Source organism: Rattus norvegicus, chromosome 2 (genome assembly GCF_021556685.1).
Source record: "Rattus norvegicus strain SHRSP/BbbUtx chromosome 2, alternate assembly SHRSP_T2T, whole genome shotgun sequence".
Taxonomy (NCBI): domain Eukaryota; kingdom Metazoa; phylum Chordata; class Mammalia; order Rodentia; family Muridae; genus Rattus; species Rattus norvegicus.
Genome location: NC_141535.1, coordinates 213,555,910 through 213,844,267, shown reverse-complemented (window position 1 = coordinate 213,844,267; position 288,358 = coordinate 213,555,910). Strand labels below are relative to the sequence as shown.

At 42.7% G+C, this 288,358-nt stretch overlaps 5 protein-coding genes, 1 long non-coding RNA gene, 1 other non-coding gene and 2 pseudogenes across 12 annotated transcripts in view; 6 read left to right on the top strand and 3 right to left on the bottom strand.

Annotated features, from left to right (window-relative positions):
* Prss12 (serine protease 12) overlaps positions 1 to 29,912 on the bottom strand; it is a 59,917-nt gene extending 30,005 nt beyond the window's left edge. Inside the window, 3 exon segments of the mRNA NM_053504.1 lie at positions 1 to 41; positions 11,934 to 12,084; positions 29,253 to 29,912. The exon segment at positions 1 to 41 is cut by the window's left edge and continues 138 nt beyond it. Of these exon segments, the coding sequence (NP_445956.1) occupies positions 1 to 41; positions 11,934 to 12,084; positions 29,253 to 29,730 (670 nt within the window). The 5' untranslated portion in view covers positions 29,731 to 29,912.
* An 11,046-nt stretch (positions 29,913 to 40,958) lies between these two features.
* On the top strand, positions 40,959 to 46,624 carry LOC148006760 (serine protease inhibitor A3N pseudogene; annotated as a pseudogene).
* Positions 46,625 to 85,831: 39,207 nt separating this feature from the next.
* Positions 85,832 to 86,196, bottom strand: Elob-ps2 (elongin B, pseudogene 2; annotated as a pseudogene).
* A 20,165-nt stretch (positions 86,197 to 106,361) lies between these two features.
* Rnu6atac (RNA, U6atac small nuclear) lies at positions 106,362 to 106,491 on the top strand. Its single transcript, XR_015679547.1, has one exon. It is a non-coding gene; the product is annotated as a U6atac minor spliceosomal RNA (small nuclear RNA).
* Positions 106,492 to 110,465: 3,974 nt separating this feature from the next.
* On the top strand, positions 110,466 to 126,710 carry Mettl14 (methyltransferase 14, N6-adenosine-methyltransferase non-catalytic subunit). Of its 3 annotated transcripts, NM_001399249.1 has the most exon segments (11): positions 110,466 to 110,682; positions 112,858 to 112,946; positions 113,718 to 113,805; positions 115,211 to 115,291; positions 115,648 to 115,735; positions 119,659 to 119,749; positions 120,982 to 121,123; positions 121,795 to 121,887; positions 122,255 to 122,371; positions 123,497 to 123,707; positions 125,280 to 126,710. In NM_001399249.1, coding segments are annotated over 11 exon segments (1,371 nt in total). In that variant the 5' UTR covers positions 110,466 to 110,616; the 3' UTR covers positions 125,585 to 126,710.
* Positions 126,711 to 130,805: 4,095 nt separating this feature from the next.
* On the bottom strand, positions 130,806 to 237,583 carry Sec24d (SEC24 homolog D, COPII component). 2 transcript variants are annotated; one of them, NM_001309453.1, is given in 23 exon segments: positions 130,806 to 131,623; positions 138,280 to 138,369; positions 141,102 to 141,293; positions 142,131 to 142,310; positions 145,760 to 145,878; positions 146,519 to 146,657; positions 147,845 to 147,990; positions 148,110 to 148,206; positions 150,942 to 151,112; positions 151,739 to 151,855; positions 164,620 to 164,713; positions 165,307 to 165,498; positions 171,044 to 171,168; positions 177,411 to 177,526; positions 179,959 to 180,097; positions 203,504 to 203,631; positions 206,503 to 206,614; positions 211,785 to 211,918; positions 212,191 to 212,466; positions 215,630 to 215,778; positions 227,767 to 227,896; positions 235,265 to 235,424; positions 237,517 to 237,580. In NM_001309453.1, coding segments are annotated over 22 exon segments (3,105 nt in total). In that variant the 5' UTR covers positions 235,383 to 235,424; positions 237,517 to 237,580; the 3' UTR covers positions 130,806 to 131,482.
* LOC147996530 (uncharacterized) lies at positions 185,397 to 186,460 on the top strand. Its single transcript, XR_015676892.1, has 2 exons — positions 185,397 to 185,474; positions 186,277 to 186,460. It is a non-coding gene; the product is annotated as an uncharacterized LOC147996530 (long non-coding RNA).
* A 55-nt stretch (positions 237,584 to 237,638) lies between the features above and the next one.
* On the top strand, positions 237,639 to 248,907 carry LOC147996529 (uncharacterized). The gene is made up of 2 exons (XM_087642576.1): positions 237,639 to 237,992; positions 241,588 to 248,907. Exons 1-2 carry the CDS (start codon positions 237,979 to 237,981, stop codon positions 245,708 to 245,710), a joined length of 4,137 nt encoding a protein of 1,378 aa, XP_087498702.1. The 5' UTR covers positions 237,639 to 237,978; the 3' UTR covers positions 245,711 to 248,907.
* A 30,678-nt stretch (positions 248,908 to 279,585) lies between these two features.
* Synpo2 (synaptopodin 2) overlaps positions 279,586 to 288,358 on the top strand; it is a 150,503-nt gene continuing 141,730 nt past the window's right edge. For 2 of the 3 annotated variants that reach the window (XM_087631228.1, XM_087631234.1), the window contains exon 1: positions 279,586 to 279,831. In XM_087631228.1, the coding sequence (XP_087487354.1) occupies positions 279,727 to 279,831 (105 nt within the window). In that variant the 5' untranslated portion in view covers positions 279,586 to 279,726. 3 annotated transcript variants of the gene reach the window in all.

The following is a 288,358-nucleotide window of genomic DNA, read 5'->3' as shown; positions in this document are numbered from 1 at the left end:
CTTCCCCAAAATGTGCCTGATGCCATGCTTTGGCAATGCCACTGAATAAGCATAAAAACAGATGAATTCTGGATTCAATAATGCAAGGTTCTCCCCTCTGGCAAACACAGTGATTATGCCCACTCCCTAATCTACACCAGAGGTTACTCTTGAGAATCTTTCCTCTCTTTGGTCCACCACCACATGAGTTTTGGGGTTGTTTGTTTGTTTGGTTGGTTGGTTTTCAATTTTTTTATTGGATATTGTTATTTACATTTCAAAAGATTCCCTTCCATAAGCCCCTGCCCCTTCTTCTATGAGGGTGTTCCTGCACCCATCCATCTACCCCTTCCTGCCTCCCCACCCTGATATTAATTGACTCTGGGGGGTCCAGCCTTGACAGGACCAAGAGCTTCTCCTCCCGTTGGTGCCCCACAGGGCCATACTGTGCTACATATGCAGCTGGAGCCATGGGTCTGTCCATGTGTACTCTTTGGATGGTGGTTTAGTCCCTGGGAGTTCTGGTTGGTTGGTATTGTTGTTCTTATGGGGTTTAAAAGTCCTTCAGCTCCTTCAATCCTTTAAAATGCTTGGCATTTCTCAACCTTTATCCTCCCTCTTGCAGTAGTAACATAATCTCAGTGTTTTAAACAGTACAGTACTGACTTCCCAAAAGAAACACCACATTTCCAAGTCTGTTTATAACATAACATAAACACCATTTTAACAATGCTTAAGTATGTTAAGTCACTCTTGTTGCTGTACACCTCTCTATACCATCTGGCTGCAGACGTTTTTCGTTATCTCAAAATAAAACTTTGCCATTAAGTTTTTAATGGTACTATTTAGACAGAGACTACTGTGGATCATTTGAAGGCAATAATCTATCTCCTTCGTACTGCACATAGAGCAAAGTTAATGGCTGGGGCTGGAGAAGCTACACTGGCTCAAGTTGTGTCCCCTCCATGCACACACATTTAGGAGACAAGGTCTCAAGCCATAGCCCAGACTACTCTAAAACCGTCTATGTAGTCCAGGATAGCCTTAAGCTCACAGTAACCATTCTGTCTCAGGCTCTGGAGTGCTGGATTGGAAGCATGAGCACTGTGTCCATCAAGATGCTCTAGTAAGGGCCCAGAAGTGGAAGCGGGAAAGAACTAGAGGTCCCGATGATGGTGGACCCATTAAGCTATACTTGGCTGGCTGCCTCTGCTCTCTTCTCTAAGAGTCAATTAAGTGCAGGATTAAATTTGTTTAAGCTCCTGTTATTCAGTCAAGTCTATTTCTGACAGAAACAGTGTCACACAAGTTTACTCATAACAAATTTCTCCTACCATTTCAAATGTGGCCTTGATTCAGAGAAGATGGCCATCACCTGCTGAAATGACTGATGTTAGAGATGGCGTTTCAGCCCCTGCAGCCTTTACCCTTGGACTTTAACCTTTGTATCCTCAGCTCTTCATTGATATCCTGCCTATTCCCTTACTCACTATGTTATAACCACTTTGAGTATTACAACAAAAACATACTAAAAAAATGTTCATTAAGTGATATAATAGACATTGCAATGATGGTAAAATCTTATGCAGGCAACTTCATGGTTACAGATCGTATTCATTTTTATTAGGAATTATAGAGGTTGTAGGGGTCTCAAAAGTAGTTCTGTTGAAAACAACACTTAAAAGTAAGCTCCTTTTAAAATAAGATCAATATAAACACATACGGCATAATTGCCCCATTATGGCCTGACTAAGTCTAGAAACATTTCAGAGGGTACCGAAGGGATGGATTGAGGAATGCCTACTGGGGAGGGGCTTTACCTCCTTCTCTGAACTTAACAACTTGTCCCAACAAATAAAAACCAGAATCCATTGAACAGATGTAAAGGAAAATCCAACAATGATAGCCTAATGTGAATGGTATTGGCAAAATGAGTTAACTTATGAATGACTTTGCTTTGAGTTCTCTGCCTGAGATTTATGACTCCTTGTTTAGAAGGATTCAGAATGGGACAGAAGCCCTAGCTAATGACTCCAGATCAGATAACAACAAATGAAAACCCAGAGACCCAATCCTGAATGGCACCTATTGCCCTGCTACCATTCCACTAAGAGGGATTTTTACAAGTTCTGAATGGTCAATGGGAAGGGGAAGATTGAAACAATAATGTAATGGGTACTATGTAACATCAACTGAAATCCAACTGTTCTTATACAAAAGTAAAGCTGTGTTGAGGCCAAACCATGTTTGTGCCTAAGACAGTGCTGGCACAGTGACATAGCTGAGTGACCACAAAGTCTAAAGTATTTGCATCCACTTTAGGATGGTTTGCATGAGAGATGTGCTTCACAGGCTCACGTTCTAGAACGTTTGGTGGTGCTGTGTGGGGAGACACAGAACCTTTAGTAAATGGAGCCTCACTAGAGGGAGTACATTACCACTTTGGGGGCTTTAAGGTTTTATAGTTTATCTCCACTTCCTGTTCTTTCTCTCAGCTCCCTGTGTAGGATGCACATGTATTTGGCCAGCTTCTGGCTGTCAGGAAGCCTGCACCACCCTGTTTTCCTGAATACTGACATGACTTCCCCACCCTAATAGATTTTCTCACTCTGGAACTGCAGTCTAACTCTCTCCCAACTGAGCTATTTCGGCGGCCGTTCACTCCTGGAACTATAAGCAAAAATAACCCTCTTTCTCTGCTAGTTGATTTTCATGGTGATAATTTATCACAGCAACAACAAAAAATAAACCAAATCATGCCCCTTTACAAGAGAGGGATTGATAAAAGCAAGCACAGAATGTGATGCAGGGAGAAACAATGCTACTCAAGAGAATGAGCTCTGACTAGGTAACTGTGCAGGTCCTGGGGAAATCAGACTGAGGGAAAGGCAAATTAACCTCCTCCATAGAGCTTTGCACCAAGAAAAGATGTCAAGGAAAAATTTCAGTCTGTTCAATTCACTGACTATAATAAGGCTATACGAAACCAAACCTTCAGGGGATGATGTAAAATTTGATCCCAAACTCCTAACAGAAACAAAATTAAATTAAATCCAGCTGGTTTAAAGATGGAGGGGGGGGGATGGAGAGGAGTGGGGGAGTGAAAGAAGTGTGTGTGTGTGTGTGTGTGTGTGTGTGTGTGTGTGAGAGAGAGAGAGAGAGAGAGAGAGAGAGAGAGGAAGAAGGAGGAGGGGAGAAGGAGGAGAGGAGGAGGAGGGGAGGAAGAGGAGAGGAGGAGGAGGAGGAGAGGAGGAGGAGAGGAGGAGGAGAGGAGGAGGAGGAGGAGGAGAGGAGGAGGAGGAGAGGAGGAGAGGAGGAGGGGAGGAGGAGGAGAGGAGGAGGAGGAGGAGAGGAGGAGGAGGAGAGGAGGAGGAGGAGGAGAGGAGGAGAGGAGGAGGGGAGGAGGAGGAGAGGAGGAGGAGGAGGAGGAGGAGAGGAGGAGGAGGAGGAGAGGAGGAGGAGGAAAAAGATACTAAGCTAAAATAATAGGAGTTTATAACCTTGGATATAAGAGATGTCTTCCTCAACAAGACAGGAAATCCAGAAGGCAGAAAAATGAAGTTTAAAAAGGTTAAATCTGAGTACATACAAATTGGAAACTACCACATAATCATTCACAGGCAAAGTGAATTCTTTAGAACAAATATTTGCAATACATAACAGCAACCAAACCAATTCTCAGTAATTGCTAAGGATAGGAATCTTATTAGATTTTATTGAATAAGAAAACAACCAATTTAAAAAATAATCGGGTAACGGGATGGATTAAAGTGGAGAAAGAATTACCTGTGGCCACTGGTTCAAGATGTTCAAGATTGTGATTGGTCAAATTCAAGCAAACACGTTCTTTTTTTTTTTTTTTTTTTTTTTTTTTTTTTTTTTTTCCGGAGCTGGGGACTGAACCCAGGGCCTTGCACTTGCTAGGCAAGCGCTTTACCACTGAGCTAAATCCCCAACCCCCAAGCAAACACGTTCTTGTAAAGCATTCTCACCTGCACATTTTTTTTTTCACAGATTTAAGGGATTAATACTGTTTGAATGCAAAACTTTGGCAAAGGCTTTCTGCCCCCAAGGAAAAGATCACAAAGACTGGTGTCACCAATTGACTGGTAATGAGCTCATATTCTGGGGTGGAATAACTGAACTGTGTTGCATTCCAAACGCTAAGTTATTGCACAGCACAGTTTCTCAGATAAAAGCACGAGCCTTGATGCTTGCCGTGGGCCTGCCTCACATACTTGACGAAGAATCCAGTACCAGGGAGTGGCAATTCCAAATCATGACCCTAAAGAAGCTACTTATGCCAAAGTATGTCTAAAGCACCAAGGTGTATTTTGTTTTCTGTCTTAAATTTATTTTCATATCTTCCACTGAAACAATATCATATTATAAATGTCTCAAAAATATCTAATTAAAATAATGGATCATGGGAGTTGGGAATTTAGCTCGGTGGTAGAGTGCTTGCCTAGCAAGCGCAAGACCCTGGGTTTGATCCTCAGCTCCAGAAAAAAAAAATAATAATAATGGATCATAAAAACAATAATAAACATGAGAGGGGAAGCACTAACCAGAAAAGTATCATGCAACATTAACTTAATTTTCTAGCCTAATGTTTGCATTTATTAAAACCAGGATGACATATGTGCATGTTTATGCATGTATACATACACACACATACACATACACTTTTCCTTCAGTCAGGATTCTCTAGTGACCTGCTGCTGGTTTTCATGAGAAAAAACAAAGCAATGTATGACTTCTCCTAAAGAGATCAGACAGTACTAGGGAAAGAGGCAAAACCCATGAGCTGGGACTTCAGAAAGCTCTACGTGAATTCAGTGAGCCTCTGTGCTCTGTCCTTCCCTTATGGAAATAATTTTCACAGCAGCTTGCCAGTTTTGTGCCGAAACTCCAAGAGTTCACTCCTTTCGTGCCCTGACCACAGAGAAAGCTTATGGGAAACGCTGTCCTGATACAATGCACTGGCTTGTTTCATGTGGAGTCATTTGTCCCAGGTGACAGCAATTCCCAATGAACACTGGCTACTTTCATTCAGAATTCTAACCAATGTGTTCCCTTCATTAACCAAAGTGCATGGACTCACTATAAATAGACAAGACCAAATAAACACCACCACCTGACCCAAACTTGGTCATTATTTGAAGCAGACAAGGTAGGTAGGCCAGAGAAGTATATACTCAGATAAGCATGCACTCTTTAGGTTATGAAAGACTGGCTCTTCGGGGAGGGGAGGGAAAAAAAAAAAGACTGGCTCTTCAACTGCACATACCAGTTTGTGATACTTGTGACCTATAGCTATAGGAACTCACTTTTAATGATCAGTGTCCTGGGTCTATCTGGAAGGCAGTCCCCTCCATCACCAGTGACTCCCCATCTGCAATGATTCCTTCTTTCTTGCCTGGCACTGGTCTATGAGCACTGTGCATATTAACTTATTTAATCTTTCCCTACAACTGCATGATGTTATAACACCAAGTTTACAGATAAGAGAACTGAAGCTGACAGTTAAATAGCTTTCCCAGAATCCTACTGGACTGGCTGGTTTTGTGTGTCAACTTGACACAGCAGGAGTTATCACAGAGAAAGGAGCCTCAGTTGAGGAAATGCTTTCATGAGATCCAGCTGTAAGACATTTTCTCAACCAGTGATCTAGGTGGGAGGAACCAGCCCATTGTGGGTGGTGACATACCTGGGCTGGTAGTCTTGGGTTCTATAAGAGAGCAAGCTGAGCAAGCCAGGGGAAGCAAGCCAGTAAGAAACATCTCTCCATGGCCTCTGCATCAGCTCCTGCTTCCTGCCCTGTGAGTTCCAGTCCTGATTTCCTTTGGTGATGAACAGCAATGTGGAAGTGTAAGCTGAATAAACCCTTTCCTCCCCAACTTGCTTCTTGGTCATGATGTTTGTGCAGGAATAGAAACCCTGACTAAGACATCTACTATGTCGAAACGTCAGCTACCAACAGGCTCTGAACATCGAGTGTGTTAGAGCCTCTTAGGATCTTTTGAATTGATGACAGATGCTATATCTAACACAGTCCAGCCAAAACACCATCACCATCATTTGCTTTCTTTCCTTTTTTCTCTGTTTATTTCAGATCTGTATTTCAGTTCTGCCTTTTAACAGAGTATCGCACGGGTGAGAAGAAAATCCTCTATTGTTGGAGCCCCAAGTCTCAAGACTGTTTCCCTCTAACAAGATAGAAATGCCCAACGAAGGGGACAGAGAACCTATAGAGACCATATCTAGAGCTTAGGCAAGGACCCCAGTTGGAGGATGGGGCCACCCACTCACCTCCAAAGTTTTAACCCAGAATGACTCCTGTCTAATGGAAATATGGAGACAAAGTGTGGAGCAGAGATTGAAGAAAAGGTCATCCAGAGACTGCCCCACCTGGGGACCCATCCCATTTGCAGCCACCAAACCCAGACACTATTGAAGATGCCAAGAAGTGCTTGCTGACAGGAGCCTGATATAGCTGTCTCCTGAGAGGCTCTGCCAGAGCCTGACGAATACAGAGACAGATGCTCACAGTCAACCACAGGCCTGAGCACGGGACCCCAATGGGGGAGTTAGAGAAAGGACTGAAGTAGCTGAAGGGGTTTGCAAGCCCATAGGAAGAACAACAATATCCAGACCCCCCAGAGCTTCCAGAGACTAAACCATCAACCAAAGAGCACACATGGAGGGACCCAGGGCTCCAACAACATTTGTAGCAGAGGATGATCTTGTCTGGCATCAATGGGAGGAGAGGCCCTTGGTCCTGGGAAGACTGGATGCCCCAGTGTAGGGGAATGCCAAGGTGGGGAGGCAAGAGTGAGTAGAGGGAGGAGCACCCTCATAGAAGCAGGGGGAGGGCAGATGGGATAGGGGTTTTCCAGAGGGGAAACTGGGAAGGGGATAACATTTGAAATGTAAATAAATAAAATATCCAATTAAAAAAATTTTTTTTAAAAAATGTGTGGTTAAAAAAAAAAGGAAAGTGGTTCCTAGTGGGCTTCACTTTCTCATCTGTTAGCAAACTTCCTTCTCTGGGCAATGAATTCCATATGTCTAGAAATTCTTCATTGTAATTTTGTAAGATTTGTTTAATGGACAGGGAAATAAAAAAAGAAAAAAATTAAACAGTAACTTATACAAAATAATTTTTATTCTAACTATTTAATATGATTCTATTTGGTCATTTTATAGCTCCCTTGAAGGGGGAAAAACCACTAATGGAAAGAAACATTTAAAATAATTAAATTTCTATGTAAATCATGGAACTTCAGCACAGTGAAATGTGATGTCATGCTAAGCTGTGCTTTTAAAGGTTCCTAAAGCCATGAGGAAATGCTTTTAATACAAGTTCACAGAAGGGAAGTCGAAAATGTCTCCACCTGAATTTCACTGAGTACATACGCGTCCCCAGGTTATCTAATTGGACAGCATCTGCCTGTCTCCCTTTTTTCTCTTCATGGTTCCCACACTCTGAGTTAATCAACTTTAAGCATCTTAAGAACGGTAATTCCTTTTGCATTTAGAAAGCTTTCCAGCTATCAAAATACACAGATGCTATTGAAATATGCGGGTCAGAATGACGGGATCTCACAAGGAAATTATAACTAGCACTCCAGCAACGCACCGGGCAGTTTCCCTTTGCTGCTTCAGCAAAGCAAGCCAAAGTGAGAGGAAATTTGCCTAAGAACAAAGCATGAATAAAGCATGAAATAACTTAGGCTGCCCACTATCAGTCTCGGACCATTAAAAACAATTTCACCCGAAGGTGCTTTGCCTTTCAATGAGCAAGCATGGAGGAAGGGGATTTGCACCACTTGGCCTACTGTTCTCTCAGAGCTCGTATTTAAGTGATACTTTGCAAACCCCCTTCCTGCTATGAATCTGTGTTGCTTGTTGCTTAGGGCTTTCGGGAGGACTTTGCTGACTTGCCGCATAAGCAGTAGGAGGTCTTAGGTCATTAGGGGAAGACTGTGGACAGTGGGTTCTTCCCGGTTATTTCTCCTCACCTCCCAGCCCTGAGGTAAGGAGCTTGTTTTAACGTCATCTTTTGTCTCATCACAGGCCCCAGAGCAAAAAGAGGCCAACCAACCAAAGAGTGAAGGCTCGGAAACCACTCCCAGATGTGTGGGAGACAGAGGCAGGAGGATTACAAATTAAAGACGGTCCTGAACTACAAAGTGAGTCCAAGGACTGCCTGGGTAAGTTAGTTTCTTTCTCAAAAAGTTTTAAACGGAGAGAGACAGAGATGAGGATTTGAGCTTAGTGACAGAGCACTTGACTGTCAGGAGTCAGTCTTCAGTCAAGAAAGGAAGTGGTGAGTTAATCCTGAAGAGAGTAAGGCACTACTTAATCTACATTAGCATAGACTTCCTGGTGAGTGTGCTTCTGAATCCTCTCCAGCTTCTAGACTATTTGTCAACAAGGACTTTTTAGGAACTATGTTTACAATGAAAATACATTTTGTCTTCCACCAAAGTAATCACTTGATAACCCCAGTTGTCCTTAACACTCCGTGCATCATTTAAATCTAATATGCATTTTTTTCTAAGTAACAAAATGTTTGTGGCCTTCCTATCTGCCTTGTGGTATAGAGTAATCCTTATTGTAAATATTGAAATCACAAGGGGAGTCCAAGAGATGCCCAAAACAGCATAAGCTGTTTCTATTAACTTTGGTTGCCTCCCAGAACTTGAAGGTAAAACCATGTTACTGAAGACACCACACACATTTGATAGAGGAGGTTGGGGAACTGAGCTGGAACTAACACAGAAGCCCCCTCACCAGGACCAGCTCTTATAGCATCTGAAGGAGCTGTGCAAGCTAACAATGGAGGAAAGCAATCAATATCCTGTCCAAACAAGAGCAATGAGCAGCATGGCAAAATATCCCTAATGATGCAAATCAATAGGTACTTATTTCTTGGGGGTAATGGAGACTCCTGTAATAGGACTTAAGACCTACTGATTAGGAGGGAATACATGTCTGGTTATGTACATCTAGCCAATTACCCATGACGTGTAAGTTCGTGACCCCTAGAGGAAAACCTTTTACTGCCACCTTTCTAAATCAGAAATATTAATTAATAATTTCTAACTGCATTCTAAATCCTTACCCACAGGTAAGTGTAACTCTGACCACTCCTCAATGAAACTTCTCTTTACAGCCGATAAAGATAATCACAGAAATTCACAGCTGGAAGAATGCATAAAACAACTAACTGAGGGGCACCCGACCTCACCTGATACATCTACAGCATGGCTCCCACACCCAAGGCTCAGGGAACATCACAGAAGATGGGCCAGAAAGATTTTAAGAGTCAGAGGACCAGGACGTCTGCTATGAGACCATGTTTTCTAGATGGGGAAGCAATACCCAAGAAATTTCAAAAATGTGGATCTCTGAAGAAGACCAACAGGGTGATAACATCAGTGGTCACGCCAATGTGGATGGGAGAAATCTTATAAGGCTCTGTTCCTAGAGGAAGAGCTACAGACAATTAGTAGCTGCTGAGAAAAGAAGATCCGGTCTTCACCAGAGACAAGCCCACTTGATCTCAAGTAGTCAGTCCTAAACACATATACACATGAGCAGCACTAAATGGACTCACCAGGCTAGAGTTTGTATATACATGTGATGTGTGTGTATATGTTCATGCATAACAATAATAATTTAAACAGAGGTCAGGAACTTGAGAGGGACTTTGGGGGCACAGGAGTTGGAGTGTCGAAAGGAGGTGTGGAAATGATGTAAATAGTGTACCCATGAATTAAAGTCTCAAAAACAAAATTTGTAATTAATCAAAAGTCAATATAACACCAGGCAGTGGTGGTGTATGCATTTAATACCAGCCATTGAGAGGCAGAGGCAGGTGGATCTCTGAGTTCGAGGCCAGCCTGGTCTATAGGGCAGCCAAGGCTACACGAAGAAACCCTGTCTCTGGGAAAACAACATGCCATTGGCATAGTCTTTAAAATGCTGTTTTGGGTAAGGGTATAGATTTCTTCATAGTCAAGATAAAAATCATTTGGCACGTTGTGAACGTAAGTAACGGACAGCTCAGCAAATACAGATTATACAAATTAGAGTGTCTTGAAGATTCAGAATCCAGAGACATCTCTTACGAAACTCCAGACGGTCTGGGTAGAGAAACTGCATAGGAAAAATCTCACCATCAAATTCTCATCTTACTTTTCATGTTCAACATCTTTTAAATCTAACACTCCCTAGTTAGATTGACCCGGGCAGCTTATATATCTTGTATAGTTACTAACCACTTGTACATAACTAACCACTGTAAATTAGAAAACATGTTATGGGGGAGAAAACTGTTAAGAAGAGCTATTTTGTAATAACTTCAAGGTAGGAGGACCACAGGCTTCCAGAAACCAGCAGGTGTTCATGCTGCTATGCTGATGTTTGTCCAGCAGCAACAATTGGAAACTTTAATACTGGCCTTGAAATTGAGACCTAGACAAACAAAAAACGAAATCCTAAAATTTCACTATTTGCTACGGTTTTATTAAAAAGAACTGACTAGCCCTATATCTGACCCACCTAAAGAAGATGATTATAGCAGCCAGCTATACTGCTAGTGATTAAGGTCAAAGTCACTGTTCTAGGATTTCTTATGCTCGCTCATTCCCCACACAGGAACAGGGAAAGTAAAGACGTCACTTCCATGTTCAATTTTAGTCTTGCCATTATGGGATAAAACAAACAAACAAAACAGAGTCAGTCTATGACCGAGACTCCTGGTGAAGAGTTGGTTGGTAACCCGTCATCTGTGACGATGACCAAGCAGAATGCTAGCTCTGAGCTAATTGAGCCATTGTGACTCGTTTCCAATTTCAGGACCTGGAAGAATGGAAGAAGCAAATAAATGACACTAATTCAGAAGATGGGACATTCTCTAGTGTGTCCATTTGAGAAGTCTGAGCAATGAGAACAGCAGAGACTGACATAGATTCTAGAAGATTTCAGGGACATAATGTCTAGCTACACTAAATTATCTTGGACTAAATCCTCCTATGGGCCAACCATCAGTACAGGGAGTGATGACAAACACTTGAATATGATGAGGAATTAGGCTAATTATGATGATGATAATTTGGCTATGTTGGACAAGGTTCTTATTTTTTAATAGATGCATACTCAAGCTTTCAGAGATAAAATTTTAAAATACTTTGATGTAAACACAGAGTTTTGGAAGGGGGGTGGCAGTCAAAAAACAATTCCAAAACAATCTAGAGTAATCAGCCCAAGATTACTAATCCTATCTCAATATCAAAGAATCTGACTGACTACACAAAATGGCATATTCCCTAAGACATTCTCTTCCTAGGGGTCTCTTGCAAAGTGCTAAGTAGAATATATAATCCAGGTAAACTTTTAGCCTTGTTAACCAATGTTAGAAAAGCATAATATTCCTGAATAATTGCAGTACCAAAAGGACTGTGGATGTTGTTTTTCACCCTGATGTTCTCATTAGCCGCTTCATTCCATTCCCTAAATGGGGATTACTTCCTTGGTACATGAATAAACATCCTTTGTTCTCAGAACATAACTAACAAAATAAAAGGAAGTGATCTTCTAAAGTTTAGATAATCTTTGGAAAAGCTAAATTTGAAGTAAGCTAACAATTAGTCATTCAGTGGCTTAGGGGAAAAGACAAATGCGTAGACAATAGCAGTCACCTCTTGTGAGCATCATAAAGGCTACTAATGAAATCAGTAGAATCCTTAGTTCAGACACAGGCAAGCTAGACCTGTAGAATATGTATGTACTCTTAGGAGAGTTTACAGACTAGTACCAAGATCAAAGATAGCCTTTTCTCTATTGGTTTGAGGAAATGTACAATTTAAACATATCTTTGGTGTGTCGAAGTAACCACCCAAAATTAAGAAAATAAAATAAATCAAAAGTAGTTCAAAACAAACCTGAGACCCAGCTGCCTGCAGATGACTTCTGCATCTGCGTCGTCCCATTGGTCATCACAGATGGTTCCCCATTGGCCAGCGTGGTACAGCTCCACTCGACCTTCGTGCCCACTCTTCCCACCAACAAGGCGAATGACAGGCAGCGCGGGGCCTGTGTGATACAAAGTTAAAGGCAACTTCAAGCCACGGCTTTGTACAGAATCCAAGAAGTAGACATGAACAAGTTCCAATCATTTAAGACATAGTTAATTTTCATCAGATTATGATGAAGTCATTAATTTTGTATTTAAATTAATTAACATTGAACATAAATTGAACAACTTCAATGTGTAATTATTCGCCATAGTTCTCATGTCTATGACATATTTGTTTTCAACATGAAATTTCTTTTACATCGGTAGAAATCAATGCAAAGTTACTTCATTGTAGTAATTAGTGACCATTATAGATTAAACCTCCAATTCACTTTGGTGCAGCTCAGTTCATTTTCTCGTCCTATGTTAACAACCCCCACAAGTGGCCACATTCCTGCTGCCTCTATCACCATTCCTGGCCTATACACTTGGCCATGACTGCATGCCTCCCACCTTTGTCCTTCTCCCTCAAATCCCACCTCGGTTTCCACCTCAGATTCCTTACTCTTGCTGTTCCTCATGTTTGAAAGGCATATGTCCCTTACACTTGCAGATATCCCCCTGATTTTCATATGACCTGTCTCTCTCCATTAGGTTGTCAATTATCAACATTCCTTCCCATAGGAGGACCTGCCTGTCTGAGCTAAATCAGTATCCTACACAGTTCAGGGTGCAAGCTGTAATCTTAGTTCTCTAGAGGTAGAAGTAGGAGGATTTTCCCAAGCTGAAGGCAAACGTGCTCTAGATAGCGAGTTCTAGACCAACCAGTGCTGCACAGAGAGACTCTGTCTCAAAGTAACAAAAATAAACAAAACAACAAATGCCAGTCTGAGGCTTGCCCTGCTTCACTGACTAACTTTGCCTCTTGGAGGATTATGTTTGTGTAGAATTTCCATCTATTCTTTGTGTGTCAGTTGTCACTTTCCTCTCAATGAAGATGAGGACAGAGACACTACCTCCCTCATCTGTGTATTTATGAACCTGATAGTCGGAAGGCCTGCAACAGGTATTATTTGGCTGACTGAGTTAGCAAATGATATGTAAAACCTAGAAAAGGTATTTCAAACAAGAGAGACTACTTCACCAGACCCATGTTTTCAGTTGTGTGTATAAACAGATATAGCTAACAGGATGCAAAATGGTGCCATGGGTTTCCCAGGTTGCCCTGGGAAAAAGGTTTTGAAACCTTTGAATTAGATGCCAGAAAGTACAGGAAGCTGATGGTTTGACCCTGGCTGAGGAGAGTGAAGGAAGAGATAACTGCACCCTTGGTACCTGGAGGCAAACTCCATCAACTGAGGATAACCTAAGGTCAACAGATGCATCCTTGAGGCATTTAACTACTGTGAGGTTCACTGCTGTAGGTCTGAAAACTGTGAAGCTCCAGCATACTGCTTAACACCCACAGACACAGCTCTCTGACAGAGCAGTTAATCCTTAGTAGGTTTTGAGCATGCAAAGCCAGGTCTGCCTGTAGACCCTGGAATTCTGACAGCATAGAAAGGAAAGAATTTTATGACAGGTCAACAGAGAAGAGCTCGGCTAAATGGGTATGAAAATATCACAAGCAAATTTATTTCCTTGTATACTACACTTACAGGGGGAAAAAAGTAAAAATAGAAGTGATAGGGCTGAGAAGGACAAAAGATGGGATTTATAGGGATTATAAAAGGAAAGGAAAGGAAAGGCAACATCAAGATTTAATGGGCATCTCATGCTCCGGAGAAAGGGCCACAGATGTCAGACCACACCTACACCATCCCCTACCACCAGCTCTTCTACACAGTCCACGGCAATCCCTCTGAGTTGGCCCTTAGGGTGTCTTGTGATGAGTGCTTTTGTTTGTTTGGTTTGGTTTGGTTGGTTTGGTTTTTAATTGCCATGGACTGGCAGCTAGCATTTCAGGTCCTAGAAATCTGACCATGATGTATGTTATCACCAAAGAAAATGTAAAGAGCAGTATGTTGTGTATTCCTTAGCTTTGGGTTACCTATTAAACCTTCAGGTTACATATTAAAATATATTGCTCACATTCAAAGATGTACATTTGCAGACTTATACCGTATCACCTTATATCTAGTATGTAAGTGGGAACGAGTCTTTACTCAAGTCAACAACCAACATGAGGGAATATGTTATCTAAAACCCAAAGAAAACTGCTAATATTACGATTACACCCCAATCCAATGGCCTAAATGTGAAATGTTTGTTACAGGCTTATGTATTTGAACACTTGGTCTTCTACAGTTCCTGCAGCTATTAAGGAAGGTCACAGAGCCTCTCTGGAAGAAGTGGGTCATTGGAGGCGGGACTTAGAGCCTTGTAGCTCCACCCTACTTCTTGTTTGCCATGTTCTTCTTCTTCCCGAGTGCGAGTGACCAGCTAGCTTCTTGCTCTGACAGATATGCCTTCCCTGTCTACTGCCATATCTTGCATACCATGATACACTATGTCTTTCTGAAACCGTGAGTCAAAATAAGCCCTTTCTCCCTTAAGTCTCACTTGTCAGGGTATTTATCGCAATAATGAGAGAGCAACTAAGATAGTTATACATTGGGAAAGCATTCTGTCCCAATTGCAATATTTTATATTCGGTATCAAGATGATCTTGTACCCTCCATGACTTGCTACTGCCAAAATAAGGGCTTCATGTGCAGCATGATATACAGTTAATATTTTTGTGAGTTATATAAAAAGAAAATATAAAATTAGATATTATTGGAAAACCAAACAATTCAATTATGCATTTTTTCAACAGCATTTAATTATATTGTTGAATATCATTCAGACTTATTTCTATATTTAAACACTTAAGGAAATGACTTAACTAAGACACATTTATCATCTAGAGTCATATTTAAAACAGTAGAACTGGAAAAAGATTTTTTCGTTTTTTTAGGATGGGAAAAGCTACACATGATAGCAGCTGCCACCTTCTGGGGCCACGCCTCACCCACCAGATGTCTATTTTACAAAACACTATGTTTTTAAATCTCCCTGACAACAAACTTTATTCCAATAAATGGGAATATGGCCCAGTCCAGATCATGAGGTTTGGTTTCTTATTTTGTTTTCTCCGAAAATCCAAAGGCAGATGTTAGCTTTATCAAATGTAGGACAAAAATCTATCAAAGCATTTGGGTTTTGATAAATGGAAAAAACTAATAAAGATGGGTTTGGAAGGGGAAAAAGGAAAGGACTAGAACACACATACATACATCACACATTTGAATATGTACAAATCAAGGAAATCAAACCTTTTAAAAATTTCATTTTAAATTTTTATTTTGTGTGCATAATGTTTTGCCTACATGTGCGTGTATGTGTATGTATATATGTGAATATATGTGTGTGTGTACATATACATACATATATATGCATCCTGTGTATGCCTAGTGACCTGGAGATCAGAAGAAAACACCATGTTTCCCTGTAATTAGAGTTGCAAATGGCTGTCACTACTAGTGAGTGCTAGGAACTGAAAACCAGTCCTTTGTAATAGCAACAAGTGCTCTTAGCAGCATTGTCATCTCCTCAGCCCTCAGAAGCCTTTACCACCAGGCTCAATATCTGCTTGTACTAGGTTTTGTTATCTAAGACATGACCAAAAAAAAATGGGCAATTTGCAGATATAAAATAGAAGTCCAGATGTTTTTGTGCAAGTATTCTGTCACCTGGCCAAGTGAGGCTTTAGTTGCAGTCTGGCCTTCAGTAAATATCACTCTGAGCTGCAAATATCTCTAAGCTCTGCCGACCAGTGAGAAAAAAGAGGAGCTTAAAGAGAAGCTTAGATATTTGAAGATTTCTTCCAACTCCATTATTCTACGTTAGAATTTTAAAATCTATGCCACCAAGACCTTGAAACTCATTCATAAAAGAATATCATCAAGATGGGATCTAGTTTAGCTCATTAATATGTATATTAAAGGTGAAGATGGACTGTAATTTAAAAATGCCCAACACTTAACTGGTTAACATGGTAATATCTGTAACTGTATTCATGCTACAGACTCCATCAATGAAACGATAGACAATATTACGAATTGTCTTCACAACCAGAAAGCTAGGTTGCTCTGCTTTTATTAAGAAGATCTGTGTCAAACAAATCAGTAGCCTTCTTCTACTCAAAGGATAAACAGGCTGAGAAAGAAATTAGGGAAACTACACCCTTCACAATAGTCACAAATAATATAGAATACTTTGGTGTAACTCTAACCAAGCAAGTGAAAAGATCTGTATGACAAGAACTTGAAGAAAGAAAGCAAAGATCTCAGAAGATGGAACAACTTCCCATGTTCATGGATTAACAGGATTAATATAGTAAAGATGGCCATCTTGCCAAAAGCGATCTACAGATTCAATGCAATCCCCATCAAAATTCCAACTCAATTCTTCAAAGAGTTAGACAGAACAATTTGCAATTTCATTTGGAATAACCAAAAACCCAGGATAGCAAAAAACATTCTCAACAATAAAAGAACTTCTGGGGGAATCACCATCCCTGACTTCAAGCTGTATTACAGAGCAATAGTGATAAAAACTGCATGGTATTGGTACAGAGATAGACAGGTAGATCAGTGGACTAGAATTGAAGATCCAGAAATGAACCCACACACCTATGGTTACTTGATCTTTGACAAAGGAGCTAAAACCATCCAGTGGAAAAAAGACATTTCCAGTAAATGGTGCTGTTTCAACTGGAAGTCAGTATGTAGAAGAAAGCAAATCCATCCATTCTTATCTCCCTGTACAAAACTAATGTACAAGTGGATCAAGAACCTCCGCATAAAACTAGATACACTGAAATTAATAGAAGAGAAAGTGAGAAAGAGCCCCCATCACATGGGCACCGAGGGAAATTTTCTGAACAGAACACCAATGGCTTATGCTCTAAGATCTAGAATCAACAAATGGGACCTCGTAAAATTGCAAAGCTTCTTTAATGCAAAGGACACTGTCAATAGGACAAAAGGGCAATCAACAGATTGAGAAAAGATCTTTACCAGTCCTACATCTGATAGAGGCTAATATCCAATATATACAAAGAACTCAAGAAGTTAGACTCCAGAGAATCAAGTAACTATTTAAAAAATGGGGTACAGAGCTAAACAAAGAATCCTCAACTGAGGAATATGAATGGCCAAGAAGTACCTAAAGAAATGTTCAACATCCTTAGTCATCAGGGAAATGCAAATCAAAGCATCCCAGAGATTCCACCTCACACCAGTCAGAATGGCTAAGATTAAAAACTCAGGTGACAGCGAGGATGTGGAGAAAAAGGAGCACTCCTCCATTGTTGATGGGATTGCAAGCTGGTACAACCACTGTGGAAATCAGTCTGGCAGTTCCTCAGAAAATTGGAAAAAGTGTGGATGCTTCAGTACTTCTTAGAAGGGGGAACAAAATACTCACAGGAGAATATGGAGACAAAGTGTGGAGCAGAGACTGAAGGAAAGGCCATTCATAGACTGCCACTCATGGGGATCCATCCCACATGCAAACCCAAACCCAACCCCAAACCCAGTAACTATTGGAGATGCTGAGGTGCATGCTGACAGGAGCCTGACAAATACAGAGGCAGATGCTCAAAGCCAAAGATAGGACTGAGAATGGGGTCCTCAATGGAAAAGTTAGAAAAAGGACTGAGAGGGGTTGAGGATTTAGCTCAGTGGTAGAGCGCTTGCCTAGCAAGCGCAAGGCCCTGGGTTCGGTCCCCAGATCCGAAAAAAAAAAAAGAAAAAAGAAAAAAAAAAAGAAAAAGGACTGAGGTAACTGAGGTAACTGCTGCCCCATAGGAAGAACATTATCAACCAACCAGACACCCAGAGCTCCCAAGGACTAAACCACCAACCAAAGAGTACACATGGACAGACCCAAGGCTCCAGCCGCATAAATAGCAGAAGGTGGCCTTGTGTGGCATCAGTGGGAAGAGAGACCCTTGGTCCTGGGAAGGCTAGATGCCCCAGTGTAGGGGAATGCTATGGCTGGAAGGTGGGAGGGAGGGAGTGGGTATGTGGGGGAGCACCCTCTTAGAAGCAGAGGGAGGGAGGATGGGATTGGGGGTTTCTGAAGGAGAAAGCAGGAAAGGGAATAACATTTGAAATGTAAATAAAGAAAATATCACTAAAAGAGAAAAAAAAGAAAATCTTGTGCTTAAAGGGGCTGGACACTAAAGGATGATATCGACAGTAATATTGCCTTCTCTGGTTTGTGTTTGCTGGGTGTTGGTTTATATTCTTTCTTTGATCAAAACAGGGTGTGGCCACTGGTAGATTGTTCATGTTTCAGTGGCTGGTGCCACATCCATATGCACTTGGGAGTGCTAACAGACTTTAGTGTGGTACACACACACACACAAACACACACACAGTGGTGGGGGAGGACAGACAGACAGAGACAGACAGATCAAAAGTTGTGGACATAAAGTTTGGTGGAGGACATATTGGGGAGAGAGGAGTCTAGGAGAAGTTAAAGGAAGAGAGTGAGGGGGCTGGAGAGATGGCTCAGCCGTTAAAGGCTAGGCTCACAACCAAATATATAGGAAGAGAGTGAGGGGGTAGATATGATTAAAGTACGATATATGATACTCTCAGGGAAACACACACACGCACCCACACGCACACGCACATGCACATGCATGTGAACATCAAGGACACCCGTTAAGAGTCCTTGCTACTCTTGCAGAACACCCGATTGTGGTTATCGTAACCTGTATGGTAACAAACATTCTTAACTTCAATTTCGGAAGATCCAACACTCTCTTCTGGCCTCCACATACACTAGACACCCTATGCCAGGCACGTATATACATACATGCGGGCAAGACTCATATAGAAACAAAATAAAAATAAATAAATCTTTAAAAAAAAAAGCAGAGAGTAAAAAGGAAAGATAGTCAAAGTTGACCTCTGTCTTCCAGATGTGTAGACACAAGCAAATGCACACATGCACACATATACGTCACAGGGAGAGCAAGAGAGAAGGGAAATGAGGGGAGAAAGAGAGATTATATACATGGCCTTTATTCCGTAAGTTAAGAAATTAAAAAGAAAGGGTTGGGGATTTAGCTCAGTGGTAGAGTGCTTGCCTAGCAAGCGCAAGGCCTGGGTTTGGTCCCCAGCTCCGAAAAAAAGAAAAGAAAAAAAGAAAAGAAATTAAAAAGAAAAATAAATCCTATTTAAAAATTCTTAGATAATTTGCATACCCACCAAATATGTACACTAAATAAATAATTAAGGAATATATCTGAGGGGTTTGAATGGTTCAAGGTTATTTTAAATCACAAAATTTTCCACAGGAAGAAATAATCTTATGCCTACCACGAACACCAGCAGTTTGGTTTTTTTAATTTAAAGTTTCTAATTATTTGTTCCAATCAAATAATCCATTTATTCATCTCAAATGTTATTTGAAATTTTGTTTCAATTGAGACATTGTCTGTATTAATTACCACCACCACCACCAGATACCCAGGCCAACAGAGGTAAAAGAATGTTCCAATAACGAGAACAAACTGCAACTATACTTAATCATGCAGACAGACCCCAGTGAGACGTCATGCCTACCCAGGAGACATAGTGCTCCGCAGGGAAAGTGCACCAGTCCGTTACCCAGGACCAAACGCTCAGCTCTGAAAACCTACGTGGAAGGAGCATACGGACTGAACATGTTTTATTTATTTATTTAGGAATATTTGTGTTTATGTGCATATGTATGTAACAACAATTATTGAAGAAAGAAGTCAATAGGTTGAAAGAGAGCAAGGTGTGGTGTAGGAGAGGGTTTGGAGGGAGGGAAGAGAAGGGAGACATGATTTAATTACATTATACTTTGAAAAGAAAAGAGGAATAACAACTTATCGCCTCAATAACAGGAACATTTATGGATGAGGCACAGTAAACCCCAAGTGACATTCAAAGGCAGTGGGAACGGTTTCCAAGCCAAGATTCTACAGCACCATACCTTCTAAGGCATGAAACGCATGGTGAGAGACTGGAGTCACTTTGCTCTATCTGTGATGTGACAAGAGATGAGGAGTGCTTGTCCAATTTTCTTTTAGCAAATCCACACAGACTGGTAATTCTGAGAAGCCAATTTGCATGTCACCCACAGAGGAGCTCTCTGTCAGGTAGCACTTTAATTCTTCCTGTGTTTATTATCCTAGGATGCTTAAAGTGGTTGCGATCTTAAAAAACTATACTAATTTCCTTAGTTTGTGGACGGGAGAAACTGTATCCAACACCATTGAGAAGTTTCTGTGTCGTGACGAATCGAATCATCCCCTGAACTACCACCCAGCGCTGTCTCCTGGCCTCCAAACCTAGGCAAAGACCCTACAAGAATCGCCCTTTGAGATGGTATTCCCACATGAGCTTTAGCATGCCAGCCAGCGATCAGCATTCTGGTCAGGCAGATGCGTAGACAGCCTCAGACTTTCTGTTCACTGAGAAGGGCGAACAGTGGCTTGGTCAGGATCCTCCAGCAGGTGTGAGTTTGTCCTAATGGCCATATGGATTTTCAGTGGGGCTGTGGATACGGTGTATACATGTGTGCACACACATTTGTACAAATTATAGGTACACAATTATAAATGAGAAAGGGCGATAAGCTTAGCTCAATATAAGAACGATTAAAAAACAGCCTAGTTGGGGTTGGGGATTTAGCTCAGTGGTAGAGCGCTTGCCTAGGAAGCGCAAGGCCCTGGGTTCGGTCCCCAGCTCCGAAAAAAAAGAACCAAAAAAACAAAAAAAAAAAAAAAAAAAAAAAAAACAGCCTAGTCATAAAGACCAAAGCCAGGTTGGCTAAGGGCTCCTGCCGTACTACCAACAGTATCATTTTCCACATAAACTACATAGATACTTTTTAATTGCCATAACTCTGTGTTATCATAAAACGGTCTGTCCCTTCCTCTCACACAGTCCTCCACCTTGCTACTTCTGAAATGTTTCTCAGAGTGGCAGCTAACTTCTCTGAGCCATATTCTAATAGACCTGAGCCTGCACTGCCTTCAGATCACATAAGGGAAAATTAGCTTCCTATTATTTTCTACACACTTGCGTTTTGAAATCTCACTACTCTGATCGTTAAGTTTTTCTATTTCAAGCAGAGATCTGAGGGCAACTATGTCACCTATTATAAATGTATACAGCAGACCAGTCATGGATGTGTGTAGAACTGTATCCACATGGATGGATTAAAAAAAAAAAAAGTCCCATTACACAATAATGCTAAGCATTCTTCTTTCTTAATTTTTGGCAAACATATTTAATTTACTGTCATTTTAGATTATATACTTCTTTTGTGTAGATATATGCTCAGCTTTATAAAGAAAAGAGAACACAAAAGGGTTCGTGTTACAGAAATTGGCCCCCACGGAGAGCATTGTTGGAAGTAGAGTTCCACATGTTCTTTCTCAAACGCAGGACCTAGTAGCCAATACTATGTGTACACATGCAAGCAAAAGCACGTTCGGGCATAGCATAGCATGCCAACAAGAGAGCACAGAACGTTCAATATAGGGGGACGAGCAAGGACCGAGTGCAGGTAACAAGCATTAGGCAATATCATATAAAACTAACTGTTTTTATAGCTTGTACCCTGCTTCTGACTTGTTTTAGTGATGTGTAAGTGCATAAAAACATATTCAATAGCAAGTGCCACTGTTTCGGATTGCCTATTCTAACTACATGAAGCTCCCTGAATTGTTACAGAATTCTTACTTGCAAGGGGTTTTTTTTAGTAATAAAGTTTGTAAAATTTAAAATAAAAATATCAAATCTAAAAAAAAAGTCCCCAACAGATGGTGTGGAAGAAGAGGTATCTTTACCCCATCTTGTCACTCTCCATTCATTCAAGAGAAGAGAATGACTGGCGTTATTAAAATCCCCCTGATGAGATTCAATTTTTTCACCCTTAAAGCTATTTTTGAACTGTGTCTCCCCAAAAAGATGTTGAAATGCTAGTCTTATTCGTAAACAGGGTCTTTATATGGTCAAGTAAGACAAGGCCATGACAGTGTGCCCTAGAGTGACTGTGCTACTTCATGAAGGGGAAATGCAGACAGACAGACACCTGCATAGGGCCACTGCCTTGTGAGTCCTGGAGTCCTACAAGCAGGAGCTTGGAGAAGCTCACAGTCAACCTACAACGATCCCTTCCCTTCTTGGCCCAGCTAACGCCTTGATCTGAGCCCTTCTGCTTCTGGCCATTCGACTTGAAGTACATACGGATGTGTTAGCAGAGTGTGACAGCCAGCCTCTCTGATGTCACCCTTGTTTGGATGACTAGACTCCCTTCCTGGGAGGCAGGTCAATGAGAAGAGTTGGTTTTTCACCCAGAACTCGCATGTTTTCTCACACTGAGCTAGACCAACTCATATTTTTACTGTTACTAAAGGTATCTCCACGAATAATAGATGAAAAATTACTATGAATTATAGATGGGACGTAATGGAAACAGTGAGTTTAGCTGGATGTCAGGGAACTGCCCTGGCATTAGACGACGGTCTGGGATGATACGATGTAATTTACTGTTCCACAGTGTAACTGCAGACTCAAGTTACAACTGGGGATGCTAAGAGCCAAGAGCAGCGTAAAAGAAAATATCCAAGTTAAGTTAGCGTCCTTTACTGCATTCACAGAAGTCAACGACCATTCCCTCCCCCATTCAGTTGTTTTCAGACAATGTCATAATTTCATCATTTGTAATGAAGACAAAACCTCTATGTAATTTATTTCCCAGTGTTACATGTGATATAGGACATAGAGGTATATTTAATGCAGTGGCGTACACATATTAACGTCTCCAAGGTGTGGTGGAGCCTCTCTTATTCTTTTGAGTGGTTGCTATGCTGAAATGTTTATGCTTTAAGAATGTTCTCGTCAAGGATATGGGCAGTCGTTGGCATTGCTGGCAGACATCCGTCTTATTCCACTAGGATAATACAGACAGCTAAAATCCATTGCTTTGCCTGTGAAGCTCAGTAATAGATAGAAAAGGGTTGGTGTGGTTAACATGACATTTTTTTGCCCTTAACCAAACTGTTTCAAAAGTGTATTATGACTACTGCATATTATAAATATTATACTTCCTAGTAGTTCCAAAAGCTCTAGGGGGAGGTTTTTATTTTTTGCTGATTATTCGCTCTGAAAACAAGTGTGCATCGTGGTAACCAAGTAAGCCAATTGGCTTAGCTTCCCTTTTATTTCATTTAGGAAAGAGCAGGATTTGTCAAGCAGAGCTGACTGATCCATTTGGTTCTGCTCCTTTATTTCTTCCGAGCTTCCTTGACTTATAGAAACGAATCATACCTCGGTAGGAGGAGATTTGGCTTTGTTTTAAGATTCTTTTCGCACGCAACAGTATATATCGAATGGGTGTCGGGGAAGTTAAAGTTAAATAAAATCTCTAAGAAGACAGTCAGAGTGAGCTGCATGGATAAAGTTCGTCTAGGAAATGGATCGAATGTGGTATTGCTAATAAACATTCTTAAACACCTGCTACACAGAATGAAGATGTAGGATTAAAAGGCAGACAAGAGGGGGCAGCTTCTACCACCTTTTTTTTTTTTTAAAGACAGCATCTCATTCTGTAGCCCTAGCTGGCCTGGAACTCAGTATGGAGCCTAGGTTGTCTTTGAACTCACAGGTACTGCTCCTGCTTCAGACTCCAGAGTGCAGAGATTACAGGTGTGAACCACTCTACCTGATTAATTAACTTTCTAATTGACTTTCACTTCAAGCAGCATGTGGCCTTCCAAAAGGAATGCCCACAAACAGCAACAGTTAGCCCACGTGACCAGCATGGCTATTTAACTGGGAGACTTGGGGCCACTTTGAGTTATGTAGGAGCAGATTAGCAAGAGCTGGTAAAAGGCTAGATCTGGGACTCACTCTGTTGTGGCTTAGGATCTTTAAAGGCTGCCCCAAGGCCAAGTGCTAAGGTTTGGCCACCAGCCTATGAGTGTTGGGAGGTAACACAGCTCTTTATCAGAGGAAGGTAGGTAATTGTGGGTAGGTACTTGAAGGGGAATTGGGACCCCAGTCCCTTACTCTTGTTTCCTGACTGAGAAGTCATGAGCAGCTATGCTTGTCAGCATCTTACCATGATGCTCTGCCCCTAAAGAGCCCTCAGGTGGAGGGAGCCCTCAGTGGAGCCAAATGGACCATGGACCGAAACTTGTGAAAACAGAAGCCCAGGTAAACCGTTTCCTCTTCTCACAGCGATTAACTTACTGTGCCAAGAGATTGATGACCAGATTCCTTTATCATTTATTCTACCTGTGCTTCTCATCAGCCATCTTCCACCTGAGGCTAATTCACGGCTTGCTACAAAGGGGGAATTCTCAGGACAGAGCCAAGCAAGTTTCCCCTTTCTGCTTTGACAACTTGAAACTGTGAAAATCATTGCCACTCAGAGTCAGGAAGCGTGGTCTCATTGCAAAGGATCGGTGAAAGGAAGCAGTCAGCTGCCTGTGGAAATCTGAGAGGCTTCCCACTCAGTTAGGATGGATATTCTGGTGAGCTGCGCTGTTTACCACCACACACTGGCAGAATAAATGCCAATGGTGCTGCTCTATAAGACCACGCAGGAAACCAAGGTTGGCGCACCTCATACCTGCTCTGAGGCTGCGGCCTAACGAGTTTGAAAGCCACCTAAAGAGCATCTGCTCACTTCAGCTGGCCCTGAGAAGGGCACCTTGTAATTCCTGACGTGGATGTGGGGGTTAGGACCCTGAGGCTAGAGCCCAAGCATTTTGACAGGACTCTAGGTGAATGGTGAAGATTTAGAATTTTTTCACATTTATTTATTTGAAAGTGGGGCTGTGATGGTTTGAATAAGAATGTCTTCCACATGCTGGTGTGTTTAAATGCTTGGTCACCAGAGAGTGGCGCTACTTGAAGGGATTAAAAGGATCAAAGGAGGTGGTCTTGCTGGTGGAGCTGTGTCACTGGGGATGGGCTTTGAGGTTTCAGAAGCTCATGCCAAGCCCAGAATTGATGAGAGAGAGAGAGAGAAAGAGAGAGAGAAGTGATATGATATGATATGATGATATGAATTCCAGCAACATGGTTGCTCTAGCAAGGAATCACATACAAAGACCTTCTAGGTCTATGTGATCTGGCTGAAATGCAAACGCATCGTTAGTACACAGGTTTATCCCCAAACAATGAAGGTAAAGTTAGTTTGTAGAAGGAAGCCCCTTGTTTGGAAGTGATGAGTCAGAGAAAGATTTCACAGAATCAGTCAGCAATGGGATACGCCCAGTTCTCAGGAGAACAGGAAAGAGGCTACCTAAGAGCAGTGCAGGGAGAGAGATGAGTTGAGTAAGTTTGTGCAGTGTGGTCGAGTTCGTGAATTCTGTTCGGCTTTCAAGGTTCCCACAGTGTGGCTCAGCAGAGGCAGTCGAAGTGCGAGAATAAGAAGGAGCCAGGAGGTTAGAACAAATTTCCAAAGTTAGTATTAGGCCAAGCAGAGCAGTTCTGTCAGACGTGGAGAAAAGCCAGATCGAATCAGTCAGCTTGGAGAGGGATTTGAGACAGGACAGCTAAATTGAACCAGCCAGAGTTCAGAAAGAGCTAGAAAGGATGAGTTTAATCAGAAGAAAGTCTCCAAGATAGCAATTATATCTGGCAGATAAAAGATACCTTTACATATATGCATACATCTGCCTGCTGATCAGGATGTAGGATTCTCCATCCACCATGTCTGTCTGCATGCCTCCATGTTCCCCACCATGATGATATGAACTGAAACTGTAGGCGAGCCCTCTCTTAGAAGAATGGCTTTGGTCCAGGAGTTCCTTCACAGCGATAGAACAGTGACTAAGACCAAGGCCTACGCCATGGCTCACACACAGAGGTCAGAAGAGAACTTGAAGAAGCGAGTGCTCCCCTTACATCATGTGAGTTCCAGGGATCAAACTCAGGTCATCAGACTTGATGGCAGACAGTTTTACCTGCCGGACCCTCATGCCAGTACTTTTTGGGTAGAGTTAAATGCTCCCTATGAGAAATAACTCCCTGGATTGACTCAGGTATCCCACTAAAAAAAAGATCTTTTATTACTACTACCTAAGTTCCTTGGAGCCAGAGCCTAAGAACCACATTTCCTGCTCTGATCCATGAGCTAATGGACTGTCCACGCCTCGCTCACCCGAAAACTCCACCCCATTCTTTCAGCATCATGGAGGAGGAGGACCCTACTTTCTCACTTCTCTGTATGGGACCCGAAACTCTACTCTGCCCCCAGTTTAAGTTTGAAAAGAGGGATCACGTTTCTTATATATTATTCTTTTCTTTTGCTCCAGTTTTCTGTAAAGAAAAAAAAAAAAGGAATACCTTTAAAGCATAAGAGACTGGAAATAATGTGCATTGTGCTCGTACTAAGCATAATTCTTCTTCCTCCTTTCTGCCCTTTCGACCAGCCCACAAGCTAATAAGGGAGTGTTGCAACAGAGCGCAGATATTTCTACAGTGCATACAAATAAAGAAATAGAGGGAAATGAACTGTGAAGTGAAAAGGTACACATCTGTGTACACATCCTATCCTATTTTCTTCTGCTTTCCTGGCAATATGCCTTTAAGATCTCCAATAGAAACGTGTAGGGGCCCCTTTATAAGGACGTCTATGAAAAAATAAATAAAGCAAACGTAAAATTCTTAGTCCAGCATCCAGCATAGAGTGGGTGTTGAGTGAGTCCTCCCTGTAATAACTATACAAGGTCATTCTGAAGACATGCCCAGGGCTTAAAATTTTCTTTTAATTAATTTGCTTAAAAACTGATTTTCTTTCCGGGGCTGGAGAGGTGCCTCAGCAGCTAAGAGTGCTGACTGTGTAATCATGATAACAGCAGTCTGGATCCCAGCACCCACATAACAAGTGGGGCACCCTGCCCATGTCTGCAAGAGCAGCTCCAAGCAGGGCAGAGATAAGAGGAAGACTGAGGGAGAGACCCCACCTCAAAGGAATAGGTAGAGAGTAAGGTCACCCAGTTCCTGTCTCTGGGCTTTAAATGAAGAACACATAAATTATACACCTGTGTTTGAGCACGTGCATGTGTACGTGCACACACAGACACACACACAAGCTTAGAGACATCAACATATGCAAATAAACAAAGAAGTCGCTTCTAGAAATAACCTGCTTTTCTTTATGGGAAGAAACCCAAAGCCTTAACAGTCAAGCCTAACGAACAGGAGCAATGCTTTGTTTTGTTTTGTTTTGTTTTAAAGAACGATGTGATATTCTTTCATTAACATACAGTGCTCTAGCCTAAACCCCTAACTGGAGTACGTGTGTGGGGAATAAGAAAACTGTAAGATTCAGGGTGTGTGCACCATCTCATGAAGCATAGCTGGCCAGGCCTGCACAAGTGAGTGACAGAGCTCAAGGCTCTGCCTATCAAGGCTTGGTCCTCGAAGAGCCATTCAGGTATTACAAAGGTAATCTCTTCCCTTTGTCTGTTGTTCATCTTGTGTGCCTCCTTCTGTTCCTCAGGTATTCGGTTACCTAAACACAACCACATTTGAGATTTTTGGCTGCTGAAAAACTAGCTATGAACCTAAAGGCATTGAAAAGTATTAATTTCTCTCCGAAGAGGGGTTGGTTGGAATTCAAAGACAAACGAGTCTCTTCACAGGAATATAAAACTGAAGGTTACTTGTGCTTTTGGGAAGAGAACTAGATCACCTTGTTATAACTTTGAGTTGCTTTTTATTATGCTTTGAAGGGAAAGCAGACTGTTGCTTCTTCCACTTTAATTCCCTGATAATTCTTTATCATATCTATAAAACTAAGAATAATAATAAAAGCTGCCAATGACTGCTAGACACAAGATTTTTTTTTATTAAAAATGATCTTAGAGTAAATGAGGTAACCGTGGGGCTCTTTGCTTGACATCATCTCCGTGTTTTTACAGCCACATTGGCATTCTGTCCGTGAAACACGAGTACAGCGATGATGTCATTCTCCAGGATGGAGAATAATTGATCTTAACCTTCGCATCACTTTCCTTTAACTTGAAGCACTAACTCAATTGCACGCAGAGACAAATAAAATGTCTGTGAGAAATGAATGTCATTCTAAAAGGTTACTGACAAAGGATACACTTCGGGAAATTTGTAAAACTCCTGTCATACAGGGTCATCAAAAACAGCTGAGGTTTTGGTCTATTAGGAGACAGTCAAATATTTTGTTTTCCTTTTCCCAGTTGTTGCATGAAAAAAGCTAAAACCTTAATATAAAATGCAAACCCCAGCAATTCAGGGTAAAATATTATGAATGGCAAATTATTATTTGCATTCAAGTTATAAATGTGTCGCTTTTGCTGACACACACTTAAGATGCCCTGGTAACAACTTCTGCTGAAGTTGACTCTTAATTCCAATTTTCCATAAATGACCGCACAGCTTAAATAATGGTTTTGCTGAGTTCACTTACTGAATTCACTTGACTGCCTTAGCTGCCTTCCTAGTTACTGAGGCCGTCCTTGTTCTGCCCCCTCCTTCCCTTTGTTATTCACTCCCCGGTGGTATTTACCATACGGTGCCCCAGAACATAACTGTCTTTGTGCTTTGGTCTGAGAGTTTTGTCATGCTTTAAAGTCAACAATGGCAACGAGGCAAACATTCCACAGCGCTCTCCCAAATCCGTGTCTATAGAGGTAAGAAAGTTTGTGCTGGCATTCATCTTACATTTAATAATTCCCTTTGCCAAACTAGTGGCCAGCAAATGTACGTTTCTCTTTACCTCTCCTCTTTTATATACAGAGTGCCTCATTAAGGCTAGCTGATACACAGACAACAGACACCCACCATTTCTCTCTCTCTCTCTCTCTCTCTCTCTCTCTCTCTCTCTCTCTCTCTTTCTCTCTCTCTCTCTCTCTCTCACACACACACACACACACAGGTTGGCCGGACAGACCTTCTCATGGCATCAGAGTTGAGTACCCTATGCAGCTACTGTCCCGGTGACAATCGTCACACGATGCATGCTTTCCTGACCGACACTTACTGTACAAACGAATGCACGTTACTAGTTATGCGGTTTCCCAGACCACCACCACACCACAATGCAAACCCTCACTCAAGCCCTTGTCTCCAGGTACACACAGGTACAGTTGGTCCTGGAGCCAGGCTGCCTCTGTGCCAGTCCCCAGCTGTCACCTCTGCCCGATGCCACTCACCTTGACCACAATCGCAGTAGCCCCAGTCCACTTTGCCTTGGGCATTTCGATAGAAGCACCAAGGTCTGCCCGCGCCATCCGGACTCCGGCAGAAGTTGTGCGGCTGCCCTCTTAGCTCAGCCCAACTGGCCGGGGGCGACCGCTCCAGGAAGGGCGGCACCTCGTCCCAGTGTAGACACGGGACGCCGAGGTTGGTGGCATTGCCCCAGGGCTCTCCAGCCCCGCACCGGCGTGAAATCGTCGGGGGCGTGTGCCGGGTGCTGAGGAGCTGAGGGCGCTGGGCAGCGGGGGCCCGCGGCGGGAGCGGGAAGCGCGGGGTCCTGGGTGGCCGCCGCGAGCTGGGAAGGTAATGCGCGTGTTGGGAACGCGGTGGAGACGGATGCGGGCGGTGCAGGGGCGAGTGCAAGACCGGATCAGCGCGGGCCACTTCGGACAGTACCCCTAAAATCACAGCCAGCACGCAGCGGGCGAGCGCCATGGCTGCGGCGCCGAGTGTGGTCCATGCTGGGCTCCGGGTCCCCGCGGAGGGGGCGGGGCGGGGCGGGCAGAGTCCTAGAGCCCCCTCCCACGCTCGCGCCGCCGCCCTGCTGTCCGGGCCCCTAGGGCGGCTGGAGAATCACACCGGGACCCGAAGGGTCAGCCCCTCGAAGCAAAGGCTGGAGCGCCAGAGGCGTTGAGATTCAGGAGCTCTGTCGCCCGGAGCTCGACCTCCACCCCACCCTCGGCTGTCAGCCTGAGGCGCGGGCTCTCAGTGCCAACGCGGGGGAAGGTCTAGGCTGCCCGTGCCAAAAGGCACACACCACAGCCCTGTCTGGCGGCTCCCACCTGGCACCCGTCCCTCCCATTCTCCCGTTCTCGGTCGTTCTGTCTGTGTTTTGCAATCTCTGGAGAAATGTGGATGGAATTAGATGCACCTCTCTGCCTTGGCAATTCACAGGACAGAAGTTATGAAAACCCACCACGAGGAGTGTTAAAAACACTTTGCTGAGCTGAGTCCTTTAAGGACTCGCTGGGCTTGAGATTCCAAGCTTCACACCGTGTCCCGATGAACATTAGAGGAAATTAAATGCCCGAGCAGATCTAGCAAAAGGAGCTTGAGCCTTTCCCCTTCCTGCCTCCCACTTTCCACCAGATGCCCTGGACGCCAGTTGTTAGGTTTTAATAGGGATTCATCCTGATCTCCATCCACCACAGATGTGTCCCTGTGGCACCTGCCTCCTGCCCTCAGGGCCAGGACTTGAATTAAGCCTCTTGGTTTGCTGCCCCAGGCAAGAGCTGAACTCCCATCAAATTAGCTTCAATATAAGTAGACTCTGCCTGTGAGAGATGTTATTAGTTTCTCTGATGGTTCAGTACACCTCTCCCAACAGCCCCCTGTGCCACCCCAAAGCCTTTAAGAATTACCAGGGGCTGAATGTTTAGGCTGATTGCTCTTGACCAGGCCACTAAGTGAAAGAAGAACTAGAAATCAGGGGCTGAAGATGACAACCTTGCTTTCTGGGGTGATGATGGGACTCCGTTCCCTAAAGGTATGCGATCTGAAGAAAACTTGAACAAAATTTAAATGACCATTGTTAAAACCTCGGTTTCAATCAGAAACTGGGTGGCCTCTTTACACCTGACTTTAATCCAGCTTCATTTAATGTTTTATGAATCATTTCATTGTGTAAAATAACTATCAGAAACCCAAGAACGGATTTATTTGTCAAATCTTTTTAAAAAGATTTACTTATCTATCTATTTAATTATTTAATGTCTGTGCATACACTGTCACTCTCTTCAGACACACCAAAAGTGGGGCAACAGACCCCATTACAGATGGTTGTGAGCCACCATGTGGTTGCTGGGAATTGAACTCAGGATCTCTGGAAGAGCAGTCAGTACTCCTACCCTCTGAGCCATCTCTCCAGCCCTGTTTGTCAAATCTTTATTCAAAGTTTTTAATCCAAGATAGTTTAATTAATTGTTCTGATTTCTTCACTGGTATTTTTCTGGCCCCAAAAGCATAGTTAAAACTGTACTTATGAAAAAGAGCAAAATAATAGGTATCTGGAGTTGGCACTTATTGTGGTAGGAGCTAATAGAGCCTGTCAATCACATTGACATAGTAGAAAACAGTTCCAATCTAGGTCAGGCCTTCGCTTTTCCAGCTGTCTCTTCCAGCTTGGGCAACAAGTGATGGCGCAGGGAGCTGTTGTCTCGGCCTTCAGACTGGATTTCTTGGACCCCAGTCTTCTCTTCTCCCTCCATTTTACAATCATGGATGCCATACTTCCTAGAAAAAAAAACAAACAAACCAGTCTATACAACCAACCACCACACATCTCATATGCATCTTACAGATAGGGAAATAATGAGAAAGAAGTAAGTTAACCAGTGAGGAGACTGCTCAATGAACAGAGTGCTTAAACCACTCCCACAAGCCTGAGGATGTGTGCTTGCATCCCCATGTGATAGGGTAGTGCCTGTCTGATGTCCATAGGCCGATGGATGGTGGAGCTCCCTGGAAGCTCCTGGACCAGCTGCTAGGTAAACAGGGAAAAAGAAGAGGCCATGTCTCAAACAAAGTGGAAGGACCCCAGTCCTCTCCATTTTATAACTATGAATACCACACTTCCTAAAAATCTAGGCTGTCCTCTAGTCTCCATACATAGGCTATGGTATATATGTGTACACACCACACCACACACACACAAACACACACACACATACACCACCATACCACAAACACACATGCACACACATGCACACTACACACCACACCCCACATACATACACACACGCACACACCATATAGACACACATGCACACACATATGCAGGCATACACATGCCTACAGACATCACATGCACACACAAATTACATACCACACGCATGCACACATGCACACATATTCAAGTACACACATGAATACACAGCATACACCACATACACACACATGCAGAGACACACATGCAGGCTCACAAATGAATACACACCATACACCATATACACACGTATATGCACACATCTCGCATGTAGAGATAATGAGTTAAGACTGTTGGAACTGGGCTTCCGAGAACAAAGCCCTGAGCCTCAGGCCTGCCTTCCAGCTTCCTGTCCCAAAGAGAAACTAAAGTTTTTCTGTGGCCTCCTTACATTTATAAAGTGGATGCACACAGAGTGGAGTTACCCCTAGAAAAAAACCCACATCTGGATTTCATAGCTTTGGCTTTTAAACCTACCTTTCTGAGATTGTTTAATTGAAGCATGCGCCAGGGCCCTCAACTTGGGTTCTGCCTTCTGTGTTCCAGGCAGAGTCTGATTTAACAAAGTTCTTTGGGCATCATTCTCTCCCAGCTGATGCTCTCCCTCCCTCTTTTGTCATTCGTTCTTGTCGTCACACACACACACACACACACACACACACACACACACACACACCAACTGGAATTTCCAGATCCCAAACTAATTCCTGAAATGCATCTCAGTCTTGTATCTCTGCCAGGCCAGACCCTACCTGCATCTGTTGTCGATTCCTGTCACCCTCGGTCTCAGGTATTAAAGCTGGAGAGGAGAGTGGGCACCAACCCTGTCAGAACCTCATAACATACTCTTTCTCTGCCTCCCTTTCTTCTCAGCAGCAACAAAGGAAACACACATGTCCTCTCACGCAGGTACCCTGCACCACAACACTTGAGAGCCCACAGCAAGCTCCCAGAATCTTCCTTTGTCACTCAATCCCATCAAATAAACATATTGATTTATGGCCAAAGGGTTCAATTGATTGGTTTCAACAGCTCCTGTGATTGAGAAGCAGAATGGTAATGGGAACCCCAGGGAACTGAATGGAAGAGTCTCTGCTAGAGCAGAGAGGGTGGGCAGTGTCAAGGGCCACAGAGCACACCCACATCCACACCTCTTCAGGTTCCGTGCTCACCTTATCTGTAAGCATTTTGCTTTGTGGTGGTTTATGAATCCTTTTACTTCGTGTTTTACTAAGCAGGCTTTGTATGGTTTGATTTGGAAACATCGCCAAGTATATTATTTTTACAGAGTTACAAAAGTGAATGTATAAAGTAACTTCTGAGTAAGGGCCATTTAAGGTTTAAATAGAGCCTGTATTTTAAAAAGCTAACAGCTTTCAAACAGATGGTGTAGATGTCGTATTTACTTTTACAGTCCCAAGTGCACAAGAACATATTAGAAAACCAGTGGGTATTACTTATCCATATTAAAAAATGAAAAAAAGAAAAAAAAATCAATTTAGGGTCTGCCTTGGGGCTCAGGGAGATTTGAAACTGAAAGGCATTGTCAGGCTTGCAAGAGAGTGACAATTCAATTACATGACAATGTAATGTTTAATTTAAAAATTAAATAATGATAATAATATAAATATAATTATAATAATAATTAAAAAATGATCCAGAATATAATCCATGAATCACGAAATGGTTGATAGTATGATTCTGGCAGGGGGCCCTGTAGTCAAAAAGTGTCTAATAATGGAGAATGGAGGCCTATGCTTCTTTCTTAAATTAGTTGCTGTCTTCTTTGCTCGCCCTAAACCACAATGATATGGAAGATCAAAGACTGCCACAGCAGTACTGTTGGACTCCTGACTATACAGAATGCTCAAGAGGAAGAGGAAGGCTCCGCTCGATTCATTGGGTTCACGATACACCTCAGTCATACGCTCTGTTTTCCTGTTAAGGTTGAATTTTCTAATGCAGAACAAATTGATTTTTAATTTACATTTTAAAATTCATTGGCATTTGGTATAATTCCTACACAGACAAACATTGATTCTACACTCTAAATTACAGCTGCCCAAATTGTATGTACAAATAGGTAAGGAAAATAGTTACTTTCGCCTGGGACTCAATCTGGCCTAAACCATTAATACTGGGAATCCAAAGGCTCCTTATCTGTAGAAAGGGGACAGCTGGGGCACTTACAAGATAACTATGCAAAGGGGATTTGGGGTGATTCATCTCCTTTCAACAGTTTTGTTGATGTAGTCCGATGTTCAGGGTTTCACATAAATGTTTTGCCTGAGGAGTTTGCCTAAGGACAATAAGTCCCTTCAAATCTCCCCGCCCTCCAGTTTCAAGTAAGAAGACCGTTTATGAACAGGTAAAGTGATGGCAGGAAAAGGCAGCACCTAACCACTAGCTGGTGGTCTGGGATTTACAGGAACTCAGCATTGAAAGGGGTGCAGGGTACCAGTTTCCGGTCACATGAGGACTCCTTTCCAGAACTTCCTGCCAGAAGAGACCGCCACCTATTTCTTGAAACCTGAGCATGGAGGAAATACCTTCTTGGAAGTGATCTCTCTCTCTCTCTCTCTCTCTCTCTCTCTCTCTCTCTCTCTCTCTCTCTCTCTCTCTCTCTCCCTCCCTCCCCCCACCCCCGGAAGTGTGCAGTGTCTAAAAAAGTATTCACGTCTACAGAGCCCGAAGTCAAGCGGAAGCCCGTTTATCTTGCTGTGATTCTGCCCGCACTCTCATGTAGATCAAGAGTAGGCTGTGCTGAGGAAGGTGACAGCTGTGCGGCCCAGTGTTCAGTCCACATGGACCTATGTAAGTAAACCCACGGCTTAAGTCCCCGTTGTTTATTGGCGCTTTAGCCTTCAGAGGATGCTGACGACTCCTCTGCCCCCGTTCTCCCGAACGCAAGGGCTGACTTCAGGAAGATGCAAGGACATTAGCCATTTCACACACTGCGGTCCCATGAGAGGAGTTACTATATGAGGAATAGTCAGTCAGTGTGATTTCCTACGTGTGCTTTTTCTGCTCATCTTTGAAATCTTCAGAACCGTAAAGCTGACATTAGGAGCCGGTAGAAGTGGAAGGAAGGAAGAGAAGTTCTGAGTTGTCTGGTCTGCTTGTTTTCCTGAAGTAGGAAACTACTTTGGAGATTCCCCAGGGTGGTTGTAAAAGTCTGCATCTGTCTGGGGAGCTGGGGAGACAGAAATGGAATTTGAAGGTTGGATTCGGAGACGTCGGCTTCCTGATAAAGCATCAGTCCCCCTCTCGGAATATAGCTGGCTGGGTGATGTGGCAATAACAGATCCACTCTACATTTCCGTAAGGATGGATTCTGACATTAGAACTAGACGCTGAGCAATGGCTACCATTCCACATTGAATTCAAACACCAGGGAACTTCTGCTTCCCTCGAGCAAATACATCTCATTCCTTTTACCATTTCTTAACTTTATACTACATGCTAGACTCCTTCTTCTGCCCAAACCCAAGCATGCCAGTGTCCTCACTAATCCATAGCTCAAGGACCTAAATCATTTGGGCAGTGCAGATGTTATTGGAAGAAGTGCTGACCCATAGTCAGGCTTCGTTGACTTTTTGCACTCACATACCATCTAGGTGATGCAAAATTACCTAAAACCTTGTCAACCTGATGAAATCCTTATGTCTTTTAAAGCTCTACTCAAGCTGAGACAGATCCCATCACCAGATTCTGATCTTGAAATACATGCGGGGAGGGCACACCATGCCTCTTCAGTTCACAGACATGGCGTCACTGTCTCAGAGCAGACAATGCTGTAGGAAGAAGCAGTCATTCCTGAGTGACTGGCTCTCGGGTCCAATGAGCTCTTCCAGGAAGTGTGAATAGTCTTCTCTTCCTGCTTTACAGTGTAGTGATGTCATATCTACAGAAAAGATCAGAAATCAGCAGCCAGCACGATGATGGGTGTGTGAACCAAGTGCATTTCATCTTCTTACTGGAAATGCTGTGCATTATTTAATCAGCCAGATGTAGTGGTGCACACCTGGAATTCCAGCACTCAAGAGACATTAAGTAGGAAGACCAGGAGTTCAAGACCAGTGTTGGCAGTACAGCGAGCTTGAGGTCAGCCTGGGCTGGCTGGAATTCTGTTTCCAAAACACAAAGAACAGTATTAGTAACAGTAATAACAAAAAATCAACAGCTTATCCATAAAATTACAAATAACTAGCTTCTCTTAGATATCAAACGTTTTTGGCTGCAAGAAAGTAAGTTAGGACACAAAAATGCATTTAAGGTATTTGAAAGATTTACGTGACCTCATACAAGATGAAGTTTTTAAGTTTACTCAAATTAGTTGCTTTATGTCTGCATATGCTAGTGGGGTCTGGCTCCTTTGTTTTTTTCCTGCCACTCGGCCTCTTAATGTTGGCTTCACCTTCAAATGACACAATGGGAATCATGTCTACATGGAGCCTCTGTCAGAAAAGGAGAAAACTCTTGCTTCTTGACCTTTCTTTTAGGGGAAAAACAATTTCTTCTGGAAGCTTCCTGGGGATTTTTTTTTAAAGAGATTTCTGGGAAGCTTACATAGAAACTCACAGGAGGTCAAAGTGCAGACAGTAATTGCCTGTGCCATGCTCAGCCATAAATAGTACATTTCTACCACACAACCTCTCCTAAGGCTCAGGGCTATCACCGAAGAGGGAGTGGAAAGAATACCACAAAGGTCAGGGAGGACCTCGGCGAAACAGTGTCTTGTACACATGTGGTTACATGCACAAGATCAAGCCAGTCAGCATTCCAGCAGACAGGTGATGGCTCTTAGGGGAGGGAAAGTCAGCCGTTCTTTGAGGGTGTGGTTCCTGTTAGCCTGACGGAGCTCCAGTGGATGGCCCCATACTGATGTGTATATGGGCACACATTGAACTCAGTGAGTTATTTAAAACAAAACAGAAAACAAAACAAAACAAACAAAAGAACACACACAGGACATGAAGTTTGGGGGGGTGTTGGAAGATGGGGGAATGGATTTTAGAGAAGTGGGAAGATAGGGGGAGTGGGGAGTAAGATCAGCATACACTGTACACACGTATGAAATTCCCATAGAATAAAATACTATCTTACTAAAAAGGAAAGGTACTATGGTTAGAGGTTAGGATGTGAGCTCAGAGAGTAAAGCATTTGTCACATAAGCATGAAGACCTGTGTTCAAATCCAGCTTTTCTATGGCAAGATGAGGGGCAAAAACAGGAGAATCCCCGCCCCCACCCCCAGAAGCTCACAGGTCTAGAACACACACACACACACACACACACACACACACACACACACACACACAGCTTCAGGGCTGATCATTTTGGGTTTGACAACCAATAAATGGGGTATTCTCTGGGAGAGGCTAATTCTCTTTCCTCTGTGTATACCCATGGAAAACACACACACACACACACACACACACACACACACACACACACACACACATATATATATATATATATATATATATATATATATATATTGGGGTGGGGAGGGTCTGGATGGGAGCATTGAGGAAAAGCAATGGGGAAAGTGGTACAATTCTGTTTCAACTAAAAACATATTTTCAATAGAAATGAAAATGCAGAAGATTTTTACTTGAACAATTTATATCACTTTTGTGTTAGCAGAAATCTACAACTGCAAGTACAAATAAACTATAAAATTATAAGTCTTTGAAAAAACTATTGAAATCCGCAAAAAGCTAAACAGGGCTTTTTTTTTTTGTTTAAGGAAATGATGACCTTATTTTCCATTTTGATTTTGCTATAGAACTGTCTTTGGAAGCTGTGGGGTTTTCGGGGAGTTTTTTTTTTTTTTTTGTTTCTTTCATTTGTAATGTTCTAATACTTTTATTTCCAAAATAAATCTGATAAAGTTCACTAACAGAGCGTGAAGACACCTATAACAATGTCACCATATAGTAGCCTCCATTCGGCTCCAGATGGCACAATATGTCCCCTTAAAGGACCGATTAGATGCACAGTTAATTGAAAGCAAGCGTCTTAAGAATTAGGTATTTACAAAGAACTCAAGAAGTTAGACCGCAGGGAAACAAATAACCCTATTAAAAAATGGGGTTCAGAGCTGAACAAAGAATTCACAGCTGAGGAATGCCGAATGGCTGAGAAACACCTAAAGAAATGTTCAACATCTTTAGTCATAAGGGAAATGCAAATCAAAACAACCCTGAGATTTCACCTCACACCAGTGAGAATGGCTAAGATCAAAAACTCAGGTGACAGCAGATGCTGGCGAGGATGTGGAGAAAGAGGAACACTCCTCCATTGTTGGTGGGATTGCAGACTGGTAAAACCATTCTGGAAATCAGTCTGGAGGTTCCTCAGAAAATTGGACATTGAACTGCCTGAGGATCCAGCCATACCTCTCTTGGGCATATACCCAAAAGATGCCTCAACATATAAAAGAGACACGTGCTCCACTATGTTCATCGCAGCCTTATTTATAATAGCCAGGAACTGGAAAGAACCCAGATGCCCTTCAACAGAGGAATGGATACAGAAAATGTGGTACATCTACACAATGGAATATTACTCAGCTATCAAAAACAACGAGTTTATGAAATTCGTAGGCAAATGGTTGGAACTGGAAAATATCATCCTGAGTGAGCTAACCCACTCACAGAAAGACATACATGGTATGCACTCATTGATAAGTGGCTATTAGCCCAAATGCTTGAATTACCCTAGATCCCTAGAACAAAGGAAACTCAAGACGGATGATCAAAATGTGAATGCTTCACTCCTTCTTTAAATGAGGAAAAAGAATACCCTTGGCAGGGAAGGGAGAGGCAAAGATTAAAACAGAGACTGAAGGAACACCCATTCAGAGCCTGCCCCACAGGTGGCCCATACATATACAGCCACCCAATTAGACAAGATGGATGAAGCAAAGAAGTGCAGACCGACAGGAGCCGGATGTAGATCGCTCCTGAGAGACACAGCCAGAATACAGCAAATACAGAGGCGAATGCCAGCAGCAAACCACTGAACTGAGAATAGGTCCCCTGTTGAAGGAATCAGAGAAAGAACTGGAAGAGCTTGAAGGTGCTCGAGACCCCAAAAGTACAACAATGTCAAGCAACCAGAGCTTCCAGGGACTAAGCCACTACCTAAAGACTATACATGGACTGACCCTGGACTCTGTCCCCATAGGTAGCAATGAATATCCTAGTAAGAGCACCAGTGGAAGGGGAAGCCCTGGGTCCTGCTAAGACTGAACCCCCAGTGAACTAGACTATGCGGGGAGGGTGGCAATGGGGAGAGGTTTGGGAGGGGAACACCCACAAGGAAGGGGAGGGGGGAGGGTGATGTCTGTCCGGAAACCGGGAAAGGGAATAACACTTGAAATGTATATAAGAAATACTCAAGATAATAAAAAAAATAAAAAATAAAAAAAAGAAATATATCTAATAAAATAATAAAGAAATAAATAAATAAATAAATAAATAAATAAATAAATAAATAAGAAAATGCTGGTAAAAAAAAAAAAAAAAAAAAGAAGAAGCATCAAAGCCCACAGCTAGTGAAGACTCCTGCTGGCAATTACTACATAGGACTTCTCCCATGATCCTTTTCTGTAATAAGCTGGGCCTTGACATGAAGAAGCAGGGACTAGGTAAAAGACGTTAGAGAGGGGAAAGTGTCAGCCAGTGTTCTGTGTTTAGTGTCTGGCTGCTTAATGCAACTGTGCTTCTGGAAAATAACGAGCCATTAGCATGTAAAGTCAAATTCCCAAGACACATTCCTAAGCCAGAGAGTCTGATGAGAGACTTGGGTGCAAGATGGTTGGAGACTCAGCTGGAGATGCTGTAGGTAATGGTACTGGGGGAAATCCAGAGATCCCACACCAACAGCATCCTGCTTAATCGAGACTAGGGAGCAAGGTGACAACCCTGAAATTGGTGCCTGACAGAAGTGATGATGTCATCAGCATGGAGTACATCTGGGGCTGTATTAAAGTTAGTCAGGAGCAGAGGAAGAGCACGCCTGGGACAATAGACAGAAAATCAAGGTGACAATGGAGAGAAATATAGGACAGGAGGTCAGTTGAAGAGGAGGACAGGAGGACAGAGAACAGAAAGGCAGGAAAGCCCCAGAGCTGATGTGGGCTGACGATAGTGGAAGCAAAGTTACAGCCAGTAGGGTGAGACTACAAGACATGACTCTCAACTCTGCCCAGGACACAAGCTCAAATGCTGCTTGCTGTGAGGTGGGATATATGTTTAGGCTGTGAGATGCCAAGTGTAAGAAATTCTTTCGTCACCAAGTCCCAGTGTGTGCATTGGGAGAGGGGGCATAAACTAGAAGTCTGGGATAGGCCTGAGCTGAACCTGGGATTGGTGGTGGTGGCCATAGCCCATATGTAGGATGATGACCCATGTTTTAGCTCACAATCTATGAAATTATGAACTGATCATGATATGCGAGAACTCAGTCTCTGCTGTTCTGTTTCCCCTAACAACTATCCTAACAGCCGTTGTCTTCTAAACATGATTCCCATGAGGAAGACAGGACCCTCGCATCTCCCCAGGCTCCAGTTTCACCAAGTTCACTCTTGTCTGTCTTACACACTCCACCCAGATCCCTGCCTCTGTCAGGAGCCCAAGTAACCACACTGTGGACTTGGGATTCCCCTGTCCAAACAATGCCCGGAGACAATGCTCATTACTAGCAGCTTGACCAAATACATGAGTTTTCCAATTCAACATATGCCACACTAAGGGACACTCTGAGTGAATGAAGATGAATGAATTGCTGTCACACCTCAGAAGCTGAGCATGGATGGGAAGGAGTGTATCTGCTGCGGTTACAATCCGATAGTTTGCTCCATTTTAGGCAAATAGAAGGTGCCTTTTGACTCCCGGGACAAATTCAAGTCTGAGTTCTACTCTGACAAAAGGAGGCCTGTGAAAGTGCCCATGATGAAGCTTGAGGACGTGACCACACCCTACGTCCGGGATGAGGAGCTGAACTGCACTGTTGTGGAGCTGAAGTACACAGGAAATGCCAGCGCCCTGTTTATCCTCCCTGACCAGGGCAAGATGCAGCAGGTGGAAGCCAGCTTGCAACCAAAGAACCCGAGGAGATGTAAGGACTCTCTCAGGCCCAGGTGCATGTCCTCAGGACCCAGAACTGTCATTGATCCCTGTACTGCAGTAATCCTGTGGGCCAGTGTCCCTGTACCTCAGAGCCTCCCTTATACCCAGTGTAATTGGTAAAGAGTCAGCAGGTGACATGTGAAGTTGAGTTGAACTTCCCTCTGCTGACTATATATTTTGCATCCTGAGTAGCTGTCAATGTTGTTCACAAGATAAGATCAGCTAGAACAAGGGACTGAGGTGTCCTCCCTCTAGCAGGTTGTAAATTACTCGAAATCTAGAATGAGTTTGAAGGCAGAGGGAATTGTGATTGGCAGGAGAGAAGCTCTGTATCCTATGAAGCCATCTTATCCTCTCAATACGAATCATTCACCATATACAGAATAAGACTTGAAGACCTGCTAGACCATAAGAAAATGTCTGAGACTAAAGCACAAAATTTCAAGAAAATTTCAAGAAATTTTTTGTAATTGAGAAAGAAGGGACATGGAAATTAAGCTAATCATTATGTAGTAAGAGCTGAGGAGTGTTGAGGTGGAGAGGAGGAGTGTCAGGGGATTAGGAACTCTGGAGGTTGATGCAGTGTGCTGTGTTAAATAGAATGCTCATTAGGTGATTAGGGTCGGCATGACAGGCAAGGAGTGCATTTGTGGTTGTAGGAGGAAATGATTCTCAATCAAGGAACAGCTAGGACCAAGTCAGGTTGCCTGTCTACTGTTCACACTCTCAGTGACTAATGGATAGTTAATGCCCTATGAAGAGCAAGGTCATGTGGTCTAGGCATGGGTGGAAAGAGAACTTCACTCCAGGGACAGGGTTGTCTGTGGACAGAAGCCCCGGTGATACGGAGGATCGAGGGGGCCACAGTTTCCAGTGACTCTCCATTTCTCTTTCATTCTCAACATGATAGATGAGCTCTACCTGCCCAAGTTCTCCATCTCTGCCGACTACAGCGTGGAGGAGTGTAGGGCGCCCTCCAGTGGTGAACAACGGTACTGTGCATGCGCAGGTTTTGCACCTGGTGTCAGTTGGCCAGTAATATGCTAATGAGGGGCGGTACCATGCTAGTGAGGTGATTTATTCTCTTCCAATCCCTGGAGGACAAGTAGTGGGGTGATAGTGGGGTGACCCATGCCCCGCCAATCCCTGAAGGATTATTAGCATACTGTTGTGTATATAAGGTGAGCGCTCTTGCTGCTTGAGGTCCCCCTGTCCCTGTTCAAGAGTGCTGTACAGTAAAGGCTTGTTCCCAGAAAAAAAAAAAAAAAAAAAAAAGAATTAGGTATTTAACTAACTTTATTTATATTTTTGTAGAAGTTTAGACTTCTGCATTAGATAAGGCTTATCAGATTTACATATTGATGTTTTATTTAGATTTATTTAAATCTCTAAATAATGTATCTGGGTGTCTATTTCTGGATCGTCACTATGTAGCGCACGTTTTTCGGTAGCCATTTCTCCCTGACTCCATTTAGCATCTCCACCACCCAGTTCCCTTCATGAAAATCAGTGGATTAATTACCCCTTCGGAGATAACTGGCTGATGATAAATGCATAGACCTTGGTAGGTTTTCTCCTACCAATATACTAGATTTTCCCAGGAAATATTGATTAAAAAAAGAAAACAAAACAAAGAAAAGTAACTTGAAAATACAGTGCTTTGCTACAAGCACACATTTTCCACGACATTCTTTCTCCCAAATCCTCAGGGGGTGAGTTGGATTGAGCAGCTCTGGAAGCATAGGACCAGAAGGGCTATAACCCACGTGGTCTGTGAAAGTTTGTAGTTTCGTGCAGAAAAGAAAAAAGGAAAAGCTAATGATGTGGACTGTCATGGGGGTAAGCAAAGCGAAGTAGGGCTCTGTGGAGAATTAAGACAGAAAAGCAAGACACTGAGGAAAAGAGAGAAACTAAGGAAAAGTAAGAAAAACTTTCAGAGAATTGGGAGAATTCTCCCAGTGAGGCAGCATCCATTAGACTTCCTTGGTGTAGGGTTTTATACGGCTGCAACTGGACAAAGACTGAGGTAATATCTGCTGAGATAAGCTAGTTCTCTGACGTATCCTGGGCTGAGTCAATGGGGGACATGCATGCTGAAGACATCATGTCCTCCTACCCACTCTGGTTCAACTAGGGTGATGATCTCATACTATTTGTGTGTGGTGCCCAAGTTAGAGTGGGTGAAGTCTTCCTCTTCATCCCTGATGCTGGTTTCCTTAGTCTTGACCTTGACTATCCACTAGACATTACTAGTTGCTGCCTACTGCTGCCGTCTAGCTTACCGGTATTCTGGTTACAGCTGACTGTGCTAAGCTTTTCTTGCTCTGACAGCCACCAAGTAGTGACAATGCTACTAGTTCACTAGAAGCCATCCTTACATCCAACCTGGTCTATTATAATTAGCTGTATTGGTGGAAAGGATACATGAAAGCATACAACAGCCTTTCTTGCACTCGGGGCTCCAGGATGGGGAGACAGCTGCCCTGCTGTCACTGTCCCGGAACTCTGTCTTCCTACTCTCTGTCTAGTTTGGTTATATGATTCCATCCACAAGGCCTTTTGTTTGTCTTCTCTGGTATTTCAGACCTTCCTGTGTGTTCTGGTTTAGTTTCTGTGCTAAACACCCATGGCCAAAAGCAACTTGGAAAGAAAGGGTTTACTTTACCCATCACTGAGGAAAGTCAGTGATCGAACCCTTGGCAGTCATCCCACCATCCCAGCATCTCCAACTTCTTAGGCCTTCTGTGGCAATTGAGGTTTCACCTACACCAATGACCTCTTTGTCCTCTCTGCCAGGACTCTTTCCCTGCCACATGCTAATCCCGGGGTTGCCACTGACCTTTCTGTGTTAACCCTTCATCTTTCTTTTAATCCCAGCCTCTGTTCTCACTGCGAATTCACTGAGCAAGTTGCAGTTTTCAAGATTCTCCATTTCTTTCCTGTCTATAAAGAACTATGTCTTGCCTCACCAGTAGAATTCATTGACCTATCCCATTGCATTAGACTGACGACAGGAGTTTGGGTGAATTGTCTCTATAGCCAGACAAGTTTGGAAAGGTGGGTTTGAAGAAATGCACCTCCTAAGGCCTCTGGTGACTGCTGGTCACAGAGGTTTCATTCTTGGACCTTGGGAGCATGCACAGCTCTGGCTGTGGAAGAGCTGGAAGATGGGACTATCACACCTGCTTGGGGACCATCCATCACTTGCCACAATCCACAGTACCTGGCCCTGGTGTAGAGACTAGTTTATCATGAGGGGACTTCAGTGGCCTACTCTGGCAGTTACCAACACAAGTTATGCACTCAAAGAGCTCAAGGTCAGGTCGGTCTTAGCAGGACTCTGTTAGTTCACCCCTCTTGAGTCATATAGTCTTTGACTAAGCCTCTTAAAGTGGCTATGGGGAAAACATGGATGAATATTTGATGCCAGGAACTTACCTGCTCTTTTGGTTAATGTTTCATTCATTACTTAAGAGAAAAAGAGGTGGACTGTTTCGAGAACTCACCCAGCATGCAGAAGACCCTCAATTAATCTACAGTTACACTATCCCCCCTCCACCAAAACAAAACAAAACAAACAGAAATGAAAAAAAAACCTACAGAAAGAAAAGTAGCAAGACTGTGTTAAAAAAAAGTGTGGCTTGGCGTAGTGGTGCATACCATTTGGGAGACAACATGTTGTGGATTTCTGTGATTCTGAGGCCAGCCTGTTCTATCTAGATAGTAAGTTCCAGGCCAGCCAGAACCGCATAATAGAAAGACCCTGCCTTGAAAATAAATAAATAAATAAAAATAAGGTGAGGAGAAGCTAATTCATTTAACTGCTCTTAGTAAAAGCAAAGAACAAACAAACCAAGAAAGAAAGAAAGAAAAAAACAAAAAACCCCAGCCAGACCAAACAAAAGACTGTCACCACTAACAGAAACATTTGGTGTTCTTATATGATGCAACAAAGTTCAAACACCCCACTCCACTCCCCGTGGGTGTGTATGTGTGTTTGTGTGTGTGTGTGTGTGTGTGTGTGTGTGTGTGTGTGTGTGTGTGTGTGTGTGTGTGTTTAGGGGCCCTTGTACATGTGTGTTCAGTGTCTTTAGAGGCCAGAAGAGGGCACCATATCTTCTTGAGCTTGACTTACTGGCAACTGGGACTTGCCCCAAGTGCGCGCTGGGAACTCCACTCTTCTTTTAAAAGCAGTTCACATTCTAAACCACTGAGCCAGCTCTCTGTGTCCCGCTGGCAGGTGTCTAACCTGACTTTTACCTGGGGTGTGAGGGGGTCGGGTGGGTTCTAAGAATTATGATATTACAGGGATTAGTAACTTTACTTGCCATGAACTTTATTCTCATTTTGTTCTTGCTGTTTCTAAACAAGGGAATATTATGTTGTCTGAAGGCCAACGGGAGTGCAGCAGTCATTCACTAGTTTAGGCTTGCTAGAGTCTACAAAGTTGCAGCCACAGACACAATGTGACTTCACAGAGATGCTACACTTGATTGCTTTTTAAACTACTGTCTGCTGCTTTGTAAGTGCTCAATACAGAAAGAAAGAAAGAAAGAAAGAAAGAAAGAAAGAAAGAAAGAAAGAAAGAAAGAAGGAAGGAAGGAAGGAAGGAAGGAAGGAAGGAAGCAAGCAGTGGGACAGAGGTTTTTCTGTCTGTTTCTCGTCCTTGTGTTAACTCATTGTTCGCTCAGTATAATTAGAGAGCTGAAAGTTTATTCCCTCCCACAGAATGTGTTGAGCAGCAGTTTCACAAAGGCAAGCTGTGATAGACCCTTGAGCACACACTACCATTAAGGGTTAAAACAAATAAAAAAATAAAAAACAAAAAACAAAAAAATCCGATAGTCTCTACTTGGGGCTCTGAAATACCATAAACAACCCATACATAATTAAAATCTCAGCTACTTTGGGAAGGAAGCAAAATTTCCTTTTCTTTCAAATCAGAAAGTATAGGAACTTAAGCCAAGTTGAATGTTACTATGCCTTTGAGACAAATTAAATTCTACTAGGAAGAACAGAATTGTGCGTTGTTACTTCTGTATTTTCCCTCAGGCATTTGAACTTTCTCTTGCTGGACTAAAACTATAAACTACGTCTCTGGATTTTTTTTTTCCTGGCTGCACAGCTTTACCAAGTTTCCCTGAGAGATAAAATGAATGAATTGCATCTGAATCTTAGGAATTAAGGTCTCCTTTCCTTCTCTAAAGGTCTTCCAGAAGATTCTGCCCATGGTGATAATTGAAATAATTGCCCCGGTTTTAAACATGCAGGACAACTCTCCAGATGTGTGCACTACGCTGCTCTGATTCAATTACTTACCAGCTCTGGCCCCAAAGATCACTGTAGAATTTAAATGAGAACCAACTGACTGTGAAATCAGTCAGTTCTCAGAAACCAGCCCGTTGGCGTGCAAAGAGTTAAATCGTGAGCCCCAGAGCTTGGCACTGAAGTGTGAAGAAGATACTGCCACCCTGTACCAGGAGTGAGTTTTTGGGGGGAAGCCTTGTAACACCCCGATCTCCACCAGCCTGCTGAGGGCAGTGAGGAACCCCAACCAGGCCACGGAAGTTTTGCCTTTCAACAGACACCAAGCCAACCTCTACTCTACTCTGTGTAATAGATGTTAAAAAACTGGAACTGCATTTCTTGCTTTTCCATTTTCTCCACCTTGGATGCCTCTTCTTCTATCTTGGCAGCCACTCTGGAGGAGAGCTTGGTCACACTTTTGCTGGGATGGGTGTTTTCTGGTATCTTTCTAAGATATCTAGCAAGGTATCTTAGGAGGACAGAGTCCAACTCCAGGTTCCAACTCGAGGTTTCTTTCTTCACCATATTCTGTTATCTGTCAGGTGCTTTATGTTTTCAAGTAGTATCAGTGATTCGATAAGTTTGAGAGAGACTGAAACAGCCATGGGGCCTCCTCTCTATCTCCCAGCACCTTAACATTGGCTTAAGATAACAACCCTTTTGGTCTGACACCCAAGAGAATGGGAGAGAAGGTTAAATTCTAGACCAGGCAGGAAGTGAAGCTATAACGAGTTGAGTCAGGTGCCCGTGGAGTATCCTGCCTGAGCAGCTCCCAGACTTCCCTGTGTGTGGTCAGCAGTTTTCTCAAATAGTCTAGCAGGACTTGCTAAAGAATTTACTTGACCAAGCCCTTTGGGAGGAACACACTAACCAAACTTATCCACCTGCTGCGTGCGATTTACTGTGGTGCTTTGTAACCACCTTTGTCTTCTGTGCTTCCTGTTTTGAATACTGGCCCCACCCAAGCAATGTTCTCTCTGCCTTTTCCCACACCCGCACAAGATATCCTTTTTTTTTCTAAAGATTTATTTATTTTATATTACACCGTTGCTGTCCTCAGGCACACCAGAAGAGGGCATCAGATCCCCCTATAGATGGTTGTGAGCCACCATGTGGTTGCTGGGAATTGAACTCAGAACCTCTGGAAGATCAGTCAGTGCTCTTAACCGCTGAGCCATCTCTGCAGCCCAAGATATCTTTTCTAAACAATTCACGCAGCCTAAAGGGGTTCTCCCCTCCTGGTTTCTATTTTCCTCTTGTGCACACACGCTCCATCATTATTAAAATTCCTCCTTGGAAGGCTGATACTTGTATGATGGGTGTGCCATCTTTGAAACTTTCTCTTTAACGATGGAATAAAAGGTTGAGGGTAGCATGAAGAAATCAAAGGATCTGTGTCTTATCTTTCTTTGTGGGTTGAAGACACAGCACAGCCCCCTGCAGCATGCAGACACTGGAGGCTTCCCCCCAAGTGCCACTGACACACTGAACCTCCATGCCTATCTATTCGATAAAGTATTGTGAGAAGAATTGCTCTCGGTTTATGTGTCACTGTATCATTATTGTCACTGTCAATACTGATTGTACTACAGCAAAATGATGAAATAATTTATATTCCTTATTTGACTTTATTCTGCTCATAATTTCCTGAAGTCATTAAAATAGGTTAACGTAAAGTAACACTTAAAGCTTAATAAAGATATTTTGTCTTTATTAAGGTAGTCAATCGACATTTGGTCTGCATAGTAGACAGTCTGGAATTTCTATGAAATGAGTCATTATAGCCTTCCCCAATCACCCCTAACATTTACACATCGGCTCAGGAAAAACAAAACAAAACAAAACACTGACATTTAAGCTGTAAACCATGTATAGTGTGACTATAAGATTTTTTTGTCATGTTTTTTAGAAAATATAAAAAATGCAGCTGCATGATAAAAATGTTTTAATGAACTCTTTGGTAATCTCCTACTACGTTGCTGTTGTTTATTTGTTTGTTTTTAACCACGATGATGACATTCCTGTCACATGGTCTGGTGACATCACAGCTAGAATCCTTGTTTTCTGTCAGAGGAGCTCTAAAGAATGGCACTGTATCTCTCTGAGTTATCTCTAGTCTGCTTGTTAGATCTGCTGTGTTGGCGGAGTTTGGTTAATGTGACAATGAGGCACAAGGAGAATTTTTAAGGATTTCAATGAACTGAAATTTTCTAGAAAAAGGCACAAACCACACATAGCAAAAAGAAAACCAAACCAAAAAAAAAAAAAAAAAAAAAAAAAAAACCATGTTCTAATACCACAGTGGGGAAAAGGCAACAGGAAGTGCACACAAATGTGCAATCGTTCAAGCCAAAGTTAAGAAGACTAGCAAATACAATGATAAGACATCACTTCCTTTTTTGTCTTTTTGGTGAGGAGGGAAGACCATAAATACATAAATAAAAATTAACTGAGAACTTCTCAAGTGGTCTTTTGACCCATGGCTTAAAAGTGTGTTCTCCGTTTTATGACATTTGGGTAATAACAGTGCCCCTCAATGACTCAACCCTCAGCTCTACAAACAGAATAGCACGTTTCACTGTATAAAACTGACCTGCAGCCTCTACAAGGTAAGTGTCTAACAGCAGGATACGGGGATTAATGGCATTGAGTGGCATGCCGTTCATTGAGAGGCGGGACTATTCCTCCCACTTCCCCAGTGTATAGCAACTCCATGATGCCTGTGGGTGCATGAGTAGGCAGCCTGTGGTGGTCACACCATTGCTGCTCTCTTCACACAGGCCCATAGCAATGCAACTTCAGTGCAACTACTGGAGTGGAGACAAAGAAAAAGCAAATGCAAGAGCGGCGGCGCTCTGAGTCTCAGACTCTGGGCTTGGTCTGATGTCTTTGATGAGTGATGAAATATAGTTGAGTCTATGGTCCTCTTTAAATAGAGAGACAGAAACATCTGTAGAGGAAAGCATGGAAAATATGATCATCTTCTGGACTGTTCTTATAAAATATAGCTGATGTCTTTCTCAGACAGCCACATTGGTCATGACCTGTACATTCTTTTCAAGATACATCATTGTGTCTAATGACAGGATGTGTTTTTCAATGCAAAAATAGATAACACTTGCTGTGCCAAATTAAGGGTCCCCTTAGATATCTCTTCTGCTGGCAGTGTATTGATAAACAACACTACAGCCTGTGACTGGAATGTGCATTGTCCACCACCAGGATTTGTGGGAAATCAGTTCTGAAGCTGATGTCATAGCAGTGCAAGTAGCCTGCTATTCCTGAGTTCTACTGCATGACTCCTGACATTCCTGCTGTGTGTGTTTATATCTTTCCAAAGAAGTGAGAAATATAATCGGATATAATCTCTCTTTGTGCTGACATGCTCAAAATGTAGAAATAGTCCTCATATTTACAAAACTACTAGAAGGAAAGAGGGGCTGGGAGAAACCACTTGCATTGAGACAGGGTCTTACTACATAGCCGTGGCTGGCCTGGAACCCTTTCTAAGGACAAGCCTGGCTTCAAACTCACAGAAGTTGGCCTGAGTCGGTCTCCCAAAGTGCTGGCATTTAAGATGTGCACCAGCCCACCCAGCAAACAAACCAAAGGAAATTATTAGATAATGAACGTAGAAAGAACGAAAATCAGGAATCACCACTTTTTAACGGGTAATACAACAAGGCCTAGTGAAGGATTATCAAAGGATTCTCAGATCTTGGGGTGGTTAAAACACTGTCAAGAAGGAGATTGTTCCCTGTCAGGGTCAACCAAAGTATTGGGGAAAGCATGCGCCAGTGCATGTTCTCTCTCTCTCTCTCTCTCTCTCTCTCTCTCTCTCTCTCTCTCTCTCTCTCTCTCTCTCTCTCTCTCTCCCATCTTAGTCCCTGGAAGGCTCAAGAAGTAAGAAGATCTCAGCAATGGGCACATCTGGTGCTCAGACTTAAGACTGAAGCTTTGTTTTGTTTTTATTTGCCTGGTTTTTGTTTTGTTTTGTTTTTTGTTTGTTTTTGTTTTCAAGACAGGCTTTCATTATGTAGACCAGGCTAGCCTCAAATTAGCAGAGCTCCTGTTTCCATCTCCAAAGTGCTGGGACTAAAAGTATATACTCCCTACCACATCTGGCCAGATTTAGTTTTCTAGAAATCATTCCCCACCAAGAGAAACCAGAATTCCTAGAAAAAAATGACCAACTCCATCAAAGGACAAATAATAATGTGGCAGGCATTATGACGGTAGAGTTCATAGGGGCACCAGTTGACATGCTCAAAATGTAGAAACAGTCCTCATATTTACAAAACTACTAGAAGGAAAGAGGGACATTCTCCCCTTTGTTGCAAAAGGCCACCATCTATCAAGTGTTGGGAACTAGCAACAATTAGAGTAATGATTGATATAGATAATAATTAAGACTGCAAAAACTAGGGGGTTAAAGTTGATGAGGAATGGGATTTTCACTGTTTCAGATCATTTCAAACCACTTATTGGTTAATGATAACTTGTTTGTGATTTATTTTAAAGGAAACAAGCTAAAGCATACCACTGTAACCACATTTTCAAGTCAATAGCCTCAGATGGCACACAAAGCAATGGGGCCACACAAAGCAGCTCGGCTGGAGAAGTGCTTTCCTGGCACACATGCAGCCCTGGGCTCTGTCCTGAGCCCCGCAGAAACCCGGGTGTGAGCCTGTGCACCACCATGGATCACTGGCTAAACAGCGGGCTTCAGGCCAGCCTGGCATACCTAAGACCCTGTTTGAAAAAGAAAGTAGAAAAGGAAAAACTGACATCAGGTAGGGCTTGGTGCAACGCTCCGCGGAGACCACAGTGGTACTTACATTATATTGCTGGTTTATGTTGAGTTGTTTAGAAAACTACAGAGCATGAGAGAGCATTAGACAAAACCAAACTGAGAACTTTTTACAAAATAATTTCTAATTCGTCACTGCTAGTGATGAGTAAAATTAATTTATATTATCTCATTTAATCAAATGGGAGGAGAGAGAGAACAAAATTAATTTGTATTATCTCATTTAATCAAATGGGAGGAGAGAGAGAAAACAAAATTAATTTATATTATCTCATTTAATCAAATAGTAGGAGAGAGAGAAAACAAAAAGCTTCGTATCTAAGGGACCTACGCGACATGGAAAATAAATATATCACGTGGTTCTGGATGGATCACCATGGTGCATCCACATGTCTCGCCAAGGACATTTCCGGGATAATTACTTTTTGACTGGAATCAGCAAGTTAGACAGTGATGCAGGTCTACCTCATACTCGTTCCTTTAGTTTGGTGGTTGTGATGTGGCTTCGTGAGACACCTATCTGTGCACAGAGAAGACGACCCTGAAATATTAAAGAGTCAGTGCTACATCATGACCTGCAGCTTTCTCTAAAATGATCCTGAAATGATAGAAATCAAAGAATGCGGGTTGTTGGGCTGACAGAGATCTGCGCTATTTCAAAATGCAAAGTTAAAAAAATAACCCATGAGAACTAAAGAGGTAAAATTGGGTTTGGAATATCAAAATACACACCTATGTAATTATGAGTTAAGGAAGTAACCACAGGGGCAAGAGAGATGGCTCAGTGGTTAAAAGCACTCGCTGCTGTTCCAGAGGCCTTTAGGGTAGCTCACAACCCCTAACACCAATCCCAGGGGACCTGACACCCTTTTCTGGCCACTGAGGGCACTGCACATATGTGGTGCACAGACATAAACGAAGGCAAAACAACCACACACACAAATTAAAAAAAAAATTAAAAGAAGTTACCACATTTTTAAAAAGATTCTGAAGCCATAGAAATAAAAGGATGTGGGTTGTTGGGTGTACAGGGATTTGTGTGCATCACACAACACAACCTGACAAATAAATTGTCAACCAGTTATTTTGAACGGAGGAGTATAGCAATGGCAGGTGGGGTTGGGATGGGATGATTTTATTACACAGGTGAAGGCAGGTGCAGGATAGAATGAGGCCTGTCATTGGACGAGAAGGAAGGATGGGCAGGAGAGAAGTTTGAGGGAGGAGGAGGAGGAGGAGACTGGAGTGGGAAGGCGGAGGAAGCTGAGGAGAGAACATGGAGGCTGACATTAAGATTCCACTCTGTAAGGGGCTGGGGATTTAGCTCAGTGGTAGAGCGCTTACCTAGGAAGCGCAAGGCCCTGGGTTCGGTCCCCAGCTCAAAAAAAAAAAAAAAAAAAAAAAAAAAAAAAAAAAGATTCCACTCTGTGTATTTACAGGTTGTTATGAATGTTCTTAAGGGATGGATGTGTACAGGGCTTTGTATGTCTAGGTGGGCAATTATATCTTATCAATTGGATCAGAGGTTATTGTGTTGTGTGTTCTTTCATGTAGCGATTTAAGTTTAAGAGAGTGTGTGGTGGCTAGAGAGACACTGGGCCGCCACAGAATTCGGATGTGTGTGTCTGGCAAGATGTCTACCAGATAACTTGGGGCACTGAGGTACTAGTGTGGGATAAAAGACAGCCCTTTTTATAATTTTACAGCAACAGGGAGGTGGGGGTGGGGAACTGGTAACCACCAGCAAGTCCCAGATGCCAAGAAAGCAAGAGGCTCCCAGGACCCAACGAGGATGAGATACCCGACAAAGGGGAGGGAGAACCTGTAGAAACCATATCTAGAGGTTAGGCAAGGCCCCTGGTTGGGGGATGGGGCTACCCACTCATCTGCAAGTTTTTAACCCAGAAGGGCTCCTGTCTAAAGGAAATACAAAGTGTGGAGCAGAGACTGAAGCAAAGGCCATCCAGAGACTGCCCTATCTGGGGGTCCATCCCATACACAGACACCAAACCCCAATACTATTGCTGATGCCAAGAATACTTGCTGACAGGAGCCTGTTATAGTGGTCTCCTGAGAGGCTCTGCTAGGAAGAACAACAATATAAACCAACCAGACTCCCCAGAGTTCCCAGGGACTAAACCACCAACCAAAGAGTACACATGGAGGGACCCTTGGCTCCAGCTGCATATGTAGCAGAGGATGGCCTTGTTGGGCATTATTGGGAGAAGTGGCCCTTGGTTCTGTGAAGGCTCAGTGTAGGGCAATGTCAGAGCAGAGGAGTAGAAGGGAGGGGGTGGGAGGGGGAGCACCTCATAGAAACAAGGGGAGGGGGATGAGATAGGGGGTTCCAGAGGGGAAGTGGGAAAGGGGATAACATTTGAAATGTAAATACATAAAATATCCAATACAAAATTTTGAAGTTAAACATGACATGAGAAGAATACCCAGCAGTGGTGGCGCACACCTTTAATCCCAGCACTATGGAGGCAGAGAGAGGCAGGTGGATTTCTGAGTTCTAGGCCAGCCTGGTCTGTAGAGTGAATTCCAGTACAGCCATGGCTACACAGAGAAACCCTGTCTCAGAAAACAAACAAACAATACATGAGAACAAAGAGACCTAGAGCAACCTAGAAAGTTGATATTTAAAATTTCACAAAATAAAAATTTCCAAATATTTCCCACATGTCCAAATTTGCAGGTTATGCTGTGATTACATTAGAAGAATCACAAAAATTTAAATATTTATGTTCCTAAAATTTTTCCCCAGAGGGAGCGAGGAAAACAATTATCTACCCCTCCTCCCAGGTTCCAACTTCGAACCATGGCAAGAGTTTATTAAAGAGTCCGATGAATTTATTGGGCTTCCTTACAGAGCCTAGGGGTTACTTACATGGAGTGCGGGTCCTCCCCAACCAGCCATGCCTGGGAACGTTACCAAACAGGAATGACAGCTATCCCCAAGTTGCATAGATGGATCCCAACTCTAGTTTCCTGAGCCTCTATCCCACTGTCTTCCCAGGCCACATGCAGAGGTGCCAGGTGGGGGGGAACATCTGGAGACTCAGGTAAGGGTCTCATGCCTTGCTGCTCCTCCATATGGGGGTACATTCAGCAACACCCAGTTGGGATGACCTTTTCAAATGTGAGGGGTTGGGGGAAATGACAGCTGGGTGCCCCAAGATGGCAGTTGCTTGGCTCAGAAGACTCATAGCAACTCAGAGAGTAAGAATGGATGCCTTCTGCAACAGCGCAGACAGATTCGGGGGACATTATATTAAGCAAAACAAAACAAATACAGCATGATCTTATTTGTGGAATCCGAAAGAGTTAAACTTAGAGAAGCAGACAATATTCAAAATGGCATCAAATGTTGACAGATGGTAAATGATACAAAATCATGTGAAATGGTAACACTCAGAGAACCGTAGGCATGTGAAATGTATCCTTTGACAGCCGATGCTTGGTGAACTGTGAATTTTCCTGAGTGTTCTACAAAGGCGTGAAAGTTAAGAAATACTTTTTAAGCACTGTGCGCTAGGAAAAACAAGCTTCACTTCCCAAGGAGATTTTAGTTCTGCAAAAGATACACGACCAAATTGCTGTAACACATGCTAACAGATGCATACATTCAGACATAAAAGTGTGCAGAAGGAGAAGAGAATTTTACTAGTAAAATATATCTTTGTATTATGCAAAATATGCAAAATAAGAAAAACTTGGAGAATTATTATATGTCACGATCTGAGATGATTATTGTTAGTAACACTTCATTGAAGTTGACTTTCACTGTTTATATCATGCGAGCATGCTAACATCTCTCTCTCTCTCTCTCTCTCTCTGTGTGTGTGTGTGTGTGTGTGTGTGTCCAGTCACCTCTCTAGTGCTGGCTTTGCCCCCTTCACTCACATCCTGGTGGAGTATTTTCCTTGGCTGGAAAGGCTAATATGAAACCTCCATTTTAACAGTGCACTGTATCCATTTGCTTCCCTCCAACGTTGACATTTTCTAACACTTTCAGCTATTCTGTATTCTAAATTATTGGAGGAAAATATTTCTGTGAAAGGTAAGTTTGTTGTTATTGTTTTTAGATTTTTGAGACAGGGTGTCCTTATAAAGCCCAGGTTGGCCTTCTGCTTGCAAAGTCTGCCTTGGTGCCTTGAGTGCTAAATGAGCCCCATCATATCTGGCTTGTAACTTTTTATACATACTCACTCAGGTATGTTTCTTCCCTCCATTTTACAACATGTGATGCTAAAGCCCATGCCATTTTCTACTTCTTTTAAAATAATTGCTTATAAAAAGACAATTTTATCATATTACCTACTAGTGAAAATGCATGCTAAAATAACAAAATAGTAACTTAAGGTTCTGTGTTAAATTAACCATTTATCACCAATGTGAAGCTGTAACTCTTCACTTGAGCTGGGTCTAGTGGTGCATGCCTGTCATGGAAGCCTATATTTGAGGAGGCTGGGGCGTGAAGATTGCAAACTGAAGGCTTGCTTCAAGGTATGTTCATGACCAGCCTAGACAACTTAGTGAGACCGATTTGAAAATAGAAAGTGAATGTGGATATGGACCTAGCTCAGTGGTGTAGTGTTTGATTACTGTGAGAGCAAGTTTTCAGTGCCCAGTCGACACTAACTAGAGTCATTTGGAAAAAGGGAAGAACCTCAACCCCCACCCTCGGCCTGTGGGTACTGCCCCCACCACACTGGCCTGTGGGTAAACCTGTGGTGAATTTTCTTGAGTGGCAATTGACAGAGCTTGTCGGAGCTCATTGTGAGCAGTGAGGATTCTGGGCTGTTGTCCTGTGTGCTTTAAGAAAACAAGACTGAGTAAGACAAGGAGAGCAAGCCAGTAATCAGCATTCCTCCATGGTCTCTACTTCAGTTCCTGCCTTGAACTCCTGCCCTGACGTTTCCAGATGCTGGTTCTACGAACTATAAGATGCAAGGACCCCTTCCTCTCCAAGTTGCTTGTGGCTGTGCTGTTTTGTTACAGCAACAGAAACCCTAAGACATTTGTCTGGAATGAGTAGGGCCCTTAGTTCATCCACCAGAGCAGAAGAGAAGTTTATTTAATTCTTCAAACTCTGAAAGAAAATTTCGATATGAAATGGATCAAAGGAAGTATTGTATTAAATTTTTTTCTAGTTTAATTATTTTCTATATAGCTTCCCCCACACACACAAATTCCCCACTGTAGGTTTCATTATATATTGGAAATGTTTCTGTGTGTTCATGGAAGTAAATGGAAAAGATAAATTACCCAATAGACTACCAGTTACAGATGAAAGTTACCTTAGCCTCTTGAGGAAAAAAAAATCAAGGTTTAGAAAGGTTTAAAGGGGAGTGTGCCTTACAAACCTTTATAGGATAAATAATCAATGGGATTTTTTTTGTAGGATAATACAGCAACATCCGACACATTCTTTTTTTTTTTTTTTTTTTTTTTTTTTGGTTCTTTTTTTCGGAGCTGGGGACCGAACCCAGGGCCTTGCGCTTCCTAGGTAAGCGCTCTACCACTGAGCTAAATCCCCAGCCCCGATTCGACACATTCTTAAAGGTGCGTGACTATCGTTACTGTTTTAAAGCAACGTGCAGACAAGTTTTCCTTGTCCTCGAAGGGTGGGAAATGGCCTGGATGATGAGAATGGTAAAATCCTCAGCAGCTAATTTACACTCGTGCCCTTCAAACTCCCCTGCCATTCAAGACTCTCATAGGTGTGGTGAGAGAGCATAAACGTGTTATCGACTGTTACATGCTGTCCCCAAAGTACCCCTGACAGATGTGTTAATGATTTGTGCGACAGTGGAACAGTCAGCAGTAGAGCGAGAGAGAGAGAGCAGAAGTGAAAGCTTGTATAATCCTCAAACAGCCAACCAACCACTGAATAATTAAGGCACAGCAGATGAAAAATATGTCTAGCAAACCCCCGCTGCTCACCCTTCCATTGTATAACGAAGAACAGGCTTCACGGAGTAAGTCTCTCCACACATGTTCCACAGTGGATGTTCTAGCCATTCTATGGAGACAGACCCTGAATGAATTCATGAATTGAGTACAGAGACGAGGGTAGGCAATTAGAAGGATGCTAAATAATTTTCTAGTACTTAGTGTTTAAAGCCTCCTCAGAGAGTCCTTTTATGTAACCCATATTCCCAGTAAGACGTGGTAACAAATAAAATAGATTAACTACAACCACAGAAAGCCTTCAACAACCATGCAAAGTTTCATAAAATGCCAATGTGAGAGAAATAAAGTTTGTTTTTACCTTACCCAACTGAAATTCACCACTTTCTTAATGTGCAGGGTTGCCTGTTGGGGGTTTTATAGCTAAGGCTTGCCAATTTTCAATCTCTCTGAAATGGATGCTTTTTCCCCTTTATAATCCGGGAACATTTTTCCTAAGAGACTTTCTAAAATCTTTATGTAAAATATACAAAATGTACGTGCATGTGTGTTGGTGTCCCCCGTGTGTTTTGCATTACTTCCATTAAATGATCAGAGACATGAGAAGATACATTTCCCTGCCTTCTAAGAGCTATTGATTGGAATGTATGAAGTTGTTTGGAGTTAAGATCTCAAGAAGTTACGTGAAGTAGTTAGTACCGGGTGGGGTGTGTGTAATTGCGTGTACACATTCTCACCTTGTGTTGTTTACTGAGATAGTGTGGGGGCCATGGAGCTGTGGGACAGGGAGCCTGAGCCAGGGCAAGAGTGGGGTTGAGGGCCAGGAAGTAAAGCCTGAATGACAACACTTGGGCTGACTGCATAGCCTTGGCTGACCTAGAACTTGCTCTGTAGACCAGGTTGGCCTCCAACTCAGACCTACTTTGTCTCTCAAGTGCTGAGATTAACCACTTGCACCACCGAACCACACGAAGCCCACCTTTATTCCTCTGTATGAATGCAGCTATACACAATGTGTGCTTACGGAGGTCAGAGGGCAGCCTTGGGAGGTTGGTCATGATCTGTCTGTCTTGAGATAGAGTCTCTGTTGGTTTCCTGCTGTATACACCATGCTAACTGCCCGCCAAGCTTCTAGGCATTCCCCTGTCTCCAATCCCCACCTCTCCACAGGAGCATGCGGGTTACAGACTTTGAGCTACTGTGTCCAAATTTTCTCTACAGGGTCTAAGGATCCAAATTCAAGTAGCTCCTCCCATTAGCAGGGAAAGCGCTTCTCAGGGAGCCACATCCTCGTCCCAGGCTCTCTTCGACGCTGCTCTTTATATCTGGATTCATATATTTTAGGCTTAAACGCTGTCACTATTACTTTGCTTCTCAGAGTCTAAACGTTTTTACCCTTCAACATATTAGATATTTTATTTTGTGATTTTTGTTTTGTCTTAAAATGGCACTCCTTAAAGCCAGAGAGATGACTGCTCTTCCTGACGATACAGGTTTAGTTTCTAACACCCACATCGCGGCTCATAACTGTCTGTAACTCCAGGCCCAGGAGAACTATTCCACGGTACTATTTCTCACCTGTGTGGACACCGGGCACACACATCCATGCAGACAAAACACTGCACAGATGAAATAATTAAAATTAAAAAATAGAAATCCTTGATTACAATATTAAGCACTTTGGGAATGTAATCAACTATTCCCAAGCCATAGGAGGTGCACCTGGATTCCCGGCAACATTAAACGTATGTTATGAGGTTGCTCTATGGACTCTAGACACTAAGATGACCTCTAGTTAAACAGAGCCGTTTTAAATTGATCAAATTAATTATTCATGTTTTTAATGTATCTGTTCCTATCTCATTGGCTCCCTTTGTAATTGTCAGTTGTTACTGTATTGCCTCTCTCTCTTGCAGACTCAACATAAATCCGACAGTGTTAATAACATGCATCATCTTCTCACACCCTCTGTTCCACCTATGACTTACAGAAATTCCAACATAATGTGGATGTCCAGGAGACTGACTGTTCCAAATCGGTAACTATGATATTATATCAATTCTCAAAGACTCATGGAAGAACTCAGCATGTAAAAAATAGAGGAAGCTATACTGTAATTATTACAGAATTTTTTCAAAAACTGTAATGCTAAGTTCTAAATGCCGAAATCATAAATTTGTTTGTAATCAGTATTTATCGTTTTCTGGCCATCTATATTATATTTACTCTATTTGCACAAGCTCAAATTTCTTTTGGGGGAAGTGCTACCTCCCAATGCGTGTAACCTGAGTCAGATTGTGAATTAAATATTACATCGTTCTCTGCAAGTAAGGGCATCAGAGGCTGTCAGTTGCCCACAGTAGGAGCAGAACTAGAGGAAGGAGAGTAAGGGGCTTGGCATCAAAGACCAAAATAGTAAGTGAAAACCAGAGAGGGAGTGGCCCCTTAAATTATTAGGTAACACTGCCTTATCCTCACCTCCATTCTGATCCCAGTGTCCACTCTCTCTCTCTCTCTTTTTTTTTTCCAACTCTAGAAACAGAATGTCCCTGGGTTGTAGTCTGGATACCGCGCTTACTAACTTTGGTCCAGATCTATGTACATGTGGCTGTCAGCGAATGGGAAATGAGCAGAGACTGTGAGTGTAGCTTCCTGATTGCAATCTTTCTTAAAAGAGGTTGTCTGTCTCCTCAGTTCCCGGCCTACTTTTTGTGTGAGAAACTGAAGATGGCAAGGATAAGATCCGGGTGTGCTGTCACAGGGAAACAGCCAACTGAGGTCCGTGGAGGACTCTGTAGAGCAGACCGCTTCCATGACTTAACTGCAGCCTGTACGAGAGAGGATGGACTTTGTTATACTTAATTTGCGTTCACTAGGTTTTGGACTATTGCTGGCCCTCGTACACAAGGATAATTATATCTCCTCCTTCCCAAAACTTTGAATTATAAGTAGACCGAAAGCAAGGAGGGAGACCAGTTGGAGTTAATTTTAGTGACTGTCAAGATTCTAAGAAGCCCTGGAGCCTGGATCACCTTCTCTAGAATGCCAGTTTAGTTCCCACCAATCTCAAAACTAATTTTGCAAATGTTCCATTGATTCTGTGACATACCTGTGATCTTTTCAACAAACCCTGTTTGTTTAATTTTGTCAAAATTCATTTTGCAATTTGGAGTACTATGTGTGGAGCAATACAAATTTCATATTTAAGAATATTTCCTAAAGAGGAACAATCAATCCTCCATTGTTGGTGGGATTGCAAGCTGGTACAACCATTCTGGAAATCAGTCTGGAGGTTCCTCAGAAAATTGGACATTGCACTACCTGAGGACCCAGCTATACCACTCCTGGGCATACACCCAAAAGATGTTCCAACATACAACAACGACACATGTTCCACTATGTTCATAGCATCCTTATTTATAATAGCCAGAAGCTGGAAAGAACCCAGATGCCCTTCAACAGAGGAATGGATACAGAAAATGTAGTACATCTACACAATGGAGTAAATAGTAGTAAATAGTAGTTTTTAGCTATCAAAAACAATGACCACATGAAATTCTTAGGCAAATGAATGAATCTAGAAAAATCATCCTGAATGTGGTAACCCAGTCACAAAAGAACACACATGCTATGCACTCACTGATAAGTGGATATTAGCCCAAAAGTTCAGATTACTCGAGATAAAATCCATAGACCACATGAAGCTCAAGAAGTTGGAAAAACAAAGAGTGGATGCTTCAGTCCTTCTTAAAAGGGAAAACAAACATACTCACAGGAGGAAATACAGAGACAAAGTGTGGAGCAGAGTCTGAGGGAAAGGTCATCCAGAGACTGTCCTACCTGGGGATCTATCCCATGTACAGTCACCAAACCCAGACAATATTGTGGAGCCAAAAAGTGCAGGCTGACAGGAGCCTGCTATAGCTGTCTCCTGAGAGGCTCTGCCATAGCCTGACAAATACAGAGGCAGATGCTCTTAGCCAACCACTGGACTGAGAACAGGACCCCCAGTGGAGGAGTTACAAAAAGGATTGAAGGAGCTGAAGGAGTTTTCAACCTCACACGAAGAACAACAATATCAACCAACCAGACCCCACCAGAGCTCCCAGGGACTAAACCACCAACCAAAGAGTACATATGGAGGGACCCATGACTCCAGCTGCATATGTAGCAGAGGATGGCCTTATCGGGCATCATTGAGAGGCAAGGCCCTTGGCCCTGTGAAGGCTCAATTCCGCTGTGTAGGAGAAAGTCAGGGTAGGGAAATGGGAGGGAGTGGGTGGCTGGTTGCGGGAACACTCTCATAAAGACAGGGGGATGGGGTGTGGGGAGTGAGGGGTAGGATACAGGGACTCCAGAGGGGAAATCTGGAAACACATTTGAAATGTAAATAAAGAAAATATCCAATAAAAAAAAGAAGAAAAGAATATTTCCTAATGTTAAATATTCTAGCATTGATGTTATTGACTCAATGTTTTCAGTAGGTTTTTTGCCTTTTGAAATACCTTTCTATGCAATTTCAGAGACAAACTATACCCAAAAGTTCTTCCTACTTTTCCAGAGATGACAAAAGTAATTATTTTTATCACATGGTGGTCATTTCAGAAGAAGAAAGGTGAGGCACTTTTATTCATATGGTCTAATGTGGTGGCGAGCAGCTATTGCAACTCTTTCCATGGAATAATTATGCCTAGGTCTTTCAGTAAAACAATGTTGCAACTTAAACCTGAGGACAGTAACTTTATCTCCAATGCAGAGCTGCGCATGCATGTGTATATGCGGTATGACTGTGTTGCCTGAGGTAGAATCAGGCCTAAGGAGGGAAGGCTGGGATGACAAAGGACACAGTAGACAGAATGGAGTAGCAATGTTCATCTTCCAGTGACTCACAAAGCCGAGCCTTTGACTGTAGCCATGATGGGTGCCACGAATTCTTTGCCTATTGTTTCCAAACCTAATTTATAGTTTCTTTCATAAATTAAAAGGAAGTTGTTCCACATATTGTGTATTTAAGCTCACTGTTCTGCTTTGGAGGTCCAGCTGCTAACAATGAACTCGGCTGTGGATCTTAATAAACACATGTTTGAAATCTGTTTTGCTCTCTCATTTAACTTTGTCTGGGAACTTCTGTTTAGCATTGTGACAAGTGGGTTACCGTGACCCAGGGGTGTTAAGTATAAAACCGAGACAGTGGTTAATGCTGACTTGTCCTTTCTTTTTTCTAAAAGAGTATAAGCTGAGGTGTGGTAGCACATGCTTGGGATGCAACCTTGGATCACAGAGGCAGGAGGATCAGGAGCTCTGTTTCATGGCTACTTGGAAAATCTCCTGGGCTATCAGAGACCTTTTTCCCAGCAACAAAAATAATAGTATAAAGCAAACCAACAAGAGTAAAAAGAAGTTCATTCTCCACTCACTGAGACTTGCTTCCTTTGGCATGATCTGAATTACTATTGTCCAAGAGTAACTTTATAATGTGGAACATTTAATTTGCTTATTAAGAATATGCCGAGTGTAGCCCGTGTCAAATGAAAAACATACTGGTGAATTTCCATGATTGTCAAGTCGACCACATTCTAAAAATCATTAGCAACTCGACTTAGCTTAATGAGCTTAGTTTCTTCATATTTACGCTAAAACTTCTTAATTTGTTTACAAAGAAACTAAGACTGCTTTTCCTGTAAGCATTGAGATTTATATTAATTTACTGCACGGGTTGGGGATTTAGCTCAGCGGTAGAGCTAGCAAGCACAAGGACCTGGGTTCGGTCCCCAGCTCTGAAAAAAAGAAAAGAAAAAAAAATTTACTGCACAAACTTAGTCAAGGATTTTAACACTTTACCCTTTTTTTAGGGACTGATAAAAAAATATGACTTCTGAAAACCACAAGAGATTTTATTTTGTTTACTTCATATGGGCATGTGTACACATGCGCCTGTCCCATGGTGTTGTCGTGAGGATAAGAGGACAATACTAGTGAACTCTCCTGCCCCCTTCTAAGACCCTGCAGTCAAACTCAAGCCCACTTGCGAATCGCAACTGATCTATTTCCACTGCCTCAAGGATGTTTTTAAGATTTTAATAAGAGGTTTATTTATGGAGTTTTAGATAAATATACATTAAATTCTATGAGACCTAAAAAAGGATCTGTACTGTGTACCACTTAATATTTACTCATTCAAGTAAGGCACATCTATTAAGCACCTGCTGTATAACAGGCCATAAGTAAAGCCATGGATAAAAAGAAATGTCCTAGGCAAAGGGGATGGGGAGAGGGGAAGTGGATGGGGGGTTTGTGGAGGGGTAGCAGGGAAGGCGAATATCATTTGGAATTTAAACAAATAAAACAATTAATTAAAATAAAATAAGTGTCCTGTTTTCGTAGTGTTTAGAATCTGCCATACAGTAAATGCAAAAGTTTGGATATATGATCTGCCCGCACACATATGCACCCTACATATGTGACTTTTCTGTCCCTGTGATAAAATAGCGAGGCAGCTTACGGAAGGCAGAGTCAGTTTGGGGTTATGGTTCCGGAGAGGTAAGAGTCCATTATGGCTTGGGAGGCATGGCAGCAGGCAGAAGGCAGAACAGGAAACTGAAAACTCACATCACCATCAACTGGAAGCACAAGGCAAGCACAGGGCAAGAACTAGAAGAGAATTGAGTCTGTGACACTCTCAAATCCTGCTCCCTGCCAATGCTCCCCCCACCCCCCCCCCGCCCAGTGATGTGCTTTCCCCGCAAAGCCACACCTCCTAAACCTTCCCAAGCAGCACTACCAGCTGGGGACCAAGTGTTTAAATACCTGAGCCTCTGGGCTTTTCATTCAAACCACTGTATATCCATACATAACTTACAAATCAGATGATATTAAAAGTTATGAAGAAAAATAAAGCAAGGCATAAAAACATCCAGCAGATTGTGTAGGGTCTTTATTCTTATGGATTATTTAGTTTTGGTGGTGGACATAATTAAAAAAAATGTGGAGAGAGAGACCCAACCGCGGAGAGAGAGACCCAACTGCCTGGTCAGGTGGGCACTCCTGAGGCTGCAGAGCGGAAGAGACCACCAACACTGCTCACCCCTGCCCACATCCCTGGCCCAAGAGGAAACTGTATAAGGCCTCTGGGCTCCCGTGGGGGAGGGCCCAGGAGCGGCAGGACCCCTGCCTGAGACACCGCTGGAACCTGAAGGAAACAGACCGGATAAACAGTTCTCTGCACCCAAATCCCGTGGGAGGGAGAGCTGAACCTTCAGAGAGGCAGACAAGCCTGGGAAACCAGAAGAGACTGCTCTCTGCACACACATCTCGGACGCCAGAGGAAAAAGCCAAAGACCATCTGGAACCCTGGTGCACTGAAGCTCCCGGAAACGGCAGCACAAGTCTTCCTGGTTGCTGCCGCTGCAGAGAGCCCCTGGGCAGCACCCCACGAGCGAACTTGAGCCTCAGGACCACAGGTAAGACCAAATTTTCTGCTGCAAGAAAGCTGCCTGGTGAACTCAAGACACAGGCCCACAGGAACAGCTGAAGACCTGTAGAGAGGAAAAACTACACGCCCGAAAGCAGAACACTCTGTCCCCATAACTGACTGAAAGAGAGGAAAACAGGTCTACAGCACTCCTGACACACAAGCTTATAGGACAGTCTAGCCACTGTCAGAAATAGCAGAACAAAGTAACACTAGAGATAATCTGATGGCGAGAGGCAAGCGCAGGAACCCAAGCAACAGAAACCAAGACTACATGGCACCATCGGAGCCCAATTCTCCCATCAAAACAAACATGGAATATCCAAACACACCAGAAAAGCAAGATCTAGTTTCAAAATCATTTTTTGATCATGATGCTGGAGGACTTCAAGAAAGACGTGAAGAACTCCCTTAGAGAACAAGTAGAAGCCTACAGAGAGGAATCGCAAAAATGCCTGAAAGAATCGCAAAAATCCCTGAAAGAATTCCAGGAAAACATAAATAAACAAGTAGAAGCCCATAGAGAGGAGACACAAAAATCCCTGAAAGAATTTCAGGAAAACATAAATAAACAAGTAGAAGCCCATAGAGAGGAGACACAAAAATCCCTGAAAGAATTCCAGGAAAACACAATCAAACAGTTGAAGGAATTAAAAATGGAAATAGAAGCAATCAAGAAAGAACACATGGAAACAACCCCGGATATAGAAAACCAAAAGAAGAGACAAGGAGCTGTAGATATAAGCTTCACCAACAGAATACAAGAGATGGAAGAGAGAATCTCAGGAGCAGAAGATTCCATAGAAATCATTGACTCAACTGTCAAAGATAATGTAAAGCGGAAAAAGCTACTGGTCCAAAACATACAGGAAATCCAGGACTCAATGAGAAGATCAAACCTAAGGATAATAGGTATAGAAGAGAGTGAAGACTCCCAGCTCAAAGGACCAGTAAATATCTTCAACAAAATCATAGAAGAAAACTTCCCTAACCTAAAAAAAGAGATACCCATAGACATACAAGAAGCCTACAGAACTCCAAATAGATTGGACCAGAAAAGAAACACCTCCCGTCACATAATTGTCAAAACACCAAACGCACAAAATAAAGAAAGAATATTAAAAGCAGTAAGGGAAAAAGGTCAAGTAACATATAAAGGGAGACCTATCAGAATCACACCAGACTTCTCGCCAGAAACTATGAAGGCCAGAAGATCCTGGACTGATGTCATACAGACCCTAAGAGAACACAACTGCCAGCCCAGGTTACTGTATCCAGCAAAACTCTCAATTAACATTGATGGAGAAACCAAGATATTCCATGACAAAACCAAATTTACACAATATCTTTCTACAAATCCAGCACTACAAAGGATAATAAATGGTAAAGCCCAACATAAGGAGGCAAGCTATACCCTAGAAGAAGCAAGAAACTAATCGTCTTGGCAACAAAACAAAGAGAATGAAAGCACACAAACATAACCTCACATCCAAATATGAATATAACGGGAAGCAATAATCACTATTCCTTAATATCTCTCAATATCAATGGCCTCAACTCCCCAATAAAAAGACATAGATTAACAAACTGGATACGCAACGAGGACCCTGCATTCTGCTGCCTACAGGAAACACACCTCAGAGACAAAGACAGACACTACCTCAGAGTGAAAGGCTGGAAAACAACTTTCCAAGCAAATGGTCAGAAGAAGCAAGCTGGAGTAGCCATTCTAATATCAAATAAAATCAATTTCCAACTAAAAGTCATCAAAAAAGATAAGGAAGGACACTTCATATTCATCAAAGGAAAAATCCACCAAGATGAACTCTCAATCCTAAATATCTATGCCCCAAATACAAGGGCACCTACATATGTAAAAGAAACCTTACTAAAACTCAAAACACACATTGCACCTCACACAATAATAGTGGGAGATTTCAACACCCCACTCTCATCAATGGACAGGTCATGGAAACAGAAATTAAACAGAGATGTAGACAGACTAAGAGAAGTCATGAGCCAAATGGACTTAACGGATATTTATAGAACATTCTATCCTAAAGCAAAAGGATATACCTTCTTCTCAGCTCCTCATGGTACTTTCTCCAAAATTGACCATATAATTGGTCAAAAAACGGGCCTCAACAGGTACAGAAAGATAGAAATAATCCCATGCGTGCTATCGGACCACCACGGCCTAAAACTGGTCTTCAATAACAATAAGGGAAGAATGCCCACATATACGTGGAAATTGAACAATGCTCTACTCAATGGTAACCTGGTCAAGGAAAAAATAAAGAAAGAAATTAAAAACTTTTTAGAATTTAATGAAAATGAAGATACAACATACCCAAACTTATGGGACACAATGAAAGCTGTGCTAAGAGGAAAACTCATAGCGCTGAGTGCCTGCAGAAAGAAACAGGAAAGAGCATATGTCAGCAGCTTGACAGCACACCTAAAAGCTCTAGAACAAAAAGAAGCAAATACACCCAGGAGGAGTAGAAGGCAGGAAATAATCAAACTCAGAGCTGAAATCAACCAAGTAGAAACAAAAAGGACCATAGAAAGAATCAACAGAACCAAAAGTTGGTTCTTTGAGAAAATCAACAAGATAGATAAACCCTTAGCCAGACTAACAAGAGGACACAGAGAGTGCGTCCAAATTAACAAAATCAGAAATGAAAAGGGAGACATAACTACAGATTCAGAGGAAATTCAAAAAATCATCAGATCTTACTATAAAAACCTATATTCAACAAAACTTGAAAATCTTCAGGAAATGGACAATTTCCTAGACAGATACCAGGTATCGAAGTTAAATAAGGAACAGATAAACCAGTTAAACAACCCCATAACTCCTAAGGAAATAGAAGCAGTCATTAAAGGTCTCCCAACCAAAAAGAGCCCAGGTCCAGACGGGTTTAGTGCAGAATTCTATCAAACCTTCATAGAAGACCTCATACCAATATTATCCAAACTATTCCACAAAATTGAAACAGATGGAGCACTACCGAATTCCTTCTACGAAGCCACAATTACTCTTATACCTAAACCACACAAAGACACAACAAAGAAAGAGAACTTCAGACCAATTTCCCGTATGAATATCGACGCAAAAATACTCAATAAAATTCTGGCAAACCGAATTCAAGAGCACATCAAAACAATCATCCACCATGATCAAGTAGGCTTCATCCCAGGCATGCAGGGATGGTTTAATATACGGAAAACCATCAACGTGATCCATTATATAAACAAACTGAAAGAACAGAACCACATGATCATTTCATTAGATGCTGAGGAAGCATTTGACAAAATTCAACACCCCTTCATGATAAAAGTCCTGGAAAGAATAGGAATTCAAGGCCCATACCTAAACATAGTAAAAGCCATATACAGCAAACCAGTTGCTAACATTAAACTAAATGGAGAGAAACTTGAAGCAATCCCACTAAAATCAGGGACTAGACAAGGCTGCCCACTCTCTCCCTACTTATTCAATATAGTTCTTGAAGTTCTAGCCAGAGCAATCAGACAACAAAAGGAGATCAAGGGGATACAGATCGGAAAAGAAGAGGTCAAAATATCACTATTTGCAGATGACATGATAGTATATTTAAGTGATCCCAAAAGTTCCACCAGAGAACTACTAAAGCTGATAAACAACTTCAGCAAAGTGGCTGGGTATAAAATTAACTCAAATAAATCAGTTGCCTTCCTCTATACAAAAGAGAAACAAGCCGAGAAAGAAATTAGGGAAACGACACCCTTCATAATAGACCCAAATAATATAAAGTACCTCGGTGTGACTTTAACCAAGCAAGTAAAAGATCTGTACAATAAGAACTTCAAGACACTGAGGAAAGAAATTGAAGAAGACCTCAGAAGATGGAAAGATCTCCCATGCTCATGGATTGGCAGGATTAATATAGTAAAAATGGCCATTTTACCAAAAGCAATCTACAGATTCAATGCAATCCCCATCAAAATACCAATCCAATTCTTCAAAGAGTTAGACAGAACAATTTGCAAATTCATCTGGAATAACAAAAAACCCAGGATAGCTAAAGCTATCCTCAACAATAAAAGGACTTCAGGGGGAATCACTATCCCTGAACTCAAGCAGTATTACAGAGCAATAGTGATAAAAACTGCATGGTATTGGTACAGAGACAGACAGATAGACCAATGGAATAGAATTGAAGACCCAGAAATGAACCCACACACCTATGGTCACTTGATTTTTGACAAAGGAGCCAAAACCATCCAATGGAAAAAAGATAGCATTTTCAGCAAATGGTGCTGGTTCAACTGGAGGGCAACATGTAGAAGAATGCAGATCGATCCATCCTTATCACCCTGTACAAAGCTTAAGTCCAAGTGGATCAAGGACCTCCACATCAAACCAGACACACTCAAACTAATAGAAGAAAAACTAGGGAAGCATCTGGAACACATGGGCACTGGAAAAAATTTCCTGAACAAAACACCAATGGCTTATGCTCTAAGATCAAGAATCGACAAATGGGATCTCATAAAACTGCAAAGCTTCTGTAAGGCAAAGGACACTGTGGTTAGGACAAAACGGCAACCAACAGATTGGGAAAAGATCTTTACCAATCCTACAACAGATAGAGGCCTTATATCCAAAATATACAAAGAACTCAAGAAGTTAGACCGCAGGGAAACAAATAACCCTATTAAAAATGGGGTTCAGAGCTAAACAAAGAATTCACAGCTGAGGAATGCCGAATGGCTGAGAAACACCTAAAGAAATGTTCAACATCTTTAGTCATAAGGGAAATGCAAATCAAAACAACCCTGAGATTTCACCTCACACCAGTGTGATTGGCTAAGATCAAAAACTCAGGTGACAGCAGATGCTGGCGAGGATGTGGAGAAAGAGGAACACTCCTCCATTGTTGGTGGGATTGCAGACTGGTAAAACCATTCTGGAAATCAGTCTGGAGGTTCCTCAGAAAATTGGACTTGAACTGCCTGAGGATCCAGCTATACCTCTCTTGGGCATATACCCAAAAGATGCCTCAACATATAAAAGAGACACGTGCTCCACTATGTTCATCGCAGCCTTATTTATAATAGCCAGAAAATGGAAAGAACCCAGATGCCCTTCAACAGAGGAATGGATACAGAAAATGTGGTACATCTACACAATGGAATATTACTCAGCTATCAAAAACAACGAGTTTATGAAATTCGTAGGCAAATGTTTGGAACTGGAAAATATCATCCTGAGTGAGCTAACCCAATCACAGAAAGACATACATGGTATGCACTCATTGATAAGTGGCTATTAGCCCAAATGCTTGAATTACCCTAGATCCCTAGAACAAACGAAACTCAAGACGGATGATCAAAATGTGAATGCTTCACTCCTTCTTTAAATGAGGAAAAAGAATACCCTTGGCAGGGAAGGGAGAGGCAAAGATTAAAACAGAGACTGAAGGAACACCCATTCAGAGCCTGCCCCACATGTGGCCCATACATATACAGCCACCCAATTAGACAAGATGGATGAAGCAAAGAAGTGCAGACCGACAGGAGCCGGATGTAGATCGCTCCTGAGAGACACAGCCAGAATACAGCAAATACAGAGGCGAATGCCAGCAGCAAACCACTGAACTGAGAATAGGTCCCCCGTTGAAGGAATCAGAGAAAGAACTGGAAGAGCTTGAAGGGGCTCGAGACCCCAAAAGTACAACAATGCCAAGCAACCAGAGCTTCCAGGGACTAAGCCACTACCTAAAGACTATACATGGACTGACCCTGGACTCTGACCTCATAGGTAGCAATGAATATCCTAGTAAGAGCACCAGTGGAAGGGGAAGCCCTGGGTCCTGCTAAGACTGAACCCCCAGTGAACTAGACTATGGGGGGAGGGCGGCAATGGGGGGAGGGTTGGGAGGGGAACACCCATAAGGAAGGGGAGGGGGGAGGGGGATGTTTGCCCGGATACCGGGAAAGGGAATAACACTTGAAATGTATATAAGAAATACTCAAGTTAATAAAAAAAAAATGTGTGATCATTCTGATGATTTGTTTTTGTTCGCTTGATGCAGACTAGAGTCATGTGCGACGAGGGCACCGTAATTGAAGATGTGCCTCCATCAGACTGGCCCTCGAGGCATTTTCTTATATATTTGGTTGTGAGCCATCTCTCCAGCCCGAGGCATTTTCTTGATTACTAATTTATGTAGGAAGGCCCTGTCCACTGTGGGTGGCACTACCTTTGGAAAAGTCGCCCTGGGTTGTGTAAGAAAGCAAGCAGACGGAGAAGAGTGTTGCCATCTGAGCAAGGCCTTACTTTTTCCGTGAAGTCACTTTATATAAATTGGAGTTTGGGCTTGTAAAGGACTATTGGAAAATGTGTTAGTGAAGTCTTTCTGCTTTGTCATTTAAAACACACACACACACACACACACACACACACAGAGAGAGAGAGAGAGAGAGAGAGAGAGAGAGGGAGAGAGAGAGAGAGCTGAGAAAGCCATGGGGCCAAGCCAGTAAACTCTGTGCTCTGTGATCTCTGGTCTGCTTCCAAGAGTTCTTGCCCTGACTTTCCTCACAGATGAGCTGTGATGTGAAAATATAAGCGGAATAAACTCTTTCCTCACCTGGCTGGTTTCGTCATTGTTTTTATCACAGCAATAGAGGGAGAATTAGAAAAAAAATCATATTAATAGTTCTAATAGCCAGATCCAGCAAAACACCTACCAAATTTAATGTTGCATACATACACTTCAAAAACTATATGATTTATATTTGAGCTAATGAAGAAATTATATATATATATTTATAAGAATTTGCCAATATATGAATTATTAAATGTGGGTAAGTAAATATGATTTAATTTTTGATAATGGAATTAATTTGCTAACAAACGAATCATATTCTTAAAATTTTATTTGTAAATATGTTTAGGTCTCTGAACACATTGTTTTCTGCAAAAACGATATTATATTTAAGGTTATCCAAGTTTAGTACTGACTGAAATGAAGTTTATCAGAATTAAAGTATGAACCATACTTTATGCTAATTATAGTATTGAACAATTTATGCAAAACGATTTATACAAAATAATCTTTTATTCTTGAGGGCCGATGGTGGTCGGTTGAGAATGGCCCCCACAGGCTCTCCAGTTGATGGAATCATTTAGGAAGTATTAGGAAGTGGTCTTGTTGGAGGAGGTGTGCCACTGGGCTTTGAGGTTTTAAATGACTTGGGCTATGCCATGTGTGTTCTCTCTGCCTCCCTCTTGTGGTTTAAGGTGTAAGCTCACAACTCTTCCTGCCACTGTGATTTCACCCCACCACCGTCATAGACTCTAGCCCTCTGAACCCTAAGTCCCATTAAACACTTTTCTTTTTAAATAAGCTGCCTTGTCATGTGCCCTATTACAGCAATAGAAAAACTACTTAGCACAGGGATGATACAAAAGAACGTGGGCTTATTTAGAACAAAACAAAGAGAAAGAGCAAATGGCCACATTGCCTCAAGGACTTGAGGACATTGGGGGTTTTCGGGAGGTGCTAGGTTTGACTGTTGGTATCAACATAAAGTTGTGCTGTCTCTTTGTTTACACCATGTTTATTAAGTAGGACGAGTTGTTTCTCTCTACCTGAAAACTGATAATAAAGAAAGACGAGAAAGTAATGGTGAGGCTCCTCCCAGCTAGTACAGAATCAGAGAAGGAAAGGGTCTATCTTAAAGCAGGAGAATTACACTGTAGGATTCATTGGAGCAACCGTTGGGAAAACTCAATACCAGGAAAAGGCAAAGAAATTAGATTTAGAACATTTCAAGAAACGACTATATAGACCATTTCTAAAGTTTTTTTTTCAACTTAAAAAATGTAAAAGAATAGTTTATAAATTGGAAGAAAAATGTGTACAAAGAAAAGAGAGAAAAAGAGGTGGTGCCAAGGCTATAAAGTCTATATGACTTTTTCTGTTTACTTTTAAAATTAAAATGTATTGTCTATAAATGCTAAGAATAACATACTTTAATCTTTTTTATAATCTTTAGATTTCGAGCATGAGAATTGTTGATCTCCTGATGCCTGTGGTAATTTACAGAGTGTGGGTTACATAAGAAAAATGAAAGCTGGAGCTATGGTTAAGTGGTGCTGTTTGGCTTACATGTCTGACAGCCAAAAGATGGATGGATGCATACATGGTTCTAGAATAAATATGTCATGAATTTTTTAAAGTATATACATGAGAAAATGATAATCCTAATGAAAAAGCAACTGAAAAATGTGTTTATCTTATTCTTCCTTGAACGAAAACAAAACAAAACCCAGCCTTATAGCAAGAGCATTATGGACAGACATGTGTGCTGACCCTGATTTTAGAATTTCTCAACAGGATCCTATATTAAGTCCCTGCTATTGAGCTGCCTTGGGTGGACCCCTTTTTCTGATTGGCTACCACCTCATATCGATGCTGTTCTTGGAGCAAATCCTTCTGTACTACAAGGCACTTGTATAAACATTCTCCATAGTGAACCCCGGGCTTTCTTCTGCCTTTCCCTTCCTATGTTTGCACACAATCTATACATTCTTTTTGTCCTGCACCAGCTTCCTTCAGCCAGTGGTCCTGAGCCAGCCAGGAGGCAGGCCTGGAGAAGAAACAGAAGCAGGGTTTTGTCCTGTCTTTCAAGGAAAACTACAGAGGAAGAATCCAATTGAATATTTTCAAGAAATTTAAAAGTAAAAGCACTTGATTCCAGGATGGAATGGATTTTTAACTGAGTCCCATCGTATTATGAGAATCATAATCACCACATATTCCTTTCTATTTTGAGGGTGTCTTTAAATAAAGTTTAAGAAGCATCGTAAACTTATTTTTCTGTAAGCTGGTGGGCAGCTTTTTTAAAAAAATGTGAAACTCAACAGATTGTTTTTGTTCAAAATACTGAGAAAGAAGCAGTCTCCATGGAACTCTCTTATCTTTTCTAGTTGCAAAGGGTCAATATGACAATAAATTAATATATTCCACAAAAGATGAAAGTTTTAAAGCCTCGTTGTTCCACAAGTGCATAGAAAACTTTTGGCGGATCAGGACAAGAGTGGGATTCAAAGTCCTCCTTGCATCTAGTAAATGCTGTCCTAAAGCCAAATTTTCCCTTTTATGCCCCTAGTGGTGCATGAATGTTAAAGCGGTATTAAGACAGATAGGATAGCTTTTGGAACCAAAAGAAGAAGAAAAGAATTGCCTAGGGACATTGCGTCATTGAACAAGAAGAGAACGACAAAGGGCTTTGTCTGGGTGGGCACTGTCCGTAGGTCCCTCCTCCACCTCGCAATATAGGAGGGTGTTAGTGGTTATGAACCTATAGCCTGATTTCTCACTGCAAGTGCTGACTATGGGCTATTCAATCATTACTCTTTACAATTTCCCTCAGGGTTTCCTAGAGTTTAATCTGGTAAAGTTCAATCCATTTGCATCAATAGCAAAATACTCTTTTAATTATATAATAACATAATTTTAGGCTTTCAGGAGTCATATTTTAACTGAACTATCTATCCGTTTTACCGTGACTCTGCTATTTTAAAACTCATCTGTGAGAGCCACATTAGAGCCTAACCCTATGAAAGGGGGCTTGGAGTGGGTCAGGGACTTATCTAAGGCCCCTTGATAGGGGTCTGACCTGACTCAAAATTTACCCAACAACCTTTGCATCTTAACACCTAGTCTTTGCTGCCTCACTTTGGATGCTTGAGATGGTCCAGCTTGTGAAAGAAATGCATTTTTCTTTGCATCTATATGTGCATATGATGTACATGAAGGTTAATCTGATGTGTATATATGTATGATAATGCAAACAGACATTTGTGGTGTCAGTTCTCACCTTCAATTTATTTGAGACAAGCTCTCTTGTTAGTCACTCTATACACCAGGTGAGGTAGCCTATGAGCATCAGAGGATCCTCCCATCCCCCGTCTTCCACTTTTGTAAGAATGCTGGAATTACACATTCCCAATATGGTATATGACAATTTGAAATCAACTTCTCATGCTGTTATGCAAATGCTTTCTTCACTGAACCATCTCCCTAGCCTCCCCCACCCCCAAGGAACGAATTTAACCATTTAGTTGCTAATTTGTCTTCACAAAGTGTGATTCCGGGGGACCTTGCCTTTTGCTCTATGGGGACACAAACCCAAGCCCAGTTCAAAGCTTGACTGCAAACTGGGCCCCTGTTTTAAAGCTTCCCTTTGCTCTTTGCTGGCCATGTGTCTTTAGATGAGTTCATTCAACTCAGCATTCTCCATCTGTACAAGGGTTATTAGTAACTACCTCAAGGCTGTTGAGAGAACCAAGTGTTAATGTGTGCCAAGTCTGGTAAATAGTAAGCTATTAGTGTGTTGCCAACTTACTCCCCTCCCCCTGAAGACCTGTGTGAATTTGTGCATCATGGTAGCATTTTTATTATGTAAAGTGAATAAAACGTAGAGACTGGATTTAGTTCCCAGACTCGCACTTTATCACGCTCAATTCCAGCATGCTTCTGACTCTCACATTCTTAATTCTCCACCAGAGAGATTTCTCGCCTTTTATGCTCCTTGGGTAATCATTGCCCAGCTCACTAAAACTGCAGCCTGTGCTCACAGCATCCCGCCATACTTGTAGAGATTACAGATGGTCTGCAGTGAGTAAAAACCTCTAATTGTTTTCAGGAGTTTTGGTGGATTTCTGTCCTCTAAAGAGCTTACAGCAGTCTGCAGGGTCACTCTGGGGCTTAATCAGAATTCAGGGGTTTTCTGCCAAGCAGCAGTAACCTCTGAATGCCCTACTGTAAACAAGGGCACTGTTTCATTCACCGTGTGGCTGCATTTATTTTCACCTGCTCACTAACATCTCCTGTGCACTAGTGGGATGCTAAATGTTGGTCTAAGACAAGGCGGGCGCAGTCCCAGCCTCCCCAGGAGCTGTCACTGTACTCCCCTAAGCATGCCTCTGTCTCTGTGTCAAGTATATCAGTTAGCTGTAGTCCCAAGACAGTAAATGTTTGTAGCACAGACTGCACTAGAACAGAATCTTGATCTACAGCTTCCAAAATGAACCTGTAGGGCCATTAGAATTCCAGTCAGAGAATGGCATACTAACAAAATGTTCCTCTGTCCTCAATTACAGGGCCCGCTGTCCTTCAACCATACTGAGGACTTCTGTGCATTCACAGAAGCCTTCTCCTGGCCTCATAAATTCAGTCATCTCGCTGACTGCATCTTGCCCACTACGGTTCTCCTCTGTGTTAGCTCCCTGAGGAATCTGTTCTCCCGTCCTTACTGCAGATGTTTGTTATATTCATGACCAAGTTGTGGAAGGCAACCTGGCTTTGAGTAGAAGCGCTGATATGTCAAGCTTCCAGGTGCTTGTGAGCCGTGTGATGAAAAAGATTTTTATATTTATTTACTATGATTTCTTCCCAGATTTCATCCATGGGTATCAGGCTGTTGTGAGTGCAAACATTCCACTCACTGAACAATTCTTTCCAGGCCTGGGAAGGACCCTGAGAAATGCTCATATTTGTCTGAATTCTGTTGTTAGGACACTTTGCTCTGCATACTTACAAAAACAGCACTAAATAAAATGTGTACATGATTAAGTACACCATCTTTCTAACTTTTGAAAGATGCATTTATTTAGCAACATGATAGGGCTACAGCATTTAGCAACCCACAACACAGGTGAAGAAGTATGCTTTAACACCTTTGGTGGAAGGTTTTTACACTTTCCTCAGAGCCCAAGCTACAACAACCTGTTAATAATCCATCTCAAATACAGTCCTACGGGTTTTTTGACTCAACACAGAAGTGCTGTCTACAATGTGTCTTCTTTGTAGCAGCCCCATCCCGCTAGCACTGTGCTTGGCTGACATCAGAAATCTGTTGCAACCTGCAGCTTCCAGGTCATTTCCCTACTCTCCCACCCTGCTTTGCTGTTTCCTGGCTGTAACTAGAACCTTCTTCCACTGCCACAGACACTGCTGAAGCTGGTCCACCTTGTCTTTGTGACTTAGCAATAACTTAGCCTCCACCACAGTAAGAACCATAGCTTCTGCCCTTCATAAGTTTGATTGTTGCAACCTTCCAAAGCATAATAGCTTCCTACCACCTCCAAAATGACTTCCATCACTACCAAATCCACTGTAGCCATTCCCACCGCTGTCATCTCTGCCCCTGTGGCTGCCATCAACACTACCTTGACCACTGAAGTTTCCTCCATCACCACATCGCCATCAAAACCATACCCACCACCATTTCCAGAACCACTTTTACCTGTTTGGCTTCATGAAGGACTAGGCATCTTTTGCTTCCGTGGTTTTTTTTCTGATTTCACAATTGTGACCACTCATAACATGATATTTTTGGATTACGATCTTATCCATGAGGTCATGGACATCAAAGGGGAAATGTGTAAGGCCCCTCTTAGGATTTCAATCAGTTCAACTCTCTCACACTGTTCAATATCACCTTGAGAGCAGGTGACAGTCGCAAATGTCTTCTTCAATATCAACAGAAACCTTTTTTCCCAGGGAAGAAGACATCTTTACACAGTTCTCCTTGTTTAGCAGATTTTTTTTTATTTTTAAATTTACATTTTAAATGTTATCCCATTTCCTGGTTTCCCCTCCAGAAACCTGCTATCCCACCCCACCCCACCCCTGCTTCTATGAATGTGCTCCCTCACCCACCCACCCAATCCATCCTACCTCCCCGCCCTGACATTCTCCTACACTGGGACATAGAACCTTAACAGGACGAAGGCCCTCTCCTTCCATTGATGCCCGACAAGGCCATCCTCTGCTAAATATGTGGAAGGAGACATAGATCCATTCCTGTGTTCTCTTGGGATGGTGGTTTTATCTCTGGGAGCTCTGAGGGTCTGCTTGGTTGATATTGTTGTTCTTCTTATGGGGTTTCAAACCCCTTCAGCTACTTCAGTCCTTTCTCTAACTCCTTCAATGGGGACCCTGTTCTCAGTTCAGTGATTTGCTGCGAGCATCTGACTCTGTATTTGTAAGGCTCTGGCAGAGCCTTTCAAGAGACAGCTGTATCAGGCTCCTGTCAGCAAGCACTTCTTGGCATCAGCAATATTATCTGGGTTTGTTGACAGAATATGAGATGGATCCCCTGCTGGGGCTGTCTCTGGATGGCCTTTCCTTCAGGCTCTGCTCCACATTTTGTCTCTGTATTTCCTCCTGTGAGTATGTTTGTTCTCCCTTCTAAGAAGGTCTGAAGCGTCCACATTTTGGTCTTCCTTCTTCTTGAGCTTCAGGTGGTTTGTGAGTTTTATCTTGGGTATTCCGAGCTTTTGAGTTAATATCCACTTATCAATGAGTGCATACCATGTGTGTCTTTTGTGATTTGAGTTACCTCACTCAGGATGATATTTTCTAGTTCCATCCATTTCCCTATGAGTTTCATAAAGTCATTGTTTTTAATAGCTGAGTAGTATTCCATTGTGCAAATGTACCACATTTTCTGAATCCATTCCTCTGAGGGAAATCTGGGTTCTTTCTTTCTTTCTCTTTCTTTCCAGCTTCTGGCTATTATAAATAAGGCTTCTATGAACATAGTGGAGCATGTGTCCTTGTTATATGTTGGAACATCTTTTGGGTATATGCCCAGGAGTGATATACCTGGGTCCTCAGGTAGTACCATGTCTAATTTTCTGAGGAACCTTCAGACTGATTTCCAGAGTGGCTGTACCAGCTTGCAATCCCACCAACAATGGAGGAGTGTTCATCTTTCTCCACATTCTCTACAGAATCTGTTGTTACCTGAGGTTTTGATCTTAGCCATTCTGACTGGTGTGAGGTGGAATCTCAGGGTTGTTTTGATTTGCATTTCTCTGATGACTAAGGATGTTGAGCATTTCTTTAGGTGCTTCTCAGCCATTCCATATTCCTCAGCTGAGAATTCTTTGTTTAGCTCTGTACCCCATTTTTTAAAAGGGTTATTTAATTCTCTGGAGTCTAACTTCTTGAGTTCTTTGTATATATTGGATATTAGCTCTCTATCAGATGTAGGATTGGTAAAGATCTTTTCCCAATCTGTTGGTTGCTATTTTGTCCTAATGACAGTGTCCTTTGCCTTACAGAAGCTTGGAAATTTTATAAGGTCCCATTTGTCAATTCTTGATCTTAGAGCATAAGTCTTTGGTGTTCTGTTCAGAAAAATTTCCCCTGTGTTCATGTGTTCAAAGCTCTGGCGCACCTTCTATTAATTTCAGTGTATCTGGTTTTATGTGGAAGTCCAAGATCCACGTGGACTTGATCTTTGTACAAGGTGATAAGAATGGATTGATTTTCATTCTTCTTCATGCTGACCTCCAGTTGAACCAGCACCATTTGTTGAAAATGCTGTCTTTTTTCCACTGGATGGTTTTAGCTCCTTTGTCAAAGATCAAGTGACCATAGGTGTGTGGTCCACTCTCTCCCTACCTATTCAACATAGGAGTTTCTGTGTCTTCAATTCTATTCCACTGATCTACCTATCTGTCTCTGTACCAATACCATACAGTTTTTATCACTATTGCTCTGTAATACAGCTTGAGTTTGGGATGGTGATTTTCCCCAGAAGTTTTTTTATTGTTGAGGATAGTTTTCCATATTCTGGGTTTTTTGTTATTCCAAATGAATTTGAAAATTGCTCTTTCTATCTCTATAAAGAATTGAGTAGGAATTTTGATGGGGATTTTGTTGAATCTGTTGATTGCTTTTGGCAAGATGGCCATTTTTACTATATTAATCCTGCCTCTCCATGAGCATAGGAGATCTTTCCATCTTCTGAGATCTTCTTCAATTTCTTCAGAGCCTTGAAGTTCTTGTCATACAGATCTTTCACTTGCTTGGTTAGAGTCACACTAAGGTATTTTATATTATTTGTGACTATTGTGAAGGGTGTTGTTTCCCTAATTTCTTTCTCAGCATGTTTATCCTTAGAGTAGATGAAGGCTACTGATTTGTTTGAGTTAATTTTATATCCAGCTACTTTGCTGAAGTTGTTTATGTCAGGTTTAGGAGTTCTCTGGTGGAATTTTTGGGTCACTTAAGTATACTGTTATATCATCTGCAAAGAGTGATATTTTGACTTCTTCTTTTCCAATTTGTATCCCTTTGACCTCTTTTTGTTATCTAATTGCTCTGGCTAGAACTCCAAGTAATATATTGAATAGGTAGGGAGAGTGTGGACTACATTTTCTAATTCCTGATTTTAGCAGGATCACTATGTTTTCCCCAATTTAGTTTGATGTTGCTTTTACTATGTTTAGGTATGGGCTTGAATTCCTGATCTTTCCAAGACTTTTATCATGAAGGGTTGTTCAATTTTGGCAAATGCTTTCTCAGCATGTAATGAAATGATCATGCGTTTTTTTCTTTGAGTTTGCTTATATAGTGGATTACATTGATGGATTTCCATATATTGAACCATCCCTGCATCCCTGTGATGAAGCCAACTTGATCATTGTCTTTGTTAGTGTTTTACTGCTGTGAACAGACACCATGATCAATGCAAGTTTTATAAAGGACAACATTTAATTGAGGCTGGCTTACAGGTTCAGAGAGGTTCAGTCCATGATCATCAAGGTGGGAGAATGGCAGCATCCAGGCAGGCACAGTGCAGGAAGAGCTGAGAGTTCTGCATTTTCACCCGAAGGAAGCCAGCAACAGGCTGAATATTCCAGGCGGCCAAGAGGAGGGACTCCAAGCCCACCTCCACAGTGATACACTTCCTCCAACAAGGCCACACTTTCTAATAGTGCCACTCCCTGGGCCAAGCATATGTAAACCATCACAATCATGATGGATGATCATTTTGATGTGTTCTTGGATTCAGTTTGCAAGAATCTTACTGAGTATTTTGGCATTGATATTCATAAGCGAAATTGGTTAGAAGTTCTCTTTTTTTTTGTTGGGTCTTTGTGTGGTATAAGTGTGATTGTGACTTCATAGAACAAGTTGGGTAGTGCTCCTTCTGTTTCTATTTTGTGGAATAGTTTGGACAGTATTGGTATTGGGTCTTCTATGAAGGTCTGATAGAATTCAGTATTAAACCCACCTGGTCCAGGACTTTTTTTTGGTTGGGAGACTTTTAATAACTGCTTCTATTTCCTTAGGAGTTATGGGACTGTTTAGATGGTTTAACTAATCCTGATTTAACTTTGGTACCTGGTATCTGTCTAGAAAATTGACTATTTCCTCCAGATTTTCCAGTTTTGTTGAATATAGGCTTTTGTAGTAGGATCTGATGATTTTTTTTTCAGTTTCCTCAGATTCTGTTGTTATGCCTCCCTTTTCATTTCTGATTTTGTTAATTTGGATACATTCTCTATGCCCTCTGGTTAGTCTGGCTAAGGGTTTATCTATGTTGTTGATTTTGTCAAAGAACCAGCTCCTGGGTTTGTTGATTCTTTGTATAGTCCTTTTTGTTTCTACTTGGTTGATTTCAGCTCTGAGTTTGATTATTTCCTGCCTTCTACTTCTGGGTGTGTTTGCTTCTTTTTGTTCTAGAGCTTTCAGGTATGCTGTCAAGCTGCTAGGGTATGCTTTCTCGAGTTTCTTTTTGGAGGCTCTCAGATCTGTGTTTTCCTCTTAGCACTGCTTTCACGGTGTCCCATAAGCTGTAGTATGTTGTGCCTTCATTTTCATTAAATTCTAAAAAGTCTTTAATTTCTTTCTTTACATCTTCTTTGACCAGGTTATCATTGAGTAGAGTATTGTTCAGCTTCCGTATGTATATGGGATTTCTGTTGTTTTTGTTATTATTGGAGGCCAGTCTTGTTCTGTGGTGGTCTGATAGGATTATTTCTATCTTCCTACATCTGTTGAGGCCTGTTTTGTGACCAATTATATGGTCAATTTTGGAGAAAGTACCATGAAGTGCTGAAAAGAAGGTATATCCTTCTGTTTTAGGATGAATGTTACGGATACCTGTTAAATCCATTTGGTTCATAACTTCTGTTAGTTTCTCTGTGTCTGTGTTTAATTTCTGTTCCCATGATCTGTCCATTGATGAGAGTGGGGTGTTGAAGTCTCCCACTATTATTGTGTGAGGTACAATGTGTTTCTTTTGTAAATGTGGGTGCCCTCGCATTTGGAGCATAGATATTTAGGATTGAGAGTTCATCTTGGTTATTTTTTTTTATAAGAATGAATTATCCTGCCTTATCTTTTTTGATAACTTTTAGTTGAAAATCTATTTCATTTGATATTAGAATGGCTACTCCTTGTTTCTTGGGACCATTTGCTTGGAAACTTATTTTCCCAGCCATTTACTCTGAGGTAGTGTCTGTCTTTGTCTCTGAGGTGCATTTCCTATATGCAGCAAAATTCTGGGTCCTCTTTACATATCCAGTCCATTAGTCTATGTCTTTTTATGGGGGAATTGAGTCCACTGATAGAGATATTAAGGAATAGTGATTGTTGTTTCCTGTTATCTTCATATTTGGAGGCGAGATTATGTTTGTGTACTTATCTCCTCTGTTTTGTTGCAAAACAATTAGTTTCTTGCTTTTTCTAGGGTGTAGCTTGCCTCCTTGTGTTGGGCTTTACCATTTACTATCTTTTGTTGCACTGGATTTATAGAAAGATATTGTGCAAATTTGGTTTTGTCAAGGAATATCTTGGTTTCTCCATCTATGTTAATTGAGAGTTTTCCTGGATACAGTAACCTGGGCTGGCAGTTGTGTTCTCTTAGGTTAGGGTCTGTATGACATCTTCCCAGGATCTTCTGGCTTTCATAGTCTCTTGTGAGAAGTCTGGTGAAATTCTGATAGGTCTGCCTTTATGTGTTACTTGACCTTTTCCCTTACTGCTTTTAATATTCTTTCTTTGTTTTGTGCATTTGGTGTTTTGACTATTATGTGACCTGAGGAATTTATTTTCTGGTCAAATCTCTTTGGAGCTCTGTAGGCTTCTTGTATGTTTATGGGCATCTCTTTCTTTAGGTTAGGGAAGTTTTCTTCTATAGTTTTGTTGACAATATTTACTGGCCCTGTAAGTTGGGAGTCTTCACTCTCTTCTATACCTATTATCCTTAGGTTTGATCTTCTCATTGTGTCCTGGATTTCCTGGATGTTTTGGATTTTCTTGGACTGTTGTGCCAATGTTTTCTATGGTATCTTCTGCTCCTTCTATCTCTCATATTCTGTTTGTGATGCTTGCGTCTATAACCTCTGATCTCTTTCCTAGTTTTTCTATCTCCAGGATTGTCTCCCTTTGTGATTTCTTTATTGTTTCTATTTCCAGTTTTGGATCCTGGATGGTTTTGTTCAGTTCCTTCAACTGTTTTGTTGTGTTTTTCTGTAATTCTTTAAGGGATTTTTGTGTTTCCTATTTAAGAGTTTCTACCTGTTTCCTTCTGTTGTCTTGTATTTCTTTTGGGGGTTATTTATGTCCTTCTTAAGTCATCTAACATCATCATGAGATGTGATTTTAAGTCAAACCTTGCTTTTCAGGTATGTTGGGGTATCCTGGACTTGTTGTGGTAGGAGAACTGGGTTCTGAAGATGCCAAGTAGCCTTGGTTTCTGTTGGTTATGCTCTTGCACTTGCCTCTTGCCATCTGGTTATCTCTGGTGTTAGATGGTCTTGCTGTCTTTGACAGTGGCTTGACTCTCCTGCACTATCAGGTGTGTTAGCACTCCTGGGAGACCAGCTCTCTCCCAGTGGGATCTGGGCACAGAGGGCTGTGGCACCAGGTCACCTCTGGGCACAGACGGAATCGGGAAGCTCTGCAGATCTTCTATTTGGCTTGTGTGAATTAGTATTCTTCGCTGCACCACCTCATCCACAGTGGCAAACGGGACAAACTCAAGTGCCTAGAGCGCCTGCTGTTTGGGCATCTCATGGTCTCACAGTCTACAAATATTCCTTGATGTTCACAGTCATTCCGCATCGTGTCAAAGCTCACACTCTGAGGACGAGCTTCTGTGGTCAGATTTTTGAAAACAGAATGGAGTATAGTGGATGTGGGATTTGTCTTTGGTCCCTATATTTTCTAGTGGTTTGTCAGATCGTTACGGATCATAGCAAAATTTTCCATTTATAAAAGATAGTATTAAAGAGAGTACTATATCATACTCGCTCACAATGCACTGTGACCACACCAGTCCCCAAACCACCTTCTATCATTCTGGATAGGAAAGTAAGTATGCACTTGCGCTCTAAGCACAAGATGTCCACAGACTGTTTCTTTAGGCTACAACCAGGGCTGGCATGGAACTCAACTGGACACACTACAAACTGAAGCACTTGGAGGTTTTAAAGGGTCACCCTGAAATGATGACTTCTTCTGCACTTGCAGCATTACTTTTTAGCAAACTAATTCCCAAAGTACTAGAAGAGACAGGGCCTTTGAGCCCCGACAATGCTTTCTGCTCTCAGAGAAGAAATCTGTGAGTCTTTAGCTATAAGACAATTGAAAAGCTATGGAGTAATCAGTTACACCGCACAGCAAATGACAGGACAGGCAGATGCCGCAGTGTGTTCTGTTTCTTTATCTTCATTCCACAAATGTAATGTCTAATTTTCATCAGGAAATTATAAAAACCACTACTAAAGAATTAAAGCAATTTAAGTTATTTACTCAATTACTTAGACAAAACATTTGAAAATATGTTTAATTTTTCCCTATGTACCCAGGAGATTGATACATTTATAAATTTTTACTGGTTTTATCATAGGAAAAACCGGGAGAAAAATAAAGTCACAAAGTATTTCTAACTCACAATAATTGCTTACATTTGAACACTTCCACTTTATTTGGAATTGTATACTTTATATACTATCAGTGTATATAATAAAGTCTTTTAAAATGGATGTATCTCATGGCAGTCATTTTAGAAAAACTGACTGTCTAAGTCAATATCTTGTTACTGTGAAGAGACACCATGACGACAGCAACTCTCAGAAAGAAAAATGCTTCACTGGGACTTGCTTACAGTGTCAGGTTTAGTCCGTCATTGTCATGGTGGGAAGCATGGTGGCACGAGGACAAGGCCTGGTGCTGAAGAGGTAGCTGTGAATTCTATTCCAGATCATCAGGCAGTGGGAAGAGAGGGACACTGGGTCCGCCTTGAGCCTTTGGCCCCTCAAAGCCCACCCCCAGTGACACACTTCTTCCAACAAGACCACACCTCCTACTTAATTCCTACTTGCCTGTCATCTTTCTATGCCTGCCCAATGACTTCTTTGTGTGTGGGGGGGGGGGCTTTCTTTTTTTTTCTTTCTTTTTTCTTTATTAACTTGAGTATTTCTTATTTACATTTCGATTGTTATTCCCTTTCCCGGTTTCCGGGCCAACATCCCCCTAACCTCTCCCCCTCCCCTTCTACATGGGTGTTCCCCTCCCCATCCTCCCTCCCATTACCACCCTCCCCACAACAATCACGTTCACTGGGGGTTCAGTCTTAGCAGGACCCAGGGCTTCCCCTTCCACTGGTGCTCTTACTAGGCTGTTCATTGCTACCTATGAGGTTGGAGCCCAGGGTCAGTCCATGTATAGTCTCTGGGTAGTGGCTTAGTCCCTGGAAGCTCTGGTTGGTTGGCATTGTTGTTCATATGGGGTCTCGAGCCCCTACAAGCTCTTCCAGTCCTTTCTCTGATTCCTTCAATGGGGGTCCCGTTCTTAGTTCAGTGGCTTGCTGCTGGCATTTGCCTATGTATTTGCTGTATTCTGGCTGTGTCTCTCAGGAGAGATCTACATCCAGTTCCTGTCAGCCTGTACTTCTTTGCTTCATCCATCTTGTCTAATTGGGTGGCTGTATATGTATGGGCCACATGTGGGGCAGGCTCTGAATGGGTGTTCCTTCTGTCTCTGTTTTAATCTTTGCCTCCCTATTCCCTGCCAAGGGTATTCTTGTTCCCCTTTTAAAGAAGGAGTGAAGCATTTGCATTTTAGTCACCCTTCTTGAGTTTCATGTGTTCTGTGCATCTATGCCCAATGACTTCTAATCAGGACAGACATTAATTTTATAATTCCTGACATTAAATCGTACCTACCAACAATGGTAGTAATAAATAACAGTAACCATGAAGTAACATGACTCTTGTCAACCATGAACTTTACCATCTTTTTGTTTGTTTGTTTGCTTTTGACATCTAAATCTTTTTTTAGTGGGGGAATGGGTCTCTAGGGGGTAGGCCTGTGACCCTCACTACACGGCTTGGTCATTGGCACTGCCTCCAGAATCCTGTGGCTTCGTCACATCTGGAAACTCGGGAGTGCTGGAGAAGGGCTCAACGTGCAGAAGCTTCGAAGGCATCATCTGCTCAGAAGGCCAGGCCCACTGTGGCTGGGGCCTTCCTGTCTGATTAGTGAAGCCACGCTCGCCCAGAGTTTGTCCATCTTCGAGGAGCTGGTCGTCCTTGTACAGCCGCCGCTCCTCTGGCGGCCTCTTGAGGATGCTCTCCATGATGCGCTTCAGTTCGAACAGGGTGCTCGACTCCTTGGCGTCCGTAAAGATGGTGGTCTTGTGGTGCCAGATCATGAGAAACACGTCCATCCCGGCGGCTGCTTCTCAAACTTTACCGTCTTTTATTCCTTCAAACATGTTTTCAAAGAGGAAGGCTCATTGTGTCCCAGAAAAAAATTTCACCTCTAGGAGTTAGAAAGGAGGTTCTTTCCTTTGAAAGATGCCCAAGCCTTAAGATCTTTCCAGTTGGAAAGGCACAAATAGTGGTCACGAGTGCTGTGAATAGCTCCTCCCTCCATCTAAGTCTACATAGGCAAGGCAGCTGCCCCTCTTTTACCCAACTTCATCATGTTTTCTCCAGGTCCTCATAAATATTGCAGTATTTTATGTTTCTAGGGAATAAAAATGTTGGAAAGAAACATATAAATATGGTCAGAACGTGTGTGTGCGGACTTCCTTAAGCAGGGAAAGAACTAGATATATTGCATAAATCAATCACAAAATTCATAAAGAGGAGACATTTAAAATGCATGTATTTTAGCCACACTACCAGTAACACTTTTGATTAGCTCAAAACATCTTGGTATAGGCAGTGTATAATTTATGAGGACATTATTTAAAGTAATTGTTTAATATTCGCTGAAGAACATGTTCATGCTTCTAAAATGTAAAAGGAAAGAAAGATTCAGAAAACATAGTTATGAAAAACACTTCATTTTTAATTCAAGAGAGACATCCTTGAAAGCCCCCATACAAGGCTCAACCACCAAATAGCAGTGGCCTTTTAAGTCCCACAGTCTGTTTACTTGGCCTTCATTTAATTTGTACACTTAGCGCCGCTATGGCTTATTAAGAATAATATAGGCAGAAATGGCATAATACTTCCTTGTTAAAGAGCCTATGGTTTCTACCACTAACAGCAATACAGCAAAATAGCCGTATAGTGTGCATATAAAGGAGCACTCGAAACCAATAGCTTGCTAAATAGTGCTTTCGCGATCAATGATAAGGTTTCTTTTTTAAAACTAAAGGCTTGTTCTGCAGGTGCGTGCAATGAAATAACAAGGAAACAAAATTAACTGGTGCTTTTAAAACTCCTACCAGGCAAATGGCATGAGTCTCGACAATGGCATCTTTGTATTTTCTAGGTTTACAGAACAGTCCTGAGTGTTAAAAAAAAAAAAACAGATATTAATGGTTTCTCATTTACTTTACCCTGGGCTTCATCAGCCAACTTAATTCCACATAGGTTGGTGGGAAAATATATTTCTTTTTTTTTTTCCTTGCTGTGACCAAACTTTATTTTAATCTTAAAGAGGAAGCCTCGGCGCGCCAACATGGCGCGCTTATATACACCCTAGTGTGGCGCATACACACCTGATTGGTTGTTTACCCATGATCTCATAAGGCACGTCCCGGAGTGGGCAAAGACCTGGCACGAAGGCACTCTTGCACATGCGCACAGTTAACTTCCTGAAAGGGAGTTGGCTGGCGCGGCGAAGGCTGGCGCCATCTTGTAATGGCAGAGGCTATCCTGGCCTTCCACGTGGGGCACAGTGGAAGCCAGCGCCATCTAGCGGTGGCGAATGTTATTGCGGCCCTCTACATCTCACCCTTAATTTATATTATTTTATAGCAGTCATGATCACCCTATCGCATGCAATGAGGAAACCTCAGCGATGTGGAAGGGCTGATCAAAGGATCAATGAGTCTCTCTCATCCCAGTGCAATGGATCCACAGATCCATGGGGTGTAAGAGCAGAGAACCCAGATACAGAGAGAGAGCCTCTCTCCTCCGAGTGCAATGGATCCATAGATCCATGGGGTGCAGGAGCAGAGAACTCAGATACCGACTAATTCCTGAGCAAGATAACCAAATTCCAGGGGAGGCCCCTTGTACAATGGCCACAAGTGCTTGAGTGATAACTGCCTTGTCACGTTTCTGTTGAGATCTGAGTTTGCAAACCAACCATAGTATGAACACTGATCCACAGCATAGGGCTGCACCAAACAGAGCCACTCCCGATAAGTAGCAGGCACCTCATCTGGTTCACCTCAGCTGTTACCACCAAGGGCCGTAGTCAAGCCACTCCTATAATAGAATTTAGAATTCCCAATTGTTAGTAACTACTCCAGAAAGTTTACCCACTGTGCTTGTCTAACAATAGATTGGGGGAGGATAACTCCAGACACTGCAGACACAGTGTCTGCAGCAGTAATGGCTGCTACAATAGCAGCGAAAGTGTCAAGGTCATTTCCAGGACAGTTCAGGATCAGTCATTTTTCTCTGGAACAACCAGCAGACAATGGAACCATTTCTGAGATCTGTACAACCAGGGCAGAGTTCCCCAGTCCACAGCAGCTTTACGCAGGTGGCATTCCTGTGAAGCTACAGTCTGTAAAATGACCAGTTAAGGCAGCAAGAGTCACCAGGGAAATGAAGGGGGCAGCAACGGCTGGAGTCCAGTCTTCTCCAGCAAGCAGCAGTGTACAGAGGGTCAGAGAGCAGGCCATAGTGGGACGGGACACACGCAGCGGTAACACTGACTGCAGCAACGGCAAAATCTCTGTGATGACAAAGGATGAAGGGGAATCTTTCATCTTCCTCTCAGGGCAGAGGGATGACTCCAGGAACCCGAACCATGAGAGCTGAATCTTCATGTAACCAGGATCAGCAAGTCTCAGCAACCACTCAGGCAGCTGGCACATTCTTGTAGCATCCTTGTCCACGAAGGATCCATAACTTTCGGTTTCTTCACAGTTTTTGCAGGGGTCCCTCCCTCAGTAGCTGAGGTGGCCACTGTCCCCAGGGCGTCCTTTCCCCGTACTATCACCTCTGACAGTGTTAAGACCGCAGAGGGGCCTGGTGCTTGAGATCGATCAGTATCATTTTTTCGTTGCAACCTTTCACTACGCTCCGTTTTTGACATGCTTTCCTATCATGTCTCTCGGAGTTTACCTCAATTCCTGCCGCTTCTGGATTCTCTCCACGGACGGAGGACTCCCTCCCGGCGCCTGGCAATGGTGTGGCGTTTTTTATCCCGGGTTCTCGGCACCAAATGTCCCACGCGCGACCTCGCCAGCAAGAAAACACGGGGGGACATACGAATCCCTACAGCAGCCAAAACCTTTTATTAAATCTTAAAGAGAGCCGGGAAAATATATTTCAAGTAAAGATCTGTATCCATTAGCTCTTCTGTGCTCCCTCTCTAGAAGGTTGTTTAAATTTCCTGAGTCTGCTTTAAAAGTTTTGCTGGGAACACTACTTAAGCATTCCTCCTGAATATTAGGATATACATGCATTCTCCATGAGCCCAGGGCCCTCAGGGACACAGACTTGAGACTCTCCTCTAAGATCTAAGACTCTCCTGTATTATATGTCATTACTGTACTCCCAGTCCTCTCAGTCTCCTTGGCCTGGTTCTTCTCATCTGAGATGGCCATTTTAATATAGCCACTGCATCTCCCTAGGCTTTGAGATAGATTGTTTTCTCTATGGCCTGTGTGCTTTGAATATATATTACTTGAAAAATGCTATGAGATTTATTCATTTTACTTTATGTGTTTGTAGATGCTGTTCACCATATAGGTCCTGGGGGCACCATGTAGGGTGCCAAGGTGGGTCAGAACCGGGCACTGCATCCTCTGGCGCTGTAGTCATGCATGGTGGTGAAGCAGCTTTGTAAGGAAGGCACAGGGGTGGGACCAAATTCCGGCTGGATCTTCGGAAAGCTGACCTTTCACCTTTAATCAGAACAGGAAGCAGAGAGAAAAGAATGCTGTCTCTCCGCTTGCGTTCTCCTTTTCTGTTTGTGTTTCATGCAGGATCCCAACTGTGTGAGGTGGCCCCAGCATGCACGGCATGATTTCTTCCCTCTGTCAGTCATCTCAGGTACAGACACACCCCCAAAGTGCTAACCCTCTCATGTTTCATAACCTGCTCAAGCTGACAGTGACGATTAACCATTGAACCCAAAGCTAACATAGCACACTAACCAATGTAGCCACACCACATTAGTGTTGATGCTGTGTAAACAAATCTAATGTGCTGTCAATCACCCAAAAGCAAAGCAAGTGGAGTTAATAAATAACTAGCTTACTGGCTCATATACCTACCATGCCATTCCTTTATCCTTATTTTAAAAAAAAAACTACTGAGATAGTGTGTTGTCACATGTTAACCATATCTCTTGATTGTATAGTGATTGACCTATACATAAAATTAATTTCACTAAATTTTATTAATTAATACAATCACCAGTGCATGAGGTCCATTTTCTCTTCCTGCCAACCCACACTTGGTGTTAGCTAATTTTCTTTGTTGATTTCATTTAAAAAATCTCTAATGAACGATGAAGTAGTACATCTCTCCATGTACGTGCTGGCTGTCCTGGATGGTTTGTGTCAACTTGACACAAGCTAGAGTCATCTGAAAGGAAGGAACCTCATCTGAGGAAATGCCTCTATGAGATCCAGCTGTAAGGCGTTTCTCAATTAGCGACCAATGTGGGAGGGCCCAGCCAATGGTAGGGGGTGCCATCCCTGGCTGGTGGTCCTGGATTCTACAAGAAAACAGGCTGAGCAAGTCAGGCAATGCAAGCCAGTAAGCAGCACCCCTGCCTGGTCTCTGTATCAGCGCCAGCCTCCGGGTTCCTGCCCTGCTGGTGTTCCTGTCCTGACTTCCTTCAATAACAAGCACATGGAGGTGTAAGTCAAGTAAACCCCGTTCTCCACAATTTTCTTTTTGGTCATGGTGGTTCATTGCAGCAATCAAAACCCTCAACTAAGATACTGGCTATCTTTATTTTTTGTTCAATTATTTCATATTAAAAATAGATTTAGTAGTTCCTCGCTTACGCATTTTAATATCAACTTACTTTTACAATTTACCTACCACTGAAGGGAAGCTTTGGAATTCTTATTTAGCATTTTTAATAAACCATTGAGATCATCAAAAGGAAGATGCGGAATGGCGGTCATTTAACAGTGCCGTGGGCCACCTGCTGTTAAAAGGAGAATGGGGCGCAGAAGCTCAGCAGCTAAAAGTGCTGGCTGCTTTTAGAGAGAACCCCTGCATGTTTAACCTCTCACGCTGCAAACTGATTGATATGATCCACAGAAACGTGAACAGCTCTTCACTGTCCTCTGTTGTTTGAAAATCGGTGAGTTACTCCTTCCTCTTTGAATAAGAATCGCAAGGGCAGATTCTGGTTAAAAAGAAAAAAAAAAATCAATGTCTGACACCAATCCTAGCACTTGGCAAGATAGAGGCAGAGGGTCAGAAGTTTAATGTTCTCTTTGGCTACATGGTGAGTCTATACCAACATACATGGGTATCTATCTTGAAAGAAGAGAAAATCGAACAACAACAACCAAACATAACCATAAAAACCCAACTAAAAAGAAAAGACTTAAAAACTTAACAATAACAACAAAAACAGCAAACTTGACCTAAGCACATACAGGTAGTCATTTCGATAATCCCCAAACGTTAAAGTCTATGTACAAACAAAAACTTTAATTTTATGTAATAAGATCCACTTTTCATCCTAGTGACTCCTAAGTGTTCATCGTAATAGATGACTCTGTTGACGTTTCCCATTCTTTCGTGTCATGCTATCACGACACTAATGCACTACACCTCTGGAACTGTAAGCCAGCTCCAATTAAGCATTTTCCTTTCTATGAGTTGCAGTGGTCACAGTGTCTCTTCACAGCAATAGAAACTCTTTTCGGTATTGATTATTTCATTCATTTACATTTCAAATGTTATCCCCCTTCCCAGTTTCCCTTCCATAAACCCCCCTCTCCCCCCTCTCCCCCTGCTTCTCCAAGGGTGGTCTCTTGCCCACCCACCCACTCCACCTCAGCACCCTAGCATTCCCCTACACTTGGTCATTGAGCCTCCACAGGACCAAGGGGCTCCCCTCCTGCTGATGCCTCCAGTCTCTTGAGGGTTAAGTGCATCTTCTCTGATTGTACCCAGACTTGGGAGTCCTCTGCTGTCTATGTGTTGGGGGCCTCATCTCAGCTGGTTTATGCTGCCTGGTTGGTGTTCCAGTGTCTGGAGATCTTCAGGGTCCGGGTTAATTGAGACTGCTGGTCCTTCTACAGGGTTGCAAAAAAATACTCAATAAAGTTCTTGTAAATCAAATCCAAGAACACATCAAAACCACCATTTACTACCATCAAGTAGGCTTCATCCCAGGGATGTAAGGTTGGGTCAATATACAAAAATCCATTAATGTAATCCACCATATAAACAAACTCAAAGAAAAGTATCACATGATCATCTCCTTAGATGCAGCAAAAGCATTTGACAAAATACATCACCCTGTCCTGTTAAAAGTACTATAGAGATCAGAAATTCAAGGCCCATACCTAAACATAATAAAAGCAATTTACAGCAAACCAACAGCCAATATCAAACTAAATGGAAATTTACTTGAAACAATGCCACTAAAATCAGGGACAAGACAAGGATGCCCATTCTCCCCATATCTATTCAATATAGTACTCTAAGTGCTAGCTAGAACAATAATACAACAAAAAGAGATCTAGGGGATACAAATTGGCAAAGAAGAATTAAAGCTATCACTATTTGCAGATGGTATGATAGTCTACATAAGTAACCCCAAAAATTCTACCAGAGAACTTCCCCAGCTGATAAACAATTTCAGCAAAGTAGCCAGATAAAAAATTAACTTAAACAAATCAGTAGCCTCTACTCACAACATAAACAGGCTGAGAAAGAAATTAGAGAGACAACTCCTTTCACAATAGCCACAGATAATATAAAATATTTTGGTGGTAACTTCAACCAAACAATATCTCTTAAGAATCAGTTAGCAACCCCCTTTTTAGTTGTATTGTCTGTCAGCCTTCACAGGATCTTAAGTTAAAAAAAAATCCCAATAAGACCATAGGTCTTTGTTTCAAGTAAGGGATGTGTCTATAATGTTGTGTTTATATAACACCCTCAATTCTTTGTACATTACACACAAACTCTATATATGTATAAATTTATGATATACTTCATTAATTTTCTTAATATTTTAGCCTGTTGAGATATCATAGAGTCACATGTTAAAAGACTTAAATGACTTGAGACAATTTTTCTGGGTCTTTCTATCTCTATGAAGAATTGAGTAGGAATTTTGATGGGGATTGCATTGAATCTGTAGATCGCTTTTGGCAAAATGGCCACCTTTACTATATTAATCCTGCCAATCCATGAGCATGGAAGATCTTTCCATCTTCTGAGATCTTCCTCAATTTCTTTCTTCAGAGACTTGAAGTTCTTGTCATACAGATCTTTCACTTGCTTGGTTAAAGTCACACCAAGATATTTTGTATTATTTGGGACTATAGTGAAGGGTGTCGTTTCCCTAATTTCTTTCTCAGCCTGTTTATCCATTGAGTAGAGGAAGGCTACTGATTTGTTTGAGTTAATTTTATACCCAACACTTTGCTGAAGTTGTTTATCAGGTCAAGTAGTTCTCTGGTGGAACTTTTGGGGTCACTTAAGTACACTATCATATCATCTGCAAATAGTGATATTTTGATTTTTTTCCCTTCCAGTTTGTATCCCTTTGAGGTGGGAGATACAAAGTGAGGAAAGTGAAGGGGGCTGCTTTCAGTGCAGTGTGCAGGGAAGCATCTTGGGATAGTCAGCGTGATGCAGTAAGAGATGTTAGCTCTGCAGACATTTGAGGAGAGATCAGCACATGCAAGGACCTGCAGAGAGGGACCTCGGTGTAGTTGGGACATGAAGAGAAATGAGTGTGAGTTTAGTTTAGTATACCAGGGCGAGAAGGAGGAAGGCCAGAACATCCTGCTACCACAGATAGGCCAAAATGTGGCAAGATCTCACAGATTGTGGAAGAAATTGAATTTTATTTAAAGCATGATGGGAAACCTTTGGAAGTAGTTAGGTTAAGAGGTCACATGACATGAGAAGGCAGACCAATTACATGAGCAATCATGGTGGTTTGAACCTTGGAAATGCTGTAAAAATAGAATTGAGGGATGTGCTTTGGAGGTGGTGTTGACACAACAAGGGAATGAGTTGGACGTGGAGATGAGGGAAGAGAGGCCATGCTGATGTCCACATGTAAAATGTTAACTGTTACTTCATGCCAAGGGCCTGATCCCAAAAGTAAAACTTGCCTGTCCTCCAAGTTAAAACTTTCCCTCTGAGAAATATTCTGAACCTGACTTAACCCCTACTCCCACCCCCAAAATAATAGTAAGCTATGGAGAAGGCATGGAAATCATGCACTTACTGAATTACACAGAATTTACACGGAAACTCAGAACGAAGTGTTGCAAACCTGAGTTGTTGTGACGGCTGCACAAAAGAATGTATTCACTAATTGCAGACCTGTGTATTCTAAGGGAGAGATATTTAAGTTGTATTTCAAAGAATCCCGAAAATAAAGGTAGAAAATATAGCAAACTACTAACAATGATTCCTTCTGGAAGATGTAACTATGGAGAGCAGAAATCTTCTCTGTGTTTCTGAATTCTTTAAACTCTTCTGGAATATCTGGTGTATACTAACTGCAATAGCTGTAATTTTCTATCATTTCTTTACCCTACACACGTGTAAGGCATAAAAGATAAGATTTCTAACTAGGGTCTGTGAAGGGAGGGACCTTTGCCCTCGTTGTTGTTGTTGTTGTTTGTTTGTTTGTTTGTTTCCTAGAATACAAATAGAATGACCAGAACTCTGTAAGCAACTGAGGGATGGGGAGTGGCAAAAGACAATTCCAAAAACAGAACCAGCACACAATAAAGGAGACAGAATTTTCTCAACACACAACCAGTAAGTGCCTATTCCTAGGTTTCTTTTATATGGGAGACTAAACTTTAATGTGTTTAAATCAAAGGAAATTGGGCCTCTTACTTGCAAATAAACTTAATCCTAATTTTTTTTTTAAAAAGAAGCTTTAAAATCAGCAGTGACATTTCTAAACAATTTAGTTGGAACAGGACATGGCATTTAAGGAGGACGAGGAGATGGATGAGTGGTTAAGAGAGCTTCTATGCAGAAGATGTGGGTTCAGTTTCCAGCACCCACAGGGTGGTTCCCAACCATCCCTGATACCTCTTCTTACCTCCGTGGGTACCAGGTAAGCACATGGCGCATATGCATATAGGCAAAACACTCTTACATGTGAAATAAAATAAATAATGTACGCTTTTTAAAAGGTGATTTGCCAGACAGAGATACACAGATGGTAAATCACTTTATACAGTTATGCTCAACGCCGCTGAGCATTAAGGGAATGTAAATTAGAACCAAATGAATAATCGCTTTAAATATATCAAGAGGCATAGAATGAAATAAAAACAGGATACCAGATGCCAGCAAGGGCCTGGAAGAATAGATTAGGCATCAGTACAATGGTTGTTGGTATTCTGTCTAAGTTCCACCCCCTTCAGCTACCTGGTAGCAGCCAGGTATGCTCCGCCCCACAGTTGCCTGGCAACAGCCAGCTGTGCCTGACTATTTATGGGGCTGCTGGCTCCTCCTCCCTCTCTTACCCGCTCTTACCCTCTCTTACCCTTCTTGCTCTTTGTTCTTCTCGGTTCTTGCCCCCATCCCCCCCTCCACGTGCCCATGGCCGGCCGCCTTTCCTCTTTTCTACTCTTTTCTCATTAAACCTCTCCACGTGGAACCATGGTGTTTGGGTTTGTTCTGTCCAGGCATGGGCCAAGATTCAAAAACCGAGCATTGGTGGCGAAACCCGGGATGGAACCAGACATTCAAACAATGATGGTGAAGACATACACGATATGGATGCTCTCTGGGAAACAATGTGTCAGTTTGCTTAGAGACCGGACACCCAACTACACAATTACATAGGACACATTTAGCCTAAAGTAAAAGCAGGTTCTCATAAAAATCTTGGCCATGAATATTTAGAATGGGTTCATTCAGAATTTAAAAACGGGAAACAAACTATGTTCTTTGCTGGTTAAATGGTTTAACAAACCGTAGAACCCCCGTGCTGGATAGCTTTCCGTCCACTCAACATAACATCATTTTGAAAGAGGGAACCACAACTGAGAAAACACTCCCATTGGCTCTGCCTATGGGCAAGCCTGCTGTACATTTTTTTTTTGATGGATGATTGAGGTGGGAGAGTGTCGCCTACTGGAGTCAGTGCCATCCCTGGGACGGTGGTCCTCAGATAAGCAATAAAACTGATCAAGCCAATAAGCAGTGTCCCTCCATGGTCTCCGCCTTGAGTTCCTGCCCTGGCTTCTCTTGATGGTGGGCGGCAAAGTGTGAGGCGAAATAAGCCCCCAGTTTTGGGCCATGATCTTTACCACAGCAAGAGAAAACGAAGTAAGCTAGAAGTAGGTCCCAGGACCATGAGGTATTTGATTGTGACAGACAATGACCACGTTAATCTGAGGAAGATTATGGAAGGAATCAGGGCTAGAAAAATGACAGTTTTCTGAACTTAATATGCTATTGTGGGAACTTGAGAGATAAAGTTGAGAGTAGTGTAAACAGTGGTGGCCTGGTAACTGAGCGGAAGCAGAGATAACAAGTGTCCAGGGATAAGCTACAAGCTTCAAAGGCACATCCGCAGAGACCTAATTCCAGCTAGCCTCCCCCTGCAAAGTTTCCATCTCCCAAAATAACATCAAAAATTAGGACCAAGCCTTCAACCTTGAGAATGTGGGAACCTTTTGTAATTAAACCAAAACAAACTGCTTACATTAAATCGTCTTACTTCACAAACTCCAGGCCCAGGGGGTGGGCCTCAGGCCTGATTAGATGGAGGAGGGGCATCTGCAAGGGGAGGGACCTTCAGGGCCCACCTCCCCCACATCTCTTGTTACACCCATAACCAGTTCGGAGATAAGGAAGGAAAAGAAGCCTGCATTCTGTAGTGGGAGCAGAATGAAACTTCATCTTTGGAATCTTGAATAAAGCTATGAATTAAATAACCAAGTATCTGTTTTCCCATTATATGAATGACCCAAGATGCAGAGTACTCCATTGGTTAGAGACCAACCATGCAGAAATTAGGACCAAATTTGGATGACCAGAGCCCATGCTAAAAAGCAAAACGAAACAAAACAAAAAAAGGAAGAAGAGGAGGAAGAGGAGGAGGGGAAAAGAAAGAAGCCAACACAGGGTGTGGCACTGTGTCTCTAGGGCACCAGGGTTTATAGGAGTAGAAAAGACAGGCAACTCATTGATAAGTGGCTATTAGCCCAAATGCTTGAATTACCCTAGATGCACAGAACACATGAAACTCACGAAGGATGACCAAAATGTGAATGCTTCACTCCTTCTTTAAAAGGGGAACAAGAATACCCTTGGCAGGGAATAGAGAGGCAAAGTTTAAAACAGAGACAGAAGGAACACCCACTCAGAGCCTGCCCCACATGTGGCCCATACATATACAGCCACCCAATTAGACAAGATGGATGAAGCAAAGAAGTGCAGGCCGACAGGAACCGGATGTAGATCTCTCCTGAGAGACACAGCCAGAATATGGCAAATACATAGGCGAAAGCCAGCAGCAAACCACTGAACTAAGAACGGGACCCCCGCTGAAGGAATCAGAGAAAGGACTGAAAGAGCTTGAAGGGGCTTGAGACCCCATATGAACAACAATGCCAAGCAACCAGAGCTTCCAGGGACTAAGCCACTACCCAAAGACTACACATGGACTGACCCTGGGCTCCAACCTCATAGGTAGCAATAAATATCCTGGTAAGAGCACCAGTGGAAGGGGAAGCCCTTGGTCCTGCCAAGACTGAACCCCCAGTGAACGTGATTGTTGAGGGGAGGGCGGTAATGGGGAGATGAAGGGGGAGGAGTTAGAGGGATGTTGGCCCGGAAACAGGGAAGGGGAATAGCAATCGAAATGTAAATAAGAAATACTCAAGTTAATAAAGATGGAAAAAAAATTGAAAAAAAAAAGAAAAAAATAAAGATTAAAAAAAATAAAAAAAAAAGAAAAGACAGGCAAGAGCTTGCTAACCAGTCAGTCTAGCAAAATGGTGAGCACTGGATTTAGTGAAAGACCAGACTCAAAAGATAAGGTGGAGACACGGTACACCTACAACACACATTCACGTGCACATTTGGACCTATAACCAAGGTGCAAACCTGAAGGAAGGCTGCTCACGTTTTTGCCTAGGAACAGGACAGCAGCATCTCCATACAACAAAAAGCAGGAAAGCATTAATTTGATTGAATAAGTCAAGAACACTAAGTCTTCTATGTACAATGTTAAAAATGCAAAGTTATTTCCTCCATATTTAAACATATTTTTCTCATTTACACATCAGCAACATGTATGGGCACACACACACTCATGTGATATTTTATCCTAGTGTGACTCCCAGTAATCCTAGTGTGATTTTCCAGTAATTTTCAGTCTAGACTTTGTATAGGCAGAGTAGAATTTCTTCATTATTCAATTCCCAGTTTCCTGAATAAAGTACTACAAATATGAGCTGGCTTTTGGCTCATTATATGACCGTTTTGACTGGAGAGGAACAGCAAAACAATTACAGCTGGAAGTTTATGTTGGAAGCCAGTTCCGATCAAGAATGAGGGGAAAAAAGACACCCCCTCACAAGCCCCTGTGGCAAACAGCAATGCTCTTGTCTTCAATTCTCACTAGAAGCAGCATGCATATTTATTGTACTTTTTCCCCATGAATGGTGGTGGAAGAATCAGTGAGGTTAACTCCAATCAGAAGGGATTCTGAGTAGTTGACGGCTGGCTAACAAGCAGGAACTGCTCTAAATGCCCAGAGAACAGTGGGAGTCTGCAGTGCATGGTGACCCATGATTCTCTTGGACACATTTTTCCATAATCAGAAACAGATTTAGGGTGTTAGCCAAAGTTGACATCACTATCTTTCAAGATTGCCTTTCGAGTTCATGTGAAACTCAACCCTTTAGGCGAAGGCAGTATTTGTGCTGATTATAATAAGAAGGCACACACTGTTTAGAATTCCACATTCCATCCATCTTTATGGCGTTTTGTGTGTCACTTTCCCCATTGCAGTGTCCAAAGATCTGACAAAAACTTAAAGGTTTATTTTGGGTTCATGGTCTCGGGGCGTGAATTTATCATGGTAGGAAGATACGGCGCCTGGTAGAGCTTGGTTCATGGTGGCTGAGTTGTGTAGCTGACTTCTTCAGGGCATCAACCAGGAAGCAGAGAGATTGGGCCAAGAACAGTGCTGGGTTGTAACACATGAAACCCATCCTTCCAGACATCTACTTCTTTAGGCTAGGTCCAACCAAAGATTCAACTCTCTCCACCAAACAATGCCATCAGTGGGCGGTCAAATGTTCAAACACATGAGCCAATGTGGGCCATTTCCCTCACTATAACACTTTTCCCCAGAGCTTGTGGGCTCGTATATATCTCAAATGCAAAGCCTATGCAGTCCAACTTCAAAAGCCCCCATCCCAGGCAAACACCATTCAAAAGTTCAAAGCTTTTTCTGAGATATGAAGCAACATCTTAACTGGGAACCCCTGTTAAACAAAACAAAACTGGCTTATATACATCCAAAATACTGTGGCTCAGAGTAACTATTCCCATCCCAAAAGCAATTAATGAAAACATTAAAGATTGAACCAAAGTGTAACCTAAACCTCACAGGACAAAACCTGTGTCCTTATCTATCACCTGAGGTGCATAGTGACATCAAGGAGGCTCCAACAGCCTGGATAGTCCTGCCTGTCTTAGTTTGGTTTCTATCCCTACGATAAAGTTGACACCAAAAGTAACTTGGATGGGAAGGGTTACTTTGGCTCATATAACCTAATCCCAGTCCAGCACGAAGGAAATCAGAGCAGGAACTCAAAGCAAGAATTAAAGCAGAGACCATATGAAGCGGGACTGGACTACATCTCAGGCTGACAACAGTCCTTGACATTGTTTTTTTTTTTTTGTTTTGTTTTGTTTTTGTTTTTTGTTTTTCAGAGCTGGGGACCGAACCCAGGGCCTTGCGCTCGCTAGGCAAGCGCTCTACCGCTGAGCTAAATCCCCAACCTCTTGACCTTGACATCGTTATCAGTGCTCTGAGTCCCACGGGATAACCAAAGAAAGAGGGTCACTCAGGGATGAATTGAGGCCCTGCTACAGGGAGACCAAGCCTCAGTGGACTGAATGTCAAAGAGCGTCACAAAAGCATATGTATTGATTATTACACAAAAGTTGTTTGGGGGGTAAAACAAGTTCCTCATACCAAAGCCCCTAATCTAATCTCTACATTTCCCTTTTTTTTTTTGTTTTTGTTTTTGTTTTTTTGTTTTTGTTTTAGCTGAGGACCAAACCCAGAGCCTTGTGCTTGCTAGGCAAGAGCTCTACCACTGAGCTAAATCCCCACCCTCAATCTCTACGTTTCCTGAAGGAAAACATCACAGCCCTGCAACATCGGTCCTTCCTGTGTACTGTTCTCAGTACTCAATGATGCAACACATTCCAGGTGTGCCGGGACCATGACCAAAGTCATGCAAAGGCTGTACGGCTCCTAACGAAAAACAACTCTGGAGATAAGAGAAAATGATCACTGTTTCCTACAATGGTTTCTTCAAGGTCACTGTACTTCTAGAAAACAACTATTTCCTTCTCATGTTTACCCCTGCGAAGAATGATTCTACTAGATTTCCTGCTACAGTGATCATATAGTGCTGGTTTGTAGGGACGCAGGACATAGGAGCTACATGGTCATGAGTGCTACTCAGAAGTTCCAGAAAACCATACAGTTAGACGGTGTATGGCAGGCTCAGATGTCCTGGAGGGAGTTCCTAAGAAGCCACTATGTGAATCTGTGTAAATTAAGCTTAATTTATATATATAAATAGAGACCTCAAGAATATTGGAGATGCCTGGAACAGAAGGGACTTCTGACAGGACTTTGTGTTATCTGGAAAACAGATAGCAGAAAAGCTATAGGGGCATGTCCTGCTGAGATTTGATTTTTTTTTTTTTAATGCCAGTTTGCTGTGAGGCTGGGTCATCTGAGAAGAGGACATGCCAATTGAGAAAATACCTCTACTAGATTAGCATATAGGCGAGCCTGTGGGACATTTTGTTCATTAGTGATTGATGTGGGAGAACAGACAGAGCCTTCAGTACAAATCTCAGTAGAGTCCTTGTTCCCCCGTGAGACCTGTGGGTACAGCTTTTCTCTTAATTTATAACGATTTGTATTTCTTTTTCTCCAGCTGCCTTTGTATTGTTGTTCTGCTCTTCTACACATCCACCACAGTTACACGTTAGCTGTTCTTTTTTTTTTTTTAAAGATTTATTTTTTATTTATATGAATACACTGTAGCTGTCTTCAGACACACCAGAAGAGGAATGGTTGTGAGCCACCATGTGGTTGCTGGGAATTGAACTCAGGACCTCTGGAAGAGCAGGTCGGTGCTCTTAACCACTGAGCCATCTCTCCAGCCCACGTTAGCTGTTCTTACAGTAGTCTAGGGCTTCTGTGTTTGTTGTTGTTGTTTTGGTGTTTTTAGATGTCCTGAAACTCCCTAGGTAGACCTGGCTGCCCTCGAACTCAGGGATATACCTGCCTTTATCTTCCAAGTGCTGGGATCAAAGGTGTGCACCACCATACTTGGTTCCACGGAGCAGTTTCAAGGCCTATGAATTACATAATCAAGTCCACCACAGCAATGACCACAGGTTTTCAGAATGAATATACCTTATTAGTTACTTTTCTCATTGTTATAACTGAATACTTGACAAGAAACAACTTAAAGGAAGATTTATTTTAGTTCATCGTTTGAGAAAATAGAGTCTGTCATAGTGGGGACATGATGAAGGACTAGTTTAGTTTTTTTGTGTGTGGGGAGGGCAGGAACATTCAGTAGCTGCTTGTTACATGGTTTCTTAGGTTTTTACTGCTGTTAACAGATACCATGACCAAGGCAATTCTTATTAGGAAAATATTTAATTGGGGCTGGCATACAGGTTCAGAGATTCAGTTCATTATCATCAAGGCAGGAGCATGGCAGCGTCCAGGCAGGCATGGTGCAGGAGGAGCTGAGAGTTCTACATCTTCATCTGAAGGCCACTAGGAAAAGACTGGCTTCTATACTGCACAGAGCTTCAAAGCCAGCACCAAAAGTGACACCCTTCCTCCAACAAGGTCATACCTACTTCAACGAGGCCACACCTCAAAATACTGCCATTCCCTGGGCCAAGCATATTCAAACCACCACACATGGCAACAACCAAGAAATAGACTGCTCGGGTTGGAAGCAAGACTCCAATAGACCCACTTCCCAGCAACACACTTCCTGCAGCTAACACCGACTTCCCAAAAATTCCATTGCCTCCCCAAAGAAATGCCATTAGCTAGGGACCGAGTATTCAAAGCATTTGGGGGACATTTCACATTCAAACCACAATAGTTTATGTATACATACATACATATACACATATATACATACCAAATGCATGCTTAGTACCCATGTAGTTCAGTAGAGGACGTTGAATCCCCCAGAACTGGAATTATAGATGGTTGTAAGCCTCTATGTGGTGCTGGGAACCAAACCTAGGTCCTCTCCAAGAGCGGCCAGTACTTTTAACCACGACTATCCCTCCAGGCCCAATACATAATAAAAACAAAACAACAAGAAACCCCACAGTATCCACGTGATACACATCTCTCCATGACTCTTTTCTCTAGATCAACGTTCAGGAGTACTTTGTAAATTAAAGAACAAAGCTTTTATTTTCTTCTTAGGCCCAAGAATTATACAGGCATTTAAAACCCGGAAGAGATCATTAAAAGTAAGCAGGGCTTGAAATTGTGAAATCTCTTGCAATGGAGGTTTCATTATTGTTCACCACAGACTTCGTGTTGTTTTTCTAACTGCCTTTGCCATTTCAAACTTTGGTTTAGAAAAGAGACAATACTCAACTTTTAAGTAAGAACTGAACTACGAAAGCAAAAGGCAGTGTTAAATATTCAGGCTTTTAATTTGAATGTGCAATAACAGAGAACCAAGAGTAGTTCACTTATAAATAAGTTCAATTCTCGCAGACGTTGGACAGATTCCTGACTCCTGTGTGCAAGTTACATATGCAGCTGTCTGACTATCCTTACTATGTTATTAATTAGTACCTTGTAATGCACAGCGACACTAAATCATTGTCCGTTTTGAGATGCTTTAAACGATTGCTACAGACTAGGTCACTTATAATACATAAAAACTTACTGGCTTATGATCCTTGAAGCTAGAAAATCCTAGAACAAAGCATGTGCCTCTGGGGAAGGCCTTCCATCCATGGGAGAAAACAGGACAGAGGAAGAGAAGGAAGAAAAAGAAAAGATATTGCCTCCAAACCCACACTTCCACGATGCGCCACTTTGCTCCACTGATAAAGCGCTGTTCCTGGGGCTACCCCACCATCCTCTGTTCCACTGATAAAGCGCTGTTCCTGGGGCTACCCCACCATCCTCTGCTCCACTGATAAAGCGCTGTTCCTGGGGCTACCCCACCATCCTCTGCTCCACTGATAAAGCGCTGTTCCTGAGGCTACCCCACCATCCTCTGCTCCACTGATAAAGCGCTGTTCCTGGGGCTACCCCACCATCCTCTGCTCCACTGATAAAGCGCTGTTCCTGGGGCTACCCCACCATCCTCTGCTCCACTGATAAAGCGCTGTTCCTGGGGCTACCCCACCATCCTCTGCTCCACTGATAAAGCGCTGTTCCTGTGGGTACCCCACCATCCTCTGCTCCACTGATAAAGCGCTGTTCCTGTGGCTACCCCACCATCCTCTGCTCCATTGATAAAGCGCTGTTCCTGTGGGTACCCCACCATCCTCTGCTCCACTGATAAAGCGCTGTTCCTGTGGCTACCCCACCATCCTCTGCTCCATTGATAAAGCGCTGTTCTTGTGGGTAGCCGCCATTCTTTCTCGGTTCCCATCCCAATGATGTCACCTGGGATTAAATTTTCAATACCTGCTTTTTCAGAGAAGAGCTCAAGGACAGCACACAGAGACCTGTTTGAAGGCCACATCGATTTCTTTTAAATGAAATGTTTAGTTTTGCTAAATCTCCCATCCTAATGACCTTTGGAGCGGTTGTAGCAGTGGTGCCCTTAGGGTACTTTTCTCGTTTGCTTTAGTCCTTGGAGAATTTTCTATAATGCATTTTGTTCACATTCATCCTTCCCTGGAACTTCTCACAAACCCACCTCCCTTCCATAGCCGCATAACCACCACCACCCCCAGCTCCCATTTTAAAGAAATGCCATCAAGAACAGTTTGTGATACCCATGTGTTCTTGGATGTGTGACCTTCATTATATGGTCATAGTAGAGGCCACATCTTAGAGAAAACTAACTCTCTCTCTCTCTCTCTCTCTCTCTCTCTCTCTCTCTCCCCCTCCCCCAGCAGTCATCAAAATGACAATGGCTTCTCAACTGGGGGTGGGGCTTTGTGCTGCCCTCCCTTTTCTATGCAGGAGATTTGTCTGGCCTGAGCCTACAAAGGTCTTGTGCATGCTGTCTCAACTGCCGTGAGTTCATATCTGCAACTGCCCGGTTGTGTTCTGGAAACAGTTTTCTTATAATCATCTACCATCTCTGGATCTTATAACTTTTCTGCACCCTCTTCTACCAGAATCCCTAAGCCCTGGGAGGAAGGAGTGTGACAGAGAAGTTCATTTGGGGGTGAACAATTGATACTGTCTTATTCTCTGCACACCGACCACTTGTGGGTCTATGTGTTAGTTGCTATCCGCTGCAAAAAGAAGCCTCTCTCGTGAGGGTTGAAAGGCACACTAATTTGTGAGCATAATGATTAGCCATTAGGAGTCAGTTTATACTGTGCCCATTTAGCAGAGTAATCGTAGAAGGTTCTCCTCTAGGACCTACAGCCAGTCTAGCCACAGGTTCTTGGCTCTGATAATAGTACGAGGTATAGGTTTTAACTTGTAGTGTGGATTTTAAATTAAATTGGCAAGTGGCTGTTTACTTCTGTGACATTTGTGTCACTGTTGCACCTGTGGGCATGTCTTGCCAGTCTGGTCATCAGTATAGCTCACAGGGTTCACAGATGGGTAAGATTAGTGGATCTCTTTCTCTTCTAGTGGTGTATCTAGCACCTTCTGGCACTAGAAAAGCTAGCACCTGGGTTCAAATCCCAGCATGCACAGAAAACACTGTGCATAGCCCTGTGTGCCTGTTATCCCAGCACTGGGAAATGGGCAGCGACAGAAGGACCATTGAGAATGGCTGCCCAACACATTGTTCTGAGTTCCCTGAGATCTTGTCTCAAAGAATAAGAGAGAAAGCTGTATAGAAAAATATCCTACACTGTCCTTTGGTCTCTTCATGCATGTACAAACCCACAAATGCACATATAACACACTTATACCCACACATACACGGAATATACAGTAAACATTTTCTTAAAACTATTAAAAAGCTACACAAAGTGAATTACGAGAAATTCAGGATTAGCCCACACTATGGACTTTGTGTTTCCCTCTGAAGTGCTTATTTTGATCTCATAATATAATTTGCATCACGGATATTAATACTGAGAAAACCAAAAGCCCTCTTTCTTGCTTTATTCCCTTTCGGTGAACCAATTTAGAAAAACATTTCACAATCTCATGGTTTGTCATTTATTTGCATAGCGTGCTATTTTACTCTACTAATGGGTTGCATTTTATAATCTTTACCCTCTCGAATTTATTTTAGCTTATGCTAGACAACTCCGTACTTTGTTTCCTCTAGTGGTCAAGAAGAGTATCTCCAAATACAAACCAAATTATCCTAAAATTACAAAAGGGTACATAGAACCAGCTGATCCTAATGTGAGGTATTTAAGAAGTGGGTGTTGGTGCTGGTGGGCTGGTTGACAGCAGTGGTGAGGGTACATGTCTGTTTAGTAGGGCTGGTGCATATCACTGAAGCCATGCCTGTGAATATTCTCCTGTAAACTTCAGTTCATGGTAGAGAGATGGTACATATGGAGATATGGAGATATGGAGACGGGGGAGGATATCCACAGACATGTGTATATTGGTTAACTCAGGATTCACACTACCCTATGGTAGTGACTCACACCCTGCCTTTCTCCTGACACCACGTGTTCTTTATAGTGATTCACTAAACCATGTCACTGGGACAGCTTATTTTAGTCAACTTTGAAATGATGGGATTATATTTTCCCACAAATGCTAGGAAGACTCGGACAGAGCAGCTATGACAGAGCAGCAGTTAGGATGTGAAACAGGAGCTGTATGAAAGGAGAGAAGTTTAGCACTCACTCCCCTTGACAAGGGTGGAAGAGGCCTGTGCGCCTGACAACAGACATATAGTTAAGGCACCGCCACCGACTGCGTGACATCTAACCACTGTGGTTTTTAGATGGAGGTCGGGGACCCTGTGGAAGAGTTAGGGGAAGGACAGAAGGCCCTCAAGGAGATGGTGACCCCACAGGATGACCAATAGTGTCAACTAACCAGGGCCCCTAGGGTTGGGGGGGATATGGGAGGTCTGCCCTCTCAGAGGTGAAGGGAAGGGGTGGGGGAGGAACTCTGGCGGGGGGGGGGAACCAGGATAGGGCAGCATTTGAAATGTAAATAAACAAACAATTTTTTAAAGAAGATAAATATCAGGTTGTAATAGAAAAACATGAAGAGCTCTCTCTCTCTCTCATTTAGGTTGCATTTGTATTAATATTGTTTGATTCTATGTGGCAGTAACAGGCTGGGAAACTTACACAACAGCAATTTATTTCTCACAGTTCTGAAAACTAGGAAACCAAACATTGTGATGCAGTCTGCATTTTTTGTTGGTTATTTAATATGATAACTTGACCACTGCATCTTCCAGAGAGCAGGGACATCACATCTGTCTTAGTTAGGTCTGTTTTCTATTGCTGTGAAAAAAACCCATGACCAAAAAGCAAGTTGAAGAGAAAAGGGTTTATTTGATTTGCACTTCTATATTGCTGTTTGTCACTGACAGAAGTCAGGGCAGGAACTCAAACAGAGAAAGAACCTGGAGGCAGGAACTGATGCAGAGGCCACGGAAGGGTGCTGCTTACTTGCTTGCTTCCCATGGCTTGCTCAGCCTGCTTTCTTATAGGGATGGCACCACCCACAATGGGCTGGGCCCTCCACATCAATGACTAATTAAGAAAATGTCTTAAAGCTCAGATCTTTTTTTTTCTTTCTTTTTGCTCTTGATAATCACTAAAATAACTTTTGGACCCTCTGTATACCAGGACATTGTGGCAAAGTGTCCCTATCTTGACTAATTTAAACCAAAGAAAGCTCAGATCTTATGGAGGCACTTTCTCAGTTAAGATTCCTTCCTTGATTGACCCCTTGTCAACTTGACACACAAACACACCATTATTAAGCCACGCCATTTCTTTCTTATCCATCCCCAAGATCTCACATTAAAAACATAAATAAGCATACATTTAAAAATAAACATTAATACAGTCTTTCACAAATTCAAACACATTACATTTTCAGTTTCTTTAAAATATGTAAAATCTCTTTAGCCTCAGGCAGACGTTTTGGACAAGGGCAGAAGCAGCCACATTCTTCACCAAAACATCACAAGAATAGTTCCTAGGCCACATTCATCTATTCTCCTCTGAAACACCTTAAATCAGGCCCCCACAGCTCAAATCATCCCCAGCACCACTGTCTTCCATTTCTCTACTACTTTGGCCCATTAAATTCTACTTAAAGCATTCAGCTGCTTTTTAAATCTGAAGTCCACATTTCTGCAAACAAAACCATGGTCAGGTCTGTCACAGCAATACCCCAGTCCCCAGCACCAACTTCTGTTTTAGTTACAGTTTCTATTGCTATGAAGAAGACACCAGGACCACAGCAACTCTTATAAAAGAAAACATTTAATTGGGGCTGGCTTAGAGTTTCAGGGGTTTAGTCCATTACTCTCATGGTGGAAATCACGGTGGCAGGCAGACATGGCACTGAAGAAGGGGCAGAGACTTCTACATCCATTCTGTAGGCAGCAGGAAGCAACTGAGACACATCCTCCAACAATGCCATACCTACTCCAATAAGGCCACATCTCCTAAGCCTATGGGAGTCCTTGTCTTTAAAACCACCACAAGGTCCTTATATGGCAGAAGGCAGGAATCTGGTGTGTGTGTGTGTGTGTGTGTGTGTGTGTGTGTGTGTGTTAACATTTCCCATAAAAACCCTTTATAAAAAGTAATGAATCCATCCAAGAGCACGGAGTCCTCATGATGCGATCACTTCCTACGTGTCCCATCGCATTCCTTTCAAGGCAGAGATTCATGGAAGCCAAGGTGCTGAGAATAAGTGACTTGAGTGTTCGGAGCACCCCCTCAAGCCTCAAGGATCATGGAGAAAGGGGGAGCAGAAAGAATGACAGACCTGAAGACAGGACATGTTTTCTGGGCATGGCACAGCCAATGAAGTCATGACCTCAGAGTTTGCAGTGACTACAGTGAGCCTACACAATACTGAGCCTATCAACATAGAATTAACAATCACGGACTGGGAAAGGGCTCATGGGGCCTCTCCTAATGAACTACAGCTATATCAATAGATTCTGAGCCAGGGACAGTCACTGTTTCTAGTTATGTACCTACTAGACGCTCACCAGGCCCCAGTGGTCGTATATACAATTCTGGTTAGACTCAGTGATTCTCAAAACAGAACAAATCTAGATAGACTAATCACCAACCAGCAAACCAAGATAAGTAAATAACCCCATAGACACGAATATGGGGAAGGGATGTATGGGGTGAATAGAGGTGTGGAAAAGACTAGAAGGTGGATGGTTGCAATCATCCGAATGAACTTAATGCATATATAAAATTGTTGAAGAAGAAATTTTAAAAATTATTTTAAAAAGTAACACCTGATTTGGGGAATTAATTTTCATCACACATTTTTGGAAGAAACTGAAACAATGTAACACATGTAACAAATGATGGGAAATGTTCTAAGATACACAATAGGCAGTTGGATATACAGGTTTGCAGATAGCAATCCTAAGGGGCTTGGAGGAAGCAGTGCAAACTATGTGCATCATCACTCTTTTAAAGCAAGTACCTACAAATGAAATTGTTTCCTCAAAGAGTCGGGATGACACCTGGACTTCATCTTCGTCTCCCTCTTCTCTCGCTTACACACACTGGTATGTTGAGAGGATGAAGTGATATACAAATAAACATGTACAGGATCTACAGATGTGTTGATGCAGTCTAGTAATTACAACTTCAGTGGTGAGAGAGCTTAAAAGTTATATCCCTTTCTTTGTAAAAACTGCAACAATTCTCTGATGGATCCCATTGACTTCATAAATACTGTATGGATCCATGGTTGTCAGTCCCGCTTCCATGCAGGAGATACATAGTTACTTTAAATGGATAGCATGCGTTGGAATGGCTACTACCCAGCTTAGAGCTTACGGGACAGAAGGAGGAGCTGCCATGTTCATTTTGAGTTTTTGTTTTTTTTGACCTTTGATCTTTCGTAGACTCCAGAGCCCACCATACTTGCTATAAGAAATGCTCAGTGAGCATCTAGTCTCAGCAGTCATGATTAGCAAATAATACAGCGGAGTTTTAAAGAGATACATGTTAACACTATACAGTCAAAATATTTTACAGTATATTTTTTGAAAATTAACATTTTTTTGTCATGTAATTCTGCTATTATGCAAGAAACTCTTGTTTGGTTGTTGTTTTCGAGACAGGGTTTCTCGGTGTAGGCCTGGATGTCCTGGAATTTGCTCTGTAAATCAGGCTGGCCTTGAACTCGGAGATCTGCCTGCTTCTACCGCTCTGTTTGCATTTATTTTAATTAATTAATATAAATGAATGACAGGGTTTCCCTACGTAACTATTGCTGTTTGTTTGCATTTATTTTAATTAATTTATTTATATAAATGGATGACGGGGTTTCATTACAAGACCAGGTTGGCTCCAAACTCCTGGATCCTCCTGCCTCAGCCTCCCAAGGCCCTCTTACTGTTGTCCTTTTACAAAAGCTCGCTAACTTGCCAAGGGTACTGAGCTAGTGAGCGTGGAGATCCAATCCTTCACAAGCTGGTCAGTACTGCAGTAAAAGAAACCCACAAGCATACCTCAAATGTTAAAAAGCCAGGGCTTACAGGCGGGTAACTGGTTAACGCGAGAAAGAAAACTTCTTTTATGAGCAGAACAAAAAACGAACCCAAACCTCTGGGAAAGAGTTAAGAACTAAGACAGCTAGAAAGCGGCTCCCCACCCGCAACCACCTCTGCATCCTTCATTGGGTGTCGTCATATGACGTCATATCGCCGGCGTCCCAGAGGCGGGATTTCCTGTCTGGGCTTAGCCTGTCTCGGGCGCGCCGGAAATCCCTCCTGAGGGACGTGAAAGTCTCCGGGTCAGAATCTCGGTGGGACGCTGTTTCCTGGTTTGGGAGGAGGGTTTGCGTTTTGGCGGGCGCGGTGTCTGTCGGGTGGTGAGAAGCAGGACCTGGGGCATGGACAGCCGCCTGCAGGAGATCCGGGAACGGCAGAAGTTACGGCGGCAGCTCCTAGCTCAGCAGGTGTGAGGCCGGGTGGGAGGGGACGTCAGTGCGCGTGCGCGGCTGCCTTTTTTTTTTTTTCACCCCCTCGTTTCTTTTTTTTTTTTTTTTTCTTTTTTTCGGAGCTGGGGACCGAACCCAGGGCCTTGCGCTTGCTAGGCCAGCGCTCTACCACTGAGCTAAATCTCCAACCCCTTCCCCCTCGTTTCTTAATTCCCGCCTGTCCTTTTTGTGAATTCTCATCGGTGTCAAGGTCTTTGTCCCGGGACTTTTATTCCCTAGTCTCCCCACCTCCTCACACGTGCTAGTCAAAGTCATTATGTAGAAGACCCACCGCTACCAGTCTTGGACTTTCTGGACCCACATTTGCGAGCACAGACTTGTGGTGGGGATAAATTTGCTAATTGTCGATGAGTGTTAGTAGTTGTAACAAGGACAAGTGGCAGTTTTAGCTCCTACATTTCACCTTCACTGGTTAAGCAATGTTTCGCGTCTTGCTTTTCGTCCAAATCAGCTTCAAATCCTTTTTTTTTTTTAAAGATTTTTTTTTTTTATTTTAAAGTGTGTGGTTTTGTCTCCGTGTGTATATGTGCCAGAGGTGTCGGATCTCCCTGGTGCTGGAGCGACAGGTAGTTGTGAGCCTCCCGATGTGGGTGCTGAGACATGAACTTCGGAAGAGCAGTGCATGCTCTTAGGCGCTGAGCCATCTCTCTAGCCCCAGCCTCACGTTACTGAGATTGGTTTTGGAGAAAGTTTGATTATTTTCTTGAGATCCTGTGGAAAGACTCACTGGAAGCAACTGAGTAAAGATTCTGCCCTTAAAACACAATCTCCCATCAACCAAACATTTGAATCCTTACTTATTCCTACTTGGAATAGGCTTCCAAGATTGTTAGGTTCTCCTTGGCCAGTCCTCACCAGAGAATTCACTAAGATCTGTCTCTCCAAACATTACTTTTCCAAACCTTTCACTTTCCTTGAAGTGAGATGAGTATGTGAGTGCTTGCCGTTTAGTGGACCACACGTGCAGGGAGTACATACTACAAGTTGTTTCACTTAAAATCTGAAGCTGTTGTCATTACCCCATGCAAACCAATATAAGTGATGGAGGGAAATGCTCAACGCTTTAGCGAGTAAATTTTAAATTTCCAATGAGTCTTTCCGCAGGCTCTCAAGAAGATAAAACAAACTTCCCTTAAAACCAATCTCACAATGTGAAGCTGGCTAGAGAGGTAGCTCAGCGATTAAGGTAGCTTGCTGTCACTTTCCATTGCTAAATCTTGGGTTCCTCAGAGAACTTTCTGAAGGATTGACTGAGATGAGATGAGAATTACAAATAGTCATGGGGAGAAAATTAGAAAATTCTAACTATAGGAAGTACATGTTCTGTCCTCAGACCAGAAAGACGTGGAGAAGATTTTTACGGAGGAGTTGAAACTGGTGTATTGGAAGAGAGCTTTTATTGGAGAAATGAAGGCAGCCCTAGGAAGCAGTAGAGAAGATTTTGTTGTTTAAAGTCAAAGCTGCTCATTTGTAGCCCTGATATTTTTGAATACCTTCTTGCCCTGGAGCTAAAGGGAACACTAAGTACTGATTTTCTTATGCCGTTTTTGTGCTTGATACTAAAGAGTTCCTCGTGCTGCCCTGTGTCCTTAGTCTGACCTGGAAGGTTTTCTGTGAATTAGTTTTATTCAGCTCAGCCTTTGTTTACATTTGTTGCATTCTGCAGAGTTTCTTCAGTGGCCATTTAAAGTTGACATTACCGTTTTTAAGCTATTAGTAAATTTTATTAAAGACTTAGCTTTTTTTTTTCTTTTTTTTCTTTTTTTCGGAGCTTAGCTTTAATGAAACTGATTGCATTTCTGTGAGAGCATGGGATAGAATATGATATATAAAGCAATTCATATGAAGTCATTTGCTTTTGGGTTATTGATAGTACTGCCAACTTGTGTTTTATTCAGAATTGGCCAAAGAGAATCATCTTAATTTCAAATATAACCAAATGCATAAAATATTTTCCAGCTGATAAAATCATTCTTAATTAAAACGATGTTCTTACCGTTCACTTACACGCCTGTTGATAGTGTGGTATGGGCGGTGTTGCTTTTATAAAATACTTGATTTATTAAAATTAGCAGCACATTTTGGGCGTGTGAACAATGCGTTGTGACCTAACTTTGGGTTCTTGCTTCCTAGTTGGGAGCTGAGAGTGCAGATAGCATTGGTGCTGTGTTAAACAGCAAAGATGAACAGAGGGAGATCGCTGAAACAAGAGAAACTTGCAGGTATGTTGACCTTTTAGTGACGTGTGTACAGTGAGAAAGGATCATTCGTGTAAGTTTCTGTTGTGACGTATTTATGAGGGTTATTTTGGGGGAATGAGACAGTCCCGCTCTGTAGCCCATGTTGTCCTCACACTTGCAGCACCTCTGCCTGAACCTCTTGAGAACTAGAATCTCCCATAAGGGTTGATTTTTTTAATAAATAACTAATTGCAGGTTTGAATGTGTTCTTAAGAAAACTGTGAAAATGAAGATTTTTTGGAAATAGTTTTTAATGTCAGGTTGAAATTATTAAGTCTTTGTGAAAATACTGGGTTCGTATTTATAAAATAGGTGGAAGTGAAATGTTATACTAAGAATTAGCTTACATACCATAAAAACTGTTAAATTATAAATTACAATTTTATGAAAATGTACTTCAAACGTGGTATTCAACTGATAATTCAGAAAACATTTCATAATTTTTTATTCTGAATTTTCGGTTCTATCAGTTTAGCTTTCAGAGCATAGTATAAAATTATGTAAACTAATATATGAAACACTATTTAAAAGTTTCTCCTCATAATAAGTCTTTATACTAGCTTATTTTTTTCACTTGGTTGCTTTCTTATAAATAAAGCTACAAGTATTGCCTTTGGCTTTTGGATGTTTTATAGGTAAGTAGACATTTAATCAGGAAACATTTGGCTTCGCTTCTGTAACTTGTTAATAATACAAGCAGATGCATGTGCACCTTCTGTGCGCTCCTTAAGACAGCTGCGGTTGAATTCCCAGGGCTTCCTATGATACTTCTGCTCCAAATTCAAAACGGAAGTGTCTGGATGAAGGAGAGACGGATGAAGATAAAGTAGAAGAATATAAGGCAAGTAGAAAATGAGGTAGTTTTATACATGTTTGAGAAAAAAGTTAATCCTAATAGATTTGTCTCATTTAGAGAGCTGAACTGTAAGATCCTAAAATCCTTATGAGTAACATTTATCTGCTCAGTTAAAGACTTATATCAGGGGGTTGGGGATTTAGCTCAGTGGTAGAGCGCTTGCCTAGCAAGCGCTAAGGCCCTGGGTTCGGTCCCCAGCTCCGAAAAAAAGAAGAAGAAGAAGAAAAAAAAAAGACATATCAGTTTGCTCATTTTATGTATGTGTATGCCATGATTGTACCATATGCATGCCTGGCCAGGCCAGTTGTTATATCCTGAGGTTCACAACTATATAAAGCCTTTGGTGAGCTTTCTTTCCCAGTAGCCTACTTTTCAGCCTTATACAAGCTAACCAGCAGGGAGGATGCTTTCTGGTTGGTTCTAGCTTGATTTCTCAAGTCTTATGACTCAAATATGTCTATCTTTGGCAATAAGGTCTACTATCAGGTTCTGGTGGGTGATCAGAAACAATGGCAATAGCCTATTCTGCAGGGTTATCTTGATACCCTGACCAACAATTCAAGGGAAGGTTTCTCACACTGACATTGGGATTTTTATTTGGCAATCTATGACTTCTGGAAGAGGCATTTCCTTTGTGTAGAGTAACTCAAGTTAAGCTCCTTTCTATATATGTATTTAAATATCTTATAAAATAGTACATTTCCACGTGACTTTTTCAAACACCCTTAATACTAGTTAAACCCCTGCTTCCCAGCCTGTAAAACCCCTCCCAACTTCCTATCCACTTAGCAAAACCTGAATTTGGTTTCCAACATCCATCCATAGGTACCAGCACTCACATGTTCATACCATGAACTCTTGCAGGGGACCTGGATTCAGTTCCTAACACCCACATGGTACCTGACAGCCGTCTGTTACTCCAGTTCCAGGAGATCTGAGGCCCTCTTCTGACCTCCTGAGGGCAAAACACTCAAAACCATAAAATAAATAAATCAACAAAATTTTTTTTTAAAAAAGTAAATCTAAATGTAATGCTAATATAAACATATCTGAGGGGAATAAAACACTCTTAAGATGCAATAATTTACTATATAAACATAAATGTATATATAAAATATATGTAAAGAAAAATATGAATATGTATATATATGCATGTGTGTGTCTGTGTGTGTCTGTGTGTATGTGTGTGGTGTGTGTTATGGTTTTTTTTGGGGGGGGGCACAGGATTTTTCTGTATAGCCCTGGCTGTCCTGAAACTCACTCTGTAGACCAGGCTAACCTTGAACTCAGACATCTGCCTGCCTCTGCCTCCCGAGTGCTAGGATTAAAGAAGTTCCACCACATCTAAATGTATATATTTTAAATACTTTCTTCATCTTCCCTTTTCAAGGATGAACTAGAAATGCAACAGGAAGAAGAAAATTTGCCATATGAAGAAGAGATTTACAAAGATTCCAGTACCTTCCTTAAGGTAAAACAAAGACTTTTCAAGTCTTAGAACTTTCACATTTGAGCTCTATGCTGTAAAGGACCTCATTTTCTTGAGGAGTTTTTCAGTTTTTGAGAGATCTCTGTATGAAAACAAAGATCCTAAGTTACTCGTGAAATATTCTGATTATTTAGATATTTAGCCTATAATAGTGGTGTATTTATATCAGAATCTGTTGATAAGTAATGTTTTAGTTTTTCAGTGTAGTTTTTAGTGTTTTCAAATATTAGTGCTTTTTCAATGTCATACTTTGTACAGCTTCATAATAAAGACACACGAAGTTAGTGTATCTGCCATGAGAGTGCATATTGTTTATTTAATTTTAACCATTTCTTTAGGGAACGCAGAGCTTAAATCCCCATAATGATTACTGCCAGCATTTTGTAGACACTGGACATAGACCTCAGAATTTCATCAGGGATGTAGGTATGTCAGCTTTACTTGGACTCTCCTGTATACAGTATCGCTATATGCATGTGATCTATGCAAGTTATACATTATCCTAATAAAACCTTTTTCAGGGTTGACGTTCACCTTTGGGTCTCAGTGCTTCTAGTCTACCTTCCTTGCCTTTAAGCAATGCTGTGTCTCTCTATTTTTTTTTTTAAACATAGTTTATATGCCTTGTAATTAACCCATCGAAAGAATATAATTCAGAGTTCTTTTAATGCAATCATTAGCAGTCAGTTTTAGAGCATTTGCTTCTCAAAGGAAGCTCTGTACCATTAGCAGTGAAGCCACATTTCTTACTTTAACCTGCCCTCTGGACTTAACCACTAATCTCTTTCCTTTCTTGGTAAGTCTGGCCATTCCAGACATTTCATATAATTGAGCTCATACAACATGGGGCTTTTTGTGAGTGCCTTCTTTGACTTAACACAGTGTTTTCAAGGGTTATTAATACTGTAGCATGTATCAATATATCTTATTTTTCTCAAATAATAGTCTGTGTGATGAGTGAATCACTTAGGTTTGCGTAGGCATGTACTCAGTTTTCTTCAGGGGATAGAGTTGGTGGGCCATGCAATTCTTTAAATAGGATTTTTTAAAGGTGTGCTGATTCTGTGTTCTGACTTTTGGAGGTTCCACCCCCAAAGGTGTTAATCCTGCCATGGCATTTCACTTTCCTATGAGTATAGTATGAAAATAAGTCTCCTTACCTTGTGTGCTACTGTCAGTTTTCACTGTAGCCATTCCAGTGAGTGCTCAGTATGGCATTGTAGATTGATTTTTTGTGATTGTATTGTTGTTGTGATTTTTAAAAATGTGTATGAGTGTTTTGTCTGCATTTGTGTGTATCACTTGCATGTCTTTGAAAGGCCAGAAGAGGACTTAAGTCCCCTGAACTGGAGTCATATTTGCTTGTGTTTATGAGCCACCATGTGGGTGCTGGAAACCACATGTATCCTCTACAAGAGTTGCCAGTGTTCTTAACCACTGAGCCATCTCTCTAGCCCCGTGATGTTTTAAAATACAGTTTTATTTGAGAACTTCAGTTATGAGCACTGTATATACACTCCCCAAGCTTCTCCTGTAACCCCCCTCCATTCGTGTTCTCTAGTTGTTATATGTACATGTATGTGTACTCAGTTTTGCTTTTAAGTGCTCGTGACCAGAGCTATGCACATACTGTGTGGTAGCTCGCTCCTAGAGGAAACTAATTCTTCCTGTCTCAGGTGGTGGCACTGAGTGGAATTTCCCACGTCCAAGTCCACTGGTATTGTCATTATGCTGGTCCTGTTCAGGCAGCCATGTTGTTGAGAGTTCACAGGTGCACTTCCCCTATTGTGTCTAACAGTAGATGAGCAACAGCTGACCCTCCGGCCCATCCATGATTTCTCCTGAGCCTTAGATGCAATGGTTGTATTGTAGATACATAGTTGGAGTTGGACACCCCACAGCCCCCTCTTCTCTGCCATTTGACCAGTTGTAGATCTCTGTAACAGTCTCAATTTGTTTAAAAAAAGTTTCTTAGATATGGGAGTGAGAGCCACTCTTACCTGTGAGTATAAGATAGTTTAGAATACAGCTAGAAATTATATTAGTTTAGAAAAATGACAATAGGTTCTCTCAGGTCTGAGGCCACTGGTCACAGTAGTTGACTAGATTTACAGTACTAGGCAAGGACGAATTCCCTCCTATCCAGAGGGCCTTAAGTATGACTAGATGACTGTTCGTGACCCCCAAAATGTAAGTGCCATTACTGTAGCACTGGGGTGTCTTGCCAGGCCCATCTCTGCTGTGGAGCATGGCCTTTAGATCTGGGTAGCACTGCTATTTGCTCCTCTCCCTCGAAGCTTGTAGCATCTCTGAATACTGTGAGAGCTGTTCCTCAGGGAGGAGGCTTCCAGGCCAGTTCCAGCCTCATCCTCCCAAGTCCAGAGTGTGGTGTCAGGAGTCATAACTTAATGTTTAGAAAGGTTGGTACACACGATCTGTTTGTGGTTGGTTGTTTTCTGATTTGGTTTGGTTTGGTTTTAGTTTTTTAAGATAGTTTAATGTGTAGCTGAATTTGGCCTCAACTTTCTATCTCCCAAAGTGAACGTCCTTTTGCCTTAGCCTCTGAATACCAATGATTACGAGTCTCTGCCATCAATCCCACAGTCTGTTGTGGTTTTGATCTGTATTTTCTTGACAAGTAATGGTGTTGGTGTCTTATAGACATTTTGGCCCACTTAAATATCTTTTAAGTGATAACCACATAGTTTGCTTATATTATACCTTTTTGTCTTTTTCCTATTGAATTTTAAAAGTTCTTTGTATTTTCTGTACACACATACAATTTATAAATATTTTCTCTCTGCTAATTATCATAGTAGCACAGGAACTTAAATGTGATATGATTAAATTTTGCAGCTGCACGCATCATCACTCATGAAGAATTGACTTAAATGTGATTTTTAATGTATTGCTTTTCTTAGTATTAGGGTGTGAACTCAGGGCCTTGTAAATGCTAAGTAAGTGTCAAGCCCTATTTTATTTTATGATTTGAGACTGGGTCTATGTATGTTGCCTGAACTGACTGTGAACTTGCTATGTGACCCAGGCAAGCCTCTAACTTATGATCCTTTTGTTTCAACCTGTTCAGTGACTGAGATTACACAAATTTGCCACCATGCCAGGCTCTAATTTTAATGTTTTTATAAGTAGAATTTTAGAGATAGCATTAAAAAGTTAGAATAAATTGCATACTTATATTTGAATATAAACTCATTTCTTAAGATGCCTGCTTTCCTAAGATAAAGATGTATGTAAAAGTATTATAAATTGATAAGAGTTTGTATTGATATATTTTGTCAAATGGAGATTTGAATTAACTAAGAACTAAAATGCCTTATGTTGCAGCAGCAAAAAAACAAAAACGAAAAAAGCCCACTGAGTACTTTTTAATGATAGCATGATAAAAGGTACCTGATTTCTCCAAGACCTTAAGGCCAAGAAACAAGGAAGGGGGCTGACCATAAATTCCCATGTATACCACAGATCTGTTCATCAGATCATCAGGGAAGACAGGTTTCAGATTGCTGCAGGTTCTACCTTCTGTTTTGTAGATGATAAGGGCTGACTGTTGTATTCAAACCTGGCAGCAATGCAGTCTTCAGACATTTTTTATTTTATGTGATCTAAATCACCGATTGAGGAAGTTTTATGATTTTTTTTTCTACTTTTACTCTTCCTGTTAAAGACTTGGAGCTTTTCAACGTATGTTTATTACTTTTAATTAGGCGTCTGTGCCTGTATGTGGGTGTGCTCATATGTATGTGTGTGCGTGGGTATGCTCACATGACTGCCTGTGTGTGGGTATGCTCACATGACTGCCTGTGTGTGGGTATGCTCACATGACTGCCTGTGTGTGGGTGTGCTCACATGTGTGCGTGTGTGTGTGGGTATGCTCACGTGTGTGTGTGTGTGTGTGTGTGTGTGTGTGTGTGTGTGTGTGGGTATGCTCACATGACTGCCTGTGTGCATGGGTATGCTCACATGACTGCCTGTGTGTGGGTGTGCTCACATGACTGCCTGTGTGCCCTCAGAGGCCGGAAGAGGATGTCAGATCCTCTGGACCTGGAGTTACAGGCAGTCATGAGCCATCGATGTGAATGCTGAGACCCAAACTAGGGGCCCTTGGAAGAGCAGCTGATCCATCTCTCTGCCCACATGCTTTTAGTTTTTCAGTTAAGGTGTTTTATATAATTTATTTTCTTATCAGTATTTCTTATGTATGGAAAGCAAGTAAAAATGAACTGCTGATTCTAATTTAAAGGATGGAAAGGAGGAGTCATAACTTTTGTATCGTCAGTGTTAACGTCAGTTGAACTGAAATGGAGAGTTGACTGTTCTTTCCTTCTTAGGCCTAGCCGACAGATTTGAAGAATACCCTAAACTTAGGGAGCTCATCAGACTGAAGGATGAGCTGATAGCTAAGTCAAATACTCCTCCCATGTAAGTAGTTCAATGCTCTCTCCTGCCAACTCTGGCTCGCATTAGTCTGTTTACTCCATAACCTTATTCTTATTTTCAGTGAAATACATTGTTTTGGAACTGGTTCAAGTCTGTAGTGGCTGCTTATTGACCTTAGGTAGTTTAGGAGCCTGTGAATTCTGACACAGTCTTCATCTGGAAGGTAGAGATGCCCTCTCCTGGGGCTGGGCTACTTGGAACTGCCTTGCAAATGCCTGACTCATGGTGCTTTGCTACATGTCTTTTTTTTTTTTTTTCCGCTTCAGAGTTGGGGAATCACTGCACTACATAGGCAGGCCGTCTCCACTCAGTAGAGCTTGTTGGGAGCAAGTCTGGTGCTCTCCCTGTGACCTGGATGACAGGAAAATTCAGAGATGACGATGACTTCATTATAACCTGTGACTTTTCAGTCTAAGCATTAAAAGTCCATAAGCCTTAAAAACAAAAGAAAAATGTGTCTTGGATTGGGCTGTATGAGTAAACATCTTTCCTGTCCAGTGATGCGTACCAGATGATCTGAGTTCAAAACCCACAACCGAAGTAGAGGTGGAAGGAGAGAAGCCACTGACTGCACAGAGTTGCTCTCTGACCACCGTATGCATATGACCTGTACACCACCCTCCCTCCAGTGATATGAAATTAATGTTTTCTTCAAAAGTGTCCTTGGACTTAAAATACTTCCATACTGTGTGAAAATAACGTCATCAAAGGCTAGTAGTAATTTTCATTAGGAAGTGTGAAAACACTGTTAATATAAATATTTTTATTAATGAATAAACTAATAAAATGAAATCATGTCCATATTTAGAAATTCTGTATTTCTAAAGGAGGAATTTGAAACTTAGATGTCATTTTTCCAACCTAATTAATGGTATTCTTGTCATAATAATTATATATAATATTAAAATCAAAATAGGTTAGAGATCACATGGTGTAGATTTTCAATGTAAATATAAGTGAAGAGTTTATTCTGGCTATACAGGAAGAGAAATATGCTTTTGTCTTTCATTGTAAATATCTTCATGCCCTAAGGAAGACATTATGATGATATAAAGCCTTCATTAAAACAAAAGACCTACTAGTAAAAGCTAATTAGTAATTAGCTCCTGGTTATCTTATAATGTTTGGCAATAGTTATCAAATAATATTGGGTAAGGAATTTCCTTCATTACCACCAGAAATATTTCAAAATCCTCCCCGTCCCCTTTTCTTAGGTACTTACAGGCAGACATAGAAGCCTTTGACATCAGAGAATTGACACCCAAGTTTGATGTGATTCTTCTGGAGCCTCCTCTGGAAGAATACTACAGAGAGACCGGCATCGCTGCAAACGAGAAGTGCTGGACGTGGGACGATGTACGGTGACACGCTACACATTGTAATGGGGCGTTCCCATAGGGGACACGCGTATTTGTCCAGAAAGTGGGGTCATGAGTACACATATGGCTCCTTAGGAGCTTAGTCTTCTGTGACAGTCACTAAGGCTTCGAAGGTTTTAATGAGGTTCGTGAGATCCTCTGGTTGGCATGAGGGCTGGACTAGACAGAGGGCAGTAAGTAGGAACCGAGGGAAGGCCGGAGACTTAGGAATACTCACATGTAAGAGAAGAGTCCTGCAGATACCTGGACAGAAGTGGTCCTCCTGCCTCAGTCACCCCAAACTGTCTGTGGACATAAGCGCATAGGACATTTCATTTTGTCAGTAACTTTGGGCTCTTTTAACTTCTGGTTAACTAACTCTGCTTCTTTTATTAGTTCTGTAATAAATTCTATAGTTCTGTAAGTGTACTTTTCTGTGAACTCTTTCTATGTATATGTCTTATTGCACATGTATGTGTGTGGATTGTATGTAGAATAACAAAAACAGCATATCAAAGTAGGTTCAGACATAGAATTTACTTTCTATGCTATTTCCTAGATTATCTGAAGAATACATTTGTAGAGATCCTAATAAGTCTCAGTAGTTATTCTTTGGATTTATGGTAAGTGGGATACATTTGATATTGTATTGGTTTTTATTTCTTCTAGATCATGAAGTTAGAAATCGATGAGATCGCAGCACCTCGGTCATTTATATTTCTCTGGTGCGGCTCTGGGGAAGGATTGGACCTTGGGAGAGTAGTAAGTTGGTGTTTATGTTTCGTTCTGAATTCTTTCTCAGGTGGATTCTTAAGTTAATTAGGAAAAGAACATAAAATATTTTAGAGACTACAGGATTTATGTGCTTTTTTGCCTTGGGTTTTGACTAATTTAAAAATAATGATATAGAAGCATAAGGTACTTTATTTTGAAATATATAACATTGTATATTATATTTGGTCACAGCAACAAGAAATGTAACATGCAGATATCTAAACGGTATTTAACATCTGTATCATGCTTATATTTCTTCTGTGTCTGCTTAGAAATTTGGTATCCCTCTGTTAAACTTCTTAATTCTGGTTATTCTAAGTAGTTTTTAAAGTTTTGATTTTGAAATTATTTCTAGTGTTTGCGAAAGTGGGGTTACAGAAGATGTGAAGATATTTGTTGGATTAAAACCAATAAGAACAATCCTGGAAAGACAAAGACCCTAGATCCAAAGGCCGTTTTCCAGAGGACAAAGGTGTTGTCTTTTTTGTCTTGTTTTCTTTATTGTCATTCTCTTAAACTTTATTATATTACTATATACTGTGAAGTTAATTTTAGCAGCATTAATTTTTATGCTCGTAAAGTGGTGTGAGCGTCACAGAAGTACACACAAGAGTCCTTATAAGTGTCTCCTTCCTGTCCTGGACCTGCACACTGTGCGAGACAGTGGGTTTCCGTGTACTGTAACCTATGCATTTCCAGTTAGGGCATGCTCTGATACGCCCAGCTCGCAGAAGTTTTCCTTTGTATAAGCTCAGGAAGAAGACATGGCGGTGGGACTCAATAGCTGACATTGGAGTCAAGCTTGTCTGATCTGACCTTGGCTTTTATACTAGAACCGCTAGGATTCCCACTGCATGTGACTGCCCCGCTCGCTTGAGCTGAAAGCGTTTTGCATATTACACTTTGGAGGCCACCAGAGGGAGCCTGTGTCTTACCAGGTTCTCTTGGACTAGGTCACTACCTGACAGCATTTAGGAAATCTCCAGGTTGGTGATGCTGTGGGATTGCTGAGAGAGAGGGGTGCCTTTCTCCTTACCCTATTGCCTAGCACTTGTGTCCTTCCTGTTACCACACGTGTCCTTCCTGTCTGCCCAGTCTTGAGTTTCGCCTCCTTTTATAAGCATGCTATAGTAAGTAAGCAGTTTTCTTAACTGTATGAGCCACCCGGGGGACCATTGGAACCCCAAAGTTCTAGCTTCTTGGCGGTAAGTGTGTGTCCTGAAGGTGGAGTGCTGTCTTAGGGTAACATGCCTTTCTCTAGCCATCAGGGTCTGCACGGATGGGGTAGGTTGTGTCCTACCTGAACCGATGTGGAGCAGCCGCAGTGGGAGGGGAGGAGAAATGATGTGCTGTGGGAAGCCCAGCACACTCGTGTCAGAAGCGAAGTAGGATTTTGAAAGTATTTGAGACTGTGTTTTCCTGTTTACTTGGCCGTTGTCTGAGAGCCAGAGATCTAGAATTTTCTGTCATGGTTTTACCATTAAACTCTATCCCGACGATCCATAGAGTGAAAGTTGTTTTAGAACTGTTAGAAACGTTAAATGCTGTGAGACCGTGATTGTTGGTAATGAGAGTCTGTTGGTGTGGTTTGTCATAGGAGCACTGCCTTATGGGGATCAAAGGAACCGTGAAGCGAAGCACAGATGGGGACTTCATTCATGCTAATGTTGACATTGACTTAATTATCACAGAGGAACCTGAGATTGGCAACATAGAAAAGCCCGTGGAGATTTTTCACATAATAGAGCACTTTTGTCTCGGTAGAAGACGCCTTCATCTCTTCGGGAGGGACAGCACTATCAGGCCAGGTAAGGCCTCAGTTTTGAAAAAAGACAGTGTCATCATTCTTTAGATGTGGATTCTAAGGTACAGGACGTAGTAGTGTGTAAAGTAAGTCTTATATATTTGATTCCTCTTCTCTATACCTCACATGTGAGCAGTTTTATCTTATCAAACCGAGAAGGCAGAGAATGCCCATACACTCTCTGCCTCCCCCCATCCTCGGTAGTTCTCATAACTACAAAAGTCCATAATTTATATTAGGATTGATATTGCTGGTGTCTATGGATTTAAATGAGTTGGTTATGGTGTATGCCTACCATTGTAATGTTACAGTGAGAACGTTTTCTGCCTTCTGCTCCACTTAGTTTTTAACACCATAATTATCCGAATATTTGGGAGCATTGTGAGGTTTGTGTGTGTGTAGTAAGGTCGGGGCACTTGCCGTACGTATCGCCTCACTTCTTTGTACTGGGAAATTATGCTGTTCTGAAGTGTTCAGTTGTTCCCTTAGCTAAGCTATGCATTGCTATGTCCTGGATTCCTCACTGTACGGTCTGTGGGCTTTTTCCCCTCACTCTTCCCTGGCCTTCATAACCTCCGCTCTAGTCTCTGCATCTTCCAGATGCACGGTTTGTTTCCACCTGTAAATGAGAATATGTGGTATGTGTTCTTTGCCTGATTTACTTCAGTTAGCATAATGCCCTCCAGTCCCATTCTAGCAATGGGATACATGGCATTCAGTTTACCCATTCCTCCATCAGTGGACACACACCTAGGTCACTGCTGTGTGAGCCGTACCACAGGCTGGTTTTAGTTCCTTTAGGTGTGTACCCGGAGTAGGGGCTCCGGCTGCTGTGGCGCCTCTCCTAGTTCTTTGAGAAACCTTCATAACGTGTTCCATAATAACTACTGTAATCCACCTCCCTCTCAGTAGCGTGTGGGAGTTCCACTTCCTGCAGCCTCCCCAGCCATACCGGTCCTTTCCCCTTTGATCACAGCTGTTCTGACTGAGGGGAGTTCTGACCGCAGCGAGATGATACCTCACTGTGCTTTTGTTTGCTTAGTTATCAGTAGTGGTGTACATTTTTTTCACAGACTTGGCTATGTGTGTATCTCCTTGTGAGAAAACTCATTGCCTGTGGAAAGACGGCATGAGAAGGGGCAGCATGGCTGTTTGGATCCTAGACCTGAGAAATGAGGACATTTTGTATAAAAGAAAAGCACATTTTCCTTCGTCAAGACTTAATGAGAAAACCAGTAGCCTCATTTTCATAAGTAGGAAAGATATATGTATATATTTTCTCAAATTTTTACCCAGCCCAAACATTTGTGTATTGAAATATCTTTTATAAGTGGTATTCTAACAACATAATAGATAAGGAACGGTTTGGATGACATGTAACATAAGAATGAGAAACAAGGTGTGTGTATACAAAACTTTTACAATATGGGTGACCGTTGGTGTGGTACACTGTATACTAGAGGTGTGGCTGTGTGTGTAACAGCCATCTTTGAGAATGTGTTAAGGACTTAGCTCCTAAAGGACCAACAAAAGAGCAAGGAGATGGAAATGTTTTCTGTTTCCCCCCTTGTTTCAGGCTGGCTCACAGTTGGACCAACGCTTACAAATAGTAACTACAATGCAGAAACCTACGCGTCCTACTTCAGTGCCCCCAATTCATACTTGACTGGATGTACCGAGGAAATTGAGAGGCTTAGACCGAAGTCACCTCCTCCCAAATCCAAGTCTGACCGTGGTGGTGGAGCTCCCAGAGGTGGAGGGAGAGGGGGAACATCTGCTGGCCGTGGTCGTGAACGAAATCGATCCAATTTCCGAGGAGAAAGAGGTGGCTTTAGGGGGGGTCGTGGAGGGACACACAGAGGTGGCTTTACACCTCGGTAGCTGTTACAAACGCTTAACAGTGTCCCCTCTGATCTTTTTTGTGAAGACTTGCTTCAGAACTCACTCCCAGCTTGCACTTTGCTTTAGTTTCTCATGCTGCCAGAAAGACCTTAGCCACCCACCCCCACCCCTAGGTCCTTGCAGTTGTCACAGACTGTGGTTCTGCTCAGGGTAAGTCACATGTGTGCAACACTCAGTCATGGGCTTGACTGATTTCACTCAAGGCTTTGGCTTCTTGGAAATAGGAGCGCAGTGGAGCACCTCTCAGAGGAGGATGGCAGGAATGGTGCTCTTTCCTTGTCGTGGCTGCCGCAGCCGCAGTAGGAGACTGGGAACCTGGGCAGAGCAGAACTGAGAGAGGCGGTCACCCTTTTTGGGGCCTTTAATGTTTTCTTGTTAAAACACTAAAAAGATGTAGTCCCCCCCCCCCTTTTAAATTCTAAAAAATAACATGAAGTATCATTTGAGTACTGAAGACTCAGAGATGAAATGAAGTCACTTTCTTCCAGATCTGAATCTGACGGGGCTGGAGCCCTCAGGGAAGGTAATGGAAGAGGCAGAGCTTCCTAGATTTAAAACAAAAGCAAAACAAAAACCAAAGTTATCATAATGTAAATAACAGCTGCAGATGACATATAATCATGCTTCTTAAGAAGCAAGAGGAGGCAGGCACGTGTCAGGTCGGAGGGCTGTGTGTGATCTTGAACTTGGACTGACCTTCTAAGACAATTCATATTTCTTAGCAAAGGTAAAAACAGATTTGCTGGGGGGAGGGATGGTTCAAACAATCTAGAAAATAAACGCTTGATGATGAGGAAATGACATACATCTTTAAAGTTGTTATTGAACAAAATTTAGGTAAAAGCAATTATAGAAACCCTAAGGATACAGCTTGAGAGATGGGGTTGCAGTTGCCTTTGATTAGAGCTGTGTGGTGCAGATGTCTCTGCAGGGCTGATGTTCGGATCTCTTGGCTGTGGAAAGCTTCATACTGTTGTTTTTCTACACCTTAAGTCATGTTTGAATGGATTTGGCTATGCCAGATGAGATAATATCATTATTGTTCATGGTAACTCCTTTTTTTATTTTGCTATACTTTTCTAATAAAAAGTTTAAACCTTTGAAATGAGTTTGTTTTCCTTAAATGCAGTTACTATTGTTACCAAATGAAAAGGGACCAACCTAAAGTGACATCTGAGTTCCACTTGTCAGATATGGTCTCATGGACAGCCACGGAAATACAGTTGGAAGGCCTTACACTTTAAATGCTTGATGAGTTTGGCTCTCACAGGTGGTTAGAATATTTGCTGTGGTGGTGTTTTTAATTTCAGTAATTATAAATTATCCAAAGGCAGGGCTGTGTGTCAGATTTGACCTGTAAGGAGGGGATAGGAACTCCCATTTGTTCAGTCTGACTAAGGAATATCCCTTCCCCGCACATCAGATTCTTGTGTTCCCATTCTGAGCATAAAAGACAGCAACAATCTGGTGCGAAGCAAGATTTGCGGCTTCATAACATTCATAAGAAACTAACATTTCTTCAGCAGAAGACTCATTTCCTGGATGATCATATTGCTGCTGCTCCCAAACCCTCCATCACGTACTCAGATAGGAACATTGCTGGTTATACTGCACAGAGAAACAAGTAACTCCTTTAGTCTAAGTGGTTTGGACAACGTTTTCCAGTACACATTTTCTCTAGATCTAGACAGAATGTTCACATGATTAATACATGCATGTCTTACAGATCTTTATTACTGAAGATGCTTACAAACAGGGACAGTTAGATGAGGTGGATCTCTCCCAGACACTTGAAGAGGATTCAGAATCCTGAAAGTTTAACAGTGTAAAGTACACACATAACCAAGTATATACGGCTGGATTGAAGTAGGCCAAGAGTCTGCTCCATATTAGAATAATTGTTTTAGGCACAGTTTATCTAAATTTTAAGCACAGGAATATTTGATTCAACGTACTTTCTCCTATTTATATTCTTTGTTTTTTCTTTGATGATTTTCTTCCATTCCTAAGAAATCGGAGCAGCACAGAGTACCTTAATAAATGCCTTTGCCTTGAATCTATAAATAAAAGGATGATTGAGAGCTCATGACCTGGTTAAGGAGGTTATCCTTTGCCATCAGTAGCTAATGGTCACACAGAAAAAAGTGGTAAGTTTGATGTTAAGTTGAAATCACCCCAATTTTTAGAAGTTGACAAATGATAGTTTGCATCCTTTGCTTGTATTTTCTTCTCATGAAGTTTCTCCAGTTAGGTGAGGATGCCATTCATTCTTGTTTCAAATTCTGGCTTCTAAATACTGAGTGGCCAAATTTACTCAGGAGGGGAAAACATGTCATTTGGGAAAAGAAACCATTACCTTTGAAAGTTTAAGGATCCATGATTTGCTGAAAAATGATACCCGGGACTCAGTTAGTATGTAAGTGCTTTATTCTGCAGAAGTCCAGCATGCTGGGGTCTCCCATTACCAACATAGACAACCAAATGAGCCCTCGGGCCTGATGTAAAGCACATTAGGGCATTCCTAGGTCTACGTAGGTGACCTCTCTAGGGACATTCCATTACCGCTGTGTGGAAGCTGGAAACTGAAGTCTGAAACTTGCTGAAGAAGTAGCTAAGAAAGTCTGGAAACTGTTACATTGTCCTTACCTCAGGCCAGGTGGGTGTCTGAGGGCAGGACAGCTTCTGACTAGCTGCCTGAAGCCTGGGTGTTTTTTTTTTTTTTTTTTTTCCTAGTAACTGACTTGCCTGGACTTGCCTAGTTCTTAGGCTTAGTCTCCTAAACTGCCAATTTGAAGCTTGTCATGGAGTCAGCTTAGCCTTCTTAAAAGTATGTTGTGAATTGGTTCACTTTGGGGGGTAAACACACCAATAAGACAAGATGTAGATTATGAAGTTGCCCACCATTGATGTGATATAACTGTTAGCCACCCACTTCTCTGTGGGAGAGTGTAGAGGTGCAGGCCTGCTTCTCTCATGAGACACCTGTCAGAGACTCCTGCACATGAACAAGCATTGACAGGTAAGAGCACAGAAGAGGGACGGAATCATTATCAAGTTCTTTATGTATTTTTATCTCTTTTGAAAGCAGAGAACGAAAGGTTGTAAGATGTTTCAATATATCCAGTTGTTTATATTGTTAAATATTAAGCCAATTGCTTAAATGGCTTGGGACACTGACTGTCATTTAATAAGTTTATGCATTTCAAGACAGTTTCTGGATTATCTTTAGTAGCCCAAGGTCTGAAGATGTAGCTCAGTAGACAAGTATTAACTTGTCTGTCATTCATGAAGCCTTGGATTTGATCCCTAATACTATACAACTGTAGTCATAATTCTGTTGCAAAAATCAGAACAATGTAGAGAGTAATTTAAGTGTGTCAGCCAGCTCACTCCCTGAATCTTAAGTTTCAGTTCCATCCTGATACAAGGGTCAGGACAGCACCTGAAGGGTAAGGGACTGTTCCCAGTTTAGCTGCTTCATTGAGCTCTTTCCAGATTGAAAGCTTGGTGCTCCATTCGATAACCGCCTATATCTATTCCCCCTGAGTGCATTATCTAGGTGTCTAAGCTCTCAGTAGGAAGTCTTAGCCTCTTGCTTTATGAACTCAATAGTATGCTTTCTCAACTTAAGGGCTCAATAAATAGTTCCTTAGTCCCGTTTTGATTAATAATTGAAGTAACTCTTGGGATATTTTTATACATTTAACTAGACTTCTATTTTATGTGTATAAATGTTTTACCTGCACAAGCACATAAATATCTAGTGCCCGTGGAGAATCTTCTGAAACTGGAGTTAAGGATGGTTGTAAGCCATCATGTGGGTGCTGGGAACTGAGCCCTCTCCAAGAGCAGCCAGAGCTCTTAACCTCTAAGCCATCTCTCCAACCCCTCAGAATATTCTTAATAACCTTTTTAAGATCTCTTATATACCCCACTGGTGATTTTTCTATCTTGAGAGAACATCATCTGTGACAAGGGACCAAGTAGTTTTCACTTAATTATCATCTTCCAGAGGCCTTAGCAGAGCCAACTTGGTTTGCTCTTTTTCTAAATTACTAAAAAAATAAATAAATAAATAAATAACAAATAAAAAAAATAGTGGTTTAACTAATTCTCTATTTAGTTAATGCTAGCCTAAATGGGAAAGGTAGTCTGCATTAGGAATACAGGGACAGTAGAATGTCAGAGAGAGGATGATAGGGGATGGTAAAGGAGCAGGGAACTGACCTACAGAAACCACTCTAACTCACCCCAGTGTCACAGCTGTGGTAGAAGCACATGTTGGCTCCAGGTCCTGTGCCTAGTCACCCTGCTGGGCTGCAGCATGGTTCCTCCATCCCTTTGCTTCTCCTGCCGAGGCCACATTTGCTTTCATCCCACTTCTCTGAATGGCAAACTCCCTTACATTTCCTCACCTGCCTCTGTTACGTTTCTTTTTTGGATACCAACATCCCACTAGTTGGCCAGCTCAGGTGCATTTCACTAGGTCAGCATGGGAATCTGCTAGTCTCAGTTTCCTGGCATCCACCAAGCTACACATGCTGTGCTCACAGATGAAGTACTGAGGTGCAAGGCATCTTCAAATGTAAAGGAAGCTAACAAGAGGAAGTCTGCTGCTAGGAACAAGCGTAGAAATGGCCATAAGCCTGAAGTTCTGGGGAGCTGTTATATACGCCACCGTACTGCAGCAATTATCATGTCTGTGATCAAGTTGAGGAAGACACGTGGAAGAGTTGGCATTTCAAAGCCATTCTCTCATATATATATATATATATATATATATATATATATATATATATATATATATACACACACACACACACACACACACACACACATACACATTAATAATGGTTCCATGTAATCAGTTTCTATTTTTCTTACAAGGACATATTCAACAATTTTTAAGAGAACCAATTATTTATTACTATGTGCACTGAAGCAAACAACACAAGAAGCCAAGAGCAGAGTCCCCCAGGCACAAGCACTCAGCTGAAGGTGTGTACTCAAGAGCTTGTAAATACCTTTCTCAAGGGGTGTTTCTGATGGTCTGATACCACTAAACCCTTTACAAAGATAACGTTTTTTGGTTTTTTTTATCCAGATTCGTTCTCAGCCATATGGTGGGAGTTTTTGCCATGTACTCTTAATGCTATCCTTATTTCTGTTTAAGTTTTCCAAAGACACAAAATACAGTAAGTAAGCCAGAGTACATGAAGTAATTTATTGATATTGGTTAAGATCCATTATATACAGGTAGAAACCATCAAAATTGTACAAAGAACCATTAAGAATATAGATACCATTTTATAGACAAAACAACTGGAAAATATTTTAAACAGACAATATATAATTATGAAAAAAGGAGAACACAAATTGTTCTACCAGACAGATTTCAGGCTTTTTTAAAAGTCTGCTGTTGCAGAACTTAAGTTGAAAAAAAAATCTGTTTAATGTAGTCACGGGGTTTTAAAAACATTAGGTGTAAGATAAAAATGAAGGCTTTTCCTCTCACAGTAAAAGAGAAAGGAGCCAAGATAATTTTACCATGAATCTATACAGTTTGAAAAATAATTTATATATCAAGCACAAAGAAAATTGAGGCTGCAAATGGTTCTGTAAACTATGTATTTATGAAATGCAAATTGTGTCAGCTTTAGAAATTAGAAGTTGGACAGCAAATAGTGTTCCCTTTACAGTACACTACCCCTCCACGGGCTACCACTGAGCACCAAAGCTGACGGTCTGGGTGCTGTCCAGGCAAGCTATCCTGAAAGTAATCGAGAAATTAAAACTAGCCTACTATCATCAGAAAATTAGGCACCAAGTCGGAGACTGTCTCCTCAGGGATGCAGCCTCAGTGGGAGAACGGAGTACTCAGTTAAGCAGCTGACAGATCTCCTTGTGCACACAGCAGAGGAAATCCACATAAGATGATCCTCCGTAGAGCCCTTTGTCTTCCACCAGGAACTGTCGGAAAACCATCTCCCGCTGCTCTCGCTGCTTCACTATGATGAGCTAGGAAAACCGACAGCAGCTGGTTAGAAACACACCATGGATCAGGTCCAGCAATCTCTTTTGCTTCAGTCCCACCAAACACGGTAGGAGTGTGAGGCCTGGATGATGTGTGCATGCCTGTTTCTGTGGGCTTTTAAAAGGGGTGTGTGTGTGTGTGTGTGTGTGTGTGTGTGTGTGTGTGTGTGTGTGTGTGTGTGTGTGTCTCTGAAGCCAGAGTGGTGCTAGGAACAGAATTCAGTCCTCTGAAAGAGCAGTGGGTGTGTGTGTGTGTGTGTGTGTGTGTGTGTGTGTCTGAAGCCAGAGTGGTGCTAGGAACAGAATTCAGTCCTCTGAAAGAGCAGTGTGTGCCATCTCTCCAGCTCAGTGCCTGTCATTTAATAGAGGAGAGAGACACTAAAATGTAAACCTCAAAGACAATTTTAAGTGGAAAATTAATGTGAGATTTATCATAAGAATGCTATGGGGAAAAAAGCTTCACGCCTACGTCTAAGGACAGGGTAGGTCAGAGAATATTCCAGGCTGGTACAGTGTGCTGTACGGCAGAGAGAGAGACAGCTAGCATGTAACTTATTACAGACATTTAAAAGGGTGGTAAGGGATTAGACACAATTACCATAATAATGAGTTTGGGCCCTTCGCAAGACATGGGAACCAACACGGAGTGGCCTCAAGTCTAGGTGGATGGTGACCAGGATATGAATAGGGATAGACACAAAACAGAGTGAATATGAGGAAGAGACTAAAACAGAACCACCGCTGCTCATGGCAACAGAGTGCACTGCCCTCTGTGCAGCCACAGCCCCGCACACTGCTGTGTGCTTAAAGCTCTCACTGGCATGTGCTGTAAATGCAGGGAACAGTGAATCTGTAAACTGTAACATGAAAATGTAGAAACTCTCCATATACTTTATACTGAGTCCCTGTGGAAATGCTAACACCTATATAAGGAAGAGGAGCCAGGCCCCTGCCACTTCCTTCATTGGTGAGACCAGAAGGAGTGCCCACACAAGAGCCTACAGTCAGCTCCCACATTGTCTGTATAGTAGGAGAGATGTGCGGCATGACCAGGAGGCCATGGGTCACAAAGCTTCAACTTCAGGTTGATAACAAATATATATATATGTATGTATGTATGTATATATATTTAAAAAGAGAAACTGGAAAATGACTAAGTCAAGAACTTGTGCAAAAGAATTTCCAGAGAAGACTGGGGCTATATTTCAGAAATAACACTGCCATGTGTGAGATGCTGGATTCTGGGAGGAGATATCTAAATTTGATGCACTTTTGAAGCCACGGGCCGTGAAATCTTGGGTTAGTTACTTATCCTCTGCATGCCTAGAGTTCCTCACTCTGAAGAGAGTGTGATTTATCTCCTAGCACTGTTGTAATGATTAAATGGATTAAACTGTGTACAATGCCTTAGATGCCCACAAAGTAATTCCTGTCACAAATGTTAGCAATTATTTTCATTATTTGTCTAATGCCAATAAAAACCTACATGTGCCAAACATGCATGGCTTACAGAAATCTAATAAATATGTGTACATTTTGTAGATACTGTGTAACATTGACATTACCCAGATGTTGTTCCCGTGGTCCACAGATAACCTGCACCCTGTTCACCCAGACAAGAGGAAAATTGTATACCCTGAGAAGCATTCTAGACCTGTGTCCAGTGATCCTTGCCTTCTGCAGGCCTGATGTTAGCCAATGAACAGGATCCCTGTTTCCTTGGAAATCCCATGTTTTTTTCAGGATGTACAATGGCCAGAGCGGCCTTTCTTACATGACAAGTTCTTACATGTTCAACTGAAACAAGACAGCTTCAGGTTGCAATCTTAAAGCACCTTTGGAGAGATTTCCTTTCAGGGATGTTTTAGTTTGCTACTCTGTTGCTGTGATAAAATGCTGCCCAAAACCCACTTGGGAAGAAAAGGGTTTATTATAGTCTATAGGTTAGAGTGCATTATGGAAGGAAGCCAAGGCAGGAGCCTAGGGGCAGGAACTAAAGCAGAGACCATGGGGGAAAGTGGCTTACTGGCTTGCTCAGCTACCTTTCTTATATAACTCAGGCTACCTGCCCAGAGATGGCACTGCCTAACAGTGGACTGGACTTCCTAAATCAATTAGCAATCACAAGAATGCCCTATACACATGCCCATAAGCCAGTCCCACAGAGGCAATTCCTTAGGTGAGGTCTACTCTCCCCATGAGTACAATAACAACTGGAGTGACTAGGCTGAGGGATTATTTTGTCTGTCTACAGGGATAGAATGTGCCCATGCATGGCTTAGAGAAATGAAGTTCTTCTCTCCCAGTCGACTATGGCTGCCAAATTGTCTTTTGGTAGTTTCTATGGAAGTAGGGATGGGGGTGGGGATGGTGAGTCATTGCATTATTGTATTATTATGAAAACATCTCTTATATTCTAAGAGAATAGAACTTTTGCTGAACCTCCCAGCCAGGTAGTAATGCACCTTGAGATCACTTAAGACTGCTATTCTGGTGTGCAATCAACCTGTTGTTCAAATTGCTGTTAAGAGAACAGTGTTAATGGCCAACTTTGCCTGGGGTGTCCCATGTAACCAACTTTTACAAATTAAGGTGATACCGAGCTGTACTTTTCATGTCCCTCATCTACAAGTAATACATGTGTGTTTTATTTTATAAAGTAATTTTCTGAGGATCTCAAACAGGCTTTCACGATAGCCATCGTGAATGTTGAACGCAACATATGAATATGGAGTCAAGACTTAAATGCTCGTAAAACTCTATTGAAGATGCCCTCATTCCTTCCCCATGTGACACTTTCTGTGCTGTCAATAGAGAAAGAGGAAAGGTCTTTATTAGACAGGTACATACACAGAGTCAGGGACAGACAGAGTCCCAAGATCGCCTTCGGGCAGGCGGAGTCAGACTCACGGCAGGCAGACTGGAGAGAATGGAAGACTTGGAAGAATTGATATCTTGGCTCATTAAGTGACACTAAGTGCTTAATTTTTTTCCTTACTGCATTCCAATCAACCACATTTTGGTGTCCTAAGTGAGGCATGTTTACTAAATTAAATCTATTCAGCAAAAGAGACAGAAGTTAGCGCAGGCTTTCTCTGGAAGCCTGGTAGATAAAGTGATGTCTGGCTTGATCTAGTTGCTCCAGAATGAAAGAAAAGGGAATCCCAGAGAAGCAGCTGCCTTAAGAAAGAAGAGTTATTGGTTGTGACGAGGTGCAAGTGGGGAAGAAGTGGGGGCAGGTATTAGGAAGGGGCATAACTAAACACAGGGACACAGAGCCAGGAGGGCGGAGAATTAAAGGGAAGCATTTTCTGGGAACACATTATGATAGAAATAGTCACAGCTGGGACTCTAGAACTGGAACTGCTGGGTCCCTGCTGTGGCCCTGGCCTTGTGTCTGCCATGAGGCAGCTGTGGGATGCTGACTAAATTAGCTGGCTCCTTCGAGCCCATTTTCACCAATCTGCAAAATGGGGAGGGGCATGGAAATGAAAGGATCAAGTGGAACGGGTACACTGCCATTCCTTTCGGCTGTGACCTCTGTAGGTTTCTCCGTCTGTTTATGGAGATATCGCGCTGGCAAAGTGTACTGGCTACTTTTAAGAGAGCAAGCTGAGCAAGCCAGGGGAGCAAGCCAGTAAGAAACATCTCTCCACGGCCTCTGCATCAGCTCCTGTTTCTTGACCTGTTTGTTTTTGAGTCCCAGTCCTAACTTCCTTTGGTGATGAACAGCAATGTGGAAGTGTAAGCTAAATAAACCCCTTTCTCCCCAACTTGCTTCTTGGTCGTGATGCTTGTGCAGGAACAGAAACCCTGACTAACACAAATTGGTACCAGCACAGTGGGGTATTCCTGTGACCTGACCATGTTTGGGGAGGGCTGTGGAAGGACTTTGGAACTTGAGCTAGAAGAGCTATTGGGATGTTAAAAGCTTCTGTAGAAGCTTGGAAGATAATGTTGAGAACAGTGCAGAAGATGGAGGCCTGGCTTATAAAGTTTCAGAGGGAAGGTTAAAGACTCTTGTCAGGGCCATGTTGTTTTGTTTGTGAAGAGTCTGTGGTTTTGGTTAGCTGGGGCTGAAGAACTGGCTGTGATTAACAAGATACCAGAACTACCAAAGCAGACCTTTGAGTTACTGGGACAGTTGATGCTGGTCAACTGGAGCTAAGAAATTAGCGGTGATTGAGACCAGCATCATTAATATGAAATCTTCTGGCAAGTGTTTTGAGAGCACAGAGAGGCTGTGGTCCAGAGATGCCAAGGTTGTACCTCATGCTGTGGCTGGATTTGGCAATGTGTAAGAGTCACCCAGGTGGTACTGGCTTTGAAGGCATGAAGGGGTCATGAAGAGCAGCTGAGGCTGGGCACTGTGAGAGGCCATGGAAGGCCATTGGTGAAGGTGCAATTGATGGCCCCGGACTGGAGGGGTCATGCAAAGGAGTTGAGGCCTGGCACCATGAAGAGAGCCTGTAAGGGGCTATTGGTGAAGCCTAGTTGCAGTGGAAGACGGCAGCGTTTTGGAGATGCCAGTACCATGAGATGACCAACAAGAGCAGCAGCAGCAGCGGAGAACAGGCATCTGGAGCCTAGAAGACAAGGTGGGTGCTACAAAGGGCAGAGCTGGAGAAGTGACCCAAGCCCTTGGAGGAGCCGAAAAGATCGTGAGTGGATCCCAGACATTGGACAGTTAGTTTGATTTCTCTTTTGATTATGACTGTGCCCTGATAATTTTTCCCTCTTGAAGTAGGAAGTATTTTAGTGGAGTCCACAGTTAAGAGACTTTGAATTTAAAAAGACTGAATTTTAAAAGATATTGAATATTTTAAATGGATTGAACCTTTAATATGTAAAGACAGTGTGACTCGAAGTTATTTAGATCTTGGGGATGAATAATAAAGTAAAGGTTGAGGCTTAATAGTGATGCGTTTGTGTATCAAGTTGACACAAGGTGGAGTTATCACAGAAAAGGAGCCTCAGTTGTGGAAATGCCTTCATGAGACCCAGCTGTAAGGCGTTTTCTCAACTAGTGGTCGAGGCGGGAGGATGCAGCCCATTGTGGGTGGTGCTGTCCCTGGGCTGGTGGTCCTGGATTCTATAAGAGCACACTGAGCAAGCCAGGGAAAGCAAGCCAGCAAGGAACATCCCTCCATGTCCTCTGCATCAGCTCCTGCTTCCTGCCCTGTGTGAGTTCCAGTCCTGACTTCCTTTGGTGATGAACAGCAATGTGAAAGTGTAAGCTGAATAAACCCTTTCCTCCCCAACCTGCTTCTTGGTCATGATGTTTGTGCAGGAATAGGAACCCTGACTAAGACAGAAAGTCAGAGAAATCTAAAAGTAACAGTCAAAGCATTTCCCCGTAGTAAATCTGATAACTCCTCCAGCTGCCTCTGTTCCAGTCACACATCAGAAGTAAAGTTTACCCCTAGCTATTTATTTTACAACCAATGTTGAAATGACCTTAACTCAAGGGTTATTAGAGTAAGAGAGGAAAAGCAGAGGAGAGAAAAGCCTCGTTTTCCTTGGCAGGAGTGGCCATAGGCACAGGATAACCTTCATGGCCGACTCAACTCTTCCTAGCCCATGGACATGAGTAGGGGTGCAGCCACCACCGCTGCGATGAAGGAGGTCACCATCACTGTGAATTATCGATGCAAGGCTGTCAATCTGTGCTTCTTGAGAGTTTAAGGTTCATTCCACTCATCTGCCAATGCTGGAGAGGACTGTGTGGAGGACTTGAGCTGCTCTTCAACCCCAGACTCTGCCTTTGCACTGAGCCCATACTGGATACAAACAGTTCTCTAATGTCAACTGTAGCTGTCTTCAGACACATCAGAAGAGGGCATCAGATCTCATTACAGATGGTTGTGAGCCACCATGTGGTTGCTGGGATTTGAACTCAGGACCTCTAGAAGAGCAGTCAATGCTCTTAACCACTGAACCATCTCTCCAGCCCCACCCAGATGCCTAGAGACTGTGAAACTGTTATATTTCTATTACCTTGGCCCTACCTAGAGCTGATATCTGTCTGCAGGAGTTACTTCTATGGTGAAGATTGATTGAGATTAGCATCTGGTTTGCATTTCAAGAGAAAACTGGCCTCACGGTAGCCTGGGTCATTTGCAGGCATGCAGCTAAAGTATCCTATACACAGACTGTACCCATCTGAAAGCTCCAAATCCAGGAGACCCAGCACATAGCTTCTGAAGGAGATGGGTACAAGGAGCTTGGACTTTGCAACCAAGTCTCACTTTGGATTCAGAACATTATTCAAACAAAATAAAACAATGGCTTAGGGTAACCATAATTACAAACTCAGATAGAAAATGAAACACTGTGGAAATGTTCTGAAAGGTATTTCTATGATTACATATCATAAGGCACCCGAAGGAAAGTTCTTCTTGGGTGATGATGGCAGCGGTTGTTCTGCACTACAAGGAAGGAAGGTCATCAGATCACTAAGTTGGGATCTAGTAAGAAAACGCCTGGTCATAGCTGTTGGTTTTTACGCTTGGGCTTAAGAAGGATTAGACATATTCAGATGGACGTTTTCTATCAAAGATCATGAGACATAACTATGAACATGCATTTAAAAGGTTTCTGGAGAAATAACGCTTGAAGGAAGAGGGGGAATTTCATTTTACCTTCATTGAGTATGGCTTCTTCTGCTGGATATTATTCATAATCATCCTGAGTTGTTGAGAGTGCGGACTTCCCACCTCAGGCAGCGATGTCTAAATGGAAGAGCACCACGATTTCAGTACAACGTCAGACACTTAGAAGAGAAGCAGCAACACGAGAGAGAGCACCAGAATGTCAGATGTACCCCTCATGAGCCGCATAGACTATTTCTTGGCTCAGTTAATCTACGTGAAAACTGAGAATGTGGACAGCTAAACTATCAACAACTCATTTTATTAGCATACATTTCCAGTGAACCAGTTATCTTTCAGAAATACAGGTCATGGCTGCAGTGTGTTCTAGGAAGAGGGTATCTTTAGACCCTCTCTCAGGAAGGTGATTAGGCTCTTTCGGGGCCATATTGGGAGAGGAAAGAATGTGTCTTTCCCTTCTTTACCAAATCCTACAGCATTCCAACATTGAAGTGAGCATGAGGGCTCCTTCTTCGAGGAGATTCTGCCTTTGTCATCTGATGACATCTGTTTAGCTTGTAAAACAGCACAGCTGCATTTGGAGGTCTTCAGGTAAGGCAGGGGTAGGACGCTAATGCTGCCTTCTCAGTGAGACAATACCAAGATGCCGTCAACACTGCCTGTGAGTTGGCCACCAGGAATCGAGGAAGCACGCCGTCCAGTAAAGCGTCACAGAAAAATTACAGCCTATATAGTTCATAATTCTGAGGAGGGCCGAATGTTTATCACTAATGCTCACACTCACCCCTTGTGTATCTCTTACGGCATCACGGTTAACATTTTATTCAAGAAATACTCTTAAGCATCTGACCCAAGTCTCACCCGTATCCCAGGGTGCCGAGTGAGTGTAAACGTACAGTAAGCCTATTAGGTCCGCTGTGTTTCACTTTCTGAGACTAGTGAGGCGGTGTGTTAGTATAAGCCCAGCCCTAGGATGCTTGCCCGTGGCCGAGAGACCCACAGCCTCGTGTGCAATGAGGCTTGCAAGGAAGTCTGTGCCAATGTTCGTAAGCTCTGCTGTTAGTGAGGAGTGGAAAACAGATTTGTGTATTCACTTCTTCATCAACACACAACTTCTTTTGTCATGACTAACAGAAGAGAAGGCTTAGGGTTTAGAGTGGGTTTGAGGGCACAATCTGTTCTCTCTGGTTTTTATTTCGTGCCTCATTAATCTTAGTATGTAGCAAAATACCCGTGAAAGGATTCTGAATGTTCTCAAACAGGCAGCTCATCAGCAAGGATGAAGAAACCAGGGTTGAAAACTAAATGCAGGCTCTACCTCTGACCTCACCACCCACGAGAACCTGCCTCCGGCCTTACCAGTCCATCGGGAACAGACGGCTGCAGCAGCTACCTCACTGACGTGTCCGGAAAGTAAAGCAGAATGGTGGGCTAAGGTGCGTGAAGAGAACAACCACTGGTGAACATAGGGTGTGCGTGTGTGCGAGTGTGTGTATGAAAGTGTGAGTGTGTATGAAAGTGTGTGTGTGTGAGAGAGATAGCGTGTGTGTGTGTGCATGAGAGAGATAGTGTGTGTGTGCGAGTGTGTGTGTGTGTATGAGAGATAGAGAGCGTGTGTGTGTGTGCGAGTGTGTGTGTGTGTATGAGAGAGATAGAGAGCGTGTGTGTGTGTGCGTGCGAGTGTGTGTGTGTATGAGAGAGATAGCGTGTGTGTGTATGAGAGAGATAGAGAGCGTGTGTGTGTGTGTGCGAGTGTGTGTGTATGAGAGAGATAGAGCGTGTGTGTGTATGAAAGTGAGTGTGTATGAAAGTGTGTGTGTGAGAGAGAGATAGAGAGCGTGTGTGTGTGTGCGAGTGTGTGTATGAAAGTGTGAGTGTGTATGAAAGTGTGTGTGTGAGAGAGAGATAGAGCTTGTGTGTGTGTATGAGAGAGATAGAGAGCGTGTGTGTGTGCGTGTGTGCGAGTGTGTATGAAAGTGTGTGTGTGAGAGAGAGATAGAGCATGTGTGTGTGTGCGCGAGTGTGTGTGTATGAGAGAGATAGCGTGTGTGTGCGAGTGTGTGTGTATGAGAGAGATAGAGAGCGTGTGTGTGTGTGTGCGAGTGTGTGTGTATGAGAGAGATAGAGAGCGTGTGTGTGTGCGAGTGTGTGTGTGTATGGGAGAGATAGAGAACGTGTGTGTGTGTGTGTGAGTGTGTGTGTATGGGAGAGATAGAGAGCGTGTGTGTGTGTGTGCGAGTGTGTGTGTGTATGGGAGAGATAGAGAGCGTGTGTGTGTGTGCGAGTGTGTGTGTGTATGGGAGAGATAGAGAGCGTGTGTGTGTGTGCGAGTGTGTGTGTGTATGAGAGAGATAGCGTGTGTGTGTGTGCGAGTGTGTGTGTATGAGAGAGATAGAGAGCGTGTGTGTGTGTGTGAGTGTGTGTGTATGAGAGAGATAGAGAGCGTGTGTGTGTGTGTGTGTGCGAGGTGTGTGTGTATGAGAGAGATAGAGAGCGTGTGTGTGTGTGTGCGCGAGTGTGTGTATGAGAGAGATATAGAGTGTGTGTGTGTGTGTGTGTGTGTGTGTGTGTGTGTGTGTGTGTGTCCAGTCCTCTGCAAGGATAGCAGACATTCTTCACTACCAAGCCATCTCTCCAACCCGCTGTATTATTAATTTCCAGCGAAGCCATGTTTGGGTTAACACCTCAGTGAATAAATTATTTTACACTTTCTAATCTTTATTCATCGAGATAGAATTCTCATATTGAGCTATACAAACACACACTGTTTTTCTTCTTTGTATCATAAAATTGCTCATAAAATTTAAGAATTTATATCTGTGGTTTATCACGAAAAAGTGAAAAGCACTTGCCATATCTGTGTTGATATGTGCAAACGATGGCACATTGAATATTCCCTGAATCAGCTCCGCTGGGCTCCCCACTCCAAACCACAAGAACATGTTCAGACCATCAGCCAGCAGGAATATTCCTTCTTCGGAGAGTCGGGACTCGGAGCAGCGGACAGCCGGCGGCAGTGCTGCGCTCTTCACATCCAACGTGTGCTGTTCGGGCAAAGTCAAGAGGCTTAAGAACTCGTTCTCTCTTCCTCTCTCCTCTCATTTCCTTTCTCTTCCCCCCTTCCCTCCTTTAGGTACATAGTTAATTAAAACCTACAAGAATTTCTGCCTTGTGCAGCTAATGGTCTTTTTGAGGAAGAAAGACTTGGTACATAAAATAACACAGGAATACCAATAGGTACGTTAAGAGCTGTGTGGGAAGTGAATGGTAACTAGGGTAAGTGTTGGTGTGTGGGTGGGGCTAGGAAGGCTGCTGGCAAAGGTAATTTTGAGTCAAGCCACCTGAGGATGTGAGAAAAGGTGAGGAGCTGAGGCTGGGGAAATAGGAAGAACATTCCAGACACACAGAAACAGGTATGCACAGGTCCTGACCTGAACAGAGTGATGACTAGCAAAGAGACCTGCATGGCTGTCACGATATAGGAGGACAGAACTCAGAAAGGGGTAGAAAAGGTTAAGCCTGAGCCAGTGATGCCCTGGACCGGCCTGAGGAGAGCAGGGCTGAGATTCCCCAAGCATATGTAGAAGTGATTTTCTAAGATGTGGAATTCGATTGAAGTTTTCTGGCACCAACTTGTTCATAGACTTCTAAAGGGGCCTGCTTGATGATTATTACCAACTTGAGGCTAGCGCGGAGAGAAAAGCAATCTGAAGAAGCCAGTGAAACAGGACTCCTTACATCCTTCCCAGCCATGCGGAGCACATGACCGTGCTCGAGAGCTTCTGCTATAGGCCCAGGCTACACGTTTCTGACGCTGAATTTCTTAGGAACAGCGCCCAGCACGTGCTTCCCTCCCAAACATCTCCGGGGACCACGCTTACTATTGGCAGGAACAGTGGATAGAAGAAGAGCTGGGAGTCAGCCACGCCCATGGTCATCACCAGCTGCCGTTGGTACGCCCGCTCGTCAGGGGAGATCTCGGGTCTACTGAGCAGCACACAGTTTTTCAACAGACTGTTCATGTACACGGGCAGAACTTTCATGGAATCTGGCAGTATAAGCTGAAAGAGAAGACATTTGCTTCATGATCCTCTCTTCTTTTTAGTTTTCTCTTTGTACGTGTGTGTGTGTGTGTGTGTGAGTTTGTGTATGTGTGTGTATGTGAGTGTATGTGTATGTGTGTGAGTGTGTGAGTGTGAGTGTGTGTGTGAGTGTGTGTATGTGTGTGTGTGTATGTGTGTGTGTGTATGTGTGCGCGCGCACATATCCCCTCAGGACTCTGACAGGATCTTACACCCCATACCCCTTCATATCAGAAGTCTCTTCTCATGGTCTGCTGAGTAAGGAGTGAAAAGGACAAAGTGTTTAGCTGATTCAGGCAAGCCCATTCCAGAATGCTTCACCTCAACATCTGATCTCATTTCAAGGCACCCCAGTCAGTAAACAGAAGATGCAGGAACTGAACATGGTCAAGTTTCAGAGCCAGCAGCCCCAGTGCTATTTCTAAGCAATTTATAACATGGTATGAAGAATAAATCCTCCTGGCTTCACCAGTAGAAGTGCACACATACCCTCTCAATGTTTTGGAACTTTCCTCACTGCCTCAAGTTAACCAGGAATATTAAGGTTGTTTATATACTCACTGTTTTAAATTCCACAGAGGAGTGAGCTTGGCATTTATGAGGACAGCTCTAAAGAGGCTGATTAGAGGAGGCTGGGTTATGGGGGCCAAGGGAAAAAATGAGAAATAGGGGGGAAAAGCTAATAGAAGGAAAGTCGTTAAAGAGTGGAAAAAAGCAAGAAGAAAGTCTTACTAATATATTTGGGGTTAGAAGGAAAATATGTCACAGATTACTATAAAATCTCCCCTCAGCTTCCCTGGCTCCTCCATAATGAAATTACCCTGGAGAGAAAGGTACTGGTTAGGGGTGAGCAAAAATTCACGGAACCCTGGTTTGGAGTTTGGAAAATGTCTTGCATTTTCTAAGGACAAAGTGGTCACAAACAAAAACATTGGCAATCCTGTAGTTAAAGTCTTTCTTTTTGGGGCTGGAGAGATGGCTCAGAGGTTAAGAGCACTGACTGCTCTTCCAGAGGTCCTGAGTTCAATTCCCAGCAATCACATGGTGGCTCACAACCACCTATAATCAGGTCTGGCGCCTTCTTCTGGCCTGTAGTTGTATACATGCAGGCAGAAAGCTGTATGATGTATACATAATAAATAAATAAATTTAAAAAAAGAAAAAAAAAGTCTTTCTTTTTTTTAAGGGAACTTCGTAGGCATTTTAAATAAAACATTTACTTAATTTCAGGTGTGCAAATGTTTTGCTCCAGTTCATGTCTGTGCAGTTCATGAATCCTAGTATTCTCAGAGGTCAGGAGAGGGCGCTGGATCCCCTGGGCCTGGAGTCACAGATGGTTGCTGCTGGAGGCCAAACTTGTTCCTCTACAAGAGTACCAAGTGTTCTTAACCTCTAAGCCATGTCTTCAGGCCGTTTGCCTTTTGAGAGGGAGTTTACTCCCAAATAATACAAGTGGCTTCTTAGATTTTATGAAGGTAACTAACCTACTCACTCATATAAACCAGAACATCTACTGGAACATTCTTTTGACTCTTCTCATGGCTGAGCATGAGTCAGAGTGGTGCCTCCTTAAATTTCATATCCAAGTGGCTTCTCGTGCCTTGGGCAGTCCACTTGTGTCTGTTACACAACCAAAGTATGTGTGTTGATGATCTGGTGTGGTGTTGGGGTCTGGATATGGAAGGTGTTCTAAAGATGCATTGAAGGCTTGGTCCTCCTCAGTGTACCAGTATCTGGAGGTGGGTGTGGAGGTGACTGGATGTTAGTGCCCTAGCTTTGTTGGTGGTGGAAGGGTGCAATGAAAGACCCAAATGGAAAAGGGAAAAAAAAATCTCATTTTCCAAGAGCAGGAATCCTCTCTACTGACTGACCCTGAGTAAAACAAGTGTCACAATGGTTTGCTCTATGTTCAAGCCATAAACACCAATGCTCTGGTGTGGATACAAGTCTTCTAGCTTTCAAACCAGAATGAGATGGTAAGTTTTACTTTCCCCCTTAAATAAGCAAGATTGTTTTTTTTTCCAGTTGAGGTCTTTAAAGGCAAACCATTTTAATATTATCAAGTAACTTAGAGAGAAGACACTAGCTGTACCTGCTCTATGTTAACTGCTCCTGCTGAAAGGGGAGATACTCCAGAGGGAGAAGAGTTATCATCCAGAAATCCAAGACCAGTAGTACAGATGGGTGCAAAGTGTGCCTGACTGCACTCCATCCAGACGGAGTCCATAAGCACCTGACAGGATCACGTAACTCCAACAAGCACACTTGCTAACTATGTCTGCCTGCCTGCTTGCCTGCCTTTTCTTCCTTCTTCCCTTCCTTCCTCTTTTTTTTTTTTTTGAGACAGTCTCACAGAGCTGAGGTAGGCCCCAATAACCTGGACCCCTGATCCTGTTCCTACCCCAGGAGTATGCCACTGTGCCTGAGTTATGCAATAGTATTGAAACGTGAGTTTACCAACGTGAGACGATCCTGATTGATCAAGAGAAATGACCAGCCATATAGATTCAGCACTTGGTTACCTAACTGTCAACACAGAAGTTAAAAGAATGGGTGACGAATCACTTCGGGTAGCCCGGGGGGCAACATTTGCCTTGCTTGCTTTCTTCAGCTGGGAAAGTCAGATGTAGAATGTGTCTGCATTCTCTTCCTGCTAACACCATCCTCGAAGGTGGAGTAACCACACTAACAAAGACTAGATTAGAAAAAAGTGTCCGCTAGTTGCTCTCAGAGTTCTTTTTTAAGCAAAATTAGTTAGATAGTCAGGATACAACCATGCACATCTAACTTTACTGTCACGGGAGAATGGGATTAGAGGACATAGGCTAAGCAAATGGCTGGAGGCTTACCTACACGTTCAAATCACTTAGACGATGGCCAGAGACAAGTGTTTCAAAGTGATTCTGTTAATAATGTGTAAGCTGAGGCAGGAGAATTGCCACACATTCAAGGAGTGCCTCGTCTACACAGAGAGTGGCAGGACAGCCAGGTTTACTATGTAACTTTTAAATGAAAATCATTCCATCATTTATGCTATTATATTTGCTTTTGAAAGAGCCACTCTTACTACTGCCATCAGTTCATGGCAACCTCATTTATATGCCTAAAATATACTTAAGCACGCACATTTTACAACAAAATATCTAGGTCTGTATACAAAAGGGAATCCTAGCATATTATGGCATTCCTCTGTTTATAAACAGTGCATTTGTGGCTGTCACATTTTTGGTTCAGACACTCTGTAAAACCCAAGTTTCTTTTTTGATGTAGGCTTCTGATGTACATAAGTCCACGGTCGCCATCCCCTGCCCCCACCCAGCTGCATCCTCAGTCCCCTTGACTGCATGCTGTACTTGAGAGCATCTTGGAACAGCAGCTGCATGCACTTGCTCTACTGAGCTGGCTGCTCAGGACAGCAGGGACCTCACCTGGCTTGCTGCAGAAGGGCTCGCACAGTGCTTCCGGTAACACGCCAACATATGGGCAGTCTGATTAACTAGAATTTCCCGGATGGTCTTCAAAGGCTGGTTCAAAACGGCTTTAAAAGCTAGAAGCACAAAACCGCACAGAAAAGACATGAACGCTTTAGAAACTGATCTCTGAAGAAAAACAAAGAACAAGTCGCTGTTGTCTTCAGACTACCAAACAAGGAGAACGCTGTCTGCTGCTCCTCTTTTGAGGATAGTATGATATAGGCCGAGAGGGACAATGGTCTAATTATAGCAAAGGGTGGCATGGACCCATATTTATCTTGAGACTACTAGAAATAGAACTGCATACACAGAAAAGACAGGCCAGTTTGTTGTCTCCCTCACTCCTGACTTCTGCGGGCTGGAATGCTCTCTTCCTTACCTTAAGTACAGAATTGCAGAAGGGCAGACAAGAAGATCACCTATCCTGCTTCTTAGTCATCAGGACCCAGATAATCAACACTAGTGTAACGCAGCAATGCTAGAGGGCACACTTGCACACTTATATTTCACCTCAGACTCCTTACTAGCAAGAAAACTTAGGCCCAATCTGTGTGCCTGGCCCCAGAGTCTAGTCTCCCTCATTATGGCCAGAGGAGCTGGCCATTCTCCAACCTCCGACTTCACTGGTTCTTGGAGTATTTTCCAGCTTCTGACTAGTTACCCAGTGAGTGAGTCTCGACTGATCACTGAGCTCTGAGATTAGCAAGACACTACCTGACTTGGCAAAGAAGTTGATCAGGGCATCTGTTTCACAGCTCTTGTACAGATCTGCTAGCTGGGTGCTGCAGTTTAAGGCGACATTGTGAATCCGGAGTCTTCGCTGACCACCGATGGTCGTGTAGAGCAGGGCACACTGCAGAAACAACATGGAGGCATGGCTGTTACTGACCGGGTCCAGCCAAGCTAATTTAATCCCATTGGCATGTATAAAATCGTATGTACAGATGAATGCTTTCTTAAAATTTCCAGGGTTTTCCCATTATTTTTAAAGACTGACTAATCCCTGGGGGAAGAATAACTAATTCATTCACTGTAACCTGTCCATGGTTTAAGCTATTGAGCTAGTCCCGTGTAAATATCTGTTCACATTTCACACTGACTTGCATTTTACAGATTTTACTACCAAGGATTTAGGTCCAGAGGCAAAGTTGGCATGCATTCACAGCTCTGCCCAACCTCACTTCCCAGGAAAAGGCATAGCTGGTTTTGATGGTGCACTCTGGAACACAGCCGCTACCCAGGCACCTGTGATTCCAAACCAAGCATTAAAACCCTTCCTCATCCCATGTCGACCTCTCTACGCCTTAAGTATAAGCTGATGCTTGAGAACTATGATCTTTAAATATATTTTTATTTTATTTCTTTGATATATACTCAAAGCCAGTCCTATTCCACTTGCTTATGATATAATGCTTAGCAGAATCCCAGAGGCTAAATTGTGACCCCTGTGTGCTGAAGTTCTAACCCCCGCAGCCATGCACCTTAGAATAAAACTTCCTTCGGAGGTAGGACCTTTCTTTTTCTATTTTGAGATTAATATAATCCCAACATTTCTCCCTTCCCTTTCCTCTCTCCATATCCCCCCAAACACCCCCCACTCCCTCATTGAAATCCATGGCATCTCATTTCGCTAATCGTTATGGCATGTGTGTGTATGCACACATGCATTCCTCACTAGAACACTGTATAACGTATAATGTTACTTGTGTGTGTTTTCTGGGCTGGCCATCTGGCACTGAGGACCAACTGGTGTGCTCCTCCTCAGGGAAGAGCATGGACGTAGCACCTTTAAAAGGGCGAGTTAGCTAAAATGAACTAACGAGCGGAGGGCCACACGACTACAGGAACCCTGGACACAGGCACTTCACGGAAACCAGTTTGCTGATGCGTGTCTTCACACCAACGGCCAGGCCAATGACTGCCGTGCACACACACACCCACCGACGGGTAAACCACACTAGAGAGCTCTAAGGACTCATGCTTTGGAGAAAGAGTGGAGCTTTGCTATGAAGGGAGGAGCACATTTGGTGGCTTGGTCACCTGGATCAGAGCCCCGACATCTTCACTGAGCTTGTCATCGTGCTTGAACTCCACGGTCACCGCCTTATCACAGTCGATGGCTGCCATTTCCACATCTGTGGTGTTGTTCATGAATATCCCACCGAAGAAATCGGTGGCCCTGAAACCTAAGGCACAGGGAGAAAGGAAAATTCACATCTGGAAATCTTGATATTCTTTGTTGTGCTGTTACTTCAACAGACAGTGCCACGCCGAAGAGACGTGAAATGGTGTGCGCGAGGATTACCTGTGCTGGTCCGAACCCTCATGATAGCATCGAAGCCTATTTTCTTCTCAATATCATTCCGGAGGTCGTTCAAAAACCTTTGACTATCCACGTGTACCTACAAGGTAAAGTATGATCAGTGGCCACCAGGGGGCAGTAAAAGACTTCAAATAATATTACTTTAATTTTATATCACGTTTTATATTTTGATTTTGCACACTTACATGGACATCTTATGTATACACATGATCTTATGAAAGTACATAATCTTTGGCAGTGACTCTTAAGTTTTAGTAAAATACCTTACCTATTTTTTCATCCTCAAAACCTTTGGATGAGAAGAACAGTTACTTACTTTGCAAATAAAGCAATAACATAAGGGAGTCACTTAAGGGTCTTGTGTTAGACATAGGAAACAATGCATGGATTAACATTTTCACTGAAGCTGGAGAAAGACACCGTAAGGGTGGTGGTGTAGGCGTGGAGATTGTTAGTGGACGTCTTTTATTTGACTATACTCAGTTCAGTCAGAGTTCATACAGAGTCTGGAGAATAAACACTTCCCTGGGACTTCTTGACTCCTCTTTTTTTTCTTAAGGATTTACTTATTTATTACGTATAAGTACACTGTAGCTGTCTTCAGACACACCAGAAGAGGGCATCTGATCTTATTACAGAGGTTGTGAGCCACCATGTGTTGCTGGGAATTGAACTTGTGATCTCTGGAAGAACAGTCAGTGCTCTTAACCACTGAGCCATCTTGACTCCTCTTTAAAGCATATATCTCTGAAAGCTGCTCACAGCCCACACCTAAGCAATGTAATGGAGCACTGGAGCGTGTGCTACTGAGTGGAGACTCACCGAGAACACAACTTCGATGACAAGCAGCAGCCAATGCTGTATCTCTGACCTTGTCAGGTGAACCTTTATTAGATTCTCACCATTTCTGCTTGACAGGCACAGAGAGGTGCACACACTCACGCAGGCACACACAGACTCTCGTTCCCAACCCCCAAAACAGAGAAAATGAAAGGAAACAGAGGCACCACAGATAGTACTCATAAAAGATACTTCAGGTACACACCAGATGCCTGACTGTGTTCTTGGCTGTCATTTACACACGGCAATATTATCTAATGGAAGACACTATTAAAATTTTTACTTTTAAAGTTAAGAAGTAAATGCTAAGATATGATTCAGTCTACAACGATGCACATAAAAGCTGAGGGGATCAAGCCCAAACTAGCACTGACACTGATTACGAAATGCAAGGCCATTCCTTATTGCAAGGGCCTCTCCCATTGGATTACGACAGCACTTCTTTTTTAATAGCAGATGAAATCAATAATAAGCTTCAGTATATTGATGCGCAAGTGAAGGGCTTTTGACAAAAACTACACAGAACCAGCACACTGTGAAACCCATGAGGGAGTGAGATCAACGGCGGTGACGTCAGCGCCTCCTGCCAACACTGCCCTGGATCGCTGTGTAACTAAGTCACTTCAGTGACGACGGCTTCCATGTGGGACCCCAGAGCTACCCCAGCCAGGACTTTCTTAAGAAGATGGAGGGTTCTGATCTACTGTATGCTCCTCACTGGAGAAAGAACTGAGACGATTACACTATGCCTCGGAAACCCAGAATTCTGACCAGATGATTGTCTGACTTTTATCACTACTAAGATCTCATATTCAAGTGTATCTGCAGACATATGTTTATCCAGAAGTCTTCAAAGGGTTCTTAAAGCTTCTTTAAAAGAATGTATTTCATTCTCAATCTTTGGTCTTACGTCAATCTTAGTTAACTTCCAAAACAAATATGCAACTGGCTGCTGCTTTATCACTCGTAAGCAAAAACGGGGTGAGCATTTGTCATCTGCTAGGAAAACACCCCTCTGTGATCAGCTGCCCTGTGGACGGGCTCCTCCTCAGGAGGAGACAGTGTCCATTCTCTGTGTCTAAATACAGTGACACTCCAAGACACAACTGTCCCCAGGAGAAGCCATGGCTGCGCCTATCCTAAACTGTCCTGTGTGCCTCAGTCAACTCGGAGGAGGCGCAGTGTTAGTCCAGTGGAAGAGGAGAGGGTGTAATGAGCTGAACCTGCCTCAGATTTCATCAAATTAAAACAAACATGCAGTTACGTTTTCAAATATCATCTTAGGTGTCTCTGCTAAGTATACTTTCCCTGCAGCAAAGCGCACGACTCGGGTAGGATGAGCTCAGTGTGTGTGGCTAAAACCGGTGGGAAGGCAATCAAACACACATGGTTTTCCATTGCTTGAATTTACTTTTGCTAACTGTCCACAATGGGACACAACTTTCTTAACCCACAATCTAAGCATCAAACGTAAACTGGGCTGGGGAGATGCCTGAGCCCTGGAAAACACTTGCTGTGTGAGCCTTAGGACTTGAGTTTGGTCCTGAGCCAGGTAAACACATAAGACAGACATACACAACAATTAACTCTTCCCAAAACTCCCAGGGTAAGGCAGGAGGCCCAGACAGGAGAAACCACCAGAAAGCTAGCCAGCCTAGGGCAGTGCATAGTGCCTGAGTAGTGGGAATAAGGAAGATTCTACTCCAACTTGATGTAGGAGAGAACTGACTCCTGAAAATCCTACCCTGCCCACCAGAGGCGACACAGCATACCTATATACACTAGAACCCCACATCTCTCTCTCTCTCTCTCTCTCTCTCTCTCTCTCTCTCTCACACACACACACACACACACACACACACACACACACACACACACACAACAGGGGTGGGTGAGAGACAGCACAGAAAGACAGAGACAGACTCAAAACTCAAACAGGAAGGAGTTAAGAAGAACAGACAGCTTGCCGCTTACCTGAAAAACATTGTATTTGTAAAGGGATCCTCCCGTGAGCAGAGGAACCAGACCCAAGGAAGCCACATCTACAAACTGACTGGGAAAGAGGAACAGAGTCACCGAGCAGCTGTTGGCTACACAGTCCTTGGCCAGAGATTCGTAGACAGCTGTTTGGGGCTGGAAAAGTATCTAAAGAAAAGGATAAAAGAAAATAAGAGGAAAAAATTATTAAAATTTAAGTTTCTATTAAAATTTTTAATTAAAAATTCTAAATAGGAAAAATGTGGGATTTCCCCCCCTCCAGTTAGGTAGACTGGGCTAATGAAATAAAACAGTTGGTTGCCTTCAGGTTGATACTCCAATACCCTTACTGGAGCTGTCCCTGCCATCCTCAGTCTACCGTCCGGAATGCAGCTCCGTGGATTGGATGGCGCTGTGTGACTGAGGTGTGTGTATTCAGTCAGAAGCATCTTCCATTGGAGACTGCTCATGGCTGCCATAGTGTCTCGGGTTTGAGCAAAGGCTTCTTTTCGGCATTGGACGCCTTTGCTTTGTGACTAGCGTCTCATCCTCTGGTGAGTGAGGTCACCAGGCATTTGTGTTCCCCCTGCACTTTTCTTCATGCAACCCCCACCTCCATTTCTCCAACAGCCTCACAGATCACTCATGGAAGACGTGATCATGTATAGACATGTCAGATATCAGCAACATGAAATCCTTCAGTGGTCTACAGTTGAAAATACTCATGAAGACGGGGACCCCTTGTAACATTGCTTCAGCGACACCTCAGAGACCAACGGGTCCCAAGTACCTACCTTCTCCTTGTCTGTGTTAACCAGCTTTTTGTCGTCTCTGTTCTTGAGCTTTCCCGGTGCTTCGGCAGTAGGCAGGGACGAATGGAAGATGAAGAGCTTCCCAGGGCACTCTGCTGCCTGCAGAACCACACAAAACGCTGTGGATTAAGATCTCGTTCTAAGGGAGTCATACACAGATGGAAATCACACCTCGCTCCACTCAGAAGGGTAACAAAGGAAGCAAAGGAACAAAATGCTGTTGAGGAAGAGGACAAAGGGGCCTCTTGTATGTTGCTAGAAGGAATGCACGCCAGCCAGGTCAGTGTGGAGACGAAAGTGGAGCCTCCTCCGGGAACGGAAGAAGAACCACCATGCAGGATGAGTCTTCCGAGAAACACTGCTTGTAGACCACCTTTACAAACTGGACTTCTCCCCAACACGTAACCAAGCTAATAATGTGCTTGGAGGTCAGTGATCGCCATGTAGTCAACCTGCGTACAGACTGTGTACTCAGCCTGTTCAGAATTAAGTGACCTTTGATGAAAACGGTGTAACCAATCAGAGGATGGACTCCCTGACATAACATGTGCTCCGTTTCTCCGTGGTGACCCATGCATGCCACTGACTTGGGCAATATATGTGTGGGTGAGATGTGGCGGCCTCACCTACGGCCATTCACGGAAAGCAGAGAGGCACTGAAATCAACAAAAGGGGTTAAAGAGAACAACACACGAACATAGACCAATACCATGGGACTCTGTCTCTGTGTGCTGTTCTGGTCAGTGGGGCCAGAAAAGCAATTTCCTCTCTTGTGAGACTCCTATAGAAGACTGATCAAGACCTAAGCTCCTCTGTTCCGTGCTACCATGGCTGCTGTGTGTGCTGGTCAGCACAGAGAATGGCGTTTGTTCAAACGCCTGATGAGGCCAGGATTCTTCAAATGCAATCTGGCTCACTCTTGGGTTAGAACACCAAGGGTTAGTTTCTTTTCTTAAATGTGACACTGTCTCGCCTGATAACAAAGATATGTACTTGTGGGTATATAGACAAAGTCCCCTAAGGCCGCACAGCACAGTGATACCTGAAAATAACCCTTCTTACTACAGTATTCTTCCTTCATAGTCGTCAAGTAATGGGATGGCTCTAGGTGTCATCAATAGCGACAAAGGACATGAGTGCATATTGTGTTCACCAATAGCGACAAAGGACATGAGTGCATATTGTGTTCACCAATAGTGACAAAGGACATGAGTGCATATTATATTCAATCTTACTCAGCCACAAAGCAGATGGAGATCACTGCTGGCCAAGGGATGCAAGTGGAGATTACCATAATGAGTTAAATATGGCGGACTCAGAAAGACGACACATTTCCTCTCACGTTTGCCTCCTGTGTTTTATATACACTCATGTGCATATGACATCTAGCAGAATAGATATCGGGGAAGGGAAAGAAACTAAGGAGGGAGAGGAAAGAGGGGATACCGGGAAATCCGGCCCATCCGGAACTATCTGCAGTGAGGAGTATACACCAGGAAAGCATCTGCAAACTGCCTGTTGCTTTTTAGGTTTAAAACGTTCCGCAGCACTAACTTCGTCATGAAAGCAACAGCCGGTATTTGTATCTGAACTGTCACCATCATCGGTCTCCTCAAATGTAAATGACCCTCCCCTTCTGTTTCTGCTTTCCAGGCAGTATCTAGTCTTTTACTGTAAAAAGGAACTGGAAAATCTCCTCAGATGGAGACTTCCTGTGTTAATCAGATCAAACTAAAAATATTTCTCACAGTCACACACAGCTCTCAAAAATATAAAGTCAAGTATTTCTTGTCTGAGCCATCTGACTCCCCTAAAGAATTCACTAAGTTCCTTGTACCCATGTAGATGGTGTCCAGTCACAGAAACCTTGTCATTTGAACTGTAGATGTTAGGACCACAGGTCCAGTTCCTACAGGCTAGGGTTAGAATCTTAGCCACTGTGTTAGCTTTTCTATGCTTCATTCATACCATACGTGATGCAGTAGACACAGTAACAGAAAACAAGAGTTGGAAGACTTTAATGGCTCAGTTAATTATAATAAACACACTTGATTGTCCTACTCAGGGTCCTGCTCAGGGCCATTAAAAAAATTCAGCGCTGTAAAATTATACAGTGCTTGGGGCTATGAAGATGGCTCTAAAGATAAAGTGCTTACCATTCAAATGTAAGGACCCGATTCCCAACACCCACATAACAAAATAAAGCTGGTAGGTACAGTGGATACCTATAATCCCAGTACTCAACAGAAGACTAGCCAGAAATGGCGAGGTTCCAGTTCAGGACAGACTCTACCTCAAAGGAAAAAAGAGCAACATGGGATCATACCTGAGGTCAACTTCAGGCCTCTATGCACACACACACATACACTCACACTCACACCACACATATATACACATACCACACATATCACACATATACTCACACACATACATACATACACACACACACAGCACACATACATTCACACACACTTTCCCCACACATATACTCACACACACACCACACATGCACACACACTCACCACGCACACACTACACTCACCACACATACACATACCACACACTCACAAAGCATACACACACACACCACACTCACCACACATACATATACCACACACACATGTAGCACACATACACACATACACACTCACCACACACACACACACTCACACTCACCACACAATACACATATGTACACACATACACACACACTCACCACACACACACACACCACACTCACCACACAAACACATACCACACACACAAAGCAGACATATACACTCAGCACACACACATACACTCACCACACAGTACACATATGCACACACATACATGAATGCACACATGCACACACATGCCCATACACACAATCACATTTGTATACTACACTACAATACATACACAGGGAAAAAAACTTAGAATACAACACACATACACAAAGATGTATACAGTAGCTATATCTATTTGTTCTTACTCAGTCGCTTCATTGTGCAGCTATACTCTCACTGACTGCAGACTTACAAAGCATTTTATATCTGGCAAATGGTTTACACCCCTACAAAATTTGATGTCTTTGCCAAAATTTGACCGTGCTTGCAAGAGGGAATCATTCAAAATGAGATAACTGGCGTATATCCTTCTGATTTCAGTAGAAAACGCTTACAAAGGGCAGGCCTTGAGAACTCTGTGCAAATTCACCTTCTACATAATAAATAGTCCTTCTAAGAGACTAGCATTAGTATGATTAACCAACCAGCTGCCTCCTTTGCTGTCTCCCCACTCTAGAGCCAGGACCTTCTAGGATTCATGACACTGTCTCCCACCCTCATGCAAGCTGCAAGATTCTGTAAATGAAAGACTTCCTGAAGAAAAGATAGTTTTATATCCCCACATTGGGCCTCTGCCTTTCCCTCATTAAGTGTTCCATATTGTCTGTGAATATAGTCTCCTGATGGATCTTAAAATTGAATTTTGCTCCGGAAGTCCCACACCCGCGGATCCCGGCCCGCAGCAGCTCTCTGCTCCCAGACCCGGTGAGAGAGAGACCCAACCGCCTGGTCAGGTGGGCACTCCTGAGGCTGCAGAGCGGAAGAGACCACCAACACTGCTCACCCCTGCCCACATCCCTGGCCCAAGAGGAAACTGTATAAGGCCTCTGGGCTCCCGTGGGGGAGGGCCCAGGAGCGGCAGGACACCTGCCTGAGACACCGCAGGAACCTGAAAGAAACAGACCGGATAAACAGTTCTCTGCACCCAAATCCCGTGGGAGGGAGAGCTAAACCTTCAGAGAGGCAGACAAGCCTGGGAAAACAGAAGAGACTGCTCCCTGCACACACATCTCGGACGCCAGAGGAAAAAGCCAAAGACCATCTGGAACCCTGGTGCACTGAAGCTCCCGGAAGGGGCGGCACAGGTCTTCCTGGTTGCTGCCGCTGCAGAGAGCCCGTGGGCAGCACCCCACAAGCGAACTTGAGCCTCGGGACCACAGGTAAGACCAAATTTTCTGCTGCAAGAAAGCTGCCTGGTGAACTCAAGACACAGGCCCACAGGAACAGCTGAAGACCTGTAGAGAGGAAAAACTACACGCCCGAAAGCAGAACACTCTGTCCCCATAACTGACTGAAAGAGAGGAAAACAGGTCTACAGCACTCCTGACACACAGGCTTATAGGACAGTCTAGCCACTGTCAGAAATAGCAGAACAAAGTAACACTAGAGATAATCTGATGGCGAGAGGCAAGCGCAGGAACCCAAGCAACAGAAACCAAGACTACATGCCATCATCGGAGCCCAATTCTCCCACCAAAACAAACATGGAATATCCAAACACACCAGAAAAGCAAGATCTAGTTTCAAAATCATACTTGATCATGATGCTGGAGGACTTCAAGAAAGACATGAACACACTTAGGGAAACACAGGAAAACATTAATAAACAAGTAGAAGCCTACAGAGAGGAATCGCAAAAATCCCTGAAAGAATTCCAGGAAAACACAATCAAACAGTTGAAGGAATAAAAATGGAAATAGAAGCAATCAAGAAAGAACACATGGAAACAACCCTGGATATAGAAAACCAAAAGAAGAGACAAGGAGTTGTAGATACAAGCTTCACCAACAGAATACAAGAGATGGAAGAGAGAATCTCAGGAGCAGAAGATTCCATAGAAATCATTGACTCAACTGTCAAAGATAATGTAAAGCAGAAAAAGCTACTGGTCCAAAACATACAGGAAATCCAGGACTCAATGAGAAGATCAAACCTAAGGATAATAGATATAGAAGAGAGTGAAGACTCCCAGCTCAAAGGACCAGTAAATATCTTCAACAAAATCATAGAAGAAAACTTCCCTAACCTAAAAAAAGAGATACCCATAGACATACAAGAAGCCTACAGAACTCCAAATAGATTGGACCAGAAAAGAAACACCTCCCGTCACATAATTGTCAAAACACCAAACGCACAAAATAAAGAAAGAATATTAAAAGCAGTAAGGGAAAAAGGTCAAGTAACATATAAAGGGAGACCTATCAGAATCACACCAGACTTCTCGCCAGAAACTATGAAGGCCAGAAGATCCTGGACTGATGTCATACAGACCCTAAGAGAACACAAATGCCAGCCCAGGTTACTGTATCCAGCAAAACTCTCAATTAACATTGATGGAGAAACTAAGATATTCCATGATAAAACCAAATTTACACAATATCTTTCTACAAATCCAGCACTACAAAGGATAATAAATGGTAAAGCCCAACATAAGGAGGCAAGCTATACCCTAGAAGAAGCAAGAAACTAATCGTCTTGGCAACAAAACAAAGAGAATGAAAGCACACAAACATAACCTCACATCCAAATATGAATATAAAGGGAAACAATAATCACTATTCCTTAATATCTCTCAATATCAATGGCCTCAACTCCCCAATAAAAAGACATAGATTAACAAACTGGATACGCAACGAGGACCCTGCATTCTGCTGCCTACAGGAAACACACCTCACAGACAAAGACAGACACTACCTCAGAGTGAAAGGCTGGAAAACAACTTTCCAAGCAAATGGTCAGAAGAAGCAAGCTGGAGTAGCCATTCTAATATCAAATAAAATCAATTTCCAACTAAAAGTCATCAAAAAAGATAAGGAAGGACACTTCATATTCATCAAAGGAAAAATCCACCAAGATGAACTCTCAATCCTAAATATCTATGCCCCAAATACAAGGGCACCTACATACGTAAAAGAAACCTTACTAAAGCTCAAAACACACATTGCACCTCACACAATAATAGTGGGAGATTTCAACACCCCACTCTCATCAATGGACATATCATGGAAACAGAAATTAAACAGTGATGTCGACAGACTAAGAGAAGTCATGAGACAAATGGACTTAATGGATATTTATAGAACATTCTATCCTAAAGCAAAAGGATATACCTTCTTCTCAGCTCCTCATGGTACTTTCTCCAAAATTGACCATATAATTGGTCAAAAAATGGGCCTCAACAGGTACAGAAAGATAGAAATAATCCCATGCGTGCTATCGGACCACCACGGCCTAAAACTGGTCTTCAATAACAATAAGGGAAGAATGCCCACATATACGTGGAAATTGAACAATGCTCTACTCAATGATAACCTGGTCAAGGAAGAAATAAAGAAAGAAATTAAAAACTTTTTAGAATTTAATGAAAATGAAGATACAACATACTCAAACTTATGGGACACAATGAAAGCTGTGCTAAGAGGAAAACTCATAGCGCTGAGTGCCTGCAGAAAGAAACAGGAAAGAGCATATGTCAGCAGCTTGACAGCACACCTAAAAGCTCTAGAACAAAAAGAAGCAAATACACCCAGGAGGAGTAGAAGGCAGGAAATAATCAAACTCAGAGCTGAAATCAACCAAGTAGAAACAAAAAGGACCATAGAAAGAATCAACAGAACCAAAAGTTGGTTCTTTGAGAAAATCAACAAGATAGATAAACCCTTAGCCAGACTAACGAGAGGACACAGAGAGTGCGTCCAAATTAACAAAATCAGAAATGAAAAGGGAGACATAACTACAGATTCAGAGGAAATTCGAAAAATCATCAGATCTTACTATAAAAACCTATATTCAACAAAATTTGAAAATCTTCAGGAAATGGACAATTTCCTAGACAGATACCAGGTATCGAAGTTAAATCAGGAACAGATAAACCAGTTAAACAACCCCATAACTCCTAAGGAAATAGAAGCAGTCATTAAAGGTCTCCCAACCAAAAAGAGCCCAGGTCCAGAAGGGTTTAGTGCAGAATTCTATCAAACCTTCATAGAAGACCTCATACCAATATTATCCAAACTATTCCACAAAATTGAAACAGATGGAGCCCTACCGAATTCCTTCTACGAAGCCACAATTACTCTTATACCTAAACCACACAAAGACACAACAAAGAAAGAGAACTTCAGACCAATTTCCCTTATGAATATCGACGCAAAAATACTCAATAAAATTCTGGCAAACCGAATTCAAGAGCACATCAAAACAATCATCCACCATGATCAAGTAGGCTTCATCCCAGGCATGCAGGGATGGTTTAATATACGGAAAAACATCAACGTGATCCATTATATAAACAAACTGAAAGAACAGAACCACATGATCATTTCATTAGATGCTGAGAAAGCATTTGACAAAATTCAACACCCCTTCATGATAAAAGTCCTGGAAAGAATAGGAATTCAAGGCCCATACCTAAACATAGTAAAAGCCATATACAGCAAACCAGTTGCTAACATTAAACTAAATGGAGAGAAACTTGAAGCAATCCCACTAAAATCAGGGACTAGACAAGGCTGCCCACTCTCTCCCTACTTATTCAATATAGTTCTTGAAGTTCTAGCCAGAGCAATCAGACAACAAAAGGAGATCAAAGGGATACAGATCGGAAAAGAAGAGGTCAAAATATCACTATTTGCAGATGACATGATAGTATATTTAAGTGATCCCAAAAGTTCCACCAGAGAACTACTAAAGCTGATAAACAACTTCAGCAAAGTGGCTGGGTATAAAATTAACTCAAATAAATCAGTTGCCTTCCTCTATACAAAAGAGAAACAAGCCGAGAAAGAAATTAGGGAAACGACACCCTTCATAATAGACCCAAATAATATAAAGTACCTCGGTGTGACTTTAACCAAGCAAATAAAAGATCTGTACAATAAGAACTTCAAGACACTGAGGAAAGAAATTGAAGAAGACCTCAGAAGATGGAAAGATCTCCCATGCTCATGGATTGGCAGGATTAATATAGTAAAAATGGCCATTTTACCAAAAGCAATCTACAGATTCAATGCAATCCCCATCAAAATACCAATCCAATTCTTCAAAGAGTTAGACAGAACAATTTGCAAATTCATCTGGAATAACAAAAAACCCAGGATAGCTAAAGCTATCCTCAACAATAAAAGGACTTCAGGGGGAATCACTATCCCTGAACTCAAGCAGTATTACAGAGCAATAGTGATAAAAACTGCATGGTATTGGTACAGAGACAGACAGATAGACCAATGGAATAGAATTGAAGACCCAGAAATGAACCCACACACCTATGGTCACTTGATTTTTGACAAAGGAGCCAAAACCATCCAATGGAAAAAAGATAGCATTTTCAGCAAATGGTGCTGGTTCAACTGGAGAGCAACATGTAGAAGAATGCAGATCGATCCATGCTTATCACCCTGTACAAAGCTTAAGTCCAAGTGGATCAAGGACCTCCACATCAAACCAGACACACTCAAACTAATAGAAGAAAAACTAGGGAAACATCTGGAACACATGGGCACTGGAAAAAATTTCCTGAACAAAACACCAATGGCTTATGCTCTAAGATCAAGAATCGACAAATGGGATCTCATAAAACTGCAAAGCTTCTGTAAGGCAAAGGACACTGTGGTTAGGACAAAACGGCAACCAACAGATTGGGAAAAGATCTTTACCAATCCTACAACAGATAGAGGCCTTATATCCAAAATATACAAAGAACTCAAGAAGTTAGACCGCAGGGAAACAAATAACCCTATTAAAAAATGGGGTTCAGAGCTAAACAAAGAATTCACAGCTGAGGAATGCCGAATGGCTGAGAAACACCTAAAGAAATGTTCAACATCTTTAGTCATAAGGGAAATGCAAATCAAAACAACCCTGAGATTTCACCTTACACCAGTGCGATTGGCTAAGATCAAAAACTCAGGTGACAGCAGATGCTGGCAAGGATGTGGAGAAAGAGGAACACTCCTCCATTGTTGGTGGGATTGCAGACTGGTAAAACCATTCTGGAAATCAGTCTGGAGGTTCCTCAGAAAATTGGACATTGAACTGCCTGAGGATCCAGCTATACCTCTCTTGGGCATATACCCAAAAGATGCCTCAACATATAAAAGAGACACGTGCTCCACTATGTTCATCGCAGCCTTATTTATAATAGCCAGAAAATGGAAAGAACCCAGATGCCCTTCAACAGAGGAATGGATACAGAAAATGTGGTACATCTACACAATGGAATATTACTCAGCTATCAAAAACAACGAGTTTATGAAATTCGTAGGCAAATGATTGGAACTGGAAAATATCATCCTGAGTGAGCTAACCCAATCACAGAAAGACATACATGGTATGCACTCATTGATAAGTGGCTATTAGCCCAAATGCTTGAATTACCCTAGATCCCTAGAACAAACGAAACTCAAGACGGATGATCAAAATGTGAATGCTTCACTCCTTCTTTAAATGAGGAAAAAGAATACCCTTGGCAGGGAAGGGAGAGGCAAAGATTAAAACAGAGACTTAAGGAACACCCATTCAGAACCAGCCCCACATGTGGCCCATACATATACAGCCACCCAATTAGACAAGATGGATGAAGCAAAGAAGTGCAGACCGACAGGAGCCGGATGTAGATCGCTCCTGAGAGACACAGCCAGAATACAGCAAATACAGAGGCGAATGCCAGCAGCAAACCACTGAACTGAGAATAGGTCCTCTCTTGAAGGAATCAGAGAAAGAACTGGAAGAGCTTGAAGGGGCTCGAGACCCCAAAAGTACAACAATGCCAAGCAACCAGAGCTTCCAGGGACTAAGCCACTACCTAAAGACTATACATGGACTGACCCTGGACTCTGACCCCATAGGTAGCAATGAATATACTAGTAAGAGCACCAGTGGAAGGGGAAGCCCTGGGTCCTGCTAAGACTGAACCCCCAGTGAACTAGTCCATGGGGGGAGGGCGGCAATGGGGGGAGGGTTGGGAGGGGAACACCCATAAGGAAGGGGAGGGGGGAGGGGGATGTTTGCCCGGAAACCGGGAAAGGGAATAACACTCGAAATGTATATAAGAAATACTCAAGTTAATAAAAAAAAAAATTGAATTTTGCTACCAATTATGGAGTATCTAAAGGTAGATTCAACTCCTTTTCTCAGGTCGTGATAGATTGCAAAAATAACCATTGACACCCATGTACAACTTTTTGCCCAACTCGGTTTTAAAGATTTAGTTATTTTTATTTTATGTGTATGAGTGTTTTCCTTAAGTGTATGTAAGTACATTATGTGTATGCAATACCTATGGAGGCCAGAAGAGGGCTAGGATCCCCTAGAGTTACAGGCAGTTGTGACCTATAGATTTGCTGAGAACTGAACCTGGATCTTCTGCCCGTGTAGCAAATATCTCTCCTGCACACAGTTTGTTGGTTAATAGTACTAATGTTGGTCTCTCAGAAAATCGATTTATGCATGTGTCAGACAGAGACTGAAGGAAATATAGGTTTTACCTCATGGGAAGGGGAAAGGCTGAGCTCAGAACATGCTGACATAGCACAACAGGAAAGCATAAGGCCCTTAGTTGAGTATTTCTCAAGGATATTTGAGAATGTGCACAGGACTTTCCAAACAGTCACTGTTTATCTTTGTATCATATCCCCTCCCCTTTTTTGCTAATTTTATATGCTGTGTTTGATTTAAGAAGTTTATTATATTTATATATCCTATATGCATGTGAAGTACATATACTCCATACATATTATAGGTATATAATATATATTTGTGGTATAAATAATATAATTAGTAGCATATATAACTACACACACACATACACACACACACACACACACACACACACACACACGTTTACTTGGTATCTATCTGAATGAAAGAAAAGTTGTAAATCAAATGGGGAGCCCAGTTCAGAAGTAGCTTCACTTAGATGCAGTAAAGCAAGTTTCCATTTTGATGCTTCTTTGGTTTCTACTCCCTGCCCCTCATGGATGGGATCCCATCTCTGCCCTCTGTATATGATATCCTCATCTGTTGACCAAACCACAGTCCTGGACTTTCCCAAGTAACCCTTGGCCTCCCCACTCCCTGCTTTTACTACCAGAAGAATCGTGTCTTGTATTACAGAATTAAATCTCCTCTGCCACACGTCATGAAACTTAGGAGAAGGACAAGAAACCCTAGGTTGTCTTGCAAAACACAAGCACTTAATGATTATTTTATTGATTGAGAATAAGGAATGAGTGAGTGAAAGGCCCCTCAACATCTTCTTTGCATATCCTCAAGCTCTTGTCCCAGGTACAAATGAGTAACAGCTACAGGAGAGGATTTTAGAGACTTCTTATGGAAATTATATTAATTTAAGTCTGATTTTCAGCTACTTAAAACCTGACTTTGTATTCATGAAATCAGGTGAACTGCTACATTTGGATACTAAGTTTTTTTCTCATTTTAAAACATGGACATTTCTATATTGGCTAGTTTTATGTCAACTTGACACAAGCTAACGTTATCTGAAAGGAGGGAACTTTAATTAAGAAGATGCTTCCGTAAGACCCAGCTGTAGGATATGTTCTTAACATGTGACTGATGGGAGAGGGTCAGTCTGTTGTAGGTAGAGCCATCCTGAGGCTCATGGTCCTGGGTTCTATCAGAAAGCAGCACCCTCCATGGCCTCTGCATGAGCTCAGGCCTCCAGGTTCCTGTCCTGTATGAGTTCCTGTCCTGACTTCCTTCGATGATGAACAGTGCTGTGGAAGTGTGAGCCAAACAAACCGTACCCTCCCCAAGTTGCTTTGGGCATGGTGCTTCACCACAGGGATGATAACGTTAAGGCAGTTTCCATATACTTCAGTATTAATATAATACACATTAATATAACAATAAACATGAATAAAACAAAAACAATGTAAATGGTAAAGACACATGAACTACAGTGAACCAGACTCACACATGGACAGCATGGAACGCTTTATGCTACACTAAGCGATGCACAAGTGACTTCAGGGCATATTATTATTGTTACAGACAATGACTTGACAGAATTGACATTACATTTCAGGCAGATAACAGACTGTCATCATTCACCTCAGACATGAGTGTGTATATGAAATGTCTCTTCTAGACTTAATTTAAAGCAGTAGAATGATGTTTAGAGTCCTTTATGAATTCTAGTGTGTGGAGAGATTTACTTACGAACTTCTCCTCACTGGAGGATAGAACATCACTGACAACAAACCAAACATCTTGAAGCGAAAAATAAAAATCCGGATTTTTGGGTTGCATGTTTTTGTGATGTGGAATGTCACCTGAACGCTCAGAAGCCAGAAACCCTGGACAAGAACCAGGCACTAGGTCAGACTACAGAATCAGATGCAACATTCACGTGAGATCCGTTCATGAACCTAGGCCACCACCATCCCTGTGTACCTGTATTGTTCCTGTCACTCATTCTATTTTAAAACTTGGTATGGACTTAATTTTAATAATCTAGTTTTAAAACTGACTTCGGGCATAAGCTGTCAAGGCCAACACTGCCATCTTTGATCCTATGAAGACAAAATGTTGTTTGAGCTCAGCCTTCCCAATGGGCACAAGGACAACCTCTACTTACCCCAGTCAATGAAGCCATGTGCATGAGTCACTTTCCTGACACAAACCGTCCCCAACTTCCCAGACACAAACTGTCCCCAGGCTGTACCCTTGTGTGTTTGAAAACCCCAAGGATAGGTCAATATGGGAATATTTCTCCTCGTATCCTACAGTAATGATTTGAGTGAACCAACTTTAAAAACAGACCATAAAAAGTTCATCTAAAAGCCAAGGGGAGGGGCTAAGCTGAAATCCAGAACAGCATCGGCTGTTCTGGTGTTGATGGCTCTGGGGTGTAAACACTGAGCGTGCTTGTGGCCTGGGTCACTTCCTCCTGAAAAGTGGGAAAGTTTAGAAACCCTAACATCCCAGGGTTTTTATGAAAGCTGTTTTTGATAGATGAAACCTCCGTTTTAAATCTGTTATAAACTTTATCAAGTTGAGACGGTCGTTCCTCACCTTCAGGGCCTCCATGCCAGCCTGGATGACAGGAGCAAAGACTGTCTCGTTTTCATTGGAGTCGGCAAACATCTCAGGAATCTGGTCCAATAAACTGAGGAAAACAGGTGGGGAAAAGGTTTTAATGCTCAGCAAGTCTGTCATAAACTTCAGAAACTAAATCACTGATGTTACAAGCCCAAACGCATACGGGATTTACTTGCTGAACAGCACAAGTGGGTAACTGTCACCCACGGGGAATGGGCAATCTGATAAAGACACTCCTTAGGGAAGGACATTTTAGCATACTCTGCCACTAAAACCTACTCTCTGAACAGGACACTTACTAAATTATCTTTTTGTGGATACTTTTTGATTCATTATATTACCTATTTATAATACCCAGAACTCTTTAAAGAATACTCTATCTTAACATGAATATGCGCATGCAAGGAGTGCTCCCCTTCCCTTCCCTTCCCTTTGCATGAAGGAGAAAGAAGTTAAAGAGTTGAAAGTAAATATTGTAAAAATGGTCTGTGCACCAGAAAGAGGTAAATCTACCATAAATGACAAGAGTTGTACAACCTGCGCCCTAACCCCCCGCCCCGCCAGTGACAGAGCCAAGCAATCCTTATAGTTGAACTGAAAAACAAGGGACTTCAAACACACATCTGATTTGCATCTAATTGGAAGAAGGTTGATATTTACTTGTGGATCACAGACTGGGATTCTTCATAGTTGACAAGGAACCCATCCAACAAAGGAACAAAGACCTCTCCAACATCCGTCACCACCATCATCTGAGGTTGGGCCAGATTACTCTTCACGTTAAAGAAGTGGAGAACTTTGTTGTATGTGATGAAACCAACTCGAATTGCAGATTTCTCCTCATGCTCCTCCCTAAGAGGAAAAACAGAAGGTAACTGAGGCAGGAGCTCTTAAGAACACAGAGCTTGCTCTATGAGATGTGGAGAGCACATCGCCTTCATCAGTTTTCTGACTATGAGGCAACGCGTCTCCTTAAACACAACATCCATGTCTCCTATAGAATATAGGAGATGCACATCTACAGTTCTGGTTTTAATTTCTCTTGACTTTCACAGCTGGAAGGGATAGGAATTACTTCAAACATAAGCAGGTTAACAAAGGAAAACATTCTCAAAATTCTAGGTCAAGGGTTAGATATTATGAAAACATTTGGTCATATTTGCTCATGTATTTTTTTTCTTTATTTACTTTTGGTCTTTTCAAGATGGGGTTTCACCCTGTAGCTTTGGCTGTCCTGGAACTCACTCTGAAGACCAGGCTGGCCTTGAACTCACAGAGATCCACCGCTCTGCTTCCGAAGTGCTGGGATTAAAGACATGTGCCATTACGCCTGGTTTAATTTCAACTCATAGGAAATTAGACTGAGAATTTGCATGAACAGCCTGGGCTTACTACATTTATATAAATAAAATGTACAGAACCAATGAGACGCCTGAAGCAACAGGAGAGAAAGGACGCTCACAGCACTGACAGGACAGTTGTTGACATCAGGGAAGGGCTTCGGCTCCTGCATGGCACTTCTACTGCACATCTTACAAAATCTCAGTGCGACAATAGCTAGATCTTAACAACACACCACAGAAACATATAATAGCAAGTGAATTACACTTAAAAAAAAACCCTCAAATAATAATCAATGAATGAGAAGTGTGGTGTGTGTGTGTGATATGTGCATGTGTGTGTACATGTCTGTGTATGTGGTATGCATGTGGTGTATACATAAGCACATGTATGTGTGTGGTGTGTGGTATGTGCATGTGTGTGGGGTATGCACATCTGTGTACATGTGTGTGGTGTGTGCTTGTATGGTATGTGTGCGTATGTCTGTGTGGTATGTGCATGTATGTGTGCATATGTGTATGTGGTATGTGCATATGTGTGTGTGGTGTGTGCTTGCACATGTATGTGTGTTTATATATAAGAGATAGAAGTACAAGTAAAAAAGGAAGTGGGAATCTCCACAAAGAAATATCTCAGAAGGAAATCTCAGCTTCCACTGAGAACTCTAGAGTACTAGCTGACAAGAACTGATTTTGACCTGTCCTGCTTCTTTCTCCCTGTGGTTTTGATAAATGGGTAAAGTTTAAAAGGTTCTTATAACCTGTTGCAAAGGCAGTGAGTAAACGTTTACATTTGGGACCTTTGCAATGCTCTCAGAAGTGAGAGTCCTCATGGACTAGATACCCACATGTGTAATTACACTCATGTACAGCCGCATGTATGTCCCGAGCCACGTGCAGCTGCTGTGCTGCCCTATGCTGTATCTTGCAGACCATCCTGTGCTGCTTCTGGGCTTTCTCTGCCTCCATTATTAAAATCTTGCTTGTCAAGACCAAACATAAATTCTTCCTCCTCTGTGAAATCTCCTGAGGCCACCGGCTAGAAGTAATTTCCTCTTTTAAATTCCTGTAAAGCATTTTCACTGGACTCTCAGTGCAGTTGGAAGCTAGAGGAAGGGAAAGCCCACGTTATCCCCTGCCCTGAGTCTGGGCCACTCGGGAGTCTACTGCAACGGTGGGACTGGAGTTTTATTGAAGATGACATACATGCTGGTAAAACATGCTGGACTTTGGGGCAGCAAATTACAGCCTGTCATGGTTAGTCCTGATTGTTCGCTTGAGAGGATGGAGGATCAACTGAGGGGCAGATTTTTGGGCTTGTCCGTGACAGAGAATGGAGATTAGGTCAAAGGCTCATCTTGAATGGGGGCGGTAACACTCTTCGGGAGGGGTGGGCGTGTCCTAGACCTGATAAAAAAGCTTGGCTGGGGAGGTGGCTCAGAGGTGAAGAGCATGGAGAGGGCTTGCAGAGGACCGAGATCATTTCCCAGCACCCATGTCAAGCACAATTTCCTGCAACTCTAGCTCCAGGGGCATTAGAGGTTCTTTTCTAGAGAGGCCTCTAGGAATCTTCTCTCATATGCACATATGCATAATTAAAAATAATTAGTGGAGAGGGAGGGGAGGGAAGGGGAGAGGCTCGAGAGAGCTGTATAGTGGTATTCACTTCTTGCTTCTTCCTGACTGCAGATGCACTGTAATCTGCCTCCCCTTCCATGATGCTGTATACCTTAAACTGTGAGACAAAATAAATGCCTTCGTTCTGCTGCTTTTATAATAGAAATCCAAAGTTAAGTGACAATGGTGCAACTCTGGTTTAAAATCAGCCTGGCTAGAAATACCGGCATGTGCAATGAACACATGCTACAAGTCACGGGTTTATTTGACAGTTCATCAGCACATCATTCCTTCACCTTTGTCTCCCAGTAACCTTTCATTGCATAAGTAAAACCGTCTGATAAACCATGAGTGACTGATTCTCTTTTCATAGTTAAAAGTAGAGTCAAATAAAGAAACACACACACATACACACACACACTCACACACACCCCACATGGACCACATACACATACAGCACTTACACACACACCACATATATCATACACACACACACACACACACACACACACACACACACACACACACCACATACACCTCAACACTATAACATATGAATTACATTACATGAAGAAACTCTGCCTTTCCATTTAGTTCTGTATAATTTTGAGAGGTACTTGAATAATTCTGTATAATTCCTTAGGGTACATAAAGGATTCTGTATAATTCTGTATAACATGAAGGACTCTATAATTCTGTGAGATACAAGAATGATTCTGTACAGTTCTGTAAGGTACATGAAAGATTTTGCATAATTCTGTGGAGTACATGAAGAACTCTGTATAACTCTGTGAAGGACTGTGTATGATTCTGTGGGCTGCATGAAGGACTCTGTATGTCTCTGGGTCCATGAAGGACTCTGTAATTCATGAAGATGCCAGGATTAACAAGCTTACTCTTCCACCCTTCAGCCGCCCTCTCCCCTACTGCAGCCAGAATGTTTAATAGTATAAATCTGGCAGAGTAATACAGCAGACATTAGGAAGCAGATAAACCACAAAATTCCAAACTCATGAATTTTTAACATTTTTAAACAGTTGTGTTCTTTTGTACTCTTTGTGTGTATTTATGTGTGTATGGGTATGTATGAAGGCCAGCAGACATCACAGGGTGTCGCCCTCAGGACATTATCTACATCCTTTGAGACAAAGTCTCTCATTGGCCAGGAGCTCACCAATTATGCTAAATTAGTTCCGGAAACTGAACTCAGGCTCTTGCACTTAAAATAAAATAAAATAAAATAAAATAAAAGGCAAGTGATTACCAGCTGAGCCATCCTGCCCGCCACATTTCCAATATTTTAGTTTCAATGTTGATTGAAAACAGACAGAAAGTCAAAATAACCCAATGGTTTGATATGAATAACTAATAAATGATTTTTAAAGTTTTTCTTTCTTGTTCCAAAAGAGTCAGGAAATCTAGAAACTTTATAAGGCTAGGTGGTACAATTTCAAACAGAAAGGAAAGGGGCTTCTCTTTTCAGAAGACTCAGAACATTCTAGAACACCAAGCACATGTAGACTGTTGTCTGCCATGTTAAAAAAAAAAGTCGCCTGCTTTAGAACAAAAAGAGAAATCAAATTGACAGGGTAGTCTACATGAAATAATAAAATAATAAAAAATAAAACTGCATATGTGCAGAGACCAAGACAAGTTTCAGACAGAAGCAACCAGGTTTCTTTTTAAAAAATGAAGATGTTTGGCCCCAAAAGGTACAGTTCAGAGAGATTTGAACAGGGTTGGGAGCAACCAGCTGTGACCTTCAACTTTTCTCTCTTGTCTGGTGCCAAGGTCACACATCTGCTTCAGGGGGTGCAGTTATAGAGAGAACACAGAGCTCGTGGTTTCAGATCTTAGACCAACATGCTGCAAACTTCACACCACTGCCCTGGGAAGGAGCGAGGGGCTTGGGGAGTCACTGCTGGTGAAGGCAGGCTAGCCTAACTTGGTGGGGGACTAAAAGGAGAGTCTGTTTTCAGAAACCGGCCTGGTGGCTCTCCTTACAAAGTAAAGGCTAGGTTAGGATTTGAACTTAAAGCAGCCATGGCAGAGTCCTAGGAAGAAGCACATACTAGTCTCACCAAAAACAACCAGAGACAAAGCGGTTCTGAGGCACGGGCGTCTCTGCTCACCACCTCAGCTGGCTCCAGCTCGCTCTTCACCTCAGGCCAGTCTGAAGTTGCCTCAGTGTTTTTCAAACATCCTCCCTGCGTTACAAACCATCTCAACGATATTATGAGTTCATCTTAACAAATACAAACAAAGCTGCTCCTGGGAGGTCCAGAGCCCACATGTCCGAGTTTCTCACAGACAAAGCATCAGTGTTGGTGGAAAGACTACAGAGGAGTGGGCATCAAAGGCCAACGAGCGCCGGGGCTAAAGAATCTCTCCTTACCCAAACACCCCTGTCCAGAACAGGTGTCCTCCCCACGGGCTCAGAAAGATGGGGAGAAGGTGGAAGGTGTCGGGTGCAGAGGGTTCTGGCCTTCCTATCCTCTCTTCTGGGCGGGCCTCTTGGCAGGAAGGCAACATCCCCTACTCCCCTGTCTCTATGCTGTTATAGCTCCAGTCTCAAACAGCTAGTTGTGCACAGAGACCAGGAATAGCCATGAAATTAGTTTTCGTAGAGGAGACCAAAGTGAAGAAAATGAAGGATGCTACTAGCTACTTCCTGCAGTTTTCCCAAATGTCTCTTTAAGGGTTTTAATTATATTTAAAAGAATGTTTTTTGTGTACCCCTCGCTTACCTGTTGAAGCAAACCTGTTTTCTTTTTTTATGCCAAATTTAATGTAGGCTACGCACATTTACAATTATATATTTTTATGCTTAAAACTGCCGTCAATTTTATTTCCCTTTTCCACACTGAAGCGGTAGCAGGCCATCTAGCCTTTTAAAGGCAGCTGCAGCCCTGAACCATCACAGCGGGTGTGGTCACCGGCTTAGCTGCAGGTGAGTGCCTCTGTCTGCAATGCTGCTGAGATGACAGCGATGGGGGTCCCTTCACACTGCTGAGCTAGGACAGGCAAGCAACCACAGGGAACTTAATCACACCACAGGAGCAGAGGGGAATTTGGCTAAAAAGATTCCATCTCCCCTACAACTGCTCAGTGTTCTGGGACCCTTGGACTCTACCATGGTCAGCAACCGCCAGCTTTAACGGAACAGGCTTCCAAAGTTTCCCCCCACCTACTTACAGTTTGATGGTCCTGTAATTTATAAGGTATTTCTGAGATGTTTCATTTATCTACCATTGTTTTCCTTTCTCTGTTTCCTTTATACAAACATCCACTCTGACATTTTAAATATCCAGAAGAGTGGTGTAGTTTGATTTATAGCTAACTATAATGTTCTCATTAGCGAGCGATATTAATCAGGCAGTCTGCTCGACTCAGCGACACAGGATAATTCACAGGAAGGAGAGCGGCAGCAGCTCCCTTACTTGGGTAGCCTCTTCAGCACGGTCTTCAGTTCCTCACAGATGAGCTTGACGAGCCCGTTCTTTATGTTACTGTACGAGACATCGATCATGAAGATAAAGGCTGGTGGGTTGGGTGGTTTATTCTTCTGCGGGAAAGCAAACACATCACAGAAGTCAGTACAGAGTAAGTATATTTCATAATCAAAGGTAAACAAACCCTTGAAGACTATCAGATGCTTCCTTCAATACTCAGACTATAACATCTGTGGATCAAATAACTTTCTAGGAAACCCAGTGCCCCGCTGCTATAAAAAGACAAAAAATAAATAAATAAAAACCTGCTTATTTTCCATGTTATGACATGAACTTTCTATGATATTTTACAGAAATAGCTCACTTTTATATCTCTGGAGACTCCCCTACCATGATTGCTGCAGGGGAATCAAATACTGAGCCAGCCTTGCACGTAACACGCTCTCTTACAGAAGGAAACATATGTGGGCCCCTGAGAGGGAATGCTACAAAGGATTATGCATTTTTGGAAGCTGTAACCAAGCCTTATTAATGGAAATACCATATTTTTTCAGGTCTATTCTCTTATGAGTTCCTTTGGTTATATATATGATTTTTTTTTTCTTTTTAAGGCAAGGTCTTACTGTGTAGCCCAGGCTGGCCTCAAACACAATCCTTTCCCCTAAGCCTCCCCCCTGCTGAGATTATAGGAGTATATATTATATAGAAATATCTGTTATGATTTAACTGCATATTGCAACGGTCACTGTAACACAGAGCGGCTGTCAGGACAATGTGTTCTGACTGTTCTCTGATCTGGCTGGTGTCCAAATAGCTCATAAGGAAGTGATCCTTCAACTGGGATTTATAAAATGTTTAGAAAAGAAAGCCACAGGCAAATAGGATCAGTGACCTCCACTAGAGAGTAAAGACCCAAGACCAACAGTGTTTCCCATCTGATGATAAAGCATAAAAATGCTGTAAAACTAAAATGCAGTTCAGTTATTATCTAACTAGATGGTGACAATTACAAGTAACCTCACTGATTTTGTCCTTATCTACTGTAAGGTTAGATATAATACTGTTCTAGTAAAATACTCCATTTCAAATAAGAACGTGTAAGACTTAAAAAGCAATCTGAAAATGTCACTCTCCCAACCCAAAATCGGAACAGCCAAGGAACGGGGGAGCTTAAATAATTTCTAAGACTCATCTCCTCCATTCCACAATATGGATTATATCAGATGAAAACAGCAACCATTCTCATGAACGAAAGCAACACCTCTTCGGGGCAATCCCAGCCAAGTCTTACTATTCTTGGACTCTCCTGGACATTCTCCGTAACTCTAACCAGCTTCTCTCTTTAGGAATCTTCCGATCACTAAGGCTTGTTTTCAACACGTGTAAAGTTAATCTCGACTTCCTCCTAACCACACTGCCTTCCAGATTCTATCAGTGACAGCAAACATGACAGTGCTGAAAGTGGATTTGAGCGTTAGGGTCCCTTCAGCCATTTGCTTTTCTTTTAAAAATGATTCTTCTGGCTGCTGGGTGTGGATCCAGGACCCTCTAGCTCTTCCCTCAGACCCTTTCCACCTTCCCTTCTAGCCACCTCCATTCCCACCAGTCTGCAGAAACACTTTCCACCAGAGACTCCCGCACTGAGCTGAGACACGGGTAGGCAATTTTTCAGTCTTTCTTGCCTTCCATTCTGGTCCTCAGAACTTACTCTTAGACCTGCTGTGGCTTGCTTGCAGGAACCTCACCTCCTACCCAACCCCCATTCCCTGGGGATTCTTCCTCTGGGCGCAGACTGGGGTCTCCCCAGCTCTTTTCCTGACCCCCATCTCTGTCTGTCCTTCTAGAGCATCTCCATTCCTTTGTGTTAAATGCCGACCTGCATTAACAGTCCCTACCAGGAAGCCCACAGCCACCACACTGGCACAATATCCCGAGTGGGAGACAGCAACCAATGACCGCAGTATCAACCTAACAGAAACAAGTCCAGATATCTACACCAAGAAACAACTCAAACATCATAATTCCAGATGCCTGGATCCCAGCATAAAAACATAGACCAGCCAAGGCAATATGGCGCCTCAGGGAGCCAGCAACTCTTCTGTGATAGGCCCTGAGAAACGTAGTTCAGCTGAAGCATATGAGGAGGACTTTGAATGGCAGTTATGAACACACTCAAGAACCTTAAAAGATGATATGGATAACTGAATGCCTTAATGGGCACTGAAAAGACCAACAGCTGAATGAAATAGTGAAAACCCCTCAGGATATGAAAGTAGAATTTAAACAAACAGAACCGCTAACACGGTGGTTCTCAATCTGTGGGCCGTGACCCCTTTGGAGAGCAAATGACCCTTTCACAGTAGTCAGCATAAGACCAACCTGCTTATCAGATATTTACATTGCAATCTGTAGCAGTAGTGAAGTTACAGTTATAAAATAGCAACAAAAATAATTTTATGGTTGGGGAAGCACCGCAACATGGGGAACTGTATTAAAGGGCCACAGTGTTAGGAAGGTTGAGAACCACTGCCCTAAAGCAAACGCAAACTGAAATAATACTGGGAGGAGAAACCCAATAAAATGATACAGACTAACCTACGGGATTTAAAAAACAAAAACAAAAAACCCCCAAATCCTCAGCATCAAGGAAGATACCACCTCAGGAGAAAAGTGCCGTAGAAGGTATTCCAAGTGAACGAATCCGAGCAGCTAACAAGTGAGGCTGTTTTAATATCTGACAAAACTGTCTTCACACCAAATCCGATCAGAAGAGACAGGGAAGGACACTATACACTCACTAAGCAGAAAAGGTAAATATCCAAGAGGATAATACACTTCTAAACATTCACGCGTAAGAGTAAATGGGGCTCGTGGGTGCGTGCGTGCGTCTGCGTGCGTGCGTCTGCGTGCGTCTGCGTGCGTGCATGGCAGTAGAAACCAATGGGAACCACGGCCTCTTCTCTTTCTCATTATCGCCAGTATTAAAGTAACATAAACTCTTCCATAACCTGCCAATCAAGACTCTCCACAACGCAACTTTCCAATGTGTATAAAAACTAAAGACTCAAAGACACGGTGGTAACCCCAGAACGAATCAGAGGACAGATCTGTCTTGAAATACTTCTTCAATGTAATTCTCATTCCCCAATACGAATCCTCTCAATGTAAGTGGCTGCCATTTCCAAAACACTTCCTGTACAGAGTCACGGCCCCCCTCACCCCTAACCCCTGGACCTGAGCCAGGACAGTGGTGGTAAACGTGTTTTATTTGACACGTTCTAAAAAGGCTTGACTGGAGGTCATGTCAGTCAGTCCTCAGCAATGTCTTCAGAGTATCTGGGAAGTGCTGAGTCATCAGTCTGTCCTTCGGAGACCCACCTCTGCTCACTCTGCAGTGCCCCCCCACACACACACACTCAGTTCCCTGCTCATAGCTCTTTTTTTCTACTTTTTTGCTTTGTTTTGAGACAGGGTCTCACTATCCAGCTCTGTCTGTCCTGGAACTCACTGTGTAGACCAGGCTAGCCTCAAATGCACAGAGATGCATCTGCCTCTGCTTCCCGGTGCAGGGATTAAAGGCGTGGATCACCACACCTGGCTAGCTGCTCCTGGTTTAATTTGTTCATGTCACTTCCCTCTCTATGCCTGTCTGACACGCCCTCATCCGACACTGACCACTCTTCCCTCACACTCTATACACAGGTTCATATTTTAACATGCTTCTTACTAGGCATAGTCTTTGAATTTGTTTATCATAGTGCTTACTTGGGGGGGGGGGGATCCTTACAGTACAAAGACAAACTGGACATGCAAAGTATCCCAAAAATGTCAAAATGAATTAAAATTAACAACAAAGCCAAACCTACAGTTTTATTCAGGAGGAAAAGCTGATAGCAGATTTGTTTCTCCTTAGGGAAACAGCAGGCTGACTTTAAAAAACGCTTTCTGTGCACATCTGCAACTTAAGTGCTCTCTCTCTCTCTCTCTCTCTCTCTCTCTCTCTCTCTCTCTCTCTCTCTCTCCTGTCCTCATGCAATGTGGTATACAACACATGGCATCCCTGTAAGGGCTAAAGAACCTAACACAGATGTTAAGAAGTACCTAGCAGAGGCACACATGGTATTCAACAAATGCTAATTTTATTACCCAAAACTGACATTAAGATTAACTAAAATGAGTCGAGGACAATATGATTCTGCAATTCTCTTTTCAGTGTATATGGATATTAAACTCTTTTTCACCATCCAAATCCCTAAGTCAACTCATTATCCTACCTCCTTTATATTTTAGATTATAATTAAATTTGAAGCTCCAAAGGTTACAATTACTTGGCTTCTTGTTTTCTTGGTGAGATTTCCTAATTATTACACTTCTGGAATACTGCCATAAAACAGAATTTGAAGCTACTCTTGTTTCAGGCACAGGTTTGACTCTTACTCATGTTTCTACTGAAAAGATCGACAGTTAGCCTTTTTTGTCAGAGATCTGAAGCCTCGGTGCACATTGGGATTCATACTATGGCTACAAAGTTCAGTGAGGGAACTTTCCGTCATGACTTACAGTGTCTTTATTATATTTAATTAGAACAACACATGCTTACTTCTGTGTATTGATTTTCCTTCAGTCAATCATAGGAAAGAACAAAGAAACTACTGGAATATAAATTGTACTTCAAAACCTGTCTCTCTCCTGTCAGATTGCATCTACATCAAAAATGTTTGGCATTTCACCAAATAAGTTAAAAAATTTCACATTTCAAACTAATAAAGCATGTGTTTTTCTTTAATAGTTCTATGTAAATTAATTTAAAACAATCACATAATAGTCAATAGAATAATAGTAAGATGTGTTCATGGAAAATTTTAACGATTTAGCCAACTGTAAAAAACCCTATTTTGGATAAATCTTGAGATGTGTTCTTGATATATGGATTTGTTCTCTAGAAAACATGTCTAGGGGGTTGGGGATTTAGCTCAGTAGTAGAGTACTTGCCTAGCAAGCGCAAGGTCCTGGGTTTGGTCCCCAGCTCCAAAAAAAAGAAAAGAAAAAAAAAAAAAAAGAAAACGTGTCTAGAGGAAATCTGCAATCTGGGACTATTTTTCAGAAGGTTCGATATTAGCAGGCATTCACCTTTGGAACAGGGAAGAAGGAAGGAAGGAAGGAAGGAAGGAAGGAAGGAAGGAAGGAAGGAAGGAAGGAAGGAGACGGACTTCCCAGTGAGCCTGGGTCTTCAGGACCTCTCTTGATGCTTTGGAAGATCTCTCCAGCTTTATCTTTGGCTAAAGAGTAAAGCACCATGGGGTCCTCACATGTGGAGTCTGTCAGTGAAACCCAAAGGTTTAGAACAGCACATCAGCAAGTCCATGCACTCACTCACTCAGATTTCCTCATGTGTTGACCTACTTCCAACTGGGCCAGACACTGCAGAAATGCCACAAAAATGACTAGAAGCAAATTGGGACCCCAAGGTATCAGAATCTATGAAGAGGACACACATGCAAAAAAAAAAAAAAAAAAAAAAAAAAAACCACTAAAATGCCCTAGGAAGAACAACAGATAAAACAAAGATGCCACCTAAGCTTGATGAAGGTTGAAAAAAAAGGAGCACCAGTTAGAAGAAATAAATGAAGATATATGCTCATAATAAACTTTCAGCTAATCAGTAAGTTGAGATTAAGTAGGAGTGTACCATACACACATGATAGGCAAGTAGAAAGACACCTTATCTTTATTATATGGACTGATAGTCAGTCTCTGTGCTGAGAATTTCCTCCAATTGGAGACAGATCTTTGGGGACAGCATTGTACCTGACAGTCAGTGAGTTTACAAGGAAATTTAGTCTTGTTATTTTTTTTCTTTTAAGAAAATAACCAAAGAAGTTTATGGGTGATAGTCAAATGAGTTTAGAATTATAATTAAAGCAAGGAAGCCAGCAGCCCTCTAAGAATACGGCTTCTGTTTCTGCCTTGGTAGAGAAGTCATTAATGAACCAAAAGAAGAGTGGAGCATTTGGGAGACGGAGGATCAGGGTTCAAGGTCATCTTCAGCAAGGTCAAGGCCCAAATTAAGTGAGACCCTGTCTCAGAAACCAAACCAAAGCAAGCAAGCAAACAAACAAAAAGACAAAAAGAATTGTTTCCTATTTCTATATTACATTTCTAAGCTTGATTAGCCCAAGAGACAGCTGAGGAATGGATCCATGGTAACAACTTAGGTCAGATCTGTATCTGACATGTTTCCACATGCCCTGGAAATGTCTGCCTGTGAACCAAGTCATACATATCTTTACAAATGGAAGCTGTTCACTGAAAGTCAACATCAACATAGAAAGACTTAAGTCCCAGCAACACTCACTCTGCAGTAATCCAAAGTAGCAACATATTCATAGGATCCTAAAGACAGCTCTGGCTTCTCATAGTGGTCCAGTCTTCTCCCAATGTGGTCCAGATGTTGGAAATAGAACGGTGGGACTAAGGAAGACAAAACAGGGCAGGAAATCCTTTGTTTTCATAAGCAGACAACCCAATAAATCCCCGAAATGTATCATAAAGGAAAGGCATTATGATAGGAAGGCAAGCTTTTCTCAGTATCTATCATTTTGAGAACACATCTTAGAAATATGTGAGAAATATGAGTTTTCTTTTTTTTAAACTCATTAACTTTTTGGCTCTTGTGTTCTGTTGTAAACCACTACAACTTTGCCTTTTAATTATGTTTGTAATCGTTTTACCACATATAAATTTTGATTTTTTTAATAGTCAAATCAATCTGCCTGTAATTCTATCTGTAAAACTATGTAATTTTATATATAATTTTCATCAGTATTGACTACTTCATTACTATTTCTCATTATCCTGTATTACTTTAATCATGACATATTTTATACATGTAGAAAGCCATAGACCACAATATTCACATTCATGGAAGCAGAGTGATAACTTTGTTAGAAAGCTCTTGTCCTTATAAAATTATTAATGGCAAAGAACCTAGAAAGCCTAGAAAAAAGTGCTGCTGTTTTCAAGCTAACAAATATTTGCCTCTACCTAATTACTTCTTTTCTTAAAATTAGTTTTCTATTTGAATTTTTAACGTATGGGGCAGAGACGAATGCTGATTACTTGGATTATACTAAGGTCGTTGTTACACCTTAATTAAGGAATGCCTTCAGCCCTGAGCTTTCACACAATAATCTGCTAGCATCTGGCCCCACTCATGTATAAGAATACTGTATTAGGGAAAGACTGCACTAGGGAGAGCTCAGTTGAAGTCTAATTTGATACAAATGTTTCAGAAGGTTACTTTCAGCCAAGTTCTGGAAGTCACCCAAAGGCAGAGCAAGACTTATGACTCACACACTGAACACTTGCACAAATAAGGCCTGCTGTCTGCAGAAGAGTTCCCGTTGCCTGGGGATGGCCAGGGAAGGCTGTGAAACTTCTGCTAACAGTGTGTGGGAAAGTTACCAATGCTTTTGTTTTAAGTATTTTGCTAAGAAAAGCATCTCCCTTTGTAAGAAAAAAAAAACACCCACAAAAGCAGTACCTTTTGGGTTGAAACTAACACTCCGCAGTCTTCAGGCTCAGCTGTGAACATGCAAATTATTACAGGACTATTTTTCTAAAGTTAGACTTTCGAAAACTCAACAGAAGTTTGAGTATGTTCTCACCGTATCATGGTTTAGAAGTGAGCGCTATAAAGTTTACAGTTACATATTTGACTCTGAAGTTGGCAAGATTGCAGAAGAAGATGATGACAGCCTCGCTCAGTGAAGTTCATAAACCAGAGGGGCCATGATGGGGGCTTAGTTCCATGTATGTGCCATGGATTTCTGAGTAATCTGGCTCAGAATGTGTGGGGTGGTAATTTCTATATAGTATAATGTATAATTCACTCACATACCTGCATATAGTGGTGATTTTTTTAAAATTAATTCTGCATGTTCCTTAACATTTAATGTTATCTGTCATCTATCATCAACTAAAATTCAAGTCACACCATATATTAGGCATTGCCATCTGATTTCTTTCTCTCCTGGTGTGTGTGTGTGTGTGTGTGTGTGTGTGTGTGTGTGTGTGTGTGTGTGTGTGTGTGTGTGCATGTGCACATAGCTGCATGAGAGGCCAGAGGTCAACCTCAGGTGTTGTTCCTCAGAAGCCATCTACTTTGCTATTTGAGGCAGGGTCTCTGGGGCTTGGGGCTGGACCACTGGGCTGGGCTGGCCCAGCAGGGGCCACAGGGATTCCCATTCTTCAGTATCTCAACCCTTGGGGCTACCAACATGCACCAGCACGCTTTGCTTATTTTTCATTATGGGAGCTGAGGACCTAACTCAGGCCCTCATGTTTGTAGGACAATTGCTTTATCTCTCTGTTGTGGCTTTGCTCACACAGCCTAATAACATCAACATTAGTGGAATTTGTGCTAGGATAAATCATAGAATCATAATGTGCCCCCACCTCCTTAAAATTCAACATCTATATAAAAAGGTGAAAGCCCTTGGCTTTATCTGAGCTTTTCCTAAATACCAATGAGCTGCTTTCTATTCAAGAGCAACCCGGGACTGACAAAAGAGGCATTTCTAGATCTTACCTTCTGAAAAGGCAAGAAGGTAATGTCTTGCACTGTCTTCAAATGGGGCACTGTGGAAGGAGACACGGCTCCCCCCATCACGCACTTCAGTTTTATGCAAAGGTTCAGCATGATTTCGGGGTGGGGGAACTGGCTCCTGCAGCTACGTACAGATAACAGGAGCCTAGTTTCATTAGTAATAGCTTTCGTTTAGGGAAATTACACGTAGTGCCACCTGCGGAGGGGCGGGGAGTCTGTCTCTAAGCTAAGGAGTGTAGTCCATCTTAATTTTCAATAAGAAGCGTTACAACGCGCACTTCGTGGCTCTGTTTACCATCGTTCACGCAGCTGCAAAATCCGCACTGATAGCGCCGTCCGCCTTCGATGAACTGCATGAACGGGCACATGTAGGCTTTGCACCTGTTGCATCTCACTGGTCCGCTCTCTCCATGGTTCACCAAGTACAAGGGGGTCTGGAAGAAGGAAAGAAATGAGATGAATTCAGGGATTCTGGTTGTTATCAAAATCCTCCAGTGGGACTGATTAAGAAACTCTTAACAGCATTTGCCTCGACAGTGAAGACCCTCCCCTGACATCAGTGTATTCACGGATGACAGCACAGTCCACCGCATTCAAGCCAAGATTCACTTAAATTTATTTATCATTTACAAACATGTATCACTTGCAAGCATATTAGTTGATGTCAATGTGTACGTGTGATGCATGTGTGTGAAAGGGAATATATAAAGTATAATAATGTCCGTCAAGCTTATGTTTAAATGTTCTGATGCTTACAGCACACGTCCTGCTAAACTGGGCACACTCCAAACAAAATAGGGAGACGGTTACTTTAGGGTCTAATGTGTTTGGCACCACATTGTTCATGCAGTTTCCTCGAAGAATACAAGTGGCTCCTTTCAAAATAAAAATATTTGGCCCCGGAGAGGTGGCTCCGATGTGAAGAGCACTTGCTGATCTTACAGAGGACCCAGGTTCAATTCCCAGCCACCGTGGTTGTTCACAACCATTCATAACTCCAGGTCAGAGGATCTGATGCCCTCTTCTGACCTCCGTGGGCACCAAACACACTCCTGTTGAACATACATACATGTAGACAAAATGCTTACACATAAAATAAAATGAATACACTTAATAAAGAAATGTATAAAAAAGAAATTATTTGAAAAATATACAAGAATGGCCCCTTAGGACTGGAAACTAATTATGCCTTTTTGTTACTTTATTAAATGACAACGCTCTATAGTACACTCATTGTGGCTGGTCATGCTTCACAGAACTGGGAAAAAATACTTGATTGAATGCATCCTTCTCATCAACATAATGCAGAAAGCCAGACCAAAAATAGAGTCCCAGCATTAGGACCCTTGTTTCTTGTTTCTTAATGCTCCCAGGTTTTGCAATAAAACCAGAGACTCTTCTTGCTTTTATAAACCTGTTTAAGGAGAACATTTTCTTTTCTTTTTTTTTTTTTATATTTATGGATCTTATATATGTACGCTGTAGCTGTCTTCAGACACACCAGAAGAGGGCACCAGATCATTACAGATGGCTGTGAGCCACCATGTGGTTGCTGGGATTTGAACTCAGGATCTCTGGAAGAGCAGTCAGTGCTCTTAACCGCTGAGCCATCTCTCCAGCCCCTAAGGAGAACATTTTCAGAAGTGCCTGAGAACTATGGAGCTGTTCATGTCAACTAAAATTTTTAAAGATAAAAGTTGTAAATAAAGAAGGCTGCTTTTAATGGAGGCCTGAAGAGCAAGGGGTCATCAGGCAGAGGTAAGGGGCATGAGGCAGGGGTGAGGGTCATCAGGTGGGATGAGGGTCATCAGGCAGGGGTGAGGGTCATCAGGCAGGGGTGAGGGCTCATCAGGTGGGATGAGGGTCATCAGGTGGGATGGGGTCATCAGGTGGGAGTGGGGGTCTTCTGGAGGCGGTGATGTTTATCAGGTGGGGTGAGGGTCCATCAGGAGGAGGTGAGGGTCATCAGATGGGGTGTGGATAAGGGATTATCAGGCCATTTTCTCCTAAAGGCTTAGAAAACCCAGTCCTAATGTTTGTCTTTGCCAGAGGTTCAAAATGCGAGCTAACCCACTGGGGTTTCAGAAAGCTGTGAGGTGTCAGAATAGTGGAGGAAGAGGAAAGGGGAGGAAGGGAGCTGCCAAGACAAGGGTTATTGTGTGCATAGATGGCTGGAGAAAGGTACAAGCATTGTTTCTATCCAGAACAACTTTGTATCTCTAAAAGGCACTTAGCATATGAGAAGCTGTCTTTAATTGGGGTCAGAGCTGGGCAGTATGAACTGCACTTGGGTTTCTGAAGGCAAACTCCTCAGTTACTGCAAAATGTTCTCATAAAAAAAAAAATGATGTAGGGGACAGAAAATCTACTCCTTCCAGGAGACTGGGATATGGTTATAAACTAGCTGTTGAAAACTGAGAGGCATTTTTAAGCACCTAGGAATTTGCTTCAAATGTACACGTGGATGTACACAATAATGTTTTTACATAAACTTTTCATTGAAAGCGTAAGCTGGCCGGAGTTTGCTCTTTTTAGCTAGGAGCAATAAAAAAGGATCCAGGAACCAGAGCGAGCAGGAAAATGCAGGCACCAAACAAAAGGACGGTGAACGATGACCAGAAAGATTGGGGGCGGGGTGTGAATTGGAAGATGGCAGCAAACTGCACTGCCCACGTTACTGCTTCTGGGTGCTGCTCTTTACCTCCAGGACCAGAGGCCACTTTCTGAAGCCCAATAAGGAGGAATTCTGCAATGTGCCCACGACATGGCCAGATTCTACTTTTTTATCCACTTGTCTTCAAAAGACTCCAAAGACTACAATCAATTCTCCGAAATACTTTAGAAACAAATAAGATACAATTTATTTGCTAGACAAGCCAGTGGAAACAGAGGGCAATTTGCCTTTCTTTTCAATATTATGATTTGCCCAAAATGTCTGGGAACTATCAGCCTTCACCACGCAAACATTTCAGTCCTTGCAGTCTGGAACTCACAGAACTAAGCGTGGATGCGTAGCAATCAGCTGCAGTCAATTCAGAACTGTATCTCTGCTATTACGAACGCGTACGTTTCCCTGGGCTCACTCTTTTGGGAAGCAGATAGTGATAGGAAAAGTCTTCAGACAACCAGGCTGGCAGCAAAGAATGTTAAAAGCTTTGTAACTGTTGATGTTTTATTTGGGGGTGACAGGGAAAGAGTTTTTAAATGCTGGCTGTCTTGTTTAATCTCTCAGGTTGTGTTGAAAACCAAGATTTATTCTCCCTCCGTGTGTGTCCACTTGCTGGCTTCACGGTAATGTGCATAACCTCGGAAGAGCTAAGCTGCCTTTTCTTCTATGTTAAATTTTAGTGTCTGCAGCCAGAATACAGCAAATACAGAGGCGAATACCAGCAGCAAACCACTGAACTGAGAATAGGACCCCCGTTGAAGGAATCAGAGAAAGAACTGGAAGAGCTTGAAGGGGCTTGAGACCCCATATGTACAACAATGCCAAGCAACCAGAGCTTCCAGGGACTAAGCCACTACCTAAAGACTATACATGGACTGACCCTGGACTCTGACCCCATAGGTAGCAATGAATATCCTAGTAAGAGCACCAGTGGAAGGGGAAGCCCTGGGTCCTGCTAAGACTGAACCCCCAGTGAACTAGACTGTTGGGGGGAGGGGGACAATGGGGGGAGGGTGGGGAGGGGAACACCGATAAGAAAGGGGAGGGGGGAGGGGGATGTTTGCCCGGAAACTGGGAAAGGGAATAACACTCGAAATGTATATAAGAAATACTCAAGTTAATAATAAAAAAAAAAAATTTAGTGTCTGTAGAGATGTGTGTGTGTGTGTAGGTGTGTAGGTGTATGTGTGTATGTGTGTGTGTAGAGGTGTGTGTGTGTGCAGAAATGTGTGTGTGCATATATGTGTGTGTATGTGTGTGTATGTGTAGAGGTGTGTGTGTAGGTGTGTGTGTGTATGTGTGTGTATGTGTAGAGGTGTGTGTGTAGGTGTGTGTGTGTATGTGTGTGTGCTTTGTATCGCACCTGTCCCTGCAATGTCTTCTCAGTATGCTTTTACCTCTGACCTCTAGTCCACTCCTGCTCACTCGTCCTTCTCTCTCTCTCTCTTTTCTCCTACTATTTTAGTTCTGCCGCCATGTCGTATGAGTTTATCAGCATGTAAGTGACAGGGACACTGAAGAAGGGCAAGGACCAAGATAAACTTGAATCTCCTGTTTTTGGGTTATCAAGAGTGTGGCAAATAAAGGATGGATACTATTTTTTATTACACTGTTTTCATTGAACAAAATGTATCTTTTCTGTGTATGTAAAATTACCACTCAAAGTTGGCCAACGGTCCTATAGACTGTGCAGACATCACGGCCTATTGCCAAGTCTCTGTATCCTAATGGTTAGACACGCATACCAAACACGCAGAAACCAAACTGGTGCTAAGAAGAAGCTGCACCCCTCCTAAGCAGAGTTCAGAGTTCTGAATGGTGCTCTCCGCGTGCTGCTTGGGGAGAAAAGTAATCGTTAATATTGCCTAGATACAAACCCCAGGACCTACAGTAGCGACCAGCCTGCAAGACAGACTAGCACAAGAGTGCGCAGACACTAAGCGAGTCGCTGAGCGCTTTTTACTTAGATTTAAGGACCAATCCATGAGATAGAAGCCATACCTGAAGCTGCTAAGGTGGCCAGAGTCCTGACACTAGCTAGGTCATCAGCATAGCTACAGCGACTCCCACTAACACACGCCACACCCATGCATCACAACACCGTCAGCCCACATCAGAGAAGCCTCTTCCTGCAGTCAGAGGGAGCTGTTAGCACAGAGACCTACAACTGGGCAGAGACTAGAGAGGCTTTGGAGCGCTCAGCCACCCCCACGCAGATTTGGGATCTCCATTAACCCCTTCCTCCCCCAAGGCTCAGGAATCTCTGTGGAAGAGGAGGTGGGACGATTGTGAGAACCGAAGGTGAAGGGTGACTCCAAGGAGACAGCTTTTGTCGGTGCTGGTATTGTTGTTGCTGTTATTGTTGTTGTTGTTATTGCTGTTTTGTTTTGTTTTTCAGACACAATGGGACTGATTCACCTATGAGCTCACAGAGACTGGGACAGCACACAGAAGAGCTGCACAGGTTCAAACCAGACACAGTCCCAGCTCTGAGAAGGGGAAGTGGACACGAGACATCACCCCTAACCTAGAAGCGATCTGCAACTGATACCTGCTAGAAAAGGGGAAAGAACCCCATTTTCTCTGGTGGAGTGTCACTGGCTCTATTAACCACATTCCAGGGCAGGCTCCATGCCCAGGAGCAGGAGGTCAACACAAAAGGAATTCTGTTTTTGATGTGTGCACTTTTTGTTTTAACAGGGTTTTTTTTTATTATTATTATTGGGTTTTTTTTCTTTTTGTTTTTATTTTGGCGTCTTAATGTTTTGGGTTTATTTTTCAAAAGGGAGAAGGGGGTAAAGAACATGAAATTGGCTGGGAAGAGGGGTAGAGAGGATCTTGGGGAGGAGAAAATTATAATAAAATTATATCATATGAAAAAGAACATTTTAAATAAATGAAAATCACTCAGTGTCAATATGCAATCATTGATTAAAAACATAATAACTTTGGGTTATTTTTCTACATTCAAGACGAGGGTGTTATAGAGTCAATCAACGACTCCTTGATATCATTGATTCAGGATTGTGAATGTTCCTACTTTAGTGATCAGCTTTTCACTCTTTCAGGCAGTGGTGATAGTCTGCCTCGGCCTCTGAGCCACTATCTGCCTGAGTGGGGCTTCCCACGTCTGGAACAGACAGGTGAGAGACAAGCATGAATGTGCTACTTCCTTAAGGCCATAGCAGGGCAGAAAGCACACATCACCAAGCGTCACTAACAAAAGCTATTTTTAGCTTAGGAAGGAGATGTAAAACCAGTCACAGATTACATCTTCAGAGCAAATCCAGAGGCCCAAGAGGATGAACCCCTGTGTAGGGAAACCCATCCAAATTTCCCAAGATCTTTAGGCAGTGGGTTTCTGTTTGGGCTTCTGAATTGTTACATACACTGTAAATACAAAGTACAGTCAGAGTAAGAGCACACGCTTGCAATTCTGGCCACAGGGACTCTGTGGGAGGAAGACTCCAATTTGAGGGTGAGCCTTGACACAGACCATGTGTCAGCAAGACTCTAGGCACGTAAGTTGTGCTGTAGATGGTCTATCCTAGGACGAAGGAGTTACAGAAAGCTGCTAAATCATACACCCACAGAACCAAAAATGTTAAATTGTTTTATAAGACATGTCCAGTAGGTGGCACTGTGAGACAAAAATTGAAAACAGTTCCCTGTGGGTAATGTCCAAAATAACGTCCCCGCCACTTGTGTAACTTTAGTAACATTTAGCTAAACTTAGAGTGGCTAGTACATCATAAAATTAATAAATATAAATTCTATTAAAGCTATCCAAGAGTTTAAAATTATTCTACAACAAATAAAAGATAGATTAATATATATTACACATTTCATAGAAATTAAAGCAATTATCAAATTTACTAAAATAATAGAAAATCTGTATTTTAAACGTTGCTACTATTTTGCCAACTCCTCCTTAACTCTGCATAGGAAAACAGAGATGCTTGGGACTGAGAGCCACCAGCACAGCAGGCAACATCATGGAGAACCCAAAAGCAAAGTGTATAAAGAAGCCAGCACCCCCACAGCGGCACCCAACCTCCCGCTCTGTACCCTGGCAATCAAGGGACACGGTAACAACAGAGCAGACTGCGCCCAGTGCTGAGTCACGACTCCGGGCAGCCCTGTGATGGAGGGGAGACGTAGCCAAGAGAAAAGCACAGTAACAATGCTTGCTGATACTGGTATGGGGCCCAGCCTAAGATTAACCACGCCTAAGATTAGTCACCTCCTGGCCAATGGCATCCAGGAGACTGTGCCTGAGTGCCTGCCTGACTCTGCTTATTGCCTGCCTTTGCCTCACTAGACACTTCCCTTAAAACTTTAATTAAAATGTAATTACATAATTCCCTCCATTTCCTTTCCTCCCACCAACCCCTCCCATGTTTTCTCCCTCCAAACCTTCCCAACACCCCCTTCATTATCTCTCAAATTAGTGGTCTCTTTTATTTGATTAATATTTATTAATAATTTCAATGATTAATTATATAATTACATATAATAATATATCAATTTTTATATATCCATGTATGTAAGTATACCTATGAGCATGTGTACACGCATGAACACATATAAACTACTGAGATCATTTAGTTTTGTTTGCGTGTATAAAATTCCAGGGTTGACCACTTGGTATTGGATGACCAAGTACACGGCCCATCTCTGAGAAAGAATACTTCTCTCTGAGAAATGAGAGGGAAGCAGCATCTGTAATATGGCTGGAACAACATGGCTGCCCGAACAGGACCTGAGCAATGGCACCACCAATAGACATGCTAACCCAGAAGGGGAGAAACTGCACCAGCGCCACCCCTCCCCTCACCCCAGGCACATTCTTTACATTTTAGCCCCAGAGCTCATGTGAACATCCCCCACACACAAACAAACACACTTGAGTTCTCTCCCCCACCCCACCCCCAGTCACCTTTCCCTCTTTTTCAGTATTTACTTCATTTGACAAAATTGGCATGATCTTGTTTGAGAAGAGTGTGTAAACAACCATGAGGCCATGTGCTGTTAGTCTCCATCCCAGAAAAGTGGTGCATATCCTGTACATCTGTGAGCGACTTTCCTGAATCTTTGCACCCACATAGTGTGGCAGCCCCTGCCTCTGGCAGCCTCTGAACTCACAGTGACTTGCATGCCTGAAATTTTTTTTTTTTCTGAGTGATACTAAACATCACTCCTTGTATCTTTTATACACAACTCAAAGATCACATTTACAAGAATTTTTGTAGTTGGCTTTACTGCACCATTGAAGGAAAAATTGCTCAAACTTACAAAAAGTTAACTTTCTGAAGATATAAAATTAAGTTACTGAACCTTCAGGAGGGAAAGTAAACATCAGCATACAAGCTAAAGAGACGGCTCTGGATGGCTTCTTCAGGTTCTAGATCACAGTATCTGAGTTGATATCCCCTCACAGATAAGGTCACCCCCATTGATTCTTGGGTGTCTCCCCTGTCCCAGGTCTGTCACATCCTCTAGATCCCCCTCCTCACCCCTCCAGTTGCAGATTTCCATTCATTATCGTAGCCAACTGCTCATCTCTCCTGTCCCTCCTCACACCTGATCACCCATCTCCCTCCCTCCAACTCCCTCTTGCGACCATTTTATTCCCCTTCTAAGTGTGATTCCAGCATCCTCACTTGGGCTTTCCTTCTTGTTTAGCTTCTTTGGGTCTGTGGAGTGTATCATGGGTATCCTGTGTTTTACGGCTAATATCCACTTGTGAGTGAGTTCATACCATGCATGTGCTCTGGGGTCTGGGTTACCTCACTCAGGATGATATTCTCAAATTCCATCCATTTGCCTGAAAAATTCATGTCTTTGTTTTTAATAGCTGAACAGTGTTTCATTGTATAGATGTACCACATTATCTTTATCCATTCTTCCCTGGAGGAACATCTGGGTTGTTTCCAGCTTCTGGTTATTATAAATGAGGCTGCTAGGAACGTAGTGGAGCACGTGTCCTTGTGGTATGGTAGAACATCCTTTGGTTATATGCCCAGGAGTGGTATAGCTGGGTCCTGAGGTAGAACTACTCCCAATTTTCTGAGAAACCGCCAAATTTATTTCCAAAGTGGCTGTATAAGTTTGCACTCACACCAGCAATGGAGGAGTATCCCTCGTTCTCCACATCCTCGTCAGCCATCTGCTGTCCCTTAGTTTTTGATCTTAGCCATTCTGACTGGTGTGAGGTAGAATCTCAGGGTTGTTTTGATTTGCATTTCCCTGATGACTAAGGACTTTGAACATTTCTTTAGGTGCTTTTCAGCCATTTGAGATTCCTCTGTTGGGAATTCTCTGTTTAGCTCTGTACCCCAATTTTTAATTGTGTTATTTGGGTTGTTGGTGTCTAAGTTCTTGAGTTCTTTATGAATTTTGGATATTACCCCTCTGTCAGATGTAGGGTTGGTGATGCTTCTTTCCCAATCTGTAGGATTGCAGTTTTGTCCTACTGACAGTGTCCTGTGCCTTACAGAAGATTTTCAGTTTCATGTGGTCCCATTTAATTGTGCCTGAACCATTGATGCTCTGTTCAAGAAGTTGTCTCCTGTACCAAGGATTTCAAGTTTATTCCCTACTTTTTGTTCTATTCTATTTAGTGTATCTGGTTTTATGTTGAGGTCTTTGATCCACATGGACTTGAGTTTCTTGCAGGATAAATATGGATCTACTTCAGTGGAGTGACAGGAACACTTAACCCATCCACAAAACTTTCTACCACAAACCTATCTGTCTACAAGAAATCCAGGGACAGGGCATGGAGCAGAAACTAAGGGAGGGTCCAGCAATATCCAGCCTGGTTAGAGACCCTTCCCATGGGCAAGCACCAATCCCTGACACTTAATGATATGCTGTCACACTTGCAGGCAAGAATCGAGCAAGGCTGTCCTCTAATAGGCTCCACCCAGCAGCTGACTCAGATGGATGCAGAGACCCACAGCCAAACAGTGGATGCAATGAGGACCCTTATGGAAGCATTGTGGGAAGGACTGAGGGCCTCAAAGGGCATAGGAATTCCACAGGAACACCAACTGAATCAACTACCCTGGACCCCTGGGGCTCTCCAAGACTGAACTGCCAACCAAAGAGCATACATGCGCTGGACCTGGGCCTCCTGCACATAAGTAGCAGATATGCATCTTGGCCTTCATGTGGGTCTTGAACAACTGGGACGGTGGCTATCCCAAAAGCTCTTGCCTGTACATGGGATATGTTCTTCTAGCTGGGCTGCCTAGTCTGGCCTCAGTAGGAGAGGAAGTACCTAGCCTCTCAGAGACTTGGAAGTACCAGAGGGAGCTTCTACCTTCTCAGAGAAGGGGAGCAGGGAAGGGAAGGATTGTAGAAGGGGGTGACCAGGAGTGGGGGCAGTGATCAGGATATAAAGTGAATTAAAGAAGGAGAGAGAGATGGAGAGATGGCTCTCCTCTGGATTCTGCAGGCAGTGCACAAATGCATACCCAGACATACACATATGCACATAACTAAAATGAATTATCTGAAAAACGAGTATCAGCATAGTCGGAAGCAGTATCAGGTTTCCTGAATGGCAGTTAGGGCACAGGACTGGACTATAAAAGATTATATTCCTCAGACACAAAGTGGGCTGCTTGGACTGAGTTAACCTGACAGCTAAGGGCTGCATTTGCAAACATCCACATTGTTCTTCTTGCTGGAATGGCTGTTAGAAACTTCTGGGTTAACTCTGCACAACAAATGTAGTTCAATAGCATTCTCTCTGCTTCTCATAGACCTTGGCCAATTATAGTTGAGTTTTTAATCTCTACAGGAGAACTGTATCTTAGAGTTCAAATGCAGGTCACTTGCAAAAGACACGCTTAATTGAAAAGACAACACACAATGTTCCGGAGACACTGAAAGCTTATCTTGGACACAAACCTCTTGGAATCAAGTGTGTTTCTTCCTTAATAGGATACATGGTATCTATTAGGTATCTCTTCCTCAAACAGAAGTTGAAAGGGTTGAAACAATTGACCTAAGACCAAACTGCCTTTGTGTTTGTCAGAATCCGGAGTCAGGGGAGGTCCCCTTCATGGTCTCACTTTTCCAGTCATGAAAACTTCTCTAAACAACCTCCGTCTGTGCATGGTCTAAGTGAGAGCCATGTGTCAGTCCGGCCCGGCTGAGCACCCATCCAATTTAATCTACAGCTGACTCCAAGAAATTGTCACGTCCCTACCCTGCTCTGATTTTTCTTCCTTACAGTATTAAATAATCTGACAAGGTTTTACTTCTCTGCTTCAGAACTGAAGCTCTTCCAGGGCAAAATCCTTGCCTCCTCTTCACTAACAGATCTTAAGTGTCCAGAACACCCTCCGGCCCAGACTGCATGCACACCAACTATTTATTGAATCGAATGAATGGCTACTCTGGAATTTCATTTCAAAATAAGATGGTAATCAACCAATTACCCTTCACGAAAGTGGACACTGCTTATAAACTACCAGTCAAACAATAATGTTTACTGTGTGGATCGTGGTATTCATGAGCATCAAAATACTGTTAAAATTGAAGGTGTGATTATATAATAATGAGACTTATTTTATAAAGAGGCATAACTCAAATCAAGTTACCATATGTCTTCACTGTTAGATCAATGGAAAATAATACATTTATTTGAAACTTTTTCTCAAGTTGCATTTGGAGTGGGAAAAATACAGGACTCTAAGATGCATGCAATTCACCTGCTATCAGCATAAATACGGGTACCTGACCATTCTGTAGTTGTGGACTGGCAGCCCCCTTTCTACAACCCAGCAAAGTATCTTTTGAGAAATGATTTGATGTGGGCATCTAGCCAAGACCCAGTTGAAGGACAGAACTGAAAGTAAGATATTTAAATGTTGGAAAAAATTATATAAAAAGGTGTGTGACCAGTTTGAAGTCATCTAGACAAAACTGTTCATATTTTTATATAAATCAATAATGGGCTTTAAAAATAAAGGTGGCTCTTAATTTATATATAAACATAGTAAACATTGGTATGTATAAGCTAACGTAGAATTTCCCTATCTCTTTCCTATAAGGAAGAATGAGGTCACATATTTGAAATTCTTTAGATAAAGAGCTTAGGAAAACCTTTCCTAACTATAAAGGACACAGAAGTATGAAGTGCTGTAAACCAAAAGGAAAATTAAGTCTCATCTCAGCACAGAGGCTGTAATAAGCTTCATTTCATCTCCGCAACCCAGTTTAGGGTTAAGGAAATTGATCTTCGGGGTTGATAGGCTCTATGGGATCCGTCTACACCACAGGTACACTTATAGCTCTTCTGTTTGTTGCCATTTCAAGACTGCTTTTTTTAAAAAACAGAGTCAATGTTGCCATGAGATAGTTATATGCTCAAATAAAGAATGGCTTGTTTACGCCTGCATCATGGCTACCCGGAATGTGTCCTCTTTAGGAAACTGCTACATCAGCTCACAAATGAAACTCGTCAAGCTGAAGAGGATAAACGAGTGCAGTTCCAGCTAGAGGACGACATTCTGACCAGAGGAAACCGCAGAGAGAAACAGTCAGTGGGCAGAGAGGGGCAAAGAGGCCGACCAGGCAGGAATTGAGGGCAGTGAGATGTGACAGGAAGGGCACACCCCTTCCTGTGACAGGTAGACCACCCCACCCCCCATCATTGAAAGCATAACACAGAGTGCAACGCCCCCTACTGGAAACTACAGACTTCATCTGATAAAAGCGATGACTCCCGGTTCATCGACGCTAACACACAAGCATCGGATACATCCGGTTTAGTATTGGGAGAGGTTATGCCTGTGTGCGAACGGGAAGCCATGGGAGACTTCTAGATTTTCATCTTTATTTTGTTGTGAACCTAAATCACTCCAAAAATAATGTACCTGAAACACACACGTGTAAGAAAATTGCTTAACTCTGGACACTGACTAGACACTTGATTTAATGAATTGCGAATGCTTTAGCCGTGGTACTGATACCCTGTTTATATATACAGTCAAGAGTCCTTATTGCTTTGAAAACAAAAATCAATGACGGCCTTATTTTCCCAAACAAACCATGAGAACTTTAGCTGCTCTTTCATAGGTATCTCTTATGACATCCCCCCCCACACACACACGTGCACATGTATAAACACTTCGTGCCTTCAGGAAGTGAGCTGCAGTAGCAGAAACAAATGCTGTGGCATTGGGATAGATAGAGGCAACAGCTAAAACATCTTCACTGCAAAGAAATGCCTTAAGCAACAGCCACCCAGACATCACAGTGCTCTTTCCTGGTCGGGGACTAAAGGCAGGCATGTGTAATGCAGCCCCACGTGGCTGTTTTCCAGGAAAACATCCACATGACAAATGTACTTCGCCGATGCAGCCCTCACATCACGAGAGAGATGCACAGCGATCCATTGAGCACATATCTCAACAGCGAAAACCTTAGCAGGTTACTTGACCTTCGAACTTTAGAGCATCTCCACACGTAGGAGACACTGTGTGATGATGACTTTTAAATAGTATATAGAATTAAAATGGTCTTTTAGGACCTGAGAATGTCATAGGGAGAAAACCCAGAATGGCCTGTACTCTTATAAAAGCACTCTAAGGACATTCACCACATGTACAAACAAACTCACAAACTCAAAGAGGCATGGTGAGGAGGGGTACAGAGGAGAAGGGGGCAGCGGGGGTGGGAAGCTCTCCTGAGGATGTAACTAAGTTGAGATCTAGAAGGTGAATAGGGTGACAGCAGGCAGGGTGGCTCGGCAGGTAAGGGTGCTTACCACCAAGCCTAAAGTTCTTTGTTCAAGCCCTGTAACACACACAAATAGAGAGAACCAACTTCCAATTCCCAAATTGACCTTTGATCAATACACACCCCCAGCCTCTCTCTAAGTGGGTTATATTTGCTGTTTAGGGAAGGAATCAGTTGTCTGTAAGGGGCTGGTCACTGTAAGTTTTATCATACTCTAGTAAATATATAGGCAACACAAACTTGGACTTGGAATTATTTTTTCTTCTTTTCCTCTTTTGTTTTGGGGGAGATCATAAGGGTGAGGGGGTAGACCAGGAAGGACTACAATGTGAATGGAATCAGGTTGTATTATGTGGAATTTCCAAAGAATCAATGAAATCATCAAGTCATTTCTTAAAAAGAGAAAAAAATCATAGCAAATGGTGAGGAAGAAGAGGAAGAGGATGAGGAGGAGAAGAGGAGAAAAGGAGAAAAGGAGGAAGAAGAGGAGGAGGTATAGCTTGATCTCATTACACAGGTGAAGGCAGGTACAGGATAGAACGAGGCCTGTTATTGGACGAGAAGGAAGGATGGGCGGGAGAAAAGTGTTAGAGAGGAGGAGACCAGAGCCAGAGGAGGGGAGAGCAGCCCAGAGAACATGGAGACAGAAGTTAAGATTTCTCTCTGCACATCTACAGGTTGTTATGACTATTCTTAAGGGATGGATGTGTACAGGGCTTTGTGTGTCTAGATGAACAAAATATATCTTATCTAGACAGACAATTATATCTGGCAACTTATCAATTGGATCACAGGTTATTGTGTGGTGTGTTCTTTCATGTGGTGACTTAATTGAGTTCAAGAGAGCGTGTGGTGGCGGGACACACTGGGTTCATCACAGAATTGAGATGTATATTTCTGGCATGGTGGCAACCTGCCTTGGGAACTAGATGGGTAGAGAGATTGCTGCCCGGCTCAGAGAGTACCCATTGGCAGTGTGATACGAGATTGAGCTTAGTGGGTGAGAGGCTTTGTTGTCTGAGATGAAAATATCCCGAGATGCCATGTGGCCCTACGTTGCCAGCACTAGTGCAGGATAAAAGAAAACTTTTTATAATTATACTGCAACAGGGAGGAATAGGAGGAGAAGAAAAAGAAGAGGAAGAGGAGGAGGAGGAGGAGGAAGAGGAGGAGGAGGAGGAGGAGGAAGAGGAGGAGGAGGAGGAGGAGGAGGAGGAGGAGGAGGAGGAAGAGAATGAGGACGAGGATGAGGAGGAAAGCAAGCATGTGTTAGGGAGCTTCCCTTCAGGTGGCTTGTTTCAGTTCCTCTCAGAGAAACTGGTCTCTTGTCTAACCTCGGGATGTGGAACACAGCACCCCCAGCCACCAGGCTGAAAACCACAAACTCACTTTCCTTGTACATTAAAATACGGCAAGATATTTTTCTTTATTAATTTTTCTGAGATCATCCTTCATCCAACAAAAATGAAAAAGTAAAGAGAATACCTTTGTGATCAAGAAAATTGGCTCGGTACATTCTGTTTCTAAACTATAACTTGTACAGAATTCCAGCAAGCTTTGCCCCGACAGATGTGAATTCACCACAGCCTGCTATAGCGTGATGGCGCAGCTCTGTGAAGGGGGTGGCCAGATTCTTTAGCTGCCAGACCTGTTCTCAGCAGTCACAAGACTGATCCAAAACGCAGAGAGATTAGGATCCAGTTTCAAAGTAACGTTATACAATAAAGGCACCCTAAATGTCTTATCCATCGCTGTTATTTCTATTTCAGGATATGTACTTTTCCAAGTCTTTTCTTTGGTCAACATATGTGAACTATTGCAGGAAACCTTGGACCATATTATAGTGCATGCCTTTAAGGTCAATTCTGGATTTTGAAACATCTGTTCAAAAGGAATTTAAGTTGCAAGCCCCCTTTAAACTCCGAAAGGAACTAGAGAGACCACAATGTTTTGTAGTAGTTTACTGATAGAACATAGATATTTACGTGTGCCCACACGAATTTCTAATAACATATGAACTGCAGAAACATAAGGCAGTGCAGGCTGGGTGCCCAGCAGACTGGACAAGTGACAGGCTACAAGTGCTTTCTAGTCCTGCAGCCTGTAACTACCCTGACCCAGAAATGGAGGCCCAAGGTCCCGACAGCAAACCCCAGCAGAGACCTGCGATCACCTACAGGCTCCTTGCCTGGGTTTTAGCAATTGGTTGCCATATTCTATGGTTTGGGGAATGGAGTCAGTTGGGAACACTTCCGTAGACATCTTAAGATTCTTCATAACTGTCTTATTGTCTGTCCTTTCTGGTTAGTCTTCTCATTAATAAGTGAGAGAATGAGCCAAGTCAGTTCTTATAAATATTGATAAGCTTACTAAAAATACATTTTAATAAGTAGATTCTAAAATGAAGATTTTTTTTTACTACCCACAGAATTTGTAGGAAGGTAAAGTTATAAACAGACTACATTCATTTGCAAGCATAAAACAAAGAGGCCAATATATGATACAAACTTACACTTCACTAGCGACACATTTACCAACAGACCCAATTATGAGTAGCTATGCTGAAAAGATTACTTTAGACACCTAAAGACCCATAAACAACCATAATCCTGCTCTTTAGTTGAACTTTGTCTATACAACCCCAAGGAGATCCTGTTTGCTCACTGGTGAATTCTGGATTATCTCGGTCTTCAGGGAATCTGAAAATCTGGCTTCACACCACGACACAAGTTCATTCATGAACTCAGAGGAACAAAAGGGCCCACTGCCCTTAGTAAGAAAAAGGAATGCCCTTCTTCAAAATTAACCAAATAAAACCTCGGCTGACTGCAGCCCAGTGGAGCCTGAAGAACTGTTTCCAACCAGAGTTCCAGCAGCATCGATCCCTGGCCCTGGGACAGAACAGACGTTAAACAGCCTAAACCTGCAGGGCTTCATCATAAAAGAAAAGAGAGACAAGAAAGGGGAGGAAGAGGATGACATGTGCTTTACAAGCTGGAATTTTCCTGAAAGGAGGATGGATACACAGGGTCATCCTGACATAAACTATGCTCTAGGGAGACAGACTGTTTTTCCTCTGGTGTATTAAACAGAGTAACCGCTCTGCCAAAATCTGTCACCTCGGGCATGCAGGACTGGCTGGGAAGTCAGTGCATGACCACGGCGTTCAGTTCCTTCCACGTGGATATAAAGACCTTCCCTGACAGGATACACTGGTGCCAGGTTCATTTCCTTTATCTGGTGACACCACCTGACAGCTCTTAGACATAATTCCTACTGCTTTCCAAGGCTACCATCTTCATACATAATGAGTTATAAGAACATGGACTCACTCAGAGAAAGGACTAAAAGAGTAATAAACAGTAGACAAGCTTCTTTATTAAACCACATCTCAGATAAAATGTCCCATAAAGTGAGCTCTACAAGCAAAAGTAGATTTATAGACCCTCTTTTCACACTGGAAAAAAAAAAAGCAGCTGTACGTTTTGCAAAATTCTCTTGTCCTAGACAAGAGTTGCTGGAGTGTTCTCCCTAGCTCCAAAGTCTAGTTCAGTTCCTAGCATAAAGTAACAAAGATAACAGCAAAGTGTAGAGCAATGGACCAAAGCTCATCACTGCTGGCCAATGAGGAAGCCAAGGACCTTGTTATCATATCCGCTTATGATTTAAAAGTACACACAATCAGCCATAGACCAAATAGAAGCCTGCCATCTGGACATCTGGATCAGAATCCATGTGACTCATTGCATATCTACCTAGATGGATGCACAAACTGTAAAGATCTCGTATTTCTTAGAAAAACATTCAAATGAAATTACTCACAACTGGCCTTTTAGAACTTGACACCAAGAGGATTTCCACCTCGGTTTTTAAAATACTGCATTAAAAGTAAAAAGATGTAACAAAACTGTAAACATGACCAGTAACTGGACGAGAAAAAAAAAATCCCTCAGGGTTAACTGCATTGAACCTAGAAATGAGCCCCACTTAAAACACAGTCTAAAGCTTAAGGTTCTGTGGTACGAAGTGTGATATGTTAGACACGGGTGAGCCAGCCCTGCCCTTGGAAGCAGCAGCCATCTCCAAAGCAAATGCTGGCAGGAACGGTCTCCGATGATGACTGCCTGGCAAGGGTTATTTTTACAGGCTGTCGCTAACACAATGCATACTTTTAAAGGTTTTGTCAAACAACAGAACCGATGATTAAAAAGCCAGGCTCCATAAATTCTTTTGAGAAATGCCAAACCAGAAGATTACTCAGAATGGCTCTACACAGTGTGGTGATGATGGTCCTGTTAGCCCACACCAAATAAAATCTAACCATTTAGGAAATCCAAAAACAGTAAAGTCCACCTATTACGGGGGGAACTAATTTTGAATGATATTCATATGGAAAACTGTATTCAAACAATCCATTTGCTTAGGAAAGGTATTTTACTTTGGTCTTTTTATTTTATTTTTATTTTATGTATTGAATGTTTTTGCCTGAATGTTCTGGAGTCCACAGAAGCCAGAAGAGGGCGTCGGACACACTGGAACTAAAGTTTTAGATGGTTGTGAGTAACCATATTGGTTTTGGGAATCAAACCTGTGATCCTGGAAACCCAGCCAGTGATCTTATCCACTGAGCCATATCTCTACTCCCAAGAAAGGTATTTGAAAATTTATTTTCTTGAGGGTTAGGCATGGTGGCTCACATATTTAATCCTAGCACTCAGAAGACAGGTGGATCTCTGTAAGTTCGAGGCTAACCTACTCTACATAGTGAGATCCTATCTCAAAAACAAAACAAAACAAAACAAAACAACAACAACCAAAAAAACCCACAAAAACAGCTTTGCCCTTCATTTTTTTCTACCAACTATATTTACTGAGTTTTGGTTTCTAACCTGAACCATTAGACAAGTGGCAGTGATATTCATTGGTATCCAGCAGAGTGAACAGGCACAGAGAGCAGAAATTCACTTTTGAACATGTTTCTATGAGAAGCATCTGAGTATGTGACAGGGATTGAATGGAGCAGGGAGGGGAGGAGTGATGGAGGGGAAGGAAAGAGGGAAGGAGAGAAGGGGAGGGAAAGAAGGAAAGAGGGAGGGAAGGAGGGAGGAGAGGGAAGAAGGAAGAAAGGAGGAATGGGGAGCAAGGGAGGGATGGGGAGAGAGAGAGAGAGAGAGAGAGAGAGAGAGAGAGAGAATATGAGAGAATGAGAGAGTGAGACAAAGTGAGAATATATCTTTAAAGAACTTTGGCATCTGACTGACTTAGTTGCTGACCTTTATAGCACACCTAACTCTGCCTTAGTTTCCTCATCTCTAAAATGGGGATAATCACTCAGGTTGACTAGCACAGTTTTTTAACAGTGTATCTCCACTGTCAGTGTCTCCTCTCCACATTTAGGTCCAGGCCATGGAGTAGACATTTCCTCAAAATATGCCCTCCAAGAAAGGCTCCGTAGAGCTTTGGTACCCTTTCACACCCCTATTCTGTTACTTCTGTTTCAATCAGCGAAAATGAACGTGTTTCTCTCTGTAGGCAATTCTTCACCGAGGAGACATCGCCGTAACAGGCATAGTGCCCCTCCTCATCTCTGTCCATTCAAAGCGATCTTCTCTGAAGGAAAGGGCAGTGCTCCTGGCAGCACGAGCCTGCACAGAGGAGGCAGCACTGTTGAACACATCCAGCTGCTCAGTGTACACCGACTACAAATACTGACAGAATATATTCTTATTCTCAAGTCCAGCTTCCCCCCAAGTCAGATTTCCAAAGTCAGCAACCAGCATAACCTCAACTGCTTATGGCTTCTGGACCTCGGAGACTTTCCTGGAGCTCAATTGGCACAAAAGCCTTGAGGGTGGATAGCATCCTGTTAAAACTATTGCCTTAATTTGGGGTAAGGCTTGGATTAATGGCTGAAAGATTTTTTTCCCAACAACATCCAAAATCTCCTTGAATGTCAGGTTTCGATTTCAGAAGCACATTATTGAATATCGCATTAATAATATTAAATTACATTATCAATATTAAGATGGCAGGTTGGGGACTAGGAGTGTGGTTCAGCAGGCAGAATGCTGGACTGGTATGCATGGGACTCTGGGTCCAGCCCCATACCACACTCCTCCCTCAGAAGGTGGAGACAGGAGGATTAGAACAGTGAGATAAGAGCCAGTCTACATGAGACACCATCTCAAAACAACAAAAACCTATTGAAACAAACATAAGATATCTAAGGAGTCACATGTCATCAGCCTGCCACTGTTGAGTTTTATTCTGTTCCAAGAGCATGTGCGTGTCTCTTTGGGTGAGTACATGTCTGTATGGTGTAATTATGTGTATGGGAGTATATGTATATATGTATACATATATACAACGAACAGAGGTCAATGCTGGATATCTTTCTCCATGGCTGTCAATTTATTTTGGGGACAAGGTCTCTTACTGAACCTGAACTCACTAATTCAGCTGGACTGGCTCTCCATCAATACCCTAGGACCACCTCCTGTCTCTTCTGCTCAGGTCCTAGAGCAACAGATCTGCACTGCTGTGCCCAGCTTTTACTTGGGGACCAGGGATCAAAACTGAGGTCCTCATGCTTATGAAGTTGCCACTTTACTGACTGAACTCCAAACCCCTTCTAGGGAGTTTTGATCTAAGTCAGCTATCTCAGGAGCAGACTAAGAGTAGTTTTATACACACCTAGTTAAAAATCAGGCAAATCCATTGCATTGAGCACTGGATACCTAACGAGGACACTGTCAGGGGCTGAAATCCCACGTCCACAATTTTGACACAGGACATAACTTCTACCTGCAGTGTTTTCTTATTTTGCATATTCTTAGGGTAGCTTTTATGACATAAACTCATCTTCTGATTATAAAAAGTTACAGGTATCAAAGGCAAAGCAGCAAAAGTCCATCTTCATCAATCCCACCCCCAAGGAGGAATAGAACCATGATTCTTCCAGGAACATTTATGAGATCACGGTGGATCAACATCAGGACTCTTGCTACAAAAGCTGGGTGGTTTTAGAATCAGCGAGAGTCTCAAACTGGCACACACTGTGGTAAGGATGTTTCTCTTACTAAGAGGTAACAATGTTTCTCTTCCTACAGGTGTGCCTCCCTGTTGTTAAGGGTAATGCAGCTCTGTAAACAGCAGCATGGGACCAGGGCAGAAACGCTGAGAGCGACATCCAGCTGTGCCAGCGTTAATATAGTCATTTACATACTGACTTTGTCAAGGGATGAATACACATATGTATATGAATATTTTATAAATACGTATATTGTAAGTGTAAAAGGAATCTAAAAAAAAAATAGGTAAGAGCTGTCTGAAAAGTGGTGGTGGGATGGCAGTGAGGGAAGCGACTCGGATCCTTCTCTGTGACTTCACACTTCATTATCCAAATGTCACCATCTCAGCTAAGTGAAAACTAATGCTATGTATTGCCATAAGGTAAGGACAAACATCAAGTGTATCTGTGTTTGTCCCTAGAGAAAGGGGGGAAAAATGAATGGGTCTCAGAAAAGTAGAAATTACATACACCTAGGATGTGTTCATTCTCTTAAAATCTCAATGTAACAAATATTAACATTTATTAATGATGTGCATATGGGTGGTGTAATAACCAGTGTACAGTTTTTAAATTGAATCTTGAATCTTGAAGTGAAGCATAGCTCATCGTTTCTTCCACATTCTCATCCTAATTGCTAACATTACACAGAGGACATCACTGAACCCTAGAGCAGGTGTGGATGGAGCACCTGGCAGGTTAGTGCAAGGTGACCAAAATGATGTAACCGCTTTGGAAAATGGTCTGCAAGTTTCCTATAAAACCACTGAGTGTTACCTTGGGGGGCTGAGATGTACTTGTGGATGTTAGCTTAAGAAAAACGACCATATGTTCATGGAAGGACATGTACGACATGTTCACAGCGCTTTCATTAATGAGGTAGAAAAAGCCCAGATGTCTACCAGTAAAACACTATGTAAGCAGACTGGCATATCTGTATAATGAAATACTTCTCAGAAGCAAAAAGAAAGACTGCTGATCCGTGAAACTCGCAGTGCTGTGAGAGAGAAAACAGTTTCAGAGCGTTTCTGTCCTCTGGAACCTTAGCTGTGGAAGGCACTAGACGAGAAATTCAAGCCTGTCCTAGAAAACATCGGAACATGAATGGTGATGGGAAGGGTGGGGAGGAGAGGGTGGGGAGGGCTGAGGAGCGTGAGCTGCTTCTCTAGAGTGACTGTGATGGTTTAGATCTAGGTAGACATTGAGGTTACACAGGTACACGGATTTGCTGAATGTATCCAGCGCTGCTAAGTCATGCATTTCTTTTGTTTTTGTTTTAGGTTATTTTAATAAAGGAAATCAGTTAATTGAGGGCTCACTTACAATTTCAGAGGGTTAGTCCATTATCATCTCGGCGGAGAGCAGACGTGCATGGCTCTGTACCAGTAGCTTCGAGTTTACATCTGGATCTTCAGGCAGCAGGCAGGAGAGAGAGAGACTGGGCCTGGTGCACGCTTCTAAAACCTCAAAGGCCACTCCCAGAGACATGCCTACTCCAAAAAGCTCTGTCTCCTCCAAGGAGGACATGTTCCCTCATCCTTTCTGAACGGTGTATCAAGCGGGGACCACGCACTCATACACATTACCCAGTGGAGGGCAAGTGTATTCAAACCATCACACTCTACTCATTGCCCCCATAGGAAGACACGCATTTCTTAAGCACGAGATCTTGGGTTTGGTCGGCAGACCACAAGAGGAGTATATTAGTAAACTAATTCCGTCTCAGTAAGCTGATATTGGACACTAGTTAATAATGTGTGATGAGTGAAGACTATCAGACATTGACAACTCACCATAAGATGCTTAAAAAAACAAAACAAAACAAAACAAAAAACCACCAGTGTAATCACGTGACAGGTACAACCATTAGTGATGTTTCCACGATGAAATGGAATTATTGCAGTTTTCTTGTCTTTCCTCCCTTCTATACATTGTTGCAAATACCTACAGCTCACTTTAATTCAGCTCCACATGTTGTACACAGGATCTGTTCGTCAGTACACGTTGGCTTATGTTATCCTTCTCAAGGAGTTTGAATTTTTTTCTTTAAAGAATTTTGATGGAGCTGGAGCGATGGCTCAGCGGTTAAGAGCACTGACTGCTCTTGCAGAGGTCCCAGGGCTTTATTCCCAACACCCACAGCAACACACAAACCATCTGTAACTTTTATCACAGGGGATCCGACACCCTCTTCTGATCTCCTCGAGTACTTATAGATGGAGCAGACACGTATAAACATAAAACAACTTTTAACGACGTTATAAAGCGTCGTATAGCATTGCTCAGACAGAGACTGAAGAGACCGAGATTGCTCACTTGCTTCCTGAGCTGTGCACTGAGCATGGGGCATGTGGATCCTGGGGTTCTAAGGGCAGTCCCAGGCCTCCCTCTGACCCACTCTCCTCAGTTCAGCCCATTCTCAAGAGAAGAGATCCTGCAGCATAGAAAGACCACTGTACGCCTGGGAGCCAAGGAAGTCACCTTTCTTCCTTCCCTCGGGTGAGTGCCCTCCTCCCCTCCTTCCCTTCCTTTGGATAGAGGAGCTGTTCCCTCCAGCAAAGGATCTTTTCTCTCCTTAGATGCTACTCCTTATAATAGAGCAGCCTCCATCTAGGGATCCCTAGTCCAGAGACTGAGGAGTAGAGTGGGGAGTGGGATCTCTAACTTGTAGCACAGCTAATGGAATAGAATGGGTCAGGCCAAGGGGCCGCACTCCTGTGATCAGTCACATCAAAGCCTCACTTGCCATGAGGAACAGAATTCTGTCAGTCCAGATATCATGATCAAGTACCCCAGCAACCCTAGTGCTTGATCAATATTAACAGCAACCTGTAACCACAGATTTTAAATATGAGCCGCTTTTCTAATTTGCTTTACTACTAAACTATATATCGGGTATATAACAATTATACATATAGATTTCTCTCTGCTGTGTTTCTAACATTTAGTTTATGAGCATTTTGGCACAGTAACTGTTGAAGCTTATGTATTAAGATCAAGGACTTCTCCCAACAGAATACCTCCATGGCAGGGCCCTGAAATGGGCATAAGGCCTCCCAGACAGTCCATGGTTTGTTACCACACAACATTCCCCTAGACAACACTTTTTGGGTGCTCTATCATGGTGGATCAAAATATGACTCAGAGCATCACGATTGGGATCCAGGGCATTTCGTGATACTGCTCATAAGACTCTGATTTACAGATGAATTGTATGGCTAGCTACTTCTGACATATACACTTGAGCCACTTTCCCGGAGTTTGGTATAATGTGTAATAAAAACCTGTCAAGACACATTTTGGAGTAGGCAGGTAAACTACTGAATCTGTTTAACTTGTTCTTACCTCGTTTGATGGAATGTCAGCAAAGGGTTTGATGACGGCAGCTAGTGGGATCTGGGCTTGCTTGGCCATGTCTGACGTGCATGGGAAGCAGTATGTGGTACAGCGAATGTAGCGGGGGCTCGAGTGGCCTGGATCATTCAAAATCACACAGACGAATCTTGGTTAGAATAAATATCTGCTCTAAGATACTTCAACAAAAGCACATCTGAACAATTCATTCTTATCTATACAGTTTTCTTCTTTTTTTTTTTTCTAAAAAAGTGTAGCGTTGTAACATTCTGTGATCTACATTCCAGAGACATGCACAAGACTACTGAGCCTTACTAGAGAGATAGGAAAGAAATGTTTTATTACTATTCTTATTCTCTATAAGCTGGGCTTCAGTGTGGTTCAAATACAGACTTGAGAGGGTTTATGGAAGACACAAAACAAAGTCATAAAGAGGTGAAAGAATACAGTTTTCAGTTCACGGTCATTTCTTTCTATTAAGATTTAGTTTTAGTTTTATTTCTGGAAGTGTCTGTCTGGTGGGGGGTGTGGGGATGAATATCTATACAGGTGCCCATGAAGGCTGGAAGAAGGCACTAGAGCCCCAGGAGCCAGAGTCACAGGCTGCTGTGAGCTGCCTAACATGGGTGCTAGGAACTGAACTTGGGTGCTGTGGAAGAACAGAAGCTCTTAACTGCTGAGCCGTCTTTCCGGCTCCAACAATCACCTCTTCCTTCCCACTTCTGCTCAGACATCTGCCATGGGCATGCAATTATCTGTAGACCATTTCATACCATCAAGTGAGACTTTGTCAAATATAATTGCAATTTGTTTCACTTTTTCTTAACTTTGTAAATTGAATTTATATATTAAAATTCTGCTTGTAATAGAAATGTTATTTTTTAAATCATCATAATCACTTTTCAATATACATTAGATTTTCTGACCAAATACCTGTATTGTATGGCACACAGGAGAATTGAAATAATATCCATGAAGAATATTTCAGTCATCAAAATAATTTTGGGTTTTTCCTCAAAAAGATAGCATCATTAACAAATTGTGTTAGGAAAACCGGTAATCCTGATCACCCTGGATACAAAGCAATTTCCAATGGATCAAAGATTTCAACATTAAACCCTAAACTCTGGAACTAGCAAATCAAAGAGTAGGGAGAACATGTCAGGATTTGGGCTCAGGTAAGGAAGAGTAGAGAGTGCACATCAGGATCTAGGCTCAGACAAGCAAGAATAGGGAGAACATGTCAGGATTTGGGCTCAGGTAAGGAAGTGTAAGGAGAACACATCAGGATCTACGCTCAGGTAAGGAAGAGTACAGAGGACATGTCAGGATTTAGGCTCCAGTGAGGACCTTCCAAATAGAACTCCAGTCACACAGGAAATAGGACCAATTTATCAACAAGGGTGACTTCATAAAATTAAAAAGCTTCTCTACAGCAAAGGAAACTGTTAATCAACTGAAGAGAAAGCAGCCTACAGATTGGGAAAAATCTTGTCAGCTACACATGTGGCAGAGGATTACTGCATAATATACAAGAACTCAACCACAGATACAAATAAAACAAACAACTATATTAAAAAGTGAGCTATGGAACTGAACAAATGTTTCTCAGGAGAAGAAAAATGGCTGAGAAATATTTTTACAAGTACTCATCATCCTTGGCCATCAGAAAAATGCAAATTGAAATTACTTTGAGGTCTCGTCATAATTCAATCAGAATGGCTAAGAGTTAAAGACAAAACAAAACAAAACTATACAGTCACAAATTCTGGTGAGGATGTGGGGAAAAGGGAACCCATGGGCATTGTCGGTGGGAGAGCAAGCTGGCACAGCTACTATGGAAATCAATATGGCTGTCCCCTGGCCCAGCTATCCCACCCAATGGACGATATTCTACTACAGAGAAGCACACGCATCCACGTTCATAGCTGCTCTATTCACAACAGCCAGGACATGGAAACAGAGTAAATACCCCCAACTCATCAATAGATAATAAAATATGATACCTATTAATGTCATACAGAATTAATTATGAAATCTGTAAATAAATGGATACAACTGGAAAACACACTGTCATCTGAAGTAACCCAGATCCATGAAGATGAACATCAGAGGTTCTCACTCATATATGGATCTCGGTGTCAAATCTTTAGATTGCCTACTTAACTTGGGGTACCTGTTAGACTCCAGGAAACTAGAGAGTAAACACTGGTGGGGAGAGGGTTATTATCCCGGTTAATTTTTTGGTCTCCATCAGATTGCCTGTAGGTAAGGCTGCAGGGCATTTTCTTGACTGATGATTGATGCGGAAGAGACCAGTTCATTGATACAGTGCTATCCCTGGGCAGATCACCCTGGGTGGTTATAACCAAGCAGGCTGAGCAAGACAATGTGGAGTAAGCCAGTTCCTCTACAGTCTCTGCTTTCCTTCCTGCTTTGAATTCCCTCAATGATGTACTGTGAAATGAAAGTGTAAGCCAGCTAAACCCGTTCGTTCTCAAATTGGTTGGTCACAGGCTTTATCATAGCAACAGCAAGCAAACTAAGATAGTGAAGAAGGACCGAGGGAGAGTCACAAAGAACCAAAATGTTAGGAGAATTGTTGAAAACAGTATCCTCATGTATCCTCGTGCTACAACAGGTGATCTGGCTAGTTGGCAAGATTTAGCCCCTCTTTTCCACTCATGATGCCAGCAGGGTACCTACCCAAAGTCAACTCTAGTAGGGGACTGATTACCTTAAACTATAAATCACAATTTGAATTAAAACAAGCAGATATATTGTATTGTATACCACTCCAAGTTCTCTGGACTATTACAGCAGAGAATATAATTCTACTGACCGAACCTTTTGGATTCTTGGAGGACTAATAGGGAACTAGTCTATTCTCTCTACAAGAGCATTGATGACTGCAGTCAGGGTATTTTGTTTGTTTGTTTTTTTAAACAGTAAGACATCCATTCCCCCCAAAAGTGACTGAAAATAAATACCTTGATCTTGAATCATACACTCGGTGGTGACCAGTGGAGGCACCTGGCCCCTGGTGTTGGTGGTATAGACCTGTCCGCCTCTGGTGGCCCTGTCATTCTCGATCACTTGAATCTGACAAACAAGATGTTAAGAGGGAATTAAACTTAGTAACAACTCTTCCTGAAAGCAATTAAAAGAGACAATGGCTTGTCCCTTCCTCCTCCTCTCTCTTAGGAGAAAGAAGAACCAAGAAAGGGGCAGGGGGAACAAAGAGAAAGAGAGAAGCGGGGAGCAGAAATGAGGAAGAGAGAGGAGGGCTTTAAAAAATCCTTTGATTTTCCTCAGACAAATCAATCTAGCCTGTCTTCAGTCTTATCTTCATTTACTTTCACAATTTTAGACCAAAATTTATCAAATATCCAAAGTCTATTCTGTAATACTCTCAGCTCAGACCCAACCTTTCAGAGATCCTTATTCTACTGTCTTATCTTATTTATTATAACCATGGATGGGCATTTGAAAAATACTTCAGAGAGAAAAGAAATTTGAAACTTTTTTTTAATGAAGAAACTACATTTTGCAATCAAAAGAAAATTCTAAAAATCATAAATCAAAAATCACTAAATAGAAAAGAAATCATATATAATGAGTTAAAGCTGCCTACCTTGTACTGAGAATCCATCTTATTCCTAGTCTTGCCTCTCAAGTCCCCCTGCCCCACCCGTGCAGGGAATTTAAGGTTTGGGGTGCAGATTTAGAAATCTTCAGGAGCAAAGGTCCCTAAATGTTGCCATCTAACATAGAAACATATTTATTTCTCTACTAATAATATTTGCTGATGAAGACTAGAACAGATTTCTTTTTAATTTTTTTTCTTTTTGTTATAACTGTCTAGGGTAAAAAAAAAAGGGCGAGCAAATTGAGTAGAATGAATACTTCTTGGGGTACCAAGAGTAACCCCAGGGACTGTCTTCCTCCATCCGCTCCAGATTCTCACTCTCTTCAGAAAAGGGGTGGAGGAGGGGAAGAAAACAACAGCAGAGAACCTGGGAATAAGAAGGCAGAGACAGAGAGCACGTAGTCTACAATAAAAATTAAAAGATACACAGTTTTCCCACTGCTAATATGAATGGCAACTTTGAACCAACTCTGAAGTGCTCTCTTCTGCTGTAGGCTCAACCAGCGCAGATGGTGCCAGTATCATGGGTTCCAAGAATATTGGCAACCGATCAAGCCTGAATATAAACCCTTATCTGTCTGCCGTCTGCCTTCCTCAGAGCTTGAATAGTTACAAACCCAAAGATATAGAATGTGTTCCAGACATTGCTACCACAGCAAGACACAGACAAGATGCTACCACGAGAAAGAAGTGTGCGGATCATCAAAACACTGCAATTATTTAACCACAAGCTAATTAGGCTACTCAAAATAAGGCTAACTTTTATATTATTAAATGTTAGCATTTAGCGTAATCGTTCCAACCAACAAAGTCTAAGGTGAACACTGTCGTGATACAGTCGTGTGCCTAGCACACTAAACCCACACACTAATCTGTAGACCATATTCCCAAAACCTTATTTCAAACTATCCATTCACAACTGGCAAAGCCCTGTCCCCGAAGAAACGACGTTATAAATAGTCATTACTATTTAAATCCACACCTCCTCAAAATAAGACACAGAAAAGTGTAATTATCAAATAGTTCTAGCCACTGCTAAACAAAAAATTGCTTTTGGTTTACCCTAAACGCACACTCTTGAAAAACAGCATCGGAAATGAGACAATAAGCAGAAACGCCAACGGTGACTCGGCTGTGACCTGCCCATGTGGGCTGAGATGGTCCACGGTGACATGTGATGATGTCAAAGCGCTCTCAGAAGATCCAGATCTCTCCCTCCCCTCAGATGTGCCACAGGCGTCATTCCCATGAGTGTTGTGGAACCATAAAACACAATTGGGAGAGGAAACAAAGGGAGCGCTGCTCTTGGAAGAAATGTATCAGAAGACGAAGCAGCAACTTAGGATGCCCGGCCAGTTAGTGGGGCTGCTTGAGGTAGAACTGTTTGAACCGTGCATAGTGAAAGGAAGAGGGGGAGAACACAACCCCTGAACAGTCTCTTGCAATGCAGAAGAAGGTGAGGGAGACCTTCAGCAGTGCAACTTTCACCATACCATAAAGAGGCTAAGACCACCAGTCGAGGGTCTACTGCATTAGGTCCCTCGCTCGGGATTGCAGCGTGGAGTCTTTCCAAAAATAAAGAGTTTATTTCATTAACAAAAATGTGTTGTTTTCATCATAGGAAAACAAACAGACTCCATCTGGCATCCTGTGATTTCTCCAAGATAAACAACATGGGGCCGGTTTGCACATAAACACTTGCAATGTTCGTGACGAACCACAGCACCTGCTTCTCCTTCTTCTCGTTAATGTCTGCCCTCCCTCCCACCCCCTCCACCGAGCATGAGCAGCAGGTTCTGTTTTGGTGCTGGAGACAGCAGTGGATGAACTAGATCTTGCCCTATGGAGCAGATGTTCAAGTCTAGAAGAACGGCGGCAGACAAGTAACTGTACAAATGAATGTGCCTTCTGCCAGGCAGTTAGATATTGTGGACATGAAGAGACATGATACTCCAGCCCCAGGATCACTCCAGAGATACTGAGAGGGTAATAAAGACATGGAGAAAAAAGGACCATATGAGTCAGGTCTTGCATATGCCTAGGAAAGGAGAGACCACATCAGAGGCATCTGGTATTTATATGCACATGTTGTGAGGGGAGCGGGGAGTCAGAAGTGGCCAACAATGGAGCATCGTGTGAGGCACCATAAGAACTGACTGCGAGCTATAAAAGAAGAGTGCTGGCAAGCTTTGTTCGGAGCTGGGATCTGCTCTGACTTAAATTGGATGGACAGCCTGGGCACAGGGACTACGGGTTAGTTAGGAGGCTCTCAGAGTCTCATACAGCTGGGCTTGCACCAGGGAGAGCTGATGAACAGAGCTGGAATTAATCATAGGATTAGAGGAAGGTGTGAGAGAGTCTGTGATTAGTCTGAGGCTTTACAGGTAAGGAGCTGGCAGGTAGGCTAGGGCTGGGTTTCAGGGAAAAGTTCTTAATGAGGATGCACATTTTTGCTGGAAGCCCCAAGAATGAGAGTACCTCAAGTAGTGTGCCCCTCTCTTTTCAGTGTACCCACCATCCACAATCTGAATGTAGCCCAAGAACAAGAATTCCAGAAATGCTCTGTTGATGTCAGTGGCCAGTTCTTGGGGCTGAATGATATTGACTAAATGTCCAAGAAGAGTAGAGACTAAATGTCCACAAAGAAAAGGCATTCCAAAGATTAAGTCTTGTGGCACCCTAACACTAAGTGGAGAGAGGTGTCAGGCAATTACAAGACCCCCCATATATATCTATATCTATATATATATATAGATAGATAGATATACACATATATATACATACATATATATACATATACACACATACAAACACCTACAAGCAATCATACCACACACATACACACATATATATGCACATACCATACATATATATTTATACACATATACACAAACATATAAAAACATATACACATACCTACACATAAACATATGCATACATGTACAGACATACCACATACAGATGCATATGAATATATATACAAGCACACATACATATATATATACACACATCACGTACATACATACAGTCTTCTACACACATAAACCCACACAAAAAGCACACATGTGCATACAAACACATATAGACACACTCAGGCACACACAAACACCTGTATACAACACATACACATGCACATGCACACATAGAGACTTACACATTCACAAACACACCCAGGCACACTCACGTACAACACACAAATACAAAGGCACAAACGCAAATTCACCTGCCAACACAAACACATGGTTAAGAGATAAAGACATGTAAGCCAAAGAAAATTGTTAGGTGTGTCAGATCCGCTGGAGAGAGCATTTGCTTTGGGTTTCAAAGGGAATAAGCTACAAGGTCAGGAAGCAGTAGATGGAATGCAATGCTCTCTGGGGTACTTGGTGGTCACAGGACCTGGGGTGAGGTCTGGGAAAGGTTAGGAGAAGGTAGAAACCTGGGAGGCTAGGGAACTGGGAATTTCATCTTCAAGGATATTAAAAGTGCCTGAAACTGTAACAGGAATAGGCCTGGGGAGAACAAGAGTTGGGGGAGGTTATCTGAAACCACATGGGCATTCAAAATAAGCTCAAGATAAACACATTTTTAACACAAATAATCAAATGATTGTGCTTTAGTCAAAGATGTTTTGTCTCTGGCATAAGCACCTTAATGGAAGAAAGGTTTATTTGGGCTGTTTCAGAGGACTCAGTCCATGGCTGCTTGGCCCCATGCACAACAGAAAGGGGCCGTGCATTAATCTTCTTCTGTTGCTGTGCTAAAAGATCCTGGACACAGTGATTTACAGGACTAAGAGTTTATTTAGGTTTATGGTTCCAGATGGTTTAGAGTCCATAACAGCAGGGATATTGTGGCAGAATGTGGTAGGCATTGTGGTAGGCGCAGGAAGCTGAAAGCTGAAAGTTCACATCTTGAATACAAGCACAAAGCAGAGAGAGTAACCAGCAGCTGGAAAAGGACTTTGGCTGGCTAAGCCAACTCCCAGTGATCACTTCCTTCAATGAAGGCCACACCTTCTAAGCCTCCCCACACAGTTCCGTCAGCTGGGGACCAAGTATCCAAACAGATAATCCTCTAGGGGATATTGACCTTCAAACCACTACAGGCTCGGGACAAGATACCCCCAAAGCCTGACTTCCTCCAGGTAGTTCATACCTCATGAAGTTTCCAGAACCTTCCAGAACAGCACCTGACTGGGAACAAAGCATCTGTGGGGATCTTCCCTAATCAGGCCACAAGAAATGAAGCCATAAACATAACAGCAAAAGGTAGGAAGAGCTGCTAAAGTTGAATTTTCAATGAATCATAAAGTTTGTTACAAACATTCGATACTTTGCCACAAATCTTCAAGTTTATAGAATTATAAAAGCAGCCAAAATTCTTCTTCCATCTCTGTATCTGTCCCCCTTTCAATGTGGCTTACAGTTTCCCCGATCAGAAGGCCAAGCCCTCCCTCTTAGCCCTCAGAAGGCTCTGAACCTGAGTATGCCTCCACCAGATACAGTACAGGTGAGAACAGAGGCCCCTCCTATGGCCAGGGTCCCAGACCTTCCACAGCCCCCGGAGGACTCAATGCTAACAAGTGGAAGAGCTCCTGTGTGGGAGACAGAGGACACTTACGGGGCTGGGGATGGAGTCTGGATCAAGCTTCCTCTGGAGCTGAGGTGCTGGCCCAGCCATCTGTGCAGGACCTCCAGGAAAACCTCCTGGGTAGGACAGCTGTGCACCTCCCATCTGTGGTCCATAGTTGGCTGCTTAAGAAAAGATAATGAAGAAATGACAGTCTCCAGACCCAGGCATAAGACTCACGGACGACATCACACCGCTGACTCAAGCATGCCACCAAGTTCATCTTGTTAAATAAAGCAGGAAGCTCAAAGGGAGCCTCTACACTCCCTGTTTAACTCGGTCTTCTGATGCCTTCCAGAGACTACTGTCCCCGCACACTGACACAGAAACAGATCTGATTTCCTCTAAGGACACCCCCCAGTGACGCCCCTCCTTGGCCTCACCCTGTCCACTTTACCTTGCTGTGGATGGTAACCAGCACCCAGGGTCTGGCCTGGTGGAGGTGGAGGTTGATACTGGGCATTCAGAGGAGTAGGCGCAGGAAGTCCATCTTGCCTGTGAGCTGGTGCAGACATTGGAGAGGCACCGGGGCCGTTCATGGCGGTGGGTGGTGGTGGTGGAACCTGAGGTCCTGGCTGCAGAATAGATGGCTGTGTAGGCTGTGGAGGCCCCTGGAAGGCGCCTGCTGACTGGGGGCCAGGCGGACCCTGGCCCTGGGGAGTCACGCCCACACCTGTGGAAGAGAGGAGGCCATGGCTCAGAGCCACACTTCTCAGAGCTCTGATGCCTTCAAAGCACGTGGCAGAGACAATGATTTTCCATACTCGAACCAAGAGGGCATGTTTATGAATTATGTTTTCATGTATATATGGTGAGCACAAATTAAAATTATCCCACAGAAAGTGATATAAATATTACTTGGAGCCAATTTTTGTCAAATATAAAGTTTCAGAAGAGCATACAAGCAACACTTCTAGTTTTAGCAAGGAATTTCTATTTTAAAAACATTTAGCATTTGTGCGTGTACGTGTGTGTGTGTGAGTGTGTGTGTGTGTGTGTGTGTGTGTGTGTGTGTGTGAGTGTGTGTGTGTGTAGGCACACACAGTAAATGAAGAAGGAGCTAAAGTTATAGGCAGTTGTGAAGTCATGTGGGTTCTGGGAACAGAACTTGGGTTCACTATGAGAGCAGAAAGTGCTCTTAACCCCTGAGCTGTCTCTCCAACCCCACGAGAGACTTCTTAAGAGCGCAAATATTAAACCAAGTGCATTAACTTTACATGATCCATCCACTAATTTAAAACATCTATATTTCCTATAAAATCTAGATTATAAAAGAGAAGTTCTGTATAGAGCATCTGAGTTTGACTTGACCAATCAATTTCAGAGCAGACAGATTTACAAGGGGGAAGGTTTGGGCCGCTGGCAGGCTCGCCGTTCACACTGGAAGCCCGACTAGTTTCCTGGCCTAGTCTTTTGTGCAATGTAGTTGCTTCCTAAGTCATCCATCTGGAAACTCGTGAAAAGAACAGAAATATTCTGGGAGATAGTTATCACTACTTCTAACAAACTAGGTTTGAGTAGCAAGGGAATATGCTGGCTAGTTTAATGTCAACTTGATGCAGCTAGAGTCCTTCTAGAAGATGGAGCCTCAGTTGAGAGAATTTCCCCCATCAGACTGGCCTTCGGGACATTTCCTTGATGATGGACATAGAAAGGCCCCGCTCACTGTGGATGGTGCCACTCCTAGGTGGGTGGTCCTGAGTTCTGTAAGAAATTAGGCCAAGCAAACCGTGAAGAGCAAGGCAGTAAGACACCACTCCTCCATGGCCTCCGCATCAGTCTCCATGTCCAGGTTCCCACCTCAAGTTCTTCCTGACTGCCCTGGAGGATGGGCTACAAGCTGTAAGACAAAATAAACCCTTTCCTCCCCAAGTTGATTTTGGTCATGGTGTTTTATTACAGCAACAAAGCCCCAACTAAGGCATAAATTGGAGGCAGGTTGTGGGGTATGGCTGTTACAGACCTGACCATGTGTCTTTTTGGATGGTCATAGCATTTGAACTTTGGGTTGGGAAGACCTTTGAGTTCTTGCAGATCAGTGGGCTGTTCCGTTGGAACTTAGAAGATAATTCTGTGAGGCCTGACTTTCAAGGTTTCAGAGAAAAACAGACTCTACTAGGGCCATTTGTATGATATTGTCGTGTTAGGAATCCTTGGTATAAGCTGGAGCTGAAGAACCGTTTGTAATGAACAACAGACCAGAACCACTGGACTAAAGGAGAACAAGTTTGCTTTGCTGGAAAAAAAAAAGGATGCTGGTCATCTGGGGCCAGAGAATCTGCTGTGATCACTGAGGCACTGGGGGAGTGTTTCCTTGGAGTCAGCACACAGACTGTGGTCAAGAGGAAACCAAGACTACCCTGCACTGGCAGCCAAACTTGGTATCCAGGGGGTAGTGGTTTTGAAGGCAGGACAGAGTCATGGAGAGCAACTGAGGTTTGGCACAATGATTGACCAGGAGAGGATATTGATCAAGGTGCAACCTCTATTGAAGTTGAAGCTCTGGGAATGAAGGAGTCCTGGGGAAAAGCTGAGGGTCAGCGCCATGTGACAGGGCAGAGTCCCTGAAGAGAGCCCAGGAGAGGCTACTTGTGAAAATACAGTCCAGCTGCAGCAGGAGAACCAAGCATTTCAGAGAGGCTAGTAACATGGTTCTCTGCTTCAGTTCCTGCCTCCAGGTTCCTGTCTCCAGGTTCTTGCCTTGAATTCCTGGCCCAACTTCCCTCGGGGATACAGTTGCTTGGAAGTATAAGCTGAAATAAACCCTTTCCTCCCATTGTTGCTTCTGGCATAATGTTTTATCACGCCAATAGAAAAGTAACTAAGGGATGGAGAGAGAGAGAGAGAGAGAGACAGAGACAGAGACAGAGACAGACAGAGACCGACAGACAGACAGACAGACAGAGAATCCCTTAAAGCTAAAGCAGTGGTTTTCAACCCTCTTTTTTTTTTTTTTTGGTTCTTTTTTTCGGAGCTGGGGACCGAACCCAGGGCCTTGCGCTTCCTAGGTAAGCGCTCTACCACTGAGCTAAATCCCCAGCCCGGTTTTCAACCCTCTTAATGCTGCAACCTTTCAGTAACAGCTCCTCATGCTGTGGGATTATATTGTAGAGACTCCCAAAGAAAATTATTTCGTCGCTACTTTGTAACTGCAATTTTGCTACTGTTATGAATTGTAACATAAACATCTGATATGGAGATGGTCTTAGGCCATCCCTGTGAAAGGGTTATTCAACCCACAATGGGGTTTTGACCCACAGGTTGAGAACCATTGTCTTAAAGTGTGCCATGTAGCCATCCCTGCTACTAGAGTGAGCGTTTGTGCTCTCTCCTCTTTTCTGGTTTATGACATCTGAGATTTGATTCTTCCAAGGACCTAAACACAGAAGTAAAACTCTCTGAGGAAAAAAAATAAGCATTTTGTTTTTAATCTTGAGGTCTTGTATTAAACAATACAATTTTGAAACTACCTCACCATTCCTCAGATAATTACTCTGTTTAATGCTTACTTGTAACATTAGCATTTTTGGTTTTCTATTGTTTCAGCAATGAATGCAGAGTGCTTTGAGGGTTCTTCGTTTATATCAGAATAGTGGCGACATGCTCAGGAGAAACCTAACCAGAGCCATACACGGTATCAATAGTTTATGCACAAGGTAGCATTTTAACATGTCGTGCCAGAGTTACGTCTGCCTTAAAAAAGAAGAAATGATGAGGTGGGAATGAACCTCAGTGGCCAGTGGTAGCCTAGTGTGTCTGGGGTTCTGGGTTCACCCCCAGCAGCACAAAGAACACTGAACGGGCACCATGAACGAACAGTGACAATTCACACTTACCATAGTTGTTGATCTGCATGGAGCCGAACTGACTGCCCAGCTGGGTGACAGAGGAGGTGGACCCAGGACCTGGGTAAGATGACTGTGGCAGGGGCTGGCCTGATGCATAAGGGGGTGCTGCATTATTGACGGGTGGGTGTCCCGGAAATCTAAGAGACAAACAATATTGATAGTACCACATTGGGTTTTTTTTGTTTTTTTGTTTTTTTCTTTTCTTTTTTTCGGAGCTGGGGACCGATCCCAGGGCCTTGCGCTTGCTAGGCAAGCGCTCTACCACTGAGCTAAATCCCCAACCCTACCACATTGTTTCTTAAGCATACACAATAGTGAGCATATTCTAAAACAAACAAGACCTCTATACATGGTAAGAAAGATGTCTGATTACTGTGCATCCTATATTTAATCTTGGTATGAGTTGAAAATAACCCACATGGCAGCAGCCTACATCTCTACTCCCATGTTTCTTATGGCAAGATAGAGAAGAGCTTCTAACATGAACACAAACCACCTTTGGAAGTCAGTTTGGAGGGATGAGCCCGAGGCCCCTCCACATACACTGAACTTGATCAACAGAAGAAAACAAAAACAACACTGACAATAACCAGGAACCCTTGGTTTACGGTCGCATCTTTGCGATCATTCAGACCCAGTTCTTAAACAAAGGGTAGCTTGTCTTACATCCTGAATTCAGCAGGGCACCCCGTACAAAATGGTGTCTGCCATTGCTCTACAACATTGCAGGAGGTTTGGAGTAGGTTGTCTGCTTTCTAAAAATCTCGTCCTGCTTTACCTCGGATTTAGCTTAACACTATATCTGCTGTGTGTCCTTGTCAGTGTTTTGACCTAAACAATGGCTCCCACTGAGCAGTGGTCCCATCCTGGTGATACAACACAGGAAGCTAATGAATACCTTGGAGTCATTATGAACCTTTTCTTACTAACTTTGACTTTTGAGTAAAACTTGAGGTTTCCCAGACCTCATGGTCTGACTTCAAGGTCTTTATTTGCAACTAGAGCCCATTTCCCTCCAACTGTGTCTTCACTGCCATCCCTCATGGAGAGGCTAGAGGCCTTTGAGAGAGGTGTTGGCTGAGGATAAGTCCACAGCTCATTTTAACACTGGGGGCAGCCTCTTTTGGGTCTCAGAGGCACACTTCCTGCAACAGTGCACTCCCTAATCGTGTTATTTTCCAAACTGAATAATTATTTAAAACGAACAACCCAAAAAGCCCTCAGGCCATCACTTCTGGTGAATGTGGCTGATTACCCCAGAACGCCACCACATACTTTGTCCTAAGTAAGGGAAGGGCAGACGGCTTATCCCAGTGCCTCACAAGACAAATACGTCTACAGCAGATAATTTGTTAAGGCAGAGTTGATAATGTTTTTTTCTCCATCTTTATTAACTTGAGTATTTCTTATTTACATTTCAATTTTTATTCCCTCTACCGGTTTCCAGGCCAACATCCCCCTAGCCCCTCCCCCTCCCCTTTATGAGTGTTCCCCTTCCCATCCTCCCCCCATTACCGCCCTCCCCACAACAATCACGTTCACTGGGGGGATAGTCTTGTCAGGACCAAGGGCTTCCCCTTCCACTGGTGCCCTTACTAGGCTATTCGTTGCTACCTATGAGGTTGGAGCCCAGGGTCAGTCCATGTATAGTCTTTAGGTAGTGGCTTAGTCCCTGGAAGCTCTGGTTGCTTGGCATTGTTGTTCTTATAGAGTCTCGAGCCCCTTCAAGCTCTTCCAGTCCTTTCTCTGATTCCTTCAATGGGGGTCCCATTCTCAGTTCAGTGGTTTGCTGCTGGAGTTGATAATGTTTTAATCCCAAAATATTTCTAAGAAAAATGCCTCTCTGCCAAAAATTTTAGATGAACCAACATAATTAGATTAAGTACTCTTCAATTTTAATATATTTTGGGAAAAGAAAAAGAATAAAGATAAAGGATTGCAAAGGTAATTAAAATGTGTATTACTGTGTGTGTATGTGTGTGTGTACACGTCACAGTGCAGGGTTAGCGATTAAAGGACAACTTGCAGGAGTCTTTCCTCCCACCACGTGGGTCTTTAGAATCAAGTCTAGGTTGTAAGGTTTGCTGGAATCTGCCTTTGCACTGAGCCCTCTTGGCCCAAAAGTTAGCTTTTGAGAGTAAGTTTTCTTTGTGTCTCTATTTACTCCAGGATACTGGCAAAACATGCAGCTTGAAATGTGACCCTTGTCTTGGGCTGACAAATGATTTCAAGAACTGCACAAAGACCTGACTGATAAATTCACTGCTACAAAAAAAAGAAACATTTTGTCTTTACTTTGTCAAGAAACGACACTTCATTCCCTAAAGCTCATGGGGAATTGGCACAGGAGTAACTCTATAGATAATTGAAGTGCATTACTGAGTTTGGACATGATATATAGCCCTGGGAAAGCAGCAGCTAAATTGGGGAAAGGGTATTTAATTGTTTGAGAACCAAAAATAATTTGCAGAAGTGATTTACAAAAGATAATATTCTTTAAATATAAAATTCTATGGCTCACTTTTTTTTCTTTGTAGCCATTTCAGTTAGGACATAGTAGCTTTCAAACGGAAATGGTGACATAAATAGTCTCTGGTTGGGGGAGGGATGTTTCATTTTGTTTTGTTTAATTTTTAACAAAGGGTAAAGATTTGGGGCTGGAGAGACTGCTGTTAAGAACACACACTGCTTTTTCAGAGGACCATAGTCTGATTCTCAGCCCCCGTATCAGGTGGTTCACAAGTGTCAGAAACCCCAGCTACAGGAGATCCGATGCCCTCTGGCTTCTGTTGTCAGCCATGTGCACATAGATGCACACATAAATAAGTGTTGTTAAATTAAAAAATGATTAAAGGTTTAAAATGCAGAATGAGAGACTGTACAACCACCAGGTACTACTTTAACCCATAAATACCTACTTACTGTCCATTTCTTATGCACCAGGAGGTAGGTTACAAAATTTATAAACAAATTGTCTCTTTCTGAGAAGCTTAAACATTCTTAGTCTGAAACGTATTGGTTTTTTTTTAATGTAATATCAATTCTAAAATTAATTAGAATAGAAATAAATACATAGCCAAGCTATTACATACGAAAGGGAAAGAAAAATCAGGACACTTAACAAAAACAATCTTATTTGTTACTTTCCCACTGCACACAGAGTGGCTATCAGAGGTAGCAAACCCAGCCTGGCCTAGGAAGCCACCGGATGCCTGCCTCTCCCTCCCAACCCCTCTGCATTTTCCAACTGTGAAAGCAGGTGGGAAAGATAAATCTTTTCCTACTGTAACACACTGTGGTTAAAAATGACAAACCAGAGTTATATTTGGAGGGGACTAAGAAATACTCAGATACAGATTTTAATTCACAGTTTCATTTAATATCAGGAAAGAACAGAGCTATCACCAATTACCCACTTTAAGAAGTCATATAACTACCAAAAATGTGTCTAATCTCATCTTAAACCTCGGTAGCATTGATCTACTTCTCTGCTCAAGTGCTACCCATTTTTAAGTTGGGAACAAATGGGCCAAGAAGGACGCCCTGCATTAAAGTTTGTCAATTCTTGGAGATATGGTGTAAGTATGGTTTAACTATGTCCCGTTCATAATTCTAATATTGAAAGGTAATAGTATGGGGAGGCTACAGAGGAACCCATCTCATAAATGGGACGTGGTCTCCTTTCCAAAGCAGGTCGGGCAGGCACTTGGTCCTTCCTCCAGTATCCAAGGTACCATGTTAGATCCAGCAAGCAGCCTTCATGCTGGAGCCTCCACCTTGGCCTTTGCAGTCTCCAGACTGGTAAGAAATAAATGCCTGCCTTTTGTAATGCCTACTATCGGATTTCTGTAGCAGCAGCACAAAATGAACTAGAGTAGCAAATTATTCAAGACCTGATTGAAACAAAATCTGAATTTTAAATATTAAGCCTTTAGAGAGGAGGAAAATCAAACCCTATGGTTTCTATAGTGAAAAACACTAAAAAAGGGCTGCAGAGGTGGCTCAGTGGTTAAAGGAACTTGTTGCTCTTGCAGAGGACCCAGGTTTGGGTCCTAGCACCACAGGACCATAACTACCCATACACACTAAAGAAAGGGAGGGAAGGCACTAAGAGAAGGGGCTGAAGGAGCTGAAGGGTTTGCAGCCCCATAGGAAGAACAACAATATCAACCAACCAGACTCCCCAGAGCTCCCAGAGACTAAACCACCAACCAAAGAGTATACATGGAGGGAGCCATGGCTCCAGCTGCAAATGTACCAGAGGATGACCTTGTTGAGCATCAGTGCGGGAGAGGGGGCTTGGTCCTGTGAAGGCTCATTTCCCCAGTATAGGGGAGGGAGGCAGGAGGGAGTAGGTGGGTGGGAGGGGGAGCATCCATACAGAAGCAGGGGGAGGGCGGATGGAATGGGGGTTTCCGGAGGGGAAACCAGGAAAGGGGATAACATTTGAAATATAAATAAAGAAAACATCCAATTTTTTTAAAAAAAGGATGGCAATTTAGCTCTGGGAAAGAGCACTTCCCTAGCATGTGCAAGGCCAGGGGGCCAAGCCTCAGCACCACAGGCAAACAAGCAAACAAGCAAACAAGCAAACAAGCAGACACGGCTGGCCTTACTTCCATGCCTACCTCTGTTTACACTGCAACCAGTGTCTTAGCAGAGTCTTCTAAATAGAGTTTGGGAAGCTGGGTCTCCTCCTTCCCTAACTCACTATTTCTTGGTCAAAATAGATGGCTTACAGTTGACTAGCCGTCATTTTTTCCTTATGATGAAACTACTGACTTTTAAGAGTATAAATTTTAACAGATTAATCTCGCCTAGCGACGCCTTAGGTAGAAAGCTTTAGAAATACTCGTGAAGTTTAAAACAGTTATCCTGCCTCAGCCACGATCAAAAGAACAAATGACTATGTATGACTTCCAGATTTTATCTGACATTTCTTTTAGAATAACAGTTCTTTAATATATTTTTATTTTTTAAGATTTATTATTTTTATTATTTTAATTCTGTGTATGCGGAGGGGGGATGTGCACATGAATGCAAGTGTCCGCAGAGGTCAGAGGTGTGAGATCCCCTGGGGCTGGGGTTATGGGCAGTTTTAAGTCACCTGATATGGGTGCTGGGAATTGAACTCAAGTCCTGAGGAAGAGCAGTACATGCTCCTAACCCCTGAGCCATCTCTCCAGCCCTATTCATTTTTATTTGTATGCATATACATGTTTTCTCTGTACCATGTGCCAGTGAAGATAGAAGACAGTGTTAGATGCCTGGACTTACATATGGTTGTACTGGGGACCAAACCTAGGTGCCCTGGAAGAGCAACAGGTGCTTCTAACAAACCGAGACGACTCCCCGGCCCCAAAATATCGCTGTTCTAAAAACCATGTGCGCATTTACACACTAAGTCAACACAGCAACTCTGAGTGTGAATTGGCAAATCTCTGTGGCTGAGCCTCTATGTAGGAATGAGATATTGGCAACCACAAAGAAGGGTAACAGAGTCAGCCTCAGGGACACACGAGTGAACTCCCTCAGGTGGGAGGGCGAGGCAGGAAGATCATCACTTACAGCTGTTACACAGTGACCGTAAAAGAAAAAGGAAAGCGAAGTTGTACCAGCAATTGGCATATATATATATATATATATATATATATATATATATATATACACATATATACATACACACATATACATATATGTACACAGACATATATACACTTATATACATATATACATACATATGCATATATATACAATATACTACATATGTGTGTATATACATATATATGCATATATGTATCTACACACACACACAATTGTTTTGAGGAAACCTTTAAAATAGTAGGTGTGCTGGTTGGATTAAGAATGGCCCCATAGGCTCATTTCATGCTCAGTCACCGGAAGTGGAACTCTGCTAGGATTAGAAGGATCAGGAAGATCGGCCTTGTTGGAGAAAATTTGTCACTCAAGGTGGGTTTTGAAGTTTCAAAAGCCTGTGCCAGGCCCAGTCCATCTTCCCGTCTGTCTGTCTGGTCACCGCTCCCTGAACCCCACCCCCATCTGTGGAGCACTGCTCCAGCGGCTGCTTTATGGCACCGTGCTCCCTGACATGATGAAGACGGATTAAACCACAGGCAATCCCCTAGTTAAATACCATCTTTTGGAAGAGTTGCCTTGGCCATGATGTCTTTGCACAGCGATCGGATAGTGACTGAGACAGTAGGATTTATATAGCTTTTCCAAAGCTCTGTAGTGTTGTCTATCTCTCTTCAGATGCTTTCCTGTGCCCTGGCCTTCCGCCCATCTACTTCCCCTCTTAAACATTTCCCCTCCCGTTTGTTCTTCTCTTCCCTGCCCCATACCGTCTGTGTGTGGCTGTCCCTCCTCCACTATTCTCCCCTCAACACAAACACAAGGGCCCCTTTCTAATTTCCTGGCTTCTAAAGTACTCCAATGTAAACATCTACAGCTTCCAAATATCAGAGAGGACATACGGCATTTGCCTTTCTGGGCATAGTCGACCACACTCAGAATGATTATGTCCAGTTCCATCCATTTACCTGAAAATTCCATTTTCCTTTACAGCTAATAAAGTCCACTCTGCAGCAGTTCTGGCTTCTCATTACCCATGCCTCAGCTGGTAGAGACCGTGACCATGTGTATTTCCTGGCTATTATAAATCGAGCAGCAAGGAACATGGATAAGCAGGGAGTAGCTCTGGAGTAGGACACAGAGACCTTTGGTATATGCCCAAGAGTGGCATAGCTGGGTCTCAGGGTAGATCTACTTATTTCTAGCTTTTTAGGAGTGCACATTGCTCCCCTTTGTGGCTATCCCAGTCTGCACTCCCAACAGTGAACAATGTTTCTCCTTTCCCCACATTCACTCCAGACTTGTCATTTCTCTTCTTGACCCTAGGCAGTCTGGCTGGGGTAAAATGAAGTCTCAAGGTAGTTTAATTTGCATTTTCCTGATGGCTCCTTTTAGCTACAAGTTACTGGTCAGGGAAGTCTCCTAACACCTTCCAAACAGCACAGACTATTGCTATGGCTGGCAGTGATAATGCTGCAGAACTCCCAGTGAGATCCTTTTGCTAAAGACATAGCATACTTGAGTCACAGGACACGAAAAGACCAAACTGACATTACACTGAAAGTCTCCTCCCTATTGGCTAGCTTTCATGGTGCTAGATGTTGCTATGCAGACTGCTAAGAGGAAGAGAGTCAGCGACAGTTTCATTCTGCGATCACGGCTGTCAACCCAGTGGACTGTAGTAATGACCAGCTCTGTAAGATACACGCATGGTTGCAATAGTGGTGTGAGTGTTATGGGGGAAACCAAGTGCTACTGGATTTAAGGCCTGCCCTTCAGGAGGACATGAATGCTCAGTACTGTAGATATGACCAAGAACTCATCGTCAGGGAACTCACATGCCTCGGGGGTGAGCCTACCACTATTCTGAATGGACATAGGATCAAAATGCCCTCTAAAAATATTTATAATTATGCCCATGGGTCAGCATGGCTCTCAGGACTCATCAGAGAAGCTTCTTTTTATAATGAGCAGAGGTTAAACAGTAACAATGTCAGGTCAAAGTGTGGGGAAAAAATGACTACAATGCAGGCAGCTCTGAAGGGCATATCTATGCCATACTCGCTCTCTTCAAAGCTCGGGGATAACTGTGGAGGAGGCAGAAAGGCTGTCAGAGCCTACAATTGTGGGAAAGCACTGAGAAACCGTGCTTTCTAGATATGACAGGACCACTGCACACACGAGCACACAACAGCCACAGCTGCCCGCACAAGATCAAGCCCATCCACCATGCAAGTCCATCACAAATGAGGGAGGGGGCTCACAGGCCTTTTCCCTGGCTGAGGAGCTGTCTTCTTCAGAGAAGTAGCCCCTGGTCAGTTGTCCATGCTCCTGTGGATGACCCTACACACACAGCCATAGTGACAGTACCAACTGGGATCCGTGAAATTAAAAAAAAAAAAAGAGCAAGAAGTAAGGAGGGTCCCTGAGGTTCTGAGAGGAGCTGGGGAAGATTATATATATATATGTGTGTGTGTGTGTGTGTGTGTGTGTGTGTGTGTGTGTGTGTGTGTGTAATATATGTATGTATATGTATATGTCTATATATAATATTCTCAAATGGTAAGTTAAAATTTTATTTTTGAAAAGTTTCTTAAAACGTAAAAGAAAAATGCAAAGAAGAGAAGGAGGAATGAATGAAAGGAGAGTAGAGTAGAGAAGGGAGAGACGGAGGGAGAGACAGAGGGAGGTCACACACATCTGCTCTCCTCTGCCCTCAGATTCCTATGACTCATCTCATGATCACTGTGATCTCTGCCTTTGACCTGCCGTGTGTGTATAGACACGCGTCCCGTGGGGGCAGAGAGCAGGCAACCTGGAAACCTAGCTTGAAATGTTAGACTTCCCTCCTGACATTTCTAGCTTTCAAACCTACTTCTGACTTTCAGGTCAATATTTAAGTTGAACCCAGTAAAGACGTGCAGGGGGCAGTATAGGACCTAACTGTGCTTCCTTTCGATCAGAGTCGAAGTAGATTCTGAAATCAAGCTTCCTAGAAGATACCAGACTAAGGCAGGGCAATCACAGATAGCAGCAAGTGGACTTTCTATCCAATGATATGGCATACTGTATCCAATGAAACGACTCTGAGAGCTGCTGACATGTACTGAGCCTACGGACTGTAATGAGTTCTGTGTGCTGTGTGTGCAAGGTAGTTTGCACACAAAATCCTCATGACCGTGTAGTAGAGATGTTAACTATGAATGATGAGGAAGCAACAAGGTTAGGTTAGTAACACACCAGCCAACAACAGGACATTCTGAGAAATGTGCCACTGGGTGATTTTTGCCACTGTACAGACATCAGAAGGTATGCAGGCCTGAATGGAAGTGCCTACCACACACTTAGGCTACAGTGTATATGCATCCTGCTCTTCTTAGATCCAGGATGAGCAAAATAACACTGGAAGGAATCGAGTAAAAGGGAAAGAATACAAGCAAGTGATGTAGTGGAGTCGCTCCTTCAAGCAGCTACTGCTTCACACCGCAGTGAGTCACAACAGACTCCTCCTCTAAGTAGGAGAGCACTCTGAAATAGTGACTGATCCTGTGGGAAACACCTGACCTAGTGTGGGCACTGCATCCCTACCCAGTGCTCTGTGCTGGCAGTGAACGCCAGTGGCACCCCAAGCACGTGGGTAATGTGTTGGGGACGATGGCATTCAGATGTCGCAGTGTCACTAAGCCCCAGGAATTTCCCAGCTTCATTATAACCTGCAGCCCACACCATGCATGGGGGGAACAATAGACCTTGTTTGGCCAACAACCCCCTGAGGCATGTCTGGCAAATATGACCTGTCCCTGGAGTCTCCACTCCTCCGTGTGCCAGCCCTCTGCTGGGCTCATGCCATTCCCAGAAGTGACAATACATCAAAGAGATCTGTTAGGCCAATACCAGTGACCAAATTTGTTCTCAAAACCACTGGTTCTGTCTTTGCATTTCTCTTCTAAAGTCCTGAAAAGGCAGGCAGGGAGGGAGTTTACAGTAATGGCCTGTCCTGGGTCTTCAACCTTCTTCTGGACTGACAAGATTAATTTCTCATGTCACTCCAGGATATGCTGCCACTGAGGCAGAAGCTACCTCTAGGCTCAGGCGCTCTCTCTCTCTCTCTCTCTCCCTGACTCTGTCTCTCTCTGTCTCTCCCTCCCTTTCTTTCTTTTTTGTTTTCTTGCTATCTTGCTTACTTTTTTTCTTCTTTCTTTTTCCTTAGATTTTAGGTCTACCTCACTGAAAAAGATGGCAGACCCTCCATCCCTGGTTACCACTGACTGCCAACAGCTCCTCAGGTTAGGAGAGGACTTCATGAGTGCTCCCCCCCTCAGATCCATGGTGGAATGTAGAGGACCTGATTTTGTATAGGTCCTATGCAGGTTTCCACAGCTCCTGGGTGCTTAAGGTTACACTGATGACATCATGACCAGAGGAGCGCGTCAGAGCATCCCTCCCATCCTCTGGCTCCCATGTGTTTTTACCCCCTCCCCTGCAGTATTTGCTGAACATAGGAAGAAGTGATGTCCCTGTTCAGGCCAAGCACTCAGCTGTCCCTTGTTCTCAGTACTCTGTTCAGTTCAGCTTCTCTGAACAGTAATCCCTCGTCAAAAGGAGACGTTTCTGATCAAGGCTTTCCTGGGGCTCTGTCTGACTTTCTCAACATATTACAAACTCCAACACAAGCTGTATTTCTTGAACTGCTTTTATAGCAGTCTGTCAGCACCAGTCTTATGAATATAAACATACATTTATATTGAGTTTATATATACTTACATTAAAATACCAGAAAGGATTTTACTTATATGTTCATTTAGATAAACAAGAGTAGATTATGCCTTAGAGAGACCTCGCCAGAACAGGCTTCTAACCCACCTCACAGTAGCCACCATGATGTCCTTTGCAGAGTGGGCTTCAAATTCAATTTAAAAAAAAAGCTATTGGTTTCCCCAATAACAGTCATGTCTTTATGCCCCAGTGGGTGTACTTGCCTAACAGTATAGTTTACAGGATCCAAGGTAAGATTACTCTTGGTTTCCTGAGGCAGAGTTTTACTCTGCAGCCCAGGCTGGCCTGAAACTATATACCTCAGGCTAGCCTTGAACTCATAATAGTCCTCTGGTCTCAGTATTCCACAGTACAGTTACATGCCACTGTACCCAGTGGTCCTCAGCATTGTGCCCACTCCTGACCCATCTATCATGCCTTGGAGACTAAAGACAGTAAGGTCATGTCACAAGACATGAATTCTTGCTTTGTGCCCAAGCCACAACAGGCATGCTCACAAATTAAACTCCAACTCTTGTCTCCCGTGTGAAGCTGCTCTGTGATCCCATAGCTACATCTGGGTGGCAGTCACCACAACAAATAGAATCCAGCAGTGTCTGACTCAGGAGCCCCACAGGAGCAGTACCTGATGCTTTCAGAACCTCCCTTTTCTCACTGGCAGGAAGGACAGACAGCCTGCCAGACAAACCTTCCTCAAAGTCGAAGGTTCACACTAGAGACTGACTCCTGTGCCCCTCCTCCACTCTACCTGGCAACCTAGGAAAGGAACTAGGAAACGGGGCCTCGGGCCACTCTGGGAGCAGTTCCAAGGTAAATGCACCTGGGAGCTGGACTGTGGCTTGTGGGACAAATAACATTGGGATTTCCGAGCCTTGAGGTGTGTGCATTGCTGGCTCTGTCCCAGACGATAATACCTCATGGGTCACAGGCTCTAAAGATCTCAGGCCTGTAGTTCTTGGCTTTCCAAGGCCTGCCCCTGACTTCCTCTTTTCCAATGCATTACAAACAAACAGAAGCTGCATTTTTTTTTTTGAGCGCTTTTGCAGCAGGCCTGCCAATTAAGAGTCCCTCACTGGCCTAGGTATTCTTTCCCTACCAAACTCTTAGACTCTATTACTGACCTCAATCCGATTTGACCTTAAAACTTTTATTAAGCACTTGCTGGTAAGGAGCTCAGGTGTGAGAGGCAGCTCTGGAGAAGGGAATGGCAAGTCTTGATTTGGTGTTTTGGTCTGAGATGGTCACAGGGGGTGGGCAGGGGCAGGGAGGGGGTGGGCTGTGTCTCACTATGTAGCCCTGGCTGGCCTGGCACTTACTGTGTAGATCAGGCTGGCCTCAAGTTCACCGAGATCTGCCTACTTCTACTTCTCCAGAGCTGGGATTAAAGATATTTGCTACCAAGCCCAAAATGACCTTAATATTTTGTACGATACATAGAGACTAGAGGCCTAAAGGAACCAGAGACCAACATGAAACTCTAAACAAAATACGCTGACTATAACCCCACACTAAATTGCATGGCATTAACACGGGCCATTTTTTTATGTCTTCTAAAATACAGACTAACTTTTCTGTCCCTAGATTTTTCTAAAAGCTTTGCTTTGTAAATGCAGTTCTCTAGTAAACATTTCTTTTTTAAAGATATGAAATGTAGCAAGAAATTAAACTTTCAACCAAGAAACACACAAGCTCAGAGGGTCCTCTGGAAGAAAATTTTAGGGCATATTCAAATGAGGGCTGAAATGTACTTAGCTCACCTTTGAGGAGGATGGCCTGCGGCATGGGCTCCATTGGGACCAAACTGTGGGGGTCCAGGAGGTAAAGGACCTGGGGGCAGCAGCCCTGAAGGAGCAGTGGCTCCTGTAGGCCCCGGAGGCTTCATCATGCCTACAACAGAAGGGAGCAGAGTTATGAGATGAGCATGTTAGAGTACAGAGAGATAATAAAGGTGGAAGATTAACATTGAAGTGAGTGAGGGGAGACAGGAGCCAAAAGATAAACACAAGGCCCTTCCAACCCCCATTAACCAATAGTTCCAGAGTGGCTATTATTCTCTGTTAAAAGCACAGAAAGAATATGTGCACGTGTGTGTGTGTGTGTGTGTGTGTGTGTGTGTGTGTGTAACGGTGGAGGTACCTTAACAGAACATGGTATCTCACAAACACTAGATCATAAAGTAGTAAAAAAGTAAGTAAATAAATAACTCAATAAATCAGAAAGCAAGCTGGTAGAACATCTGAAAGGCCTACAAAACAAGTCCCAACAGTGCTTTTGGAGAGCAGGCTGTTACTCCAGCAAATGCTGAGACAGGTGAGGGGATGTGGAAATCACACACAGTGATGGACGTGCCCTGCAGCGACCTCTTTCTCACAGCTCCTCAGAGAGTCATGAAACACCATGACTAACAAACAAGTGGGAGAGGAAAGGGTTTATTTGGCTTATACTTCCATATCACTGTTCATCACGGAAGGAAGTCAGGATAAGAACTCAGAGCAAGAACCCGGCGGCAGGAGCTGATGCAGAAAAAATGGAGGCGTGCTGCTTACTGGCTTACTCCCTGTTGCTTGCTCAGCCTGCTTTCTTAAGCTGCCAGGACCACCAGCCTAGGGATGGCACCGCCAACAGTGGGCTGGATCCTTCACCATCAATCACTGAGTAAGAAAATGCCATACAGCTGGAACTTACAGAGGCATTTTCTCAATGGAGGGTCCCTCCCTTCAGATAACTCTATGTCAGTGTGTGTCAAGTTGACATAAAAGTAGCCAGTACCGAGCATTTTAAGGTTTCTCTTTGGAACAGTTTCCCAGCCTTTTTTCTCTTTGCTTCTTAGAGCAAAGGTGGAGGGGATAACCCAAGCATTGTGATGGAGACCCCTAAGCCTTGTTGGCATAACTAGCCATAGTTCAGTGCTGGGCAAGAATCTCCTCTGAGGTTTGATCTTTGTAAAATAAAAATGAAATCTCCTCTACCCAGCCCGATCAACTTGACCTTTGGCCCTACCCTCGTCCGTGTGCCCTGTGACCTCCAAACTGCCTGTGAACTCTTCTACAGTACACCCAGTTTCGGCATTCATACAACGTACTTTCTGTTCCTTCCCTCCTTCAGTTACCACACAGACAGACAGATGGATGGACAGAAGGGGACACACACACACACACCAGGAAATGATGGCATGGACTGTAGTCACCCAGGAAGACCTTGTCAGGCTGTCACTGTCCCTTCATGAAGGAACTTCCATATCCTTGGATCATCGACCACACATGCTGCAGGTCGCAGTAGTAGTTTTTGGGATTTTAAACTTAAATGTCTACCAAGACTCCCTCCCCTCTTCAAGCCTGAGTCCTGAAACTGAAGACTGACTGAGCTGACGATGGGCCCCGGGATCCCACCTAAAGTCCTGCTAAAGTCATAGCCCAGACCTTATTTTCCTTTTTTCTTTTCTTTTATTGGATATTTTCTTTATTTACATTTCAAATGTTATCCCCTTTCCCAGTTTCCCCTCTGGAAAACCCCCACCCCACCTCCCCTCCCCCTGTCTCCATGAGGGTGTTCCCCCTCTCACCAACCCACTCCTACCTCATCACCCTGGAATTTCCCTACACTGGGGCATGGAGCCTTCACAGAACCAAATGCCTCTTCTCCCATTGATGACCAACAAGGCCATCCTCTGCTACAATGCGGCTGGAGCCATGGGTCCCTCCATGTGTACTCATTGGTTGGTGGTTTAGTCCCTGGGAGCTCTGGGGAGTCAGGTTAGTTGATTTTGTTGTTCTTATGGGGTTGCAAACCCCTTCATCTACCTTAGTCCTTTCTCTAACTCCTCCATTGGGGACCCTGTTCTCAGTCCAATGGTTGGCTACGAGCATCTGCCTCTGTGTTTTTATGTTTTATTATTTTAAAATGGAATCTCACTAAACTGCCTAGGCTGCCTTTGAACTTGTTCTTCAGCCCAGACACACTTTTAACACCAGGGTCCCTGCCTTAGCCTCCTAAACACATGGGATCATAGCCCACACCACAGCCCGAGTGAGGAATGCTATATATTAACTTTATAATCAAAGTTCTATTTATAATTTTCCACAGAGGGCAGAAATAAGTATTATGGTTTCATTTTAAATTATTTTAAGTAATAAAAATATATTTTAGTATACTGTGTGACATAATTATAAATATATTCTGTGATATTTTACCAAGTTAAATATATATGATAAATATATATTGAATATATATTCAGGTATATTGTATACACGTATATATTTAAACTGGTAAATATTCAAATGTATATCTGCTTCTGTCTATCCTCATTCCCACTAGTAAACTTTCCCATCCTCCTCCTGTTCTCCCAGCTTCCAGCAAGCACCATTCAGTCCCCAATATCTAATGGGATTGACTTTCTTAGCTTTCACATATGATTCAGATCATGTATTTTTCCTTCTGTGAATTAAAGACACACACACACACACACACACACACAAACACACACATACACACACTACATTTTTACATGATGTTTGGCAATGTAAGAATAGTATGAAACACACGGTCAAGCGACTGGGTTTAAATCCTTCGCCACCACTGAGAAGCTACAGCCGGCCGACAAGACCCACGGTTTTTAACCCCATGTCCCAGCCCTCAGCTCCCTGCTCCCCAAGAGACTTGAGAATTAACTGAGGGGAGGTATGAGAATACTCTTAACCATTTTCTCGTACCTCACCATATGCCCTGACTTCCTTCTTAGCTTCCTTTCCTAGAGTATCTAGTTTAATAAAACACACACACTACAGTTAAGAACGCACTGTGCTTTACTTTTAAAATGTTTTGGACGAAAGTAAAAAGCCACAGGAGGACCACCAGTATTTCAGGTTAAATAATGACTGGCAAGACATAAGCCAGATACCCCACCTTTCAAATACGTGGGTGCATTAGTTCCTATGGCTGTAGTAAACACTGTGACTAAAAGCAACTTGGGGAAGAGGAGAGTTTAATTCACCCAACAACTCTCAGATCAGACCTCACCATTGAGAGAATTCGGGGCTGTCACTCAAGATAAGAACCTAGAGGTAGGAACTGTAGCAGAGGTCATGGAGAAGAGCTGATTATTGGCTTGTTTTCCTGGCTTGATCAATCTGGTTTGTTACACAGCTTAGGACCAGTCGTCTAGGGGTAGCACTACCCACAGGGGACTGGGATCCCCCACCTCATCAACCATTTGATGATGGCAATGATGCTGATGGTGGTGATGATGATGCTGATGATGGTGATGGGGATGGTGATGATGATGGTGATGCTGCTGATGGTGGTGATGGTGATGATGATAAATACCCTATAGACTTGCCTACAACCAATCTGTTGGAGGCATTTTCTCAATTGCAGTTCCTCTTCCCAGATAACTCTAGATTGTGCAAAAAAGACAAAAGAAGAAGGAGGAGGAGGAGGAGGAGGAGGAGGGGGAGGAGGGGGAGGAGGAGGAGGGGGAGGAGGGGGAGGAGGGGGAGAAGAAGGAGGAGGAAGAAGAGGAAGAAGAAAAAGAAGAAGAAGAAGAAGAAGAAGAAGAAGAAGAAGAAGAAGAAGAAGAAGAAGAAGAAGAAGAAGAAGAAGAAGCAGCAGCAGCAGTAGCAGCAGCAGCAGAAGCAGCAGCAGCAGCAGCAGCAGCAGAAGCAAACAAAGAAAAAGCCCAGCCAGGATAGCAGGTTAGTGGCCATTTTTACCCCCACATGGGTCAGGATAATTCAGAAGCACACAGTGAGAACTCTCATATACCTGTCACATTAGGATAGGTTCTCCCAATTGCTCCTGATGTCAACAACAATTCAGGCTCACTCAACATGCATCTAGTGTGCCTCTAGTGCAGTAAGAGCACTCATGGAGGACACAACAACCACGTAAGAAATAGTGACCCTGTCATGTGACCACAGTTAAAAAATGCAGATGGCCTCCAAACCCTTCCTGGAATACAGATCAATGAGGAAAGACCTCTTGAGAGCCACCTTCAGTATGGTGACTTCTTAGAATAGCAGACAAGATATGGGATTCTAGCCAGAAGCAGAGCCTGACCATTGGTCTGAGAGAGCATGGCTGAATCAGGGGTGGACAGCATTGGGGTAAAGTGACAAGAACAGAAATCACCATCCAGATTGGTTGGAGACAGACTACAAAGTCTGGTGTATGACTGGACTCCACACCCAGGGCAAAGGGATGACAGTAACATATCGATGTGCAGTCAGAATCTACAATGGCCCACATAGTTGCCATTGTCAAAAGTGACCAGACATAGAGCGATCAGGTTCTTTAGAGCATGAGGGAAACTTCAGGAGGGAAGGAAATCCACAGCAAGAGAAAGAGCTACGCTTGTACCACAGGAGAGTGTCAAACTCACAAGCCATCTTTAACTGGGCTAGTTTACTCTGCAGGAGTGTCTGTCCCCTCCAGTGCCCTTCATCGATGGTCCTGAGCTAGACATACAGATGCTCCATCCCTAGGGTCCTCTATAATTTGGATTTTTTTTAATGCAAAGCAACACTTCTTTGACGAATTCTGTGGTATGGGTTTTCCTTCTGGCCTAGAAGGAAGTGATTTTTGGTAGAATGGTCTGGTGTGGGCCATGCATCTCTGTAGATTGGATAATAAGTTCCAATGTCTGGGGCTCTACCTTTCTGCTTGTGTCCTGGCATCCTTTAACAAATCCCTTTCTGCTACAATGGATTCTGACATCAGCAAAGTGACTCTGACCAAAAACGACATCACAGACTAGTAGACCTTAAATTGGACCCTATTTCTAACAAAAATCAAAGAACATGTGTGTGTGTGTGGGGGGGATATCTTCATCTAAAAGAGACAAACAGGAGCTCCCTGTTCCACATGCAAATCCTAACGGCCAGTGCTCCCAAAGCTCTGGGCTGGTGGTTACCTGAGGAGTAGTAGCACGTACACCACCACCCAGACTTGACCCCACTTCCAGAACAGTAATGTGCCTGGCCTCTCTGCTTCCAGCAGCAGATGGCTTTCACTACTCCAAAGACACTTGAAAATGTGAGGACATTTTGGTTTGCTAAAACTGCCAGAAGAAGAGGAAGGTACCAGTGGAGCATGGTAGACAGAGACCATGGATGCCGCTAAATGCACAGGGCCTTTCTCTCCCTCTCCCTCTCTATCTCCCTCTCCCTCTCCCTCCCCTTCGCCCCCTCTACACACACACACACACACACACACACACACACACACACACACACACACACGTAAGAGAAAGAAAGAGAGAGAGTGCATGTGAAAGAGTAGGCCCCAGATGTTAAGAACGCTATGATGTAGAAGCCCTGCACCCAACACAGTGCACCTACCTCGTTTCCCCCCCACATCCTCTAATATGCACCATGTACTGGAGTGTGACCCTTTCTGGTTTAAGTCACTTCAGGGCGGCATTGCTAAGGCCCATTACTTTGTACTTTAAGGACACCTCCTATTGTTCCCATGCAGAGTGTCTACAGCCACCTTCCTACCTGGCCCACCCTCACTTGCCTTTCAGGTCATTCCTCTAAGAGGACGCTCTCTCCCTGACCCCATCTCAGAGTTTGGTTCTTCTCTCCTGGTGCCACTATGTGCTTCTTTAATACTTTCCACTCCCTTTCTACCCATGAGCTGCAGTTGTCAAGTTGTATACCGTGTCGTCTTTGAGATAACTAAGTAATTTATGGACTGGGATTGAGACTATTGTATTTGTTGTTTTATGACAAATACTTTGCTCACTCAATAAATCTGTTTGATTTGTTACTATGTAACACAAAAATTACAAAGACACAATCAATGGGTGCTGATGGAGATGGAGTTCTGTGAAACTATGCTGGTGAAACAGACACTTCAGAAAGTCACAAGTAGGTCGTCTTTCAGAAAACCAACAAAAAGATCGCCTACAATAGTGTGTGTGTGTGTGTGTGTGTGTGTGTGTGTGTGTGTGTGCACATGCGCTCACTCGTACATGCACATGCATGTGCATGAGTGAAAAGTTTGTGAATTGGTGCTGGGAAGGGGAATCCTGAGCCCCATGCTTGCTAGACAAGTGCTATCACTTAGCCCATTACCCTTAGTACAACGGTGTGGAGAGTGGTTTAAAGTCCAGCATTGTGTCAAGAAGACAAAACAGAGAGACAAGGTATAAGGAAGCTGGGGGAACATCTGGTCAGAGCTGCCTGTTAAAGCATGAAGCAGTATGAGGTAGAAGGCTGTGGAGACAACACAGAGGACTTTATGGGCAGAGCAGGGTGCTAATCAGGCACGAGATGTAAACCACACTCCAGGGACTGTGAGTTGGTATCTGTGGAGCAATGGGTAACAGGATAGGGCAGGGTGAACTGAAAAGAAGAAAAATGGAGAAAATAATGCAGACTAAGGGACTTAATGTATAAAGAGAGGTGAAGGGAAGTCATGAATGGCTTTTAAGTCAAATGACTCACTTGTTACACAGAATCCCTCCAGTTCAAGAGCTGATGGTCTGGCAAAGGGCTCTACTGGACAGAAGCCTAAGGGTTAAGAGACTATCTGTGACCTGGGTGACAGATGGGTTGGATTGTTTGTGACTGCTCAAAACAAGACTGGGAGAGAGATAGGCGGTATACATACAAATAAGCAGGCAAAAACTCAGACATTTAAGATAAAATTTTAAAAAGTAAATCTAAAAGTAAACTTTTGGTAGACTGACTATATCAGACCAGGTAAAAGACAGGGATTCTTCTGTTTTGATTTTGGAGTCTTCGTCTGTTTCCTCGAGACAGGGCCCCATACAGCCCAGGCTGGCCTTGAACTTGCTATCTAGGCCAGGCTAGCCTTGAACTCCTTACCCTCCTGGTTCTCTGTCTTTTGAGTGCTAAGCTTATAAGCATATGCCCCCACAGCTAGCTTGTTTTTGTTTTGTAATAATGAAAGGCTTAGGTGTTGATCCTAATAACTGATGCTCATACGTGATGTGGAATACCAGTAAAAAGTAGACTTCAATGAAGGAGCACAAAGTGCTCTAAGTGAGTAGGCCAGGCCTGAGCGTGCAGGTGAACCATAGAAAACACTGGTCCAGACATAGGAAAGAATTCCAGGCTGAAGGAGCAGATCTAAAGGATTAGTGAGTACTTTATGTGTCTCGCTGTAAGAGACTCTTCAAATGATGCTGCTATGTCAAACCAGGGCTTCATTTAAGGACTACCAACTAGGAATATCCCATGTCTCTAAGCCCGAGGACCAGATAATCATATATAAGTAAAAAGCAAAATTTACCTGGTGGAGAGGACACATGGGACGGGTCCCCATAGTGCCCGTAGTGAGGGGGAGAAATGCCCATTCCAGGCTGGGACTGAGAATAGGGGGGTGTCGCCACGTAACCTTGTTGGCTCATTATGAAAATATCATTCCAAAGGAGAGCTACTGCAGAAGAATCCTGCAAGAGTAAAGACGAGAAGTTAGCAAGAGGTCTTTAGATATTTAATACTATTAAAAATAGAATCACAGTCAAGAAACATTTCAGGTAACTTGAAGAAAAGTAAACGGGTCCATCCTGGAAATAATCTTCATTTTATACAACACTATGTATCATAATATTATCCCCTGGATATGGCTTAAGATATCTTTTTGGAATTCAATAACATCACTTCTACGGTCCCAGGAAATTTCGCAGGCACAAATCTGAATAGTAATTGCTACCACTTTTTCCTCGGAAGCCTGGATTGCTTCGAACAGTCTCTCATTAGTATTCCTACAGGTCTGCTTCTTGGTTTCCATGGTCACATTTTGAGAGTGCACCATGCCATTCAAGTGACTGACCACCATGATTACAAGTGGTCTGCAGACAGATGCTTCGTGACTTGGATCTCCCTGCTGCCCTTCTAATTAGTCTGCTTAATCTGTAGTTAAGACAAGGAAAAGCCATAGTCCAACAAATGTAACCTGAGATGGACATGATAACAGCCTTGTGAGTCATAATTTGACAAGCCAGGGGTAGCTCCAACCATCTTGGTCCAAGATGCTAGGGCTTCTTTTAGACTTAGATGACATTACACCTCTAAGAACATAAGCACCTATATTTAAGGAGCTAAAAACAAACAAACAAACAAACAAAACCTTCCATATGTGGGTAGTTATAAACAATCACAAATATAACAGTCCCATCTTGGGTCTATTCAGAGCCCAAATACCAATTAGCTTTACACTTTTATACTTCCAGGGTTTGCTAAAACATATCTCCTAGGAGGTTTTTAAAAGACAATTTTGTTTGTCTGTTCGGTTGGTTGTTTTCTGTCGAGACAAGGTTTCCCTTGTACTCCTAGCTGGCCTGAACTAATAGACCAGTATGGCCTCGAACTCAAAGAGGTCTACCCGCCTCTGCCTCCCTAGTGACAGGATTAGAGGAGTGTGGCCCGATGCCTGGCTTTCAAAAAAAAAAAAAAAAAAATGTAACAAGACAGAGGGTTCTCTGAAGCCTGGCAAAAGAAATAGATTGTTTCCTATCTGCCCTTGCCTAGCTTTGTGACACAATAAACTGAAGAGGCTCTTTGGGCCTCAGTTTTCTGTTTTAGAAAATGAAGTGTCTAAAAGTCATATTAGTTGGGAAACCCCGATTCCCTAGTTTCTTTCCAGTTTCTCCATCAAGCTTTTGGGTACCTCTCCTTTTGGGTATCATCTCCCTTCTTGTTGCTGTGTTTTAAGGTAAAGATTAGTGATGTCTTCTAGGTAAGACACGGTCTCTTTATTCTGGAAATGGCATGCAAATTTAAAACCTAAGGCTAACATCCACGATTTAGTTTTGTTTTCATATTAAACCTTAAGCTTCTGAATAGCAACCGAGAAAGAGCATGATGAGGTCACTGTCTTCTTAACAGAGGACAGAAAGGCAGACAAAGGTCTCCAGTCCACTGTGTTCCTGACAACACTTTCCCTCCTCCCACTGCGCATAGAGAGACGTGGCAGCCGCTTGGCCCCATGCAGCCCAGCGCCTTTAGAAGACCGCACCGGCGCACCCACGCAGCAGCTGCGGGAGGGAAGCCGGGCAGAGATGCTCACTGCAAAAGGACTGGAGGCAGCCCAGCCCTCTTCCCTGGTCCTGGGAGGAATTTACTTCCTCGCCCTACTCTGCCACGTCAAACTTCCTCACCCAGAACACCAAGTTGCAGAAACCTGACTCAGCTGCAAGCGGCGACATGGCAGAGAGCCACTTGGCACGAACCGGCCTCGAATCCAAACCTCGAGCGCTCGAATTCTACAAAGACACCCTTCCCCGTCCACTGTCACCCGGGGCAAGTTCGCGTTTCCCTCCCGAATGATGTCCCGAAGCTAAACGCTGTAGTTGCCATTTCCCCTCAGATATTTCCAGCCCTCTCTTCCACAGGGAACCAGGGAGCCAAGTTGATGGGGAGTCGCGGTGCAGCCGCGTGTGGACACTCCGCACCCCCAGCCGCGCCCCGAGCTCGCTGTACCTGTGGCTCTTCATCCTCCCCTCCCTCCTCCCTGCGCCCTGCGCCCCGCGTCTGCCGTACCTGCTCTGCACGCTCCGCGCCCCGCGCCACCGCCGCCGCCGCCGAGTCGCTCTGGGCTGCGAGTGCCACGTCAGGCGCCCGGCCGCGCGCGCGCGCTGGACCCGCTCGCTCCCGCGGCGCGCACCGGCGGGGGCGGGGCCGCGCCGCCCGCTGCGGCCTCGCGCCTCTTTCCGGGTCTTTTCCTCTAAGCTTTTCCTTCTCGAGGTCCCGCCTCCTCCAATTTGTCAAAGATCCTCCCGAGCCAGTGTCGTGGGGGGACTCGGGTGGGGTGAAGAGGAGCGCTCTGGGTTCAACAGGTGGCACTGAATCGCTGCGCTGGCTCGCCTTACTGGAAGCGACGCGTGTCGGGGAGTGCACAGTTGCAAGAGCAATCTGGTGCGTGTACAGACAATTTGATGACGTCTTCCAGCACAACAACAGAAGAAGGAAGGCCCAAGGCAGCCTGGTTCTGTGTGGAACGAGATGGCTCAGCTGAGGTATCCTCAAAGAAGAAAGGGTTGGAGGACCAACGTGGGCTCCTCCACTTAACTGTGAGCTACCGATGGTGCGCCCCACCCCCAAACAGGAACTGGCTTGTGTGTCTGTCAAAAATACATAACTTTCAGCTCAACTCTGGACAGAAACAGTTGAGAAACACCTATTTGGCCCTAAAATCAGAACCAATAGGGCACTTTCCAAAAAATGTCTCACTATCAAGTAGAAAGTCTTGAGTTCAGTCCACAGACGAGTTTGGGAAAACTATTTACACTTCACTCAAGTTTATGAAGTAAAAGCAGCCTAGTGATTTTGCCCTCACTATGTACCTTCTTCTGAGAAAGCAGAAGAATAAAAGCTCCCTAAAGCCTGACGAATCAAAAGCTATCTGAGTAGCTTTTCCTATTGCTGTGATACAATACTCTGGCAACCACAACTAAAAGGAGAAAATGTTTATTTTGGTCCGCAGTTCAAGGGAGAAATCCACCTTGATGCAGTAGCTTGAGGCAGCTGATTGCTTTGCATGCACAGTCAGGAAGCAGAGAGCAGTCAGTGCTTGTGTCTGGCTCTTTTTATACAGTCCAGGATCCTGGCCCAGCGAATGGTGTCATGCCCAGTGGGCGGGTCTTCCCAGATCAATTAATGTATAATCAAGATAGTTCCTCACAGGCTTGCCAGATAGATCTTTTATTAGAATTATCATTATTGTGACATTTGTTTTGGTTTTTTGGGTTTTTTTTTTTTTTTAATTGGCGACAGGGTTGCTCTAAGCAACCTTTGCTGTCCTGGAACTCACTCATTCTCTAGACTAGGCTGGCCTTGAACTCAAGTGATCCACCTGCCTCTGTCTCCCAAGTGCTGGGATTAAGGTCAGGAGCCACCAACCCCCTACTACATTAGGAATTTTAAGGCAACTGTGTCAACTATTTGTCCCTGAAAAAGAAACAATTTTAAGGGTAATAATTTCCCTTGTCTCACAGTCGCTGAGGTTTCAGTCCTATATTTTTGGTTGTGAGCCTAGCCTTTAATGGCTGAGCCATCTCTCCAGCCCCAGTCCTAAGTTATCATGTTGAACTGTTATAGGTGCCTGATGATATAGAGCATTATGGCAGGCAGAAGGACTGATAGACATGAAAGGCAGGAGGACTGACAGTAAAGCAGCTCATGTCACAGTGGCCAAGAAACAAAGAGGGAAACATAGATTCTGCAACTATTTACTCCTGCACCCTTCATGACTTTAAATCCAGAATCACACGGTTAACACTGACAAGTTTGGCTGCCTTCTTAGAATGGAACCTGGGCTCCTTCCTGAAGCACATTTTTGTGAATTTATTTATTTTTATTTTATGTACGGTTGGCTTAGATTGTTCAAAACCTACTTTAGTAAGGGTCCTCAAACTCTTTGACCCTCCTTGTAGCCCACCATCCGAAGGTAGGGGAGAGAAGATAGTAAATAGGACAAGAAGATGTGGACTTGTTTAGAAGTCATTCTCTGGGGTGGTTCTAATCTATTTGTCAGGATACCACCAGTCCAGTTCAGTACTGTCAGGACACCAAACATGAACCAGCAACAGTAGTACGGTCCAGCAGAAACTGCCAGGTCAACGCCAGGAGTTCTCTGTCATGCCTCTCTCAACAAAGTGGATTAGTGAAGACTGGAGACCAGCGTTGCACAGCTAGTCACTATCTGTTAAGTCCTATTTATACTCTCTAAACATCATGTGTCCACTCCAGCAAAACATCACATGAGTCTACATCACATAACACAATCAAAATTTCCACTTCAATGGCATTGATGTTTTGCCTGCACGCAAGTCTGTGTGAGGGTGTCAGATCCCTTGGAGCAGGTGTTACAGACAGTTGTGAGCTGCCATGTGGGTACTGGGAATTGAACTCAGATTCTTTGGAAGAGGAGCCAGTGCTTTTAACCAGAAGCCTTTTTAGGGTGCAGACAATCCCTTGTGCCTCTTCCTTTCACAAGATGCAAGATTACCTTGGGTAGAGCCTTTTCCTGGAGACACCATTCCTTTATTCCATTTTACTTCAGGACTTTCCAATTCTCTGTCAGCACAAGCTGTGGCTCCAACCTTAAACTTCCTGGTGCTCTTTCCTCCTCAAACGATACATTCCATAATTATCTTTGAGCTGCTTGTACTTTTTCACTGTAAACAGTGATCACTAATAACCACATGACAGAATCAATATAAGGCTATCTTGAAATCTCTTCTGCAAATGAAATTATTCCACTAATTTTTTTAATTTTGCCACAGCAAAAAAAAATTTTTTTTAGGTCAGAGACAAAAGGCAGCCATATTCATTGCCAAAATATTAAAAGAATGGTCTCCAACCTAGCTGCTAATACTCTTTCTCTTTGAAACCTCTTGAGCTTGGGCCTCCATAGTCCACATGGCCCTCAGCAGTACTGTCTTCCAAGCTCCTACTCGGATGGCCCATTAAACTCAGCTTACAGTATTCAACCACTTTTCTAGCCCAAAGTCTTCCACATTCGTTCTCCAAACAGCACGCAGGTCTGTCACAGCAAAAACCCCTTTCCTGGTACGAAGTTCTGTCTCAGTTACTTTTCTATTACTAAGATAAGATACTACAACCACAGCTCCTTACAGAAGAACGAGTTTATTGGGGACTTACAGTTTCAGAGGCTTAGAGTCCATAACCATTGTTGAGAAGAATGACCATCAAACAGGCAGGCATGGCACTGGAGCAGTGCTGAGAGCTTGTATCCATCCACAAGCACAAGGTAGGGAGAAAGATTCTGGGAAATGTTCCTAGTCTTTTGAAACCTCAAGGCCTGGTGCTCATGATGCCCCTGCTCTAAACAAGGTTGGACCTCCCAATAATTCCCAGCTCCACCAACTGTGGGCCAGGTATTCAAATATATGAGCCTGTGGAGGTCATCCTCCTCCAAACCACCACAGAGGCCTCACCTTTGAATGTTTCTCTCACCCAATAGCATCTCAAATTTGGAACCAGGGCAAGAGGATCTGGAGTTCAAGACCAGAGTAGACTGCTTAACAAAACCCTGTCTAGAAATGTTAAGGAGTGGGGAGGCAGAGGAAAAAGAAGGGAAGAATGAAAGGAGGGAGAGAGACAGAGAAGGGGTTAAAATCTTACTGAAGTTAGTGTCTGGATTATGATTATCAATAAGAAGTTATTTCCTTTTCATTATTTCCTCAAATCAATTTCCATGATTACCTCAAAAAAATGGTTCAACACACATTACTGTTCTAAATGAAAATCATTAAGAATTTGGGTTTTAGAATATACTATCATCACAGAAACTTCTACAATCTTCAGAGAGAGAGAGAGAGAGAGAGAGAGAGAGAGAGAGAGAGAAAGAATGTAATAAAGCTAGACTTTGTGCTACTTTATGGGTTCTTTTTCTACCACCCTTCTCCACCCTTATTCTGCCCTGCCCTTCTAAACCTCCAACACTATGCAGGAGAGAAAGAAGGCTAGAGGGGAAAGGGGGTGTGGATATTATTGGACTTCTACCTGTTGATTTAGGGGTGTTCCTTAGGGCAAATTTGATGTTTTCTGTCAGGATATCCAATTTCTTCTGCTTATCTCTTTGCACAGGATCACTTGGCCAACTGTAACAAACTGCAACAACTGCAACAACAGCAACCAGCAACCAGCAACCAGCAACCAGCAACCAGCAACCAACAAACAGCAACCAACAACCAGCAACCAGCAATCAACAACCAACAACCAGCAACCAACAACCAACAAACAGCAACCAACAACCAACAACCAACAAACAGCAACCAGCAACCAACAACCAACAAACAGCAACCAACAACCAACAACCAGCAACCAACATCCAACAACCAACAACCAGCAACCAGCAACCAGCAGCCAACAACCAGCAACCAACAACCAGCAACCAGCAATCAGCAACCAACAACCAACAATCAACAACCAAAAACCAGCAACCAGCAACCAGCAACCAACAACCAACAAACAGCAACCAACAACCAACAACCAACAATCAGCAACGGGCAACCAACAACCACCAATCAACAACCAACAAACAACAAACAACAACCAGCAAGTAGCAACCAAGAACCAAAACCAGCAACCAGCAGCCAACAACCAGCAACCAACAACCAGCAACCAGAAATCAGCAACTAACAACCAACAATCAACAACCAAAAACCAACAAGAGCAACCAGCAACCAGCAACCAGCAACCAACAACCAGCAACCAACAACCAACAATCAGCAACCAGCAACCAACAACCAGCAACCAGCAACCAGCAACCAACAACCAACAAACAGCAACCAGCAACCAACAACCAACAATCAGCACCCGGCAACCAACAACCACCAATCAACAACCAACAAACAACAAACAACAACCAGCAAGCAGCAAACAAGAACCAAAACCAGCAACCAGCAGCCAACAACCAGCAACCAACAACCAGCAACCAGCAATCAGCAACCAACAACCAACAATCAACAACCAAAAACCAACAAGAGCAACCAGCAACCAGCAACCAACAACCAGCAACCAACAACCAACAACCAGCAATCAGCAACCAGCAACCAACAACCAGCAACCAGCAACCAGCAACCAACAACCAACAAACAGCAACCAGCAACCAACAACCAACAATCAGCAACCGGCAACCAACAACCACCAATCAACAAACAACAAACAACAAACAACAACCAGCAAGCAGCAACCAAGAACCAAAACCAGCAACCAGCAACCAGCAACCAACATCCAACAACCAACATCCAACAACCCACAACCAACAACCAGCAACCAACAACCAACAAACAGCAACCAACATCCAACAACCAACAACCAACAAACAGCAACCAGCAACCAACAACCAAAACCAGCAACCAACAACCAACAACCAACAAACAGCAACCAACAAACAGCAACCAGCAACCAACAACCAAAACCAGCAACCAACAACCAGCAACCAGCAACCAACAACCAACAAACAGCAACCAACAAACAGCAACCAACAACCAGCAACCAACAACCAACAACCAGCAACCAGCAACCAGCAACCAGCAACCAACATCCAACAACCAACAACCAGCAACCAACAACCAGCAACCAACAACCAGCAATCAGCAACCAGCAACCAACAACCAGCAACCAGCAAGCAGCAACCAACAACCAAAACCAGCAACCAACAACCAACAACCAAAACCAAAACCAGCAACCAGCAACCAACAACCAACAAACAGCAACCAACAAACAGCAACCAACAACCAGCAACCAACAACCAACAACCAGCAACCAGCAACCAAAACCAGCAACCAGCAACCAACAACCAACAACCAAAACCAGCAACCAACAACCAACAACCAGCAACCAACATCCAACAACCAACAACCAGAAACCAACAACCAACAATCAGCAACCAGCAACCAAAACCAGCAACCAGCAACCAGCAACCAACAACCAAAACCAGCAACCAACAACCAACAACCAGCAACCAACATCCAACAACCAACAACCAGAAACCAACAACCAACAATCAGCAACCAACAACCAACAACCAACAAACAGCAACCAGCAACCAACAACCAACAACCAACAAACAGCAACCAGCAACCAACACCAAAACCAGCAACCAACAACCAGCAACCAGCAACCAGCAACCAACAACCAACAATCAGCAACCAACAACCAGCAACCAACATCCAACAACCAACAACCAGCAACCAACAACCAACAATCAGCAACCAGCAACCAACAACCAAAACCAGCAACCAACAACCAGCAATCAGCAACCAGCAACCAACAACCAAAACCAGCAAGCAGCAACCAGCAACCAGCAAGCAGCAACCAACAACCAACAATCAGCAACCAACAACCAGCAACCAACATCCAACAACCAACAACCAGCAACCAACAACCAACAATCAGCAACCAACAACCAACAACCAAAACCAGCAACCAACAACCAACAACCAAAACCAAAACCAGCAACCAGCAACCAACAACCAACAAACAGCAACCAACAAACAGCAACCAACAACCAGCAACCAACAACCAACAACCAGCAACCAGCAACCAAAACCAGCAACCAGCAACCAGCAACCAACATCCAACAACCAGCAACCAGCAACCAACAAACAGCAACCAACAACCAGCAATCAGCAACCAGCAACCAACAACCAGCAACCAGCAAGCAGCAACCAACAACCAAAACCAGCAACCAACAACCAACAACCAAAACCAAAACCAGAAACCAGCAACCAACAACCAACAAACAGCAACCAACAAACAGCAACCAACAACCAGCAACCAACAACCAACAACCAGCAACCAGCAACCAAAACCAGCAACCAGCAACCAGCAACCAACAACCAAAACCAGCAACCAACAACCAACAACCAGCAACCAACATCCAACAACCAACAACCAGAAACCAACAACCAACAATCAGCAACCAACAACCAACAACCAACAAACAGCAACCAGCAACCAGCAACCAACAACCAACAACCAACAACCAACAAACAGCAACCAGCAACCAACAACCAAAACCAGCAACCAACAACCAGCAACCAGCAACCAGCAACCAACAACCAACAATCAGCAACCAACAACCAGCAACCAACATCCAACAACCAACAACCAGCAACCAACAACCAACAATCAGCAACCAACAACCAACAACCAAAACCAGCAACCAACAACCAACAACCAAAACCAAAACCAGCAACCAGCAACCGACAACCAACAAACAGCAACCAACAAACAGCAACCAACAACCAGCAACCAACAACCAACAACCAGCAACCAGCAACCAAAACCAGCAACCAGCAACCAGCAACCAACATCCAACAACCAACAACCAGCAACCAACAACCAGCAACCAACAACCAGCAATCAGCAACCAGCAACCAACAACCAGCAACCAGCAAGCAGCAACCAACAACCAAAACCAGCAACCAACAACCAACAACCAAAACCAAAACCAGCAACCAGCAACCAACAACCAACAAACAGCAACCAACAAACAGCAACCAACAACCAGCAACCAACAACCAACAACCAGCAACCAGCAACCAACAACCAACAACCAGCAACCAGCAACCATAACCAGCAACCAGCAACCAGCAACCAACAACCAAAACCAGCAACCAACAACCAACAACCAGCAACCAACATCCAACAACCAACAACCAGAAACCAACAACCAACAATCAGCAACCAACAACCAACAACCAACAAACAGCAACCAGCAACCAGCAACCAACAACCAACAACCAACAAACAGCAACCAGCAACCAACAACCAAAACCAGCAACCAACAACCAAAACCAGCAACCAGCAACCAACAACCAACAATCAGCAACCAACAACCAGCAACCAACATCCAACAACCAACAACCAGCAACCAACAACCAGCAAGCAGCAACCAACAACCAACAACCAACAAACAGCAACCAGCAACCAGCAACCAACAAACAGCAACCAGCAACCAGCAAGCAGCAACCAACAACCAAAACCAGCAACCAACAACCAGCAACCAGCAAGCAGCAACCAACAACCAAAACCAGCAACCAACAACCAACAACCAAAACCAAAACCAGCAACCAGCAACCAACAACCAAAACCAGCAACCAACAACCAACAACCAAAACCAAAACCAGCAACCAAAACCAGCAACCAGCAACCAGCAACCAGCAACCAGCAACCAGCAACCAAAACCAGCAACCAGTAACCAGCAACCAACATCCAACAACCAACAACCAGCAACCAGCAACCAGCAACCAACAACCAAAACCAGCAACCAACAACCAAAAACCAACAAACAGCAACCAGCAACCAGCAACCAACAACCAAAACCAGCAACCAACAACCAACAACCAACAAACAGCAACCAACAAACAGCAACCAGCAACCAACAACCAACAAACAGCAACCAACAACCAACAATCAGCAAACAACCAACAAACAGCAACCAGCAACCAACAACCAACAATCAGCAACCAGCAACCAGCAACCAGCAACCAACAACCAAAACCAGCAACCAACAACCAAAACCAGCAACCAACAACCAGCAACCAACAACCAACAAACAGCAACCAACAACCAACAATCAGCAAACAACCAACAAACAGCAACCAGCAACCAACAACCAACAAACAGCAACCAACAAACAGCAACCAGCAACCAGCAACCAACAATCAGCAACCAGCAACCAGCAACCAACAACCAACAAACAGCAACCAGCAAGCAGCAACCAACAACCAACAACCAACAAACAGCAACCAGCAACCAGCAACCAACAAACAGCAACCAGCAACCAACAACCAAAACCAGCAACCAGCAACCAGCAACCAACAACCAACAATCAGCAACCAACAACCAGCAACCAACATCCAACAACCAACAACCAGCAACCAACAACCAACAATCAGCAACCAACAACCAACAACCAACAAACAGCAACCAACAACCAGCAATCAGCAACCAGCAACCAACAACCAGCAACCAGCAAGCAGCAACCAACAACCAAAACCAGCAACCAACAACCAACAACCAAAACCAAAACCAGCAACCAGCAACCAGCAACCAACAACCAACAAACAGCAACCAACAACCAGCAACCAACAACCAACAACCAGCAACCAGCAACCAAAACCAGCAACCAGCAACCAGCAACCAACATCCAACAACCAACAACCAGCAACCAACAACCAAAACCAGCAACCAACAACCAACAACCAGCAACCAGCAACCAACATCCAACAACCAACAACCAGCAACCAACAACCAACAATCAGCAACCAACAACCAACAACCAACAAACAGCAACCAACAACCAACAAACAGCAACCAGCAACCAGCAACCAACAACCAAAACCAGCAACCAACAACCAGCAACCAGCAACCAGCAACCAACAACCAACAATCAGCAACCAACAACCAGCAACCAACATCCAACAACCAACAACCAGCAACCAACAACCAACAATCAGCAACCAGCAACCAACAACCAAAACCAGCAACCAACAACCAGCAACCAGCAACCAACATCCAACAACCAACAACCAGCAACCAACAACCAACAACCAACAACCAGCAACCAACAACCAGCAACCAACAACCAACAACCAGCAGCAAGCAACCAGCAACCAACAACCAACAATGAGCAACCGGCAACCAGCAACCAACAACCAACAACCAACAAACAGCAACCAACAACCAACAAACAGCAACCAGCAACCAACAACCAACAGCCAATAGCCAACAACCAACAACCAGCAACTAACAACCAACAATCAACAACCAGCAAACAGCCGCAGGAGGAGAAGCAGCAGCCACAGCCCCACTCAGGGCTCTAGAGTCCCCAGAATTCCAAATATTATACACTTGCCGAAGCCATCTGCAGCTGGCCAAACCTCCCCACCTCCCCCTGTTAGAGCAGGAGACAAATCATAGTCAGCTGCTCTGGACAATCTAAAGAAGTCCCATATCCCACACCTGGGTTTAAAACAAAAACATTCCTACAACATTTCTCTGTTTTTTTTTTAAAGAAACTAAAACACATCACTACAATGTGATGTATATTTCTTGATCTGATGTGTATGTGTGTGACATATACTAGTTAATGTGGAGTGTATATGTGTGTGTGATATACTTGTTAATGAAGAGAGTGTGTGTATGTGTGCACTTGTACACATATGTATGCGCCTACATATGCCCACAAAGAAGACAAACTCAAGTGTTATTCCTTAGGTTGTGTCCACTAACGCTTTAGATAGGGTCTTTCCCTGCCCGGGAGCTTACCGTGAGTTTGAGTTTGGTTGATTACCCAACCCCTGGAAAATGCTCACCTTCCCAACAAGGGACTTCAGGTCACCTCTCTGCTTTTTTATCCAGGTTCTAGGGATCAAACTCAAGCTCTTATAGTTGCTCAAACACTTTAGTGACTGAGCCTTCTCCCCGCCCTTAGCTCACAGTTTTAAAGACCAAATCCCAAGATTTGGTAGCTTCATCAGTCAGATCCGGGATGGCCTTGTGGCAGATGATATCAGATTAGGTGCACACACAGAGGAGACTACATAGCAAGATGGTGGCAGATGGAGAGATTAGTGTCAGGACCACACCTGCATACTAACCTACTCTCCTGGGAGCTAACCCAAATCCTAACAGAACCAGATTCCTTCTTCCTGAGGCTGTACCAGCAATGGCTGAATTACCTCCTAGTAGCTCTGATCTCTTAAGGTTCCATGATCTCTTCAAAGTGCCACAGTTAGGAATAAAATTAGCATGTGAGCCTTTGGGGAACACACTTAAACTGTATCTAAACCAAGCAGGATTTTTAAAAAGTGAAGGGAGAGTGGTAAATAAGGAGATGGGACAGAATGGAGATGGCCTCCGTGAACAGGAGAACAGGAGACTCTCTACAGGTACAGAATGTTTTTGAGAGATGCCCCCAAAGTTCCCTGGAACCTACTTGACTTTGGAGGGCAAAAGGGAAAATTGTATTGCTTTCAGTTTCTCTGACCACATTAGTGAAACCTCCATGTATGGTTATTGAACAGGAGGCCAGTTACATCAGCCTGGCTCTTTGAATGAGTCTGTAATAGTCAGATAAAACTTGGACAAAACAAAGCACTTAAAGTTTGATTCTTTATGCTAGTCCTTATAATTGTCATGCAAAGTATACAATGAGTCCATTGATTAAAATAAAATTTTGATAACAATATATTAAGACTTGTCATTTTGCCAGGGCTGGAGAGATGAGTCAGTGGTTAGGAGCACTGACTGCTCTTCCAGAGGTCCTGAGTTCAATTCCCAGCAACCACATGGTGGCTCACAACCATCTGTAACAGATTCTGGTGTATCTGAAGACAACTACAGTGTACTCATATACATTAAATAAATAAAATATTTTAGAAAATAAAAAAAGACTTGTCATTTTGCAAATCCCCAAATAACTTTCTCTGACCCTTGTAACTTGTTGAAGGTTTCCAGCTTTTGTCCCAGTTATGAAAAAACATCCAGCCACAGAAGCATTTAATGAACAATCAACAAGCCTGCTATGATGACCTGCCATAAATTGTCACAGCTGATCTCATGTCATGAAATGGTTGTTGTTTGGCTTGGAAGATAGTGCTTTATAAAATCACCTTAATAAAACAAACCTGAACCCAAACCCACACATAATTAGTTAATACTACCTGTGTACATACTATTAATCTATGTGGCTTGATTAAACCCCCAGGGAAGGCTTATAGAAAACACGAGACGTTTTGTACAGTACACAGAGTGATCTACCCTACCCACGCTTTTTGATAAATGCAAAATGCACTGGCTCCTTTACAAAACGAAACCAACTTTTTTACAAGCAGTGGACTCAGTGTGGTGTCCAGAGATTGACTGGACCCAAAGCACCTGTTCTACTGGTGCAGAGTTGTCCAGATGATTCTTATTCTCTGCTGGGTTATGCATTTAGAAAGGAGGCTGACAAGCTTCTCTTTTAGAGTATTTAAACCTGATAGGGTCATAGATGAATGGCAGTAAGCAACCATGAACCATAACGGGGAGGACCAGGCTGATAGAAGGATCTGCCTTTACTAATGTCTAACCAGAAATCCTGGTTAGACTTGGGGTGACCAATTGCTCAGAAACCCATCACAATGTCTGTTATTTTTAGAGTCGGCTAATGAGAAGGTTTTGTGAATATGGCTGGGTCAAAATCACTGCAAGGGAGACATCCCTGGGAATATAGTGGGAATGCGTTGGGGATTTTGCTTGATTCCCTGTTTCTTTGTCTCAGTGTTTGAGAAGGCAGCTGAACGGTGACTTTGGAGGTATCTTGGAATCAGTTTGTCCCATCTGCAATGAGATGAGGGAGAAGAGAGAAAGAAATCTTGGGTTGGGCTTGCCCTTTCTCCACCCCCATTCTTTAGTCCACCTGACTGGGCATGCCCAGTCTGTCATCAGGAAGCAGCTATGACACTCTAGTCTGTCCCAGGGAGAGGCTGGAATAATAGGATTTCTACATCTTACAGGTGACTCGGCCTCCTTTAGTCTCCTGGTTTCCTCCTTTAGTAAGCCACATAAACTGTAAGCCACTCTCATGAAACACTTTTTAATATGAATCAGCTCACAGTCTGTTCCTCTAGAGAACCCTGAGGAATATGCCAGGTTTCTAAACACCGCATCCTGTGTATAGCCAAGCCTACGTCACTTCCTTCCATGGGACTCTGCTCTTTTTGGATAAGTTTTCCTCGGGATTTCAGCTTCTCAGATGTCTGTGTTTAAGATTTTAATCTCTTTGGGTGCGATATTTGGTCTCTTAGATGTTAGAGACGGTGGTGATTTAAGGATTTTAAAATTTAACGTGATGGCGCTCAGGATAGCGTTTTAGTGTTTGTGATAACTTCTGGGTTTTAGCATCTCAGTTTGCCCAAAATAAACCCCATGCTCATTCCCCAGGTGTGACAGCTAGGTTGTATGGTCCCTGCATGAGGGCTGCTGGGGTCAGTCTGCACGTTATTCTAATTTCCTCTACAGTCTCGCATAGCACATAGTTTCTGTTGGTCAATATTTGCCTGACAGAATTCTCACCTTAGCCTAACCTTTTCCTGTCACTCTATTTGGTGTTCCAGCCAATTATGCCTTGGCCTGAGTTCTAGTTCTCAATATGTAGCAAGGTCCCAGGCTGCTAATCAGCAAGGACACCGAGATATGTGGGGAATTACCGATTAATCCGTGGAATATGTGCCCAAAATAGCGTCTGGATAGTCGTACCACAGTGAGCCTACCGAGTGCCCTGAGTATGGGCCAAGAGCCTTGGGTGACAAATTAAGTACGGAGTATCTGGTTCTTGTAAAAAGCCAACGTTGGAAATGTCACTTGGTACTGTGTGAAATTTTCTAACAGTGAGCTTTAATTGCCAAACATTAATGCTATTTTGAGATGGTTGGATCAAGTTCATGCCTCCATGTATGTGACTAGAGAAAATGTTAACATGGTGTTCTGTGAGGCACGGCTTCTGACTTAGATCACGTGCTTTGACATTTAAATTTTGCTCATTTGCACTCTAAATTTTCTTGTGATGATACAAAAAGCCGAACAACTGTATTTTTTTTTAAATTGGATGTATTAACAGAATAACTTTACAAACAGATGGTAAGATGTCATAGCAACACACCAGGTGCCACAAGCAGAGAACTGTCCAATCTCACTACCAAAGTAAATGCCACAGTTGTCAAATTGTGTACATAGTCACAGAGGGGACTTGGGCTGTATAATTTGCACACTTTGGTATTAAAATAAAAATAAATCAGGCTCAACAGAAAATCAGGTGCTTCCTCTGCTACTGATATCAGTCAAAGTTAGGCATGTATATGTGTCTAAGCGACCTCTTTGTAAATGAGGTTAAAAACAAGATGATAACATAGAACTTATTTATGTTTCCAAATTTTCTTGAAACTATCAAATGAGGAGTAAGTAGAGAACGCATCAGCTTCTGAATCATTCAGCAAGTTGCATCGAATATCGATACTTATTCAGAGTTTGATACCTTGGCTAATTTTTCCTAAAGCCAAAAAAAAAAAATATTAACATGCTTTGCAAAAACTCAAGCGATACCTGAGGTCTGAATTTTAAATTTAAATTTAATACAGGAAGTTTTAATGAGAATAACTATTCTGTCCATGCCATCTCATTGTCAGTATTAATTGATCTCTTTACAGTAGAGATGCAACCAACATAGAAATGTCATCACTGTTAAGTGTTCAGCTTCTTGCATAAGTATATACTTAAGCCAACATCAACTCACACACTCTCTCTCTCTCTCTCTCTCTCTCTCTCTCTCTCTCTCTCTCACACACACACACACACACACACACACACACACACACATACACACACACACACACTGTCTCACCCATGACTTCTCTTTGTCCATATGCTCTGTGTTGCATAGCAAACTTGCTTCTATTTGAGTGCACAGCTGGACTTTTTGAGCGTTTTTTAAATATGTTTGGAAAAAAGTAGTTTTTCTCCTTGTCTGTTGTTAGAAAGGAAGCGAGGAAGAAGATGGCCAAAACCTTCAACTAAATGAGAAATATGAGCACTCCCCTTTAATTTTTATTTTCATTGTGTTTCAAGTAAAGTATATACATTCATTTTGTTCTTAAAAAGTTGTAAAATCTCCCTCTTTGATTTGGGTGAAATTTTCTAAAAGACACTCACTGTGGGGCTAGTGCAGTTTATAAAGGCCATATAAAAATATAAAAATCTCTTTATACATGTTTTCCTTATAAACATAAAGTGCATGCCTTTATTTAATAATTTTTAAAATCATCTCTTCAAAAATAATTTATTAGTATACATATAATCAGGTTACTTTCTGGCTGCAGTGTACTAAACTTAGACAACCTGTGCGATATCTGCCAGCTACAGATACCGCCCTCTTTCTCCAACTGTTAAATCAACAACATGAGGCTGGAGAGTTGGTTCAGCAACTAAGAATGTTAGTTGCTCTTAAGGAGGATCCTGGTTTCCAGTATCCACAGTCCTGTGAAAAGTAGTGAAGAAAATACCTAATGCCTAAGAGAGTAAACCCAACTTCTAGCTCTAGAGGCCAAATTTTAATATACTTTTATAAATGTTGGCTTCTTGGTGATATATGGCTATATCCAAGAACTTTAAAAGATTTAAGATGGTTCCAGCTTGTTCTTGACATCTTGACAAAGGAGTTGTCAATGGTAAAGTCTTTCTCCACAATATTATATACAAAATGAACATCAGGTTTCCATACAGTCTTTACATCAGCTCAGCAAGAAGTAAGCCTTATGTAATTTAAGATAAAAGAAGCTTCTATTAATCTCTTGCTGAATATGCATGATGACAACTTAGACAGTATTAATTCTGTTCATTGTTTGCACTATTATTAAAACTTGAAAAAACACTAAAAACATTAGGCAGCATGGGGGTAGCAAGCTCAGAAAACAGACATGGCTTTTTCTCAGAGGTCTAGGGGGACAAAAATAAGGACTAGGATCACTAATGCGTAGGTATCCAAAAGTGGGCTTTTCTGGGACCAGGCCAGACATCTAAGGGTGCTGAGAGCTGGGATGGATAATTTCTGAAAGTGTCAGAGCTGCTGTCTAAAATCCACAGCCACTTCTCGAATGACCTGCAATAGGAGCCAGAAGTGTCCTGAACAAATCCCCCCAACTTCGTGTGGCACCCCCGTCCCCTTGCAGTGGCCTGTATTGACAGAATGAACACAGGAAGAAGGCTTGAGAACGTGGTAGCAGCAACTTGAAACCAAGGATGCAAAGGTGGGATTGAAACAGAGAAATGGATTTAACACTGATACATACCACTCACAAAACTCTTGTGGGACATATTTAGCAGGAGAACCGTGGCAAGGTGGTGAGGGGACAGAGAATCAGGTCAGAGTCTCTGTTTCATTTTCGAGACTGTGACAAGATACCTGACAAAGGCAACTTACAGGAGAAAGGGTTTATTTCCGGCCACAACAACAGGAAACGGTTCATCCTAGCAAAGAAGACAAGGCTATAGGAACTTGGAGTAGCTACTTGCTGCACACACAGTGTGAGCATCGTAATGCTCACCGCTCTTGCTCCACTTCATCAGGATCCCCTGTCTAAGGAATGGTGCCACCTACAGTGAACAAATCTTCCCAGCCAATGAATGTAATAATCAAAATAAGACCACACAGATATTGCTAGTACAAGGAGAACTAGCAGTACCTCATTAAAACTCCCTTCCTTAGCAGTTCTGTATAGCGTAGAGTGGACAAGTTAACGGTCACAGTGTCACCAAGAGACAAAAATTTCCAATAATGTTAAATTCTATGGCTAAGGAAGGAGACCTTCTGTTTCATGGTTAAGGATTGTCTAAGTAGGTGCTTTGAGAAAATACCCCAAACAAATTCAAAATTAAATAGGGAGGTGTGGTATGTGTTGACCACTCTCAAAACTTCTGCCACAAAAGGAAAAAGAAGATTGAAAAATAACCCAGGAAAGGTGTCAGGGTTAAGAAAAGATTTTTGTTTAATAAAGGAGTAAAAAAACAAAGCATTTTCTTAATAAATACAGAATATTTTCATTTTTAAAAATAGTGTTTATTAACTCTTTGAGATTTTCATACAGCATCTTTTCATTGAAGTCACTGCCCTCCCTCAACTCTTTCCATATCCACCATCTCTACCCTCACCTCCTCACCCACCCAACTTTGATTATTCCTTCTCACATCCACCTCATCAATATAACGCCAGTTGTGTTGCTCAGCTTCTCTGGGGACTGTAACCTTCCCTGGTATGTGACCAACCTGACATACAAAGGGGTCACATCATTAAAGAAAACAATCTGTCCTTTCACAGCATCCATCAAATGCTGATAACTCATCTGTATGAAGTAGGATGTAATGCTCATGTACACCTATACTGGATTTTTGTCTGGCTTGGGCTTGCAGAGGTCTTGTACATGCTCTGATAACTCCGATGAATTCACTTGTACAAAGAATTTCTGTGATCGTATGTTCAACTGCCTTATTGTATCTGGGAAGCACTGCCTCCTTGAAGTTATCTACCACCTCTGGCTCTTATAATCTTTCTGTTCCCTCTTCCCAGAAGGTCCCTGAGCCTTTTAGGTAAGGTTGTGATATAGACATTCCATTTAGAGCTCAGCACTCTGAAGTCTCTAATAATGACAATTTACTAAAAGGAGAAGCTTCTCTGACAAAGATTGAGAGACATATTTATCTCTGGATATATCAACACATCATTAGCAATTATTTTATTTCTATATTCATTTATCATCATCATCATCATTATCATCATCATCATCATAGTGAATTATCCCCTGGAGCTCATAGCCTATGTAGCTACAGGTTCTTGGTCCCATTTACAGTACTAGGAATTGATTCCATTTTATAGAGTAAATCTACACACCCATCAAATAGTGGTTGGTTACTCCCATAACATTAATTACATAAAACCCTTTATATTAATCTTGGAAAGATCATGAATTCAAGGTACATACCCAAACATAGTAAAAGCAATATACAGCAAATCAGTAGCCAACATCAAACTAAATGGAGAGAAACTTGAAGCAATCCCACTAAAACCAAAGATTAGACAAGACTGCCCACTCTTTCCATATCAATTCAATACAGTACTCAAAATCCTAGCCATAGCAATTAGACAGCAAAAGGAAGTCAAAGGGATACAAATATGATGGCATACTTAAGTGACTCCAAAAATTCCATGAAAGAACTCCTACAGCTGGTAAACAACTTCAGCAAAGAGGCTGGGTATAAAATTAATTCAAACAAATCAGTACCCTTTATCTACTCAAAGGATAAACAAGGCTGAGAAAGAAATTAGGGAAATTACAACCTTCACAATAGTCACAAGTAATACAAAATATCTTGGTGTGACTCTAACCAAACAAGTAAAAGATCTGTACAATAAGAACTTTAAGCCTCTGAAAAAAGAAAATGAAGAAGATCTCAGAAGATGGAAAGACCTCTTATGCTCATGGGTTGGCAAGATCAATATAGTAAAAATGGCCATTTTGCCAAAAGAAATCTACAGATTCAATGCAATCTCCATCAAAATTCCAACTGAATTCTTCATAGAGTTAGAAAGAGCAATTTACAAATTCATTTGGAATAACCAAAAACTAAGGGTATCAAAAACTGTTCTCAACAATAAAAGAACATCTTGGGGAATCCCTATTCCTGATCTCAAGCTGTACTACAAAGCAACAGTGATAAAAACTGTATAGTATTGGTACAGAGACAGGGAGGTGGATAAATGGAATAGAATTGAAGACCCATAAATGAACCCACACACCTATAGTCACTTGATCTTTGACAAAGGAGCTAAAACCATCCAATGGAAAAAAGACAGCATTTTCAACAAATGGAGCTGGTTCAACTGGAGGTCAGCATGTAGAAGAATGCTAATTGACCCATTCTTATCGCCTTGAACAAAGCTCAAGTCCAAGTGGACCAAGTCCTCCACATAAAGCCAGATATACTGAAACTAATTAGAAGAGAAAGTGGGAAGAACCTTTAACACAGGAGAAAATTTTCTGAGCAGAACACCAATGGCTTATGCCATAAGATCAACAATCGACAAATGGGACCACATAAAATTACAAAGCTTCTGTAAGGCAAAGGACACTGTCAATAGGACAAAGGGGCAACCAACAGATTGGGAAAATATCTTTACCAATCATATATCCAACAGAGGGCTAATATCCAATATATACAAAAACTCAAAAAGTTAGATTCCAGAGAAACAAAAAACACTATTAAAAATGGGTGGGTACAGAGCTAAACAAAGAATTCTTAGCTAAGAAATATCGAATGGCTGAAAAGTACCTAAAGAAATGTTCAACATCTTTAGTCATAAGGGAAATGCAAATCAGAACGACATTGAGATTTCACCTCACACCAGTGAGAATGGCTAAGATCAAAACTCAGGTGACAGCAGATGCTGGTGAGGATGTGGAGAAACAGGAACACTCCTCCATTGTTGGTGGGATTGCAGACTGGTACAACCATTCTGGAAATCAGTCTGGGGGTTTCTCAGAAAATCAGACATAGTACTACCTGAGGACCCACCTATACCACTCCTAGAAATACACCCAAAAGATGCTCCAACATATAATAAGGACACATGCTCCACTATGTCCATAGCTAGAACATATTTATAATAGTCAGAAGCTAGAAATAACCCAGATGTCCCTCAACAGAGGAATGGATACAGAAAATGTGGTTCATTTACATAGTGGAGTACTACTCAGCTATTAAAAACAATGACTTCATGAAATTCACAGGCAAATGGATGAAACTAGAAAATATCATCCTGAGTGAGGTAAACCAGTCACAAAAGAACACACATGGTATGCACTCACTGATAAGTGGATATTAGGCAAAAAGCTCTGGAATACCCACAATACAACTCAGGAACCATATGAAGCTCAAGAAAAAGGAAGACCAAAGTGAGGATGCTCCAGTCCTTCCTAGAAGGGGGAAGAAAATACCCACAGGAGGTAGAGGGTAGGAGGGACTTGGGACAAAGAGAGGAGGGAGAGGGGAAAAAGGGGACAGGATCAGGTATGGGAAAAGACAGGGATGATATGCAAAAGTTCAGAAAATTTAACACAGGTGTGTAGCAATGGAGTATGGGGAACTAGGGATAGCCACCAGAAAGTCCCAGATGCCAGGAAAGAAAGAGGCTCCCAGGATCCAATGGAGATGACAAAGGGGAGGGAGAACCTGAAGAGACCATATCCAGCGGAGTTTAGGCGAGGCACTGGTTGAGAGATGGGTCAATTTTTAACCCAGGATTGTTTCTGATTAAAGGAAATATGGAGACAAAGTGCAGAGCAGAGACCGAAGGAAAGGCCATCCAGAGATTGCCACACATGGGAACCCACCCATCCCATATACAGACATCAAACCCAGACACTGTTGCAGATGCCAAGACACTGATATGGATGTCTCCTGAGAGGCTTTGCCAGAGCCTGACCAATATAGATTCAGATGCTTATAGCCAACCATCGGTCTTAGCATGGGGACCCCAAAAGAGGAGTTAGGGAAAGGATTGAAGGTGCTGAAGGGATTTGCCATCCCATAACAAGAACAACAATATCAACCAAGCAGATCCCCATTCCCAGAGGTCCCAGGGACTAAACCACCAACCAATGTGTATTCATGGAGCTACCCATGGCTCCAGCCACATACGTAGCAGAGAATGGCATTGTCTGGCATCAATAGAAGAAGCCCTCGGTCCTGTGAAGTCTCGATGCCCCATTGTAGGGGATGCCAGAGCAGTGACATAGGAGTGGGTGTGTGGAGGAGCACCCTCATAGAAACAGAGGGAGGGGAGATGCAGAGGAAAAACTGGGAAAGGGGATAGCATTTGGAATGTAAATAAATAAAATATCCAAACTGAAACCAAACCAAGCCAAACAAACAAACAAAAAACATCCGTGGCTCCAGTAGATATATCTTTAATGACAGTTGGTCACTGTAGCTCACATGGTTTCCAGCAAGGTAAGTCTAATGATCACCGTTCTCCTCTGGTAGAATGCACAGCATCTCCCACACTGTAAAAGCCAACCAATAATGGAGAAGCTTCCAGGTTGGCACCAATATGTTTTCTTCACATTCAGTGACTTCAACCTAAAGCCCTATCTACCATCAAGTTCTGAAGACTATATGACCTCACAGTTCAAGAGTATGAAGTTAGAGAAAGGATTGAAGGAGCTGAAGGGCTTTGTAACCTTATATGAACAACAATGCCAACCAACCAGAGCTCCCAGGGACTAAACCACCATCCAAAGAGTACACATGGACTGACCCAGGGCTCCAGCTGCATATGTAGCAGAGGTTGGCCTTGTTGGGCTCCAATGGGAGGAGAAGGCCTTGATCTTGCCAAGGCTCAACACCCCCAGTGTAGGGGAATATCAGGGTAGGGAGGCAAGAAGGGGTGGGTGGATGGGTGGGGCAACACCCTCATAGAAGAAGGGGAAGGGGAGATGGGATTGGGGATTTATGGATGGGAAACCAGGAAAGGGGATAACATTTGAAATGTAAACAAAAAACATCCAATTAAAAAAAAGCAAAACATAAAGAAGGGAACCTGTGAACACAGAGTAGAGTAAACAAAAAGAATGTTGAGAAAGACAAAAAAAGAATATTGGCACTAGCCTGCAACACCCTGAGGCTTATGGGAACTCACTGGCCATCAAGTCCAAAACAGGTAGTCCATTCCCAGTGCTGGGATATTCATTTGCTAATATGTGTCTGTGTCTGAGCTATTGCCCTGTCACCTACTTTGTTTTTAGCATTTAATACACATTTACCTTCTGGTCATAGGTTTTCATATGGCTTTTCACAAGGCTGTTGGTGTTTATTAACCCTCCCCATATGTCTCCTTTCCTTTGCCCTCCTACCCCTCCATTATTTTACCTTCCCTGTTTCACTTTACCCATTTATACCACCGTATTCTATCTCCCCTGCTTTGAATGCTCCCCGTGCCCACTGCCTAATTTCCTGACCTTTATGAGTATTCTAAATGCACGTGTATAACAATTCGACGCTATATCTGCAAATAGAAAAATAAAACATCTACAATGGGTGCCTTTGTGGTTGGGTCATAGGTGTTCAGAAATGCAATCTCATCTTGGTAGATGTTTCCTTTTATGAGTATGAAGTGTCCTCTGTCTCCTTTGATTAATTTTGGTGGAAAGCCTATTTTATCAGACATCAGAATGACTACTATAGCTTGCTTCTTGGGTTCTTTTGCTTGGAAGACATTTGCATTTCTTTATGTAACATCCATATTAATCCTAATTTATAGTTGGCAGAGAAAATTCCCCTATTCAGTAGGTCGTCTCTTTAATACGTATTCTTTTCCTTTGCTGTTTACAAGTACCATAATTTCATGTACTCTGATGGTCAATTCTTGTAAATAATGAATAAGGAAATAAATGGAAAAAGAGAGAAAGAAAACATGTCATGTCTGTCTTTCTGTGTCTATTCATCTGTGAGTTTCATAGTTTCAGTTTTTGTAGTAACTGAATAATATTCTGTGGTGTAAATTTACCACATTTTCATGATCCACTCTTCAGCTAATGTACATCAAGGCTGTTCTCATATCCTGGCTATTGTGAAGAGAGCAGCAATGAACATGAACGATCTCTACGATAGGATATAAAGTCAGGGAGGTATAGCTGGGTCATGTGATAGACCTATTTTTATCCTTTTGAAGAAACTCTACACTAATTTCCACAGTGGCTGCACCGATTTGCATTCCCATGAGCAGTGAGAAAGTGTTTTCCTTTTCCTACATCCATGCCAGCATCCCCTGTCATTTGTTTTTTGATCTTAAGCTTTCTGGATGAAAAAAAATGAAATCTCAGACTAAATTTAAGTTGTACTTCACAGATGGCTAGGGGTGTTGAACTTTCTCTCCTCTTCCACTTATTCTTTAAAAGAAATTAAGTATCTTTTTTCTTTTTGAGATTACAATATGACCAAATTATTTCCCCATTCCATTTCCTACCTTAATATCCTCATTCCAAACCCCTTGATGCATGCTCTCTTTCAAATTCATGATCTCTTTATATTAAATTATTGTTGTTGTTATTGTTGTTGTTCTTGGTTGTGGTGGTGGTGGTAGTGATGGTGGTGGTGGTGATGATGATGGTGGTGGTAATGGTGGTGGTGGTGATGATGGTGGTAGTCATGTGTGTGTTCCTAAATATTACAGGATCTGGGAGAGTGAATAGGTTAGATGCAGGATGAGAGAGTTCTCTCATAAACATTTTAAAAATGTTTCTTGGCAATTTGCATTTCATATTTCTTATTTCTATGATGAAGTTTTATATCGATTGTTTTTTTATCTCGATGCTTAGGTTGTTGGTTATTTGAATAGTCTAGTTAATAACCCCCTGTCTGATGTGTAGCCCTAAAGATATTTTATGTAGGTGCCATAAGATCCATTTGGATTTTGTGCATCCTGAGAGATAAGGATCTTTCTTTCTTTTGCATGTATCTATCCAGTTTAACCAAGACCATTGCTTGGAGATGCTCTTCTTTCTCCAGTGTGTGCTTTTGGCATTTATAAAAAAATCGGGTGGCTGTAGGTATTGCAGACTTACATCTAGGTCCTCTGTACTTTCCTATTAGTCAATGCGTCTGTCCTCACATCAGTCCTGTGCTGTTTTATTAAGATAGTTAACGGTATAGATGAATAAGGCTTGGGACCTTTAATTAACTCTAACTCAGGGTTAAGAGCACTGTGTTCTTCCAGAGGACCTGGGCCCAATTCCAAGAACCCACATGGCACCTCACAAACTGTGTGTTACTTCAGTTCCAGGGGATCCAACACCCTGATACCAACGTGCATGTTGGCAAAACCCAATGCACATGAAGTAACAATACAATTTAAAAAGTCGGGGAGGCCAATGGCACTACCAGTTCTTTCATTGTTTAGGACTGTGTGGGCTATGCTGGGTTTTTATGTTTCCAAACTTAAGGTCAGGGTTTTGATTTCTATCAAGAATGAATAGGGATTTTCATGGGGATTGCATTGAATCCATAGTATGTTTTAGATAGGATGGTGATTTTCACAATATCAATCATACCAGCTCCTGAATATGATAGGTTTTCTCATCTTCATGTATCTTCTTGAATGTCTTTCTTTTTAGTGTTGTAAAAGTAGTGTTGGTTGGGTCCTTTCCTGGTTTAGATGTGAAGGTAACACCTACTCCATAGAAGGAGTTAGGAAGTGGTCCTTCCCTTCCTTTGTGGAATTATTTGCAGGGGGTTGGTGTTAGTTCCTCTTGAAAGGTCTGATAGAATTCTACATTCTATCCATCTACATTTTATCCTTGGCTTTTTTTTTCTTTTTGATTTGAGCAATCTGTTGCTTCTACTTCATTAGTTGTCCATGTATTTAAATTATTTACTTTATCCTGATTTAATTTTGGTAAGTCATATCGTGAGATTCATACATTAAAAGGAAAATCCAGTTTTGGGGATCACAGATTTGCTTTGTCCCTTCGAGTCTCTGAATTTTCTTAATGTCTGCTGCAGTGTCTCTCTTCTCATCCCTAATTTTATTAAGTTGCTTCTTCAACTTCATTGGTTAAAGAAATAATATAAAAAATCCATAATCAAAAAGTTGGTTCTTTGAAAAGACTGAGAGATGCATTTTAAAAATTAGAAAGAAAGAATAAAACACTGGCTACTCTTGCAGAGGACCCAGCACAATTACTAGAAACCAGGTGGTCAGAGGCCATCTTGTCACATCCACAGGCACCAGGCTCACACAGGATGCACGCACACACACACACACACACACACACAGAGAGAGAGAGAGAGAGAGAGAGAGAGAGAGAGAGGTGAAAACAAGTCAAATCAATATAAGCATACAAAACTATGGAAAATAAGCTGAGCATGATGGCACAGAGGCAGGCAGATCTCTGAACTCAAGGCCAGCATGGTCTATAGGACAACCAGCACTATACACAGAGAACCCCTGTCTCAAAACATCAAAAAACAAACAAATGGGGCAGTCAAGCTGCAGGAGCCCTGTGGTCCAGACTGCGCCCGGATCTGAAGGGATCCGGTCAAACAGCTCCCTGCACTCAAATCTCGTGGAAGGGAGAGCTAGACTTTCAGAGGGACAGATGCGCCTGGGAAACCAGAGGTGACTACTCTCTGCCCACATTTCTGACTCTAGAGGATAACACCTAGCTCCACCTGGGCCCCCTGTGCACACAGACCCCAGAGAAGTCAGGGCAGGCCCTTCTGGTTATTGCCCTCACAGAGAGCTGAAACCGAACCCCAGGGAGTGACTTCAGGCCTGAGACCAGAGGTAAGACCAATTTTTTCTGCTCCAAGTGACCTGCCTGTTGCCTGTTGGACTCAGGACACACAAAGGCAAAATTCCTCTGGGACTGGACACTTCCAGTTTCTAGCTGGAGCCCAAACCCTGCTGATCCCGGCCAACAGCTACCTGCTCCCAAACCCGGTGGGAGCAAGAGTTCACCACCCAGACAGGTGGGCACTCCTGAGACTGCAGGGCGGGAGAGACTTCCAGTACTGCCCACCTTTGCCCACATCCCTGGCCCAAGAGGAAACTGTATAGGGCCTCTGAGCACAGGAAGATGGGGCAGTCAAGCTACAGGAGCCCTGCAGTCCAGATTGCGTCCAGATATGAACGGACCCTGTCAAACAGCTCCCTGCACCCAAATCCCATGGGAGGAAGAGCTAGACCTTCAGAGAGGCAGACACGCCTGGGAAACAGAGGAGACTACTCTCTGCCCACATTTCTGACTCTAGAGGAAAACACCTACTGCCATCAGGGCCCCCTGTGCACAGGGATCCAGAAGTAGGGGTAAGCCCTTCTGGTTGTTACCCTCACGGAGAGCTGAAACCCAGGCCTGAGGAGCGACTTCAGGCTGGAGACCAGAGATAAGACCAACTTTTCTGCTCCAAGTGACCTGCCTGGTGGACTCAGGACAAATGCCCACAGGAACAGCTGAAAGCCAGTGAACAGGAACAACTACACGCCTGAAAGCAGAACACTCTGTTCCCATAACTCGTTGAAAGAAAACAGGAAAACAGGTCTACAGCACTCCTGACACATAGGCCTATAGCATGGTCAAACCACTGTCAGAAATAGCAGAACAAGGTAACAACAGAGACAACTTGATGGTGAGAGGTAAGCTCAGGAACCTAAGCAACAGAAACCAAGACTACATGGCATCATCAGAGCTCAATTCTCCCACCAAAGAAAATACTGACTATCCAAACACACCAGAAAAGCAAAATCTAGATTCAAAATCACATTTGATCATGATGATGGAGGACTTTAAGAAAGACATAAAGAACTCCCTTAGAGAAATGCAGGGAAACACAAGTAAACAAGTAGAAACCATTAGAGAGGAAATACAAAAATCTCTGAAAGAATTACAGGAAAACACAACCAAACAGATGAAGGAATTGAAAATGGAAATAGAAACAATAAAGAAAGCACAAAGGGAGACAACCCTGAATATAGAAAGAAAAAAAAAGGAAGAGACAATGAGCTGTAGATACAAGCATCACCAACAGAATACAAGAAATAGAAGAGAGAATCTCAGGAGCAGAAAATTCCATAGAAATCATCGACACAACGGTCAAAGATAATGTAAAATGGAAAAAGCTACTGGCCCAAAACATACAGGAAATCCAGGACACAATGAGAAGATCAAACATAAGGATAATAGGTATAGAAGAGAGTGAAGACTCCCAACTCAAAGGACCAGTAAATCTCTTCAACAAAATCAAAGAAGAAAACTTCCCTAACCTAAAGAAAGAGATGCCCATAAACATAAAAGAAGCCTACAGACTTCTGAATAGATTGGACCAGAAAAGAAACTCCTCCCGTCACATAATAGTCAAGACACCAAATGCACAAAACAAAGAAAGAATATTAAAAGCAGTAAGGGGAAAAGGTCAAGTAACATATAAAGGCAGACCTATCAGAATCACACCAGACTTTTCGCCAGAAACTATGAAGGCCAGAAGATCCTGGACAGATGTCATACAGACCCTAAGAGAACACAAATGCCAGCCCAGGTTACTGTATCCAGAAAAACTCTCAATTAACATAGATGGAGAAAACAAAATATTCGATGGCAAAACCAAATTTACACAATATCTTTCTACAAATCCAGCCCTACAAAGGATAATAAATGGTAAAGCCCAACACAAGGAGGCAAGCTACACCCTAGAAAAAGCAAGAAACTAATCGTTTTATAATAAAACAAAGACAAGCACACAAACATAATCTCGCCTCCAAATAAGAAGATAACGGGAAGCAACAATCAGTATTCCTTAATATCTCTCATCATCAGTGGACTCAATTTCCCAATAAAAAGACGCAGATTAACAAACTGGATATGTAATGAAGACCCAGCATTTTGCTGCCTACAGGAAACACACCTCAGACACTAAGACAGACACTACCTCAGAGTAAAAGGCTGGAAAACAACTTTCCAAGCAAATGGTCAGAAGAAGCAAGCTGTAGTAGCCATTCTAATATCGAATAAAGTCAATTTTCAACCAAAAGTCATCAAAAAAGATAAGGAAGGACACTTCATATTCATCAAAGGAAAAATCCACCAAGATGAACTCTCAATCCTAAATATCTATGTTATAAATACAAGAGCACCTGCATACATAAAGAAACCTTACTAAAGCTCAAAGCACACATTGCACCCCGCTCTCCTCAATGGACAGATCATGGAAACAGAAATTAAACAGAGATATAGACAGACTAAGAGAAGTCATGAACGAAATGGTCTTAGATATTTATAGAACATTCTATCCTAAAACAAAAGGATATACCTTCTTCTCACCACCTCATGGTAATTTCTCCAAAATTTACCATATAATTGGGCACATAACAGTCCTGAACATATACAGGAAGATATAAATAATCCCATGTGTCCAATCAGACCACCATGGGCTAAAGCTGGTCTTCAATAACAATAAGGGAAGAACGCCCACATATACGTAGAAGTTAAACAACGCTCTACTCAATGATAACCTGGTCAAGAGAGAAATAAAGAAAGAAATTAAAGACTTCATAGAATTTAATGAAAATGAAGGTACAACATACCCAAACTTATGGGACACAATGAAAGCTGTGCTAAGAGGAAAACTCATAGCGCTGAGTGCCTGCAGAAAGAAACAGGAAAGAGCATATATCAGCAGCTTAACAGCACACTTGAAAGTTCTAGACCAAAAAGAAGCAAACACGCCCGGGAGGAGTAGAAGACAGTAAAAAATCAAACTCAGAGCTGAAATCAACCAAGTAGAAACAAAAGGGACTATACAAAGAATCAATAGAACCAAACGCTGGTTCTTTGAGAAAATCAACAAGATAGATAAACCCTTAGCCAGACTAACGAGAGGACACAGAGAGTGTGTCCAAATTAACAAAATCAGAAATGAAAAAGGAGACATAACTACAGAATCAGAGATTCAAAAAATCATCAGATCCTACAACAAAAGCCTATATTTAAAAAAATTGAAAATCTGGAGGAAATGTACAATTTTCTAGGCATACACCAGGTACCGAAGTTAAATCAGGAACAGATAAACCATTTAAACAACCCCATAACTCCTAACAAAATAGAAGCAGTCGTTAAAGGTCTCCCAACCAAAATGAGCCCAGGTCCAGGTGGGTTCAGTGCAGAATTCTATCAGACATTCATAAATGACCTCATACCAATACTATCCAAACTATTCCACAAAATTGAAACAGACAGCACTACCGAATTCCTTCTATGTAACCACAATTACTCTTATACCTAAACCACACAAAGACCCAACAAAGAAAGAGAGCTTCAGACCAATTTCCCTTATGAATATTGATTCTAAAATACTCAATACAATACTTTCAAACCATCCCCATCAAAATATCAATCCAATTCTTCAGAGAGTTAGACAGAACAATTTTCAAATTCATCTGGAAAAACAAAAAACCCAGGATAGCTATCCTCAACAATAAAAGGACTTCAGGGGGAATCACTATCCCTGAACTCAAGCAGTATTACAGAGCAATAGTGATAAAAACTGCATGGTATTGGTACAGAGACAGACAGATAGACCAGTGGAATAGAATTGAAGACCCAGAAATGAACCCACACACCTATGGGCACTTGATTTTTGACAAAGGAGCCAAAACCATCCAATGGAAAAAAGATAGTATTTTCAACAAATGGTGCTGGTTCAACTGGAGGTCAGCATGTAGAAGAATGCAGATCGATCCATGCTTATCACCCTGTACAAAGCTTAAGTCCAAGTGGATCAAGGACCTCCACATCAAACCAGATACACTCAAACTAATAGAAGAAAAACTAGGGCAGCATCTCGAACACATGGGCACTGGAAAAAATTTCCTGAACAAAACACCAATGGCTTATGCTCTAAGATCAAGAATTGACAAATGGGATCTCATAAAACTGCAAAGCTTCTGTAAGGCAAAGGACACTGTGGTTAGGACAAAACGGCAACCAACAGGTTGGAAAAAGATCTTTACCAATCCTACAACTGATAGAGGGCTTATATCCAAAATATACAAAGAACTCACGAAGTTAGACTGCAGGGAGACAAACAACCCTATTAAAAATGGGGTTCAGAGCTAAACAAAGAATTCACAGCTGAGGAATGGCATATGGCTGAGAAGCACCTAAAGAATTGTTCAACATCTTTAGTCATAAGGGAAATGCAAATCAAAACAACCCTGAGATTTCACCTCACACCAGTGAGAATGGCTAAGATAAAAAACTCAGGTGACAGCAGATGCTGGCGAGGATGTGGAGAAAGAGGAACACTCCTCCATTGTTGGTGGGATTGCAGACTGGTACGACCATTCTGGAAATCAGTCTGGAAGTTCCTCAGAAAATTGGACAATGATCTACCTGAGGACCCAGCTATACCTCTCTTGGGCATATACCCAAAAGATGCTCCAATATACAGCAAAGACACGTGCTCCACTATGTTCATAGCAGCCTTATTTATAATAGCCAGAAGCTGGAAAGAACCCAGATGCCTTTCAACAGAAGAATGGATACAGAAAATGTGGTACATCTACACAATGGAATATTATTCAGCTATCAAAAACAATGACTTTATGAAATTCATAGGCAAGTGGTTGGAACTGGAAAATATCATCCTGAGTGAGGTAACCCACTGAGGTAAACACTCATTGATAAGTGGATATTAGCCCAAAGTCTTGAATTGCCTTAGATGCACAGAACACATGAAACTCAAGAAGGATGACCAAAATGCGAATGCTTCACTCCTTCTTTAAAAGGGGAACAAGAATACCCTTGGCAGGGAATAGGGAGGCAAAGTTTAGAGCAGAGGCTGAAGAAACACCCATTCAGAGCCTGCCCCACATGTGGCCCATACATATACAGCCACCAAACTAGATAAAATGGATGAAGCAAAGATGTGCAGGCTGACAGGAACCAGATGTAGATCTCTCCTGAGAGACACAGCCAGAATACAGCAAATACATAGGCGAATGCCAGCAGCAATTCACTGAACTGAGAATGAGATCCCTGTTGAAGGAATCAGAGAAAGGACTGAAAGAGCTTGAAGGGGCTTGAGATCCCATATGTACAACAATGCCAAGCAACCAGGGCCTCCAGGGACTAAGCCACTATCCAAAGACTATACATGGACTGACCCTGGACTCTGACCTCATAGGTAGCAATGAATATCCTAGTAAGAGCACCAGTGGAAGGGGAAGCCCTGGGTCCTGCTAAGACTATCCCCCCAGTGAATGTGATTATTGGGGGGAGGGCGATAATGGGGGGAGGATGGGGAGGGGAACACCCATATAGAAGGGGAGGAGAAGGACTTAGGGGGATGTTGGGCTGGAAACTGGGAAAGGGAATAACGTTTGAAATGTAAATAAACACCCAATTTAGTAAAAATGGAAAAATATAGAAAAACAAAACAAAAACCAAAGCAAAGAAAACAAAAACCAAAAACAAACAGAAAATAAGGTATGATGCTGTGACTAAAACATACCGGAAGGAGAAAGTGTGAATAGCATTTGTAGTTTGTGCCTGACACACTTGTGACTGAGCAGGTACTAGCTGAGAATGAATGTGATTGATGTTGAACAGGTACAGGAGATGCGGATGAATCCTCATCAGAATCAGAATCCTATGAGGGGAATTTTAAAACAGATTTCATTATCTTCAGATTATTTTTTTACACATATGTGTCTGTTAGGTGTGTGCATGTAAGTGCAGACACTCATAGAAGGCAGAGGTGTCTAATGCCCTGGAGCAGGAAGTTATAGGTGGTTGTGAGCCATCTAATATGGGTGCTGGGAGCTGAACTCAGGTCCTCTGGAAGAGCACCACATGCCCTACTGGGCCCTCTCTCCAGCCCCTTAATCGTATGTGTGTGGGGGTGTTACATGTGAGTGCAGTCTCCTGACAAGCCCAGATGACAACACTGGGTCCCTTGGAACTGGAGTGTTATATGCCTGTGAGCCACTGCTTGGGTGCTAGGAATTGATGTGAGTTCCTCTGCAAGGGCAATGGCTGCTTTTAATGGGCAAGCCAGCTAGCTCTTCAGACCTGTGTTGTTTATTGCAGGGAGAATAAGGGACAGAGAGACTAGAGAATGCAAGTTAGTCATGTCCGTGCTGTGAAAAGCAAGCATTTCCATCTTCCCCCTACCTCTTTTCTATACCTCATCTCACGTGTGCCTTTGGCTTCTATGTGAAGATTTTAGTTTACATTTGATACATTTGTTAATTTCTTATTCGATGATAAGACTACCTTCTATCTAGTCTCGTTCGTTTATTTACGTAAGTCCCTGTGTGAATCTGTGTGTGGGTTTGTGAGTGTGGAGCCCAGAGACTGACAGCCACATGTCTTTATTTCTTTATTGCTCTGCATCTTGTATTTTGAGGCAGGGTCTCTTGCTGACCCTGGAGCTGACCAGTGTGAATTGCCAAGAGGGATTCCTCCAGTCTCAGTCTAAACGGAGCTGGGATTATTGACGTGAGCTGCCTCTCCTGGCTTTCTTTACACTTTTCCCAGGGATCAAAATCAGGTCTTCATGTTTGCACAGAAAGTGCTTTTCTGACTGACAGGTCTCCTAGTTCCAGTGAAGTTTCAATGAGATGCATGTAGACCCCATAACACAATAGTTGCTATTCCTTAGGTGTTTGTGGAGGAACGAAGGAAGTAGAGACAATTATCATAACTAAAAATCTCGTGAAGCAAGGGGAAGAATTTTCCAGCTCTTCCTGGTTGAGAGTAGTAGTCCTTAAATTACAGTGTTTGTCTGCCCTCCCTGTCTGTACAGGGGCCATTTGCTCACTTTCACATCACAACATCCTATTAACAACGAGTTCTACCAATCCTCAATAAGGAATAATGCTCCTCAGACACTATGCTGACCCATGTTATTGCCCAAATATTACCGTGTACAGTTGCCTTTTTATTAATTCTGAACACGGAATAACCTTTAACTCCCTTTGAACCCTTTGGAACTCTGAAAGCATGTCGTTCTATGGTTTTGAACTTCCACAGAACCCGGGGATATCTATTAGCTAGTTACTTGCCTATTAAAAGTGACTGATAATCTTTAATGATTAACAGCCTGGGGGTCCTTAAGCACAAACAATTCTGTAGAGAGACCAAAGGCTTGTATTTCAAACAAATGGCCGTACTAACGAGACAGCACGCTCTGCCTTGCTGAGCATGAAGCCAAGTATTTCACGTTGTCCTAACATCTGGATTTGGTTTATTACTAAAGCAGGATACAATGGACTGGTGCGGGGTGGGGGCACGAAGTAAAACCAGTTTTTACGACTATTATCTGATCTTGCTTTTAGACTGAAAATTATCTTCTTTGTTTGAGTCAGGCTCTGCCATGTTTGATTTTTAAGAGAAGGGCATGTTTCATTGGGAACAAGCTACAGTGACATAATCTACTCCTTCCCTCCCTCCGACAACAAATCAAGTCAAAACAAAAACACTATTGGAATAAGAGGAGACATAATCTTGCTTGAGATTTCTCTGCGTGACTAAAGGGTTTACATTTTTAGATTACATGCATTTGTTAAAGCATTGCACTCCTCTGAAAATATGATATACTAGGTCTAGATGTTATAACTTTTCAAATTGTTCATTTAAATTTGATGATGTTTGGATCTTTAGAAATGTATTTTCCTAAATTGGATATCAGAACCAATATTTTACATCTGACCAACAGTTTTCATCATATGCTAACATTTTACTTTACTGCTTATCGACTTGTACAAAATTTTATACATATTAATATATACCTTTCAAGAAAATGTCTCATCTATCCCTTCCTGTCTTTCTTTTGAAAGATAGAGTCTCTGTATGAAGGCCAGAGTGGGATTTGATCTTGTAATCCTGTTGCCTCTGTCTCCTGATTGTTGGGATTAAGCATGTGTCAACAAGAAATGTGAACACATTAAAAAAAAAACTCTACAGGTAATTTGCCAAACAAGTGATCTTTTCAAATAGTTAAAAATGGCAGAGTTGTTTTTTAAGATAAATGATTACAGAGGAGGAATTTTCATATTTGGCTGACCCTGTCCCCAGTAACCCTAGTCATGAGTAGAACCATCACACAAAATGGAGTAAAAACATTGCAGTAGGGAGTCTAGCTAGGAATGACAGGAGCTCCGGAAGTTCTACTTTGAGTGACAGATAAGGTTTATCTGGGGCTCAGAGCCCTTAAACGGTGATGTAGTTACTCAAGTTAGAAAGAAAGATGAAAAGAAACTTTATCCTTCCGGATGCTTAAAACTAGACCTAGCCAAGTGCTGGAAAACAAAATACAGGAAAGTCCCCTGAATGTGTTGCCAGGGAAATGGCCGACTGACCTCTGTTAACTTTTTGTTCTGCTGATGTAGCCACAGGGCTCTAGAGTCCGGCTTGCTCTCTTACTGGCTCCTCTGTGACTTCAGGGAACATGTTTGGCCTGGCTGGTTTCCTCCCTCTAAACCCTCTCCCAGGAGAGTTTAGCAATGGCACTCACTTCAAGAGGCTTAATTCTTAAAAGCCCTTCGAGACTGGAAAGAGAAAATTATCAAGGAGGTAAAAATTATTTTTCTCTTTAGTTGTTGGCCAGTACAAGTTAGAGGTCTAAAAATAAAGCCAACATTGGTCTAATTGTTAATGCATGTCTACTTTTTCTGTATTTCTACTTAATTCAGTGAATTACGTGTAACTTCACTTCGCATCTGTTTACTGAGGCATCCTTTTGATGAAGATACTCAAATCCTGCAACTAACTACTGACTCTTCTGAGAGATTAAGGGATTCTTATCTGTGTGAAAGGCAGACAAGAAAGTCTCCCACATCCAGATCTGCTGTAGCAGCTGAATGCAAGTACTTAAAACTTAAAATTCTTTTTTTTTCTTTTTTCAGAGCTGGGGACCGAACCCAGGGCCTTGCGCTTGGCCTACCACTGAGCTAAATCCCCAACCCCAAAACTTAAAATTCTTAAAAGCCCTTCAGGACTGGAAAGAAAAAATTGTTGAAGAGATAAGATTTTTTTCTCTTTAGTTGTTGGCCAGTACAAATTAAAATCTAAAATTAAAGGCATCATTGGCCTAATATAATAATAAAAGGGCAGTTGATGTAGCAGCAAATATTTTAAGGTGCCTTACAGTTTTCAAGCCAGGGGCTGAGAGACCAGTTCTTCCACCAGGCTCTTTGCATAGTTCTAGCCTGGAGTGTGGTAACATTTTCTGCTACTTCCTGGTCCCTGAGCAGTGACTAAGACAGTGGACCCAATGAACCCACACAGCTATGGTCATTTGATTTTTGACAAAGGAGCCAAAACCATCCAATGGAGAAAAGATAGTATTTTCAGCAAATGGTGCTGGTTCAACTGGAGGTCAACATGTAGAAGAATGCAGATCGATCCATGCTTATCACCCTGTACAAAGCTTAAGTCCAAGTGGATCAAGGACCTCCACATTAAACCAGATACATTCAAACTAATAGAAGAAAAAGTGGGGAAGCATCTTGAACACATGGGCACTGGAAAAAATTTCCTGAACACAACACCAATGGCTTATGCTCTAAGATCAAGAATCGACAAATGGGATCTCATAAAACTACAAAGCTTCTGTAAGGCAAAAGACACCGTTGTTAGGACAAAATGACAACCAATAGGTTGGAAAAAGATCTTTACCAATCCTACAACTGATAGAGGGTTTATATCCAAAATATACAAAGACCTCAGGGAGACAAACAACCCTATTAAAAAATGGGGTTCAGAGTTAAAGAATTCACAGCTGAGGAATGCCGAATGGCTGAGAAACACCTGAAGAAATGTTCAGCATCTTTAGTCATAAGGGAAATGCAAATCAAAACAACCCTGAGATTTCCACCTCAGACCAGTCAGAATGGCTAAGATCAAAAACTCAGGTGACAGCAGATGCTGGCGAGGATGTGGAGAAAGAGGAACACTCCTCCATTGTTGGTGGGACTGCAGACTGGTACAACCATTCTGGAAATCAGTCTAGAGGTTCCTCAGAAAATTGGACATTGAACTACCTGAGGACCCAGCTATACCTCTCTTCGGCATATACCCAAAAGATACCCCAATATATAAAAAGACACATGCTCCACTATGTTCATAGCAGCCTTATTTATAATAGCCAGAAGCTGGAAAGAACCCAGATGCCCTTCAAAAGAGAAATGGATATAGAAAATGTGGTACATCTACACAATGGAATATTACTCAGCTATCAAAAACAATGACTTTATGAAATTCATAGGCAAATGAATGGAACTGGAAAATATCCTGAGTGAGGTAACCCAATCACAGAAAAACACACATGATATGCACTCATTGATAGGTGGCTATTAGCCCAAATGCTTGAATTACCCTAGATGCACAGAACACATGAAACTCAAGAAGGATGACCAAAATGCGAATGCTTCACTCCTTCTTTAAAAGGGGAACAAGAATACCCTTGGCAGGGAATAGGGAGGCAAAGTTTAGAGCAGAGGCTGAAGAAACACCCATTCAGAGCCTGCCCCACATGTGGCCCATACATATACAGCCACCAAACTAGATAAGATGGATGAAGCAAAGAAGTGCAGGCTGACAGGAACCAGATGTAGATCTCTCCTGAGAGACACAGCCAGAATACAGCAAATACAGAGGCGAATGCCAGCAGCAAACCACTGAACTGAGAATGGGATCCCTGTTGAAGGAATCAGAGAAAGGACTGGAAGAGCTTGAAGGGGCTTGAGACCCCATATGAACAGCAGTGCCAACCAACCAGAGCTTCCAGGGACTAAGTCACTACCCAAAGACTGTACATGGACTGACCCTGGACTCCAAATGCATAGGTAGCAATGAACAGCCTAGTAAGAGCACCTTTGGAAGGGGAAGCCCTTGGTCCTGCCAAGACTGAACCCCCAGTGAACGTGATTGTTGTGGGGAGGGCGGTAATGGGGGAAGCATGGGGAGGGGGACACCTATAGAGAATGGGAGGGGAAGGAGCTAGGGGGATATTGGCCAGGAAACCAGGAAGAGGAATAACAATCGAAATGTAAATAAGAAATACTCAAGTTAATAAAGATGAAAATTTAAAAAAAAAAAACAGTGGACCCTATACTATGTGATACAATTCTCATCTGATACATTCTGAAACAAACTCTTAGACTTAAATGTGGTTCTTTCTGTAACAAAATTAAGGTTTTGTGGCCAGTTTGGTGAACCTGTTATTGGTGGTTTGTTTGTTTGTTTCAGTGGTAGAGACCAAAAAGGCATTAAATGAAAGTATACGAAGCATAAACTCAGGGATGGAAGTGAATGTTTCCAATGAGAAAAGGAAGTTGAAAGTTTAAAAATGAAAAGTCCATAAATGCCACAGATGTATATCATACTACAAAAACATACAAAATCCAGGCAAAGAAAAAGGATGTAGGTTACCCATTTGACACACCTTGTTTCCTGTAGGATTTTGCCTGAATGGCATCATCTTTTTAAATAACATTGTGTCACCTAGGGGTCTTGATCTGGTTCTTTTTCTCTGCCGGTTAAAAAAGTAAAAGGCAAGAAAAGTTCTGAAGAGCAACAGATAGCAGTGGGGAGAAGGAAGAGAGATTCAATGTGTGAGGCAGATTCTCCACTGCCTGACTGCCTTCCCCACACATTTTCCCAAAGAGCCAAATACAGCAGACACACAGCGACCCTTTAGAAAGAAGAAGGGGAGACCAGGGAACCCTAAAATCCAGTCTCTCTTCTAGGACTGGACTTTTTAAGGGTCTTTGAAGGGGTCTCCCCAATTTAGGTTAGTCAGTTTGATCAAAGACAGGGTAGCTGATAGGCCCACAAGTTTGGCATAAACATGTTGGGATCCTGCCTTGAACTTGTGGATCCAGTCTGTCATCTATGTGTGTGGGGAGGGGGCAAGACAAGAGGGGATGAGGAGAGGGTGGGCTTTCTGAGTGGAGAGAGAAAAAAAAACCTTGCCAAGCTTTTGTTTTAAGCATTCAGGCTTTTGTCTCAGGTCAGGAGGGTGAGAAAAAGTCAGCCATCTTGGAAGTTCACTATCATTTTTTTTCTTATGCATGTCACCTTTCCCAGGCTGTGTGCCTATCTGAGAATTTGTCTAACTCCTAATCCCTTAGATTTGTAATAAGTTTCATTAACTTTAAGCATGGTTAATGAGAATCAGTCTTCCATCACTGGTAACTGCATTGCACACAAAATGTGAATCCCTGTGTAGAAATAATCACTACAAATCTGCAGGTTTGTGTCCTTAAAGTCATAAGAACTCTGTATCTGACACGCCTTTGTTAAAAAAAAAAACAAACAAGTCTTCCATGATGGATTTTATTTGGAAAGTGGAGGAGCTTTCCACACACCAGCTTCTATTCATAAACCAATGTCCACATCTCTTCTCCAACACCCAGGGACTCGTTGTCAAATGGGCGATACACACTGACTTCACATACCCGGGTCTGTAATATTTCCACATCAAGTGAGTTGGGGTAAGGCATGGGAAGATCGTGTCTGGAAGCCATCATTCCTTCCCTGGACAGCTAGCAATGACGTTACATCTATGTGATTGTCAGCCACATAGAGTGAACAAATCCCCATCAGATCCCTCTTAGCTCAATTCCCGTGACATCCTTGCCACTTCAGTACGACCTTAGGGGAGAAATTGGAGCTAGCTACAATCAAATTCATGTAAATTTTTTATGTTGGCCATTTCACAAGACTGTACAAACATGCAGACATATATTGGGGGGTTATCCTGGAAGTAAGGTCTTAGGGTTTTACCTTTTAAGCTTCCTGTTGAATTCTTCTTTGGCAGAAGGTTTGAACGAGGTGCCTCAGTGGCACCAGGCTCTTAGTCATTTCATAGACCCTGCCTCCCTTTGCTCCTATTGTGTCCCAAAGTCATTCGTTCATCACGGCCCACAGCAGCTCTGTCTGATGTCTTACTCCTACCACCCCAACCACATAACCCTGTTTTATTTCCTCCTTGTCTCCCACTTCTCTCAGAATCATTTCACATATTTTTCAGGTTTCCCCCAGTAAGATGTCTTCCTACAGGAGAGGGAATCTTGTCTGTGTGGCTCACTGATCCATCCTCTAAAGCTCATCTGAGAGTCCATCCTTTGAATAATCTTTTAATAGCAAGAACAAGCAGACGAACTAGAAATATAGATATCTTTTAACTACCTCAGTAATTCTACTTTACCATTTAAATCTCCAACTCTGTCCTCCATCCAACTGGGTGGGTGGGGAGATGATGCAGGCTTTCCCCAGATGTTATGGAGTGAATGCTTGTGCCTCTTTAAAAGTCATAGGCTGTGATGGTACTTGGTGGTACCGTCTCGGAAAGATAATTAGGTCTTGAGGATGGAGCCCCCATGACTGAGCTTAGTGCCCTTGTAGAAGACAGACCCAACAGAGATAAAGGTCGGTTCCTGTGTAAAAATGTATGGAGGAGGTAGCCATCTACAAACGACCAGGAGAGTCTCATCATGCACTGAATCTGCTGGCACTGTGACCTTGTACTTCCAAAGCTCCAGAACTTTGAGAAATCTGTGTTTAAACCACCCAATCTATGTTAACCTTCTGTAGCATTCCAAACAGACTGAGATGCCAGGATGCGCAAAGCTCCTGGGGTTCTACAGAGTACTAGGTTCCCTGTCACTTGCTCTCACTGAAGTCACTGAGATAGCCATGGTATTGGTTAGTAGACATTAATCCAGCCTCAGTGTCCACAGGATTGGTGTGGCAGGGTGTGGAGCCCAGGAGCCTTCCTAAGACCCAGCAGCTGTTTCTCTCTGGGGCCTGCCTCTTACCTCCCTGTCCCCAGCACAGTGGACACTGCTTCCTGAGAGTCCCACAGGGCCAGTCCTTTATTATTTATCTCAGTGACATTCTCCTCTCTTTCCTCCCTGTCTGGAATATTCGACAGACTTATCTCCTGGAGTTCTAGTCTTTCCCAAACTAAGAACAGTGACTACCATCCTCTGCCCCATCTCAGCAAACGGACCCAAGGTAGGGAAATGGCAGGAGACTGACTACCTGCTTAGAATAGCAAGAAAGGGGAAGTCTGAAGAACAAACACAAATATCACAGTCTGGTACTTATCCTGCAAGGGACATTTTATATATTCTCATGTATTGCAGAGAAATGAACTTTTAGCTTAGTTATCCCTTTGGATCACTCTTTTTAAAAGGTGTCTGTGTCATGGACAGACCCATGGCTCCAGCTGCATATGTAGCAGAGGACGGCTTTGTTGGGCATCAGTGGGAGGAGAAGCCCTTGATCCTGCCAAGGCTGGAACCCCCAGTGTAGGGGAATGTCGGGGTGGGGAGGAGGGAAGGGAGGTGGTTGGGGAGGGGAACGCCCTTATAGAAGAAGGGGAGGGAGATAGGATAGGAGGCTTATGAATGGGGAAGGGAATAACACTTGAAATGTAAATAAAAATATCCAATAAAAATATTGCACATCAAAATTTCAATCTCAAAAAAAGGTGTGTACAGTGTGTGTGTACAGCGTGTATACACACAGTGTGTTTGTATGTGTGTGTGCACAGTGTGTTTGTGCGTGTGCACAGTGTGTTTGTGTGTATGTACATAGAATGCAGGTGAAGAGACCTGTGGAGACAGAGTGGAAATAGAGTCCCAGCAGTTATGAGCCTCCTGAATAGGTGCTGGGAACTTGGGTCCACTGACAGAGAAGCCAGTGACTCCAACTTAGGCGCCATCTTCCCTGCCTCGGTATGCATCACTCGTATGATTGAATTGTGGTTCCCCAAATTTTTATGTAGAAATCCTGTCCCGCATACTTCAGAATGTGGTTATATTTGGATGTGGATCTTTAAAATGGTAATTAATTGATATGAGATCATTACAGTGGGCCCTATTCAAAATGACTGATTACAGACAACATGCTATGGTTTGAATGTAAAATGTCCCCTGTGACTGAACACTTGGCCAGTGGTTCTGGAGGAAGAGGATTGATAGGAGCAGGCCTTGGGGTTTCCTAACCTCCCCTCACTTCCTATCTGCTCCTTTAGTGGGAACACAATAGGACCACTGCCTCATAATCCCATTGCCCTGCCTTCTCCACTGTGGGAGTCCTATCCCTTCTTTAGCTGTGATACAGAGTGATTCCGTTCTTCCTTTAATAGGCTATTATCAAGTATTTGGTCATATCATTAAGAAAAGTTCTAACTGATACTGTGAAAACACCGTGGCGAGCCAGCTACAAGCCAAGGCAAACATTACGAACCTCCCATCTCTACAGGGACTCTGATCAGGAACCCTCCCTCTTTTGCCTTTCTGTGACAAAGTATTTGCCAGAAGCAACTCAAAGGAGGAAGGGCTTATTCTGGTTGCAGGTTTAGGGATACGGTCTATCATGGCAGCAGGATTATACGGCCTCGGCCCCTCACAACTTGAAGCAGATGTGAAGCAGAAAGCTTTGGCCAGAGCCAGAAGCGGACATGGCCCTTCAAGGCCCACCCTTGGGGACCCACCTGTGCTAGGTTACACCACAGTCACAATGATTCCACAGTCTCCAAAAGTGCTGCCGCCGGTTGGGTACCAAGTGTCCAAATAGAAGACATTCAAGCCATGATACCTCTAGCACCGCGAGATGCTTTTGTTGAGTAAGTCCATCCGACCGTGGGTCTTAGCAGCCCCAGCAGTGAGGTATGCGCTCCCAGTTCTCCAAGACTAAGAAAGGTAGCGGCTATGAACTCTGTGCACGAACAGTTGTTGCTGGTGCGCATGGGCCCTGTTCCGATATCCTCCTGAGAGAATACAGACAGCCAGGAGCAGCAGTTCCTCCACATACAACTTTTGGCCTCAGAACAGAAAGACCATACTCTTAAGCAGCAGAAAATACCTCCGGGAGGGCTGAGGGCATCCTCTCTCTCACTGCTGGTTCTGCCGCCCCAGCCCTCCCCCTGGAACTCCAGAGCTCAGTCTGCACCTGCTCAGATGGCATTTCGATAATGTGCTTTGGAAGGCACAAACATTCCAGGCCCACCAGGCCTTAGTGGGTCAGTAGGTAATGAGGAATCCTCTGACAGAAATATTGTAGCACGTGTCACGGTGACCACACAAATGTTTAGGCATCCTGTCGATCTTTGTATGCATTTCGGAGTGGAGCTTGGGCAGCTGATGGCAGCTGGGAAAGGGAGAGCCAGTTCTTGTCAGAGGCTGTGGCACTAAGGCTACACGTGCTCCCCTAGATGGTCCTTGACCCACAAACATTGGCTGCACCAAAAGGACTCGGTCAGTTTCACAATGAGCACATGAAACTGGGAGAGAATTGTAGTGGTAGGAACAGGGGAAGGATGGGGAGGGAAGGGCCTACGACATGGATTTGATCTCGGCACACTGACATTCTCAGATGACACCAGCAAATTCTAAAACATCTTAATCCTTGCGACAGGAAAAGTTACTAGAAGGCCCTCCTTTTCCTCCCATCTTCCCCATCTAAAAAACATACGTTCGTTCAGAAAAGTACAATCTCAGAAAGCGTTTTCAAAATGCTTGTGTTTTATTTCCCACTTTAAAGGATTGATTTCTTCAGGCATCAGGAACAACAGTAATGAAAGTTGCTTTGTCTCTTCTTTTTCATTCATCAATGTGGTAAACAGATGTATTTCTTTGAGACAGTCTCTCAACCCTCTAGTAATTGGGTTCTGAGAGTTTATGTTTTAGCATAACATTTAACATTTACTTCTGGAGGTTAAAACTCCCACAAACTGGCTCCTATTTATAGAATAATTAAATCTCCGTTCTATTTAAGTGCTGGCACTGAATCTGCTAAAGCAAGAGCGATGTTGTTCTCCCCGCTCTACATTGGCCCCATTCTGTCCCAAACTGGGATTTTTCTTTTAGCGTGAGGCTCTGTCCTTTTTGCTGTAAGTGGGCTGAGCAAAGGGTGTGACGCAAGAGAGGGCGGTACAGGTGCTGGGAGGGCGGTGGGGAGACTCGGCCTCCGTGCACTTTCCCCGCAGCCGGCAGCGGGGCAGCCTTGCGTCCTGCACGCTCCGCACCAGCTAAGCTTAAGACGCATCCTCTCCTGCACCGCGGCTTCGCCTGGCTTTCTCAAGCTCTTGATGCTGCCCAGCTGAAAGGAGAAGATGGGCACCGGAGATTTCATCTGCATTTCCATGACTGGAGGGGCGCCCTGGGGGTTCAGGCTGCAAGGAGGCAAGGAGGAGAAGCAGCCCTTGCAAGTGGCAAAGGTAGGAGGACCAAGAGAGGCGTTCTGGGCTGTAAGGCAGGGAGAGGGATGAAAACAACCTGTTGATGGTCTTTCCCGTCATTTGCTTGCTTTCTGAGCTGTCGAAGAACTTATGTAGAATGTGGCTTTTTTTTTTTTTTTTAAGATTTTCGTGCGAAAATGTACACCGTGCGCCATGTAACTAGCTATCAATCAACAGAGGGAATGCTAATCCTATCTGGTGAAATTCGGGCTGGTTAATTGCATCTGACAAGCCAGCAACCTTAAACTGCTTTCACGCATTCTCTGCTTCATGTTTTGCTGGACTCCCAACAGAGAAGACAGGCCTGAGTTCTTCGTAGCCACTGGGCACGGACATTTGGTGGGCTCTAACAAACAGTTGGTAGTGACGTTTACTGTGCAACAGGAGTAAAAAGGCCAGTTTGGGGCGATAATCTTTAAGGCATCAAGAATTGTCATGAGATCTATTTAAGTGACTAGTCTTTTAAGCATTTAAAGAAATGCAAAATCCCAAGTACTGTATATTCCAACGACTATACTCACATGGCTAAGAGCTCAAGATAGAGTCATAGATAGTTTATTATTTTTTAAATTTTATTTTATTAAAATATAATTATGCTATTTCCCTCCACTCTCCTTCCTCCAGCTCTTTCTTTGTATCCTTCTACCCCAATTTCTGGCTTCCTCTTTGATGTTTAAATATATATGTATGTATATATGTATGCATGTATGTGTATATATGCATTAACTATATTAAGTACAGCCTGCTGAGTCTCCTCAGTGTATTCACAGATAATTTACATACGCACTAATTAGAACTATCTTTCTGGTGCAACTAATGGCTATTTAAAACATTCTTTAGCTTTGTCACATTAGATCGATTTTCAATTTAGCATAATACCCATAATCTCACGGAGAGCTCTAGTTTCTAATTGGCATTCAGCTAAAATGAAGTTAGAAAGCAAGGAGGCGAAAAACTTTTAATCAGATGTTAACATCGAACTGCTGAATCCCGTGCCGGTGTCTGGAGGCATAAAGGGTTACTTTCTTGTTGCGTACTTATAGCTGAAATGAATCTGGACCTCTGTGAAGCATGTGGGTCACTGCCTTTGGAGCTATAGTCTTCTTTATCTTCTATAAATGTTCCCTGTGAAGACAGACATTTCTTTGAAATGTTCTGCTCCCAAGCATCTATCGGGAAAATTCTTTCTTTGGTGGTTGAATCCTGCCACCTAGTGAGAAGTGCGGAAACGAAGTTGTGAGCACAGAACTGGAAGATGAAAGCCATTTATATCTAGAAAGTTCCTCAGAGGTCCCTGTTCTTTTAGTTCTTTTGAATGAGGAAAAAGCCCAGGGACACCGAGTCCTCACCCCGAGGCTCCAGTTTGGGACGACGGAGAGATGAAAGGGTTGGAAGGGAGCTCTGCTGGAACCAACAGCAGATAAAACGCGAACGCGGGATTCAGCACATTGCACGGCTCAGGAGACTAAGGCGGATTTGCTCAGCCGCAGTTGGTTGCTGGCTCCGCTAGCTGAGATTTGGGTTCTGCTTGCGGCTCTGATCTAACTTGCAGTTTGGCCTGAGGCCCATCGGTCGCCGGCCCTGACTCAGTTGCCATAGAAGGGGAGATGTTGCCTAGGGTAGGGAAAGAGAAACTCAAGGAAGAAATTGGACCTATACACTTCTTGAGTTCTATGTTGCTCACTCACTGGTCCTACCAGTGTGTATTTCCGAGTCCCTCGCCTGCTAACTGGAGTGTGGGACCAGTGGTCCCAAAAAGCTGTTGTTCTGCAAAGGCTTTGCTGTGGCCAAGCCTGGAAGGTACAGTGGATGGTGGGTTTCTTCCGAGTTCTCTAAGGCACTGACTAGTTTGTGGTTACTCCGGGAAGCAAGTAGAGGGAAGGTCATCTTCTATCAATCTTCCAATTACCAGGCTGCATGAGGATCAAGAACACTGAGTCTACATTCCTTAGAAATCGTCTTTCCTAAAATATCCAGGCAATATGTTGATGGCTTTAAAGGATTGTTCTGAGAGCACCTAGGTCTTCACTTTCATGATCTGGTTTGTCAGAGGCTGGGGATGTAGGTCAATGATGGAGCGCGTAGGAGATTCTGAGTTCCTTCCCCAGCACTCCTCCACACCAGGTTGTATAACTTCCTAAGTTTATTTAGAGTCGATTTTAAAATGCTACCATGAAAGCTTTGAATGTTTGCTTAATTTGCGGTTTTGTGGGCACTCCACACCCTACCATCTGCTTTTTCCTTGTATGTTAATGGGCTGTAAAATGAGTTAAGTGAGGTGTAAGGCTCAGATAACAGTGATGGTGCCTTTTTCCAGTTCGAGTTTATCATTGGCTCAAATTTGTTATATTTGATTTTTTATATTGTCATACGTATTTTAGAAAGCTAGAAAGCTTAAGCCGCGGAGTCAACTCAGTGAGCAAACCTGGCGGGGGGGAGCTCTTCCCAGAGCTCAAGGTGAAGTGAATGTCAGTTGCTTGTGGCTGGTCTTTCTCATTATGGCTGAGTGACCTCCAAGTAGGGGGAGTAAGTAAAGAAGCTGAAAGGCTAAGTGCAGGGAGATAGCTGACAAGTTAAATAAAGAATATGCCAAGAAAACCCTTGGGAAGAAGAAGTTGGAGTATCAAGTCAGTCACCCGCATTGATATAGTAAGTTCTAGGTCAGCCTAGGCTACATTAAATCCTCTCTCAACAAAATCCACACAGGCTATTAATTTTAGAGTTAAAAATATGCTCGTTTCCATAAAATGGAAAATTTAATTACAGTATCATATCCTATAGTTTATAATAAAATATGTAAACATCTAGGTTTTCTATAATCCTATGTAGATATGCTAACAGACTGCAATAGCATTATAAAACTTAGTCCAGTATCATTCCAAGATCAGAAATTTAATTGCTTTTTAATCCCTAGGGAATATCTTTCTATTAGGGAATATCTTTCTATTAACTTTCAATTTAGTTACTTATGAGAGACACACAAGTATTTTTAACATTTGCCTGGTACGCTGAACAGCATAGAAACCCTAAAAAAAGAAGAATCTTAGGGAAAGGTTTCATTGACATTTAAGCTCAACTGAAAAGCTTAAGGTCAAAGTAATCGGTAATATTCTCTACCTCTGGAATGCAAAACAAACCTTTGTAACACTTGCTCAAAGGACAATCAAAGGACAAAGCCGATTCTGAATTCATCCCAGGAGCAAGTTGATCCTGATAGAAAGCCCCATTTGCAAATCTCCTCATGAAAAAGGATGTCTGTGTCTTCACATCCTCACCCTCTCCTCGGGGACATGTGCTTACATGGCCATGTCCCTGGCAGTCTCTTGGCAAACCACTCGGGGAAATCTCCCTATAAAGACTTGGAGAAAGTTTTCTTTTACAAACAATTCTTACAATTAAAAATCAACTTACATTTTAAAAGTAATGAGCAAATAGATGGGCCAGACTAAACATAAATTAGGGTGATCTACCACCAAAGTTTTGGGGGTTTTTTGGTTTTTTTTTTTTAATCTTGTGACCTGTGTCCAGTCTTGAATTAGTGAGTCTGAGGTTGCCCCCCCACCCCCCGCATCAAGATTGCTTAACATTCCAAGAGGAATGTGTGTGAGCAGACACAAAGCCTGCTGGAGAGAGCTGAGGTCAGCCATGCCCCCTAAGGCCTGACTAGAGCCTGGTGTGCCCTGTGAGCTCTTCCCCATTCATCCTGTCTCAGAGTAATAAGGGGATGACCACGGAGAGGCTAAGAGCGGTGTGAGTCCCTGGCTTTGTGAGCAGGTCATGATTACAAATAAAGGATTTTCCCTTCCGATGTCAAGATAAGTGACTGACTGGAGCAAGAAGAGGTGTTGGGAAGCCCCACAGTGATCGAGCTAAACGCTGGGCCTCCCTGAAAGATAGGACCATGTGCATTTTTTCCCATTTGGTTTTGTCAGTGGGCATGATAGTTAGAATGAGAATGGCCTCCCCTTAGGCTCTTGTGTTTAAATGCCTATTCACCAGGGAGTGGGACTGTTGAGAAGGATTAAGGGGTGTGGCCTTATTGGAGGAAGTGTGTCACTAGGAGTGGATTTTGAGATTTCAAAAGCCCAGGCCAAGCCCAGTCTCTTGCTCTGCCTCCTGCCTGTGGTTCAGGATGTAAAGCTCTCATCTACTCCAACACCATGCCTTCCTGCCTGCTGCCATGTTCCCCACTGTGGTTGCAATGGACTAAACCTCTGACATTATAAGTAATCTCCCAATTAAATGTTTTCCTTTATAAAGTTGTTTTGGTCATGGTCTCTCTACACAGCAATAGATTACTGACTAAGACAGTGGGCTCACTGGCCTGCCCAATGCATTTATAAATGGGGTGTGTGCAAGTGAGTAGAAGCAGGAAGGGAGAGGGTGTAAAACTAGAGAAATACTGAGGTGGGTGGAGAGAAGAGAAAGAGGATGATGAAGGAGAGAAAAAAATTATTAAAATCACCTCAGTAATACCTAATAAATACTCAGAGTACTATCTGGTCATGGATTTTAGAATCTGACAGCAGCTAAGGAACTCTTCTTTATCCTCTGCCTAAAAGCAAAAAAACCATCCTAGGTCTTGTGAATCCAGTCTCAAGTGCTTCGAATGCAGATGTGTGACAGCTCTGTTGTTCCAGAAAACAGTCTTAGGGTAGATTAGGGAATACAGGGAGGGATAACTAGCATTAAAGACATTTCAAAAAAGTCACATGGAAACTTATTGCAGTGAAGCTTCCTAATATATACATGCATGTGTATATAATAATATAGTACAGTATATATACACAGACATATATACACATATATACACACACAGATACACAGACACCACACACACACACACACACACACACACACACTTACTGGTGTTATTCTATACTGTAGCATGTAGTTTAAAAAACATTCCATGCTAAATCCGGCTAATCACCGGCACCTGCTGCCTAGGTCTGTTCCCAGTCCAGTGCTATGAGACCCAAGACCACGTATCTCTCCTAGCTAAGGTCCCACAAATGCCAGCTCTGGCTCTCCAGAGCTCCAAGATCTCTCTAGGCCCTTGGAACTCAGTCCTTGCCCAATCTTCCAATTCCAAAGCCAGGCCTAATTCTGCCCCAGGCTAAATTCTTTCCCTCCAGCCCACCTGAGTCACCCAAGTGGAAAACACCAGACAATCTTAGTTTAGAGTCAACAGATGACACAACCAATGGGCATGGAATCTAATGCCCTAACCCATCAACTGTCCTATGTTGGAAATCTTCTGGTGGTGGAATCCACCATCAGGTCTAACAGTTCTGGTTCTACATCTTCCTTCCTCTCTCTTCTACCAAAAAAATAAAGGGGGGGGGGGGGATTACGCTACACTATACTGAATATACACTATACATTTTTCCCTTTATCTTTCTAAGACAAGGCTTCTCTGTGTAGCCCCAGCTATCCTGGAACTCACTCTGTAGACCAGGCTGGCCTTGAATTCACAGAGATCTGCCTGCCTCTGCCTCCCAAGTGCTGGGAATAGAGGCATATAGTCTCCTTAGGTTTTTAACATGTAGTTATCATGAGACTTACAAAGAGCACACTATAATTATAAAAGATTATGTTGATTTTAATTATAAAAGATTATGATACAAAGTTTTCATGTAAGAAAAGAAAGAAAAAAATTTACCTGTTAATTCAGCTTTCTCTGATTTTGAGTTTGTGTTGAATATTACAAATTACATTCCTATGTTATACCTTCATTAAATTTTTGTGGTTATTGGGGCTGGAGAGATGACTCAGTGGTTAAGAGCACTGACTGCTCTTCCTAGAGATCCCAAGTTCAATTCCCAGCAACCACATGGTGGTTCCCAACCATCGGTAATGAGATCTGATGCCCTCTTCTGGTGTGTCTGAAGAGAGCAACAGTGTACTCACATACATAAAATAAATAAATAAATCTTTGAAAAAAGTCTGTGGTTATTGTTTTAATACTTTTACTTTTTAAGATTTGTTTTCGTTTTAACTCTGTGTGTGTGTATGTGCGTGTGTGTGTGTGTGTGTGTGTGTGTGTGTGTGTGTGTGTGTGCAAGTGCACATGAAGGCTAGAAGAAGGCGTTGGATCACTTGGAGCTAGAGGTTCAGGTGGCTATGAACTATCTGACATGAATGCTAGAACAGAACTCTGGTCCTCTGGAAGAACTCTGTCATCTTAACCACTGAGCCATCCCTCCAGTCCCTAAATAGTTTAATCATTTAACCTTTACACTTAAAATAGAAGTGGTCTGTCCATCAGCACCTTCAGTACAGCGTTCAGAGCTCCATTGTGTACTTGCATGGTACTGGGGAATCTCATCCTTTCAAGTGTTTCTATGTTACTCATTGCACTGATTTCTCTGTTAACTCAGAAAGCCTTGCAACATTTCTTTCTTTCTTTCTTTTTCCTGTTTAGTTTTATTCTACAGAATACATGGGGTTAAGGTTCTTTGTTATTCTTCCTCCCCCAACATTTAAAGTATTTCACACTCCCCTGTTTATATACATAGACTTCTTTTTTCTTTTCTTTTAATTAAAAATAGATTTTCTTTCATACAATATATTCTAATTATAGTCTCTCTTTCCCCCAACTCTGCCCAGATTCTCTCTATCCAGAATAGAGCAAAACAGACAAACAAACAAAAACAAATCAAAAGATCCACAGGAAAAGCACAAGAAACACATGTGGATGCTGAGAAACAGACATTTGCACATGCAGAAAACCCATGAAAACAAAATTGGAAGCCATAGTGTATATAAGCAAGAGATTTGTAAGGAAAAGAAAACCCCTGAGATGGTTTTTGTCTTGTAATAGATTATGAGGCAAACAAACAAACAAACAAACAAACAAATAAAAAACAACCCTTCCAAAAAACCTCCTCCAAAAATACTGTTGTGATCATTCTGCGTTGGCCAGCTACCTCTGGGCATCGAGCCTGCCCTTAAATACGGTTTGTATGCTTAGTGAGGCTCCTGTGGGATAATTAGTCTTTCTTTCTGTGCAGTTAACATTGGGAGTTAGCTTCCAGGTCAGGGATGGGAGTTTGTGTCTGCTTCCCTCTGAGTCTTGGGACCCCATCTGGCTTATACCTGTGCATGCTGCCTCAGTCTCCATGATTTCCTGTGTGTCATTCCTGTTGTGATTAGACGGCCCTGACGAGAAGGATGGCGTCTTCCATCCCCTCTGGCTCTCACAGTCTTCTGCCTCTTCCTCCTCAGAATCTACTGAGCCATGAAAGAAAGGAGACATCTCATGTAGGACTGTGTGTTTCAAAGTCTGTCGTTCTTTCATTCCAGTTGTGGGTCTCTGTTCCCATCGACTGCAGGGAGAAGCTTCTTCGGTGAAGGCTGAGCGAGACACTTACCTATGGGTAGAAGAGGATGTTGCTAGGGGTCAGTTTATTGGTATGGTCCTTAGCAGACAACAGTACTTCGTTCTCTCCTAGGACTGTGGCCTTTCTAGTCTCAGACTCTCGGGTACCTGGGCAGTGGCAGACATGGGTTCTATCTCACGGAGTGGCCCTTATTTACAATCAGTTAGTGATTGGTTGCTCCTACAAGTTTTGTGCCACTGTTGCAGAACAGGGCATCTTATAGCAGATGTATAACTGGGTTGGTACGTACCTTTCTCCTTTGGTAGCATGCGTAACACTTCCCAGCATCATGAGCACTGCGTGAAAGCTCTATGTAGGCACCAGACCACATTCTCCATATTCTGTGAGTTATGTAGGTCTTAAGCAATAGGGGCTTACTGTCGGTTTGTGGATAACAACCAAGAAAGAGCCTTGGCAATAGGCTCCGTTGCTTTTGGTCAGTGTTTTGTTATAGCAACAGAGGGCAAAGCAGTACTAGAAAATTGTACCAGATTGCTGGGACAGACCTAGTCATGTTGCTTTGGGTTGGGAAAGCCATGTGTTCAGAACTTAACGGGCTGTTATTTGGTTGCTTAGGAGAGGAGAATGCTGAGAGAAACACAGATGCCTGAGGCCACATCATCTGTCTGTCCCATCAGTGCATTTAGACATTTGGGAATTTTACCATGCCCACCTGCCTTTGCTCCTTCCTTCCTCCTTCCTTCCTTCCTTCCTTCTTCCCTTTCTTAACTTTTCTTTTTTAGACAAGGTCTCACTTTGTACTCTAGGGGGTGTTGGTTTGGTACTGGCTGTGTAAACCAGGTTCACCTTAAAGTTACCACCAGCTACCTTCTCAAAAAAACCCAAGTACTTGGATTCTAGGTAAGTGCCACCTTGCCTGGTCTTTAAAAATATTTATACATGATTTATGGGGGGATGGGGAGGGAAGTACAGTAGGATTGGGACGGTTTTAGACAGACTAAGCTGACTTCAGATTTGCTGTATACACAATGTAGATCTTAAAGTCCCATACCTACTGCTGGGATGATAAGCATTCACAACCAGGCCCTATGACACTGTATTTCTTACTCTTTTAAAAATTAAATTTTATGTGTGTTTTGCCTGCATGTAATTAATATCTTTGC

Coding starts and splice junctions, on each gene's coding strand:
- Mettl14 (XM_087620535.1), top strand. Junction 121,888..122,254: donor GATTGGACCTTGGGAGAGTA/GTAAGTTGGTGT, acceptor AATTATTTCTAG/TGTTTGCGAAAGTGGGGTTA. Junction 123,708..125,279: donor GGACAGCACTATCAGGCCAG/GTAAGGCCTCAG, acceptor CCCTTGTTTCAG/GCTGGCTCACAGTTGGACCA.
- Sec24d (XM_087624898.1), bottom strand. CDS start 235,382: ATGAGCCAACAAGGTTACGTGGCGACACCCCCCTATTCTCAGTCCCAG. Junction 146,658..147,844: donor ATGTCGGGGCTCTGATCCAG/GTGACCAAGCCA, acceptor TTGTTTCTGCAG/TGTGCCCTGCTCTACACGAC. Junction 145,879..146,518: donor CAACTTCTTTGCCAAGTCAG/GTAGTGTCTTGC, acceptor TTGTGCTTCTAG/CTTTTAAAGCCGTTTTGAAC.